The sequence below is a fragment of the Cupressus sempervirens genome, chromosome 3, assembly GCF_028749045.1.
Source record: "Cupressus sempervirens isolate cs-2001-9-10 chromosome 3, ASM2874904v1, whole genome shotgun sequence".
Taxonomy (NCBI): domain Eukaryota; kingdom Viridiplantae; phylum Streptophyta; class Pinopsida; order Cupressales; family Cupressaceae; genus Cupressus; species Cupressus sempervirens.
The window spans coordinates 502579173-502867530 of NC_143120.1; the positions used below are offsets into that span (position 1 = coordinate 502579173).

A 288358-nucleotide genomic window follows, 5' to 3' on the forward strand; every position below is an offset into this window, starting at 1 on the left:
AGATGCTTTCCAGTTGCTCATAAAGAACTGATGTGTTATTCTAATTATCTTTTAATGCTTTCTAGTCATTTGTATAGGACTGAGGTGATTTTATATGATTCTTTGATTTATACTTTTATGAGCCTAGGGTAGGTTATCTATATGTAATGTTGGGAAGTGGCTTGCAATGGGGGTCAGGGCCCTAAGTAGTTCTCAGGGTAACCTGGATTGTAAGTTGTTTAATAAGTGAAAACACTAAACTAAATGGGAATAAAAATAACCTAATAAGAGTCTTCGTATGTTCTCACCCATGCCTCGAGTGCTAGTACAAACTAAGATGGGAGTAGAGAGAATGCTTGGTTGTGACCTTGCATCCATAGTATGCCTTGTTAGTACAAGAGGATACTAGTGGCCACATAGGGATCACTAGGGGGCTAGGGTCCTAAGAGACTACCAGGGTAACTCTAGCGTGATTCGTGTGATGACACTTTCCTGCTTACATAGTAGGTTTCCTACGTGTCTTTGTGTGCCTCTGGGAATTAGATGGTGATCTATGTTAGAACCTTTGAGTTAGATTACTTTTAGGGATTTTGAGACTTAGAGAGTACTTTTGATATTTGGTTTGTTATCCTGCTTGGGACTTGAGACTATCTCCTCAGCACGGTGGGAGTGGGCCATTTAGGTTCCACGTGGTTAGGTGGTAGTGATTTTTACTCTTACCATTGAAATCTGTTCATTGATATTGTGGCTGGAGTTTCCTTGTCTGCATTTCCTTTCATTCTATCTTTGTATCATTATGATGGATGGTTATATCTTATGATGGATGTTTATATCTTTTATTATGGATGGTTTCATTTATTATATTGCACTTTGTATCATGGATCCGAGGAGGGTGATGTAATTCTATTTTTACAAATGTATATTCTTTTAAGCCTTTCATACCCTATGACATGTGTAGTGGATGATTGAGCATTCCGAATTTCATTTGCCAAGAGGCATTTAGAACAAATGTATATTATGGACATTGGACCTTTAATTATTCTTTCATATGGATGTGGTAGTTGTTAGACTTAGTATTAATTAAATTAAAAATGTGACTCAACGTCTTGGGATCCTTAAGGAATGTAACTTATTATGTATGCTTATAGTTGATTGTATGTTTTTGCTTCCGCTACTATGTGTTTGATGTGTATGTTATTCTTTCTTGTTCTTTAAAAAAGAAATTTTTGGGAAACTTAGTAAAACTTTAGGTTAATTCTTTTGGATCCCTTGGCGGGGCATTACATCTAGTATCAGAGCCTTGTTTCTACATTGGGAGCTTTGGGTATATTGGAACATCACTAGTTGTTAACTAGTTGAACAAAAATAAAAAATTTAAACTGTTATGTATATCCTTTTCAAACTGAAGCTTGAACTAGTTGAACTGAAATAGAACTTAAACTTTTAGTTGTATATTTTTCATTCTTCAACACTTAGACTTCAAAACTGAAATTATACTTAAACCTAAAAATAGGCAAAACTGAAAATTGAACTTAAATTATTTTCAAAACATGTATCTTTTATCTATGTTTTACAATAGTATGGTTTATGGTTATTATAGTATCTTGTATCTTGTTGTAGGATGGTATCTGGGACGAGATCTTCAGTTAGAGGTCGTAGCCTGGCCATGGCAGAGCCCGTGGATGAGGCAGAAACATCAGTGTACACGAGTTTGTCCATGAAGGCCTTAATCAGGAAGAGGGTAGGGAAGAGCATGTTAGTGAGCATCAGGAATAGAACCATAGAGAGCAGCCAACTCAGAGGAAGTTGACTTGAGGCAAATTATGAAGACCATCATTGATCGCCTACCTCCTCTTCGAGGTGTTGGTCAAGATGGGGCTCATCAGGCTAGACATGAACATAGACCTAGGTCTAGGAGCCCTCGGAAGGATCGACAAAGATCGATTGTATCTACTCAAATGAAGGAGCTTTAGAGGTCCAAGGTTAAACCCTTTAATGGGTTGGGTTCAGGTTATGTAGCCAAGTAGTGGCTTATTGCTCTTGATAGGGTTTTCGCTATGCAGGACTTTGATAGTAATGTCAAAGCAAAATTTGCTATTACCAACATGGAAGACTTCGGAGTCACTTGGTGGACTATCAAAGAGAAGAAGCTAGGCATAGACATGAACAGTGTCACATGGGAGTTATTCTTGGAGAACTTCCGTGAGTGATTCCTACCAAAGGAATGGAAGCAACATAAAGCAGTGAGTTCCATAACTTGAGATAGTTCACTATGACCATAGTAGAGTATGAGCACAAGTTCTATGAGCTCGTACCCTTTTCGGGAATTAGTGATAACCCAACATAATTGGCACAACATTTCATTAGAGGCTTGAACAACTGTCTAGTTGGGGGTGTTAAGGTGTTTGAACCTAAAACCCTCAAGGATGCGATACATCGAGCTATTCTAATGGAGTAGAGTGTTAACCTAGGACATGGGGATTTTGTGGGAGCACCTACAACATCAGGACCTAAGGGTAACCACAGCTCTAGTGGTAATAGAAAAACTCCTTCTAGGGGTAATCAACGGCAGGGAGGATCTTATCCTCCAACTCTGAGTGATGACGGTGGTTCTATCTCTAAGAACTACCACAATGCACAGCACAATAGGCGCAACTAGTATGATCGACCATCTCAGAGTGTTCATTCTTATCCTAGTGGGGGTAGTGTTCAATAGTCTAGTGCACCTAGAGTGCAGGGGAGTTTCAACAGAGAATGTTTTTCATGTGGACAATGTGGACACAAGTCATCTCATTGCCCTCAATGGAAATCACAATTCTCAGGCTAGAGACCCGCAGTTTGAGAACCTACAGTTAGAGACATGGGTAGATCCTAGAGAGTGTTCTCGGTGGAGTCATATCCTCTTACAGTGGGAAAGGGTCCAATGGGACCCGCACAGTGAGTTGTTTAGTTTTACCTTTCATGTAAGCTTCCAGGAGTAAGCCTAAGTCTAGGGCGGTGGATGTAGTGCTTGCGCCTAGTTTACATTTCTGTTATCATTGTCAAACTCTTTTAGGCTAGTTTTATGTTTGATGATTAGTAGCATTATTTTTAGATTATCAGATATTATTTAAGATTCAGTTGATATATGATGAGATTACTTGATACTCTCTACTTCATGTATGTATGATGACTATTACAGTGTTTTCAGTTATTGATAATGATTAGTTAGATGGTTTATTATACGTGTTTTCTTATGGATACTTACCCCATACTGCATGTGTATGGTGTGCGTTTATGTTTTCTTTATGTATGACTTTTCTGATGTGGTTAAGGAAGGGAGTCGTAGTCACCTACTAGTCGGGATCTACACGATGCACCACTTCCTACCATTGCCTATGTAGCTTAGAATATTGTGTTTGTACATGCATGGATTTTATGCAGGTTGTAGGTACTGGGTATCGACTTCCCTGAATTGCTAGGATAAGTGTACCCTATTGCATTATCTCAATGGTAAAATAGGGGAGATAAATTCTTAAGTCCAAATCCTAAACCTTTAAGCCATTTGTCCTAGAAAAATAGGACAAGTATCTAAGTTGTCTACCTTCTGAATGCATTCGATGATGTTAATTCGTGATTATAACCCTTTAGTTTGATTTTGTATGTGGTTTTCTATGATGGGTTTTCATGTTTTATTTTATGAGTCTTTGGTGAAAGTTTCCATTAATTAAGTCTCATTTAAAGATTAAGTTAACGATTTAATTTAATGGAAATTATTTTGGTATTTTAATATTTAATTAATTGAAAATTATTAAATAAAAATAATTAAATTTAAAAATAAAAGTTTAATTTTAGAACGTGATAATATTTATTTAATTTAATAATAATATATTTAGAGTTCATTTTTAAATAAATGCTAAATATTATTATTATTTAAGTTAATAAATATTTTATCAATTAACGTTTCGAAAATAAATAAAAACATGAAATGATATTAAATTATTAAGAGTTTTAAAATTGCATAAAGTAAGCATGAGATTAAAATATAACAAATTAATTAAAAAGTGAAAAAAGAAATTAATTTATTAAAAGTTTCATGGTTGCATGATGCGTGCATGAGATTAAATTTAATAAATTAATTTAAAAAGAAGTCAAGTGAAAATTAAATAAAGTTATTTTATAATTCAATTAACATGCATGGAAAAGATTAAGAAAAGATAATAAAGAGTTAAAGTTTGGTGAGCACGGAGTCCTCTCGGGTGATCGCACAATTAGTGCCCCAATTTGAGGAGAGAACACCTTGTCACCAATGAGGGTTCATTTTCAAGGGATGAAAGTTTTTGGGAAGGGACCGCAAATTTTGGAAGAGGAAGGGAATTTTCAGAAAGGAGAAGATTTTGGGAGGAGGGACTTCTCTACAAAATTTTTTGGGCGTAGCAATTAGCATTAGTGTACAGGTAGATGCTTGTGATTATTCACTAAAATTTATTACACTCTTTCCTTCCTATCTTCATCGTGACTATTGAATGGTTATTTAAATATTTCTTGTGATGTGTACTTTCAATTTTGTGGATTTCCAGTATGCATGATAATTCTTCTATATACATAGAGAAAAAAATATCTTAGAAAACCTCATGCAGTAATTTTGCGATTTAGATATTAAACTGGGGAGGGTTGGAGATTTTTAAAAAAGAAGAAATTTTTTAATTTAGAAATTCAAATGGTTAATCGAATTTTTCCTATCAGGCTAGGATTGCAAATGTTTTTTTAAAAAAGAATTCTAAAATAATTTTAAGGTGTGGGGGAGGGGGGGGTGTGGTTATTGTCTTCATTAAAATTTTTATATATATAATTTTAGAGGGGGGTTTTACCCCACCCTCATGTGGCTGCCAAGCAATGACTGCCTTAGGCAATGGGCTGCTAAGTGGCCATCCCTTTAAAAGGGATTATGATAGTAAAATCACATCTTTGCATTGTTTGTTTTTTTTTTTTTTTTTTTAATTTATTAATTATATTTTATAATATTTTAATTATAAATTAATAATAATTTTATTAATAGTTTTTGGTAATTAATATTATTAATTATTAATTAAATTATTAATAAATAATTATATATGTGTAAATATAGTTATTTGTAATTAATAAATTTATTAATAGTTTTGTTAAATATTAATAAATTAATAATTAATAAGATATTAATACAATTGTTAATTTTAATTAAATTTGTTTATTGATGAATATTGTTTAAAGGGGGTTTTTAATTTAGTTTATTATTATTAACATTGATATTAATAAAACTGCAATTATTTTATTTATCAACAATTATTATTTTAAAAATTTAAATAAGTAATTACTCTTAAATTAATTGGATTAATTGACTTGTAAATAAATAGGGGTAATTGTGCATTTTAATTTGAATGTAAGGATGGGTAATTGGTAAGGGTAATTTGTGAAACTATTTACTTGAAAACATATGTTAAATTGGAAATTGAAACATTACACTTAACCATGTGTTTTCAAAATCAAACCAAAACACGAAACTTACACTTTGTATCTGTATGTTGTCTGTGTTTCGGGATTGGATTGATTAGATTGTTGACCAGTCCTAAGACATCTACCAGAGGCTCGGGAGTTTTGTGAATGTGATGTTATGATGATTTGTTCTCAATCTTTCCAAACCCAACCATGGCAATGTGATTAATATGCTCTATGATGGGATGTATTGACTGTTTGTTATTGTTTTCCAGTCTTCTTGTGTGAAGCTGAGGTGTATGCTTATGAGATACCTGACTTAACCATTTTGAGACTTCGATCAATATTTTTGGGATGCTTTCTAGTTGCTCGTAAAGAACTGATGTGTTATTGTAATTCTCTTTTGATGCTTTCCAATCACTTGTATAGGACTGAGGTGATTTTATATGATTCTTTGATTTATACTTTTATGAGCCTAGGGTAGGTTATCGATATGTAATGTCAGGAAGTGGTTTGCAACGGGGGCTGAGGCCCTAAGTGATTCTCAGGGTAACCCATTGTAAGTTGTTTAATAAGTGAAAACACTACACTAAATGGGAATAAAAAGAACCTAATAAGAGTCTTTGTATGTTCTTGCCCATGCCTTGAGTGCTAGTACAGACTAGGATGGGAGTAGAGAGAATGCTTGGTTGCGACCTTGCATCCGTAGTATGCTTTGTCAGTACGAGAGGATGCTAGTGGCCACATAGGGATCACTAAGGGGCCAGGGTCCTGAGAGATTGCCAGAGTAACTCTAGCATGATTCGTGCGATGACACTTGCCCGCTTACATAGTAGGTTTCCTATGTGTCTTTGTGTGCCTCTAGGAATTAGATGTCAATCTATCTTGGAACCTTTGAGTTAGATTGCTTTTCGGGTTTCTGGGACTTAGAGAGTACTTTTGATATTTGGTTTATTATCCTGCTTAGGACTTGAGACAATCTCCTTAGCGCGGTGGGAGTGGACCATTTAGGTCCTACGCAGTTGGGTGGTAGTGCTTTTTGCTCTTACCATTTAGATCCGTCCGTTGATACCATGGTTGGAGTTTCCCAAAACAAAGATGGCATGAAAAAAGTCAATGCACCCAGAAAAGTGTGGAAGGAGAAAAATGTAAAAGACAAGAACATAGGAGGTGAAGCTAGGAATGATAGGAGGGATAAGCCTATGGAAAAAGAAATTCCTACAGATGTCAAAACTCTAGAGAACAAGATCTCAAGGGGTGAATCAGGGAATGATAGAAGGGAAAAGACTAAGGATAGAGTAAATCCTACTGATGCCAAACTTTTGGAGAAGTTAGACAACCCTCTGATTAGCAATGAAGTAATTGATATCCCTGTATCAAATCACCCTTTGGTTGGGAAGGGGGGGATTCTATCTCTTGAGAAGGATGGACTAAATTTGGCTATGATCTCTATAGAGAAGGAGCTGGATATCTCTTTTGTCTCAGATTCCCTGGTGGGATCTATTGGAGTGATGCATGATCTTCCTCTATCCCAGGAATCCAATAATAGCCCTGTTAAAGGAGCATCCCCCATGACAGTGAACAAAATCCTTGAAAGACTCTCAACCACTACCCTAGGGCATCTTTCTAGATTTGAAACTCTCTTTGATTAATGCAAGGAGGATGAGGATCCTTGGACTTCGGTCAAACAAAGAAAGAAGAACAACCGGGGCGCCTCCCCAGCTTCTGTAATGACCACTAGGAGTAGAGTAAAAGCTGATATTGGAAATAAATCCACCACTTCAGGATGAAAAAGCAAGAACCAAATCAGACATGAAGAAACAAGAAGGAATCTAATGGATGGAATGCAAAGAACCATCCAGGAATCATGCTCATTAATCAAAGCATGAAGATCATTTCCTGGACTCAATGGAATCCACAAACAGGAAATAGTTAGGAATATGGTAAAGGACCATAGACCAGATGTTTTTTTTAATTTAGGAAACCAAAATGAAAAAGGAAAAGATAGAGATGATTTCTTTTGGAAAAAGAATGAAAAATATTACCACGGATTTGAAGGGTGCCTCGGGAAGGCTTCTCACCATATGGAAGAACTCACTTGAGGCTACCATTCTTTTCAATGAAGGTAATATATTGCTTGTGAACTTTTTCAACCCTAAAGATCAAACTAAGTGGTTTTTGTTGAATCTTTATGCTCCCAATACTCATAATAGCAGAAGGATTTTTTGGATCAAAATTCAGGATTTGGCTATTAACTTAGGTGATACCAAGTGCATTGTTATGGGAGATTTTAATACTCCTCTCTTAGCCTCTAATAGGTTAAGAGGGCTCCTACTTGATATTGAAAGTAGACAACACTTGGCTGACATGATTAGGGATTTGGCTCTTCTAGATGTGGACCTAGGTGGATGCAAGTTCACCCGATCCAATAGGAGAATAGGCCAGGCTTGCATTCAGGTTAGGTTAGACAGAGCTCTTATTTCTTTGGATTGGTTGGGAAACTTCCACTATAAGCTTTCTACTCTTATGAGACTTGGCTTAGATCATTCCCCCATCTACCTAACTTTGGAAAAAATTAATAGAAAATAGGCTTTCCCTTTTAGATTTGAAAAAATGTGGTCGTCTCATCCTAGTTTGCACCATAAGATAAAAGAATGGTGGGATATTGAGGTGGATGGGATATCTATGTATAAGGTTGTTAAGAAACTTAGGCATATTAAAATTAAGATCTACAAGTGGAATAAATCAGACTTTGGCAACATATTCCAAGACAAAGAAAGGATTTTGGGGAACTTGGCTGACATGCAAAATGGTATCCAGACTTGGGGTTATGATGACATCTCTCCCAACTCTAAGAAAGAAATCCTAATCGAGCTTCACAACATTTTTGGAAAAGAGGAGATGTTCTGGAGGCAAAGATCAAGAGTTGTTTGGCTGAAGGAAGGTGACAAAAATTCCAGATTCTTCCACCTATCTACTGTGAAACACCGAGCAACCAACAGAATTAGCGAGATCAAAAAGGGTAATGAGACTTTAAAAGATGATAATGTGATTGTTGATGAGGCCATTAGGTACTTCTATGAGATGCTCACTAAAGACCTCAATTTAGATGTGGAGGATCAGAATGAGGTTATCAATTCCATCCATAAAATCATTAGTTATGATCAAAACTAGGACTTACTGGCTATCCCTAAGTATGAGGAAATTAAAAACATTATTTTTGATCTCTCGGCTAAGAAGGCCTCTGGACTTGATGGTTTCCCAACCTTCTTCTTTCGAATGTACTAGGATATCATTAATGTTGATATTGTTCAAGTTGTCCAGGAATTCTTTGGACCTAGAGACCTGCTGAAAGAAGTTAATGCTACGTTTCTAGTTCTCATCCCTAAGCTTGCTGGCATGGATACCTTTGGTTCTTTTAGGCCTATAAGTCTCTAATACTCTTTTTATAAGATTTTTTGCAAAAGTCCTTGCTAATAGACTTATCTTCATCTTGTCGGATATTATCTCTCCCCAACAATCAGGCTTTGTCCCCAGAAGGAAAAATTTGGATTCCATCATGGAAGTCCATGAAGTTATCCATTCTTTGGAAGTGGGGAAGCAGGAAGGTTTTTTTCTCAAGTTGGATCTTTCTAAGGCTTATGACAGGGTGGACTATGGGTTTTTGGATAGCATTCTTGATGCTTTTGGTTTCAATTCAAAAGTGAGGAAGTTATTCTCCCAACTGGTTTCTTCTCCTACTTTTGTTGTCCTCGTGAATGGAGCCCCCTCTGATTTTTTCAAACCCTCCAGGGGTCTTCACCAGGGAGACCCTTTATCCCCCATCCTCTTTATCATTTTGGTTGAAGGCCTAGGTAGGCTCATTCACTCCAACAGGAGGAGAGGAACTTTGGTGGGTTTGAAACCATCTTCAGGCCCTTTTGTGTTCACTCATCAACAATTTTTTGATGATACTATTATGGGGGGTGAATCCTCTGTGAGGGAAGCAAGATCTGTTAAAAGAATCTTGGACACTTACTCCAAGGCCTTTGGGCAGCTGATAAACTGGGACAAGAGCTCAATTTTTTTCTTCAACACCTCGGCTAGAAGGGAGAAGAAGATAGCAGATATTTTGGGGTGTAAGGCTAGTATGCTCCCATCCACTTATTTAGGGCTCCCCTTGGGGCTGAAACCACTTGACTCTTTATGGGACAATCTTGTGGATAGATTCAACAGGAAGCTTGTTGGATGGAAAGGTATCACTTTGAGCTAGGTAGGCAAAGTGATTTTGATTAAATCTACTCTTCAGAACTTACCTACTTATCCCCTCAGTCTTTTTTCTATTCCTTCTAAGGTGGCAGCTCACTTGGAAGCTATTCATAGGAACTTTGTGTGGTCCAGGCCTGATGAGAGCAAGAAATACCCATTGGTGGGCTGGGACTCTATCTGCAAATCTAAGAAGCTTGGAGGCTTGGGGATTCGTAAGCTAAAACAGTTTAATTTTGCCCTTCAAGCTAAGCAAATATGGAGATTTTTCAACAACAAAGGTGAATGGAGAGATATTTTGCTGGCCAAATATGCTAATAACCTCAATTTTAAACAATTCATCAATAGGGTGTTTGATCCTAGTGGTTCTTTCATTTGGAATGGTCTTATGAAGAATAAGGATTTAGCTTTTGGTAAAGCCAAGTGGAAGACATCAACTTTTGGCTTGATGATTGGCTCAGCTCTAGTCCTCTCTGGGTTATTAAGGCTTTTAATAGATAGGCTAATGTCTGCACGAAAAGATTTGAGAGCAGGGTGAGTGATTATAGAATCCACAATAGATGACTGAGGTGTCTAGAGATTTGAAACCACTGATGGACTTGATCAGACATATTCCTTTATCTAACAATAAAGATGCCATTATTTGGGGGGAGATTGCAAATGGTCTTTACTTTGTGGCCTCTGGCTATGAGTCTTTGCAATCTCGGGACCGGGCCCTTGTTTGGGCAAAAGCCTGGTACCCGGGCCTTATTCTAAAGATCAACATTTTCTTCTGGATCATGCTCCAAAATTGCATCCTCACTATGGATAACCTCACCAAAAGAGGTAACATGATTCCCAATAGGTGTATTTTATGTAAGACTACTAATGAGAGTTTAGATCATTTATTTTTATACTGCCCTTTCATTATTTCTATCTGGTCTCTTCTCCTGTCCTTTTTAAATCTGTTCTAGTGCTTTCCTTCCAATAGTCTAGAGCTCTTTGTCTAATGGCAATCTGGGTTGGATGATATGGATTCCAAGACTTTATGGCTATGGGCCTTACCCCAAGTGTGCTGGTGAATTTGGAAGGAATAGAACAATCGTATCTTCAAGGACAAGGAGTCAGACTCGAAAGTGATTTTTCATAAATGTTTCAATGCTTTGTTCGAAAATTTCACCAACTCTAAAGGCCCCATTCCTACTCTTCAAACTAGAGTCACAGATAAAAGAGAGGGATGCTACTGGTCCCTTTCGCTTGAGGGCTAGTTCAAGGCTAATTTTGATGGGGCTGCTAAAGGCAACCCAAGAAAGGCTGGGGTTGGTGGCATCATAAGGAATGGGCATGGGAAAGGTATTTATGCTCTCGCTACCCCCATTGGGATTTAAACTAATCCTTATGCTGAGTTCATTGCAGTGCATCAGACTATCAAGTTAGCTAAAGAGATGGGAGTGAAGTTTATTTGGTTAGAAGGAGACTCTAAAAACATTATTGATTGGCTTAATGGTAGAAATAAGTTGACTTGGACTACTGCCAATATTATTAGTGAATGCATCCAGGACCTCCAAACATTTGAAAAAACCTACGTGGCACATGAGTACCGTGAGGCCAACAATGTGGCAGACAGGTTGGCAAATTGGGTTGTGAAGCATAACGAGGTGGCCAAATGGACAGATGCAAATGACATCTCGTCAGAAGTAAATGAAGTCATTGAGAGGGATCATATCCCATGCAGATTGGGAATAATTAAATGCCATAATGAAAGTTAGTTGTCTGCGGGTTGAGATCAATACTAACTTAATATGATAATCATTTTTTTATGGGGAATACGCAAAGTTGTGAGGTGGAAGTACAATATTTATCGTACTTTCCATATCTACAATATCCATTAATCCATGTCAAGTATCGTGGGAAGGAAGCAAATTTGCAAGGAGGAAATAAGTGGTAAGAAAATGAGGAGAGCCAAATACTTGCAGGTTCAAAAGGTTACTGGTTACAGAGACAACAATGAGAACACCATGGTTGGGGAATGACACAGAAGGGAGTCAAAGGATGAAGCCCAGAAGTGGAAAAGAAGAACTAAGGTGTGGAACATTTTGAAGAAGGGTGAAATAACAAGCTATATTGAACACCTTCATGGATGGAAACCCTCGGTAACCAAAAGCATGGTCAAAAACTAGAATGAGGGTACGGTTGAAATCAATGAGGTGGAGTTCTCTGTCACGAAAGAAATCATCTCCCATGTCACCGACATCCCTATTATAGGAAATAAATTCTATAAAGACCAGAAGGTCTCTGGGCAAGCGGTCGTGGAGTTCACGAAGAACTAGGAGGAGAAATAGGCACTAGTGAAGAAAGGCACTCACTACCTCCTGAAATCTATCAAGCCTCTATGGAGATTCGTGCTTCAAGCCATCATCAAGTATATTACTCTTGAAACCAAATTCAACTGCATTTGCACATACCATTTTTTGCTGCTCAACCATTTCAAGTACAGGCCGAAAATCTCTATCCCCTTTTACCTTTATTCTTCCTTGAACAAGAATATTAATGAGTACCAAGACAAGAAAACAAGGAAGCCAATGCTCCATGAGGAGTTGTTGTTGTTAATCTATGAATACTTTAAAGCTAGGTCTATCAGTAAACATGTCAAAGATAGGAAAGAGGTCAAGAAAATCAAAGGGGACTTTGATGAGTTAGAGGAGATGTACTCACCTTTGAATACGGAGGAAAGTCTTGATATGTATATGGACTCAGAGGACTCAAAGATCCCATAGAGGGGCTCCGAAAAAAAAAACTCATTGATAGCAAGGAGAAAAATGCGCTCCCCAAACCCACTCAGGATATTGACACCTCTTTAGATAGGGGCTATAATGAATGGGAAGAAGGGATGGACACGGGAGGTGAAAGTGTAGAGGCAAAGGAGAAGATCAAGGAGGGGGAAGGTAAGGAATGAAGAAAGAGCAAGAGAACCATAACTATTAAAGTGTTGACCAATAGAGAGAAGAAGGCTATAAGGACTGAAAAGCACAAAAGGAATACCTTGAAGGATAATAAGGAGAAACGGGGGGAGGAAAGTGAGAAGGTAGAGGAAGTCCCCATTGATAGGGTGGAACCTGAATAGGGCTATGAGGATGTGGGTACTACCACTTACAAATGTTTGGTTATAGGGAAGGATAAGATAGTGGTGTGGAGGAACTTTGAACATGCCTTGGCTAAGTTGGGTATCAAAAGGGAACTTATCAGAACCTAGGTTAAAGAAAATGAGGGCAGAATCCAACTATAGGAGTTAATCGATCCGAGTATGGTTATCCTTAGTGACATTACTAGGGAGAATCCGAACATGGATGTTCTCAACAACATAAAAAATAGTGCAATGGATAGCTACCGGACCACTCAATGGCTTTTCCACGAAATCCTTGACCTTAAACATAGATTAAGCACTCTGGAAAGGGAGACCTCTAGCCTAAAGAATAAGGTCAGTGAAGATGAACAAAGTATGGATAGAAGAGTGGATGAAGTGAATACCAGAACTCTTGAGATGGACAAAACTATGCAAGGCATAGTTGAGCAGAGTACTAACATACTCAAGGACAATGAGAACATCAAGAAGTTCATTCACTTTGTGGATGACCAGAACATCTGCAGGGAGCAGGATCCAGACACTAGCCTTAGGGACAAGACTCTTGATGAAGGATCCAAGAAACGAACCAGATCAAGCACTAAGAAAAAAGATTCCCCAACCCTTGATTAGGAACTTACTAAGATGAAGGAGGTGACAAGAAAGTTGACTGAGCTCGAGATCAATGTTGCTGAAATGTTGAGAGACATTGTTTGAGTGCCCTAGCCTTTTGTGGGCTGCCCTGGTTTTTTGGTGTCTGTCCCTGGCCTTTTCCTGTTCATTTCTTTTTTAGGGAGTTGTTCATTCTTTTTGTTTGGGCTCCCTGTAACCTTTTTTGTTGCATTGTTTGATTGTACTTTTTTTGTTTGAGTTTCAGGGCCCTTTTAAAGCCTATTTTCCTTAATAAAAAATAAGTCCATTTAATTTAAGATTGAGACTTATAATTTATTGGGAGTGGATTTTCATGAAGTATTTTGCATGTGGATGTATGCAATATGTAATAAAAAATCCCACTTTTATGCACTTAAGTCGTCTCATGTGTTTATATTTAATAGCTAATTATAGTTTTTAATAAAGTAACATGAAAATAGTCTTGAAATAGGTTGTTTTCGTAAAACGTAAAAAAATACGGTCAAATCAACTTGGAATGAGTTGAAATTTTAAAATGGACCACAAAACCCACTTTAAATATTAGATATAATTTAATATCATGCAATTGCAAATAAAAAACCTACTTTTACAAGCTTTTTAATAATAATATGCAGTTGACCTGAAAAAACCTCACTTTTTCCCTTATAACTTGAGCTACACAACTCTGATTTGGACCTAAGTTAGCTTGAATCGAGCATAATTCCAAGGGCTATTCATTTAAGGAAAAAAAAGGCAAGACATGTTTACAACAAAAATAAAAACAAAGAAAAGACATGAAAGTTTACCAAAAATTGAGTGTTTGTAGTGCGAGAAGAAAAACTCTTACTAACAAACAATTGGGGATAATCTCGACAGAAAACCTTCAATAGAGCACATAGAGAAGACTGCACAAAGAACAATTCAGAGATAATGAATTCTTTTCATGATGCCTCATCAATGTGTTGAAATAAAGAGGATGCACTTGCAAATCAATGAGAAAATTGCGTAGGGTTGCCTCAATTTTGTGAAGCCAAAATTGAGGACAACAAGGCTCTATCCTAAAAGGTGTGTGAGAACAACTTAGCCATAAGCCTATAGTCATGAGAAAAACCACTATATACAATTTGGAAAGTCTTAACATGAATCAAATGATCACCCTAATATTATAAGTCTTAAGACAAGATACCTCAACATGTTGTAGTATACCACATAGGATGTCTAAGGAAAGAGGATTAGCAATATCACATGTGGATTTTATATTTAGATTGAGTGAATTGATCCACTTGTTGTTGTAATGCAGTGAAAATTTGAATAAAGATACTAATGGTAGGATCAAAAGATGAGATAGTACGCATAGATATTTCAAATGTATTAGGAAAATTGTAAAAAGCAAAAAGAAGATGCAAAGATGTTGGCAAAGGATTAGAAGGAACATGTAAAGCATTAGAATATGTAAAATGAATTGCATTATACGAAGGTAAAGAAGAAGGAACACTCACGAGAAGTGAAAGGTTAAGAAGACCAACACTTAAAGGAGTGGACATTTGTGTAAAAGTTTGCATAAGAGGTGAAACATACATAGGAATTCTAGAAAGTGTATTGGAAATTGGAATAGAAGGTTCAACAGTTGTGAAATGGGGAGTATATCCTAACTCTTGAGCACATTCTGTCAAAGACTTAGCATGAGTATTAATAAGGTGAGATATGCCATGCAAAAAAGAAATTTATTGTCATCATTATAAACAAGCTTATTGATAGCCTCAATAGTAGGAACACTATTGGGATTTTGATGTTCTTGCACAAGCAAGATTTATAATTTATCAAACTCATGAGAGAGATTATTAACTTGCAAAGGAGGAACTCATAGGACCTGATGTTCATCACAGGATGAGTGAGAAGAGATATGCTCCATTATATAATTGATATCTTGAGAAAATATATTAGTTTCATCATGAGTCTTAATGTGAAAAGATGAATCGTGATAAAAGGAACCCATAATTCTATGAATTTTCCTAACGAGAATGCTATTGGTTGGACTTAGTATAATTAAGCTCATAAAAAGGGAGATCACAAAATGAAACTCTAATGAGGGTTAACCATACAAATGTAGGATAGAGCATAAAAAGAGAGATCTAACCAGACACAAAATTTAGCTAAATTTAACTCTAAGATCAAAAGGAAGGAAAGCAAGGGTTCACTAAAAGGAAAGTAAACACCCAAGAAAGAAAGGTCCAACTCTACGAAAGAGGATAAGCGGTCAGGTTCACCAAAATAAGGTATACACTTAAAATAAAGTAATCTAATTCCAAAAAGAAAGGGGGACAAGTCGGGTTCACCAAAATGTTTAGGGGTAAAATGGAAGCTCTTTAATACGATGTAGGCCTCCACATTGCTTGCTAAATAATTCTAATGTATGTGTATAGGGAAAGGGAGAATCTCCAAATATGATTCCTTTTTAAATTCAATTTAGATTAGCAAGGCCTAGAAATGAAGGAAGTGATGCCAATACATAAATCAAATTGTGGAAAGAAATACAATACTCTCTTTGGTTCATGTCCAATAATGTGTATGCCAAATTGAACTAATTGAATAACTAATGTAAATCTAGATGTCAAGTGTACATACAATCAACCCAATTAAGATACAAAATTATGCTAACATTGTCAAGGGAAATTAAAGATAAAAGACCCAACTTGAAATATGTAGATGATGACGTAGAATCAATTTATTTTATGTACTCTAATTAAAGTGTTTCCATAATGTTCCTTTCATAAATATAATTGATACATGGATTAACACTTACATGCATGTGGATAATGAGATATGAAATGACTCCAATTTTACCATCTTTAAAGATGTGTACACAGTACCAAACTATGCGAAACATATTCTGAGTCGATTCAAGGTCAAAATTTGTTTTAAAAATGTCATTTATCAATGAAAACATTTTACTAAAATCCAATCATAAGTGATAATAATAGATTTAACTAATGTCAAATATATAATAATAAGACACAATCAAATTTAATTAAACATAGAATATATAAAACTACATATAAAATATAATCAAACATGATAATCTACATAACTAAAAATGAACACAGATAGAGAAAATAGCCCATAATAAAAGAACTATGCATAAATCATAATCAAACATGACAATCTACATAAATAAAAATGAATATAGATAGAAATAAATAGACAATTAAAAAAGAAAAAAACCACACATAAAACATAATCAAACATGGCAATCTAAATAAACTCTTGATCTCGTCATTAAACTTTTCTTTCTCATTGGTTAAAGACGTGGAAAAACATAGACATTTCTCCATCAAGCGGCCCAGTTTGCAGATCCCACTAATTGTTTGCAGATCCCACTAATTAAGGAGACAAAAGGACCGTTTACCAATGCATTTTGGCGGGACGGTCCACTTCACTTCCGCCGCTTACCCTTTTTACCTCCAATCAAAATTTACCGCGCCTCCGCCGATTTACCGTGGAATCTTTACAGCGCAAGAAACAACGAAAAGACTACGAACCGGCTCATTTGTTTTTATTCGCAGAAAGACTCACTTGTACTAATTTTAAAAGCGCCACGTGACCTTCTGGAAAGTCCCTGTGAGCATCACCTAGATCTAATGAGTGCTAAGTGTTCCATTTATTCTCATGAGAGATGGATTCATGTTGAATCACTACTCATGAAACATGGATCATCGAGTTTGACTCAAAATCACACAGTTAAATCCTGATATTCATATCAGAAGAAAATTTATGTTTACATTTGACAGCCGTTTATTACAGTTAAACACTTTTGACTGACGATATTTTATCTCGGCTAGGAATACGATGACGTGTAAACGGCCGTTAAATTTAAGGTCCCTAAGAGATTCCTTTCATGCATTTACTGCTGAAAAATATCCCGGTCTTTATAACGTGCCATCATTATTATGGGTGACGTCATTATTATGGGCCACCATGATGCCGCTGTTGGCGACACGTGTCTGGTCGTACGTATGGTGACGTCATGTCGCCAGCGGGGACTGTCTAGCGACACGTCAGGCTGACCTGTTTTGAATGTGCCACGTCAGCAGTCGGAAATTCCGCGGAAGAGTATTAAATACAGATTTGGCGTACAGAGTGAGTATGGGAAAGGAAGTTTCGAGGTAGTTAAGCCTTTCCACGTGGCGACAATCCGGTGACTGAGATCTTCTGATCGGACGGCTGGCAGGTGGGTTGAAGATTCCGTCGCTTTCAGCGGCACGTGACGCTGCCGCTGATGGATGAATGGGCATGCGCCATGATGAGTATAAATAATATTATTATAATAATAAAAAATGATGCATGTGTAATAATTAATGATGTGCATGATGTATGGCATTGACCTTCAAAAAATCCCGGCATGGTAATTTGGATCTGAGCGGACGCGAAAATATATCGAATCTGGGTTATTATAGGCTACGACGCCTACGAAGAAGCCGGTCTGGTCTGTTTTATTTTTTGGTTTTGGGTTGGCGAAAAAAAGTGGAGAGAAAGATTATATAAAGAAAGACGATTTTTATTTTTAATTTATCCTAGAATTTGAATGCCTCGGCAGCAGGGAATCCAGTGGTACATGCGTAAATCCGCGATGAAAATCAGCTCGTGAGGTGCTTGTTTGGCTGAGAAGGCTAAGTTTTTTTTTCAGATTAGGGTTTGCTGTGGAAGGTGAGGATTTTGGGTGGAATCAGATATTGTGTTTGTGTTTTTGGAGGATCAGATGCCATAGAAGCGTATTACATGCCTACGGAAGGCGCATCTTGGGAGCGCAGAGAAGTATTGAGAGATAAGAGGTATGAGAGGGGTGAGAAGATAAGTTTTGCACGGGGGAGGAGGGAAGGGGTCGCTGCTTCCGTCCCCCAGCCGCCGCTCGTTCTCACTCCGGTTTCCTCCAATCGCTCTGCTTGGCTCAGCGGTATGTTCTTCTGCGATTTTCATTTTCTTAACGTTTTTGGGGATTTTGGGGGTGTAAACTAAGCATGGCTGCGATTGAATTTGTTGTTGCATCTTGCTGCGATTTTGAAAGTTTTTCTTAATCGAAAGAAAGAGGGTTCCTCATGTTTTAGTTATGTTTGAGTGAAATTTACGTTTTGTGAAAAGTTGGGCGATGAAGTTCCCGTTTCTAGATTTCCTGTTGTTGAGGGACTGCCGTTGAGATACTGGTAATCTGTGCCCTATGCATCTTCTGCTTTGTGAGACATCGAAAATGACGGCATCTGTATTTTTTTTTTGTTTGCTGTTTCCTTTTACTTTAGAAGCTTTTTCGTTGTTGGAATTGGGAAGGCGTTAGGTAGCCTTTCTAATTTTTCAGATTTACAGGCACAGGCCGCATGGACCACAGTTTCAGCCAAGCGAATAGAGTTCTCAAACTGTAAAACTTCCTCTTTGTATATTTTTTGAAATCTTAGCTTGCAAATGACTAGTTCTTTGTTATAATTTTTTCTTGTTACTTTTGCAGTGCCAGTGCGTCAAGGTCAAAGCAGACATTTCTCCGATGATAGCGGTTATGGAACAACATCTAGTCCGTCCTCTGATGTCCACTGCAGAGGTCGAAGCAGACAGTTCCTGGACGATGGCGCTTATGGACTGATTCCTAGTCCATCATCCGATATTCCCTGTAAAGGTCGAAGTAGACTGTTCCTGGACGAGGGCGGTTATGGACCGATTCCTAGTTCATCAGCCGATTTTCCTGGAAAAGGTCGTAGCAGGCTTTTCCTGGACGATGGCGCTTATGGACCGATTCGTAGTCCATCATCTGATGTTCCTAGAAAAGGTCGAAGCAGAGTTTTCCTGGATGATGGCGCTTATGGACCGATTCGTAGTCCATCATCTGATGTTCTTGGTAAAGGTCGAAGCAGGCTTTTTCTTGACGATGGCGCTTATGGACCAACTCCTAGTCAATCAGCCGAGGACCTCAACAGGGAAAAAATCTACGAAGATGATGACCTGGGCTTCCAGGTACAAATGGAGGGGAGATACAGCAGGAGAAATAGAGAACAAATCGGGTCAGGTCCTAGAGTTGCTTATCTGTCGTCCGAGGTAAAAACATATGAAGATGAAAACGTGGGCTTTCGCATGGAGGGGAGATACAGTAAGAGGGGCAGAGAACTAGTGGGATCAGGCCTTGGCTATATAAACCCATCCTCTGACATTCTTGATCTCGGGAAGTCCTACGAAGATGGGAACTTGGGATTCCGTGTGGAGGGAAGGTTCAATAAGAGGCCCAGAGATCTTGTAGGATCGAACCTTAGCACCAGAAGGCCGTCATTTGATGACAATGCCAAGGAGCAATTTTACGAAGAGGAGAGTCCGCCGGGCTTTAATATGGAGGGAATGTACAGTAAGAGGGGCAGAGAACTAGTAATAGGATCAGACCTTAGCTCCAGTCATTCACAGAGAGAGAGGAAACATCAAAATTGGGATGGTGAACTAATAACAGAATCAGAGCTTAGCTCCACGTATCCCTACAGAGACCGGAAAACACAACATTGGGGCAGCGGGCTAAACAGTTTCCTTTCCACAGGTAGCCAGGATACTATGAATGGTAAATCAGTGGAACAAATATCTTTTCATCCCTCACGTCTATATTTTGACAAAGAGAGCTCATGGGATCGCATTCAATCCCAGGAACCATACAGAAAAACAGAACTGGAGTATGCAAGCTTGGACACCAAATCTGTTGCAAAGATGGGAGGGTCTGAAAATGATTTAGGAAGATTTTCTAGGGATTTTGAGACTAGACTTGACACATATGGAAGTTTCAGTAGTTCTGATAGTCTGCTTGGGGATGCACAAAATCCTCAGCAAGACCACCTTGACAGTTTTATGTCCAGGAAGTCTCTAAAATTGACACATCCTGGAAAGTATTGTTGGAATTCTTTATCTGCCCAGACAGGTAGCTCTAAAGAGCCTGACAAGGAGCTCAAGGAACCTCATGATATACATGAAAGTATGTTTGCGCATGATTCTACTGCAAAATTGTCTGCTAGTGCTCTTGGTGCTATCACAGATGATGAAACTCATTCTCGGAAGAAGCAGCGCCTTGGATGGGGTCAGGGATTAGCAAAGTATGAAAAACGGAAAGTTGAAGACCCCGAGGATGAAAATAATAGGAATGATGTAATTCAATATGACACACCTCTATCATCCAAAATGGAAGTGCTTAGCCCTCCTCTGGAAACAAATCTGGATAGTAGAAGCCCTAAAGTGAATGGAAGCTCAGGATACGTTTCCCCTACAACAACATATTCAATTACCTGCAATTCATCACCAGGTAAGCAACCTTGAATTCTGCGCTTATGGATTTGGCTTTGTTTGAAATCTGATATTATGTGGCTTTACTGAATTATAATTATCCCATTTTTTATAATAAATGCATTACAGTCAGCTTTATGTGGTTTGATTGGGTTAATTTTAAAGTATAGTTGGTTTTTGGGGTATATTTATGTTCAAATCCAATAATTAAATAATTGCAATAAAGTTTGCACAAGTTAGCATGTTGTATATGGGTCATCTGTTAGCTGATGTCTGCTCATGTTGTCCGTTATGAAAAAACATGGCAGCAGATAAACACATGTCCTCTTTGGAAGCTGGAATAAATGACATAGTCGATGAAGAAAAGGCATGCCGTAAAGTCACTGATAATAATTGCAATGAAGAGCATGTTGCCAGCAGGAGTCATCTGTTGCAGTGCGCCTTACCAATATCAGGAACTGAGACTTTTTTGGCTGAAGCTTCTTTGGAGCTTATGGAACAATCAACCATATTAACCACAGACAGACAAAATGCAGAACTGATAACTCCCAATGTCTCTTTTTCCGAGTTGTCATTAGCTACTAACAAGCTACTTTCTGTAAAGAATGATATATTGCAGAAATTGGAAAACACAGAGCATGAGATTGAGAAGTATGAGACAGAGCTCAGGTTATTAATTTCTAAAGTAGATTTTGATGCTAGTGGAGATCATCTATTGGCAGCATACACAGAAGTAGGTGACAAAGACATGGGAAATAGGTGTTCAAATGTCTTGGATGCTGATGTTCAGGTGTCTTTTATGGTGCCTACTTCCGATGATGGATTTATTGGACCTTCCTTGTATTTGAATGTCAATCATGTCAAATGTCAAGTGCCAATACAAAAGGAGAATGCTGCTGAGATGAAGGTAGCTGGCTTTGGAGGGTCTGAAGAAGATCTGAAGGACAAACAATCTATGGATTGTCAATTGGTACAATCAATAAACAGTCAAGCTGATACAGCATTGGTTGGATCCGAAATACAAGCTGATACACCATTGGTTCGATGCGAAATACAAGTAATGTCAGAAATTAAGGACTGTAAAAATGTCACTGAAAATGTAAATGGAAGCCCAGGGGAAGGACAGTCAATTATAGCTGAAGATCCTCTACCTCTTTCTTACAGTCAGAATGATGCAGGAGTTTCCAACCATTTAAGGAGCACAGATGGCGAGGAAGACATTGTGTCCTCAATATATGCTGCTAATAAGAAACTAGCTAGAGAGGCGTTGGAGTTTACTGAAAGTTTTTTACCAGCAGATATGGGTTTAAGAGGTGGCATTTTGTCCGATGTTTTAGATTCATCGATGTGGAAGCAGATGCATGAAAGGAACAGGAAGCAGATAGAAGCAGAGCTAGTATATCAAAGGCAATTTCTACTTTTTAAAGAAAGAGCTTTGGCATTGAAATTCAGGGTTCTCAGGCAGTTGTGGAAGGATGATCAGTGTTCATTGTCCACAAAGAGGCCCCGGGCAAGAGCACAGAAACGCTCAGAGATTAGTTGTCGCCCAAGTGGTGGAAATCAAAAGTATCAATTGCCAATCAGATCCAGATTTGGATCTCCAGGTATGCTTTTCTTTTGTTGCAGTGCTGGTCATTGTTGAAAGATTGTAGCTTGATTTGTGGGTGGGGTGTTTGTGGTGCCCATTCTTATTTCTGCATGAAAACAATGATGCCGATTCTTGTATAGCCAAAATTAGCATTGACTAAAAGATAATAAATAATTTAGCTTTCATACAGAGCATCATTTGTAAACCTGGTATTGTTTTATGCTTTTTGTACCTGATCTTTTGACAATCTCTGTCCAGTGTTTGGAGGCATTACGTGAAGAAAAAGGAACAGCAATAGTTCACATCTATTTTTTTTTAATAAACGATAGGTGAAACATAAGTTAAAAGCTAAGCTGCTAGTTCGGATTTGGGTTCGGACGCGGGTTCGAGATTTGGGTTTGAAATTTGTTGAAGAATTTTTTGAGATGGGTTCAAATTCGTTTTGGGTTTGTCTGTCCAAAAACACATGTTTTATACATGAATGTATGCAGCATAAAATAAGTTCGTACACCACTATGCTAATAGTAAAGCAACATAGCAATATACACCACCACATGTATGTGTATGTGTTTGTGTATATGTATTTGTGTTTTAGTCCAAATGGCATATCTTTTCTCTTTGTAGCCTTTTTTGTGATCTATTTTAGGGTTGGAGGATTGGATTTGACTAAGATGGACCAAAAAAACGAACAGAGTACAAAAAAAACACTTTTTGGTCAAATTTAGCCTTGGTCTTGCTGCAGATTTGCCAATTTGCCATAGAAACTGCAAAATATGTTGTTGGGTTCATCTATAACAGAATTTGGACAGACTTTTGCAAGAATATGATAAGGACCAGACTTTTGCAAGAATGGGACCAGACTTTGGGCATGCCAAGGAAGAATTTGGTAACATAGGTTAAAAGCATAAATGCCATTTGTGGATGTGTCACTCCACTTGCTTGCCGCCTTCATTTAGATGAATCTGTCTAAATGTTTTTTGAACCATTTGACAGGAGGAATCATATATGGAGTTTAGAAGCTCTTGCATTTGTTTATACTTTATTGTGTAAGAGCCGTTTTTGACCTAGCCCTAAGGTTGGGTGTGTAAATTATCCTTTCTGTCCCCTCTTTTTTGTTGTTATGACGGTCTCCCCACAACTAGGTGAGCTCATTCTTTGATACAGAACTTTAAATGCACTTTATTTTTTGCAACATGAGGGTAATCATCTTTTGTTTGAGATAATTGTCAATGGCTTTTGGCAAATAGATGCATCTAGAGGTATGGATGAATTTTGTTTCCCTCCTTTTCTGGACGAGTCAAAGTGTCTCTCACCTATGAATTTTCCCTGCATTTGTCTATTGTCTCTTCTTGAAATCAAGTACTCCATGCTTAACAGTGCTGTCAGCTTGCAAAATCTGATAATTTACAAATATTTCTTCTAGTAGGTGCCTACTTATTTCCTTAGCGGAATGCAGTAATGGTAAAAACAATCCTGTGAAACAATATTGTATAGTAGCAAGGTGATGCTGCAACCCCCCCCCGCACATTTTGCCCTGCATCCCAGAGACGGTGACACACTAGAGACTTCGGGACTCTGTTCCCCGTCCCCAGCGGCGCCACCTCTGCCAAGGATGGGGGGATGTTGTGGTGTTGACTGTTTGCTGATTTAACTATTTATGTTCAATGTTTGATGTTCCATTTAATGCAATGTTCAAGTATTTACTCTTTTACATCTATATATCTTATATAACAATACATCCTTTCATAACTAGCATTTTACATACCATATGTATAGTATATACAACCCCCTGGGGCCCCTCTGTCCCTCCGTCCCAGGAACTTTTCCCCCCATTTACCCGTCCCCCTGGGCAGTGTAAGTATGGTATATGCCTTCCAGATTGCATTCTCTAATCATTTTATTTTCCCCATTTTACTATCAGAGATTATTATTGGTTAGTAGATAGTCAGACTGTTTAATCAAGAACCTTTTCTTTGGAAATGGTGCTGCTGTGTTGGCCCAAAGTGGACTATACGTAATATCTATTGAAATCCTTTCCTGCTCTTGTAATTTATTCTTCCTCTGCTTATTCAAGGTTGAGTTCTAAATCTCTTTCCATGCTGTGTCCATCACTGTGCTTCTTTAGAAGCTCTATCCCTATAGAGAACCTTATTTGGATATTGCCATATTGGTATTGTGAAAGTTTTGTTCAATGCTTTTTTGGGTAAATAAATCCTAAATATAGTCTGATAGAAATGCAGATTTTGTTGTAGATAACTAGCTGCAATTGATAATGTAAGTGGGTGGGTCTTAAATGTGATCGCATTTTAGATTATGACTTCTTATATGATAATTTTTTCATTTTTTTCTTCAATCATTTACACTATAATAGGACACAGGTACACCATTTTCACATTGACAGTCAAGGTTTTTTTGCACAAGTATACTCTCTTCTATCTATTAATTATCAATTATGTGGTGTCTTTTGGCAGTGAGTAATGTTGTTTTATCAGGACTCAGTTGTGTGCAAAATATTGTTTAATGGGATTTAAAAATCATGCAGTTGAATTCTGGTAAAATGTTGCTTATGTTTATTGATGTAATATGAATACATGTTACGTATAATACCAACATCCGTGTGCCACATCCTGAGTTTTAGTGACCTTATCTGGACAGCCAGAGCTGTATTTGGCCTGCTACCTTAATATCTAATTTCTAGGCTAATGTTTTGAGTGGACTTGCAATGTTGGCTTTTTGCTAGAACATAATAAATTTTCAAATGATTTTGTCATTAATATGCATCTAATTGAGGCTAGAAAACTGGAAAAGTCATTCATTCTGCCCAAAGCACTAGTTAAGTCAACTGTAAAATGCATTTTCAAACTTAAAAATAGTAATACAATGAAGAAAATGAATTGGAGGCTAAGGGAAGCAAGTTGTTTGGGATGAAATTTTGAAAATCAACAAAAGCATTTAAGTTTGATAAGTAAAATTAGTTATCAGTTGGTATGCCTATAAACAAACACACAATTTATGCCAAGCCCAAATGTTATTGCTATCTGCAGTTTTACACTAAAAGTTCCTATTGACCTACTTTTTCCATTTCTATAAATTTAATATTGTTTCGTTTGTGGTCCTGCATCTGTTTGTATGGTTATGGTTGTCTGCATTTATATTACCATTTGAATTTATAGAGATAAAATTTCTCAAAGAGTTGAAATTTCTTGAAATTCAGTGGCTTGTGTTGTAGGATGTGTCTATGAGATGGACATGCTGTTTTACATAGACCTGTAGGAGATTGTCTCGGTTGCATGGGTCTCTTGTCATTAAGGAGCAAGGTCACCAGGAGACGGGGAGATTTCAAGGTCTTTGGTACTGGTACTGGTACCGGTACGACAATTTTTCAAATAGGAGACGGGGGTCTTGGAGACGGCAATTTTTTTTTATAAAAAATTTGATAGTTTAAAGAGTCTAATACTAAAAGTAAATACAAGATTTGAAAATAGTAATACTGTAAGGCTATAAAGTAAATAATAATAGTAATGTCACATTAAAAATTAAAATAGGCTCGTAGAGTCAAAGATTTCAAAACTCATATGATCACAATATTGTATCTCATAGACGTATTTGTTTTTCGAATATTGCATATGATCACCATCATATCAGATTGATAATCGCTGAGATTATCATTACATATTCAAATTTTAAATTCAAAAAAGTATAGTTTGATGCTGAATTGCCGATATGCAAACAAAAATGAACACTTTGTACAATAAACAAAAAACAGAAATATATCTAGTATTAGTATGTCGATGGTACTATCATCTACTCCACAAGGTTGTGTGATCATCCATCTCAAGCTCTTCAGCTATCATGCTCTCCAAAAAATCATCACTCTCCAAAAATATTTTAAATGATTTAATCATTTAAATTGTTAAATACAAATAATTTTAAAAAAGTGTTTCTAATGTTTTTAAAGTTATTAATTTATTAAATAAAATATATTAAATGATTTAATCATTTAAATTGTCGGTGGTCTTAATTTTTGTATTAAAAATATTCAATGAGGGCTAAAATATATAAAATTATTTAATATTATATTTTACTAGGAGATTTTGGGGAGACTTCACTTTTTGGATTAGGAGATGGGGAGACTTCAGGAGACTTCGTCATGAAGTCAACCTTTTTTGAGGTCTCCGGAGACGCGAAAAGTCTCCGAGACGCGACTTTTAGGGGGGAGACGGGTCTCCCGGTAACCATGTTAAGGAGTGTTTTCTTCCGACTTCTAGTGTCCGCTGATGCCCAATTAGCATCTCTTAAAAAACATAACAATTAAAATTTAAGAGTTAAACAATTTACTTGAGCACCATAAAGGTGCAGTTAGCTGCATTAAAAAACAGACAACCACTATAGAAATAGTAGTGTAACATAGAATATTGTGTTTATTATGGTCATACACCTATCTATCTGCTCAAATGCACAAGCTTTCTTTTCTACATGTGTGTGCTGCAAACTTATTTTACCTGAAACTTATTATTATCATCTATAATCTGGGTAACAAAATCCACAAGTAATGTGGTGCATTCGATATCTATTGAAATTTTGTATAATTTGCAATTTGGAAATGTAAAATATAATAGAAGGATCAAGTAGATTGGTTTCTTATTGCTTTCACACATGCAATATGCTGTGTGTTTTCATACAAAAACGTTAAAAAGACTTTGATAAGATCAGGCAAACATCTATGCAAGATTATTTTCTTTGCTGGCTGGGGTTGTTTGCACACAACCGTTACTCTTATATTGATGAGATTGTAGGAATTGTATCTCTGTGCAAGCTTGAGCAATTATTTTAGTGTGTTAAGCTCTTCATATTTCAATTTTTCATTCAGATTTTCTAAGGCAGAGAGTATTTACAAATGGGATATTTTCCTTTCCAATTTCAGCAGGTAGCTCAATTTGTCCACCCACCAAGAAAGCAATTAAATTGGCTGTTAAACTTATATCAGATTGCCAGAACACCCCCTGTAGGAGTGTTTTGAAGATGCCTTCTTTAATTTTGGATGAGAAAGAGAAACTTGTGAGATTTACTACATTGAATGGTATAGTGGATGATCCTATTGCTGTTGAGGAGGAGCGAAATGTGATTAATCCATGGACTTCTGAAGAGAGAGAAATTTTCTTAGAGAAGTTTGCCATTTTTGGGAAGAACTTCAGCAAGGTTGCTTCCTTTTTGGAGCACAAGACTGTAGCAGACTGTATCGAATTCTATTACAAAAATCAGAAGTCAGAAAGCTTTGAGAAAGTAAAGAAAATGCATAAGGTGCAGAAGGAAAGAGATTGCCACCATGTTAGTACCTATCTTGCAACTGCTGGAAACAATCGTCACCGAGACTCAAATGCAGTTTCATTGGATGTATTCAATGCTTCTTCAGTTGTAGCCGCAAGCACCAGTCACCAGCTGGATATTTTTCAAAACACCCTACCCAAGAATGCTCTAACAACAGTTGTGGGTCTGATTTCTGAGAAACAATCAAGAGATGCTTATGATCTGGAAAGTGAAAGAGAGTGCACTGCTGCAGCAGATGTTTTAGCAGGGATTTGTGGTGCTTTATCATCCGAGGCAGTGAGTTCTTGTGTAACTGGTGGAGCTGATCAATCTGAAGTCCTCCATGAGAACAGTTTTTCAAGGTCATTCATGAAGGATAGTGACTGCCCCTTAATAACTGAAGCTCTGCAAAGCAATGAAATACAATACTCCCCTGAGGAAGCATGTGAGGAAGTCTATGTAGACTGGACTGATGATGAGAAGGCCTTTTTTGTTAATGCTGTGGCCATGTTTGGTAGGGATTTTGAAAGTATCTCTCGTTATGTTGGATCCAGAACCGAGGAACAGTGTAAGACATTTTTTAGCAAAGTTCGAAAACGGCTTGGACTTGATGAACTCATGCTGCAAGAATTATACATCCCAACTAAAAACAGTGATGGAAGTGATGATGATGAGCGAGAGGGGCTTGTTGATGTGTGTACAGCATTGTGTGAGATAGATTCTTTTGCAAAGGTACCTGCAATTTCAGAACCAAAGGCTTTTGATACAGATCAATTAAGTTTCAAAGCCTATGCAGTCATAGAGGGAGCCCAGAAGATTGAAGCACAGGATGATGAGGTTGAGTTTTTCATGGAAGATGCTCAGGCTACTTTAAATGAAGAAACTGGACAGGAAACTGCATCTTCTCCACAGGGAGAGCATTTTTTAAGTGAGGGGTCATTGGCAGATACGCAGAATGATGGTCAAATAGGTACACTGATGGATGTACAACATAATGAAAACATTATGAAGGTTAAAGAGGTAGATCTTTTATGTTGTAACAACAAGACAGAAACACAAAGAATAGCTCAGCCTGATGATGGTATAGAAAGGTTTAATGGGATCCTTGACATTAAGAGTGCACCCATTGACGAAAAAGGGAGATCAAAGGGAAGCCAAAACTCATCAAGTAATCTTGAGGTTATACACAAAGATGCAATAGATGATTGCATGACATCTCTGCATGCTTCCGGTAGTGTCTCCAGCAATGAAAAATATTTGATAGATTCAGTGCTTTTTTCACGGAGTGAACCTTCTGATAAGTGCGAAGTCATATCAAGCACAGAGGTCACTGCAGGCATGGGAAGCAATAATGATATTTTAGTTACAAAGCCTCTGGCAAATGAAAGTGTGATACCAGCATTAGCTACTAAGGAAACATCACAGCTGGAGTTTTTGGATCAAAAGGCATCATTTGCTATATCAGTATCTAGCAACATGTCTGATTCTCATTTAAACCAGAAGTTTCCTGATGTGTTTTCCCAGGTTTCTAAACAAATGGTTCATCATATGCCTGAGTTGGTGGACAGGGACGAAAAACAAGAAGTACCCTCTGATGTGGTTTGTAACAATCATAAGTTGTCTCAAGAAGGTGCATCATCATCAGTAATTAGGAACCAAAAGCTGGAAAGTGGCATGGTCCCTTATTATCCTACTAACCAGAGTGTGAGTCGGAATCAAAACCAGGAAGAGCTGTGTATAGGTGCTATGCAGACCATGCTTCAGTCAGATGCTTCTATTTATGGACTGTTGTCTCAACAGTTTCAAGGCCTTCAGGTGAAAAATTATGGTAATGGAAATGTGGATGACAAAAAGCATGAAATTGTTGAACATTCTCCAGATACTGAGCAGTCACCCAAAAAGCTTGTAGGCCATCAGTTGAAGGTGCTACATCAAACAGAGTCTCAATCTTGTAGCAGTCAAATTTCAAATGTTTATCAGCAAGGATTACTTAAACAGAATGCTTGCAATACTGAAGTGTCATCTCAAGTTTCTGGAGGTCACCAGTTGGTAATGCATATGGAAGATGCTTGTTCGAAGAAACTTACAGAAGGGTGCCAACAATCAACATATGAGCAGTTGGTGCAGGGAGCTTCTAGTTCACAGATGAAAAGTTGGCAACAACAACAGGTTATTCAACAGAACTTACAAGAAAAAGTTTTGCAGGCATCAGGGAATGCTAACAGAGGACATTTGGCTCTGGCTGCTCAGTTTATTCAAAAGCCAATTTCAAAGCAGCTAGTGTGGGATCAGAGAAAGCAGCTCACCCAGTATGCTGAGCAGTATCGATTTCTTCATCTATGGCAACAGAAGTATAGGGGTCACAACATTATATATGATAATCGTATGCAATCACAAAAAGAAGAAAAACTTGTGGAACATCAAGGAAATGTGCTATTTCAGCAGTCTAAGAACGAACACGAGTCTAATATTAAACCAGTCTACAGCTACCAGTCATCCCCAACCCCCAAGACTGATGAACAGACAACAAATAGAGGTGATGTGAAGCTTTTTGGTCAGATTCTTCAATCTCATCCTGAAAACCTATTAAATCTCCCTCGAAGAAGTGAGGTTGTTAATGGTTCCACTGCATCTGTTGAAGGTAGGCAAAAACTGTTGCATGTACAGGAAAATGATGAACATTGTCATGCAGTGGCAAATGTTTTATCTGAACAGCAACTGCGTGCAAAATATTTTTGCATGTATTCTGAAGGAATTGCAGGCAAAAACATAAATAATACGAGTTGGAAGCTTAATGAATCTACAGAAGATATGTCAGAATGTTATCCAGAAGGGGTTTCAGGCACAAAAGCTAATTTTAGAAACACTGGCGCAGTACATTCTAGTCAGGAGTTTGGTGGGCGGAATTCCCAGTTTTGGGAGGGTAGTTCCAGGCAAGATCCTTGCAAGAGTTCAAGTCAAACTGGAATTTCACATTTGTCAAAGGATCTGGATTCACAGAATACTGCAATGTCAGAATGTTTGTCAGGTAGAAGTAGTGTAGACCAAGCTGTCAAAGTTGGTAACTGTGAAGTGCTATCTTCAGATTCGTCCACAACACCAGGGTGGCATGGTAATGTGATGCAGGATGTGCCATACCTGATGAAGGATCCAATAACAGTGAGGGAATGTGACTATTATCCTTCAGGATACAAGGAATTGGGAAATGGTTACATTTTTTCACTGGGTATGAAAAAGCCTGATCTTTTAGTCGAACTTAGGAGAGGGGCAGCTTTTGACAAAACACTCTCCCATGAACCTGGAAGATGTGATACAGTGCAATCAATGTTACCTTTCCAAGGTCAGATGAGAAATATATCTAGTCCTATGGCAATTCAGGCAGGCAGAGTACCTGGAGGAAGCATTGTGTCAGATCCAGTTGCTGCTTTTAGAATGCAATGTTCCACAGTAGAACAAGTGAAAGCATCATTTCAACATCCTCACTTTAGAAGCACTAGAGATCAAGGGCTGGGGAGAGGTGATTATGGAAGATAGGTTCTCTCTTTCTGCATACATGCGATCAGGGTGAATGGCCCATTGTACCATTTTGTACTTTAAAAAATTCCATTTGTAACATGTAACTTTTGTCTATTTTTTCCATGAGAACTAAATAATATGCCTCAGGAGGTTAGGCAATTTTGTCTTACGCAGCAGAAACATTTTGTCTCATGCAGCAGAAACTGGTCCGATATGTTTACAATTCTTATTGAGGTTTGAAATGTTTGGGGATTTCTATGAAAATTTTTTATTGATCCCAAAGATTGTAATTGTGGTACAGTCACAGATTCAGACTTTTGTGACAATCATCTGCTGCAAGGTATGACTTGTTTAGTGATGGAAAATTAAGCCGATCCATTTTATTTCTTATTAATATAGTTTTTTTAACATATTTTCTGCCAATCACATTTGTATCTTGTAAGAGCTGACAAGAAAGCTCAAAAATCTTGGAGAGCCCACTGTTTTCTTGAATTGTCAGATTTGAAAAGTGAATGGGATGTAATTAATATATTCTTTCGGCACATAAATTGGATGCTTGCCTGCTAAATACCTATTTGGTAGACGCATCAATACTGGTTCAAAATGTCATTTCATGGTTTGAGGTTATGAGAGATTCCACAGGGGGTATTCTTTGAATTATAAACAAATTGAAGTTGACTTTTAGTTCTGTATGCTTGTGGTATATGAATACATACTTTTCTACATTTGATCAAATTTGCTTCCGTTGTAATTTTGACGGCAACTTGCATTGGTTTCCCAGGTTCTAAGACCCAAGTGACCTCTGCATCTAATAGAGGGAGTGGTCTGCTCCTGAAAAACTTTTCTTTGCTTGCTCAAATCCTAAATACTATCTACGGTATTTTTGTCTTTGCTCAACTTGATTTGGCTCGAGGCACATTGATATATTGTTAGTTAATAAGGTTACTGGCTCTGTGATTTTAATTTTGTTAACTAGGTCATCGAAGAAGAAATTGTAACTGCCATTGAAACTACCAAAAGATATTGTTTGGCTGCATTGGGGTAATTTTTCCTTTCTTTTTGTTACCGACAATCACAAGAAGAGGGATTGCTGTCCATCACTCTCCATGGTATCATTGTAAGTGGTCAAATGTTCTGCTATATTGGATTTTTACTTCTCTTTTGCTATTGGCAACAATGAAGGATTTAGTCCTTTTGCCACCTGTAAGGCCAAGTTGGGTGCATACGGTCTCATCTATGTGATAAGTTTGATCCTTACGATTTTCTGTGTCAGGAACGGTCAACAAGGAGGGACTTAGTCTGATTGCAACTTAAATGGCCTAGCCATGTGTGGGGCAAGATTGATCCCCGGATATTCTCTCAGTAACTGTTAATGATTTAGGAGGTTGTCTAGAGATTCTGAATGGGGCAAAAGAATATTCTAGACCAAAGAATTTAGAAAATAATATTACTATGATATTGTTTTTTTCCATTATTAGTTCCTGGCGTATCCAGGATACTAACGCTTCGGTTCGATGCAAATACACCAATTACCTCATCTAATCATGTTTAAGATTTCTTTTGAACTTGAGTAAATTTCCAAAGTTAATATATATTTTAAATTTTTTAGAAATACTAATTATCTTTATGTTCATTGGTCCAAAGGGAAAATAGCAAGTGGAAAAATAATTTCCATTACAAATAACTATAGAAAATTTACACTTTTTCAAAGTACTTAATCATAAGCACTTAATTTATATCGTCTTCAATCTGGAGGAAGCTCCTGTGGAGCTCTAGACATTTATCTCTTCTATCTGGAGGAGGCTTCTGTGGAGCGCTAGACTTTTTTTCTCTTCTATCTGTGGAGCAGGGGCAAGCAGGTTCTTCTTTGGGACTGTCAAACTGCCTCGGAGAAATGTGCTCTTCAGACCGCCGGAACCAAGTAACAACTGTAATGCTAAATCTGGACAACTCGTACTAAAATGTGAGACCTATAAGCCATGAACATCCTGTCAAAGTCGGAGTAGATTGATAATTAAAACAATTAGCAAAATTGGTGCATGTTCTGATAAATTAATACAGCATTAATAATGTTTAATACAATTTTTATTTTATTTTTGAAAAAACTATTCTGCAATAGCGTATAATTTTGTTCTTTTTGAAATATTTTGAATAAGTATTTGTTTCCTTTTATTATTAGTCCCTGCCTATAAATAGGCAGGGAACTAAATATTTCCTATTTTTGAAAAAACTATTCTGTAATAGTGTGTATAATTTTATTCTTTTTGAAATACTTTGAATAAGAATTTGTTTCCTTTTATTATTAGTCCCTGCCTATAAATAGGCAGTGAACTAATGTTTTCATTAGCTCTCCTTACTATTAATTTTTTCAATATCTGAATGAGACATTCTAATGCAGCGGTTGCATGGAGGGGGCTTGGGCTCTATTTTTTTGGTAGGGGCTAAAGTTTTAATTAGAATATTTTCCTATTTTATAGGAGCCCTTACTTTTTAGCTTTTTCATTTTGAGCAGATGAAAAAGGGGTGGGGCTGGAAATAGCCCCACCAGTTTAGGAGAAAATTTTGCCACTTGTCAATAATCTGTTTTCATTTTTCCACCAAAAACCAATTCATAAATAAAATAATAATTAAAAAAATTTAAACAGTTTTCATGGGACCACCAGCTTTCCTTGTTTGTAGGAGCTAATTGTTTAAAGCGGATTCACATTAAAAATTCAAGAGACCGCTTCCGTTTAAAAAGTTAAAAAAAAAACTCAGCGGCACCCACTCTATTTTTAAGCAAGCGGGTGCCCATGGGACCTTACCCTAAGCTATAAATTAGTTTATTTTTAAAATTATTTTGTCTACAAAAAATTCTAAATTTCTAGTGGCTCATGCCAATTTTGCCAAGGGTATTATTGATTTTATTACACCAGAAAATTAACAGGGAAACAAAATCTAGAATGTTCCTTGATGTTTTAGTATGCTCCATGGGAAACTCTTCATTATGAGCTGGAGTTCAACTCTGTTAGATGGGCGGATAAATAGACAAATATCCTGGTAGGAATTGATGCATATATCTTGATCTTTGTGTCAAATCCATATCCAATGAAATCAAAATTTCAGCTCTCATCATCTGAAACCTTTTGTTTAGCAGGAAGCTCTTGTTTTTCAGAACACCTCTAAATCCTTGCCTCTCCTCTGATTTTTGTAATCCTCTACATTGAACACCACATCCGCAGAACTAGAAGTCCGCCTCATAGGGGTTTCCTGCATTTCCTTCTCTTCCTCCCAACGATTGCTCTAATCTTTCCTCAAATTCTTGCAATTGTGAGAAAGGCTGCCCAGAGGAATCATCTCTCTCACTCTTCATAGTCACTGCACTTGTCCATAGAGGACACCACCAATACAAGAGCAACACGTAGAAGAATGCATACATGTCAAGAATAGTAACACGGGGCAGTAGAGACGTCGACCCTATTTATGTGAAAAACCAACAGCCCCTTCACTGTACTTCCCAAACCATCCATCGTTCCAGGCCACTCGTGATTGTCAAACCTCTTTAATCACCAATTTCTCAGACTTACTAAATTCAACTTGCCAGAATGGGTAAGACAGCATCTGGGATGAGCGAGGGACCACGGGATGGAAACTAATTACTTTGGTACCAACTTTATTTCAAGATTTAGTATTTCAAATTGTAGCATTATCATTTCAGATGCTCGATGTTTTGATTGTTTTGCCTGAAATTTCATCCAAAATATCGAAATGATGGCCTCTGTTTTCAAAATTACTTAGATCAAATCTTCCAAAATCCTCTAGTACTTTTCCATAAAAGTATTATGAGTTTTTTAGACCATTCTGCCTTTATTTCATGTTTTCAGTCTTCCACATTTTCTCTACTTAATTCACGGAATAATAACGATTTTTTTAGAAGAGAAAAATAGGGCAATGTATGCCTTTGTCCGCTTCCTTCAGATTGACGGGAGAGAGAATACTTTAGCTTAATGTTTCATTTGTTGTATTAATTCTTTACCACAAATTTAATCTACATTATTTTAAAAAAAAAGTAAAAATTAATGTATGCTTACAATTTAATTAATTTTTTTTTTGATCGGTAAACGGCCGAAGTCTGGGCATATATTTTATTAATCAAATATCAAAATTTTACATGTCCTCTGTTCAAACGGGTATTGGTAGGAAAGAACGGGAAAGAAAACCTCTAATCTTGCTTGAGACTTTTTGTCCTTAAAAATTACATAAGAATAAGGGGCATACCCCTATATACAAATTATAGAATTTAGAAGGTAGATCCACCTGTACAAGAATTTACAAGATTTAGATACAAAGTGCTCTTATAGCTTGAAAAGATGATGAATAAAGTGCTTCTGACTGGTAGTCGATCTTAGGTAGATATAGCTCTACCATGAAAATACTCCTGTAAACCATCACAAATACCACACACCTCTAGAATAGCCCAGAGGTTAGAACATAATATAAATCATCTAATGTCAATTAGTAATAGACTTATATTAAGAAGGTGAGAATCAACTCTTTAATAGATAGAAATCAAAATATACACCCAACATATCATTCTTAACCCAATCCAAATGATTAACAAAAAAATCCAGATCCATATAAGAACCTGAGAATAGAGACATAAAAGGTACTGAATTGGAAACTTGAAATGAGATCAAATCTTACAGGAGCATACCATGATTCAGGAACCAAAGTAACTGAAAATTTAAAAAGAAACGAGGCAAGCCTACTCACATAAATATATACTAATTTGTATGTACATTTCCTATATAACAATACACTAGAATATATTTATATGAGAAGACCTACCATAAGCAGCTAATACTATAAAGAATATACCTTTAAATGTAAGCGTTGTTTAACAGACAGAACTTATATATATATATATATATATATATATATATATATATATATATATATATATATATATATATATATATATATATATATATATATATATATATATATATATATATATATATATATTAATGAGATAAAAATCAGAATGCTCACTAACCTTTATACATAAACACAAACTGATCAATAGATGCTGACATTTGAAAGTATAAAAGTACAATCTTAAACAATCAGAAACATACTCTACAAGAACCATATTCTCAAATGGTCGAATAAGATTATAGAGTGATACTAACAACATTCTTAGAAATTAAAAACTAAAACGATATGAAGGCTTGGCCATATGAACTCAACCTAAATCAATTATCAGCCAAACAAGAAGACTAGGAATTTGAAAACCAAAGCCTCCAAACACAAAACTAGAGTATAAACTAAAGCCAATATTTGCATAGATACATGGGAAGTTAACAGAATAATCAATACCAAAATTTAAACCCTACGTAGAAGTACTTATTTATAAATATATATGACTTGTAATAGGAGTGCTGCTTAGATTTGTCTATTACAGGAAGGAAAACTACAAGATTCGAAGGGAGAATAAAAACAATGCACCTCGATATCTCGAAGAAATGTCTATTCAACATAAACTACGAAACATAGAGAGGTAAAGAGGGTCTTAACGAATAACTATCAACTAAAATTACAACTGTACATAGTAAAATCTTGGAAATCTAAATAGATCAAGGGGACACAAAAACATAAATTTAAAACAATAAACTAATATTAAAAGGCTACGCTTCATTATGGACATTCCTTAATAGGATTATGAAAGTAATTGCTATTTAGTTCGAAAAGATATTGGCCATCAGCTCCTAAATTAGCTAGATTATCTGCTGCCATAGTACCTTCTCTATAAATATGATTTATCCTGATGTCTTTAAAATTATCCAATAGATTAATTATGTTCTCTAATTTGGAGTTGAGCACCCAGTTAGGGGTGGATTTCTTTCTAATCGCATTAAGCACAATTTGAGAATCCCCTTCTATAAGAATGTTAGAAACTCCCAAATTTTTACATAATAGTAAGCCGTCTTCTAAGGCTCTAAGTTCTGCTAAGTTATTGGTAGTAGGTTCAATAGAGAGGGCCTTCTTGGCTAGCCAGTCACCTTTATCGTTATTTATTATAAACCCAACTCTTGCTATTCCAGGGTTTCCTCTGGCAGCTCCATCAAAATTAAGTTTGATCCATCCACTAGGGGGTGGATTCCATTGATAGACCTTTCTAGCTTCTTTGTTTTGCTTGATGTAGACCAGAGGGGGGTTAATCAAATTAGTCCATGCTTTCTTGATAAAACCATCCCAAATGGAAAAAGAACCTTCTTCAAATCTGGCTTTTCTAAGAAAAGAGTTGGTAGTTTCTACTATACTAGCTTCTATTTCGTCGTAAGTTCTTCCACATTCATCTCAGTGTTATTGAAAATCTTTCTATTTCGCTCCTTCCAAATTTCCCAGACAATAATAGATGGACATATATTCCATAATTTAATATAAATCCCTTTACTGATATTATAAGGCCACGCTTTGATAAATCCTACAAAGGATCTAGGAAAAGGGGATGACCAATGTAATTTCGTAATTAACCATTCCCAACAAGTTTTAGCAAAGGAGCAATTGAAAAGGAGATGGTCCACTGTTTCATTTTCCTTTTTACACAGAATACATCTAGATGGACCAAAGATCCCTATCTTCTGGAGTCTATCATAGGTTAATATTCTATTTTGAAAGGCCAACTAGAAGAAAAAACTAGCCTTAGGTAAACAAGAAGAGTCCCAACATAGATTTAGCGGGATATCTATTTTGTCCAATTTCTTGCAAAATATCAAAGTATTATATCCACTTCTCACAATATATTTACCATTGTTAGACGCAACCCAAATAAGATTATCTGTGCTTTCAACATATTTCAATTTCCTTGACTGCAAAATTTTATCATAGGCTTTGATTACTACAGGATTTGATTCTATTTCTTTAATAGACTTCCAATGCCAAATGACTGAATCCTCCTTGATGGTTTTAACTTTGTAGTCACTAACTTTATTACCCCATGCATTAATCAGTTTGTCTTTAAGATTATCAAGAGAGGGTTCCCTTTCTATGGGTGGATGTCCATCCCAAGAATGTTCCCAAAAGAGTGCTGAATCTTCTTTGCCTATATCCCATGTCTGGTATTTACCAACTAAATTACGACATTTAACCATAAAATTCCAACACTCTGATCCTTTAGGTAGGGATTTTGATCTGAATATTGACTTAGGATCTTCCGCATTTAGATATTTGTGGTATAGGATTTTAGCCCATTTATGGTCCCTTTTTGAATAGAGACACTAGACTAATTTGGCCCCTAGGGCTTCATTTTGTAATTGAAGGTTCTTAATACCTAATCCCCCAAATTCCTTAGGTTTACAGATTTGATCCCATCTTACAAGTGCAAGTTTTTTGGCTTCCTCGCAATCATTCCAAAGGAAATCTCTTAATTTGGATTCTAATTTGTGGTTTAAGTGTTTGGGAATAGGAAGACATGAAAGGGGGTAAGTTGGGATTGCAGTAAGAACATAACTAATCTTAACCTTCTTGCCTGCTTTAGTAAGTCATCTCCCTTTCCAGCCTCCAATTTTTGCTTCAAGTTTATCCATAACATTATGCCAAATTCTAATTCTACCCCTAGATACTTACAAGGGAATTGACCTTTCTTATATCCCATAACCTTACATATTTGATTTTCCAACTTGCTTTCTGTGTTGATGAAAAATATTTCAGATTTAGCCTCATTAACTTTTTGTCCTAATGCACTCATATAGTTATTAATAATAGATTTTAGTTTAGTTGCTTCTTTAATAGAATTTTCTCCTGAGAGTATGGTATCATCAACATATTGCGGATGTGTGATATTAGGCACGTTCTCAGTAACTGTCACTCCAATAATCTCTTTCTCACAATAAGCTTTTGTAAGAGCTCTCCCAAATGCTTCTGCCATGATGATATAAAGAAAAGGGGATAATGGGTCCCCTTGCCTGATACCCCTAGAAATATCAAAAAATCCTTTTGGCGAGCCATTCACCAAAACTGAAATTTTGGTGGTTGAAATACATTTGAAAATAAGATTAATCTACTGACTAGAAAAACCAAATGCCTCTAAAGTTTTACATAAAAATCTCCAGTCAACCATGCCGTATGCCTTCTGAATATCTAATTTCATAAACATACATGCCTTTTTGTTCTTCCGAGTCAAGTGAATGGTTTCTTGAATAGTAATGATACTGTCTAAAATAGATCTGCTTGGAACAAACCTTGTCTGTTCCTCGGAAATAATTTTATTTAATAATGGCTTTAATCTATTAGCAAGAATTTTAGAAAAAAAATTGTAAATAGTATTGCAAAGTGCAATAGTTCGATAGTCTCCTAGATTTTTCGGTTCAGATTTCTTTGGAATTAAGGTGAAAAAAGAATAATTAATCTCAGCCAACAGAGATCCTCCTTGTCTCGATGCTTCTATAGCTTCCCAAAGATCTGTACCAATTATGTCCTAGCATTTTTGATAGAAAAAGGCCTGAAATCCATCAGGGCCTAGGGATTTGTCTGGGTTCATATTGAAGACTACATTTTTAACTTCTTCTAAAGTAATGGGTTTATTGAGGGTTTTATTATCTTCTTTATTGATAATCTTAGGGATGACTTCTAACATCTTGCTTTGGGCGATTCTATTAGAGCCTTCGTAATTATTTAGAGTGCTCTGAAAGTGGTTAACCAAAATATTAGCTATCTCACTAGGATTCTCAGTACGGGTTCCATTTTGGTTTTTGATGCTTGAGATTTTACTTTTAGCTCTATTAATCAAAGTAGAGTTATGAAAGAACTTTGTATTTCTATCACCTTCTTCTAACCATTTCTCACGAGATTTTTGTTTCCAAAATATCTCTTCCTTGGATAATAAGTCTTCCCGTTTGGCTAAGAGTTCTTTTTCCAACCAATAGCTATCATTATTCATACCATTTTTAATGACTTCTAAGTTTAACTCCTTTAATTTATTTTCAGTTTCCAGCTTTTCTTTAAAAATATTGTTGAACTGTTCTTTATTCCATTTACGGATTATTTCTTTAAGCATCTTGATTTTAGACATAAATATATACAGTTTAGAGCCTACAAAATTACTAGATGACCACCAAATCTTAATGTTCTCAATGAAATTTGGGTCTAAAAACCACATTTTTTCACATTTAAAAGAGTTCCTGGCTGGTTTGTGAGGTTCTGAGATTTCCATCCTAACCGAAAAGTGGTCTAAACTCGCAACAGGGAGAATTGTAGATATAATATTTGAATTAGTAACATCTAGTTCTCCTTTTATAAAAAATCTATCTAATTTTTCAGCAATGTAATCAAAATCTTTCCTTCTATTGTTCCAAGTGTAAATATCGTTTTTAATGGGGACATCAATGAGATTTTGAAGCTTACACCAAGTATTAAAATCTTTTGAAGATTGGGAGATCTGTCTTGATCCCCTTGTTTTCTCATTCATTTTCAGAATAGCGTTAAAATCACCTCCTAGAATCACTAGCTCATTCTGATGTTTAGATAAAAATAAGCTAATTTCATTCCAAACTATTCTTTTATCAATATTACTTGTAGGTCCATATACATTAATAAGAATGAAAGAAAGATTAGATTTCAGACTTTGCCCCTTGCAGCTAACCCAATTGTTATTAAAATTAAGAATTTAATTAATTCTTTACCACAAATTTAATCTTACATTATTTTTAAAAAAAGTAAAAATTAATGTGAGTTTGCATACAATTTAATTAATTAAATAAACATGATTTTAAATGTAAATTTAAAATTTATTTGTCTTCAAATGTTTTATTTTACACATTAGTCATTTTAGACTCTATAAAAATAAAATGTTTTTAGACTTTTCTAAAATAAAATTGTTAATATTACAACTAAAATTTACATAGAATGTAATCTTCATTTTAAACTTATAAATTAACCTTTTTATTCCATTTTTCATGTTTTCTAAGTAAATCATTATCAATTTTACAAATAAATTGATTATAAAATTGTCAATTACAATTAAATTTTTACAAAAAAATATTCAACTTTAAATATTTTCTTATTACAATACAAACTATATTTTGTTAAACATTCCAAAATGATTTCTTCGACACATGCTAACAACTACAAGCCCACTATAAACCCAAAAGGCAGGGACTCCAACTCTTTAGCTGGCAAAGAGCTCTTGTTTAGATTCAAAATTACTTTTATAGTTTTAATAAATCAAAATTAGTTTAAGCAAATATAATATAGATGATAACCTTTTGAATTTATTCAAAAAATCTAAATCATAGATAATTATTAATTTAAATTTTTATAAATTAGTTTCATTTCAAATTTCAAAATTAAAAAACATTATACCTAAAATTAACTATATTTTATTTTAAAATTTATTTAAAGGTTTGAATTGGAAGAAATAAAGTGCTCTCTTTTACCTTCTCAAATTTTATTAATATTTTAAAAGAAGGTTTTAATTTAATTAAGGAAATAAGAAAGCTTTAAACTATTTAGAGTTTATGATAAATATGTCATAAAAATTAACATACAAGTTATTAATAGTTTTGATTAAGTAAAAACACGATTTGAAAGGTCTCGAAACTTTGTACAACAGATCTAAAGATATAACAATATAAAGCCCAAATATAGTAGTGTGAAACACCAAACAAAGATAGGGAGCAATTGACTAACTCCCACCACACCAGACAACCATAGCAAGGGAACTTAATATTTAGGTTTAGATTTAGAACCTCCCTTGTGAGACCGCACATTCTTATCTAGGGGAGGGATGGGGAACCTAGATTTGCTTCTGTTAGAATCTGAAAAGATCAATAACCTAGAAAACTAGTGCAAAGAATAAATATCTAAACTATGAATGCAAATGATAAAAAATCAAAATAACAACACAAAGTTAGTCTCCAAGAGAGTAATGCAAATGCTAGAAGAAAAATAGCATTAAGAGGATGCAAAAAAGAGAGATGCAAATACAAGCCAGGTAGCATGCTTATATAAGCTAGGAAGAGGGAGGAGGTGGCAACACCAACCAATGAGGAGCAACCATCTATTGGACTAAAGATAGAAAAGTATCTTCCCAAGATAGCTAATGGATGCTCACATGTAGGAAGGTGACACCTCACAACCATTCACCTAATAAGACATGCTTTATTAACCTAAGCAAGATTATTAAAAAGTGTAGGAAAAACCTAGCAAAATAGGAAAAATAAAAAACTACACTAACACCCCCCCATAAGCGAAGCTTAGGTGGATGTAGAAATGGGTCCCGACAAGTCAAGCCTGATGAGGTACCCATGTACATAAGATTTTCCAAAAGAGAGAAAAGAAACCCCCCAAAAAAGTTAGGACTCTGAGTGAGAGGAAGAGCCCCCCCCAAAAGATGAAGCATCCCACACCCCCACTAAAGCTTGCAAATGAAGGAACTTGCTCTCAGTGAAGGGTTTGGTGAAGATATCAGCAACTTGCTTAGAAGTCGAACAATAGCAAAGGTCAATGACATGACCATGGATGAGCTCCAGTATGTAGTGCATGTGGACCTCTATGTGTTTGGTCCACTAATGATGAACCAAATTCTGTGAGATCTGAATGGCACTCTGGTTGTCACAAAATATGACTGATGGCTGTCTAATTTGGATACCAAACTCAGTGAGAAGATGTTGAAGCCAAATGGCCTCAATGGCGGCATTTGCAGCCCCCCGATACTCAGCCTCAATAGAAGATAGAGCAATAGTAGACTACTTTTTGCTCGACCAACAAACAGGACCTGACCCAAGTGAGAAGCTATACCCTGAAGTAGACTTGTGATCCTCAGAATCACCTACCCAATCTAAATCTATGTAGCCCACCAAATCAAGCTCAATACCTGCTGCGTAGTGAATCCCACAACTATGATAACCTTGAACGTAGTGAAGGATCCGCTTGGCTGCTTTCCAGTGCAACTCATGGGGCTCCTAGAGACCATGCCTATAGCATAGGAGATGTCAGGTCTCGTATGAGTCAGATAAATGAGACTCCCAACAAGTTGGCGGTACAAAGTGCCATCAACAAGTGGAGAAGAACATTGAGCCTCAAGTTTGACTCCATAAAGAAAGGGAGTCGAAGCAGGCTTACAATCAGCCATATGAAACCTTGAGAGTAAATCTAGAGCATACTTGGATTGTGTGATGGTGATCCCAGAAGGATATTGAAGGATCTCAATCCCGAGAAAGTAATGCAACAAGCACAAGTCAGTCATCAATAAAATGTCCTAAAGGGCCACTTTGACAGCCTTAATGGTGGGTGAAGAACTTCCTGTGATCAACAAGTCATCAACATACAAAACCAAAAATAGAAATGAATCACCCTATTGCAAAATGTAGACATTAGGATTAGAATGGCACCGAGTGAACCCAACTGATAGAAGGAAGGAGTTCATCTTGGCATACTAGGCCTGAGGAGCCTGTTTGAGGCCATAGAGAGACTTTTGAAGATGACACACAAGTGAAGAATCTTGAAGGAAGCCCTGTGGTTGCTCCATATAGATCTCCTCGTAAAGGTCACCATGAAGAAAAGCACTCTTCACATCCATTTGATGTACTTCCCAATAATTAGCTACAACAATGGCAAGAACAATTTGAATGGAATTCATTCGGGCATCTAGTGCAAAAGTCTCAGAGTAGTCAATCCCAGGAACCTGGGAGAATCCTTTGGTGACCAAGCGAGCCTTGTGTTTGTCAACTGACCCATCTGCTACAAATTTTTTCCGATAGATCCACTTACATCGAACAAGTTTTCTTCCTTTAGGAAAAGGGACAAGATCCCAAGTGTGGTTCCTCATCAAGGAACTATACTGTTCCTACATAGCTGTATCCCACTCAGGAATACCAGAAGCCTCATGAAAGGACTGTGGATTAGAGGCAGTAGCAATGAAGACATGTGGAGAATTTTGGAATTGTGAACAAGTTCTCCTAGTGTCTAATGGATCCCCAACCCAATCACCTACAAATTGCAAGGTCTGTCTAGCCCAAAGTAGACAGGAAGATGGAGAATCTGGAGGGGAATCATTAACCTCTGAATGATGACTAGGAGAAGGAGGTGAGTTCTCTGAATCACTTTCTGCATCAGAAGTAGAGGTAGAAGACTGTTCAGGTGAATCTGACTCATCAGAAGATCTGTCATGTATTCCAAGTGACTCTAATGTCAAGGTAGAAGGAGTTGGAGAAGTGATAGAAAGTGAGCTTGAAGATCCCTCCTCAAACTGAATACTCCTCTCAATGAATAACTCATGTGTAGTAGGGTGGAGCAACCGATAACCCTTCACACCATCAGGATAACCTACAAATATGCAAGGTCTGCTTTGCAGATCCAAGGCCTTACGTTTCTCTGTAGGAATGTGGGCCCATGCAGGGGAGCCAAAAACTCGAAAGTGCTTAACTGATGGTTTTCGACCGCTCCAAGCTTCAAAAGGAGTAACTCCCTTTAAGGCTCGGTGAGGAACACAGTTATGGATATAACAAGCACAGTTAATGGCTTCTGCCCAATACTGTGGCGCAAAAGATCTAGAGTGAATCATACAGTTTGCCATTTCCTTCAAGGATCTATTCTTCCATTCTGCAACACCATTTTGCTGAGGATTGTATGGAACTGAATGTTGTAAATCAATCCCCTCTGAAGTGCAACATATTTCAAACCAATGGTTGACATACTTACCACCATTGTCTGTGCGCAAAACCTTGATGGCTTTCCCAGATTGCTTTTCTACAAAAAAATTGAAGTCTTGAAAATGATCAAATACCTCTGACTTTTGTTTGAGAAAGTACACCCATGTATATCGAGAAAGGTCATCAATGAATATGAGGACATATCGGGCCCTGCTGAAAGAAGGATGTTGAAATGGACCAGCCAAATCACTGTGAACTAACTCTAGTATCTATGAAGCTCTCCATGCCTTACTTTTGTCAAACTTTTCCTTAGGATGCTTACCAAGAATGCAACCTTGGCAAACACCTTCTGAGAATTGAATCGAAGGCAACCCTGTGACCATGCTCTGCTGGTTGAGCTGATGCAAATAGCGGAAGTTAAGATGGCCAAACCACTCATGCCATAATTTACTAACATCATTAGAATGAGTGAGCAAAACAAATGAAGGAGGATCAGGAACAAAGTGAGAAAATAGATAGAGTCGTGACTGATGATCTGCTCTCCCAACTGCAACTACAGAATCACTATGCAACTCATGTATCTCCACTAAATCAGGAGTGAACTCAACCCACTTGCCTAAACCTGTGTGAGTGATCTGGTATATTGATAGGAGATTAGTTGATAATGAGGGTACACAAAGAACATCATGGAATGTGCCATCCCCCACATCAACAGACCCTCTCCCACACACTTCAATAGGAGTGTCATCACCCATCAAAATAGAAGGCATAGTACATGGATCCAAGGATGCAAGTTCTTTCTTAGATGAAGCCATGTGGTGCGAAGCACTCGAATCAAGAACCCAAGTGGATGGTGAGGAAGCCTGCAACAAGAGCCTTGCCCTTTCCTTTCCCCTTGTTGTTTTCTTTTGCCTTGTTAGACTCTTCATTAGAACTTTGTTTGATAGACTCAGGAACACTAATATTATTCTTCTCAAGAATGTATGTCAAGTGATCAATTTGTTTCTTCAAACATTTATGTTCATCATGACCGGGTCTTTTACAATAGACACATTTAACCTTTTCTTTCTTAGGCTTATCACCCTTAGAGGATGAGGTATCAATAGTTGCTTTTGAAGCAATTGGTATCTGATCCTTCTTTTCCTCACTATTATTTTGTTTCTCATCCTTACTATTGTTGTTACTACTTTTTCCTTTTTGTTCTTTTGTGCCTTGGTTGGTTGCTAAGGCATGTGACTTAGAGGACTTAAGAGTGCCCATCTGGATTAGCTTGTCTTGTTCTCGAGTGAGATTAACAACAAAATCATCTAGAGATGGCATGGTGAATTGAGTACCCAGTGCACCCTTAGTAACATAGAAGGTAGAGACAAACACATAATATTCTAAACTTAGCTTAGAGAGAATACTAAGAATCAGTTGTTCATCTTTCTTTTCAATTCCACATTGTTTTAACTGCAGCCTTAGTGATTTCAATTTGGTCAAGAAATCTTAGATTGTGTTGAAATTGCTTGGACTTAAACTAATTAATTCATTTTCCAATATATGACCCCTCATTGAATCTTGTGTGCTAAATAATGTTTCTAGCTTTGTCCATACTTCATTTGGTGTATCCAAATACTCAATGTGAAATAGCAAGTTAGGAGAAACAAACAAACACAATGTTCCATATGCCTCATCACATTTGTTAAACCACTTAGGCTTATCTTCATCTTTATTAGGTTCAGTTTCAAGTCCCATAGTTATCCTATTTAATCCCGCTTTCCTTAAGTGAATTGTCATGCGTGATTTCCACTCAAAGTAATTGTATGGATTTAGGATGGGCATATTTGTTTGATCCATGATGAAGAAATGCAGAGAAGAAATGCTAAAAAAAAAGAGAACCCAGCCACGACAATGCCCCCCCTTTTTACTCGATCAAAGAACCCCCCTTAAAAGAAATATGATTTGGCACTTTATTTTAGTTCGTTTACAACTACCACTAGAAAGAAATACTTAGTGGTCTTGATTTCAATGCATTACAAACCCTCATGAAGAGCATATGTTGAAAGTGAAACTTAGGCACAATAATCAAGGAAACAAATAGGACCACTATGATCTACTCGAAAAATCATGCACTTTCAAAAAAAGAATCGCCTTGATACGAGGTCATATGAGAAAGTTATGATCCTCTAAAGTTTCCAAAATGAGAACTGTGCACAGTTACGACCAAGAATCTGTAATTTTTGAAAAATTTATGCATGAAAATAAAAAAACAACTCCACTAGTGGATAGAGCACAAAAAAATAGCTAAGGCCATAACAAGAATTGTCAAAATCAGAGTCCATATGAGCAAAAATGAGACATTTGAAAACTGCGTTCAAATTTGCGACTGCCAATGGAGAGGGGTACGACTGTAGCTTTCCGCGCTCGATCTTGCAAAATATATAGATTGCATGCAAAATCTAAAAAGGTACCCAGATGGTTTTTCAGGGTTGCGAACAAAACCCAAAAAGCATTTTTCTTGCTGATGTACAAAAGATGTTGCTGTAGTGTAAATCAGACGCCTTTAACAGTAAAAAATGGCTCAAAAAATCAAGAAATGACCTCAGCAATCAAAATATGACATGCAAATGCTGGATTAGCTTCCTAAGTCCATCAATGGCATGCTGGAACCTGCAATACAGATTGAAAACTCCAAATATGCAAGTTGGTTGTCAGATTTGAGATTGAAACCCCAAAGAAAAATCATTTTTGTCAAAACTTTTCTGATTCTCAAGATCATCCAAAGATGCAAGAGAAGAGCATACTCCGTTTTTCAAAAAACTACAATAAAATTTATTAGCCCCCCCCGAATCTCTCAAATAAGGAAACTAAAATCTACTCTTGCACATAGAAAAGCTCTGATACCATGTTAGAATTTGAAAAGATTAATAACCTAGAAAACTAGTGCAAAGAATAAATATCTAAACTATGAATGCAAATGATACAAAATCAAAAGAACAACACAGAGTTAGTCTCCAAGAGAGTAATGCAAATGCTAGAAGCAAAATAGCATTAAGAGGATGCAAAAATAAGAGATGCAAATACAAGCCAGGTAGCATGCTTATATAGGCTAGGAAGAGGGAGGAGGTGGCAACACCAACCAATGAGGAGCAACCATCTATCAGACTAAAGATAGCAAAGTATCTTCCCAAGATAGCTAATGGATGCTCACATGTAGGAAGGTGACACCTCACAACCATTCACCTAATAAGACATGCTTTATTAACCTAAGCGAGATTATTAAAAAGTGTAGGAAAAACCTAGCAAAATAGGAAAAATAAAAAACTACACTAACAGTTTCCTTTTACCACTTTCCATCCATTCTCAAGTTTAGCCGCATCATTCTGCCAATCCCCAGAAGAAATGAAGGAAACCACATGGAAAATAGAAGAAGAAACATCCAACAAAACACTCAACCTAGGAGAGGCCAACAAGGGCTAACCCAGACCCAAAACTGTCTGAGTCGTAGGTCCAAAGACAATAGCAGGTCTAGAAGCAACATCCAAAAAAGGTTCATCAATCGAGATATCAGCTCAACAGACTGGGAAACAAGAGTCTCCTCCAAAAAAGGCTGAACCAAAGCATCAGGAGAAGTGTCCCCTACACCATCAGAAGCAAGAGACCCCGAATCAGCTTGCTCCTGGTCAGATGAAGATTTTGTAATTGTGTAATGCTTATCTGAGACACCCGCCCACCAGGAAGGCTTACGTTTTGATCGAGCCTTGTCAAAAGAATAACGAGCCGCCACATGGCCAGTCATGTGACATTTCCTACATCGGAAGGGAAGACCCTTCATAATCCAAAGTTTGAGTCCAAGTACCCCGTGGAGAACCCAGACAAATCTGCTCAGGGAGACCCTTAGAGACATCCATCTCAACAGCTAGGATGTGAGCAAATGTTGAATGAAGAACATCAAAAGTTTTTGCATCCACAATCTGAAAGTCCCCAAGAGCCGCCCCAATAGACTCCAAAACTGAGTCCAACCAGAGATGCATGGGGAGATTTGGAAGCCTAACCCAAACAAGGATCTTCAAGAAAGATTCTGTAAGTGGGTCAAAATCCTTGTGCCAAGGTTTGGCCATCAGGGGGAAACGATCCTCCCAAGAGAAGCTGTAATCACACAAGATAATCCTCCTATCTTCAACATTATCAATCTTGACAATAAAAAAAACCTTTAGCAACAGGGAAAATTTGAATATCTCAAGATAAAAGGTGCCTCCAGTACCTGGCAATCCAATCATGAAGGGCGGGTAGAGAGGGCCAAAAACCTCAAAATATGGAAATAGCAGCATGAGAAGAAAAATCCTTTGCAGTTTTGAAGATCTCATCAGCTGTATCTGAATGTAATAAAACCCGTAAGGGTTTGATCATCTTTACATGAGTAACCTCCCGAAACTTTTAGGAACCTGAGAAGTGACCAACAGAAGGGGCAGAACGATGAAGGTTTGCCTCAAAAGCAGTGACATTTGCATAAGAGGCTGAACTAGAAAACCCCGGCCCCCCTGGCTCGAGACACAACAAAAGAAAAGCCCTCCGTAGCAGACCCCACAACCCGCACAGTAGCCATAGGAATGTTGGCAGGAACATGGGGAGGACCACAAGCAAGAGATGCATCAGACCCAACAGGGGCAACCCCCACCACAACAATAGGTGCAGACTGAACGAATGCATTTTGAAATCGTGCTTGGGAGGGAGTGCTGGCAGGAGCAGGAGAAGCCATTCCCAATTTGACGTTTTAAAAAATCTCAATCACAACAACATCAAAAAATTATTAATAGTTATTTAAAATAAAAATTATTTAAATATTGATTAGTTTATATAATTGTACAATTTTATTAAATCACTTTTAAGTCATTCAAGCTATCAACATTGGAAGCAAATTTTAGTAACACCTTCCTCCCAATATTCAAAGATTAACATGTTTCAAAATAATACAAAAGAGATAGATAAACTTAGAAAATATAGTAAGAACACTTCCATAGTGGAAGAGGTAAATAGTTATTTATGGCATGATTGAGGGAAACTAGGATGGCTGACTTCTTATGTTCCATTCATTCTCTATCTCCATCTTCTTTCATGTATTAATCTCCTTATCTCAATATTATTCCTCCTCTCTCTCTCTAAACCATTATTTATTTTGCTCCATCTTCCCTCCGTTTTCTATCTTTGCCTCGTAATGCTCTCTTGTAATATAATATTATTCCTCCTCCTCCTCCTCTCTCTCTCTCTCTCTCTCTCTACCATTATTTATTTTGCTCCATCTTCTCTCCCTTTTCTATCTTTGCCTTGTAATGCTCTCTTGTAATATATATATATATATATATATATATATATTACAAGAGAGCATTACAAGGCAAAGATAGAAAAGGGAGAGAAGATGGAGCTATATATATATATAGAAAACTATATATATATATATATATATAGAAAACTATATATATATATATAGTTTTCTTCCATTATTATAGGGGCTATCAAATGACAACTCTTGGGTTTGTGTGGACTGAATAGTTTAAATTTATATGTAAAATTGACGGTCATGCTTATAAAATTTATAGGAAAATATAATATATTATACCCCCACTTAGCTACACACACACACACACACACACACACACACACACACACACACACACACACACACACACACACACAATCAAATTCCAACTCTTGGGTTTGTGTGGACTTAACAGTTTAAATCTATATGTAAAATTGAAGGCCATGCTAATAAAATTTATAGAAAAATATAATATATTATACCCCTACCTAGCTATTAGAACATGACCTATATGTATGGGATAACAACCTTGAAAATCAAATGCCAACTTTTAAATTTAATATGTTATACCGTTCTTTTTAAACATTTGGGAATTATTGATTGATAAGTTTTACACAAAGCCAAATAGAAAAAAAAAAGAATTGAAAGTAAGATTTTGAAAAATTCAAAGATTCAGGAAACTAAATAGAAAAGGAATTGAAAATAAGATTTTGAATTTTACATGTAAAATATAAATACAAATAAGCTTCACAAAATCTTTAAAATTGCTACTATTTTATTTTAAGAAATTAGATTTTTATAAATAACCAATACTAAAAAATAATAATACAATAATATTGGCAAATTTATGTAGATCTTGCAAATCTTAGTCGTTCGACAGCATGGGGTTTCCATCATGGTGGTGACCTCCGACAACGTCGATGGGGGTGGCGGGAGACAACTGGGTGTCTCTGTGCAAGCCCTTGATCTGGGTGCTTCACTTCACCCATCTCTCATTAATGAGGTATGTTTGAGGTAAATATCACCTGCAAACTTGCTGAACTTGTACCAGGTAAAGCGTCTTCGGCAATTTCAAATCCCATTGCTTTTAATGGCAATGTCACTTCTAATAATCTCACCAGCGATCAACCCAAGTCTTTCTTTGAGGTTGTGGCTCAATCTGCCGCTATTAATGTGAAGGCCAGGTTTAAGTTTGTTTGCCTTGGTGCTAATGAAGCCTCTGAAAATGGTAAGACCTCTTTGGCTTCCCTTTCTCCTTTTGCCATTGTTCCTAATCTTGAAATGTTCGAGGAGATTGTGAAGGAAAAGGATAGATTAAGAAGCAATGCTATATATATTTTTTCAACTGTTGAACTTGATAAATGTCTGCCAAGAAAATTTATGGACAATTGGTTTCATAATTACTAGAATATTAAATTAGGGTTTCACATATCATTCTGTAGGAAAATTTAGAAGGGTCTGTATGTGATATTTTTTGTTAATCAAGATGCTCAGAAAGAGGTTCTTAAAAAATAATACTGGACTGTGGGTTCTACATCCTTTAGGGTGCTCGCTTGGTCACTGGATGCCATCCATGATGAGGTCCTTGCCCTATCAGCACCGAGATGGATTCTTGTCAAAAATATCCCTCCATTCTTGTGGCCATTTTTGCCGCAATTACTTGAACCTATTGGAAAAACTATTCAGATGGATGATACAGTGAGACTTGTCCCCCATATGGACGCTAGAGTTTTGATTTTGCTCCTTCCTGCTAAGGAAATCCTTGTAGATATTTTAGTTAACATTTTAAGTGAAACTTTTATCTATCCTATTGAAATTTTGGGGGGTTTGAATGCATGTCTCCTTTGTCGTAAGGAAGGACACCTCCGAAAGGATTGTCCTATCATTAAAAAGAAACCTGAAAAAAACCCTAATCCTACTCTCACCTCAGTTAAAACTATTTCTAATCCTCTCATTGCCAGTAACCCTTTGCCTGAGGGCACCACTTGTGAAACACTTCCTACATCTTCTTCGTCCCTGCCTCCTCCCAATTCTGGTCCCCCGTCGTTTCCCACTCCAGACATGGCTATTGATCTTAATACAGATGTTAGTTTTGTTGTTGTTAGTAATAAGAAGAAGAGGAAGGCTAATAATGTTTCTCAACCTAAAATCCTAGGCCCTACACTCAATAACAACATTGGTCAACAAATTGCTTCATTGGTTGGCCCTGTTATGGTTAATACTAGTGCTAAGCCCTAGAATGTTGATCTTAGTGGTAACCCCCAAGTTAGGGAAACTTCTCGGAAGCTTCCTCCAAAAGATTTCAAAGAACTTGGGGATGATTATTCTCTGGTAATCATTCCAGCTATCCCCATTTTTGATAGATCCCCAAGCGTTCCTTACATGGACTTGGATTCCCAATTGGAACTTGAAGACAATCTTAGCATTGATCTCTCAGCTACTAAATGAAGAGGTAGCCCCCCTGGTTCAAAGAACAAGCCATCTGGATGAAACCAGGTGAGACCTCAAACAAATTTATGCCCTCGCCTGATCAAGCTAGAAATGCGTGCTCTACCCCTAATAATGTGTCTCAATGAATAGCTTATCTTGGAATGTTAGGGGTTTAGAGTCCCTTGATAGAAAATTAGTTATCAAGTCTTTGCTTAATTCTTTTCATTCTATTGATTTTTTTATGATGCAAGAAATTAAAGCTGTGGGATTCATTCTTGAATCCAATCTTAATTTTATATAGAAGGATGCGATTAAATTCTTTACCAACCATGCTAGAGGTAGAGGAGGAATTTTCCTCCTTATTAATCATAAATGGGAAAATTACATAACTAACAATGGGCGTTCTCCTTGCCAAAGAGATGTTTGGGTTATTATTCAATATGATAATAAGTTATTTGGCATTTGTGTTATCTATGCTTCAAACGACCCTAAGGAAAGAATAGATCTTTGGAATTGATAAATCAACCTCCCTGATATACCTTGGTTCTTCAGAGGAGATTTCAACATGGTTGAATCTCGGGATTATAAACTGGGGGGTAACCCCTTTCACTGGAAGAATAATGATTTTTTTTTTGAATAGACTTTTAAACTCAAATAATCTTTTTGATGCAATTGCTAGTAATAAAGATGTTAACCCTGGTATATGGCACACTTGGTGCAATTTTCAACAGGGAAACTCTAGAATCTACTCTAGACTCGATCGTTTCTATGCTAACAAGCATTTTTTTCTCTTTTCTGCTTAACAACTCTGGGAATATTGTTCATGTTATTGCCACCACTCTGTCTGATCATCACCCCAATCGTTACTCGGGTTGATTTCAACATTGGCCCCCTTAAACCTAAGACTAGGAATGACAAGTTCATATTAAACTGCAATCTCCTCATGGATGAGGATGTTTTTGCTACCATCTAGATTATCAGAGGAATCAATTAGATTAACCTTCAACACCTTTCCCATCTTGATAGATGGAAAACTAACCTCTCTACCTGGAGGAACTTTCTTCAAACCATTGACCAAAAAAAGGCTAAGGACTATAGATTTGTTGAAAATCAATTATCTTTTGATCCTCAAATTGATGAAAGTAACATCCAAAGAGATTCTTCTATCATTGATCTTCTTTCTCATGTCATGGCTGCCAAGTATGCTCTTAGGAAACACTAGTAGATCAAGATTCATGGTGCTAGGATTAGATCTCGGGCCCACTGGCTCTAATATGGGGATAGGGGCTCAAAATTCTTCTTCAACATCCTTAAGCATAAGCATAATAAAGAGTCCATTGATAAACTTTCAATTGATAACCAGGATATCTCTAACCCTGAGATTATTATCCAGGTCTTTGCTGATTATAAGAAGCTTTTTTACTTCTGAGGACTCCACTCAAGTCGAGATTATTAGGAATAAATGTAAAACCTTAATTCCTAATAAGTTGTATTTTGAAGATAGTTTTTTTTTATCTAAAGACATTTCTATTGATGAGATTAAGAAAGCTATCAAGGCCCTTAATAATGATAAGATCCCTGGCCCTGATGGGTTTCTTGTTGAATTCTATAAAGCCAACATCAATTGGATATGTAAGGATCTTCAAGAGATATATTCTGAAGCCTTTTCTAATGGCACCTTGGGACATGAATTCAATGGGGGCATCATCAAGCTCCTCCCTAAGGATGGTGACAAGGCTCTCATAAAGAATTGGAGACCGATATGCTTTTTAATGTTTCCTATAAGATATTGGCTAAAATCATGGCACTCAGATTGGTCACTATTCTTCCTAAATTTGTTAATTCTACCCAGACTAGTTTTATCAAAGGTAGATATATTCTCAAGAATCTTATCACTAGTTGGGAAGCCATAAAGTGGGCTAAATGCTCCCATCAGAACTTTTCTATGTTACTTCCTCATTCTGAGAAAGCTTACGATAGGGTTGAATAGAATTTCATTATAATGATGCTAGAAGCCTTTGGCTTCCCTTCCTTGTTTGTCATTTCCTTGAAAGCTCTTTACTATATCCTCAGGGATAATTCCTTGTCTCCTGAAGTTAGATGTATTTACCTTCCCAATGATGATGAGCTCATCAACTCAATTTGCGGATGATACTGCCCTATTCTTTGAGCTTTCCAAAAGTAATTTTAAAACCTTGCAAGATAAGCTTAGTTTATTTTGTTCTATATCTGGTGCTCGTATATCTTAAGCTAAGTCCATATGCTTGGGGTGGGATGAGCAACCTCCTTGCTAGTTTTCCCAATACAATTTTCAATGGGGGGACCCTAGCAAAATCACTAAATACCTTGGCATTCCTTTCTCTATGGAACCTGCCCTCAAAGATATGTGGTCCTGGGTTAAAGAGAAGATTGATAAAAACCTTAATAAATGGCATAATAGAGCTTTATCTCTTGCTGATAGAATTGAGGTTTGTCAAAAGATGTTGTCATCTTATACTATTTACTATTCTTCTACCTAGCTGTTCAATTCAATTATTAGATTTCAAAAATTCAAAAGGCTATCAGGCATTTTCTCAGTCTAATGGTAAGGAAACAATAAGATTCATTTTGTTAAGTGGTCTTGGTGCCACACTGAAAACATCCTTGGGGGACTTGGGCTTAAGGACCTCAAAATTCAAGGTATTGCCCTGTCTGCTAAATGGATCTTTCACTCCATGGAGGGTAACAGTCCTTGGAAGGTGCTGGTTAGGCATAATATTGAGAGGGGTGTTCCTAAGAAAGCTAGATCCTGGAATAACCTCCCCTTTTGTGATCTTATTTTTGGAAACTTTCCTGTCATTGTCCAAGGCTCCATGGTTTTCAAATCTATTTGGAAGGCTTGGGACCATTTTAGGAAGTTCATCACCGACAAGGAATTTTATAATAACAATCAGCTCCATGGTGAAAGATCCATTTGGTGGAACTTGTACCTAAATGGTAAACCTATGGCCCTCTCCCAAGGATGCTCTGCTAGACTATAGGCTAAGAAGGGCTTAAAGAAGTTCATGGACCTCTTTGAACATAATCATCTCATTCCTTGGGATGAGCTTAAAAGAAAGTATGACATTCCGAACTCTCACAAGAAAACTTATAATATGATTGTTCAAGCTTCTATTAATCTTTCTATTGTGTGCCATGTTGACTCTCATAGGCACTTAAAATGTAAGTGGCTTGATGGAGTTATCGTGGCTAAGCTTAAGGCTAAGAATATTTATAGAATAATTGACCATAACACTGATATTATTGATCATATTAATACTATTTGGCACTCTTCTTTTGAAACTGATGTTTGGAAAAAGTACTTTGATATCTTGTGGAAGAATTCTATTGAACCAAAAATTAGATGTTTCAAATGGTTAGTGTTGTTGAATAAACTTCCTATTAAAAGAGATTTCTCTAATTCTAACATTTGCAATTTATGTAGACTTCCTGAAACTGGTAGACACATTCTTTTTGATTGTATTTTTGCTAAAGAGATTTGGAATATGTTTGGCATCTTGTATCCTATTAATGTGAATATTCTTGATATTGTTACTAGTCATATTTCTGGTCTTCCTAAAGATTCCAATTTATTCTAGAATATGTTGTTTTCTAACATCCTCTGGCAGATTTTGAAATGTAGGAATGAGGAGAGGTACCAAGGTAAGCTGAGAGTCCTTACTGAATTTTTTCAAAAACTCACACACCTGAAATTTTTTTTGTAGGTCCATGCGACTATGATGATTGAAAAGGATAAGCTGAGAAGGTTTCTCCAAGACGGGCATGCTACCTTCTTCTTTTATGAGTTGAAACATGGTTACTAGAGGCCTTTGAGCAAGCTTGTATAAGGCTGAACAAAGAAACCAGAAAGAACGTTAATGCTAGAAAGGAAGATGTTCATGTCGAATCAAATTCAAGAGCACAAGAATATAGTCTGGATGGAGGGTTCTTTAGGATGAATTGCCTAGATGGATGTCCACTTTGATGTTCTTAGTTAGATAATATTTCTTTTCCTCTTGATGCTCTTATGTACAACTGATTCATTGTCTCTGTGATGAGGCCTAGCCTCCTTGTTGATATTCGTTGTGACTTTTCCATCATCTTTTGTATTTTGATCCTCTTATATCTAATAGAAAAAAAAGTAAGTTTAAACACAACTTTAAATCTTACCTCTAAAGTGTAATAGTACACCAAATAAATTAGATATCATTAATTTCTTATTCAAGAAGCAATTGATATTCCAAATAAGAAAGGACACCTACCACATGTTTGTTTTTTCAACACTAATCTAGGAGTGTTATTTGTTTATTTTTAAAAGGTTTTATACTAAAAATTAGAATATTACTTATAATGGTAATTATGTTTTATTGTTCTAATCAATTGTTTTAAAATATCATTATTTTTCTATTCATATCCAAGGAATTTATAGATTTAGAATTTGAAAAATAATAAAATTGACATAAACAAAATAAAGTCATTGCATTATAATGATGTGCAAAATTTAATTATATTAACTATTAATATTCACATTGAATTCTTATTTGAGGATCAAATAAACAAAATAAAGTCATTGCATTATAAGATGTAAAAAAGTTGTTATATTATAATTTTGAAATATTAATATTCACATTGAATTCTTTATGTGAGGATCTTGTAATGTTTTGATTAAGTAAAACAAGTTTTGAAAGGACCCAAAACTTTACAAAGACAAGAAAGATATAACAACGAGGATCTTAAAACAACTGTGGAAAACCACCAAATGAAGCTAAAGATGAGGATTTTCCTTTTTTTTTTTTTTCTGATGTCCAACCATCCTCCACTTTCCCTGCAACCTTCTGCCAATCCCCACTAATCCCCAAAACTTCCGCAACAAGAGATAGAGTCAACAACATAATTGCAATGTTAAAATAAGAATAGTAATCTCTTTTAATTTTGAATAAGAATAAATTTAACATTTCCAAATAAAGTAGGTTTAAAAAAAAAAAATGAATCTATAATTTTCCATTAATACTATAAATTTTATTATAGAAGAAATATAATAATGTAAAATATAATTTAATGAGTTTGAAAACTTATTGAATTGTATTTTAATAGATGGCAATTTATTTATTAAATCTTAACAACTGAAACTAATTTAAAAATGTGAAAATATAATATAATATTTATTAAAAGTTTAAATTCAATTTTTAAAATTCATCAAAAATAGCAAAGAAGGAAGATTAGAAGGTAAAATTGATGACTTAAAAAATATAGTGAGCCTAAATTAGAAGTTATAGAGATTTTATTTTTTAATTGTTATTATTTAATTGGTTTATTGTATAATGATTAATTATACAGATTTAATTTTTTTTCAAATTTAATTTATTTATTGTCATAATTAATAAAAATAAAATTTAGAATTTAAGAAGATTTAAATTATTTATTTAAGATTGTTGGTAAATAGATTTGTTACTTACAAAATACGTGATTTAGTCCAATAGAGTGTGTGGCAAATTGATTTTTCCAATAGTTGGATAGGCCCTTGATATTCAACCATCCTTTGCATTTAGAGGGGCAGCTCCCTCGTAAGATAAAATTTTGATTTTTCAATAAAGATGATTACAACATAGAATGTATAAAGGAAACTATTGATGACGAATGCACCATGGGACTTCAATGTTTCCACAAAGTGATGTAGATTGCTAATGAAAACAAGCAAGAACTACTGTAGTGCCTGCCCCTAGTTTACATTTTTGTTATGATTACTAAACTCTTTTGGGTTAGTTTTATGCTTGATTACTAGTAGTATTCTTTTGAGATTATCAAATATTGTTTCACATTCAGTTGATTATATGATGAGATTACTTGGTACTCTATACTTCATGTATGCATGATGATTATTCAATGATTTCAATTATTAATGATGATTAGTTAGATGGATTATCATGCATTTTCTTATGGTTACTTACCTCATACTACATGTGTATGGTGTGCGTGTATGTTTTCTTTATGTATGGCATTTTTGATGTGGTTAAGGAAGGGAGTCGTAGTCACCTGCTTGTCGGGATCTACACAATGCACCACTTCTAGCCATTGCCTATTTAGTTTAGAATATAGTGTTTGTACATGTGTGGATTTTATGTAGATTGCAAGTATTGGATATTGACTTCCTTAAAATGCTAGGATGAGTGTACCCTATTGCATTATCTTAATGGTAAGAGAGGGGAGATAGATTCTTAAGTCCAAATCCTAAACCCTTAACCCATTTGTCCTAGAAAATTAGGACAAGTATCCGTGTTTACCCTCCGAATGCATCAAATGACGTTAAACGTGATTATAATCCTTTAGTTTGATCTTGTATGTATTTTTCTATTATGGGTTTCCATATTTTATTTTATGAGTCCTTGGTGATTTTTCTATTAATTAAGTCAAAATTAAATGATTTAATTTAATGGAAAATTATTACAGTATTTTTAATACTTAATTAATTGGGAGATCAATTAAATAAAAAGAATTAATTTGAAGATAAAAGTTTAATTTTCAAACGTGATAATATTTATTTAATTTAATAATAATAATATATTTAGAGTTCATCTTTAAATAAATGCTAAATACTATTATTATTTAAGTTAATAAATATTTTATCAATTAACGTTTCAAAAATAAATTAAAGCATGAAAAGATATTAATTTATTAAAAGTTTAAAGATTGCATAAAGTGCACATGAGATTAAAATTTAATAAATTAATTGAAAAGAGGAGTCAAGTAAAAATTAAATAAAGATATTTTATAATTCATTAAACATGCATGAAAATGATAAAGAAAAGATAATAAGAGTTAAAGTTTGGTGAGCAAAGAGTTCTCTCGGATGTTTGCACAATTAGTGCCCCGATTTTAGGAGAGAACTCCTTATCACCAATTGAGGATTCATTTTCAAGGGATGAAAGTTTTGGGAAGGACCACAAATTTTGGAAGGAGAATTCAAGGTTGAGAGAAGAAATTTCTCTCACAAATCTTCTGGAGGTTTGTGTATTAGGATCAGACTCAGGCAGGGTCTTGTGTTTTGATTGTTGAATGAATTATGTAATTTGGTATTCCTATCTACATCGTGTTTGAGGAATCTGTTTTCCAAGTTTCATGTGTATGAATCTTTCTATCCTTTGTTTTGTATCTTTTGACTCCTTGAATCGAATTTTTTCTAGTATGTGTAGAGTTCAAACATTGTTAGAACCCTCGTTTAGTAAATCTTAAAAGTGAAGAATATATAGGAAAGGGTTTTGAAATAATATGGAATTTTTTAATAAATTTTTTGAATGGTTGTTTGTATTTCTACTATCACACTAAAATGACAATTGTTTATATATATATATATATATATATATATATATATATATTAAAAGAGAGGGTTTCTTTTTTTGTTTGAAAAATTTATATAAATTTATATTAAACAAAAACTATTTATAAAAAAAATTAATTAATAATTTTTTTTTGGGAAGGGGGGGGGGGACGGGGCGGTGGGGGCGAGTTTTACCCACCACCTACTCTTTTTTCTTCTTACCTCCCCCGTACTGCTGATGCAGACATTAAAACCTGTGACAACAGGTACACTGCTGCTCGCAGTAGCAATAGTACTGCTGTCTGCAGTAGTAGTATAACCTGCCACCGTAGGGTTTAAGGCTGGCGGGCCTTCAAAATATATGCCATTGTTTTATATATTATTTTATTGTTATTTTTTTAAAAAATGTTTTTTATTAAAAATTAATAATATTAAATTTTAATTATTATTTATAATTAATTAATAAATTTTATTAATATTTATTAATTTAATAAATAATTAATAAAATATTAATATAGTTATTTTATAAAATTATTAATTAATCTAATTAATTGTAATTTAATTTAAGTTTAATTAATAATGGTAGTTATTCATTGAGGTTTTAAAGTTATTATTAGTAATAATACTAAATTTAATAAAATTGTATATTATTTTATTGGGAAATCAATAGGTATTATTTTAATAATTTAAATAAATAATTACTCATAGAGTATTTCAAAAGATTGACTTAAAATCAAATAGGGGTAATTTTGTATTTTATTTGAATATAAGAATGGGGTAAATAGTAAAGGGTTAATTTGTAAATTGTAGGTATTCAAAAACTTACTTTGAAACAAATAGTTAAATCTTACATTTAACTCAACATTATGTCTTCAAAATCAAACCAAACTATGAGACTGCTTTGTTATCTGTATGTTGTCTATGTTTAGGATGTTACCAGAGGCTTGGGAGTTTTGCATTTGTGATATTATGATGTTTGATCTCGATCTTTTAAATTCAACCATGGTAATGTGTTTGGTATGCTCTATGATGTGTGTTGACCTATTGATTGTTATTGCTTTCCAGTGTTCTTCTGTGAAGCTGAGGTGATTTTCATGACCTACTTGACTTAACCATTTTGAGTTTCGTTAGTTGTATTTGGATTGCTTTCCAGCCACTTTTATAGAACTAAGGTGTTTGTATGTTTTGTTATTGGTGATGTCATGTTATGACACGTTTGACTTAACCATTTTGAGTCTTCGATCAATTATTTTTGGGATGCTTTCTAGTTGCTCGTAGAGAACTGATGTGTTATTGTGAATTATCTATTGATGCTTTCTAGTCACTTATATATAGGACTGAGGTGATTTTATATGATTCTTTGATTTATACTTTTATGAGCCTAGGGTAGGTTATCTAAATGTAATGTCAAGAAGTGGTTTGCAATGGAGGCCAGGGCCCTAAGTGGCTGCCAGGGTAACCCATTGTAAATTGTTTAATAAGTGAAAACACTACACTAAATAAGAGTAAAATAAACCTAATAAGAGTCTTTGTGTGTTCTGGCCCATGTCTCGAGTGCTAATACAGAGTAGGATGGGAGTAGAGAGAACGCTTGGTTGCGACCTTGCATCATTAGTATGCCTTGTTAGTACAAGAGAATACTAGTGCCGCATAGGGATCACTAGGGGGCCGGGGTCCTGAGAGACTGCCAGGGTAACTCTAGCATGAGTCATGCGATGACACTTGCCCACTTACATAGTAGGTTTCCTATGTGTCTTTGTGTGCCTCTAGGTTTAGATGTCAATTTATATTGGAACCTTTGAGTTAGATTACTTTTAGGACTTCCTAGACTTAGAAAGTACTTTTGACATTTGGTTTGATATCCTGTTTGGGACTTAAGACTATCTCCTCAACATGGTGGGAGTGGGCCTCTTTGGGTTACCATGTGGTCGAGTGGTAGTGCTTTTTACTCTTACCATTGAGATCCGTCTGTTGCTACAATGGCTGGAGTTTCCTTGTCTGCGTTTCCTTTCATTCTATGTTTGTATCTTATGATGGATGTTTATATCTTTTATGATGGATGGTTATATCTTTTATGATGGATGGTTTCATATATGGTATTTTAATTTGTACCAAGGATCCAAGGAGGATGATGTAATTCTATTTTTACAAATGTATATTCTTTTAGCCTTTCATAAGCTGTGACGTATAGTGGATGATTGAGCATTCAAAATTTTATTGCCAAGTGCCATTTGGGACAAATGTATATTATTTACATGGACATTGAAATTTTAATTATTCTTTCATATGGATGTGGTATTTATTAGACTAGTATTAATTATATTTAAATGTGATTCAACATCTTGGGATCCTTAAGGAATGTAACTTGTTATGTATTCTTATAGATGATTTTATGTTATTACTTCTGCTACTTATGTTTGATGTGTACGTTATTCTTTCTTGTTTAAAAAAAAATGTTTGGCAAACTTAGCAAAAAAAACAAACTTAGGGTTAATTCTTTTGGATACGTTGGTAGGGCATTATAACTATGCTTAAAAGCTATCATCAACACAATGTTAATTCAATAATCCATGAATATTTAAACCATAACATGAAAATACATAGACTAATGAATCAACACTTTAGCAATTTAGATTTAGTAGAAGAGAGAACACAAAGTGTACTTTCTTTTATTTCTTAGCACAAAGAACATAAGAAATGACTGATTACAAGAACAATAATTGTACACACTTTCCAAAAATTGCCTTGTTATCAAAACATAAGTGTTCCCTATCTCCAAATCCAAAAAGTCCCTTATTACATTGAGATTCATGAATTTATAGCTATTCTAGAATAATTAACCTTTCAAGTTTGTAACTACTCAAAAATTTAGAGTTTGGACTACTCCGAAGATGGTTTGTAACCAACTCTAATTTTCAATGCATAACTACAGTTAGAAAAAGTTAAGACATTGACCAAAACCAAAATTGATTCTAAAGTTGACCTCTTTACAAAATATATAAACAAAAATATGAGACAACTTTAGACATATCCACTTCTAACTTTCAACTATAATCACTGATATTTCCTAAGCTTGCTCTTTGATCTGTAGGTGCTGTGAGTAGTTGAGTCAAGTTTGCCTTGTATGCTCTAAATAATTTGATGACCTGTGCCAGACTTGTTTTTGATGATAATTAAACTTTTCATTTTTAGCTTGCATAGATCATGTCTCTTTCTAAACTCATCCAAATTGAGGACATAACCTGGTAAGTTTTGAATACAAGAGTCCAATGTCACTGAGAGATTGCTCAATCTTGTCATAATGTTAGCATCTAAACTTTATTTACTACCAAGTTCGGTGCTGATCTTTACCTCTATGCATTCCAAAATAGAAGATATGTCTAGATCTTGAGTGTGCTCGCTAATAGAGATACCTTCTACAATCATCGGTATATTCCCCAAGGCCTTCCTTTTCAGTAGCTTGCAGGAGTTTAAGAATTGTTCTCCTTCATCCAATTGTTGATTCATGCTATCAATCTTCCATCTAATGTTTTCCAGCCATATGTCAATTTTCTCTTCTTCTCCACTGGGGACTAACTTCAACGATTTGACTATATTGCTATCCATTCCTTTAATCTCTAATAAATTAGCATCAATTTCTCTCTAGAATGTTTGTTGTTCCTTGAGAGTTGTTAACTCTTTTGAATGCTTTGTTGTATATGATCTACCTTAACATATGTAACCTTAACTTCCTGAAATAGGCTTGATGCTTGTTCTTTCATGCATCTTATCCATGCCTTCACCATCTTACCGTAAGTTTGGCATTATCCTATGTCTTGAATGGTTTCTTCATCAAACATTTTCTTGTGATCTCCTGTGATTTTTGTAGATGCGCTAGGATTTGGAAAGGAATCACCAACCATCGATCAGATGCATGAAGAAAGGGCTCAAACTTGACACTTGAGTTGATTCTTAGCTTGTTTATCTCTCCTTGACTATTCCATCAGGAAAGAAATTGACACTTGAAAATTGTGCTCTCTTCCCTCATGGGTGGTGTGGCCTAGATCCACTTTAGTTATGCTAAAATCAGCTTCGTTTGCCTCATTTATGTCTTTCTCTGTGACTGATTGTGTAGTTCCAACAAATAAGTTTCCTGAGGTAGCACTACTAGTCTATAATCTATTATAGTCTTCTTTATCTTTGCACCTTTATGCACTAAATCAACTACGACATCTAGATTTGGTGCTTCCAATTGGATCACCTTTTCTTCTTTCTCTCCAAATTTTTTTGTAACCAAGATGTTGAGGTATTGGTAGATGTGTTGATTACTAAAGGAACCTATAGGACTGTAGATGATAAATCTAAGTTATGCACATTTTCTACAACTAACATTTCTTGAGTTCCTTCCACACTTTCAAGAGACAATGAGCATGTAGGGATGCTATGGATTGAATCATCTCATCTACGAATGATGATGATAAAACATTCATCTTGAGAGCTTCATCTATCATCTTTTGAATTGGTTTTAAAGTCTTCTCCTTGGGTTTTAATCTCCTCTTCTTGGTGACATAGTTGAGTTCACATGTTAAAACTAGATGAAATCCTTTTTTTGTATCTTCACCATCATCTCCACCTTGTGTGCTATGTAAAGAACCAGAAGAAGTAGGGATAGAAGATGAAATGGCTGAAATTGATGCACCTTCTGGAGAATTATTATTATTCCTTTGCACTACCTCTTCTTGTTGATCTAGTAGCTGTAACTTCTTTGACTTTATTCTTTAGCCAATTTTCTATTCGTTGAATAAAAAAAAAGGTTCTTTCCTTGAGGTCTTTCAATTCTGGTAGAGACCAATTAATATATGACAATTCTAACAACTATATCTGCTCGAACAAGAAAGGATCAATCAAGTATGACCTATCCTCTTTTATGCTTGTCACATCCCATCCCATTTTCTAATCAATGATTTTTTGTACTGTGAATCTCATCTAGTCCCTTTTCCTCACTTTGAAGTCATTTTCATAGTTTGCCTAATAATCTTCCATTATAGGGAAATGGAGATAGTCAGGTGCAAGTGCCAAGTTATTTTTAACATACCTGTTGCCATCAAAAGGGAAGCAACTTTGGAAAGAGTGCAAAGTTATGTTCACCATGGATCTCTTGATATTTTGAGCATCTAAAGAAGAAAGACAACTGTAGTGTCCAATATCAATTGAGAAATGAATTGATCTTTTGTTCCTACACTTTTTACTTACTTGACTGATTTGCTTGAAAACTTTTGAAAGCACCAACCTGTCATCTATGAAGCATGGCAATGTGAGAGGACAATCTTGAAAACCTTGAATGTGGATGTAAGTGAATTGGGGGTACTGTATGAAGAAGCTACCATAAGTATTGAGGAGATTGACTGCTTCAAGAGAAATTTGAAGTCCTATACTAGCTGTGAGCATAGAAAAAGCATCATTCACCTTGAATTGCAATTGGGGGTAATAATTATAAATTTGTGTGGTTAAGCTATACTCCCCATAAGGATTAAGACCAGGCCATGAATTCATACTAGCAATTGTGTACATTGGGTACAAGGACATATAAAACCCTTGACTTGCATTGAATCTATTTAACTGGTGATGAAGAGCATTACTAATCATTTCTCCCCAATCCATAAATTATTTTCCAGTGGTGATGGTATTAATGTAGAAAAATGTCCAATCCTAAAAATCTTTAGTAGTCTGATTTCCCACTACTCTATTGAGAAGAATTATCATATTAGAAATGTCTTCATTAAAGATATTTCTATGTAGGAATCTTGGTAACTGTGACTGTCCTCTTCTAGGTTGATCCAACCTATTCCAACCTATTATTGTCAATTACGTTTCCTTAAATAAGCGAAACCTGTACAATAGATCTATTTTGTGTATTAACTATCACATAATTTGCAGGCTTGAATGCATTTCAATCATGGTTATACCACAATTCATCTCATAGCCTTTGGGAATTCTATTGAATAGTTGAGTTCTTTAATTATGTTTCTGAATTCTACTCACATCTCTTTCATGGCATTATGTCAAACACTTAGCTGCAACGCTCCACCCACAACTTCTTAAGGTATTTGTTCAAACCATTATTGCGTTGTTTGTGTTTCAACATCATCCATGGGTATCTATGAGAGATATGTCTATGCTAAATATTGTGTTCCCTTCCTACCACGTGCAGGATGAATCAGGGGCATTTCCTCAAACACTTGAGCTTCAACCTCTGTTCTCCTTGTGGTTACAGATTAATCGAGGATCTTGGTTAAACAATTCATGTCTCCCTTTCTTCTTTGGTCTATTTGGGAACTAGTGTTTGATTGGCTATCGAATTTACAATTTTCATTTGGATCTACACATTTAGTGCAATGCCAAATAGCTACGTTGGCTCCTCTTTTGCGTGATCTAACATCTGCAGCCAAATTCCTATGTACGCTTTGAATTGGCAACAAATTATGAGTGATTCTTTATCGCATAACTATCCTCAAAGAATTTTACCAAATGTCTGAGTGCCTGATCATAATTTGGTAGTGGTACGTGTTTGTATGAATTCTCCTATAAAAGTAAAATATCCAAACTTCGAGATGCATAAAGAACCAAGCACCTGATATCTTTCTTAATTCACTCTGCTTAACAAATGCCCATGGAGGTCTACAGAATAGATGATCTTTCAAATAATGAAGCCAGATACATTAATTTTAATGGAGGCATCACAATTTACACTCACAACTGACTTAACTGCATCTTCACATGAGCTTCCTATAAGGTAGTGTTTTTTCTATGCTCCAGTTAATAGTGAATACATTCTGTCAAATAGTTCATGTGATTTGATTGTCTTATTCCATACATTCATAGTGAGTGGAGAGGAACCATCTTCTTTGTAAAAGGCTAAATTGGAATGTTCCTGACCAATGAATCAACAAACAATGCCTTTCTTTATCTGCTGAACATGTGGTCACCTTCAACAATGTAGTTTCAAGCATTTCTACACTAGTAACCACTTTGGCTTATCTCCTCAAAAAATTCACACTTAGTTGGTACCATAGCAATTTCATTTCTACATATTCTACCACCATTTTGCTATGTGATCATCAACTACCTTCGTTTATACAAAGACACTCTCATGTTTACTTGAATATACACACTTTGATTCTTGATTATATTTTGGTATAGGTTAAGATTAGGGAAAAAAGTTTGAGTACGTAGTGAGAGAGTGTGTTTAGTATGTGGAGAGAGAAATATTAAGTACATTGAGAGAGAAAGTTTGTGTGAGAAAGAAATCCAAACTCAAACCTCTTTCTAGAAGTTTTAGTATAGGGAGAGAAAAAAGTACGGGAAGAGAGAATAGTACGGGGAGAGAGAAAAGTATGGGGAGAGAGAAAATGTTTTGAAAAGAAAGAAAATAATCTCTTTCTTTCTCCATCTCTCTAAAATTAATTTAACTCAATCTCTCACAAAACTATCTAGGTAACAAAGATATTTTAAAAAAATGGTCCAGTTTATTTGGGGTATGTCCCACTGGAAAGTCTTCTTTCTCGCTGGTTAGAGATATTTTTGCAAGGGATAAAGGCAAGTTCTCAATTGAAATCCCTGATCAAATTATTGATAAAAATATTTCTTGTATGGACACAACTTTGGTTGGGTGTTTCATTGGATCTAGACCCAATATTGAAGATGTGCGAGCTTTTGTTTGCAAAAAATGGTGTTTGAAGGGCCAAGTTGAAATCTTAGTGATGGCTAAAGGATGTCTTTCCTTTTTCTTCTCTTGTGAGGAGGCTAAGTGAGATATCCTCTACAACAGTCCTTGGGTTATGGGGAGGCATACGTTGCTGTTACAAAAATGGACCCCTAACCTTTACTGTTTGGATGATTATGCTATTCAAGCCCCTATTTGGGTGAGATTACATGGCCTCCCTCTTGAGTTTTGGATGGAAGATGTGTTCAAGGGCATTGCTAATACTTTTGGGGAACTCCTCTCTTTAGATCCTATGACTATTTTAAGGAGGCGACTGAACTTTTCCAAATTCTATGTTGGGGTTTCACGTGGTGTGGATCTTCCTAAATCTATCTCTTTGAAATCTAAACTGGGTATTTGGGACCCAAGGATTGAGTATGAATCTATCCCTTTTGCTTTCTTCCACTGTAAGAAAATTGGTCATTGGGCTAAGAAATATCCTTCTTTGAAAGGAAAGGCTAAGAAGATCAAGAAAGTGTGGATGAAGAAAGATCTCTCTAAGGGTGTGGGGGTAGATTTAGATGAGTGTGTAAGTGTTTTGATGGTGGTGTGGTGGGTAGTGTGATTGAGGGTGTGGAGGTTCCTATTGAAGGTGGTCCTCCTCAAATTCCTTTAGTCAGTTCACACTATGAAGTGGGGGCCCCCCATCTTGGCTTGGCTTCACCTCTGGAGTAGGAGACTGATCTAATTGATTCTACCTAGATCCCTATAGAGATCCCTAATAGTGATAGTTTGCAGAGGAGTCAAGTAGATATGGTGATCATGGCTAAGGAGGTTATTGATTCTATCAAAGAAGGGACCCAAAAGGAGACTGGTGTGCCTTCTATACATAAAGCCTAGGAACCCGTGATGAAGGATGGTAACTTTGTTAGTGGTGAAGTTGAGGACCTTCTAACTGTATCTCATGTTGAGGAAGTAGTGTGGGAAGATGACAGTTCTGATGCTAATTGGACTACGGTTGGTAAATAGTAGTGTGGGAAGATGACAGTTCTGATGCTAATTGGACTACAGCTGGTAAATAGTCTAAAGGAAGGAAGAAAGGTAATAAAAAAGATGAGGATTCTGCTCTAGTGAAAAATAATAAGAAAGGATCCAAAGAAGATTCCAAAAATGGGGAGTCAAAACCTTTTAAGGGTAAATAGGGAAGTTCTTCATCTAAGAATGGTGGGTCTACTTTCAAGAATGGTGATGTTGGGTCTTCTCCATCTTCAGTTGGAAGACCTTCCAATTTGCAGAGGAGAACAACTGAGGCTAACATAAGCATTGATGATGGTAGTTAGAGAACCATCCTTGAATCAATTTTTTTTCATAAATTATGAAGATAATTTCTTGGAACATCCAAGGGTTAAATAACCCTCATAAACATGACATTTTGAAAAATATGATTAGGGATAATAGGCCGAACATTTTGTTATTCAGGAAACTAAGATGTTGAAGGATAAGGTGGAATGCCTTTCTATTTTTAAGGGATGAAAGATTATTGGTAATGATTCTAAAGGAGTGTTAGGTGGTATGACAATTTTTTGGATTAATAAATGGATTCAGGGGGAACTCATTTCTCAAAGCAGAAATATGAGGAATGTTTGATTTTTTAATTCAAAAAATAATTTTAGTTGGGTCTTTATGTTTATGTCCCCAATTCCAAATGGGGCAGGAAGGTTTTGTGGGAAGAAATTTCTAATCAGAGAAAGCTTTTTGCTGAGGATAATTGGTTGGTGATGGGGGACTTCAATACCCCTCTAATGGACTCTAAAAAATGGGGAGGTAGTCAGACCAATTTGGATAACAGATTAGATTTAATGAATTTTATTGATCTTCATCTTCTCCATGATCTTGATTTACATGGGATTGAGTATACATGGATGAATAGAAGAGATGGAAAGGATCTTATTCAGGTTAGATTGGATCATACTCTTATTAGTAATGATTGGCTTTTGAATTATAAATGTGCACTTAATGCTCAAGTTCGTGTGGGTTTTGATCATTACCCTATTTTCTTTGTTGCTGATAAATTTAATTTTCATAAGAATTTTCCCTTCAGATTTGAAAAATGTGGACTATTCATCCGAATTTAGAGAACCTCATTAAGGAGTGGTGGGATATTAAAGTGGAAGGTACAACAATGTTTAGAGTGGCTACCAAATTGAAAAATGTTAAGAAGAATATTAAGATATGGAATAAACATACCTTTGGCAACATTTTTGAGAACCTCATAAGAATTTTCCCTTCAAATTTGAGAACCTTGTAAATTTAATTTTCATAAGAATTTTCTCTTCAGATTTGAAAAATGTGGACTATTCATCCGAATTTAGAGAACCTCATTAAGGAGTGGTGGGATATTAAAGTGGAAGGTACAACAATGTTTAGAGTGGCTACCAAATTGAAAAATGTTAAGAAGAATATTAAGATATGGAATAAACATACCTTTGGCAACATTTTTGAGAACAAAAAAAATATTTTGGAGGAACTCAAAGATATTCAAGATAGGATTTAGACTAATGGTTATGAGGTGGTCTCTAGGGAAGAGAAGAGCAGAAAACTGGTTGAACTTCATGATCCTATTACCAAGGAGGAGATGTTTTGGAGACAATGTTCTAGAAAGGTCTTTTTGAAGGAAGGAGATCGAAACACCAAGTTCTTTCATTTGACTACCTTAAAGAATAGGATGGCTTCTAGAATTTCTAGACTTCATACAAAGGAAGGTTTGACAGATAATGAAGAGATTATAAAAAAGGAGGCTATGGAGTTCTTTAGTAGATTGTTACAAGGAGACCCTAACTTGAATTTGGATAAGCAAAATATGTTCCTGGAGTGTATTCCTTCTTGTATTTCTAAGGCCCAAAACTTGTCCCTTACTTCCATTCCTTCTTTGGATGAGATTTCTACGGCTATTTTCTCTTTCGAGGGTGACAAAGCCTGTGGTCCTGATCAGTTTCCTCTTTTGTTCTTTCATAAATACTGGAATATCATTGGTGCTAATGTTTGTAATGGTGTGAAGGAATTTTTTGGCACTAGAAACATCCTAAGAGAGTTGAATGAGACCTTTATTACCCTTATTCTGATGAAGCTGGGAGTTGATAGTATGGATCAATTTAGGCCTATTAGCTTGTGTAATTCTTTTTATAAGATTATCTCTAAAGTTATGACTCTCAGAATTCTCTCCCTTCTTTCGAATATCATCTCAAGGTAGCAAAATGGGTTTGTTTCGGGTAGACAGATCTTGGATTCCATTATATTAGTTCATGAAAATATTCATTCTCTAGTACAATCAAAGAAGGAAGGTTTTCTTCTTAAGCTTGATCTGTCAAAAGCTTATGACAAAGTTGACTAGAATTTCCTGCTAAGGGGTTTGGAAGCATTTGGCTTTAATAAGAGATTTTAGGATCTTTTCTTCATGTTAGTTTCTTCGGCCTCTTTCTCGATGCTTGTTAATGGATCCCCTACCTCCTTCTTTAAGGCTTCAAGAGGTCTTAGACAAGGGGACCCTATCTCTCCTATTCTTTTTGTTATCCTGGCTGAATGCTTGGGGAGATTTTAAAATAATATAGGGGTGAAAGGGGACTTTGTGGGTCTTAATCCTTCATCTTTTGCCCTTGTGTGTTCACATCAACAATTTTTTGATGACTCTATTGTTATGGGGGAGGCTTTGATGAGGAATGCTAGGAACATTAAGAAGGCTTTGAGTGACTATGGAATGACCACTAGTCAAATCATTAACTGGAGTAAAAGTGTGATTTACTTTATCAATGTTAGTGAGGCCAGACAAAATAAGATCAAAAAGATTATTGGCTGTAAGAGTGGTTCTCTGCTCGAAACCTATCTAGGTTTACCTTTGGGCTTAACCCCTCCTGACAGCTTTTGGAACTCACTAATTGATAAAATCCACTTGAAACTTGCTAGTTGGAAAGGCTCTTTCCTCAGGAGTCTATCCTTCAAAGTGTCCTACTATATGCCTTGAGTGTTTTTAAAATTTTGAGAAAGTTTTCCCTTGTTATTGAGAAAATTTAGAAGAATTTCTTGTGGACTGGTATGGAGACTAAAAAAAGACTCCCTCTTATTGCCTGGGAGAATGTTTGTATACCGTGGGCAAAGGGAGGGCTTGGTTTGTGAAGGATTTCAACAATGAATGAACTCTTACTGACTAAATTAATTTGGAGATGGCACAAGGAAGAGGGGGAATGGAGGAATATTTGGGCTGACAAATATAATAGGGAGCACTTTGATTTTCAATATTTCCTTTCTATTGATGTTGATCAAGGGGGTTCTCTGATTTGGAATAATGCTGAGAAATATAAACATATTTTAAGGAAAGGGGTTAAATGGAAGGTGGGAAATGGTAGGAAAGTTCTTTTTTGGGAAGACATTTGGATCTTGGATCACCCTCTTTGTGCTGATCTAAGGTGGAATAGGTATATGGAGCAATGCAAGATTCAGTATGGAACTTTTGTGAGTGATTATTGGAAGGATGATTTGTGGGTGAATCTTCATAGGGTGGACCATAACCTGATTGAGCTTGATAAGTGTTTGAATGCATTCTTTCTAAACCATGAAGAGGATGTTCTGATTTGGAAAACTGATCCCAGTGGTATATACCATATTGCTTTAGCCTTTGGTAGCTCTTTTGATGATCACGATGAACCTTGTTGGGCTACGACTTGGGTGAAAGATTTGAATCCCAAAGTTAATATGTTCTTTTGGATTCTTTTGCAAAATAAAATTCTTACTCTTGATAATCTTAAGAAGAGAGGTTTCATCATTGTTAATCGATGTGTTCTTTGTAAGAATGATGGGGAATCGATGGATCATATTATGCTGCATTGTCCCTTTACCAAGATGGTTTGGGATAAAGTTTGGAGCTTAATGAATGCATATTGGGTCTCCCATGCTACCATCCAACTATTCTTTTCTAGTTGGAAGGCTCCTTCCAAGAATGCTTTGATTATTAAATTGTGGGACTTTATTCTTCCTTATCTGTGTTGGGGCATTTGGAAGGAGTGTAATGATAGGATCTTTAGAGGAGTGGAGTCCAATCCTGCTTAGGTATTCTATAAAATTAAGGTCCTTATGATTGAAAACATTAAAATTTGTGGTTCAGGACAACAACCTTGTAATGAGTGGGAAGAAGGGTTGCTTAATAGTTGGAACATAAGGAGTTTGGGTGTGAATATTAAGGATTCTAACCCAAGGGATAATGCTATATGGGATTGTCCTCTAGTGAATTGGTTTAAGATAAACTTTGATGGGGCGTCGAAAGGCAACCCAAGTAAATTAGGCTGCAAAGTTGTTATAAGAAATTCTAATGGAGACTTTATGGGAGGCATGGCAATACCATTAGGGAGACAAAACTAATCACGTTGTTGAAGCTTCTGCTACTCTTCATGGTCTTATCTATGCCAAAAGGATGAATTTGAAGAACATGTGGGTTGAAGGTGATTCCCTCAATATCATTAATTGTTTAAATAAAACTACTCAACCATCATGGACTATCAGTAATATTATGTCCAAGGCTATCAACATTATAAATTCTTTCCAAATGTGCATTATATCTCATAACTTTAGAGAAGCCAACGGTTTAGCTGATTGGGCTTCGAAATTGGCTTGTTTAAGTGATCATAATATCATTTGGGAGTCATACGAGACCTTACCTCTAGATGGCTGCCATCATATCAAGTATGATAAATGGAGATCTTAGCAAAAACACTTTTATTATGATGGTGTCAGTGAATTGTAATTATGAGATTAACTCCTTTGGAGTGAGGTGGGTTATGATTAGTAGAAAGGTGGGCTTTTCACACGGATTTTGGGCAATTTTTTCCATTCCTATTTTTGATAGTGGTGTGGTTTTTAGTTGTAGAGCATTATAGGGTTTTTAGAGAACAAAAATCAGTGATTTTGGTGCTAAGAAAATGGGGGGAAAGAGGAAAAGAGTGGAGCCACCTTGCTGCTCAGAGTGGAAGAACAAGCTAGAGGTGTGGGACATTCTGTAGTGAGGCAATTTCATAGGGTACATGAAAAGGCTGAAAGGTAATAATCTAACAATTACGCACCAATTCATCAAATATTGGAAGGATGGCTTTGTGATGGTTGGGAACCAATGCATGAATATCTTTAAAGAAGTTATTGCGAAGGCTATGGGGCTATACATGGATGGGATTAATTTTTATTAGGAAAGGAAGCTTTCAAACAAGGCTATTGATGATTTTGTGGAGACTGAATAGGAGAGAAATCATCTGGTCAAAATAGGTAACTTGTATTATAACCCGACCTCTGTTTCTCGACCATGGCATTTTGTGCTCTTTGTGATAATGGAATATCTGACTTTAGATGGGAGATTCACCAAGCTATATGGGTATCACTTCATGTTGGCAAATCATTTTTGACATGATGTGAAGATCAATTTTCCTTTTTATCTTTTGCAGTCTCTTAGTATTTCCACTCAAGCCATTTATAAAGACCCGACTGGAGAGCATGTTTTCCATGAAGGTCTCATGGTATTGATTATGAATGTGTTAAAGTCTAATTTTTTTTTTTGTAACCTAGGAGTTTGAAAGGGGCTGATTAGGAAATGGAAGGGAGCATCCTGGGTAAGGTCTATGATTCTGATACCCAAGATGAAGTTGAAGGGGGTTTGGGAAGTGTGAAAAAGGGCTTAGGTGGTAGTTCAAAAAAGAAGAAAAAGATTTTTGAGGATGATGACTCTAACTAGGAAACTAACTTCATGGAGGAAATTGTGAGAGACCATTACAACAAGAGGAGTGGAGGTAAAAGAAAGATTAAAGGCTTTCAGGATGATCAGGTCTCCCTTCCTTCAAATGACGAGCCTCTGGCTCACTGATTGGAAAGGAAAGGAAATTCCTTAAGGAAACAGGAGGACATGTATAAAACAAGGAAGAATAGGGATTCATACAATGAGGATGATGGAGAATAGGGGTATATGTTAGATTTGGGTGATAAAGCTAAAGGTGGGCTTGGGTCTTCCAAGGGCTTATTTGGCAACCCGAGTTCAATTCGAAAAGACATTGGTATCCTTAAGCAAAAAATGCAACAACTGTGAAAGGAAATGGAGCAACTTAGCAAAACCTCTAGAGGAGAGCGAACATTGGGCCAACATATTGATAAACTTTCGAAAGTTATTGGGAATGCAAAAGAAGTGAAAAATATCATGCATAAGATACCACTACTTGAAGCAAAAAAAAGGGTTATGGATAAAGAGATAAGCAGTATTTAGGGGAAGGTGTCAAAACTAGAAACAAAGCTAGGCAATTTGGATAAATTGTTCAAATAGCTAGCAGACAATTTGAGTAACCTTTAGAAGAGGAATTAGAGTGACAAGGGCTAGGATTCTCCTCCGGGGGTTGAGACTCAAGGACAAAGCAAACACACCCATGCTCACTCTAAGACGAATGAGGAAGTTAGTAAGAAGGATGAGGTGAAGATTGCTGCTAAAAATATGTAGACTCTAGTGGACCAAGATTTTGACCTAATAAAGACTTCTTAGCTAGTTAGTTGCTGTTATTTTTCTGTACTTTTTTTATTTTTCCAGCTCTATTTTGTGTGACCTCATGACTATTTTTGTTGGAGGTCTGTTTCATGTTGTATAGTGCTCCTTTTCTTTGATGTTTATCTCTAGACTTCTATTATTGTAAAGGTTTCAGGTCCTTTAAAACCTATTTTTACTTAATCAAAAGAAAAATATTTGTAAAAAAATATAGTAGTATAAATTAAGACAAGTTTGATTATTATTAAATTTCACTAGCAACATCTTTATAATTATTTATTTTTGTTGTTATTTTTTACTAGGAATTGTAATATTTTTATACAATGTTGAATGGTTATTCTAATATTATTTTAAATGATAACCAATATTTTTTTATATATTAAAGAAATTATATCAAATATAACATGGTTTTATACTTGCTCTTTGTTTTTCCTACTTGCTGCTTGCTTGGGCCAAGTATGACTATTTGGGCCGCGTCTACTTGGCCTATTTCTTTCAACAGTAGATCTTGAGTTAGGTCTCCTACTATTGGCAAAAATGTTGCCTCTTTTGTGGAGGTGGCAACTTTCAAAGTTGATGTCCATGGTTTGGGGGTTCTGGCTGTGGATCGTCCAATTTTTTCCTCAATTGTGACTCCTATCATGGTTTGCAATCCTATCTGGTTGGAGTTGGAGGATGATGTTGTCAAAGAAATTGCTCAAAAGATTGAGGATTTCTCTAAAAGGTGGCAATTTTTAGATTTTGAGGCTTCTAGCCTTCCCTTTAGGCTCTTCATGCTTGGATTTCTAAGCACTAGGACCCGTTGATTTTGGAATCCATTCAGATTTACCCTGTGGCTAGGGGTTTTTTCATAATAAAATTTGATGTTGTTGATGATAGGAAGGCTATTTTGTGTAGTCACTTTAGTTGGGAGGATCGTTACCCTTTTTTGGACAAACCCTAGCATAGGGTTTTGACCCTGCATCAAAATCTTTTTCTCATATGCCTCTTTGGGTCAGGCTCTTGAATCTTCCCCTTCACCTGTGGTTGGGTTTGATTCTTAAAGTTGTGGGAGATTCCATTGGTGAATTTCAAATGGTGGATTCTAAATCTTCTAATATTCTGCATACTACTTACACTCGCATCCTCATGGTAGTTGATACTCTGAAGGGCCTCCTTGAGAAGATCCAAATTGAGGTCCCTGATGGTTCCTGGATTCAAACTCTAGACTATGAAGGAATTCCTTTTCATTGTAGGGTCTACTCTGGGACTAGACATATTGTAGTATGCTATCTGGTAGAATTGAGGAAATTAAAGAAAAGACCTTCTTGGTGGTTTGGGGCTTTGGTTCAACATTATTGTATCCTTAAAGTCTCTGCTCTTATGAATCCATTGCGATTGTGGTTGCTATAGATGCCTATAGCTCTACCCTGTTTGAACATGCTATTAATCCATTATTAGAAGTGGATGCTACAATCACCCCTCCCTTTATGGGTTGGGTGCCTGTGGGCAATTTTTCTGGTGTGGTTATGCTTGTTTCTCCATTTCGATTAGATGTCGATGCTTTGATTTGGTAGAAGGAGGCTTCTCTGGTGGAAGAAGGTTGGATAAAGGTTAAAGAAAAAAATACAAACATTCCCAATAGTCCTCTGATTTCCTCCTTAGATTTCACTCTTTTGGGATTAAAGGGCCCTAAATAGTTTTATTGAGTTTTATTTGGTGGCATAAGTGTACTATGTTATCTGTGAGCTCACCCTGGTCACCTTATTTTGATTGGTGACCTATTCCACCTTTGGTTTGTTGTATCTTTTGTTCAGGCTCCATTGAAAATATTTTGATGTGTAATGGATTTTAGGCACCCTTCAAAACCTATTTTACTTAATCAAAAACATGATTTTATACTTAAATATTTTTATTATAAAATTATATTTAAAAAATGTTATAATTAAACTACATATATAAAATATGAATAAATTAGTTAAGCTAAGGTTGGTTACAATTAATAATTAAATTACAAAATAAAGCTTATATTACAATTTATACTAGGGGTGAATGGAGTTTAAATTTGTGTTATTTGAAACTAAAATAATTATGTAAATTGTTTGATACAAATACTTTAAAGAAACATGTTCACATGGAAGACAATAATTGCAGGAAATGTACAAAATGAATTTGTTGTAAAAGGTTTAATACACTTTCAATCAGATGCAATCATGAGTGTAATGGAAAAATTCATAACCTTTTTCAACAATAAAATGGGGCTTTGGACTAGGAAATGGACATCCATCAGAATATAGAGGATAAATGATTTTTATTAGATGTTGCAATTGCCAATGCCAAATGCAATTAGGAGTGAGACCAAGCTCCAAAAATGTTGTAGACATCCTTAGCATATTTTCTTAAGTGTTATGTTCACCATTATTCAATCTTAACCAAAACACTAAGCTTACTCCCAATTAAAACTTGAGCTTAATCCTAACACTAATCCTAATCTACACCTTCAAACTAATCCTAACCTTATTCAAATAATAACTCTAAACATAATAGACTAGATATATAGTGATACATTGTATAGTGAAGGATCCTATGTAAAAATGAATAACTATAAATTTATGTTTGACCTATACCATAAATCTTACTACTAACCTAATCATTGCACCTCTTCTTGGTAGAAGTGCTAATTGTTATTTTTGGTACTTGACAATAGGAAAATACTATTGCAACCAAAATTGCTTAACTACTTATTACTTGTAATAATTTTGGGGTCTTCTATACATTTTTCAGCAACCTCTTTACTACAAAATGTTTTAAGTTCTCGAGAAATCTGATAATGGGTGCAATGTGGTTGCCCCACTCCTCACACTACTATGCTTTCTTTAATTTCTCCATTACTAATACAAGCCTTATGAAGAAAGTGGGAGATGTCCTCTCCCAACCAAAAGCCCTTATGAGAGACCTGCAAAAGATAATTTTGTGTATCTAGACTAGGGGCTTCTTCCACCAAATTTAGGTGAATTATATAGTCCCAAGTTAAGGCTTCCTAACTGATGTTTTATTGGAGTTCTATGCAAACCAAAAAATCTAATAATACATATCCTATAGATAAATTGCACATGTTTTTCAAGAACAACATTCCATGCTTTAATGATTGAGGTACATGTTAGTAACTCATAGAAAATTTACATATATTTGATACTATAGATTGATTCTGTAAATTGACATTTATCAATTTCTTATATCTAGCAATGCTCACTCCATTTCCAACTTATTTTGCCATAGTCTTGCCCACAACTATCAAAATGAACCAGTAATCCCTTTGAACCTCCAAAAGATCAACATGATAGAAGAAACTGTAGGTAAAAAGATTTGTGATCATTTATAAGATTCACTCAATATCAATGACTATGAGAAGACTCCTAAATGGGTGGAGCAAGGTCAATATAAATGCCTGTATGCAAATATTTTTATCCACCCTCAGTCCTTACCATCTCAAATTTGGAGTTTTCTCTTAAATAGAAAAAAATTAAGATGGACTAAAATGTCCATAATCAAACAGTCAATGTTTCTATTTTCCATTTATGAGTTCTTATGGTTGCATACTAGTAAAAATTTGACTTTATTTTCTCCTAATTGCAAGTAGAAAATGTATGCTTGATACCTAAATCATTAATTAAAAGATCATTTCACTAGGGTCGCACACATCTCATAAGAATTGCTTCAGACCTACAATTTGACCATTATCTTTTATATTTTGTTATGTAGATCTATGTTGTATTTTAGAAACTATTCTTTAATCAATTGTAATCATTTCAAGAATTTTAGAACTTAGAATAAGTTTTTTTTATCAGCAAAGAATCTATAAGGAGTATTATTATTGGAAAAAAAAAATTGTTTACCATATGAGGATCTATAAGGATCCTAGCTTTTTTGAAAAGGAAGGCACAACTTTTTAATGAGCATTTATAGACAATATTGGCTTAGGAATCGTAACACTACTCCAAGATTAAGATAAACTTCTGAATAATTTTTTATAGCAACAATCTTCTTCCTTCCAATAACTGTGAGGTACCATATCAAATTTTCTAATAATGTCAAATCGATATTAATGGTTTGTTTCCTCTTGTATTGCTCTTTTTTGAAGAATTGTTCATAAAAAGTGGGTCTCCTTATTACAACATTTATGAGACATCAAGTCTAAGTTATAGAGATGCACCATAATATTTGTTGCACCTTTTAATTTCACTCGCATCAATTCATATTTGCAAGATTATTATTCAATGCAAATCAAGATTGTCATGACTCGTTCTATGATGTTCCTATATTCTAGCTTATCTTTGCAAGTTCAGGATTCAAGGGTGGTGGTAGTTCAACCCACCCATCTCATTGATCAATGTACCATTCAACTATGAGATAGGGATGTCTTATAGTACAAGGTCCAGTTGGATCAATTTTCTGTGCACAATGCTACATGGGAGGCTACAAGGGAGATACTTAGATCATTTCCTCATCTTTTTGCATAGGCATCTTATGTGATTTCAACCATTAGACATTTTGGTGTGTAGTGTGATCATTTTTTCATGATTGAGTAGACACTAGGTCAATGTCTCTTCCTAATGGGTAGGGATGTCATGACTCATCGTATGATGTTCCTATATTCTAGTTTGTCCTAAGTGACTTTGTGATCTTTGACTTGGTTAATGCATTATTTAAGCATAATAATTAAAATATAATGCTTTTAAATTCTAATTTTTAATAGAATTATATTATAGTATGCCATGTATGATACATGTGAAGTTAAGTTTCATAATCATGATAGTTAGATGTTCACGTCATTAATGATATATGAGGATGATAATGATTTATAAAATGAGATAGATAAGATTGAATATGAATTATCAGTTTTTATTTTGGTTATAACGATGATTTTAGGTACTAACCTATTGATATATTGATAAGTAGGAGATAATTTCCATAGCAAGTCAATTTGTGATATTGCTATCAGGATTTGACTATGTGATTTTGAGTCAAACTCATTGACCCATGTTTCATGAGTAATGATTCAACATGAATCTGTCTCTCATGATAATAAATGGAACACTTAGCACTCATTGGATCTAGGTGATGCTCATAGGGGCGAAGCACCGGATGAGGTTTGATATATTTTTGAGGGTGTTTGAGTGGTTTCTGGATGAAGGTGAGAGTGTGGTTGATGTAGAGGAGGCTAGCTCCTTGGAAAGGGTAGATCGGATCGCTTGGTAGCCTGCACACACCATGTAGAAAATTTTACTTGTCTGATTTATCAATGTGAATACTTGTTTATATATTGTCTTGATTCAAGTTTGATTTCTATCTTAATCTTATGTGAATGAAATGGTAGATAGAAAGTATTAATTCCTTATGTCAATAATAATATATGTTCGTTTGATAAAAGAAAGTGAAATAATATAAGCAATAAATTGTTATAGAACAATGTAGAAATTGAAGTTAAATGATAAAATAATTTAAAGACATATGTTATTCTTAACCCCTTAGTTCAATTAATAAAACATTTAAACAACATTTTAAAGTTCTTTTAGACTTTTCACTTCAACAACTTTTAGAACGATTAAATCTGTTATTTAAAAGAAAGTAAAAGAAAATGGAGTCATATATTCTCTTTAAACATATGAGGCATTAGACATTAAAGGCTATGTAAATTTTTTGAGTAATAAGGTGCTTTCTTATTAACTCTACTTTACTTAAGCTAAAATTTAGGCATATAATAATTAATTCTTTTATTAATTATTATCATGCAACCTAGGTTAGATTCTTATTAGGGGTTTGATCTCCTTTTATAAGGATAGATGCATCATTGTAATAATAGATTTTTTTTTTTATTAATAAATAATTTCTCTATTTTCTCATCAAAGATGTCTCCTCTCTTCTGGATTTGTGAATTCCAACCTCCATAGCTTTGCTCCTCTCTTTTTGTGATAGGGGTTTGCATGTAGTGATCCTTGAGAGCTATAGGGTTGAGCTTTCATCAACTTTAACATGGTATCAAAGCTCCAGATCTTTATGCCCTTATTCTGTTTATGAGAGGTTTGGCTGTGTTTTTAGATCTAGTTTTTATATAGTTTTTTTAATTGGATCTAGGGAATCTTCATTTTAGGTCACTTTAAGCCTAAAAACATCATAGTTGAGCTCAGAGCATCCAAAAATCTTAATTTCCATATAAAATTTATCCTATTCAGATGATGTTGCAATCCCAATTTTTTTTAAAAACCCAAGGCCATATGACCTTGGGTATGAATTTCAAGAAGTGGCAGTTTTTTAGTATTTTTTTGTCACAAAAAAATTGATCTTTTGATTAAAATGCAATGGTTTAAAAAAGGGTGAAGCTTTTGATTGAGCTCATGTGATTTTTATTCACAAGTGCATGCATTGAAGTCTTTTTGGGTGGGTGTTTTCTTTGAGTGGAGGACCCTGTCTTGCATGTCCCTCCTCTCATAGGCCCCATGTAGCTGAACCTGCTACAACATTGCATTTTTCCAAAAAATTGGTCCCTCCTTTGACCAAGGTTGTTTGGGTGGAGCACTCCACTTTGGGTAAAATGCTAAAGTCTTCAGACCTTTGTGTGCTTTTATTGACCACATCACCCATTTTTAGGTGGTGAAGACCCCCACCTCCTTGGGCTAGCATCAGAGTGCTTGGCCATGTCAGCTCACACATGAATATGAGGTTTACAAGCCCGTGTACTTTCAACAACATTTTTTTTTGGGACATTTCTTGTACGTTTCTAGGGGATCCCATATTTTCACGTGTCATAAAGTTGAGTCTTTTTTTAGCATTTTGCTAGAGCCTTCTGGTGTGTGGTAGACCAAGCATAGGCAGTTTGGTGTGGCCAAGGACTTGTTAGAAATTTGTTAAGGGTTCCCTCAGGATTCTTGATAAGGGCTTGACCACTTCCTTTGTGCTATAAGTTAAGTGGTTGTATTGGGCATTGATAGATCAATCTTTTGGTGCAACAATAACCACACTCTAACAAGTGGTATAAGAGCTTGGCCACATGTTTGAATTCTTAGACCCTCAGGTAAGGCTAAGGGGGAGATTGTTAGAAATTTGTTTAGTGCTCCCCTTAGGATTTGTGACAAGGGCTTAGCCACCTCCTGTGTACTATAAGTTGAGTGGTTGTATCAAGGATTGACAGATTGGTCTTTTGGTGCAACAACAACCCCACTTTAACATGACCTGACTAGGATTGCCACATATTTTTATGGCCTTTGTACATAATTTTAGTGCTAGCCCTACATTTGGAATCTATGCCCTTGGTCATGATGTTGCTTCCTCCATGCAGATTTAATAGTCAAATCACATTGTCAGCGCATGCTATTTGAAAGTAGTGCATGAATTTTATATTTGCACCCATAATTGACTCCACTATACTTGCCTTAGATTTTGAAGTAGCCTTGTGCTCCATGCTTATTAGACATGTCAGATGTTTTTTTGACCACATGTACATGTGCCTATTCACTTGGGCCACACATTTTTTAATTGGCACTAATTTTTGTTTCATCCTTCAATGCACATGATGATTATGATTGGGAGATGCAATATATGAGAGGTTATTTGGGTTATTGGAGTTTGGCCCCTCCACGTAGTTTCTTGTGGAATTTTTGTCTTTTTCTTGTCCATCTTCCTCAACCTCAATTCAATAGAATCATGTTATTCCACTTGCGCTGATAGTGGGTGCCTCCACATGGTCTCTATCCTCACGAACTCACCAATCATGAGAGTTTTTATATTTGGTGGACATTATCATTTTTTTGGTGTAGCCCCACTACTTGTGTATGTAGACCTTTGGCATTGTTCAATGGTAATGACATTTTTTGGCATTGACTAGCATTTTTTGCAAACTATCATTATCTAGTACATGCTAATTTATAGCCATTGGATTTTTTTTTGACACCAGTTCTTGGCTCTTGGTAGATAGGATTTTTTTTCGATGAGTATTTCTAGGGAATTGGTCATTTTTCTAGGATTTTTTTTCCACAACATGCATTTTACCCTCAATTTGGGGTTGTCATGTGTTGATGTCAGCACACATCTACATACATATTTTCCCTCCTAGCTATGTTTAGACCTCCCTTCACGTTTTAGCTCATATTTTGGGCATACAAGCTTCATTTTTTACAAACAAGATATTGATGGAAAGCTAATTCTAAGAACATCACAATGGTGTAGGTATTATTAGTTTTGATCCTTTTTTGATATCCTTTTTTGCTATCAAAATTAGGAGCTCTATTTTTCTTTCTAAGAGATATATCTTGAGCATCTGATCTTCAATTTGAGAACTCTTTATATACTTGGAAAGATCTTTTTGTAATCTTTCCAGTGATGCTAGTTGTTTTTTCAGATTCTTCTCCAAGCACATTCTATTTATTTTTTTGTATTTTTGCATTTTGGTGGATATCTTGGTTGTTTCAGGTTTTGAGATCAATTTCATGCTTCAAATGATTCGTCATGGGTTTTACTCTTTTTTGTATCATCCTTATGTTTTCGTCTGGTCTTTTGAGACATCTGTTGTATACATTTTTGCAAACACATTGAGATAAAGTGTCATATTGCATTTGTATTTTTCTTTTAGTTGTTTTGCCTTCTAATTCGAGTGGTGTCATCTGAGGGCACTCATACACATTATTGTATTTTTGGGATTTACCATGTATCTTGTGCCTTATTGTACATGCACTACTTTGATTAAAGTGACATGGGGCGTGCATGTTTTGCCTTTGTTTTCCATCTTCCTTTGTCAATGAGTATTCCATCCATGACATTAGCCTTATTGCATGTCTAAGATTGATCACCTTAGTACACATGTATTTTTTAGTGTATCTTGATCATGGTTTCTTGACATGCAGTTCTATTGGCTCACTTTTCCAGTTGCTTGTCACCTCACGCTTGTTTGCATTAGGGGGGTTCTTCTGTAGATTCTTATGCTTCCTTAGTTCGATGGAGTGAGTTATGTACTTAGTATTTCAAAAATCTTGAAGACCTAAAAAATTTAACCCACTTAGAATCTCCCAAGATTGGCATCAGTGCATAGATCATGACAAAACATTCTGACACAACTTGAAGTGTGTCAAAAGGAGTCTTTTTTCTCAAGACATGCTTGGTCAAAGTTTGGGTCAAACTAGTGAACTAGAGGTTGACCAAAGTGGTGAAATTTTACCATCTCAAAAGTGGTCAACAATGGGTCTTAAATTTAAGATATAATTGAGAGCTTTCCAACGATGGTCCTTTCGTTGAAAACATATATCATATATGGAAATTATGCTCATTTGAAGTTGCCCAAGGAAAGGGTTGGTCGGATGGACTAGTGATGACATCAACATTCTAGTTAGAATCTTCATCCAATCCTATAGTGACACATGGAATTTGATGGTGATATGGTAGTTAAAATTAACATGTGGTAAGCTCAGGATGACATGGCACCTTGTTATGTTGCTAGTTGTAAGAAAATAGTTGTCAAGGTTTGAACCTCAAACCTCCTCCCTCTAGGAATCCTTCTAACTATTTCACAATTTCCATTATCTCGCATGTTGTTGGTGACAATTTTTCTTTGTCATAATATTTATTACAAATAAGAAAAAATGGGGAAGAGACAAAAATGTCTCAATCACAACTGATGAGATTTGATCCTCAAACCAATATGTTAGTAAAGGTCAAAATTATTGTCGCACCATGCAATGCATTTGCTATTTCTATGGGGTCAGTTTGTTATAGTATTGATCTTTGTAGATATGATAAGGAAATAACATATTGTTAAGGCTCAAGCATATGAGCCATGTTTGGGAAATTTTTGAAGGATATGTTCATTTGTAAATCCTATCTAGGGGTGAATTTTTTATGGTAGAATAGGAAATAGTTATTTGGTTATAAACTAAATATGACTATTTTATTATATAAAGGGGGATATAATTTGTAAAAGGGACAAGGACATTTGGGGAGAATTTTGTTGTTAAATTCTTTTGTGAAGAATTAGAGAGCTAAGTGGTCTCATGAATGAGATAAGAACTTAGTGAAATTCTCTTGAGAGGATTTTTCATGACCTTATGTCATTATTGTAATGGATTAAAGCCTATTGAATTCATGTACTCTTATTGAAAGAGGGAGAGAGAGAGTTAAAGTTTTATTTGTTAGCACTGTAAAAAGTGGCGAAGGAGCTAGGCACAAACATGTTGCTAGTAAGTTCCTATCATCAAAGTGCGGAAGCGAGTAGCAAATTCTAACTCCATGGAAGACTATGATGACGTATGAGTTTTGCATCATAATAATGACATTGATCTTACAATTTTGCAGATCTAGAGACATAGCCAGAGTCTGGCAAACTTTGAAATCAAATCCTTTATCTCTTGTCCTTTTTGATGCATGTTTTTATTTACTTAGTTGTTTCCTGCATTTCTAAGTATAATTTTCTTAGTTCAAAAGCAACGTCAATAATGATCTTTATTAAATCTATATCCAAGTGAATCTTAAAATTACAAGTAATTCATAACAAGGAGTTTATAGATCAAGTTTGGTATCAAAGCTAGTCTGACAAGTTGCAAGTTGTGAGATACTTGGATCAAATTCAAGCTAGGTGAGGCAAGATGGCTCCGCATAAGGAAAATTAGTTTCCTTTTTTCTTTGATGCATACTTTTATAAGGCATTCATGGAGATGAAAGCCAAGGTTGATGAGATGTATGAAGAATGGAAGTCTAAAAAAAAGGCTTCTTGAAGGAAGCTAAAGATCTAGACTCGTCGAAATCTCCTAATTCTTCTTGTTCTCTTCCTTGTTCTCTTAGTGATTCTCATAATCAATCTCAAAGTGTTAGATTGAGGTTGTTAACCGAAGAAAAGGGCCTTAGAGTTCATGACCAAAATATGGTTGAACCTGTGAAGCTGAAAGATAGACTTCTCTATGCAAGATTGGGGGTTAGTAAAAGAGAATGCTCCCATGCAGTGGATGCAACAAATTCTCCAAATGAAGAACAATCTCAAGAATAATCTGAGAGAGGAAATGACACATCATCTTTAGGCAATGGTGAGACATGCAAGATGTCTAAGAGAAGAGCGAACACAAATTCTTCTCGACATGCATGCACCAAGGGTGACCATGAAAGTTATAGAAAGCCTAGTAAATCCAATGTTTCTTTTGATTTTAAGAAAGTTGGCAATGTAAAAAGTTTATGGTTTAGAAAACTGTGCACATTTTGTGGTTTGAATAACCATAGTGTTGTCAAGTGTTGGAAAAGAATGGCTTTGCACAGTGCTAGTAAATAGTTTTGTCCTTCCAAAATTAAATACAAAGAATGACTCAAGATGCCCAAATAGAAGAACAATTGCCACTAACAATTGGAAATACTATCATGAGATTGATAACTTTCCTTTGAATTGAGAAGTACAACTCCCTCTTAGAAAGATATTTAGAGAATTTAAATAGCTGGTTATGTCTTTTACCAGAAGACATAAAGGCTTTCTAGCATTTACCCATCAGTATGGGATTAAAATGATTATAAGATTTATAAACTGTACAATGAAGAAAGAAAAATGAACAAATAGCCACATGACCACCTATCCAGTTTATCATATCACAGAGGAAGCACAAAGAAATATTATTTTATTTTGTTAAATATGAATGATAACGCAAAACTACACCTAAAACATGAAAGAAATGATTGTATAATCATTTTCAATCCAAGAAAACCATATTTAGACTTTAGAATATGATATATGAAACTCTCTTTTATTTTAGATGCAGAACAAAATAATAACAATATTATTTTATCTCTGTCATTACAGTCAAGTTGCAGAAAAATAGAAATAACACTTCTATTCCCCCTCTTTGTTACAATCAATACATATAAACATGTATTCTCCCTTTCCTATAGTTGTAGAACTTCCAGTGAAGAGAAGAACCCCCACTACATCTGAATCTTGCAATAAATAACATCTTGGGGTTGTCTTTTGGTTTCTATAATCGTTTCTTGAAAATTAGTTTAATCATTCTCATGAACAATCTTCTTCTTATCACTTTGGAATTTTAATAGTTGAGCCATTTTAAAGTTTTTTAGATTATAAAAAATATATTTACCAAAATTAAAATGAATCCCATATGCATTCTTGGACAAGTGGTATATGCTGATAACAAACTACTGTCATGATCTTGTAACTATCATTGATATATTGCTGCACTTAAACAGTCATAACTTTTGATCCGTTATGAATTTTACAAAATGGCCTGGAGAGAATTTAGATAATTAGGTTTCCTCAAACATATCCAAAATTTAACTCAATACAATGATTGAATTAAAATATGTGGACCCCACAACATGACTATTTTTTCTGACTGTAGCGCATTTTTATTTGCTGGTATGTTGACAGACCTACATACAGTCCATTATAACTTTTTACTTTGGCCAAATTTTGAAGATCTCTTTGGTTCACATTTATAAAAATTGATTTAGGGAAACATATCCAAAATTCAATCAGATCCAATAGTGGAGCTAAAAGTTATGCTCCTCACATTATGACTATTATTTTAATGCTGACACAAATATGTAGTTACAGGCTGTATTAAAACTTATAACAATGTATACACCAATACCTACACATGAATCACATGTTGGAATTTACTTGCTGTACATCTCATTATCCACCACCCTCTTTTGGCCTTGGATCTTGGACCTTCGAGCTTGAAGTAACCCAATTTTGAACTTTGAACTGAATTCCTCGATATTAAACCATGAACCTTGCTAAACTTTGAACTTGAAGTTGAAGTGAATTGAAGGTTCAACTTCAACTTCAACTTAGGCACTTTTGAGTAAGAGAAATATGTCTTTGACTTTGTCAAAATTGATGACTTCTAGATCGATGTCTATCCTTAACTTCAATATTCTTCCATACAATTTGATTCAAGTTGGATTGTGGATTTGAGTCAGTTGGTTGATTGCAATTTTATGTATTGAATCTATGTCTTCAGTACTCACAACCAATGAAATTACATTTCTGAATATCTGAACATATGAAACTTGAATCGCGAAACTTGAATGTTTGGGCCTTGATTCTACAAAATCGAACATGAAGTTGAACTTAGGAACATTCAAGTTCAAGTTCAAATTTTACATATCATCGACTAAAATACTATTATCATAAAGATCGCAACCTCAAATAGAACTTGAACTTGAAGTTGAAGTTAGGAAACTTCAACTTAAACTACAACTTTGATTTTTACTTGGAAGAAATAATTGACCTTAAGAGCAAAGAATAATGTAAGTGTAACATATGGAAGGTCAAGTCAACCAGTAAAGAGACAATGCATCAAGACCCATCTCCAAAGAAGAAGAAAGAGAAGGGAAAGAAACACTGGATATTGAAAATGCCTTGTGCTTATTGCAAATAAGGTAGACATCAAGCATCTCATTGTTGGAAACTTCATCTAGAGCTTCGTCCAAAGAAGGACACAAAGAAGATTGTAGTTGATTCTTTGTTGGTGAACACTGGGCAAATGAAGAGTCTTATTTATGTGAGAAAAAAATTCTTCACTTATGTTTGCAAAGGTGGGAAAACAAGGTGATTCAAAGCATGAAATGATATAGTTGCTTGTATGCCTAACCATCATGTGCTTCAGGGATCACCAACGCCACAACATGAGGATTTGTTGTGAAAACCTACTACGAGGATTAAGAGTATTGTTAGCTCATTGTCATTATCATCTTTGTATTTTTTAGTGCTGCTAACGTGTTGTACATGGATATTAGCTAGGGTAATGAATACATAAAGATGTGGGAAAATAAAAATGGGTAGCAATGTGATTGCAATTTTCATAATTATTGTACAATTTTTTTGTAATTCCCTGGCAAGGGATCCAAAAGAACTAACCTAAAGTTTTACTTAGTTTTCCAAAGATTTAAAAAAAAGAAAAGAAAAACATGTATAACAATCATAAAGTAGCAGAAGCAATAACATACAATCATACACAAGCAAAAATAATAGATTACATTCCTTAAAGATCCCAAGACATTGAGTCACATTTAATTTTAATTAATACTAAGTCTAATAAATACCACATCCATGTGAAAGAATAATTACAAGTCCAAGTCCATTTAAATAATATACATTTGTTCCAAATACCACTTGGCAATAAAATTCAGAATGCATAAATCATCCACTGTACATGTCACAGGGTATGAAAGGTTGAAAGAATATACATTTATAAAAATAGTTTACATCATCCCTTTTAGATCCATGAAACATAGTACAATACAATAAGTAAAACCATCCACCATAAAGATATAACCATCCATCATAAAGATATAACCATCCATCATAATACACAAAGATAAAATGAAAGGAAATGCAAAACAAGGAACTCCAACCACGACATCTATGGATAAATCTCAATGGTAAAAGTAAAAATCAATACCACCCAACCTCGTGGTAACCCAAAAAGGTCCACTCCCACCGCATTGAGGAGATAGTCTCAAGTCTTACATAGGATATCAATCCCAAAAATCAAAAGTAATATCTAAATCAAGGAAAACCCTAAAAGTAATCTAACTCAAAGGTTCCAAGATAAAATGACATCTAGAACCTGAGGCAAACAAAGACACATAGGAAATCTATACTGCTAGTGGGCAAGTGTCATCGCACGAACCAACTCTATGGTTACCTAACTAGTCTTTTAATCCTCTGGCCCCCTAGTGACTCAATGCGACACTAGTATCCTTTCATACTGACAAGGTATACTACCGATGCATGGTTGCAATCAAGTGTCCTCTCTACTCCCATCCTAGTCTATACAAGCACTCGAGGCATGGTTGAGGAAAGAAAAAGACTCTTATTAGGTTCATTTTACTCTCATTTAGTGTAGTTTTTTTACTTATTAACTACTTAAAATAGGTTACTGTGGCAACCACTTTGGGCCCTGACCTCCATTGTAAGCCACTTCCCAACTTAACATACATATTACCTACACTAGGCTCATAAAAGTACAAATCAAAGAATCAAATTTTCACCTTAGTCCTATACAAGTGATTTGAAAGCATCAAAAGATAATCCATAATAACACCTTAGTTCTTTACAAGCAATTAGAAAGCATCCCAAAAATAACTGATCGAAGACTCAAAGGTTAAGTCAAAAAATGTCACAACATTCATCTCGTAATCACACAAGAACACTGAAAGCAATAACAAATAATAAATTCAAACTCATCATAGAGCATACCAGACACATTACCATGGTTGAGTTTAAAAGATCAAGATAAAATCATCATAATATCACAAACATAAAAATTCTGAGCCTTTGGTAAACATTCTAGGATTGGTCAATTCTCTAGTCAACCCAAACCCCAAAACATAAGACAACACATAGTTAACAATGTAGTTTCAGAGTTTGGTTTGATTTTGAAAACACATAGTATAAGTTAACAATAAGTGTCTAAGTTTTCATTTCAATTTAAGTTTTCGAGTAGATGAGATTTATAATTTTACCCTTACAACTTAATCCATTCTCATTTTTTAACATATCGCATAATTACCCTTATTTAAAAGTTCACTATTAGATCTCATAAATGACTTTAAAATAATTATCAACAATAAATTATTAAAATAATAATAATTGATCATTAGATAAAATTACCGCAATTTTATAAATAATCAAGATTATTAGATAATAATATCAATAAATATTCGAAATGTTATTAATTAATATTTCATTATTAATTAAAAATAAAACTAAATTTAAACTAGATTTAATAATTGTTTACAATAAACTATATTAAAATACATTAATCATTAATTAAATTAATAATTAATAAAATAACCATTAATAATAATTTAAATTTAATATAAATTATATTTAATAAAATAAATTAACAAAAAAAAACATTTTAAACAGGCATTTAAAGCCCACACGACAGGCCATTAAAGGCCGGGCTGTTGCCGTAGTCATCTTGTAGCCACAACAACAGTACAAGGTATTGCTGTTGCTGCCATAGTACCACTATGAGCAACTGCGATAGAGATTGCTGCCAGAAAGGTAAGAAGGAAGGAGGTGGGGGTTTGGTGGCCCCACCTCCCCTCCAAATTATATTTAAATTTTTTTAAAATATAAAATTTGTTTTCTAAAACAAATCCCACCCCAATTTCTTTTTTTTAATATATATATTTCTAGAGAAGTTCTATCAATACTTTGATAGAGAAAATATGACCAACTATTCAAATTTCCAATCTAAAATTTCCATTTCTTTCAAAATCCTTCCCAGTTTAATTTACAACTTTGAATCTATAGGACAAGGGTTTTTACAAATTTTTAATTAAAAGATTGGAAAGTTCATCACAACACAATTTGGCAAAACAATTCACAATCATGACGAAGATAGGAAAAATAATTCTCTGGGTGAACAAATCACAAGGATCTACCTAGTTTTGATTCTAATTTGCAATCACCCAAAGATTGTGAGAGAAATCTTTTCTCTCAAAACCTTCTCTCTGAAAATTTTTGGTCCCTGCGAAAAGAACTTTTAATCTATGATATGGAGTTCTTTCCTCAAATCGGGGCACTGATTGTGCAATCACGCGAGGGAACTCGTTGATCACAATCTTTTAACTCTTTATTAGCTTTTTTGAATATTCATGCATACTTTATGCAATGTAAAATATCTTTAATAAATTAATTCCTCTTTCACTTTTTATTTAATTTTTGAAGCGTTATTTGATAAAATATTTATTAACTTAAGTAATACTAATATTTAACATTTACTAAAAATGATCTCCTAAATATATTATTATTAAATTAAATAAATATTATTACACTCTCAAACCAGACTATAATTTTCTCTTTAAATTTAATTCTTTTTTATTTAATTAATTTCTCAATTAATTAAATATTTCAATTATCATAATAATTTTCCATTAAATTAAATCATTATTTAATCTTTTAATTTGACTTAATTAACAGAAAAATCAATGAAGACCTAAGATGAAATATGAAAATTTATCATAAGATATCACAGACAAGATCAAACTCAAGGGTTATAATCATGAATTTACTTCATATGACGAATTTAGAAGGGTAATCATCATAGATACTTGTCCTAGTTTTCTTAGGACAATTGGTTTAAAGGTTAAGCTTTCGACTCAAGAATTTATCTCTCCTCTCTTACTATTGAGATATTGCGATAGGGTACACTTATCTTGGCAATTTAGTGAAGTCGATACCCAGTACCTGCAATCTGCATAAAATCCACACATGTACAAACACATAATCTAAACTAAACAGGCAATGGCAGGAAGTGATGCATCTTGTAGATCCCAACTAGCAGGTGACTATGACTCGCTTAACCACATCTGAAACGTCATCTATAAAGAAAACATACAGGCACACCATACACATGCAACATGGGGTTAGTATCCATAGAAAACATGTATAAATAATCCATCTAACTAATATCATTAAATAACTGAAATCACTGTAAATAATCATCATCAAGGTATAATCATGCATACATGAAATAACTAGTACCAAAGTAGTCTCATCATATAATCAACTAATTATGAAAATAATATCCAATAATCTGGAAGACAATGCTACTGATCATCAAGCATAAGCGTAAACATAAACTGGCCTAAAAGAGTTCGACAATAATAACTGAATGCAAACCATGGGTAGGCACTACATTTTTGGTGAAGCAGGTGCACAAGCAAGGTGGACAAATAAATTGGCCTAGACAAATGGTAAAGTGTTTGTCTCACTTAGTGTTTGATTAAGAACCTTTTGGAGGTCAAAAATTTCCTTTAGTGGGGGAAAAATGATCTAGGTGGATCTTCAAAACTTAAAAAGTTTAAAAAACTCAAAATCTCCCAAGATTGGCATTAGTGCATAGAGCACAACAAAACATTCCCGACACAACTTGAAGTGTGTTAAAGGAGTCTTTTTGCACAAGATATGATTGGTCAAAGTTTGGGTCAAAATAGTGAACCAAGGGTTGACCAAAATGGTGAAATTTGACCATCTCAAAAGTGGTCAACAATGGGTCTTAAATTGAAGATCTCATTGAGAACTTTCCAATGATGTTCCTTTTGTCAAAAATGGATATTGTATGTAGAAGTTATGATTGTTTGAAGTTGCCCAGAGAAAGGGTTGAGCAGATGGACTGGTGATGACATTAGCATCCTAGTCAACATCTTCATACAATCCTCTAGTGACATGTGGCATTAATGGTGATATGGCAGTCAAAATTAACATGTGGTAAGCTTAGGATGACATTGCATTTTGAGATGATTACTATAGTGACATGGCAATGCAATATGGTCCAATTAAAGTGGGAGATGTGTCAATGCTAGAGTAATTATTGTTTTCCACATGGCACCTTGTTCTGTTGCTGGTTGCAAGAAAATAGTTTCCAAGGTTTGAACCTCGAACCTCCTCCCTCTAAGAATCCTTCTAACCATTTCACCATTTCCATTACCTTGCATGTTGGTGGTGACAATTTTTCTGTCATAATATTTATTACAGATAAGACAAAATGGGGAAGAGACAAAAACATCTCAATCACAATTGATGAGATTTCTAAGAATCCTTTTAATAGTTTCACCATTTCTATTATCTTTCATGTTGGTGGTGGCAATTTTTCTTTGTCATAATATTTATTGTAGATAAGACAAAATGGGGAAGAGACAAAAACATCTCAATCACAACCAACAAGATTTGATCCTCAAACCTATTTGTTAGTAAACGCCAAAATCACCACTACACCATGCAATGCATTTTCTATTTTTATGGGGTCAGTTTGTTATAGTATTGATCTCTGTAGATATGATAAGGAAATAATATATTGTTAAGGCTCAAGCATATGAGCCATGTTTGGGGAAAATTTTGAAGGATATGTTAAATTGTAAATCCTATTTAGGGGTGAATTTGTTATGGTAAAATAGGAAAATAGTTATTTGGTTATAAACTAAATACGACTATTTTCTTATATAAAGGGGGATATAATTTGTAAAAGGGACAAGACATTTGGGGAGAAATTTGTAGTTAAATTATTTTGTAAAGAATTAGAGAGCTAAGTGGTCTCATGAATGAGATAAGAACTTAGTGAAATTCTCTTGAGAGGATTTTTCACGACCTTATGTTGTTATTGTAATAGCTTAAAGACTTTTGAATTCATGTACTCTTATTGAAAGAGGGAGAAAGAGAGCTGAAGTTTTTTTGTTTAGCATTGTAAGAAGTGGCGAAGGAGTTAGGCACAAACATGTTGCTAGCAAATTCCTATCATCGTAGTGTGGAAGTGAGTAGTAGATTGTAACTCCATGGAAGAACATGGTGATGTATGAGTTTTTCATCATAATAATGACATCGTTCTTGCGAGTTTACAGATTTGGAGACATAGCTAGAGTCTGGCGAACTCTAAAATTCAAATCCTTTGTCTCTTTTCCTTTCTGATGCATGTTTTTGTCTACATAGTTATTTCCTGCATTTCTAAGTATTATTTTCTCAGTTCACAATCAACATCAATAATGATCTTTATTAAATATATATCCTAGTGAATCTTAAAATTGTAAGTGAGTCATAACAAGGAGTTTACATATCACTTATGCTTCCTTAGTTCGATGGAGTGAGCTATGTATTTAGTATTTGTTTCTGTGTACTAGGCCGATGCAGTGGTTGGGTACCTATGGATTTTGGTGAGATGGATGATTTACCATATATACTCTTCTTTTTGTTTCTACTTTGGTTGCAACCTTCGATGTTTGATTGATCAACTCTTAGGCTTTGGAATTTTTTTCCATCCGGATCCTCGAGTTCAATTGTTTGCCTTTGTGTGCCTCCTGATCTGAGTAGTGTCTTTTGAGAGCACTCATGCAGATTATAGACTTCTCTTCTTGGTCAAATTCTACTTCAGTAGTGATTCTTCAGATTATCCATTAATTTTGATAGAGCTTTGCAAATTCTACATACTTCAATGGTGTTCTACATGATTATCTATTTTGTTCCTATCTTCTGGGACATTTTCTAGTTTGGAGGCTTCTTCATTCCTTCATGAGTTATTTCAACATTCTTTCCATCTCTTCTTGGAGTAGGATTTTTCCCATTTGGTTTTCTACATTCTCCGCTTTATAGAGATTTGGTTGTGCTTGGGTACCTCATCAGGCCTTGTTGCCAAATTTACTTTCAGTAGTAGTTTCTAGATTTTGCGCTACTCCCTAAGTCTATCTTAAGGGGGGTGCTATACTAATAAGATGTTTTCTTATTAATGCTATTTTACTTAAGCTAAAATCTAGGCATATCATAATTAATTCTTTTACTAATTATTATCATGCAACCTAGGTTAGATTCCTATTAGGGGTTTGATCTCCTTGTATAAGGATTGATCTATCTTTGTAATAATAATAATACTTTTTGATTAATAAGCACTTTCTCTTTTTCCTCATCAAGAATGTCTCCTCTTTTTTGGATCTATGAAACTAGGATCCATAGATTTTCTCATCTCTTCTAGTGATAGGTGTTTGCATGCAATGATTCTTGGGAGCTGTGGGGTTGAACTTTCATCAACTTTAATAGAAAATTTTAACAGGAAACTGACAACCACTACTTGACAAAGGATGAACTGATTAATTTAAAAATTTGGAGGAAATCACATGCATAGGGGGTCTTGAAAATACTAAGAAGAAAGAGAAATCATGCATGACATGCAGGAGGAAAATTTTGGCAAAAAAATTTCCATTGGTAAAATTACAGAAAAATGAAATAGCGCTCTCTCAAATGGAGTTGGTTTACTGGTACTATTGATTGGATTGTCGATTGAACTCTTGGGAAAAATCTCTATCCTAGACTCTGGGTTCTTGCACTTGGAAGCCTAATCATCATCTCATTGTTCCACTATGTACCCTAGTTTTGTCTTTTTTGTTAGTTTTTTTTAGTAAAGGCAATATGTGTTACATGAACCAAATTTGTGTAACTTCTAATTGTGAACTATTGTCATTAAATGCTGTAGATCCAACAAGTTTTCTCTTTTCTTTTATTTTTCCATCAACTACCATATGCTCATTTTCTTATTTTTCCATCAACTACCATATGCTCATATTCTTGCCCAAGCAAATCACCCTACACCATGTTGGGTGAAAAATCATTGTGTACTATGAATTTTATCTTTTGCATTCAATCAAAATGTTATATGGCGTTATTGGGTAAGATCTAATTTCGAGCTACTAGCCTATGTTGAATGTATTAGATTTTTCTAATGTTGCTCATGCACTTTCCAATTTGGCCTATCTTTAGATGGAAATCCATTCCTATGAGAGATCAATTCTCTCAACAACACCTTCTATTATCTTTCCAGCATGTTGCTTATTGTTTATCGTAAACATCCTACTATGCTATTGATGAAAAATTGGGCTCTCACTTCTTTTGAATTTTTCCTTATTTTGTTCCCATTTTCTTTGAAGTCTTTCTATCCTATGGACCAATGCTATTGTCACTAATCAACTCATTAAGGATCAACTTTGACTTGTATGTGACTTATGTGTCAAATGGACTTAAAGGAGATCTGAAGAAAGAAAATCTAGTGTCTTAGTCATTAGCTATATTTTTTTTGTCACCATACTTATTCTCTTAGAATAGTCACTGATGTAACCTTGAACGTGTATTCCTTTTGGAATCAACCGGGTAGTGATATGTATATTAAACAAGAGCTCTATAGAGGTAGCATCTTGCCTAATGTCAAGAGTAAGTAAAGCTAATTTATTATGAAATGAATTTTTACTCATTGTATTCCATAGCTAAATAATAAAGTGATACATTAAAAATTGTACCATGAAAAAAGGTTAAGTTATTGTTAAAATAGTTATAAAAAATATATAATTATAAAAATATGAATATTCTTGATATTTCGCACAACTATATGTTCATTTAGTTATAATTGCATAAATCTATAAAATATTAAAAAATGTATAGATATAAATATGTATCAATATTTTTAAACTTTGATTATTAAAAAATAATTAATTAAAAATAAAATTTTAAAGAAATATTAAAATTTTATTCAATTATTTATTCTTTGCATATTTCTTCTTATTATTTTTTCAAATCATATTGTCCAACATTTTAAAATCACGACTTTCAAGAGGATTATTAAAAAACATTCGAAATCTACAAAGATTTTTCTAGTTTTACTTGTTTCTTATTGGTCGTATAATACATTTTTTGAGTCTTTGAATGGAAAATTAAAAAATCACTGAAAAAAATATGAACAACCAATGACAAAAGAGATATATTTGAAAAAGAAGAAAAAGAAAAAAAAAAAGAACTAGACATTACAATTGCAGTTTAATATTGTGGAGTCCAACAAAATAAATAATAAGAATTTGAGGTGAAAACATAAGTCTCCGCCTATATAGGCAGGACTAATAACAATATTCACAATGATTTGATCCATTCTTTCCTTTTTGTTAAGGAAGTATGGGTAGATGAACATAGATATTTGTGTTATTATTTTATATAATATTATATATCTTTAATACAGTTGGGGTTGAAAATTGTTTTGAGGGATAATGATGCAGGAGCATCCAAAGGTATAAGGGCAATCCTGTGTCACCCAAAAAAAATGTACTTAGACATAGTTTCTGTTTCATGTCTTTACATTTTTGGATACCCATTTGGGTCAAATAAAGGTTCCAACTCTCACAGTTCCACTATCAATGTGTTTGAAAATCCCGAAAAAATAGGAGCATGCAATTTGGCCATCATTTTGGTGACCTAGAAGGTGTGAATTGGCTAGATGAATGTAATTGTGATTTAGAGCATTCCAGAAAAAGAATCAGGTCAAAAGGCCCCATGGTTTGAAAGTTATTGCAATTTTTTGGGTTTTGGAGACCTCCTAAGAATGCTTCAAAGTCAGGTTTGGGGCATTAAATGACCTCGAAAAGGGTCAAAAAATGGGGGATGAGTGAAGCTTGTCCATAGGGCTATAGAGCACTTCGAGAGCTTTTCGAAAATGTAAACGGTTCGTCAATCGGAGCTACAGTTCAAAAGTTATGCCTCCCGAAAGTTCGGCTACCGTTTCTGGATTCTTCTAGATTTGCGCCGACTTCTAATGCAGCTTCTAGAACCTTCTATTTTGTCGGTGGATGCCTACTAGCACTTTCTAGAATGTACTCCTAGTCCTTAACCCTCCGGGGTCTATTTAAGGAGATTTCTGGCATTGTAAAAGGCAGTTCGGGGTGGAGTTTGAGAGGAGGTGCTAAAAGGAGAAATATTCCCCAGATTTATGCTATTGTAAGCCCTTAGGGCATGTTTTGAAGTTTATTTTCCTATACTGTTTGTTCTAGCTTATTTTCTCAGTTAATATAATTTCCCTTTTCTGTTGTTTCCATTCTGTTCTTGGGTTGTGTCCCCATCAGATAACCATGTTTTATATGGGTAGAAGTAACCATAATGACATTATATGGATTTCCTATGTGATATGAGAGTTGATTGTTTTCATGATTTTATTTTATTTTATACACTGTACTAAAAGCTAGTTGAAAGTGGTATATGATCAACATAATTTGATGGTTGACTTGATAGTATGTATTTATTTATTTCTTAAAAACTAAATGAACCATAGGCAGTATGGTTCAAGTGAACATTCTCATTATGTATTTGAGTATTTTTTTTATAAGATTAATATTGAGGAATATTCATTTCGTTTCACAAGGTTGAATAACATTATCAATAAGCACCAAAGAATGAAGTGATGAGTACTTATATGTTGAAATTGACTTATTACATAAAAGAAAAAAGGTGTTTATGTTAGTTATTCTTCTTTATGATCCTTGAGATTGGCTTAGAAAAGCTTGTAATAAATTGTTGCTTACATGCATATAGCGCATTGGTTTTTTTTTCTTTTTTTTCTTGCATGAGTGTGTTTTTTGTTTCCTTGTCTGACTGGTGCCAAATGTGGAAAAATAGGGAAGGGTAGAAATCAATAACATGTTTGTTTTCATTCTATTTTCCAATTTTAATACAGTTTCAACTGCTTTGGGCAAAGCCACGCTTGCACATGTGTATATATGCTTAACTATTATTTCATCTCCCTACCATATTCACGATTATGTTCTACATGTTAGGCTTATGTTTCTATTGTAGTTAGTTTCATGCCTACACCAGATCCATCCAATCATCTTGTTTTAGGTTTCTAGGCTTCTCAGGTAGGGTCAAGGAGTTCTTCATGTTAGGAAGGACCTCAAGGGATCTGAAAACTCTATGGTTGGGTGGAAAAAGTGCTTAGGCTACACTCTTAGCTCACAAAACAAATGGATAGATGTTCAAGGCTCATGTGACTGAAACTTGCACATAGACACTTGTCCAAGGCATTTTATCATATTACATGATGTACTAATTATGATGATGTAGTTTATGAATGTACTTTACATGTACCATAGACCAGAAGAGATGCTTGATATGGGTCAATGTCATTTGTATAATGTTATGATATGACATTGTAGTATTGGAGTTTATTATATTTCCAGTTATGGCTTTTTCCATGAATTTAATGAATGGTTGAATAGTCAATTGTGGACTATTTTGTTTTATATGTGTACTTTTAAATTTTTTTATGCTCTTAGATTATGTAGCATCTTAGTAGGATTTGGAGATCTTACGTATAGTATCAAAGTTGAGTTAAACTCTAGGGCCTCAATCTTCTGTGTTAAATTATAAAAATTGTTTCAGAGTGCAGGATTTTGACCTGTCACCATGAATACTAGAAACAATAGCTGGGCATAATCGAGTAATGCTTAGTGGAATGATGGGCCTAACCACATGCTATGTCATATTTTAGCCCTCCTGAATTAGTAGGGAGCCTTGTTGTAAGAACACGACCAATATATGGATAATTTGGAGGATGACCTAAGGGGTAGATAGGTTGAGGAGGAAGTGAGAAAGAGAGAAGAGGATCAAGTGTAGAGGCCTTGCGTAGGCTTGAGTAAGAATGGGAGAAGAGGGAAGAGTATTAGTTATTGGAGGCCCAAAGGAGGATTGAGGAAGATAGGAGGAATGAGGAGCAGCAAAAGATGAAAGTTGATCATAGAGTTGTTGAGATGGTTAATGATAGGATCCAAATTGTAGTAGATCTAAGTAAGGACCTCAAGAAGGTCACTCCTCCTACCTTTAATGGTAAGATTTTAGGAGAGGATGTTATTGAAGCTTGGACAGATACAATGGAGAAGTACTTCATGCATGTTTGAAATTTCGTAGGGAAATCTAAGTAGTATGGGCCACTTTTCAGTTGGTTGGAGAAGCAAACACTTGATGGGAGAATGTGATGGATGAGAAGAAGTTGCAACATGGTGAGATATCATGGGAGGACTTCCTACAACTCTTTCGTAAGAGGTGGTTGCATCAATTTTTCTATGACAAGAAGGAAGTTGATTCAAGATGTTATGTCAGTCACTTATTATCATGAGACGTTTTCTACTTGGTCAAATAAGTATTACAATACCAACATGATGAGTTATTTAGGAACCATAAGTTTTATATGGGATTGCATCTAGTGATCTATAGTGACGTAGAAATGCACGAGCCATAAACAATGGATTATGTACTTAGGAATACTCTAAAGAGAAAATATCAAGATGATAAGCATAAAGATGGTGATAGGAATCAACTTTGGAATATGAAAGGAAAAGGACAAGAAAATTATGACAATAACAAAAATGGCAACATGTGGAACAACAATATCAGGAATGGCAATAACAGGAATGACAAAAACAAAAATGGAAATTAAAAAATGAGGGTAGGAAAGGACCACGATAGGGACACTATGTGTCAGCATGCTTTCATCACTTGAGTTTAAAACTTTTAAAATTAAGTCCCACAAAGAAATTTTCCCAAAGTTTCCCAGATCTTACAATTGTTTTTCTACTAATGCTTTTGTGTAGTTATAATTTGTGAAGAAGAAATGTTGCAAGTATGTGTTGAACTGGAACTTTGAAGCATTGGGTTCAAGGTTTGAAGTTCAAATTGAGTTCAAGTTCAAGGACCACGGTTCAAAGTTCAAGTTCAAAAGCACAAGCTGTTGGTTCAAAAATGCAAGTTCAAAGTGCAAAGTTCAAGAGCTACAATTGTGGATATAGAATGTTTGAAGGCAATAAGGGTTTGGAATTAAAGCTAATGAGGGCATTGATGAAGATTAGAAGATTGGGGACATCACATAAAATTTGTAGATGTGCCAAGCCAACATGAATATATTGGTCACATGCCTTTCTGGGAGGTATATATTTGAAGTTGATGACAGTGGATCGAAGACAAAGCCCTTGGACTCCTAACAAGAATATGCACATTAGAAGGTTTCTTGTAAAAGGTCAAAGAGTAACACACGTATAACTTGAGGTAGGATATCAGGCCCAATGAAGACTTCCTCTAGTAATGTGATTTCATAAATTCCCTCCTCGTACTGGCACATGGTGCTATCAAGTAGAACAAAAATAGGACATAATGCATTGGAAATAGTAGGTACAATTTTTTCATGAGTTCTGTTATATATGATAGACCGACAAACTTGGCTATTGATCGAGAGAACAACTCAAACATCACACACTAAGCTTCATTCTTACACTAAACGTATTAAATAGTCAAAGTTGACTTATTTTTCCTAAGCTTAATTTTTCCCCTAGTACCCATAGCTGAAAAAATTATATTGACAATTGCTCCGAGCAATATGGTTTATTGGAAAAGATTAAAAAGCTTTTAAACAATGAAATTTGGTCAGAGCTGTCGATAAAGTACATATATAGAGTGGAAAGATGGAGGCTCGATAACGAAGTTCATAGATATTGGTAGTTGTTGTCTTGCCACAGAATATCACTGCTGGATTGTGCAGACCCGATAGCAATCAAGGTATCATTGGAGTTTAAAAAAACATAGTCATTCAACTCTATCAAAAAAATCAACACACTCTTTAAAGTATATGGAAAGAAAGATAACTGTTCCAGAGGTATACATTAAGAGATGAGAAATCAGTACAACATTATGTAATGGTGAAACATGGATATCAACTCTCGATGGTCTATTCGCTAAGCATTGCATTCATTGTGATCCTAGATCTCGACATGTTTTGCCAAAGAGGTTGATTATGAGCAACAAACACGTTTTCAATCATGCGTTGATGGCGTCGAAGCATAGTTCTTGAACCCCAACACGAGAAGGCGCACCACAATCTTTAGGATTGTGCAAGGAATCTTGGCATAGTGGGGGAATTTTTGAATCAGTCAGCCGAATAAAACATACGAACCTCTAAAACCGAGTCATAATAAAATCAAGCCATTAGTACTTGACCATTATATGATCGCTGTTCAATTAGTCATTCTGGGTATGGATATTTATATATATCATATGGACGATGATTGTTTTAGTAACCCTGTTAATCTTGTTCAATGAGTGCTTTACATTTAGCCATTCTGAAGTTTTCAAGCAAGATGGCCTAGGGATGCTGTGTGAATTAAAAAATGTGTACTTCCGTGCTGAACACCTAAAATCTTAGAGATGGAACTGAAACCAGACTTGTATAGAGATTAATCTTGTATTTTAATGAACATTCAGTCCATATGTTCCTTATGAGGGTGTGTTCTTCTCCCATGAAAGGGTGTGATGTGGCATAAGGAAGGGTGGGATGGATGCATTATGTTTTGCTTTTCTCAACTTATCAGATTCTGAAAAGTAAGATTCATTATGTTTCGTCTTTCTTTTCAATGTGACGTTAACACATTTATTTGGCTAAGCCATTTATCTATTGTAGTTAAGTATGTTGTTTTTGACAAATGCATGTGTGTGACTATACTTATCTTTGTATTGCATATGGGTAGATATGCTTTAATTAAAAGAAATGTACATGTGGGTAAATACGATACAAATTTTATTTTGCTGCATATGAGTAGATGTGTAGTGTTCTTTCTTTTCCTTGCCACATTTCGTGATAAGGCTACTAAGCACATGATTGTATGTAGTATGTTTCACGGCTACACCGGATCCATCCGATCCATCTTGTTTTAGGAAGCTAGGCTTTTCGTGCCAGGGTCAAGTCATTCTTCATGTCAAGAAGAATCTTGAGGGAGTGAACACTCCATGGTTGGCGAGGTAAAAGCGCTTGGGCCACACTCCCGTCTCAGATAACAGATGGACAATGTCCAATGGCTTTGAAGATTGGATACACCGAAGGGCACTTGTCAAGTTTTAGTAACCTATCTCGTGGTCTTGTACCTTCATTTTGATGATGAGTGTGGTGATGTTCAATTGATGTAAGCTTTGATGATTGAATAATGTAATCATAAAGTTGGTGATACATACTATTGTTTGTGTACAATAAGGGCATGCAATGTATATGTAATGCAAATCAACACCATGGTTGTTAAGCTATATTATAATAGTTGACAAACTAATTGTATTTATTAGATTTAACTAATGGACAACAAATGATTTTTTGACTTTTCAACTCTGTTTATGATTGATTCTTTTCCGCATTTTTTGTATTTGCGTGATGTGGCATTCTTTTATTAGGATATGATTCTTACATTATAGAATTTGGTTGTGTTTGAATTTTTAGCATCAACATAGTGATCCATTATCAAGATCACACATTGTGGAAATTTAATGACATAATGCAACATTTTTCATGGGAGTTGATTGTGTGGGAGAAGCACGAAATGTTTGACTGAATGATTGAGGACAAGCTGTAGGTAAGGAAGACCATGTTTCATCTATTCAATGTTCATGGGGAAATCAGAGGCTATCATCATATAACTCGAGTGCAGTCAACACTTTTAGTGGTGTGATAACAAATGACTTAAACATCATGCACTAAGAATTGACTCTTAGACTAAAAGTGTTAAATATTCAAAGTTGACTTATTTTTCCAAACTTAATTTCTTCCGTAGTGTGTGATGTTTAAGGATAGTCGTGTGATAAGATTGGAAGAGTAGCAAGAGCTATATATCTTTATGAGATTATAAGTTTGAAACCCAGAGATCATGATACCTTCGACATCAATATATAAGAGTGCATGCAATGGATGTGATCTATTTTAACATAATGCCATTGAGAGAATTTCAATATCTAATAGCCAGAAGTACCATTAAGATGATTACAAAGTTGCAACAAAAAATTTGTTGAAGATCCTTTAATAAGCCGGATAACCCACACAAGCTTCATCCAGTGCAGATACAAAAGTGGAATCTTTAAGTACATACTACATAAATATCCAAGTGACTGGTTAATAGGGAACTAGAATTAGGAAGCTTAGGCAGGAATTAGTTTACATACGAGGGTTTATTCCCTTTGTGATTAAATGGTACATGCAATAGAAATGTGATATGTTTAACTTTCTAATAGAGGCTATTGGACATGTCACCAAAGTACAAGAAAGTGTAGCTCATTTAAGAAACAATTGAAAGAAGTTCACACTTCAAAGTAATTTCCATTGGCATCAAAATGCTATTGTGCAATAAGAGAGATTTTCCACATATCAAAGACACCTTCACATGATAAATAATTTAGAAGACTAATCAAAACTTTCACATACAGATTTTCCACCTCTAATGTTTTATCACACTTTATGAAGTTCTAAATATGGTGATAATTTGATCTTAAAAACAAAACATTACATGGATGTTAATAAAACTCTAAAATAACCTTTATAAATTTTTTATAAAGAGAGTATTCAACTCCCGAAAAATTGGTTATAACTTAGAAATCATTTGGTTGTTGGAATAGGAATAGGAAATTAGAATTATGTTTTTAATTTTTTGTTTGTCACGTTAATTGGAATAGGGAATAGGAATACATATTCTCATTTTGCCCCTAAAATGAGCTTATGTCCATTCCAAAAAATAGTTATTGGAATAGTCATTTTTATTCTCAATATGCATTTATGTTCTCAATTTCTATGCATACAACCAAATAGAACAATCTGAGGACATTATATATTGTAAAAAGAATGAGCGTTAATTATTTGTAGTGCCCACCTATAGTTTTCTTTTCGATTTTGATTTCCAAATTCTTTTAGGCCCATTTCATGCATGTGTTAGTTTCAAGGATATTTAATTTACATTTATATAATATTATTTCATGACTTGGATTACATATATATCAGTAATGAATTACTTAGTTGATTATATTTCACGTGCTATTTGATGATTATGGTTACTTGCACATTAATAATGCCTTAATGATTCTCAATTAGTAAATGTGGTTGCTATCATGATGATGTTATATGATATGTCTCTAAATGATTATTATTTTATATTCATAATGATGAGTTGCTATGTTAGAATATGCAATGATTTTTACTTGAGATTTATTATAGTACTTACCCCATACTTGCATGTATATGGTGTGCATGTTTGTTCTACTTTTCTGTCTAACATGTTTGATGTGGTTAAGGGAGGGAGACTCGAGATCTACACAATGTACCCCTTCCTCCCATTGTTTGTTTAGCTTAGATATATATGCATATGTACATGCTTGTATTTAATGTAGGTTGTAGGTACCAAACATTGACTTCCCTGAAATGCTAGGATGAATGTGCCCTATCACAATAACTCAATGATAAAGATCAGATCCAATGCTAGCCATAGCCTAAATAATTGTCATCCAAGGACTCGTCTATAAATGTCTACCCTTTTTAGACCCGTGAGTCTTTCTGTGCGTATTTTATTTGATTTTCGCTTTGGTTAGTTTTTTCTTATACATTTTATGTGGTTTGACTTTGCGTTCTACTTGGTAAATAGTTTAATCGTGATACTTGGTATATTTGAATATTTAAAGATATTTGATTAAAAAGGAAAAATATTAAAATAAGATGATATTTAATTTCTTCAAATTATATGAATATATGCTTAATTTAAAGTTCTCAATGAGAAAACTAAATAAAAATAATTTAAATATTAAATATTATTTTAGTATAAATATTTAATTAATATTGAATAAAGTTAGAGTTGTATTTAAATAATGAAGTCTAATTATCTTTATTGATTAAATAATAAACAATTGTTTTTAATGTACTTGCATTAAATAAGAAAATGAGAAAATAAAATAAAAGAGTTTATTAAATTAAAAATTGAGTTGAATATGAATGAATTGATTAATTAAATAAAATAATTATATTTTAGGTCTTTTAGAAATAGAAACCCTAAAGAGAGTTAGGGCTCTATATTAGAGGTTTCTCAGTTCATTATTTCACACATAGGTTTTGGGGGAGCAAAATTTGGAGTTGGAGCAAAACAATTGTTGAAAGTTTTGGAGGGTTTGGATTTGCATCCATTTACAAATTGTCTCAGATTTTAGTTGTTATTTTGAAGCAGGGTTTGAAAACCCATTGTAGAATTTTATTAAAAGATTTTTCTACTTCGTGTCTTCTTGGGTGCTTGCATAATGCTCATTAATATATTGTATTGATTTTGGCATAAAGAATTATGTTGTACATTTTTAAAATGAGAAATTATTGATCAAGAAAACTTGACTGAAAAAAATTGTAAAAAAATCTAAAAAATTATTATGAATGTATTCTTTTAAAACTCTTTCTAATATAGGAAAAATTCAATAATAGAAAATTAAAAGAAATCAACAAATTGAACAAACAATGTTTTAACTTTATATTTGCCATTAAAACCATGTGATTATCATGATTTTTTAAAATAAAAAAAAACATTCTTCTTATATATGAAATAATTTAGTTGCAAAACTTCTTAGAAAAATAAAAGATTAATTGAGAGGATAATATTTTGTAACTAAACTTATATATTTATGTGAAAACAATACTAAAGATAGAAAACTAAGTATTATGCTTGCATGATTTGAGAGATTGAAGGCATGTGAAAATACTAATTGCATATTGATTTTTATTTTATAAAAATAGAATTTAATTAATTTTCAAATTTATATTAATTTATTATTATTAATGATTCTTATTTTTTATATAAAAAAATGAAAAACCAAATTTTGATTTATTAGTATTACTTAATAATTTCAAAAATTCAAATAAATATTATTCATTTAATTATAAAGTGGATGTTAGTATTAATGATTCTTTAAGTCTAGTTAAACTAATAGTTACATAAAAGTGATTTTTTATTAATGCAAGTGAGAAGTTAATAATAAATATTTGTAATTGTTATATTCTAAGAGAAGTTATGGTGAAGTTCACTATGTAATCATCTTGTTAAGAATATTTATTATTATGAGATAAATTATAAATAATTTAATTAAAATTATAATTTAAAGTTTGAATTATTTGTAGTTGCATTATGAATTAAAAGAAATTAAATATTAAATTTGGACTTAAACTGAAGTCAAATTAATATTTTTTAAAAAAAAATTAAAATTTATATCATTTTTTAATATAACAATATAAATCATTTATGATTTAAGTTTATTTAAATTAATAACATGATAATATTGCATGATATTTTATATGTGCAAAGAAATTTGAAACTTAAATTCTTATTCTTTAAATAAGTATATTAACTTAACAATTTATGTAAACATGTATAATCTTACTTTATTGCTAAACACATCCTTGTGGCTCAATCTAAACATAGCAAATGATGAAATTAAATTATATGACATAAAACTATGTGTTTCTTATGTTTTGTTTAAAGTCTCATGATATTTATTTCATGATGATTTTATGTGACTTGTATAGTTAGTCGAATTAGGATGTGCACTAGAGGCTTTTCATGATTTCTTTAATATTTTTTTTGTTCTGGATGTTGTGATGAGTTTAGTGATTTCAATTTAAAGTTGTATTTATGAGATTTTCTTTGTGTTGCATTTATGTATATTTGGGTTTGAAGAACCAACTTATTTTTGGATTGCATGTTAAGAAATCGAAATTGATCATTATGGGTGTTGTGGTATTGTAATGCCTCACCAAAGGATCCAAATAATTAACCTAAAATTTCACTAAGAGTGGTAGCAATTTTTTTTTTGAAACATGAAAGTAACTCCATTCATAACATAGTAGTGAAAGAAAAACAGAGTATCCATAACAGGTTACATTCTTCAAAAATCCCTTAACGTCGAATCACATCTAAATTAAGTATTAATGAATCCATCTAATACTACATCCACATGAAATAATAATGAAAAGTCCAACGTTCAAAAATTACATTTCTGATTGCTCAATCATCCATTGTACATGCCACAAGGTATGAAAAGCTTAAAAGAATATACACATGTAAAAATGAAGTACATCATCCTATTCTAAATCCATGATGAAAATGAAACCACATGTCATACATGATACATCATCACAAAAAACATCCATCATAAAAGATAATCATAAATCACAAACATCACTAACTAAGTGCATGGTTCCTCCCAACCGTAAATAGCATCATGAGACCATCGTGGATCCTAGCCATCCCTCCGTGCATAACATTCCAAATCACTGAAGAGATCATTGGTATTAACATAGTAGGAATGTCACTCCTAAATCATACTACATCATATGCAGAAAGTAATTTAACATGCAAAGTAAAGCATAAGATAACATCATCTAACATATGCAAATCATCAATGTGAGGATACATGTCCACCATCATAATCCATGAAGATAGATACTGACAAAGAATGCATCAACCACGGTGTCTCAGACAGATTTCAAATGGTAAGAGTGGAAAAGCACTACCACCCGACCGCATAGAACCTAAGTGGTCCACTCTTACCATGCTGAGGAGATAATCTCAAGTCCCAAACAGGTTATCAAAATCACATAGCATAAATACTCTCTAAGTCTAGGAATCTTAAAAGTATACTAACTCAAAGGTTCCAATCCCAAAACCGACATCTAATTTCAGAGGCACACAAAGACATGTAGGAAACTTACTATGCAAGCGAGAAAGTGTCATCGCACGGATCACGCTAGAGTTACCCTGGCAGTCTCTCAATAGATCCTGGCCCCCTAGTGATCCCTGTGCAGCCACTAGTATCCTCTCATACAGACAAGGCATACTACGAAATGCAAGGTCGCAACCAAGCGTTCTCTCTACTCCCATCCTAGTCTATACAAGCACTCGAGGCATGGGTGAGAACATACAATTATCTTATTAGGTAAGTATTAATTAAATTTAATTAACTCTAATTAATTAATTTAATTAATAATTACATAACCATACCAACAACCCAATGAATATCAGTTGATTAATAACTAACTATAATTTGTAAGTTAAAAGTCAACTATAATCCAATTCTCCAATATTAGTAGTTCAATTATGATTTGTTATTATTTAATAATAAGTTACATTGGAAATCTTATTAATAAATCTATAATGACTACATTCGTCACTCTTTTCAATGAATACTAATATTTCCTTAACAAATTCGTATTATCGATAATTATTTCAATTAAGAGTCTATCACATAACTTAATTATTAATATCATAACTAATAATTCAATGATTATTATCAAGCGAGAAGACTCTTTGCTACCCTATAGATATCCTGTCTAAATAGTTTGATCAATTAAGTTTAACCCCCCATTTAATTTTGATCTTCAATAAATAACTTACCCATTGAATTCCAATAATCAATTAGTAATTCTAATGAACTCAAAATTATCGAAACAATAATTGCATAATTCAAAAACTTCGATTTATAATATATTCTATTGATTAACCTTAATTAAACTAAATTTAATTAAGTTAATTTTTAAATTCTAAATATATAAAACTACATTAATATCTCTCCTCTTTCAATAATAATTGTCAAATTATTATTAATACTTTTAAATCATTATAATAATCATCATTAAACATCTATTATTAACATAATTTAAATTACCATCTCTTAATTATTTAATATATATTAAATAGTATTTACTATACATTAAATAAAATTAATATTAAAAGTCAACCATTTTCTAATCCTTTAATATTCAAATTAATAATTTAAATGAATTCAATATCTCTTTCCATCTATTCTATCTATAATCCTTTCCTTTAAAAAACTCCATTACATAATTTAATTATTTCATTTAAAACATTCTTATTAATCTTAATTAGACTAAATTCTAATTAAGTAATTTTATTAATTTAAAACTATATTATTTACTTAAAATTTAATTAGCTTGAATATTCAAATTTCATTAATATAATATTATATATATATCAATATAAAAATTATTATTATAAAATTCGAATCATATTACTACATTTTTAAAAATAAGGAAGGCGATTTATAAAGTGTTTTTATTAAGTGATATATTTATCACTGTGGTGCTTTATATGAAAAAGGGCACCATGCAGCTCCCGTACCTTGTCGCAAGGCTTGCGACGACAGTTGTAGTACCTACAACAGCAGTATGAGCGATCGTCGGCCGCAGCCTTCAATGGAGATGTGGGTAGGGGGTGGGTAAACTCGCCCCTCCCTAATGTAATTAATATTTTATTTTAGTAAAAATTTTTACAATATCAACTTCAACATGTTTTACAATACGATTCGACTGTGATTTCATATTTTAATATATATTTCTCCATTGCGATTTAATATTCGATCTTTCAATCAATATATATATATATATATATGTGTGTGTGTGTGTGTGTGTGTATTTAAATATATATATGTATGTATGTATATATATATATATATATATATATATATATATATATATATATATACACACACACACACAGAGTTTTATACTACAACATAAACATATGCATGCATGTATGTATGTATAAATGTATATATGTGTGTGTGTGTGTGTGTGTGTGTGTGTGTGTATGCAGATTTGAAAAAATATAAGCATGTATATTTCTACAGAGAACATATACACAATTTTTTTAAAGGTTTCCAATTTTAAGAATTTCCTATAACATATTTGTTCTCTAATTTTATCCAATAATTCTTCTAATAGGTTTGATTATAAATTTTAACCCTAGCCCCATAATTTCATCGGATCTACGCATATGAAAATTTCTTATATAGAATTTAACTACCCACAACAAAAATGCATACAACCAAGATATGAAAATCTTCAGAAAGTATTCAGAAGACACGAAGAAAACAGGAAGTGCAAGAAGCAGAAATAACATAAGCAAAGTCACAAGTGTCTACCCGGACCCTGATGCTAAATCACTTCTCCTCAAAATTCGCAGAGAAAGCTCCTTCCTTCTCCAACATTCTTGGGACCTCCAAACACGCTCCAAACGCTCTCCCTAAGCTTCTAGGAGTTCTTGAATATAAAGAACTCTCAAGAAGCACCTAGAATGTCTCTAGAAACAACCAAAAGGTGTTGACAACTGAGCATGAGTCTTTTCCAACCTTCTATATGAGTCATAAGGTTGTAGACACCATGTGCTTAATTTATGCGCTAACTCCTATTTTGTTGACAACACGCGCATAATTAGAGTGCAAACTCCTGTGTTGTCAACATGACAGCTCACAAGAGTTCGCATACTACTATGTGAATGAATATTAAAATAATGCACATTAATTAATTTAATATTCACTTTACTCTTTTCAATTTAATTTATTAATTTTTTTAAATCTCATGCACTAACTTTAATAATTCCACTTGTTTTATCTTAATATATTTATATTTTAATCACATGCACACATCATGAAATCTAGAATCTTTTAATAATTTTAATATCTTTTCCATTTTTAAATTCATTTTCGAAACTTAATTGATAAAATATTTATTAACTTAAATAAATATGATCACATTCCAATTTTAAAATTATAACTTTTATCTTCAAATTTAATTATTTTATTTAATTAATTTTCCAATTAATTAAATAAAATAAATATTAAAATACCATATTGATTTTTCATTAAATTAAACCATTAATTAAATATTTTAATTAGGCTTAATTAAGATAAAATACACTAAAGACTCATAAAGTAAAATACAAAAACCCATCATAGCAAAACACATACAAAATCAAACCAAAAGGGTTAATATCACAAATTACGTCATTCGACATATTCGAAGGGTACTCGATTCAGATACTTGTCCTAATTTTCAATTAGGACAAATGACTTAAAGGGTTGGGATTTGGATTCGAGAATTTATCTCCCCTCTCTTACCATTGAGGTAATGTGATAGGGTACGCTCATCTTGACAATTCAGGGAAGTCAATACCTTGTACTTGCAACCTGCATAGAAATTATGCATGTACATACAATATATATATATATATATATATATATATATATATATATATATATATATATGCTAAGCTAAATAGGTAATGGCAGGAAGTGGTGCATCGTGTAGATCTCGACTAGCAGGTGACTACGACTCCCTTAATCACATTAGAAATGCCATACATAAGAACAAACACGCACCATACACATGCAAGTATGGGGTAAGTATCCATAAGAAAATACATGTGATAATAAACCATCTAACTAATCAATAACCAAAAATAATGTAATAATCATCATGCATACATGAAATATAGAGTCTAAGTAATCTCATCACATATCAACTGAATCCATAACACAATACTGATAGTCTCAAAACAATGCTGCTAACCATCAACATAAAACTAGCCCTAAAAGAGTTCGACAATGATAACAAAAATGCGAACTAGGGGTAGGCACTACATCCACCCCCCCTAAAATTAGGCTTACTCCTAGAAGCCTGCAAGAATGACAAAACTAAGATACTCACTGTGCGGGTCCCATTGAACCCTTTCCCCCTGTAGGGGAATATGATTCCACTGGTGACACTACAACACACTTAGAGCAATATGATTCTGGTTTAATGATAAATTGAAAACCATATTGATCCAACGTTTATTCTTTTAACAACTACTGAAATAGATCCCCTAATACATTCTAAACAAGAGCAACTTAATGCTTGCAAAGATAATCGAGGGCATACTACCTTACAACATAGATAAAAGATACATGTTTTGCAACTAGAATGAGTTTCAATTTTCAGTTTTTACCTCGTTTAGGTTTAAGTAGAATTTTCAATTTTGAAACCTAAGTGTTGAAGTATGAAAAATATACAAGTAACAATTTTAAGTTCTGTTTCAGTTCACCTAGTTTCAAGTTTTCAGTTTGAAAGAGATATACATGATAGTTCAAATTTTTCATTTTTGTTCAACTAGTTAACACTAGCGGTGTTCCAATATACCCAGAGCTCCCAATGTTGAAACTCAGGCTCTGATACCAAATGTAATGCCCCGCCAAAAGATCCAAAGAATTAACCTAAAGTTTCACTAAGAGTGGTAGCATTTTTTTTTTTGAAACATGAAAGTAACTCCATTCATAACATAGTAGCAAAATAAAAATAAAGTATCCATAACAGGTTACATTCTTCAAGGATCCCTTAACATTGAATCACATCTAAATTAACTATTAATGAATCCATCTAACACTACATCCACATGAAATAATTATGAAAAGTCCAACGTTGAAAAATTACATTTTTGATTGCTCAATCATCCACTATACATGCCACAAGGTATGAAAAGCTTAAAAGAATATACACATGTAAAAATGAAGTACATCATCCTATTCTATATCCATGATGAAAATGAAATCACATGTCATACATGATACATCATCACAAAAGATATAAACATCCATCATAATAGATAACCATAAATCACAAACATCACTAACTAAGTGCACGGTTCCTCCCAACCGTAAATAGCATCATGAGACCATCGTGGATCTTAGCCATCCCTCCATGTGTAACATTCAAAATCATCAAAGAGATCATCAGTATTAACATAGTAGGAATGTCACTCCTAAATCATACTACATCATATCAGAAAGTAATCTAACATGCAAAGTAAAGCATAAGATAACATCATCTAACATATGCAAATCATCAATGTGAGGATACATGTCCACCATCATAATCCATGAAGATAGATACCAACAAAGAATGCATTAGACATGGTGTCTCAAATTGTTCTCAAATGGTAAGAGTGGAAAAGCACTACCACCCGACCACGTGGAACCTAAGTGGTCCACTCCCACCGCGCTGAGAAGATAATCTCAAGTCTCAAATAGGTTATCAAAATCACATAGCATAAATAATCTCTAAGTTCAGGAATCCTAAAAGTATACTAACTCAAAGGTTCCAATCACAAAATTGACATCTAATCCCAGAGGCACACAAAGACATGTAGCAAACCTACTATGCAAGCAGAAAAGTGTCATCGCATAGATCATGCTAGAGTTACCTTGGCAGTCTCTCAATAGACCCTGGCCCCCTAGTGATCCCTGTACGGCCACTAGTATCCTCTCATACAGACGAGGCATACTATGGAATGCAAGGTCACAACCAAGCATTCTCTCTACTCCCATCCTAGTCTGTACAAGCACTCAAGGCATGGGCGAGAACATACAATTATCTTATTAGGTTCATTTAATCCCCATTTAGTGTAAATGTTTTCACTTATTAAATAACTTATAATGAGTTACCCTGGCAACCACTTAGGGCCCCGACCCCCATTGTGAGCCACTTCCTGCCACTACAAGTAGATAACCTACCCTAAGCTCATGGAATCATAAATCACAAAATCACCACAGTCCTATACAAGCGACTGGAAAAATACCAAAAGATAATCCATAAAAAGAGCATTAAATCTCCATGAGTACATGAAAAGCATCCATAGATAATCATGACCACAACAATTTTCTATTGGCAACTTAAGGTATCATTGATAATCAAAAGTATCCATTGGTTCTCAATAACCAAAATATATCTCAAAATCATACTGATCGAAGACTCCAAAATGGTTGAGTCAAAACATGTCACAACATGAAATCATCAAGAAATAAATCAACATTTCAGTCCCATCATGGCGACTGGAAAGTAATCCAAGGATAACTGATCGATGACTCAAAAATGGTTAAGTCAAGTGTCTCAGATACATATAACTCAGCTTCACTCAAGAAGATTGATGAACAATAACAATCAGTAAATACAACATCTCATAGAGCATGCCATCACATTACTATGGTTGGGTTTATAAAGAATTGAGATCAAAATACATCATCATGACATCACAATCATAACCCTCGAGCCTCTGGTAGACGTCCTATAATTGGTCAACACTAGTCAACCCAAAAAACCAAAACAAGAAGCATAGAGAAAACACAATGCAAACACATGTTTTGGTTTGCTAAAATTACATAGTTGAGTAAAGCGTAAAGGTTTCAATTTCAGTTTGCAAGCATACTTCAAGTATATAAAATTTATCATTTGACCTACAAGCCAACCTATTTTGTTCCCTCGATAGCATTATCCTTCCATTATTTAAAACTAGATTTTAAGAATAACTATAGGATAAATATTTACTCATTAAACTAGTCTTCATTGTCCCTTAATTAAAATTATTCACTTTATTAATTAATCTTAATTAAAATGATTAATAATGAACATAGGTATTACTCTTTATCATTCTAACAATACTTAATTAAAACTCAACTAAAATTTAGGTCTTTTAATCGCTATAATAATTAAATCATCACTAATAACCATTAAAATATCTAAAGTCATTATTCAAGTAATTAGAATAAGACTTATCAACTTCGATATAAATACTTTACAACTTCGTTAAAAGAATCATATCAACTAAAAATCTATTACATAAATCAATTATTAATTAGATTTAATTAACTCTAATTCATTAATTTAATTAATAATTACATAACCATACCAACAACCCAATGAATATCAATTGATTAATAACTAACTATAATTTGTAAGTTAAAAGTCAACTATAATCCAATTCTTCAATATTAATAGTTCAATAATGACTTGTTATTATTTAATAACAAGTTATATTGGAAATCTTATTAATAAATCTATAATGACCACATTCATCACTCTTTTCAATGAATACTAATATTTCCTTATTATCGATAATCATTTCAATTAAGACTCTATCACATAACTTAATTATTAATATCATAACTAATAATTCAATGATTACTATCAAGCGAGAAGACTCTTTGCTACCCTATGGATATCTCGTCTAAATAGTTGGATCAATTAAGTTTAACTCCCCATTTAATTTCAATCTTCAATAAATAACTTACCCATTGAATTCCAATAATCAATTAGTAATTCTAATGAACTCAAAATTATCGAAACAATAATTGCATAATTCAAAAACTTCGATTTATAATATATTCTATTGATTAACCTTAATTAAACTAAATTTAATTAAGTTAATTTTTAACTTCTAAATATATAAAACTACATTAATATCTCTCCTCTTTCAATAGTAATTGTCAAATTATTATTAATACTTTTAAACCATTATAATAATCATCATTAAACATCTATTATTTACATAATTTAAATTACCATCTCTTAATTATTTAATATATATTAAATAGTATTTACTATACATTAAATAAAATTAATATTAAAAGTCAATCAGTTTTTAATCCCTTAATATTCAAATTAATAGTTTAAATGAATTCAATATCTCTTTCCATCTATTCTATCTATAATCCTTTCCATTAAAAATCTCTATTACATAACTTAATTATTTCATTTAAAACATTCTTATTAATCTTAATTAGACTAAATTCTAATTAAGTAATTTGATTAATTTAAAACTATATTATTTACTTAAAATTTAATTAGCTTGAATATTCAAATTTTATTAATATAATATTATATATATATATAATAATCAATATAAAAATTATTAATATAAAATCAAATTATAAAATTTGAATCATATTACTGTGTTTTTAAAAATAAGGAAGACGATTTATAAAGTGTTTTTATTAAGTGATATATTTATCACTGTGGCACTTTATATGAAAAAGGGCACTGTGCGGCCCCCGTACCCTGTCGCAGTACTTGCAATAATGGTACGAGCGACCACCGACCACAACCTTCAATGGAGATGGGGGTAGGGGGTGGGTAAACCCGCCCCTCCCCAATGTAATTAATATTTTATTTTAGTAAAAATGTTTACAAACGTTTACAATATCAGCTTCAAAACATTTTACAGTACGATTCGACTGTGATTTTGGATTTTAATATATATTTTCCCACTACGATTTAATATTCGATCTTTCAATCAATACACACACACACACACACACACACACATATATATATATGTATATATATATATACATATATATATATATATATATATATATATATATATATATATATATATATAGATATGTATATATATATATATATATATATGTATATATATATATAGATATGTATATATATATCTGTATATAGATATGTATATATATACATGTATATAGATATGTATATATATGTATATATATACATGTATATATATATACATGTATATATATACACACACACGCAGAATTTTATACTACAGCATAAACATGTGTGTGTGTGTGTGTGCAAATTTGAAAAATTATAAGCATGTATATTTCTACAGAGAACATATACACAATTTTTTTAAAAGGTTTCCAATTTTAAGAATTTTCTATAACATATTTGTTCTCTAATTTTATCCAATAATTCTTCTAATAGGTTTGATTATAAATTTTAACCCTAGCCCCATAATTTCATCGGATCAACGCATATGAAAATTTCTTATATAGAATTTAACTACCCACAACAAAAATGCATACAACCAAGATATGAAAATCCTCAGAAAGTATTTAGAAGACACGAAGAAGATAGGAAGTGCAAACAACATAAATAACATAAGCAAAGCCACAAGTGTCTACTTGGACACTGATGCTAAATCACTTCTCCTCAGAATCCACAGAGCAAGCTCCTTCCTTCTCCAATGTTCCTGGGACCTCCAAACACACTCCAAACGCTCTCCCTAAGCTTCTAGGAGTGCTTGAATATAAAGAACTCTCAGGAAGCACCTAGAATGTCTCTAGAAACAACCAGAAGGTGTGTTGAGAACTAAGCATGAGTCTTTTCCAACCTTCTAGATGAGTCATAAGGTTGTAGACACCATGTGCTTAATTTGTGCGCTAACTCCTGTGTTGTTGACAACATATGCATAATTAGAGTGCAAACTCCTGTGTTGTCAACATGACAACTAATGAGAGTTCGCATACTCCTATGTGAATGAATATTAAAATAATGCACATTAATTAATTTAATATTCACTTTACTCTTTTCAATTTAATTTATTAATTTTTAAAAATCTCATGCACTAACTTTAATAATTCCACTTGTTTTATTTTAATATATTTATATTTTAATCACATGCACACATCATGCAATCTACAACCTTTGAATAATTTTAATATCTTTTCCACTTTTAAATTCATTTTCGAAACTTAATTGATAAAATATTTATTAACTTAAATAAATATTATCACATTACAATTTTAAAATTATAACTTTTATCTTCAAATTTAATTATTTTATTTATTTAATTAAATAAAATAAATATTAAAATACCATATTAATTTTTCATTAAATTAAACCATTAATTAAATCTTTTAATTAGGCTTAATTAATAAAAAATACACTAAAGACTCATAAAGTAAAATACAAAAACCCATCATAGCAAAAGACATACAAAATCAAACCAAAAGAGTTAATATCACGAATTACGTCATCCAACGTATTCGAAGGGTACTCGATTCAGATACTTGTCCTAATTTTTAATTAAGACAAATGGCTTAAAGGGTTGGAATTGGGACTTGAGAATTTATCTCCCCTCTCTTACCATTGAGGTAATGTGATAGGGTACGCTCATCCTGACAATTTAGGGAAGTCGATACCTAGTACCTACAACCTGCATAAAAACTATGCATGTACATATATATATATATATATATATATATATATATATATATATATATATATATATGCTAAGCTAAACAAGCAATGACAAGGAGTGGTGCATCGTATAGATCCCGACTAGCAGGTGACTACGACTCCCTTCCTTAACCACATAAAAAATGCCATACATAAGAACAAACACGCACCATACACATGCAAGTATGAGGTAAGTATCCATAAGAAAACACATGTGATAATAAACCATCTAACTAATCAATAACTAAAAATAATGTAATAATCATCATGCATACATGAAATGTAGAGTCTTAGTAATCTCATCACATATCAACTGAATCCATAGCACAATATCTGATAGTCTCAAAACAATGCTGCTAACCATCAACATAAAATTAGCCCTAAAAGAGTTCGACAATGATAACAAAAATGCGAACTAGAGGTAGGCACTACAGGTATGGGACACAACTATGATTTATGTACTTAGAAGAGGTTGTCTAGGTACATGTCTTTATGAGTGGCTTTCAATAGAGGTCTTAGGTCCAAAGTGGTTAGTACCAGAGTAACCTATAGTAAGTTATGTAATAAGTGATAGCATAGCAATTTAAAATATGTAGACATACATTAAAAAGATAAGTTAGTGATGTTTACCTTGCCCATGCCTTGAGTGCTTGTATATATAGTCTAAGAATGTGAATGGGATGACACTTAGTGAGAGGTATGACTAGTTTGAATCATCTTTATGGGAGGGTATTGTGGTTCTGCATATGTCACATTGAGGGTCTGGGGTCTAGAGTGACTAGTGCAAGGTAACTCAATGCTTGAGGGTCCAAGGTCTAATGAGATATCAGTCCATGGTAACTAAAGTAGTTTGACCATGTGATGACACTCTCCAGTATGTAGCCCAAGTCTCCTCCATAGATTTTGTATCTCTCTAGTGGCATATTTATTGTTGGAATACTTATTGTTGATGTTTTATTTTTTATGGTTGTTGGTGATTCTGTTGGTTATTGTTCTTTTGACTTGGAGTGGATATCTTTCATTCACTTTATCTCTTGACTTCTAATATTTGATTTATACATGGTATCTATATGTTGACTTTGGTATGTGGTGTTGGTATTGGAACAAGTGTCTTTTTGATTTGGACTATCTTTTCTTCTTAAGTAGTTGTGTACCCTTGAGATAGTTTTGGCTATTAAGATTCCTTGCCTAATATTGTTTTATGATTGATTATCCCTATGCAGGTCATTTGTTATCTTCCTTGCATAGTGGGAGTGGAAGCTTGACTAGGTGATCATGAAGTCAAGATGTAGTGACTTCTTACCATTAGGGTCCCCCTTAGATTGCCAGTTTGTTGGATGTTCATGGATTCAATTGTACAATTATCATTCTTATTCCTATCTTGGAGATTTCTATTTAGTTGATGTATATATATATCATGTATCTTGTATTTTGAGATCCTACATAATGTAGCATTGTATTTTGATGTACTTGTATTTATTATTGCATACCCTACTACAAGTGTAGTGGATGTTATTTGGATGTTCTTTATCATATTAGTTGTATTTATGTATTTTCTTATAAGATTATGTATATGTTATTCATTTATGATTGTGGATATTGTGCTTAAAGATTAAAACTAATTAATAAAACTTTCTTAAACATTACTCAATTTGAAGGAACCCTTGAGGAATGAAAAATGTATTTGTAATTGCTTGTGTACTTGATGTGTATGTGTATATTGCTTCCATATAGTGTGCAACATTAGTTAAACTTGAAACCAGATTAAACAACATAAATTTATCAACATAAATCTTTGATCAAAATAGTTTGAATAGCGAAACTGGAAACATTAGAACCTTTGAGTAATGCAACTTAAAATCATAACATCCATGTTCTAGATTCTTACTTTATGTCTATGCATATGTACATGCTCATCTTTTATGCAGGTTGTACTATTCCCTGCCATTGCCTATTTAGCTTGAATATATATTCATATGTGCATGCTATGCAGGTTGTAGGTACCAGGCATCAACTTCCCTGAAGTGTCAGGCTGAGTGTGCCCTATCACAATAATTAAATGATAAGAATGAGAAGATAATGATCGGATCTAATCCCATCAATAGTCTAAATACTTGTCCTACAAGGAGGATTCGTATTTGACAGTCTACCCTTTTTAAACTTGTGAGTTTTTCTATGCATATAATGTTTGATTTTCAATTTGGTCAATTTTTTCTTATGCATTTTATGTGGTTTTACTTTTTATTCTTCTTGGTAATGGTTTAATAGTGATGCTTGTTATATTTGAATATTTAAATATTATTTGGTAAAAAATAGAAAAATATCAAAATAAGATGATATTTAATTCCTTGGAATTATATGAATATATGCTTAATTAAAAAGGTTTAATTTAAAGTTCTAAATTTGAAAACTAAATGAAAATAATTTAAATATTAAATATTATTTTAGTATAAATATTAAATTAATATTAATTAGAATTAAAGTTGTATTTAAATAATGAACTCTTATTATCTTTACTGATTAAATAATAAATAATTGCTTTTACTCTGCTTGCATTAAATAATAAAATGAGAAATTAAAGTAAAGAGTTTATTTAATTAAAAAGTGAGTTATATATGCATGAAAGGATTAAGTAAATTAAATAATTATATTTTAGGATTTTTAGAAATAGAAATTCTAAAGGGAGTTAGGGCTCCATATCAAAGGTTTTTTGGTTCATTATTTCACACTTTTTTTGGGAGCAAAAATTTAGAGTTGGATCAAAAGAATTGTTGAGAGTTTTGGAGGGTTTGGATTTGCATGCATTTAGAGTTGTCTCAACTTTTAGTTATTATTTTAATGCAGGGTTTGAAAATATATTGTAGAATTTTCTTCTTCGTGTCTTCTTGGGTGCTTGCATAATGTTTATTAATCTATTTAATTGATTTTTAAAAAAAAATTATATTGTAGACTTTGAAAATTATTGATCAAGAAAATTTGACTGAGGAAAACTATAGAAAAATTAAGAAAATTATTATGAGTGTATTGTTTTAAAACCCTTGAATTTTTTTTTTAGAAAATTGGAAGAAAACAAGAAATTGAACAACTAGGGTTTCAACTTTAAATTTGGTATTAAAACTATGTGATTGTTATGAATTTTCTAAATAAAGATAAATATTCTTCTTATATCTAAAATAATTTAGTTGCAAATTTTTTTGAAAAAATAAAAGATTAATTGAGAGAAAAGCATGTTGCAACTAAATTCATACATGCATGTGAATACAAATATACTAAAAATAGAAAACTAAGTATATTATGCTTGTTGATTTGATAGACCAAATGCATGTGAAGTATTGATTACATGTTTATTTTATATTTTATAAAAATATAATTTAATTTTTGAATTTATATTTAAAAAAAAAAAATTATAATTATAATTTAATAATTCTAAATTTTTTTAAAAATAATCAAAAACATATTTTTGAAATAAATATTATTATTTGTTAATTTCAAAAATCAAATAAATATTATTCATTTATTTGTAAAGTGGATGTTACTATTAATGATTCCTGAAGTCTAGTTAAACTATTAGTTGCATATAAGTGATTTTATATTTATTAATGCAAGTGGGAAGTTAATAAATAAATTTTTGTAATTTTGTTATATTCTAAGAGAAGTTATGGTGAAGTTCACTATGTAATCATCTAGTTCAAAATATTTATTATTATGAGATAAATTATAAATAATTTAATTAAAATTATAGTTTCAAATTTGAGTTATTTGCAATTACATTATGAATTAAAAGAAAGTAAATATTAGAATTGGACTTAAATTAAAGTCAATTTAATATTTTTTTGAAAAATGAAATTTATATCAATTTTTAATATAACAATATAAGTTATTTATGATTTATGATTATTTAAATTAATAACATGATAATATTGCATGATATTTTATATGCACAAAGAGATTTGACAGTTAAATACTTATTCATTTGAATAAGTATATTAACTTAACAATTTATGCAAACATGTATAATCTTACTTTATTGCTAAACACATCCTTGTGGCTCAATCTAAACATAGGAAATGATGAAATTAAACTATATGATAGGAAATTATGTGTTTCTTATATTTTTTAAAAAGTCTGGCTAGCAGTAGCAGTAGCAATCATAAGTGGAGGAGAAACAATTCTAATCATTTCCATGAATAGCATAACAGAGATTGGAGAGGATGAGGTAGAGGACAAGGATCTAAAAGAGGAGGCTTCCATGGAAAATGCTTTCACTATAGAGAAGAAGGGCATTGAGCATTTGAGTGTTCCCAATCCCAAGGAAGGACAGATTAGAGAATTAAAGGCTAGACCAAAGTTGTGCATGTTAATGAAGATGCCAAATTATCCCATTCTGAAGATGTTGAAAGAGGAGAAGTCCTAGTTAATATGAGAGTCTTGTTGAGTGGAGAGAATGAACCCGATCAAAGGAGGAATTTGTTTCGCACAAGGTGCAAATATAAAGATAAGTATTGTGATGCGTAATCGATGGTGGAAGCACTGACGGTCTAGTGTCAAAAAATATGGTCACAAAGTTGAAGTTGAAGAGGCGGAAACACTCGCATCCATATCATATTGCCTAGGTGCAAGATGACAACAAGGTCATCATCAATGAGCAATGCTCAATGAAGTTCAAGATTGGAAGTTGCCAAGATGAGGTGTTGTGTGATATCATACCTATGGGCATATGTCATATGTTGCTAGGTAGACCATGGTAGTTTGACAGGCATGTTGTACATGATGGGTGTTCAAATACCTACACTCTGACAAAGGATGGAGTGAAACATAAGTTGAAGCCATTGAAGGAGAAAGAAGAAAATGTATGTAGTGCTGCTAAATTATGTTTTTTTGTTGGGAAGGAGTTTCTCCGAGGAATGAAGCTTGATCATATGTGTTTTGTTGTAATCCCAAAAGATGGTAAAGAAGAAGTAGAGGAGGTACCTGTAGGAGTTGCAAATTTTTCAGGAGAGTTTCCTGATATTGTGTCAAATAATGTACCTGATGGATTAGCTTTAGTGAGGAAGACCAATCACCAAATGGATTTGATTCCAGGAGCATTTTTTCCAAACAAGGCAATGCATAGAATGACACTAGTAGAAAATGAAGAGTTGAAATGACAAGTTCATTAGTTATTGCAAAAGGGGTTGATTCAAGAGAGTTTGAATCCTTGTGCAATACCAACAGTATTAGAACCAAAGAAGAATGGAGAATGGAGGGTGTGTACATATTCATTGACTATCAACAAGATCACAATCAAGTATAGATTTTCATTGCCAAGGATAGATGATATTATGGACAGTTTGAGTGTTGTGTATTTTACAAAGATCGATCTGAAGAGTGGATACCATCAGATTTGCATCAGAGAAGGTGATGAGTGGAACACTACTTTCAAGGCAAGGGAAGGATTGTACGAGTGGTTAGTCATGGCTTTTGGGCTAAACAATGCACCAAGCACTTTCATGAGGCTTGTGAATGAGGTACTGAAGGAGTTTTTGGGTATGTTTGTCATTGTTTACTTAGATGATATTTTGCTTTAGTAAGATCTTGGAGAAACATTTGATGCATATTCGAAAGGTGTTTGATAAGTTGACAAAAGAAAAGTTGCTGATAAATGTAACACCCCACCAAGGGATCCAAAAGAAATAACCTAAAGTTTTACTAAGTTTACCAACAGTTTTTTTTAAACAAGAAAGATACATCATACACATCAAACACATAGTAGCGGAAGCAATAACATACAATCAACTAAAAGCATACATAACAAGTTACATTTCGTAAGGATTCCATGACATTGAATTACATATAAATTTAATCTAATACGAAGTCTAACAACTACCACATCTACATGAAACAATAATAAAAAAGTCCAATGTCCATAATATACATTTGTTCTGAATGCCTCTTGGCAAATGAAATTCGAAATGCTCAATCATCCACTATGCATGTCACAAGGTATGAAAGGCTAAAAGAATATACATATGTAAAAATAGAAATACATTATCCTGTTTGGATCCATGATACAAGCACCATAAAATAAATGAAACCATCTACCATACATGATACATCCATCCATCATAAAATATATAAACATCCATCATGAAATATAACAATCCATCATAAAACACAACTAACTAAGTGTGTGGTTCCTCCCAACCATTAATAGCATCATAAGACCATTGTGGGCCCTAGCCATCCCCTGTGCATAGCATCCCAAGCCACTAAACAGATCATCGGTACTATCATAATAGCGATGTCACTACTAAAACATGCTATAACATAAGCATAAGGAAATTTAACATGTTAATCATCAATATAAGGAAATGCGGCAATAAATAACATCATCTAAACATGATAAAAAAGCATCCCAAGAATCTCCATCCATGGTGACTATGGACAGATCTCAATGGTAAGAGTGAAAAAGCACTACCACCCAACCGTGTGGAACCTAAATGGCCCACTCCCACCGCACTGAGGAGATAGTCTCAAGTCCCAAACATGATATCAAATCACATATCACAAGTACTCTCTAAGTCCAAGAAATCCTAAAAGCAATCTAACTCAAAGGTTCTACGATAGATCAACATCTAATTCCCAGAGGCACATAAGACACGTAAGAAACCTACTATGTAAGTGGGCAAGTTTCATCGTATGAATCATGCTCGGAGTTACCCAAGCAGTCCCTTAGAACTCTCGGGTCCCTAGTGATCCCATTGTGGCCACTAGTATCCTCTCATACTGATAAGGCATACTACAAAATGCAAGGTCGCAACCAAGTGTTCTCTCTACTCCCATCCTACTCTGTAGTAGCACTCGAGGCATGGGCGAGAACATACAATTAACTATTATTAGGTTCATTTTAATCCCCATTTAGTGTAAATATTTTCACTTATTAAAAAACTTACAATGGGTTACCCTCAGAGCCACTTACGGCCTCCAGCCCCCATTGCAAGCCACTTCCTAACACTACATGAAGATAACCTACCCTAGGCTCATAACATCACAAATCAAGAATCATATAAATATCACCTTAGTCCTATACAAGCGACTGGAAAGCATCAAAAGATAATCATAATAATCACAACAGTCCTCTATGAGAAACTAAAAGGCATCAAATGATAAATCAAAATATCCATCGGTTCTCAACGAGCAATCAGAAAGTATCCCAATAATATTGATCAACGACTCAAAATGATAAGTCAAACATGTCACAACATGACATCGTCAAGATCAAAGAAAACACTTTAGTCCCATCAAGGTGACTAGAAAGTAACCCAAATATAATTGATCAAGGACTCAAAAATGGTTAAGTCAGATATCTCATAGCATAAATCTCACTATCCCATAAAGACACAGAAACATAGTAACCAACAATATAACACACTCAATAAAGAGCATACCATCACATATCATGGTTAAGTAAAAATAATTAAGATCGAGATCAACATCAACATGACATCACAAACACATAATTCCCAAGCCTCTGGTAAATGTCCTAAACTGGTCAACACTAGGACAAACCCCAAAACCCCAAAACATAGACAGTACACAGAAACAAGGTGTAAGTTTCATGCTTTGGTTTATTTAGAAATCACATGGTTGGGTTAAATGTAAAGTTTTAACTTAATTTCAGTGTAAATTTTGAGTACCAGGACTCTAAGTTCAACCTATAGTTTAACCCATGCATTTTTTGAATAAGTTAAAGAATTACCCCCATAATATTCTAAATCAATTTCCTAAAATACTCTTAAGGGTAAATTTTGTTTAAACCTTTAAAATAATAACTAATGAAATAGTTTCAATCTTATTTAAAATCATTAGCGTTATAGTATGAAATCAATTTCATTAACTACTCCCCTTTTAGTAATTAAACTTAATCAAATTAAATTTAAATTAAGTTAATTAATGTTCAAGCAATTTAAATCCCTATATTAACATTCCTAAAAAAGAGTAAGTTTAACAAATTTAAAATAAGCTCATTAGAATCAGATCCAATTCTTCCCTAACATCTTATTGATTATTAAATATTAATAATTAATATTAATCCATTTAATAATTAAAACTTATCTAATAAAAATTATTAAATAATAATATTAACACTTATCAATGATATTGTTAAATAATAATGAAATTAATATTAAAATTCATTAATAAAAATTTGTTAAATAATAATTAAATTTTATTAATTATAATAATAATAATCTATTTATAAAATATACTAATTAAAATATAATAATAAAATAGTATTTAAACTTTATAACTTTAAAAACTTTATTTAAAAAAACAAATGATACCCAACACTGTTAATAACAACCACATGGGCTGCTGTGTGTGGCCTCTTGCTGATGCAAGCCTGTGACAACGTTGCTGTCCAAGTGCCTGCAGCAGCAGTGGCTGTCGGCACTAATATATATAGGGGTGGGGGTACATGGTTTTTTCCTCCCCACCCCAACTTATATATATATATATATATATATATATATATATAGTATAAAATATAATTTTATATAATTCTCCTTTTTAAATATTATAAATAAACAAACCTCCCCTCCTATTACAATATTAAGTTTTAATAATATATTTTTACTATTATATATATATATATATATATATTTAAAATTTAGAATGCCCAATTTCAATTTCAAATCTTTCCCAAATCATCTGATAAAAGGTTTGTCTAACATTCAAATTTCTAAATTAAATTTTCTTTTAAATCTCAAACCCTCCCTGTTATAACTAATTTCTTTCAATCTTATTATACAGATGAGATAATTATTATAGATTCAGAACAAGAGAGGAATAGTTTCATGCAACGAAATCCAAAGAATCAATTTCAACAATCACAAAGAAGACAGAATTATCTAAATAACATAATTTTAACTAGGTGCATAGAATTCAAGAACCTACCTGATTCTGATGCTAAGATCACAACCACCCAAATGATTTGTGAGAGAATTTGCTCCTATTCAAGATCTCTCTAAAATTTTCTCAAAATTTCCCTTCCAAAATTTGCTCTCCAAATTCGTGTCTCCCAAAAATGAACCCTCCAAATTGAGATAAAGAGTCATCTCCTTAAATTGGGACACTAATTGTGCGTTCACTCGGGAGAACTCTGTGCTCACCAAACTTCAACTCCTATTAACCTTCTTAATCTTTCTTTTTTATCTTTTCCATGCACATTAATTGCATTATTAAACTAACTTTATTTAATTTTCACTTGACTTCTCCTTTAATTTATTAAATTAAATCTCATGTGCACTTTATGCAATTAAAATATCTTTATTAATTTCACTTGTTTTATTAATTTCTTATATTTTGAACTCATGCATGCATCATGTGAATTGACAACTTTTAATAAATTAATTTTTTTTCCACTTTTTATTTTTATTTTCAAAAACTAATTGATAAAATATTTATTAACTTAAATAATAATAATATTTAGCATTTATTTAAAAATGAACTCTAAATATATTATTATTAAATGAAATAAATATTATCACGTTCCAAATTTATACTATAACTTTTAATTTCAAATTTAATTCTTTTTATTTAATTAATTTCCTAATTAATTACATATAATTAAATATTAAAATATAATAATAATTTTCTATTAAATTAAATCATTAATTTAATCTTTTAATTAGACTTAATTAATAGAAAATTCACCAAAGACTCATAAAATAACATACAAAAACCCATCAAAGAAGAACACATACAAAATCTAACTAAAAGGTTATAATCACAAATTAACGTCATTCGACGCATTGAGAGGGTACTCAACTCAAATACTTATCCTAATTTTCAATTAGGACAAATGGCTTAAAAGTTTAGGATTTGGACTTGAGAATTTATCTCCCCTCTCTTACCATTGACACAATGTGATAGGGTACACTCATCCTGGTAATTCAAGGAAGTCGATACCTGGTACCTGTAACCTGCATAAAATTCATGCATGTACAAACACAATATTCTAAACTAAAAAGACAATGGTAGGAAGTGGTGCATCATGTAGATCCCGACTAGCAGGTGACTACAACTCCCTTCCTTAACCACATCAGAAATGCAGTACATAAAGAAAACAAACACGTACACCATACACATGCAGTATGGGGTAAGTATCCATAAGAAAAACACATAGGATAAATAAACCATCTACCATCATCAATAACTAAAAACACTGTAATAATCATCATGCATACATGAAATATAGAGTACCAAGTAATCTCATCATATAATAAATCAAATCTAAAACAATATATGATAATCTAAAAGTAATGTTACTAAACATCAAGCATAAAAATAGCCTAAAAGAGTTCGATAATGATAACATAAATGCGAACTAGGGGACGACACTACAATAAACCTGAAGGAGTGCAATTTTTTGAAGGAGTTGGTGTACTTGGGATTTGTAGTTTCAAAAAAAGGTCTAAAAATGGACCCGGAGAAAGTGAAGGCTATTTTTGAATGGCCTACTCTAAAGAGTACTACAGAGGTAAGATTTTTTCATGGACTTTCTAGTTTTTACAGAAAGTTCATAAGCGGTTTTAGCAGTATTTGTGGACCTTTGACTAAAACAATGAGAGGGGATAGGAAAGAATTTAAGTGGATTGTAGGAGCAGATAAGAATTTTAATTTGTTGAAATAGAAAGTTACAAAGAAACTTGTTTTAGCACTTTCACATTTTAACAAGGTGTTTCAAGTAGATTGTGATGCTAGTGGTACTGCAATAGGAGCTATTTTGAGCCAAGAAGGTAGACCTATTACTTATTTTAGTGAGAAGTAGAATGATGCCACAAGAAAATATTTTGTTTATTATTAGAAATTTTATGCTATATTTTAGGAATTGAAGAAGTGGAGACCCTATCTTCTTCCTAATGAGTTTGTTTTATATATTGATTATCAAGCTTTGCAATATTTGAATTGTCAAGGACAATTGAACCAAAGACATTTGAAGTGGGTCGAGTTTTTGTAGAGTTATACATTTGTTTTGAAACAGTCTAATAGAGTTGCATATGCTCTTTGTAGAAGGAAAATTTTACTAATAGAGATGTAGATTGAGGTGGTTGGGTTCAAGGAACTCATTCATTTGTATCCAAAAGATCTTGATTTTGGGTTAGCATGAAAGGCTTGTATAGAAACTGCTACACTTGACAAGACGAAGTGGTTGGATTTCATAGTCCATGATGGTATGTTGTTCAAAGGAAGCCAATTGTGCATTCCAAGAAGTTCAATGAGAGAGAATATCATTAAGGAGAAGAATAGTGGAGGATTGGCTAGACACTTTGGTAGAGATAAGACCATTGCTTTGGTTGCTAAGAATTACTACTGGCCACAGTTACAACAAGATGTCAAGAAGTTTGTACAGAGTTGCAAAGTGTGTCAGATGGCTAATGGAGTGAAGTAGAATATGGGGTTATATTAGGCATTACCTCTACCAGAGAAATCATGGGAGGATGTCAGCATGGATTTCATTCTTGGATTACCAAGGACTTAGTGAGGGCATGATTCTATTTTGTGGTGGTTGACAAATTTTTATTAAAGATGGCACATTTCATTCCTTGCAAGAAGACTTGTGATGTTACTCATGTGGCAGAGTTATTTTTTTAGAGAAGTGCCGAGACCACATGGTCTGCCAAAGAGTATAGTTTCAGATCAAGATACAAATTTTGTTGGGTATTTATGGCATACATTATGGAAGAAATTGAAGATAGATTTGAAGTTTAGTTCATCACATCATCCATAAACCGATGGGTAGATAGAAGTTGTGAGTCATAGTTTGGAAAACTTGTTGAGATGTTTGGTTGGAGATAAATCAAAATGATAAGATCTAATTTTAGCTCAAGTAGAATTTGCATATAATAATTCTATCAATAGGAGTAATGGTAAATCACCATTCCAAATTGTATATGGGAGCAGTCTCAGAAATGCTTTTGAATTGAGACAGTTGGATACAGGCGAGATAAGTAGTGTTGAAGCAGAAGAATTTGCTAAGCATTTGAAGAAGATCCATGAGGAGGTGATGAAGTAAATTATAAAGATGAATACACTGTACAAGGTTAAGGTAGAAGGAGGTATAAGGAATTTTAAATTGGAGATGAAGTCATGGCTCATTTGAGAAAGGAGTGTTTTCTATTGGGTACATATAATAAGTTGAAAATGAAGAAGTTTGGACCATGCAACATAGTAAAAAGACATGATCCTGGAAATGCCTATGAAGTGGAGTTGCCTACTGAATTGAATATTTCACTATTATTTAACATTTTAGATTTAACAGTATTATGAAGGAGGTGATGGAGATGAAGTTACAGAAGTGCAATGGAGTATTTTGGTAGCTAGTTCGGCTACAAATGAGATTGAGGAGATATTGGATAATCGTGTTGACAAAAGTACAAGGAAAAAAACTTATGAAGAATTCCTAGTCAAATGGAAAGGGAGGCTAGTAGAAGATTCATCATGGCTACCAAGGAAGAAGGTTAACCATCTTGATTTTCCCTTGAAAACCTGAGACGTAATGGGGTTACTTCTCAAATTACCCCAGGTGTCTGATGCAGGAGCATCGTGGGTGTAAAATAAATCTTGCATCACCCAAAAATATTTTGTTTCATTTGTTTGAATAAGGGTGTCTTAATGCAGAGTTGTTGTTTGTGGAGACTTTCTACTTAGTAAGTGAATTATATGAGCTTAGAATGTCCTAATTTCAGAGGTGGATGTTCATCTTGGATATATCAGCCTACCAATTGAGGCTCGGTGCCATATCATGAATATTCATGGATTTATTGCATATTTTTGGTGTGTAATTTTGGTATAAAAACTTTAGGCTCACCCTTGAAGTCCTAAACATGCTTGGATGAAGCTTGAAAGCTTGATGGATGGGTGCATGCATGGATTCAAAGCTGTACATCAAAAGCTAAGGATTTTGAAAAGCGGTTATAATAGAAAATCGAAAAAATAGTTTGAAAGTTATGGCCTTTCGAAGTTAGGCTAACCAAAACTTCCAAAATAAATGTAAAAAATGTATTTGACTGACTCTATATGTATTGTTAGGGTTTGTCGGCCCTAGGTATTAAGTTTGAGTCCTAGAACCTTCTTGGATGGCATAAAATAACCTATTTAAGAAATGCCCATACATTGTCAAGGACAGTTCTGGGGGATAGTTCACAGCTTTGTCTTACATATTACTATATGAAGGCACCCATCTGGGTTAGCCTATTGTAATTTAGAGTTTTGTAATTTTGTATTTGCGGTGATAATAAGAAGCCCATATTTTGTTCTTTCAAGTTGCTGTTATTTCTTTGTTTCTATTATGTGTTTAAGGTATTAAGGGGAGCACCCTTCACCATGACTAATGAGCTAAGGATTTGAACTTCTACATGCAAAATGCCACAATCAACCGATTGTTCAGTCTTTGGGGCTATCATGAAGTGAGAAATGTAACTAACAACATAGTGGTGTAAGGTTTAGTGGCAATTAGATAGATAAGGCTTCCCACTAGTTGCCTAAATATTGACTCATTCTCTAATGGTTAATTTGATTTAGTTGAAAGCTTCAACCCTTTTCTGCATTGGTGTAGAAATGGGATAGAAATCTTGTATCCAAAATTTTTCCAACAAACTTTTCGCATACTTTATCAAAGATATGAAAATGGAAGTACATATTTGCCAAAATTCCACACCAAAACAATAATGGAGAAGTCCAAAACCTGTCATGTCAAATGTCTTGCACAAATTTTGTTTGGTTTTCCAAACCAAATGTGTTGCAATACCACTAATGATTAAATCATCAACATAATGAAAAGATCAACAATCTCCCCACTAGTATTCTTGACATACAAATTAGAATCAAAAGGATTGTGCTGAAACCCTTGATCAATTAAATACTTATCAATCTTTATGTGCCATTCACGGGGTGCTTGTCTGAGGCTATAGAAAGATTTTACCAATTTTCAAAGATGTTATTTACCTACAACCTGAAAATCTAGAGGGTGTGTCATGTAAAATTCTTCCTACAAATCACCATTCAGAAAAAGCACTCTTCAAATTCATTTGATGGATGTGCCAACCAAACTATGTTAAAAGGGCTAGGACAAGACAAATGATACTCACATAATGTCTTCTCATAGTTAATGTCCTCGCTTTGTGAGAAGCCACTACCAACTAGTCATCCCTAATACTTATAAAGTGTGTCATCACCCTTATAATTGACCTTATAGAACCATTTGTAGCCAATGGGTTTCTTCCCTAGTGGAAGATTAGACAAAACCTAAGTGTTGTTTTTTACGAGACTCTGATGTTCAACTGCCATTTCTTGTTCTCACTTTGGTATACCCTTAGCCTCTAAATATGTGTAGGGCTCAAAAATATTGTGAATATTGACCATAAGAGAAAAAAAATGTTGTGGCATATTGATTGCTCTTATTTTGGGAAGATCTACCCTTAACTAACTCATCATCACAAAGATCACTCATGGTCCTGGCCTACCACTTAGGCCAAGGAGTAGGACCAATTTCTACTAGGAATAATAGGACCTAGAATCACTAGATGTGAAGCCTATATATCTAGTAGGAGAGCTAGTGAATAATGTAAATTATATCTCTCCCATCAAGAGAATTGAATGGAAAATGTTGGATGGATATTTTGCAACTGACAGTTTTGTGAAAATCCAATTGCAAAATAGGATGACCAACCATAGCATATGAGATAGACTCTCTCCTACCTTAAAAGGAAGACTCCCTCTTCTCATTGTTCCTTGGATCCACTCAAGGTAAGCAAGAAGTCAAGAGATCTTGAAAGGGGTATTACCAATATTCTTTCCTCTTAAATTTTAGGAAAGAAATAACCTACTTGTAGAGCGAGTAATGGGAAAGATGAAATCTCTAACTACACTTCTATCTAAAGATGAAAATAGTGATACCGATAAATCAACACTAACTCAAAGGCTAGTTGAAAGAGTACTAGTTTGACTCTAAGTCCAATTTTAATCTAATCTTTACTATTAGGGCTCAAAGACATCTAGAAGTAAAGAGTTCTAACTATTTTTGTGAATTAAGAAAGTAATACAAGCTACAACCAAAGCATCTAGTCTATGTATTACCACAGTGGCTTCTAGTCAAAGCTTTGAATCTTAATTTTTGTTAACTCTTTTATGCTAAATTATTGAGATTAAAAAAAAATCATGAATCAAAGAAGACAAACATAAATTATAGTTAGAAATTTCCATTTGCACTAATCACAATTACACTCAATCTAATTTCAGCTCCAATTGTTTCTTCGTATTCACCTTTCATCCAAAATAGTACTACACAATAAAAGTTATGCTTGCACAATTTCTTTAGAGCTTTCTTGCATACAGTAAAAAATGACTTTTACAATGAGAGGAAACTTGTTTATATAGGCAAAGGAGTTGAGAGAAAAGTGGAGGAAAAAGTGGGAGCAACTCAACCAACTTTGACCTAGTCTAACTAGGTGAGAGAAATTATTGGATTACATGTTATAAGCATATGATATTGAATTACATGTAATTAAATAATTTCATGCAATTCATTCTCTCCAATCTACAAAAACATGAAAATAAAGAAAGAAGAAGTCACAAGAAAGTTGAAATAACCCTAGGGATTATTTTGAAGGGCATTGTACTTGGCAATGCAATCACATACTGTAGGAAGATTTGAGATTTCCATTGTCTTTGATATGACTTCAATTCAAACTGTATTGACATAGGATGATTTCATAGCCTTATAAGTTGGTGAAAGAGAATCCCATAGATGTTTTGCTATTGATTTGTATGTAGGAAACTTGTTCATCGTATGTGATCCAAATTGTTTAGAATCAAGATCGACATTTACTATGACTGTATACTTTGAATTCATCTCCTCCTCTATGACTAGGTTGTCATGTTCTGTAAGGACATTATATCCCATTTTCTCCAAATTACACATGATCATTGTTTCAATTGATTGGTAGTCTTCTAAGGCTACCTACAACTTTATCAAAAAAATCTTAGCATCTCTTTTTTGTGACCCATGAGTCCTTGACATCTATAGAACATTTATGAAGATGGAACAACTTCACATGCAATTGGACCATCTAAATCAACATTAGCCATTTCATTCTAATCACCTAGCATTTCTTGCAAGGTATCAAATTCTTGATTCAAAGAAACAATTAGGTCATGTAACATCTCTTCAATGCCTTTGATACATTCTAGAACTTTGACCATATCTTTGATGGATTGAACTCCTTCATAGACAACCTCTCCAAACCAAGTCTTTTTTGCTTCAACTATTCATTTTTATTGAGGTGTTTGAGATGTAATGCCTATGTTTTGTGAAGACTACTGGTGAATGACCTTATTGAGGTTAGCAACTTCTTTCTTAAGCTAATTCTTCTTCTCTCACACCTCATGGTTGTTTTTAATACATTGGCAAGTGCATCCTGAGCATCCTATAGAAAACTCAGTCACAATTGTTTACCAAGTTTAATTTTAGTGAACTTGTAATCTGAACGTTTAAGTTCTTCGGTTGGTTTATCTACCAAAGGTTCAACAATCTTTGCATACTTAATCTTTCAGAATCTACCGCAATCCTTGAAACAATTTTCTGCTTCAAAGATTTAAACTTGTTTTTCTTGATAGGAAAATTGTCCGAGGGTATGACAACCTTGGTTCTTTCCATAGTGATCTTACCTAACCATGCATGCAAACTAAAATCCTCATCTGTAGAAAGAGGGACATCAACCACTACCAATATTGATCCTAATTGTATTTCCATCGTAACAGTACATGCTTCAGGCTGTACAACTGAATTCATGGGTGCCTAATGAGAAGATTATGCCATGAACAATTCAAAACCAACCATTGAAGTATCAAGTTGGGAAACTTCACCTTTCATGAGAGTTGGGTAATCTTCAAACACATTTCCCAAATTTTTAACACTACTCAATTGTGAGAATATGAGGGGTTGCTAAAGAGATAGGGAATGTTGACATGTTCACCTTTGAAGTAGGGATGGTAGATGTAACAACTATCTAGAGCATTGGAGGGATTGACAACAAGATGGTGTGTTGCATTCATGACTATGTTTGTCATTGATGTCAACATATTGAGAAGATTGGAAAAGTAGTAGATAGAGATTGAGGTCATACATGTTGGGTGGATATTTTGCAGCCAACAATTTGGGGTAAATTCAGTCACAAAATAGGATGATTAGCCACAGTGTGTGAGATAAAGTCTCCCCTACCTTAAATGAAAGGTTCCCCCTTCTCACCATTCCTTGGATCAAATCAAGGTAAACAAGAAGTTGAGAGATTTTTTTAAGGGGTGTTACCAATATTCTTTCTTCTTAGCTTTCAGGAAAGAACCCACTTACCTGCGGAGCAAGTAATGGGCAAGATGAAACCTCAAACTACACTTCTATCTAAAGTTGTAAATGGTGATACCGATAAACCAACACTAACTCAAAGGCTGGCTGAAAGCATACCAATTTGGCTCTAAGTCTTGTTTTAACCTATTCTATAAGAATAACCTCTACTATTGGGACATAAAGATTTCTAGAAGTAGGAAATTCTAACTATTTTTTTTTGTGATTTTGAGATGGTAATACAAGTTATAGCCAAAGCTCCTAGTCTATGTATTACCACAATAGCTCCAGTCAAAGCTTTGGCTCTGTTTGCTTCTTAACGCACTATGCTCTATTATTGAACACACAATAACAACATGAATCAAAGGCAATAGGCAAAAATAATAGTCAAAGCTTCTAATTTTCTCTATCACAATTTCTTCCAGGCAAAGCTTTGACTTCAATTTCTTCTTTTATTTAGTTTTCTCCTAGATTCATACTACACAATCTAAGTTATGCTTACACAAGTTTGGCAAAGCTTTCTTGTATATCAAAAAAAGATTATTTTAACAATGAGGGGGGCACTCCTTTATATAGGCAAAGGAGTTGAGAAAAAGATGGAGGAAAAAGTGGGAGCAATTTAACCAACTTTTACTCGATCTAATTAATGAGAGAAATTATTGGGTTACATACAACTCACATTACATGTAGTTACATCCTTTAATGCAATGCATCCTCTTCAATTAAAAACATGAAAGTGAAAGAAGAAGAAGAAGAAGAAAAATAGAAGAGAATTGAAACAATCCTAGGGATTCAACTGAAGGGCCTTGTACTTGATGATGAAATCCCAAATGATAATAGGATTGAGAGTTCTTGTATTTCATACCACTACATTCACCCTAATAACCATGGTGTTACATCTTTTGATAACCTCTTACTCTCTTTGATGAATTGTTTGTTGTCATTTGAAATCTTGATGTGATCAAGTTGTTTTTGTTAAAGTTATTGTGAATTCTCTTTTGTAGATTGACAGATTCTAAAGTCTCTGACACTTTGAAAACCTTGTTGACGGTGTCTAGATGTAAACTTAGAATAAATTTCCATTATCATCTTTAACTTCTTTTTTGAAACAAAGTGCTTGGAGCATCCCATCGTGAACTTTGGTTCTCAGATAACCATTGGAAAAATGGCGGCCAAAAGAATTCTCACTTCTTTGATTTGAAGCACGCCTTCTTTACTAGATGTCTTCATTCTTTATAGAAATCCAAGTATATCATGACTTGCTACAACATAAAAGTTTCAATGGGATTGAATTGATGAAAGCTTTAAGATTTGAGTTACAATTGAATCCACAAGGAGTGGGTATTCAAAGTATGGATTAGATACTTATGGAACACATATGATGGCTAGAAATGAACCAGAAAGCATATGTATTTGGATGGAAAGGATCAAAGTCAGACTTGGAACGATGGGCATGCTTGGAAACATGAAAGTGGAATGCATGGGAATGCATGTAAATGAAGACTTTTGACTTAAAAAATTTACTTGGGCTTTCAAGATGTCATCGCACGGAAAGTAGATTACATGTAATGTTGAAGAATGGAAATTGAGATGACATGCAAATGTGGATGGAGAATGAACTTACATGTAAGTCCATATGAAATGTGTTATGATAAGAGAAGTGGAATGACATGTATTTTTCTCATGAAGTGTATGTGCATATAGAAGGAATGAATGCAATGTGCCTTGAGGTGAAGTGAGATTTTATAGATGTCTTTAGGAAAGGTGAAGTCCAAGTACATGGGAATACATGCAGGTGACATTTTTTGACCTTTAAAAAAAGTGTATTTAAGTCAAAAATGGGTTTTAGAGATGCAATTACATGTAAAACTTTTCATGTAATCATGTCATGTGATTGGATGCAAAAAGTGAGATGAGTGCAAATTGAAATGGAAAATGAGATTACATGTATGTGCGAATGGATGGGATGACATACATGTAATCACATTTGATGAATGAGATGCAAAGTCTTGTGGCATGAAAAGATGAAAATGAAATGTGATGATGCTTTTGCATGAAATGGAATATGGAGTGAAGTGAAACATGACCAAGTGAATTTAGCAAAAGACGAAAGAAAAGCATATTTTTGATTAAAAAAAAGTGATTCCAAAAGGGAATTACATGAGTCATTTTTGACCTTTGAATGCAAAAAAGTGCCCTCCAATGTCATCTATAATGAACAAAACTCCAAAATGACCCCTCCCTTGGCAAAAAATGTGAGTTTTAAAGGCCCAATCTAGGTGTTTTTGTCCAAAATGTGGCTCCAAATGAAGTTGAAACAAAATGTTTTTAGCATGAATGGGGTTACCAAATGCATGGGAATGCATGAGGATGCAAAAAATCCTATTGAGGGAAAGATTTCAAGTTATTCTATGCAGAAACCTAGGAGAAGTCACCAAAAAATGGGTTCCTAGAGGCCAAAGTCATGAAATTCTTCAAAAAAGGGTTTTGGAAGGGCAAATGAATGAATTTGAATGAAAAATGGAACTTTTTTGTGTGATTACATGTTTTAAAATGCACAATATACCCAAACACATCTTTTTGAGGCCATTACATATTTTAAAAACATGTAATGGGCTCTCCCAAGGCAGAAACACACATTTTTGGTGCATATGCATGTTTTAAAAACATGCTTTTTGCCCAAAAAAGGGTTTTGGGGATGTAATTACATGTATTTGGTGCAAAACATACCTTTTTGGTGTAAAGACATATTTAAGTTACTTGTGTATGCAACCCAAGGCAAAAACTCCCATTTTTTATGCATATGCATATAACATATGTAGCTCGACTTTTTGATGTCATTGCACATTTAAGTTGAGTTTACATGTAATTGCATAAAAAGTCCACTTTTAAGAATTCATTGCACATTTATGTAATTTTACATGCAATTGCATAAAAAAGATCCACTTTTATGATGTCATTGCACATTGAAGTGATCAATTGCACATGTCAATTTAACTTGGATAAAATATTACTTAAGTAGGACATAAATTATATTTGCATTATCATATGAACAATATAATGTGTAAATATAATTTAATAAGTAATACTTACTAGAGCATTTGATTTAATTATCAAAAATTAAATTGAACATAATAGTTAATATAGTCACTTAAGTGAAAAATCAAAAAACAACTCAACTTAAAAATATAATATAAAGTGCACTATAGTTACTTTAAGTGAAAAAATAAAGACTTAAAAATATAACATAAAGTGAATTTAAGTTATATGTTTCAAAAAGTGAATGTTAAATTAAAAATATAACATGAAATTTTTAATTCGTGTAGTTGCATCAAAAAGTTGACTTTTTGGGCACTAAATTGGTCATATCTTTTGATTGCCAACTCAGATTAAGCCCTAAGATAGATCAAATTGAAGGGAAAACCAAAAGAAATGACTTGAGTAAAACCAAAGAATTAAAAATGAAGAAACACACATTCAAAAAAAGAAATAAAGGATGTTGAAGGCTTCAAAAAATTAAGCATAGGCTCAACAAACAAAAAAATAAAAAGAGTTGATGAAAGCCTTCAATAAAAGAATTTTCTATGTGAATTGGAGTTGATTGATTGATCAATTTTAACCAATTGAATAAAAAATTCAACCTAGAGGAATTCAAAACTAGTTGAATTTTTTTGTATTCTTACTTGCATTTGTGGCGATAAAATGTAGGACAATAGTATAGATTGAGTATTGAAGATGAAGTCAAGAATAGTTGATGACATGTTCTAAAGTATGTCCTAATTTAGTGGTCAAAAGTGTGTGCAAAAAGTTGAAGATTGGTAACAGTTATTTGTGATTTATAGAAGATTGTTTGCAGATAGAGTTCTTGAGAAGCAATTTTTGGTGATTGGATTATATCTCCTAAGAGGGAAAGAATATGGATGAGTGCAATTAGACAGAGACATAAGACATCTTGATGATGACATTAGTGAGTGCACAAAGTCCAAGGTCACACACGTGATAAATTATGAAGACTATGAGCCAACAGTGTTTTGTAATTGTGAAAAGATGTAATGTAGTGTGTTATCTTAATGAGGTCCTATTGTAATTAACTGGGAAAGTCTAAAGGTTGACTCTTTGAATTATTGTGAGGACTTGGTATAAAGAAAGGATTATTTCCTTGGTTGTAATATGAATAAAGTGAATTGTATTAGATTTGAGAAGATTGGTAAATGTAATAAGTGATCAAAGGGATCATTATGATGTAAGTTTACAGATCTGGTACTGAGATCTAAGAAGTTTTTGGTGTGGTAGTGGTATAGTAAGAGGAAAAAACAAGAGTTTGAGTTCCTAAGATTAGTTGCATTTCTATTATTTTGAAAGGAATAATGCACAATCCAGTTGAACAGTGTGTTCGGTGGTCTTGCCCCTAAATTTGTTTCAACAATGGGTCAATCTACCTTCTACAACTCCTAACCTACTCATAGGGATTCAAAGTCTCCTAATAGGGACTAATATGCACTTAATGTATTTCTTTGGATCCTATCAAAGTCCATCCTCTTACAAGGAACTTATATATTAGTACATCATTTTGTGGGTACCATCCCCATTGGGGTTTTCCCTTTGATCAAATGTTTCCCTAGTTAGCATATCTAGTGTTATTGTGTATGTGTATCTTCTTATGGTTACTGTTTATATTGGTCACATGTTTAAGGTTGATAAAATTTGTATTGATTTGATAACTGATTCACCTCCCCCCTCTTAGTTATCTTGGTGGACTTTACTATCTAATAGAATCCATGTCATTGTCTATATCATCCAAAAAGGGTATTTTTGGAATGGATGGACCTTGAGTGTTTTTCGGCCACAGAGGAAATATGATCATAATCTCTCCTTCCTCTTCATCTTCCTAATCAAATTCTTCTTCATATTCCTCCTCACATTCTTGCTCACATTCTTGAGCCTGTACAGGTGCTTGAGAAGATTGTTGAACTGATTTTTATCCCTTCTCACCTTTAAGCTTGAACTTGAGAGATTTAACTAGAACTAAGAAAGATGCATCATTGTTTCTTGAAATATCTACCTAAGTTGTCCTTCCAATTGGTCCAATATTATCACAATCTACCCTAAGATTAGGATATACTCTTCTGAGGTGATTGATTTTCAGCCACTTGTTAGTGTTTTCTGGTGTAGGAACACGTCTGCGATAGGAAGTTTGGTGGCGATAGGAAGACAACTTGCAATATGACTAATGCAGGGTACAAAGCAAATATCAGAAAGTTTTGATTTTAAAATCTAAATTTTGAAATGTTTGTGTGTGTGAGTTTAGAGTTTTATGTTTTAAAATAATGTCCTATGATGTGGTGGCATAAATGGAGGAGTGAAATAATAAACTCTCCAAATATAGCCACTTAGGACCATGTGTGTTTGTTTTAGTGGAGTTAGTAGTGTGCAATGATTTCAGAATCTAATCATATCCTAAAAAAGGACAGATAGTTGGCAGCAGGAATATTCATAATTTTTGAAACAGTCTCCTATTCTTGGATAGGGATGTTTCATATTCCTTATTTAGGGAGTCAGTTTTTAGAGAGGAAGAGAGAGGAAGAAGACAAGTTTTTATTTTTGGGTTGAATTCGGTATGTTTGCAGAAATCAGTCTCAGTGCGTTTGTAATATCTCCCAAATGCACTGTTGGATTTTCATGAGCTTTGGATATGTTATTATAGGCCTAATTACGCCCATCTTCACCAGAGCGATCAAAGAGTTTTGATCTGGTTCAAAAGTTATACATGTCTGTTCACGAGTCTATCTAGAGACAACAAGAAGCAATGTTTTGCAGAAAAATGTACTCTGATGCGTGGTCAATATATCAGGTTTGAACCGTTGGATTTCTCTAAAAAATTTATATGTTGTTTGAAACTTAGTTATGCCAAATCTCAACGGTTGGATTGAGTAAATATTTTCTGGTTTGAAAGTTATTCATGTCTGAGTGCAGGTCTATCCGGAGGCAGCAAGAAGAAATTTTGGGGGATTTATTTTCAAAGTTTTGTTTTGAATCTGATTTTAGTGTGTGATCCTGGAGGTTGTAGATGCCCCTTGAAGCAACTCAGTTGAGTGACTGATTCCTCCTGAGTTTTCCAAGGTGTGGCTCTGCATCATTTTCCAAGGTGGATTGAAATCTATCAAATATAGAAGTACCTTCTTTCTATTTCCATTGTATGGGAAAAGGACATTGCTTGTCAAAACCATCCTAATGATATTTTGGATCAAGAATGTTGTCATCATCTTTAACTTGAAAATTGAGTGGGTTTTCAATCATGTTAAGATCAATGATTTCTTGCTATGTGATCCTACAATAATCTATCTTCATGATATCCATCTCAGTGCGCAAATTGATCCATATATCCTCTATGTGATGAACATGGATGAATGTTCTTTTGATCTTTGAGTGCATTCCTCAAGTAATCAAAATCAAACCTAGCTTTAAAATTATTCAATGTGATTAGATAAAGTTCTGCCTCCATATTTTTCACCTTGTAGATTGAATTGATCATATATTGACAAATCACCAAGGGCTTGGCTGTAGTGATATTGAATCCTAGCCTATGTTGAGTACTCTAGTACATTTGCATCTCCATCAGTTGTCTCACTAATTCCATTAGAATGATTTTATCAGTAGCATATCTTGGCAAAGTATATGGTTCTCCTCTGAAATAGCCAAATCTCAAATAAGTGGAAGTTAGAAACTACAAAAAGATAGCACCAAATTGATTTACCCTATTCCAAGCTTAATCTAATACTCTCTTGATTACCAACTATTTATCAAATTAACATTTGAAATGTCCAAAAAACACAACTTGGACTCTCCTATAGTGATTCTTGCTTTGTGCTAATGTGGTTTGATCATAATAGCTCCAAATTGGACCTTGAAGATGATCTCCTTTAGTTGAAAGTCCTCAGAAGAATCCCATAGATGCAACAACGTAAACTAGGTAGAGTAATGAGAATCCCTACGATTAAGATGATATTTCCAATTTGGTTATCCGAGGAAGGCTAGGAGAATTTTTTTGACTCCGCAAATTGGATCGTCGATCTTTGTGACAATGAGTAAGCAATAGAATTTGATTGATTTGTCCATAGATAAGTATGAGAAATTTGAAGAGTGTTTTAGAGTAGATGGGTTTCTAGGTGAGTAACATTGTGATGCAATGGGTGATAAGTGTTCTATTCATTCTCATGATAGATGGGTGTTTTATGAACCACTACTCATGAAACATAGGTTAGTTAGTTTGACTCAAAAGACTACATAGTTGAATCCTAATAACAATATCAAATTAAAAATTAATATGTCAACAAAATAAACTAATTGAATGAATAAATTAAGTCTTATATATATATATATATATATGTATATATGTATATCTATACATATATACATATATATATGATATATATACATATATATGTATGTATGTATATACATACATATATATATGTATATGATATATATATACATATATATATGATAGATATATATATATATATATATACATATGATATATATACATACATATATATATGATATATATACATATATATGTATGCATATATATACATACATATATCTATGTATATATATGTATACATAGATATATATATGTATATATATGTATGTATATATATATGATATATATATATATACATGTATATATACATATATATATATGATATATATCATATACATATATATATCATATATATATACATACATATATATAGATATATATATGTATACATATATATATATGCATACATATGTATATGTATACATACACATATACATATGTATACATATATATATATATATATACATATATGTATACATATATATATATACATATATGTATACATATACATATATATATATATGTGTGTGTGTGTGTGTGTGTGTGTGTGTGTGTGTGTGTGTGTGTGTGTGTGTATATATATATATGTATATGTATACATATATGTATATATATATATATGTATACATATATGTATATATATATATGTATACATATGTATATGTGTACACATATACATATGTATACATATACATATATGTGTATATATATATATATGTATATATGTATATGTATACATATGTATATGTGTATGTATACATATACATATATATATATATATATGTATACATATGTATATGTATACATATGTATATGTATATTTATATATACATATATGTATATATATATACATATATATACATATACATATACATATACATATATTGTGGAATGAATATGTAAATAAAATAATATAACTGAATTAATGAAATTAAGCCTTCTATTAGTACTAGAAATCCAAATGATATTTTGTTTAAATTTGAGAGTGTTTTATAAAAGAAAAGATTAGTAGTGCTTGTAAAATAAATAATTACATTAAATTAATAAGTAAATGATTGGTATTATCAATTATATATGGCTTTGAGTGTATTTTCTTCTATATTTTTTTGGTTGCAAGCTATTTTTTTATTCTTCATTTTTTATATTTGTCATATGTAAATAGTGGCATGATTCTTAATTTGTGTAAGAACTTTACATCAGAAATTGTTACAAATATTTTCCATTTTTTTAATGTGTCTTATATCAACATTGACCTTTCATTATTGGAAAAGCAAAATTTATCATTGTAGAGCTTGAGTCGTAGCTTACTTGTAAATTTGAAACAAAAACCTTTGTGCAGCAAAACACATTCTTAGGATATAAATTACAAGAGAGTGCATAGAAAGCCATGATTAGGCTGAATAAAGTATATGAACTCAATTCTACATAGCTTCAACATGTAGTATTATATCCATTTATGTGTTCTTTCTACAACTAGAAGAAAGTTATTTATTTTAGATTGTCCTACATCCACATCAAAGATGGAAGATAAGATTTGAGTACCTTATTGTAATTCAGTTGTAAATTCAATGTATGTTATGGTTTATACTAAACCAAACTTTGTCCAAGCAATCAAAGCTCTTTCCAAATATATGACTAATCCTATTAAAATTTATTAGGATGTGGTTATGACATATTTGAAGGGCATCTTAGAGTATTCTTTTGTTAGTGTGGGGATTTCAAAGGAGATAAAACTCCCATGTTATTTGTGTCTATGTGGATTAAATAACTAAGTGGGAGATATCAAGAGTAGAAGATTGACCAATGCTTATGTGTTTACTATATTTGGTGGTGCAATTAGTTGGATGAGTAAGCAACAGAATTTGGTTCATTTGTCGATAGATAAGTAGGAGATATCTAAAGAGTGTTTTAGAGTAGATGGGTTTCTAAGTAAGCATCATTGTGATGCAATGAGTGATAAATGTTCTATTCATTCTCATGATAGATGGGTTTTTATGAATAACTACTCATGAAACATGGTTCAATTAGTTTCACTCAAAAAGACTACATAGTTTAATCCTTATAATAGTATCAAATTTTGACTTGTTGTGGAAAACATCTTCTACTTATCAATTGATGAGACTGAGGGGATCTCTAATAAATGGCTCATAAGGCACAACACTTGTTGAAGGTATTACAAATAAGGTTACAAGTAGAGTGGGCTAATTATGGAGGAAACATTATAGTTAAGTGTGTTCAAGTTAGAATAGTATTAGGATAGATGACCTCCCAAGAAGTCTGAGTGCTTCACCTTGATGAGCATCACCTAGATGCAAAGTGTAATGTGTTCCATTCATTCTCATGAAAGATAGGGTCTTGTGAACCACTACTCATGAAACTCATGAAACATGGGTCAATGAGTGTGACTCAAAAAAAGTTATAGTTGAATCTTGATAGCAATATGAAAAAAATTGCTTTATCTACTACCAAAATTGAGCATATGGCAACTAAGTAGGAGATATATTTTACAAGGAGTCAAGATGTGATATTGCTATCATAATTTAATTGTATATTTTTAGTAAAACTCATTGATCCATGTTTCATGAGTAATAGTTCACAAGAAATCATCTTTGATGAGAAAAGATAGAACAAGTACCAATCATTGCATCTAGGTGATTATGGGAATACGAGAAAACTTTGTAGTGTAAGCATACAAATACGAGTATAAAGATAGGTATATGAGATAAGATTATGAGTATGCTTTTTAGGGTTAGATTAATTTTGTTAGTTGACCATTTTAAAAACCATTATAAAGGGGCTTAGAATAAGTGTTTGTCAAATGCCTTAAGTGTTCATATTATAATCTTCTTTTTGTTGGATGACAAAATAAGTATATGATTGTTTTTATAGTGGATGTAACCCATATTGGGTGACCTCCATTATATCCTTGTGTTATTATATTTATTTCTTTTCTTATTTATATATTTTATTAATATTATTTATTGTTCATATTTGTCAAAACCTGAACACCTATAACTATTATGAACTAGCCACAATCAATCAATGGATTCTAAATTTAGTGGGTAATAAACAAGTCTATGAAAGACTTATGTGCTCTTATGCAATTCAAACTCTATTAAACTTAGGTGGGTGAACCTATCAACATTTTTAGATCAAACATAATGTGTAGTGAATGTGGAAAATTGAGTTAACCAACCCAAAAAATCATAATATCATCCTTGGACTAGTTGCATCTTTAATTGTTGATGATATTTAATTGGACTATCATGATATCATCCTTGGACTATAAATCAGTACTTGCCCTAGGGAATGGATTCAAATATGAGAAAATGGAAAAAATTCAATTGAAAAACTATGTATTATTAGTAGATTCAATTTTATTAATGTTTGACATTAACAAATGTTCTTCTATAACTACAAACTTCTACTTACAAATCCAAACCTTCTACTCCAAATTATTGTTAATCATTTAAAGAATTTTAATTCCTTCCTCAAAAGAAAGTAGCAAACAACTAATAGAAAATTAGGAGCACTAAAAATATGAATACAAACATATTTTACATATTTCATTCATATTAAATCAAGTGTACAATTTAGAGACAACATTGTATGATTATGATCGAGACTTCACAAATTGATTAATATTTATGATCATCATCTTTTATATGTATCTTTTAATAATTGACATTATCATATGCACACATTGAATACAAAACTTCATAAAACTTGTACAATAGAGAAGAAATGAGAAGGTGCAGAAGAAGAGGAAGCTCAAAGAATAAATAAACACTTAACATTTAGCACAGTCTCTTCCCTCTATAAGATTCCCCTTGAACTACACTACCCCTTCCTCTTAATTTCATTATATTTTGTTTTTAATCGCACCTAAAAACTATTTCCTTGTGTTTTTGTTCTCCCCTTGCTTTGCAATTAAAAATGTTTTCTTTGTCGGCCCTTAGCCTTGCATTCTCTCATGAAAAATATTATATAACACATCATCATTTTTTCCTTCATCAAAAATATTATATAACACATCATCATATTTTCCTTCATAAAAATTTGTTATATAACACATCATCACTTTTGCCTTCATCAATTAAATAGATTCCTTAAAATTTTATATGTGCCTTAATTGTCTATTTGCATATTTAACATTTTTTGTAAAATTATTTTTTCATTAGATGAAAACCTTGGTCTATTAAATTAATTTTTTTCTTCACAAACTCAAATAGAAATTACTACCACTATTTGCAAATGGAGCAACAACTTTTATTCAAGCTATTATTATTTTCCTCCATGCTTTATGCTATTTTCCTATGTAAAATATTTATCTTTGCGGAAATAATTAAACTATATTGTACTCTCCTACATACCAACTTTGTGCCATATAATTGTCTAGAATTTGATTTGACAATATAAGAAGAAAACCCTATAAGAAAATTAGTTTTCACCATTCATTTTATTGATTAACTTATAAAATATTAGAATGATATGCTAAATTTGAAAATTTGTTCAACCTTGTGTTAATCTTAGATCAGTTTTGACATATGAGTAACAATATACTTAAGTCATTTTCTTAGTTCATGCCAAACAAGTAATACATGCTGAGCATAAGTTGTTAGATAGTATATGTTGAGCGACATATATTTAGTATGAGCCAAGTAACTAGTAAGTGCCAAGTCACTCAAGTGTTGAATAGATGGTATGTGATGAGCTATTCATATGTCGAGTGATCAGTGGATGTGAGTTATTTAGAGGTCGAGTTACGACATTGAAGTTATAGTTGATGCCGAGCATCAGGGACTTCAAGTGCCGAGTTACATAGTTTTGACATAGTTGTTTGTAATGGCACAAACTTCTATGTAGACCATTTTTGGGCCGACTTAAGGATTTTCTTGTGATCTTTGATGATAAGGATGAATCTTAATTGTGAATCCCTATGTATTACATGCATCCAATCAGAAAAAGGGAAGGATTAAGTTGCTAGATGGGTGATGGTTCATACCTAACCCTAAGCCACCTAGGTCTTATTAAGGAGGACAAACCCTAAACTTTCTAAGAGTGCTTAAGGAGAATTGAAGAGAGTTTGCATACAAAAACATAGAATTCATGTTGATTAAGGTGTTATGATTTGAGTTACATTGTAGAATTAGTTAAATGAGAATAGAGGAAAGGAATCAAAAGACAACAGAGTTACATTTGATCATAAAGGATCAAGCACACATTAGTATAGAGGTGATCTGACATCAAGCAATAGAGTGCTAAATAAAGGATTATTGTTGAGACATTGTAATAGGTGAATCAATTAAATCTCTTAACGAAGTAGTCCTAACAGGCTATTGTGAATCCTTTAGCAGGGTTCTTACTTCATTATAAGTTTAAGTCCTCTCACCAAGCACACTTCTAACAGGGTGTTTAAATCCTTTAACAGGGTAAGATCTAACAATCTTTTAAGCCTTTAATCGGGTAGACCTTTCATAGGGTAGATTGTGTTTCATGATCAAAACATTGTAACCTTAATTGGATACACTTTATTATTGTAGTAGTGAAGATTTGTGGTTGTCATCTCTACCCCAATTTTACCTTCTCCTTGGAGGGTTTTTGGGTAACCAAATATCTTGTTTCATACATGTTTTGAATATTTTACTTTCATGCTATGGATGTATATGCTTAATTTGGTATTTCAATTTATATACATAGATTATGAGATGGATGTGTGGTGAATAGTTTTTGAGGTTGAAAGTTTTAAGTGTTGATTCACCCCCCCCGCCTTTCTCAAAATTTACTTCCCTATTGTATTTTCACCACCTTGGGGACATCCCACAATAAGGGGTTACACTTTTACCCACAAAGGAAAAACACAAGTGAGGGGGAAATATTTTAAAAGCATGTTTGATTGAATAGACATGTTTGATTGAACTATGTCTAGAACTTTGATCAAACATGTTAGGTGGATATTTTTCAACTAAAATTTTATGCAAATTCAATTGCAAAATAGGTAGACCAGCCACAACATGTGAGATATAGTATCTCCTACCTTGAAGCGAAGGTTCCTCCTTCCCCCTTTTTCTTAGATCAACTCAAGGTAAGCAATAGGTTAGAGGTTTTTTGGAGGGTGTTACTAATATTATTTCTTCTTGTTTCAGGAAATAATCCATGGTCACAACTTCCAATTTGTTCTATCACAATTATTTCTAGTCACAAGTTAGAATTCAATGCTTCTTTATATTCAGTTTTCTTTCATATTTTTACTAAACAATCATAGTTATGCTTGCACAAGTTTGGCAGAGCTCTGTTGCATATATAAAAAATGATTTTTAAAATGAGGTGGGCACTCCTTATATTTGAACAAAAAGTGAGAGAAAGAAGAAAGAAGGAGAAAAAGTTGGGAGAAACTCAAAGAAGAAAGAAGGAGAAAGAGGTGGGAGAAACTCAACTACGTTGACTCAATAAAACTAAAAAAGAAGATTTTTTGGATTACATATGTTGAAGGTTCATGTAATCAAATTACATGTAGTCTATCTTCTACAACTGCAAAACTAAAAATTCCCTTGAAGAAAAATTTAAAACTGTTGAATCAATCTTGTAGATTATCAACAAAGGCTCTACACTTGATGATGCAATCATGGATGGTAAACAAATTGGGAATTCCTTTATTCTATGTCATTGCATTCTCTTTGATGAATTTCAAGTTATCATTTGAAAACTTTATGTAATCAAGCTTTTCCTCATTTCACGATTGTGAATTATTCTTGTCATATTTCCACATTCTAGAGTTTACGACACTTTGAAAACCTTTTAGATAATGTCTAGATGTAAACTCGAAACACATCTCTCTCTCTCTCTCTCTCTCTCTCTCTCTCTCTCTCTCTCTCTCTCTCTCTCTCTCTCTCTCTATTTTCCTAAAGTTATCCTTATATTATTTCGTGCATCGATGGATTGTTAGTTTCTATTTTTTTTAAAGAACTTTGGTGCATTGCCACACAAACTCAGGGCCTAGGGACACCATTGAGAAAGTGGAGACCAAATTAATATTTCTTCTTTTGATTCAAAGTATTTTTTCTTCATAATATGTCTCTATTATTTGAATAAATCCTATCATATCTTGAAAAGCTCATTGTATTATGAAGATTCCAAATAATGAAAACATCTTCCAATATGACTGGATCCATAGAGGGATAAGTCTTCAGCGTATGGATTAGATAGTTGATGCTTTTGAATGTTGTAAAGAACTTACCAAAATTGAGGTTTGGATGGCGGATTACATGTAGGAGAGTGGGGATTTTATTTTGGATGGCCAAGAATGTGAGTTTGAAGCATATGAATATGTTCAAAAATGATAATTTTGGTATTTAAAAGTGTGAACTTTAACTAAAATCAGGTTCTTTAGAGGTAATTACATCTAGTAAAAAATCATCATTTTTACTTGAGGTAAATATGCAATTAGTTTTGGAAGATGCAATTGCATATTTAGGAAGATGAAGTTGGAATGTATTTTGAAAATGGATTGAACATGGAAGATGAAAGCATGAAAATACACTTGCATTCTTGGGTTGAAATCCTCAACCTTTCACCAAAAATAAACCAAAACAAGCAACAAGATATATACACAAACTAAAAACAAAAAGAAAGGCATACCTCTTGCTTTTACTCAAATTTTGACAACTCCAAAATTTCTCTTTGCATGCAATTTCATTTTTGAGATGAAGAAGCTTCACATTTACAACAAAGATAAAGATTGTGAGCTTATTTTATAACTTAATGCAAGAAACTTTGAACAAATGGATAGTAATGAGCCAAAGAATGCATAAAGTAAGTAAAACAACCAAGAAATGCAAGCAAGATTAAATCCTCACACTTACTTGGAAATCAAAGAGCAAAATTTGGAAGCAATAGAAGTTACGATGAACTCGTCTTCTCCAAAATTAGGTTCTCCAAGTGCATTTTCATGTGGTAACCAAATATCTTTGAAATTTTCAAAGTTTTGTTCAAATTGTGCTCTCCAAGGTCAAATGTATGTGCAAGTATTGACCAAATGTGGTTGCAAGTCCCCTTCCTTCAAATGTTTCTTGTGATTTTGAGTTTAGAAGGCCCTAAGGCATGATTTTTAATACTTTTGATCAACAACTCGTGGTAAATGCATGAAAGATGAATGGTGTTATTGCATGTTTTCCATGTAAAATATGGTCTTGGGATGCAATAGCATGACATGCCTATTTGCATAAATAAAATTAGAGTCTTTAGATGCAAAAACAAGTAGTGAAGAATGAAGGCAAATGCATATAACATTGTTTTGACCTAAATTGCACTCTCCAAGTGCATTTGCATGTGATATTTTTTTGGCTAAAACACATGGTTTACATGTCAATTGGGGTCTTGGGATTCATTTGCATATTTTAAAATGAAACAAGTCAAAATGTTTTCACTTGAAGAGCAAGAATTAACTCTCTAGATGAAATAACATGTCAAATTTTTTGGTGCAAGAGGCAAATTGCACTCTCCAAGTGCATTTGCATGTTTTAACTATGCAAATAAAACACATGAATTTTGGCATTTTTGAAGTTGTAGAGGGAAAATGTGGACTTGGAGAGCATTTGGATGTCTAGTTATTGATCACACTCTCCAAATACTATTGAAAGTTTTAAAAAGTCAACAAACATGCATGTAGTGCAAAATTAGGGTCTTAATAGGGGATTACATGTCTTGTATTTGCTCTTAGAAGGAAATCACACTCTCTAGATGCAAACACAAGTTTTAAATATGCAATGCATTTACATATCTAGCCAAAATTTAGTTTTCTATATGCACTTGTGTTCTATTTTCATAAATTAAAATGTAATAGAGTTGCATCACTTAAGTTTTCTATTTAGCATATGTTTAATTGACTATTGAGAAAATATCACTTAAAGGGTCAAATACAATGTCTACACTATATAGTTTACATATTATGTCTAAATATATTCAAAAAGTACACAATCACTCAAATATTTTAAAATAGAGCATTAAAGTATATCTCAACATTAAATTAGAGTATAAAGTGAATAGAGTCACTTAAAAGAAAAATAAAAAAGTAACTCAACATCAAATTATAGCATAAAATGCACTATAGTCAATCTAATCACTTAAGTGATAAAGTAACTTAAAAACATAATATAATGTCATTTTAAGTTATATTTTTTCAAAAAGTGCAACTCAACATTAGAATATAACATCGATATTTAAATATGCAATTGGACTTGAAGAACCCACTTTTTAGACAATAAAACCTTGATATCTTGTGACTAATAACTTCAATTAAGCCCCAAGAGATATTTAATCAAAGGCAAAATTGAAAGCCAGAGATTGAAGGAAAACAAAAGATTAAAACAATCTAAATAAATACTTCAAAATACAAAAATGGTGTAAGACCCTCCTCATATGTATTTATTTAAATATGAATTTCTTGTTAAACCCTTTATAGGAGATTTAAATAGATGTATGAACATGACAAGGAAATGGTAAGGGAAATGATATTTTTCTTGCTAGAAAATAGTAGAGAATATTATGATAAACTCTAACTATCTTACGTATAATTATTTTATGATTGTTGCAATTATATAACTTAATACTTACCCTCTTATGAATCATTGGAAATTCAAAGACAAATATTATCAACTCACTAGAAGTTCTCTTAAGTAGCTTGATTTTAAATATTATAATTACATTATGATGTGTTAAGGTTGTTAGGGTATCGTGTACAAGAGGTTATACTTTTGTATTGGAACAAGTTATTTGGTTACTTGAAATTATGGTCTAAATCATAAATATTGACACCTGCATAACTAGGTGATAGATGGTTATGAACTTAGATGATGTTAATTATGGTACCTTGATATTAGATTATATGCATTTAGATAGTTTAGTATGCTTTATTAATGATGTTTATGATGTTTTAGGTGTACACGTGCATTATGATGATTATTTTAGTATTTTAATTTGAATTAATGATTATGTTATGATGATTCAATTATGAGATTAGTGATTTTAATCTATGTGCATAAATGGGAAAAGTTTATTTAAGTGAAAGTTATAATGTTTTGATCAATTTGATTATGTAATTTGGTTTGTGTGTGTGTGTGTGATTTTATCGAACTACTAATATTCACATTGAATGTACAAGAAAAAAGCCATAGAATTAATCAGAGAAATAGTAAATGACCCTCTGTGCAAACTATAAGACCAAGGTTCAATCCAATTAAGTGATTTGAACCTCATTGTCAAGTGTTTAATTTGTATCGTAATATGAATGTATGTGTATCGTTATGCATTTTGTGACATGTCAAATGTTATGTAAAAGTAAATCTTATGGTGTCACTTGACACTCATGATATGCACATGTTTTTTGACATGTCAATGTAACCCGTTAACCTAAGACTGATTTAGTTAGTAACCTAAATTAATATCCCTTGATTAGGGTCTAATGGAAAGGCTACGTCCTAAAGATTTTGGAGATTAGATATTTCAAGCCACTTGTATAGGTTAGGAATTGATCCTAGAAGCCAAATTTAATATAATCCAAGTGCCCAAGTGATAGGGGTATGTGTTATGAACCTTTTCCAGCCTTCTAGAACTTCCTAGCAACATTTATGACCCCTAAAATATCCCAATTTTCCTTTGTTGTGAAAATGGATCATCTCCATGTGGTTACCCAAGTTTACACTCTTGCTAAGAGGTTTCATTTATGATATGGGCAAGTGGGGAGACCAAAGGAGGCTTAGAGTCAAGATTGGAGTTATTGCTATTATGGGTGGGTGAGTTTAGAGGTTATTTAGAGGCCCTTTGAAGAGTTGGAGGGTGTTCACCCACTCTTTATTTTTAGAGAAGTCAAGCTTTGGAATTGGAAGGATGAAAGGATTAAGCTCATCTCAAAACTCAACCTTGCCATAACCTTTGTGATTGTAGGTTTCTCCATTGCCATGGATATGTTCATTTTGTTCATTGCATAAGTGTGTGTGTAAATCTCTTGTATGTTTGGATTTTTGTTTGTGTTGTTATCATGTGAGGGATGGGTATTGTGGGTTTTTACTTGCTTCCTTTTCATTTTATTTTCCTTTTTTTTTTTGGGAAAATTGTGAAGGGAGTGTTGGCATTACTCACCCTCGGATAGGACAGAAGTGGCCATGTATGGGGGAAGGGGTTAGTTGGACACAAAGATTATGTAGAGTCTCTTTTCATGATGAGGAGAGGGAAGAAAGTAAAGGTGTATGGGCCCGTGCATGCCAATGAAGCTGATCTTACTTTGGAGGGGATAAGGAGGAGAAAGTATGAAATTTTATGTGAATTTCTAGCCTCAAAAGGGCATGTATATTGTATGTTTTTACATTGAGCAGTCTCCTACTTGGTAGTCCACCTTCATCCCTATGTTATGGGTTTTATGTGAACCTAATTATGCAAGCCTTGGAAGGGTGTTCTTATGTTGTGTTTCATGATGTGAGATTTGATTTGGTTGTCACCTGGTTGGTTACAATTTCTCCCAGTTTAGTGGGTGGCCTTTCGAGGCCTAGGATGGGAGGTGAGCTCTCCATGGTTGTTCTATGTATTTTGTAGATTTCTTGGATAGGTTCTTGTGATGGAGCAACCAGTTTTAAATCCTTGGTAGTGTTCCTTGAGTCATTTGTTGGAGACTTCTCCTTATGATGACCTTTCATTGTATCTTGCAATCTTGTTATAAAAAAGGGAACTTGTATCTCTATTGAGACCATCTGGAATCATATTTCATTATGTAGATGTTGTTGTAATAAGAAGAATTATGATCCTTACTATAAATGTGATGATATAATGAGAAGATGTAAAATGGATTTCATTGCAAATCACTTGTAATTGCTTGGAATAGCTTAAATGCAGAAATCTAGTTGTTTCACAATTCAACCTCTTGTAACTCTGGATTTAAATTTTGAATACAAGTTGATTGATTATATTATATATAAGTATTTTTGTGAAGTAATTAAAATTATATTATGGATAGATTTACCTATGTTATAAAAAAATGAAATTTGATGTTCAATTGATATAGTTTTATAGTTGCAATCTAAATTTGTTAAATATGCATAATGGAATAATCAATATAAATTTGAATTTGAATGGACACATGATTATCACCCCAATAATATAATCCTAAACACATTAAAATTATCTCTAATATCACTAAAGAAAGTTGGATCAAATACCCACTAAACCATTTTTCTAAAGTCCTAAAAAAAAGTCATTAAAAGAAAAATGGATAAAAAGAGCACCTACAAGATGTTGTCAAATACATGGGAAATATTTTAATTCCAAATTTTGGTAACAAATAATATTCCTTTGATTCCCTCACTTTTCCCTACACAACATATAAAAAATAATAATAAATACAAAAAAAACATACACTAAAACCTTTCTTAAAAAGAAGGGGAGCAACTTTAATACTCGTCTTAAATACTTTAAGGGGAGCCCTTTTCATTGGGCTGCCCATCCTCCTTGTGCACATGTTTAAACATGTTGGGGTCATGTACACTCACCCCACCCCATACTCCAAGGAAGGTACACATGTTTTAGTTTTGGAGAGGACACAAATCAACAAGGTTTGAAAAAGAAATAACTACACATCAATTCTCTTATCTCCTAAAATACCACCACATAACTTTTTCCCTCAAAACATGCATTCAAAGATGCTCACATCACCCTCCTCTTTGATGACTTGGGCATTGACTTGGAAAGTGATGTGATGTGATTGCTTAAAACTTCTCCAACCCTTTTCCTTTACCTTTTTATTGCATCCACATGCCCTAGAAATGCTTCCATGTGTACTAAGTGGGGATAAGGCCTTACAGCCCTTGGGAAACATGTGGAAGGTGTGGGGGACCATGTACCTACACTTAGAGAACCACCCAAGCCTTGTGAAAAAGTAGGGGGCAAGGGGTAGGGTCATGTGGTGTAGGTGTTAGGTATTAGAAAAGGGTGTGGGGCAGGTTAGGATAATGTATGATTAGGAAAATTTAGATTTGTTAGTAGCATATATTTAGTAATTATTAATATAGTTAGTTAGTTTTGAATTAAATCAAATTTGTTAATTAGTAATTTTGGTTAGTAATTGTAAATAAGCTTTAGTATAAAGGTAAATTTGAATTTAGATATTCTAAATTTACAGTGACAATGTTAGTTGCTTAGGCAAGTAATGTTATGTTTTAGTTAGTAATTGTTATCATGTGGATAATTAATATTTTAATATCTTATAATAAGAATAGAATTTGGTGATAGAAACAAAGTGAATGCAATAGCATGCAAGGGTAGATTAGTAATGTATTAAAGGGTTGTAGTTCTTAAGTGATAGTGGTTTATGATTTCATGGTAAGGTAACATGTATGTTGAAATCAATTTATTAATGAATGTTTAAATGTTTGATTTAGTTCTAAATGGTTAGGTTATAATTGGGACAAAGTGTTAAGGTGTTTCTAGGCCATCCTAAATGTAGCTCCGAACACCTATAGGTTTATCTGTAAAATGACTTAAGTATGAAGGTATCACACCAAACTAATGTAACTAGTATTACTAATCAAATGTTTCTCAAATAGTATGCCACACTTTATTAAACATGAAACTAAAGTTAGTCAACTAATTCATTCAACCTGACCTAGGCATTCTTGTAGCACAAGAACCTAGGGTTTTGAACCCATGCAGTAGAATGGAATAATGACTCTGCATTCTCATGCAATGTAAATAAAATTCAAACTATGTACCTAGATCTTGTAACCTGAAAAACTAATTGTACCATGTTATTACTCTTTTGCAAAGTGCTCAATAATGGGTTACATTTTTATGTGTTAACTTAGTTGTTATTACCTTTAAAAAAAAAAAAGATTGTTATTATGCTTTTTGCCCTAATTTTTGGGCATGACAAAGGGGATTTGAAGGCTTCAAAAATCAAGTATAGGTTAACACATTAAAAAAATAAAAAAGACTTGACGATAGGCTTCAGTAAAAGGATTCATTAAATTAATTAGGAATGATTGTTTGATCAATCTTGGCTAGTTAAATTATGAATTATCTCAGAGGAACATGAAACTCTATTAGACAATTTTATATTGTTACCTACATTTTTTATGACTAAATGTAGGACAAAAATTGGATCTATCTGAGAAACATCATTTTTTTGTTCTTGGAAACAAAGAGTGGCATGGAATTTAGTTCTCTAAGTGGCTTTATCCACTCCATTGGGTTGTAGAGTCAAACGACTAACAAAAAAAAACTAAAATAAAAAATCCTACAACCAAAAAAATGTAAAAAAAATGTACAAGGTGTACTTATATGATAATCACTAGAAGTAATGTTTCAGATGTTGTCTACTAGATGGCAGGGACATTGGGTTTCCATCATGGTATACAGGCAAGAAATTGTTTTCACCTACAACTAGGTGAATTCTAAAAGGGCCTTGCGAAAGAGAGTCAAATTTGTTGTGCATTCCTTTTGGTTCTCTTCTTTTATCCAAGAGAAGGATAGGATCCCCAACTTGGAATTCTCTATGTTTGGCTTTCTTATCAAAGAGAACCTTGACTTGTTGTTGATGAGTAGAAAGTCAATCCACTACTTCTTTTTGTTCCTCCAATTGTTGAAGAAACATGATCTTGTTGTCCAATGAGCTTGAATAAGTTTCATCTTTAGATGACTGCACAAACTTGAGAGAGGGAAGCTCTAAAGTTATAGGAAACTTAGCATTGATCCCATATAGAAACTAAAATGTAAATTTTCCAAGATTGTTGGAAGTGTACTAAGCATTGCCATTATGTTTGGTATGTGTTTTCCAAATGACAACAACCTCTTATATATATATAAAGAGAATAATCAATAAAGAGAAAAGTCCCTTCGTGGGGCATGTCTATTCATTAATTAGATGATTAATATAATATAAGCTTTAATCATAGTTATATATATACACATACATACATACATACATACATACATATACATAACAATAAACTTATATCTCCTCTATGATGAACCCACATAAAAGATGAATACATCCAAATTGACTAAAACTTTAACACTCCCTCTTAGTCAAGAAGGATAAATACTTTTTGATAATCAAAGGTAAAGGATGATCAGTATTTTGAATAACCCAAAGATGATCAACAATTGTCATCTAAGCTCTTAATTATTATAATACCTAGTATTCATTTATACAAAAAAACCCAAAGATAATCAACATGATGACATCGAAGTTCTTAGTTGTTAGTCTCACAAAATGCATGCTTGCCTCATACCCAATATGTATCTATATAGACAACTTGAAGATAGTAAATTTAATGACATTTTGGCACTCAGTTGTAAGTCTCACAAGATGCATATTCTCATTATTTAAGTACAACACTTACTCAAAATGCATAACATACAATTTAGTCAATTGAAGCTGTCACACATAAACACTTCCTCTTAGCTAGGGAGGATAAACACAAGACATATATTACACCATTGGTAATATTAGGAATGACAAGTTTAAGGACCTCTTTGATCAAAAGATATCCATCATTTTAATATCACATTTGATATCAAAAGTATTGGTCTCCTAGAATACATGATATTCACCAATACTCAAATGTGTGATATCACATCTGATATCAAAATCAATTGGCCTCCCAAAATATTTGATATTCACCATATACTCTAAGTAATGGTCTCCACAATATCAACTCTTGATACTCACTATATACTCAATAAGGTAATGGTCTATAGGATATCAACATATGATATTCACCATTTACCAAAAAATTGTTTATAAGTTATGTGCACACACATTCTCATTATGCGTACCATACAAACATCCACCATACAAGGTAGAATCTATCATGATCTGCATAGATATCATAAGATATCCATCATAATAGAAAATAAAGTTATTGTGAGATCATCACTTTAGAACAACTTCTCTAAATACAAGAGATGATCATGTGAAAGTCATTACTTCCTCATGATGTACACAAGGGGTAGGCCCATTAAAATCACATAGTCACAAGGTATATTCATGAATCATAGTCCTCTTGACTGTTACAATTTATTGATCACTACAAGATCCATCTCAACATGGTTTACTCCCTCTAAACCAATAAGAATGAGACCATCAAAGGTTGAATGAATCTGTAGTGCATGCCCCTAGTTCGCATTTCTGCTATCATTGTCGAACTCTTTTAGGCCAATTTTATGCTTGATTAATAGTATTATAGTTTTGAGATTATCAGATATTGTTTTACATTCAGTTGATTATATGATGAGATTACTTGGTACTCTATATTTCATGTATGTATGATGATTATATAGTGTTTTCAATTATTGATGATGATTAGTTAGATGGATTATTATGTGTTTTTTTATGGATACTTACCCCATACTACATGTGTATGGTGTGTGTGTTTGTTTTCTTTATGTATGGCATTTTTGATGTGGTTAAGGAAGGGAGTCATAGTCACCTGCTAGTCAAGATCTACACGATGCACCACTTCCTACCATTGCCTTTTTAGCTTAGATTATTGTATCTGTACATGCATCGATTTTATGCAGGTTGTAGGTACCAGGTATCAACTTCCTTGAATTGCTAGGATGAGCGTACCCTATCGCATTATCTCAATGGTAAGAGAGGAGAGATAAATTATCAAGTCCAAATCCTAAACCTTTAAGCCATTTGTCCTAATTGAAAATTAGGACAAGTATTTGAGTTGAGTATCGTTCGAATGCATTGAATGACATTAATTCATGACTATAACCCTTTAGTTTGATTTTGTATGTGTTTTGTTATGATGGATTTTCATATTTTATTTTATGAGTCTTTAGTGAATTTTCTATTAATTAAGTCTAATTAAAAGATTAAATTAATGATTTAATTTAATGAAAAATTATTATGACATTTTAATATTTAATTATATTTAATTAATTGGAAAATTAATTAAATAAAAAAGAATTAAATTTGAAGATAAAAGTTATAAGGATAATTTTAGAATGTGATAATATTAATTTAATTTAATAATAATATATTTAGAGTTCATTTTTAAATAAATGCTAAATAATATTATTATTTAAGTTAGTAAATATTTCATCGATTAAGTTTTGAAAATAAATTAAAAGTGGGAAAAGATATTAAATTATGAAAAAAAATAAGTTTGCATGATGTATGCATGAGATTAAAATATAAGAAATTAATTAAAAAGATAAAACAAGTGAATTTAATAAAGATATTTTAATTGCATAAAGTGTGCATGAATAAAATTTAATTAATTAATTGAAAAGAAAAGTCAAATAAAAAGTAAATTAAGTAATTTAATAATGCAATTAACGTGCATGGAAAAGATAAATAAAAGTTTAATCAGAGTTGAAGTCTAGTGAACGAAGAGTTCTCTCAAGTGAATGCACAATTAGTGCCCCAATTTGAGGAGAAAAGTTCTTATCACCAATTGAAGGTTCATTTTGAGGGACACAAATTTTGGGAGCGAATTTTCTAAGAGGAAGGAATTTTTCTGGAAAAGAGAACGTTCTGTGAGGAGGGATTTCTCTTCAATCTTCTTGGGGTGTAGCGATTAACATCAGTGTCCAGGTAGATGCTTGTGAATATTCGCACAATTTAATTACGCAATTTCTCTTTCTTATTTTCTTCGTGCCTATGAAATGTAAATCTGAATTCTCTGTGATGAACCCTTAAACATTTTAATATTGTAAATTATTAAATGCTTCCCAATATCTTCTGCATACGTGGAGATTAGAAAAGTAATCAGAAACCCTCGTTTTCTAGATTAAAGAATTTAGAATTTTTATTCAGGAAGGGTTTGACATAAAAAGAAAATTTTATATTAGAAATTTGAATGGTTAAACATATTTTTCCTATTAGACTAAATTTGTAAATATTACCAAAAAATTAAAAATTAAAAATATTGTAGTATGGGAAGAACGGGGTTAGTTTTATCAAAAAAATTAAATTAAATTAAATTTTTTAATCAAAAAATTTAAAAATAAATAAATATTAAAAAAATCAAATTTTGGGGGGGGGGGGGAGGCGGGGCCACCACCCCCATCTCCCAATGGCAGCCGCTGACGCAAGCTCTGTAGATGCAAGACCTTCTGACACAGGCGCTGTCGTTGCAGGCCTACGACAGCAGTCGACCATCCCTTAAAAAGGGGGCCGACGGCTTAAGCTTGCCGTTATATTTTGTTTTAAGTTTGTTAAAAAAAAATTATTATGTTATTTAATAAAAAAAATTATCAATACTTTTTATTATTATTAATTAATTTATTAATATATTTTAATTATATTTAAATTTAGTTAAATATTAATTAATGAATTTAATTAATAAATTTTGTTAATATTTATTATTGTTTTTAATTAATTAATAAGTATTTGTATTAATATTAATTAATTAAATAAAGTATTAACTAATATTATGGATCTTTTAGGACAAGAAACTATTAATTAATTTAGTTAAACATTATTTAATTAGAATTAATTAATAATGAAAGATGTTTGAATAAGTATTAAATTTATTTAATACTGATTTTAATAAAGTCATAGATTATTTCTTTGAAAATTAGCGAGTATTATTTTATTAATTTAAATAAATTATTACTCCTTGATTATTTTGGGAAAATTGACCTAAATTAGATAGGGGTAACTATGTGAATTACTTAAAAACAAGAATGGGTAATTTGTAAGGGTCAATTATGGATTTTATCTATTTAAAACATATGTTCAATTGGTAATGGAAAACCTTAAATTAATTCAAAAATATATTATCATTCAAACCCAACTGTGAGACTCTAATGTTTTCTATGTATTGTTTATACTTTGGGGTGTTGGGGGTTGATTTAGCTTTTACCAGTCTTACGTTGTTACTAGAGGCTTGGGGTTATGTGATTGTGATGTTATGATGTTTTGATCTTGATCTTGATTATTTTTACTCAACCATGGTAATGTGATGATATGCTCTACGATGAGTTTGTATTTTACTGTTTGTTATTGCTTTCCAGTCTTCTTGTATGAAATTGAGGTGTATGTTTATGAGATATTTGACTTAACCATTTATGAGTTCTCGATCAGTTATATTTGGATTACTTTCCAATCGCCTTGATGGGACTGAAGTGGTGCTTTGATCTTGGTGATGTCATGCTATAACATGTTTGACTTAACCATTTTGAGTCGTTGATCAATATTATTGGGATACTTTTCAGTTGTTCATTGATAACCGATGGATATTGTGATTTATCTTGGGATGCTTTCTAGTTGCTCGTAGAGAACTGATGTGATTATTGTGGATTATCTTTTGATGCTTTCCAATCACCTGTGTATGACTGAGGTGATATTTATATGATTCTTAGATTTGTGATTTTATGAGCCTAGGGTAGGTTATCTACTTGTAGTGTCAGGAAGTGGCTTGAAAAAGGGGTCGGGGGCCCTAAGTGGTCTTGGGGGTAACCCATTGCAAGTTGTTTTAATAAGTGAAAACATTACACTAAATGAGAGTAAAATGAACCTAATAAGAGTCTTGTATGTTCTCACCCATGCCTCAAGTGCTAGTATAGACTAGGGTGGGAATAGAGAGAATGCTTGGTTGTGACCTTGCATTCTGTAGTATGCCTTGTCAATACGAGAGGATACTAGTGGCTGTAGTGGGATCACTAGGGACTTGAGAGTCCTAAGGGATTGCTCAAGTAACTCCAAGCATGATTCATGCGATGACACTTGCCTGCTTACATAGTAGGTTTCCTACATGTCTTTGTGTGCCTCTGGGGTCTAGATGTCGATCTATTTTAGAACCTTTGAGTTAGTATACTTTTAGGATTTCCTGGACTTAGAGAGTACTTGGGATATGTGATTTGATATCATGTTTCAGACTTGAGACTATCTCCTTAGCACAATGGGAGTGGGCCATTTAGGTTCCACATAGTCGGGTGGTAGTGCTTTTTACTCTTACCATTGAGATTCATCTGTAGCCACCGTGGCTGGAGCTTCTTGGGATGCTTTTTTATCATGTTTAGATGATGTTATTACTGACACATTTCCTTATATTGATGATTAGCATGTGATAGGTGATGTTATCTACTTTGTAGGATCATCTTATATTTTATTCTAGCATGTTTTAGTAGTGACGTCCCTATTACGATGGTACATATGATCTGATTAGTGGCTTGGGATATTATGCATGGGGGATGGCTAGGGCCCATGATGGTCTTATGATGCTATTGATGGTTGGGAGGAACCACGCACTTAGTTGTGTTTTATGATGGATAGTTGTATTTCATGTTCGATGTTTATATCTTTTATGATGGATGGATGTATCATGCATGGTGGATGGTTTCATTTATTTTATTGTACTTGTATCATGGATGCAAGGAGGATGTTGTATTTATATTTCTTCATATGGATATTCTTTTAGCCTTTCATACCATGTGACATGTACAGTAGATGATTGAGCATTCCGAATTGATTTGCAAAGTGGCATTTAGAAAAAATGTATATTATGGACTTTGGACTTTCTATTATTCTTTCATGTGGATGTGGTAGTTGATAGACTTATCTTTAATTAAATTTATACGTGATTCAATGTCATGAAATCCTTAAGGAAAGTAACCTGTTATGTATACTTTAGTTGATTGTATGTTATTGCTTCTGTTACTATGTGTTTATGTGTATGTTATACCTTTCTTTCTTGTTTCAAAAAAAAATGTTGGCAAAACTTAGTAAAACTTTAGGTTGTTTCTTTTGGATCCCTTGGCAGGGTGTTACAAAATCGCATCCTCTATCTACTTCCTCTCTTTCAATGTTGCCTCTAATGAAATACAAGGATTCCTTCAAATCTCAATCTCCCTCTTCTTGCAATAATATTCTTGAAGGAAAAGATCAAGGCAAATAGCTCTTTATCATAAAAAATAGAAATACAAATAAGAGAGATGCTACAATGATAAACTAAAAATAAACAAAGTTAATAAGCATTACTACATTTGGGATCAAATTGTGATAGTAGGTCGTCAAAATTGTGACAACCTCTCATTGCCCAAGTGACACCAGCACGAATTAGCCTTGTTAGATAGGCTTCAGACTTTTTTGTCACAAATTGTGATGACAAGCTAGTTTTTCACAATTGGGATGCCTATGTCATCATAATTTGGAAAAAATAAAGGTGAAGAGTATCTCTTTACATCATTGTAATTTGGACAGTTGATTGTAGCAATTATGATGGTTGATATTTTCAATCTTTTGTTGCACTTGCCATGGAGTTGTTGTAGGCTCAATGGGCATCCATCAGATTGGACATCGCAACGGTGACAACATGCAACGACAATATTGTTAGAGTGACATCCATCCGGTGGATGTTACCATCACAAGTGTGATAATTTGTGACAACAATGGTGTGAGAGTGACTACTTCCCATCAAGAAAGACGTTGTAATTGCGATGGCTCATTGCATTGTCGAAAAAATTTGGTATTTCTGGTATTCTATTGTTAGTTCCTTCCATGGAAAAGAACTCTAGAAGTGTAGGCATCTAAACACACCGTAAATATTGTTCTGATCTATGTGCTAAAGGACAAACCTTGAATCAATATTTTAATATCTTTTAAAGCATGTTTGCAGTCATTGAAACAATATGGATCATATTGGAGATTAAAACAATGCCTAACAACATTATACATAGAAATTTTAAAAAGAAAATTGTAACTTAAGTATTAAGCAAAATAAGGACCACACTGGTGCAATGATCACATCATTTGGATCACATTGTCTACCACTTGAACATACAAGATTTCTCAAATAATGCCAAACATAACTTTTGTATGTTTGTTTTTAACTAAACAACATATATTTAATACATAGATCAACTCTTGAACAACTTGACTCCAATTTCTTTACTTCATTCAACTCATGAACAACTTGAATGACAAAGATAAGTATAAGTTATAGGCCAGAGAACACAAGCAACTCCAATTTTATAAAATTCTAAACAGAAATAGAAAAAAAATTCACCTTCATAAAATCTTCTTAGATTACATAGTCACGCTTCACATGGATGGTTGTCATACCAACTTTTGTACAAATGTTACGAAGATTTTCTCCATTGAAGCCTCGATAAAAGTTGAAATAATCTCAGCTATACAGTAATTAATCAAACAATAATTACCAACTCCAGCACATACCAGTATAGTATAGGATAAAAAATCAATATTTTGGATAAATTTCAAATTATTAAAGAAGCAGAACAAGACCTCAGAAAGGTTTACAACAACTTCATAATCTATGTCTCTATGTTTTGTAATCCTTGCAGCATGTATTTTCAATACTTTTGTTCTTGCTTATTCATTTGGAAGTGGAATCTCAATCTTTCTATCCAAACAACCAAGTCTAAGTAGGGTTGGGTCTAGAACATCAGGATGATTTGTTGTCATGATCATTTTTACCTACATTTAATGTTAGAAGTTAACAAGATTTTCATGTCATAATGAAAAACACACTACCTTGAAGAATCTTAAATAAGCTACATAACATAGTTTCTTATTTAATGTAGTTGATTGACAATTACAATAGCTTGAGCACCTTAAAACACAATACCTTTCCTAACTGATCAAAACCATCTAGTTGGTTAAGAAATTCCATTAAAGCTCTTTGATTTTCTCGATCAACACTTGTTCCTTCACTAAAATGGCATTCACCAATTGCATCAATTTCATCCATAAATATAAGGCATGGTTGCAAAAAAGCCCCACTATAACATTAATCATTTCATTTATATTATTCAGAATACTTATTAGTAGATTGCAATGCAATTACTAAGAGGAATAAGGTTTCAAGCATATAGAGAAATACTTTTAAGTGTCAATACCTTCAAATTCTTAGATGTGATGAGCTAATAATTCAACATAAACAATGTTTTGAAATTTTAAAAAAACTATTATTATATATAAACAAAATATTAGCATTTTTAATTATATTAACAAATACCAAAAATTAGTCTTTTGATGTTTAAATGAATAAGAAGTCATACCTGTTGATGTCGTGCATAACCAAACATTTCCCTCATCAACCTTGCACTTTCGCCAGTATAACTATCTATTATAACACTTGAAACCACTTGAAAAATAGTATTACCAAAAGAAGGCATAAATCAAACCTTAGGTACAAGAAATAAGAAAGTTGGATTGCATAAAAGTAATATGAATATCAAAAAAGTTAAGCTACAACCTTAAGGAAAATGGCATCAATGTTACTAGAAATAGCTCTTGCTAATAGTGTAGTTCCCATTCCGAAGGGCCATATAGAAGTACTCCCTAAAATTGGAGAAAAAATAATCAACCTCTATGAAACAATTCGAACAAGAAGAAATTAAACATGCAAGTTGAAATTTACATAAACAAGTAATTACCATGATTAATTTGCACCCCACACACAAATTTTACCTTAGGAGGTTTGATTCCAACCCTAAGAAAGAGTTCAAGATTCATAAAAGTAAGTTCAGTAGATTCTCTCAGCTCCCTAATTTGATTTACTAACCCTGGTACTACTGAGTAGCTCACATTGCTAGGATCCTCATGTAGCATATTATAAAAAACAAGGTCCACCTGCATCTAATATACACAAACAAAATGATTAGCCTTTTTCCAAAAAATTCCTTCAAATATTATGATATAATTTGTGCTTATTAACATCTTGTCGATGTGAGATTCTAATGCTAGGTACCTCACAAGGAATAGCCCTCATTATTGTAAGTGTTTTCATGTCAAGAACAACACATGTACTTGCAATGAGTTTATCTTTATCTACCTTATTCCGACACCCAACAACATATCTTGGCCCACTACTAGCTTTCACAATTATAGTACAAAGAAAAATTCATAATCCCAAAATTAGAAAAACTAATTTACTTCAATAGTACAAGCATGAATAGTTAAATATTATTATTTTTAAAATCAAACATCCATTGGAGATAGAATCATAGATTCATAGGTGATACATATATTAGAACAATAGTGAAATAAAGTATGATCCTACCACATCCACATTCCCCTATTGGGAAAATCTGAGAAATGTAAGAATGTTTGAAGGGGATTTTTTGAAGAACCCTAAAAATTATGGGAACAATATTTCAAAATGGAAATAACAAGGATCAAGGATAGGAGCAAGAGATGAGGATGCATCCAAATGGGGGATAAGGAACCTAGAAAATAAGTATGAGCATATTTTTAAAATTATATATTTTCGTCACCTTTCAAACTACATTTATGCATTTGATTGCATGTTAAACATGTAAATATCATATAGAAGAATGTATGATATTGATGCAAAGTAATAAAGAAAAAATCATCTAATGGTTCTTGATTAATTTTCCAACTGTAGCCATGCCAAAACATGTCATTTTTATAATATTATATCAATCAGTCACCTTTCCAACAATATTTGTGCATTTAATTGCATGTCAAATATGTAAATATCATGGATACTGAATGTGTGATATTGATATCAAGCAATCAAGAAAAAACTATCTAGTGGACCTCGATTACTTTTCTTATTGTACCCATGTTAAAACATGTCATACTTATTATACTATATCATCCAGTCACCTTTCCAAAACTATTTAAGTAGTTGATTACATGTCAAATATATAAATGTTAGGACTATAGAGACAAAAAATGACAATCAAGGAAAAACTATCTAATGGTGATTGACCAATTTTCTGAGTCTAACCATGTATGATAGTGAACCAAGAACAAATTTAAGGAAACTATTAACTAATAAACTAGTATGTTAGTATGTTTTTCTATGAACTTTTTCACCTTCAAAGGAAGATAAACTACCCATACATAGCAATACATAAAATAAAATGAGAGATTAAGCATGGAACTATATATTGCTCTATTATGGAAAAAAAAAAAGTGTATCTACAGGACATAATTACACTTTAGTTGTTATTTGGAAGTGTGAATAAATGGAAATAATTACATGGAAAAGCTAAAAAAATTCAACATGTCACCACAATCAAAGAAATAATGAGAATAGCTCATCAGAACATTGTGAAACAAAAGAATGCACAAATACATAAATTATGGTGTATTCATGTACCCTAGAAGATTGTTTTTCCCATTAAGTCTACTATCCCCCAACATATCAAGTCAATTTGTATGACAAGATTCATTAAAAAAAAAATTTAAATATATCATGAAATGTATACTTTAGATTGATCTAATATCATTGTTTCCACTATTCAAATTCTTCTTCATGTCTCCCAATTTACAACAAAAGTTATCAAATGCAATCATTCAATGAGAAAATGGAAAATATAACAATAAGAGGAGAAAAACCCGGTGACTCATAGCTTTGCCCATCCTAGTGTCATAATTATAATGCAACACAAGACATGAGAAACTACCAATACAAAAATGAAGATATGTAGTTGATGGAGTCCATCTTGTGATATAAGAGGAACCTTCCCCTGCATCAAAATAAGGAAAAGATCATTTAATTTTATTTCCATTAGAAAAATAGCTGCATTTAATCTAAATATACAAGAAAAAAATTCTACCTTTGAAGCAAAATGATTAGATGCAACCTCATCAGTTGCCAAGCTCTGCCTTAATGGTGTTTCATGAGAAGCTATGAGCATGAACTTTCTATGTATTGAAAACATTTCAATCTCCTCAACACTACTATCTTCTTCTTCTGAGGCCTCCTCCTTTAGAAATGGAAGGAAAGAGTCTCCTAAGCTCTCAAATAAACAAATCTTTACAATTCTTGTTTGTCCAACAGTAAGCAAAAGTGAGATAAATCCCAATAGCATCAATTTTGCAAGCAATTTAGAAGAAATCAAGCTAAATACTTTAATCGTGTTATTTAAATTAGATCATGATTTCTAATATATTTCTCTTATTTATATGATGAATCATAGAATGTGATCCAAGATGTTGATGCAAAAATAACAACACAATCAAACATGATTGTAGATAAATGGAAATAATAGAATATCTTAGAGAGGAATAATTGGAGGCAATCCCATAGAAAGCCATTATTTTAAATACTTCATACGTTGCAACTAAACTTTATAAATCAATGAGTTTGACTATGGCATCCTTCTAAATTGCTTGAAACCAAGAGATTCACATAATTAGTTGCAATGCATTCACATGTTAAAGTTGAGGTTCACTCGGTTTTGAGAATAGTTTAATATTATCTACTAATCAGGGCCAACCACATGAAGTTGGAAGCTCATTTGCTCCCCCCCAATAGCTAAATTCCCCGTTAACATCTAAAAGTTATTCATTCTATTAATAAAATGTAACATTCATGAATTATCACATGATAACATTCAGTAACACACAAGTTTCATTTGAACATTCACAAGAACATTTAATAGAACATAAATAAAACATCTAGACATTAACATTTGTCATTATCAAATAAGTTACATAAGTTCACATGAATCATTTGTTTTTTTTTTTTTTGTGTCCTTCCCTATATTTTTGAAGAGGCATATCCATGTCGTCATCAATATTTATTCTCACCCATGGACATGCACTTGTTGTCATTTGCAAATGTGGGTCCTCTGCAATAACAAATAAAAGGGTTAAATTTTTTTTAAAATAGACTTCAAAGATTTTAAAGAATATTGTAGTGCTCTTTACCTTTTCCAACCACATCATCTAGCCCACTGGCTTGGACCTCAACATCCTCATCAGGAATAACCTCTACATCCCCTGCAACTATAATACAAGATGTTATTCTTTGTCCATCTCATCATCATGATCATCATTGCCGTCGACATCATCACCACCACTATCTCATTTATCATTGTCTTCTTCATCATCATCATCATGATCAGTATAGGTATCATTTGCATTAGGAGCATCATCAACTAACTCTTGATCATGATCCACTTCTTCCTCTTCCTCGATATCTTCTTCTTCCATCACATTATACTTTATCGATCTTCCTCTTGGATCATTTTTAACAAAAAATGACCAACCTAATTTATGTGGAATCTTTGAGTAAAATACCTGCTCACATTGGCTTGGAAGAATATAGGGTTTATCCCCAACTGGCTCAAAAAACCTTATATTAATCATTGGAAATCCATTCTCATCCTCAATAATAGTTATATCAGGATCATTTTTATTGTGTCATATTTTGTACCATTTGATGAAAAAGAGAACTAATTTGAAGGAATTAAAGTCATAGTCAAGAATATCAACCAAAATGCCATAGTATAAATTTTGAGATTCTTGAGGATGTAAGTCATTTCTAGATGAAATATTGGTCACTTGGAATATTGTGCTTATCATAGAATCACAAGTCCTCTACATGTCATCTAAATCTTTGATGTCAAATTTATAACCATTGAATAACATATACTTGTGGTGCTTTATCTGCAATAATGTCAAACATGTATAAATTATTGCATCACAAGTTCAAAAACATATGGTTGATTAACAAACTTATAAGTACCTAGAGATCTCTTAAACCATATGCTAAATCTAATTCATTTTGTGTAGCATTGGGATCTCCATTACAATGATCTTGTTTAACCAATGAAGACACAGATGCCCATTTTAATCTATGACCAAAATGTTGACATCATTCAATCCATACCATCATCCAATCTTTGATTGTTTACAATAAACAAATGTATTGCATCCCACTCTTTAGTAGCTGTAAAAAAGTAAAAAGATGACTTACAATAGATTTATTGTGAAGATTAAGAATTAATTAACTACAATAACATCTCATAATTTATTACCTTTCACTTTCCTAAATCTATCATTCCCCACCAAGTACTCCCCTTCAATTTTTTTAATGAGTCAAGATCCCAAATGCAATCTATATGGGTCTTTGCTGCAAGATTAGGAAGATATTGAGTAACTTACACCATCATCTGGTATACCATATATCCCTCAATCATAGAACCCTCAAGACGTGCTCTTTGTCAAACCAAACCCTTTAAAAAATTTAAGTGTCTCTCAACCATCCACATAGTTCAATCTCCTCAACTTGGTTTATGAGGTAGTGTTCTTGTGCATTGAAAAAAGTTGAAGGTAAGCACTTTTGCATTTCACACATTAGTATAAGAATTATTTTGTTCCTATATTTTATATCTTCTTTATGGATTTCTTTAGTTGAAAACCACCTACAAGGGATTCAAGACACAAAAACATATAAATATGAGACTTTACAATATATTACTTTTTTGATATATTGAACAAATATCACTACTTACCTCATGTATTTTCCATGATCATATATCACTTGTTTGATATTATTGTCGAAGTTATTTGGGAGTGATAGGGGTGGCACATACTGCAACAATTATAAACTGGTCATTTCATTCTTTTCTAACGTAATACAAGGAAAATTGAATGTAGTTTCACAAATATATTGTAAATACAAAAGACCATGACTTACCTTGATAAAGGTATTCCAATCATGCATTTTCAGCCATGGGCCAAATTCACTTTTTTTTTTTAATGAGATTGCTTATATTCACAAAAAAATCCTCTAGGAAATCAATTTTTTTGTATGACTTCTTTTATGACATTACTTTGTTGCTCTGTCAATAACCAAGGACATGCACTTGCATTAATCTGGTCTCCATTGCTATTTGATTTAATGATTTTTTATATTGCATGATTGGAATCATGAATATCACTATAAATTTTGGAAAGTTTTTATTTGTCATGCCTTCCATCCAATATTTTCCACAATGTCTTTGTTACATTCTTTCCAATATACATAGCATCAAACAAATGCATAATTTGTAGCTGCTCATAGTAAGGAAACCTACTAAATTCTCTGGGATAACATTTTAGTCCCTTTGGAATGTGGTCAATACTAATGCCTTGATGACCTCAAATTCTATTATATTCCAATTGGCATAGGTGAGGTGTCCGTTGTGGTTTCACAATTCATGCCCCATTCCCTAGGAATGGAGACCCCCTATTGAGTTCTTTTGAATCTAAGGTTCCTAATCTAGGATCTAGGAAGATTAATGGGGTCTTACCTGGTCCCCAGAATCGTGTCCCGCGTCCTTTGTAAGGAGTCAAACTTTCAAAAGGACATGTCTTTTTGAAAAGGTCCAAAAGTCAAGAAATTTTAAAGGTCAAAAAGTCAAAAAATAAAAAATAAAATCATAAAATCAAAAAATAAAAAAAATTGGAAAAGTCAAAAGTCAAAAAAATAGAAATAAAAATAAAAGAATAAATTTTGATAGATTGCGCACCTGCGCAACTTTGAAGGTGCACAAGTGTACTCACCTTCAGTGATGCGTGAATGTACACCTACGTAGCTACACATGCACGCATCTGTGTACCACCGAAGGTGGGTGGGAGTTATATAAACCCCCCCACCCCCTTCTTTCCTTACTTCATTTTCATTTTCTCTCTCCACATGCCCATAGAACCTTGCAGCTCCTTCACTCCTAGGTCTACACTTTCACTCTACACCCCCACACAACTCCAGACTTTGTCTATCCATGCCCATCCCATTCTACACACAGATAGGTGTACAACAAAGAAAAACAAATGGGGTGTGCTACTTGTGCGCTCCTGTGCACCCTGAACCCAATCCTCTGCAATGGTGAAAAACTTTTTAAAAATGCAAGCAAAAAAAAGATACACAGTGTGTACCCTATATGGTGCCCTCTCGTGCACCCCAACCTTCGTAAAAACCCTCCTCATAAACAAAAGGGTGAGGTGCATGGTAGCACACCCAACTTGGTGTGCTCATGTGCATCCCCCATTAACAAACCCCCCAGTGCAAAAAATGAGAATGGATGCGTAGTGTGCACCTAGCTTGATGCACTCCCATGCACCATGCTCCACAGAAACCATAAAGTGAGGTGCGCACTTACGCACCCAGACAGGTGCACTAGTGCACACCTCCACTCATCAGAAGGGTTAAAACTTAAAATATTTTAAAAATGCAAAAATAAATCCCAAGTACCAAATTTGGTGTGCATCTATGCACCTAATTTGGTGTGCAAGTGCACACCTTTTACTTTTAGAAGTTTTGTTAAAAACGAGAATTGGCTATTTTTTGCACTTTTAATTTTTAGGTTTTTTTTTAATTCCATGCTAATCATTCTTATTTTTGAACTAATCGAGTCTTCATTTTGTCATGCAAATATTATGGCATCCTCATTTGGCAAGAAAATGGTACCCAAGCCTGTGGTTTTCAAGTTCCAAGGGATCCCATTCAAATCAAGGTTTCAGGATGATCATGTAGAAATAAAGGATACTGATTTGGGACACATCAACTTGGGGGAATTTCTAAGAAAATGCAACAAACCCATAAAGAGATCAACCTTGGTATCTACTTTGATTTTATTAGGGTTGGTGAGCATAGCTTTGCACCCAACATCAGTACAGTCATCTGAGCTCATCATGGCATTGGCACAACACTTTGTTCCCAAGGAAAGGGTGGTTAAGAGTGTAACTAGAGAAGTTGTTCTTGACCTCCAACCTAACAACATTGATAGGGTCTTCCATCTCCCTAGGGTAGATCAATTCATCAAACTCTTTTATGAGGTAGCTAAAAGGTGGTATAGGGAACACCTAAAGGAGGCAATAGATATCATCCAATCTTCCTATCTCATTGAGAAGACTCCTCTAGGGAGGATAATAGGAAAGGTGGACATGACAAGGGGGTATATGAAGGAGGATATTGGCTACTTTATCATTCTTTTGAGAAAAGTGATGGGTTTATCGGCAGTTGGGCACCTTAATGTTTTCATGGTCAATTTCATTGAGACAATCAAGATAGCAAGAATGCCACTTGACTAGGCCACCACATTGAGTGAGAACTTATGCGAACAATTGGGAGTGATTAAGGACAACAAGAAATTTTATATGACCTCATACATGGTGTATCTGCTAATGACAAGGGCCACAAATTATCTTGGATTGTACAAGAGGGGCAACATGTAGGATTCCAATGCCTAGCATTAGATTGTCTACCCTCATCTGGTGAGGAAGAAGCTCTTAGGAAAAAGTAAAGAGTATAGAATTGTGAATGATGCGTTCATATTCACAATCATCTGATTCTTAGAAGGAGACTATGCAAAGAGGTTATCTGATGATGCAATAGCACAAATAATAGCTCTTTGGGCCTACTACATCCAGTTCAAAACATTTACATATCTACGGGTAGTTGGTGCCACTGTCAACTCGAAGAAGCTCCCTAGATATCCTTGTGATAGACTAGTTTTTTTGGAGATTGCACGATAGATTGAATCTATGTATGATAGGGTTAGGAGGCAATGGAGACCATGTTAGACATGGCCCTTGGTCACAAGACCATACTAGGTTAAGTGGAAGAAAGATATTTCATATTTCGAATGGGAGTGGGAACATTATCCCCTTGAGGAGTACAACTCTCCTAGGCCATATTGTGATAACATTGGCAAAGTTGAGAGTCTGGCTGGCGGAGAATTCCACCATGAAGAGGCCATTTAGGACCACTAAATGAATGCAACAAAGGACTATGATGTCTATATTAGGGACTATTGTAGGATCACTTTGTATTTGGTAGAGAAGGCTCTCAAAATAAGCATTCCTGAGGAGATACTGTAGTAAGATTTTGGGGAGCTACTAGACCCCTTGTTCAACTTGGACAAGATTGGAGAAAGACCCATAATGAATGCCAAGGTTGACAAGGAAGAGGGTGATAATATTAATCATTAGGTGAGGCATGTCATCAGGATGACAAAGGATTGGATTGAGAAACTTTTTCAACTTGATCCAATACCTGACACCATGATTTTTCACTTGCAAGCCTGCCCAGAGCAAGGTAGAGGAAAGAAAGTTACCATTCTTACCTTTGCGGCCCAATCTCCTATAAGGCTAGAAACAGTATACCAACTTGACTGCCCAGTTGGATACTACCACACTCTAGAGAGGAAAGGAAAGGGCAAGAGAAAGAGGAGCTCTCCTCAAAGGGTTGATACGAAAGAGGGTCAAGTGCAAGCACCTCCCCAGTAGCAGGAAGAAAATGTACAAGAGTCAGAGGTTACTAGAGCTACTCAAGTCCAAGTTGACCATCAATTGCCTCCTTTTGTGCCTAGCCAGTCATAAGAGGGAGAAATTCAATAGGTCTCTATCCATCCTCCACAAGTAGAACCAACATCCCCTTCTGGCTCCATGAAATAGAAAAGGATTAAGATTTTTCTGAAGAAGAGGCAAAGGGTGATTAAAAGAATGGTGCCTTACCCATCTGTCCCTGAAACATTTTTTGAGGGAGAAGAAGAAGAAGATGAGGAGGAGGAGGAGGCACATGTGCCTTTACAGGGAAGAATCTAACTAGCTAGAGCCGTAGAACAACAAAGGAGAAGAAGTTCCATAGTAACACCACCATCTACCCCAGAGGAACCCTTGGAAGTCTCTTCTTCATAAGACAAGGTACAACAATGGGTGGATGAGTAGAATACAGAGGGCGATGATGTGTTTAAGATGTCAAATTTTGATTTCATGCCTGTGGGGATAGAATTGGTTGGGGACAAGATCAGGGATACCCCTATAGGTGAACCCCAACAGGAAGACTAGACGCAAATGTCGCCAGAGTCACAAGGTCCTGATCTTACTCCCCATATGTACCACAAGTCTTAGTGGTAGATAAAGGCCTGATTACTCCTTCGCCCCCAAGTTCAGAAGAATAGGTTCAAAAGGAACCTTCACAAGAGGAGGAGCCATAGAAAATGGTGACTAATGAAGTGTTAAAGGAGGGAAAAATGGTAGAATATTCTCAACTAGCTTCCCAAGACACTGAGGTGCAAACTACAGGGTCTACAAAGATAGAGGCCATAGAAGAAGAGCCCTCACAAAGGGAAAGTACTCTGAGGAGGAGTGATAAGGGAAAGGAGGTAACCAAACATACTCCTTCATCCTCAAGAGGTAGATCTTTAGCTGAACAGATCCCAAGGTGGCTCAAGAAAGAAATAATGAGGAACATGAAACCATAGTTTCGTGCTAATGAGGAGGATATTTTTGAGTTAGCTGAGATCCTAAATAAATCTGAATCTCCATCACATAAATAAAAACCGTTGGCATTTGTCAACAATACTTGGGATCAAGATTTATTTGCTCAAGTGGTTGTCCCTCCTAATGATATAGAAACAAAAAGCCTCGATCCTCAAGATTATCAAATCAAGGAGGTCATGCTTGGGAGGCCCACACAGGATACAGCCAGATTGATGGTAACCATGGGGATCAAAAAAGTTTTTAGGAACATGGAACATGAAGAGGTCAAACTCCAAAGACTTCGAAGGAAAAATAAGATCCTAAGAGGATATTTAGCCAAAGTGGTTGGTCCTTTGGGCCTTGAGCACCCCAAGGAGACCTTGAAAACTATACTCAGAGAAGGGGGAGCTGTGCATTTGGATCCATTTTTGAAAACCCATCAACAGTGGTGGGAAATTTTTGAAGAAAAGGGTATTTTGATTATCTAGGGGAACCTGAAGTTATTGCACCCTACACAAGAGAATATGAATAAAATAGTGGCAATTTTGAAGCAGGACTTCAGCATTATGAATGAAGTAAGGGCCTGGAGTAAGGACTTACAAGTTTTGCAAGCAATAAAGGGGAAAAGGTATAGGATTTTGGTAGATTTATACAGCAGAGGAATTAGATTTGATTGATGATTGGATAGAGAAAATTCCAGATAGTAATAAAGTAATGGAAACATTACACGCAGAGATCCACCAGCTCAAGGACCAAGCTCGAGAGTGAATTTTGGAAGTAGAGAGGCATTATAACAATGCATATTTAGAGATTTTTGAATATGAGGAATGAGAGAAGTTGTTTCTTATAGAGGTAGTAGTAGAGAGTTTTAAGAAGATTTTTAAGGAAGCTACTAACGACGAAGACATCCTGCAGGCTTTCAGAATAGAAGAAGCCTTATTAGAATTGGATACCAAACTTAGGAATTTTGCTAAGACTTGAATTGAGGTAGACAATTATAGATGGAAGGTCAAAGATAAATATGAGGCTCTAGATTTACTGGATGCAACTAAAATTACTGAGATTATTGAGAAATTCAAGGGCAAACAACCAAACATAGCTTTGAGATGAAGGGGAACAAAACCCAAAAGCTAGAATTTCAATTTTGGCACTTAGTAAAGTTTTGAGATTTTGGACATTTTGAGGTGTGTAGGTACATAGCTCCATAGGTGTGAAAGTTTGCATGTCTACAAGTCTGCTTTTCCAGAGTTGCACTGATAGTTAACTGCTAGTTCTAAAAAAAGAGCTTTCCATGCATCAGAGACATGTTTTGACGGCAGTTTAACTTTGACAAATGCCCAATGAAGGATTAGCTTCCATTTTTGGCACTTCAAGACACTTCCACTTCGAATTAAATCTTTCTCATTCTTTCTCCTCTTATAAATTCTTTGGTTTTGACATGTAAAGGCTCATGCATCCAATTAATGAATAAAAAATGGATGGAGTCCTACTTAGCACCAGTTAGATTGGTAGTTTGTATATAATTAGTTTTTTTTATTAAATTAAAAGAATTTTATTGCATGAATATATCTCTCACTCTCAACACTAAGGAGAAGATTTCTTATAAATACTTCATTGTAATATTTAATTGGAGCCGCCATTATTTTGCAGTAAAATTATGCTTTTGGTGCTTGCATTTGGAGTGCAGTAATTCTTGCCTAAATGTGTCATAATTTTTTGGATTTATGTTCATGAAATTGTGATTGAGCCAAAGGTTTATTTCTTTGTTTATGATTGTGTGATTCGTTAGTTCTGGTGTTTGCTATGGTTTTGACGAATTTTGCTGACGTAACTAGCTTGAGAAGAAATCATCGAATTGTGCTTGCATAAGTGTACTTTTCGTGGTCTTGCAATTTGATGAAGGGTGAAACATCATTTGATCACTAAGTTTCTCACTGATAATTGCATTAGTGGAATCAAGGAAGTGTTGCTCCTTCTTTCATTGGATACCTACCAATTTCTTTGAAATCTTACCTCGTAGACAAGTTGTTTTATGTAGGTTATGTCCATTAGGAATTTGAATTTCATGTTATTTTCTTTAAAGTTTTGTTATTTTCTTTGCTAAACCCCCCTATTAGAGTAGGAATTCATATTAGTTACATTGTTAGATTGCATTCATAAAGAAAACATAAAATACAAAAACATAGTTCTTTTATGTGTTTTATTTTGAAGTAGTGTGTAGATTCTTCATCTCATCTGAAACCAAAACAAACCAACAAAGGCCTCCTTGTGAAAAATAACATTTATCTTCAATTGAATGGATTCTTGTAGGTCACAAGATCAACTCGAAACCTTGGAGTTGATTCAAAAAATTAGTTTTTCAAGAGAGGAGTTCGTAATAATTCTTGTCAGTTAGCATCGTGCAAAATGACATCTCAACAGTGTCATTCTTCATGGCTTTGATGTAGTCTCTTCTTTCCTACTGAAAAGATATTTTTTAGCACTTCGATACTTATGATTTATGTGGAGGAAGTGCATATTCTCATCAAACACCTACTTTATTAAACTTTTGGAATGATGAGATTTCATCTTTAGACCACACATTCAACATGCAAATTTTCCCTTTGTTTGAAGACCTACAAGATAATGATACAATTAGATTAAATATGTCCACTTTTGGAATTAATATTATTGTGTACAAGCATCATGAATTTTCCACAAAAGCATTGCATGGAATTGAAATTGTTTTTATCCAATTGGTCTAGAGATATCATACATAGTGAAACCATTCCATAAGACCAACAACTCATCAATAAGAGGCACAATATATGCATTCATATCTTTCACTTGGTACTTACCTAGTTGAATGAACAACACTAGTTAATTATTGTGGTCATTTCACTCCAAGACATATAATTACATGTAGGTAATAATAAAATAATAATATACTTGGCACAATCATTGCCAACATTATGTTCTCACTCTTTATTGACATCCATGGATGGAGGTTATTGTTAATAACAAAATTAGGCCACACCAAGTAAATGGATCTCATCTCTCCAAATGGATGGATATTGTCAGTTGCCAAAGAAAGCATGCTACTTTGAGGTTCTTCTTTAAAGTGTTGCCACTTTTCCTCTATGTCCATAAATGTTGAACCATCTGCAAGCATTTGAATAATGTCATCTCAACTTCTATTGTGTGCATGGTAATCCATTAATTGTGCCAAGCTACTACACCAGAATAATTGCTTAAGATGTGGAATAATGGGGATGTAGTGAAGAACCTTGTGAGGCACCTTTTTTGTCACTTGATCATCTCAATATCTACTCGTATGGAATTCAGGGCATTACGTTGTATTTTTGTGTTCTTTATGATAAATCTATTGATTGATACTCCATTACAATATGTTTCATAGTGGCACATAACTCTCGGTACGAGTAAAGGAGAAACTGGTCAGGGAGAATCTTGCATGGCTTCTTTTCATTTATCTTCAACTATAAAGAAGACATGGATAGAGTTCTTTGTGGAGGACCGTGGTCTTTGGATAAAAGCTCTCTTACCATTAAAAAATGGGAACCTAACATGGATCTTTCAGACTCTTTTTTATTAACCGCTCCCATCTGGGCCATACTTCCTGGGCTCCCTTTAGAATTTTGGCATGAAGACATTTTTAAAGGTATTGCTAGTTCCTTTGGTGAACTTGTGGCATTGGATAATGCTACGACTTCTAGAACCAAACTTCATTGTGCCAGACTTTTTGTTAAAGTGGCAGACCTAAATCATCTCCTAGCTAAGGTGGATATGATTTCCAAATTGGGTAAAAAAACTCAAGAAATATTTTTTGAAGATCTGCCTAATTCCTTCTATGCTTGTAAGAAGCAGGGGCATTTGGTTAAAAACTGTCCTTCCAAAAGTAAAAATCAATCTAGCAGCGGTTTGGATGGGAAAAAGAACAAGGTTCAACAAAAGAAAGTATGGAAACCTAAAGAAGCCCATCGCCAAGAACAAAAGATTAGTGAAGAACTTCAAGCTCCATAGGCTGAGGCAGATAAAGAGCTTGCTTTTGAGGAAGCTAACTCTGAGAAAGAAGGTCTTGGTTTACATTCTAAAACCAGTTTACTTGGACAAAGATTAGAAGATCAAGTAGATTCATCAAAACAAATCATTATTTATCAGAGGGTAGAAGAACAATGGAGAGATTTTGATGACAAAATTGTGCTTGAGGAAGGAGAAATCTTGGCTAATATCAAAAATTTACCTAAGGAGGGAGATTATCTTTTTTCTTACTCCAAGGAGATCCAAGTGCTATCCTAGATTGATAATGACCTTTCTATGGATGAGCCTCCTCCCCTAGATGATGTGAAAGAAAATGGCTCAACTCATAAACCAAACCAAAGAAAAAGGGCTGAAAAAAAGAACAATACTAAGGAGGTAGAGACTAGAAGTAGCAAAATAGATCAGCATATCAAGGCAAAACCTCTTGCTTCTAATCCGGATAAAACTAGGAAAAGAGTAGAACAACACTTTAAGGTGAAACTGGATGTTGGTTCCCCAGACAAACCTAGAAGAAGATCTACTAAGAAAACTAGAGAGTTAGAAAGTATGTAGAATATTGCTGACAGTAGGCAGGCAACTATTCTAGATTTTACTCCTAAAAAATAGATATGAAGATCATAACTTAGAATATTAGGGGGTTGAATAGTACTCATAAACTGGACATTGTTAGGAATTTTGTTAGAGAACAAAAGCATGATTTTATCTTGCTTCAAGAAATTAAGATGAATAAAGAGAAAGCAAAACATATTAAAGCTTTTAAAAATTATTCAATAAATGCCAGTAGTTCAGAAGGGGCATTAGGGGGAACTCTGATGTTATGGGAGAAGAACTATTACTCTAGAACAATTTTGATTGCTAGTAAACATCTTATGATAGCCAAAATTACTAGTATAGTCCAGAAGGAGGGTTGGTATATTGTGAATATTTATGCTCCAAACATAAAGCATCTAAGGAAAAAGGTATGGGATTCTATTTCTAATTTTAAAAGTAAAGACTATTTTGGACGATGGATTATAATGGGAGATTTTAATGTCCCTATTTATGATCATGAGAAAATGGGAGGCAATTCTACTTAGTTGGAAGGAAGATTTGATTTAATGGAATTTATAGATAAAGAGGGCTTAATGGATATGGGCCTCTATGGAATTTAGTTCACTTGGAGTAACAAGAGAGTTGGTAATGAATGTATTCAGCCTAGGCTTGACCGTGCTCTTATTTCTCCTGATTGGACTAAAGACTTCATTTGTAAGCTGGAAGCCTGTCAAAAAATTGGATCGAATCATTTCCCCCTTATCTTCACTGCTGTGAAGATTAACCTTAAGAAGAATTTTCCTTTTAGATTTGAGAAGATGTGGATGCAACACCCATAGTTTGAAAGTAAATTGAAAGAATGGTGGAATATTGATTTTGAAGGCACAACCCTCTTTAGAGTTGCTTCCAAGCTTAAAAATGTTAAAAGAGAAGTCAAAGGATGGAACAAGAACAGCTTTGGGAACATTTTTTAGAACAAAATAGCTATTAAGGAGGATATTCTAAAAATTTAGGAAAAAATCTAGAAGGAAGGATATACTTTTGACCTCCTCCTTGAAGAAAATGAAAAGCTTGCTCAATACCATGACATCATCACTAAAGAAGAAATCTACTGGAGACAAAGATCTAGATTGATATGGTTGAGGGAAGGAGATAAAAATACAAAGTTTTTCGATCTCTCCACTTTCAAGCATAGGGCCAAAACTCACATATCATACCTAAAAAAGGGAGATGTGAAGATTGTTGAGGACAAGGCCATCATGGATGAGATGGTGACTTTTTTCTCTTCTCTAATGATGACTAATCCGAACATCAATGTGGATAGTCAGGCTAAATTCCTCAGAGTGATTCCTTCACTAATTTCAAAGGAATAGAATAAAATGTTATGTTCAATTCCTAAGGATGATGAGATCTTCAAAGCTGTTTGCTCTCTGGGAGGAGATAAAGCTCCTAGTCCTAATGGTTTCCCCATGTTTTTCTTCCAAAAGCTTTGGAGAGTCATGGGTAAAGATGTTTGTGATGCTATTAAGGAATTCTATGGGGCAAAACAGATGCTTAAGGAAGTCAATTCCACCTTTCTGTGCCTTATTCCTAAGAAAATTGGTGCTGACTCTCCAGATCAGTTTAGACCGATCAGTCTCTATAACTCTTTCTACAAAATTATTTCCAAAGTTCTCACCTCCAAACTTATTCAGGTGATCCTGTTGATTATTTCTAATCAATAGAATGGATTCATCCCAGGTAGACAAATCCTTAATTCTATCATCTCTTCTCATGAGAATATTCATTCCTTGTCTTGTTCTAACAATCAGGGTTTCATTATGAAAGTGGACATTACAAAGGCCTATAATAGAGTAGATTGGTCTTTCCTTTGTAATATTTTTCTTGCTTTTGGCTTTGACCATAAGGTTGTTGGTCTGATCCATCAATTGATTTCTACCTCTTCTATCACTGTCTTGGTTAATGGTAGCTCCTCTCATTTCTTTTTTCCTTCTTGTGGGTTGATACAAGGTGATCCTTTATCCCCCATCCTTTTTGTTATTATGGTTGGCTACTATTGAGATTTATTAGGGACTTGGTCCAAAGAGGTTTGATTAAGGGTTTACAACCATCTTCCCATCCTTTAATTTGTTCTCATGGACAATTTTTTGATGATATCATCTTCATGGGTAAGGCTGAAGTGAAGGAAGCTAGAATTTTAAAGCAAGCTATTAACTTATATTCTTCTGCATCAGGACAATTGGTTAACTGGAGTAAAAGTGTTGTATTCTTTATTAACACCCCTATCCACAAAAAATTTAAAATTTCTAAAATACTGGGATGTTCTATAGGATCTGTCCCATCCTCTTACTTGGGGCTTCCCCTAGGCTTGAAGGTCCCTGATGCTTTCTAGGAAGATCTTATAAACAAATTCAACAAGAAACTGGCAGGATGGAAAGGAAATATTTTAAGCTAGGCTGGTAAGTTAACTCTTCTCAAAGCTTGTCTCCAAAGCATACCTACTTATGCTCTAAGTCTTTTCAAAATTCCTTTGAAATTTTTTGAGTCAATTGATAAAATTCAAAGAAAATTCTTATGGACTGGCTCTGAGGAAAAAAGGAGAATGCCTTTAATTGCTTGGGATCAAGTTTGTAAAGCTCGAAGTGAAGGGGGATTGGGAATACAAAAAATTAGAAGTATGAATAAAGCCCTTTTAGCCAAACAGGGGTGGAGAGTTTACCATGATAGAAAAGAGTGGAGTACCATATGGAAACATAAGTATCTCTTTAATGTTGAATCCCTTCCTAATTTCTTTGCCTCTCCTAATGTTATCCATTCTTCCTCCATATGGGGAGTTGTTCAAGGGACCAAGAAAACTTTAGAAAAATGATGCTCCTTGAAAATTGGTAATGGGCTAAAGGTAAAATTTTGGGAGGATATCTGGCTTAAGGACCATCCTTTGATTGGAGACTTTCATGACAAGGCTTTAGTTGACTGATGCAAGCAGAGATTTGGCTTTCTAGTAAGTCATTATTGGTAGAATGATTCTTGGGTGAATTTAACTGATGTTGATCAAGGTTTCAGTAATATCCAACTATCCCTAAATGTTGTCTCTCTTCACCCTTATCTTAAGGATGAGATTATCTGGCATGCTGATCCAAGGGGTCAATTTAAAGTCTCTTCTATCTTTGCTTCAAAGGATAAGGGTAATCAACCTTTCTGGTCACATGCTTGGATTAAGGGTCTCATACCCATAATTAACATATTCTTTTGGATTCTTCTCCAAAAAAAAAAATTTACCCTTGACAACTTGCAAAAAAGAGGTATAAATGTGGCTCATAGGTGTACTTTATGTAGAAATGGACTTGAAGATAGAGATCATATGCTTTTGAGTTGTTCCTATGCCCAGGAAGTCTGGACTGAGATTTTGAATTTTTGGGGTATGACATGGGTCCATCAAAACAATGTGGATCTTTCTTTCAAAAGTTGGAGCTGCCCCTCAAAGGATCCTGATGCTCAATTTCTTTGGAAATTAACCCTCCCTCACCTTTGGTGGGGCATCTAGAAAGAAAGAAATAATAGGATATTTAGAAATAAAGATCTTTCAGGATGGGTACTAGGTTAGAATATCATCAGAGCCTTTAAGGAGAATTTTAAATCCCAGAGGAAGTCCGATCAAACCTTCCAACTTGATAACCCTTTATGATCTCAAGGATCTAAGTTGAAAATTGATAATCCTAGATCGATCATAAAATGGTTTGTTCCTCCTAATGGATGGATCAAAGGGAAATTTGATGGAGCTGCTAAGGGAAACCCGGGAAGAGCATGATGTGGAGGTGTTCTTAGAGATCATGTGGGAAATGTTATTAATGCTATAACAATCCCTATTGGTCACTTGAAAAGCCATATTGTTAAAGCTACTGCAACCCTCTATACCATTAAATTAGCTATTGATTTTGGGTATTCCAAATTATGGTTGGAAGGTGATTCTTTGAATATTATTAATACCCTAAATAATAAAAATTCTATCTCATGGTCTATAGAGGTTGTACGGTTATGAAAATCAAAACCTTATTTCAAAAATTTGAAAAAGTGGTCATTTCCCATACATATAGAGAAGCCAACGAGGCTACTAACTGGATAGCCAATCATGCACTTCAAACAGGGCATAAGGTGAGGTAGCTTAATGAATCAAACAAGCATGTGGATCTTAAAGCAATTATTAATTATGATGCCATTCATTCCAAAGTGGGAAAGATTTACTTGGATTAGAAATTTAATGATTTGCAGGAGTTGCCTTACGACTATCAGATTACCTTCCCTAAGGAGGTACATTCATGTGAAGGTTATGTGCTCTCTTCATGTATCATCAAAAAGGAAACCTCGATCTTGAGTCACAAAAAATTGGTCTCATTTCAACCTTTCTGCTATCGGTATCTAGGTGTCTCTGGTTTTTTGCTTGCTCTGTAAAATGGGGGGTGAACTGAGGAAGTAGGAGCCCAAAAAATGTGATGACTAGAAGGCTAGGTAGGACGTTTGGAAGATTCTCCCAAAAGGGAAGGTGGTTAGTTTTCTGGAGTGGTTGCATGGATTCAAACCCCATGTCACCACCGCCTTCTTCAAAAATTGGGTCGATGAAAAAGTTACTCTCCATGGAGTCACTATGAAGCTTACTGAGGAATTCATAGCCAAGGTTACTAGGCTCCCCGTGAAAGGTATTAAATTCTCGAAATAGACTAGTATCTCCAATGCGACCTACAAAAAATTCTCAAAGATAGATGAAGAGGAGATGCAATTGGAGAAGAATGGAGACTTCTTTGATGTGCAACAAATTAAACGTATTTGGCATGATGTGCTTGGCTGTATTCGTGAGTACTTAATCCTTGATGGTAGGAATAAAAGGGTGCACAAATTCCACTTTGTCTTTCTTAACCATTTTAGGTATAAGGACAAAATTTCCTTCCCTTTCTATTTGCATTTCTCTTTGCTTCAAAGCTTGCATGCCCATAAAAAGAAAGAGTCACGGACCATTTTACATGAAGGTCTGATATTGCTCATAGAGGGTTTTTGTAAAAATAAATCCATTGCTAATGTAAAATTGATGAGAATGTTAAAGGGAAAGATAAGGCAAAACTGATACTGAGGTGGAGAGTACTAAAGGCTTAGAAAAGGAAGTCCTAGAGGAAGAGGAAGGGACGAATGTTGGGGAGTTTAGCTCTAACCTGGAAGGCTATTTGGAAACAAAAGGCAAAAATGAGAAAGGGAGAGAGGAAGAAACAACTAAGGATAACTCAGAATAGAGCAAGTCTAATAATGAGGGTACTCAGACTATGTCTGAGGGAGGTGATAAAGATAAAGATAATTTAATTGATGGTCCTGCCATTATGAGTGAGGAGGAAAACATGGGGAAGACTTCCACTCCTACAAAGGAGACTGAGGGACAAGATAAGGAGGTCCATAGTCAACATGACCTTGTGGAGACTAGGGAGGAGGAGCCATTGGTGGGGAGGAACAAATTGATAAAGTTGGGTCCCCACCACATACCATTGTTGAAGATGTGGGTGACTCCTCGAAGAGGGAAACCAAGCTCTCCTTCCTGCATTCTACCAAACTTAAAGCTAATTCTTTCCTCCAAGTTGATTCTTGGATTTATAATGAAATAATGGGGTTGAAGAAGAAAGTGGAAACCTTGCAACATAACTAGGAGGTTGATCGGTCTATTACCAAACACTTGGAGGAGCAAATGGGAGACATCCCAAAAAAACTTAAGGATTATGAGCAGAATCTTAGAATGCTTATCAAGGAAAGTGGAACAAAAATGGAGCAGGTAACTTCAAGCATCTGTGATATGGCGGCAAGCCTAGGAAAAAGAGCAAATGAAGGAACCATATCTTCGGAGGGCCTTAGCAAGAGAACAAGAGAGAGTTTGAGGAAGAAAGCTTTGATTGTTGTTGCTTCTTCGGCTACTAACTCCATCTAGGATATGACTAAGATTGGTAAGGAGGCAGTTAAGATGATCACAAAACTACAATAGTTTCTTTGGGTCTGCTTTTTTGGTTGTTCAGGTCCATTTTGCTGGTTGTTACATATGGTCCCTATGTTTGGTCCTGCCTTCTAGTTTTTAGTTTTAAATTGTATTGGAGGTTCTAGGTCCTTATAAAACTTGGGTACTTTATTTGGACTATGTATGTGGTTTCAGGTCCCTATAAAACCTAATTTTGGTGCCACTTCTAGTAGGTTTAAGGACTCTTTTCCTGATGGCTATATTGCTTTTTCTTTTCTGAGGATGTGAAAGGGTTTCGGGTTCCCTTCAAAACCTATTTTTATCATAATCTAAAACAAATAGTCACCTATCAATCTACAAGAAAAAAAAAATCATTAGTATAAAAATATTAACAGTACATATTTCACGTTTTATATAATTTAATGATGTATATCACAAACCTTAGCATACGTGACATTGTTATGTTGGATAAACCATTCATAACCTTCAAACTCACCAACACCAATACAACAAAGAGAAGAGTTGATTAAGATCCTTCGTAAAGCGCCATGTTTTCCTTCTCAAGTAAAGGTATATCATGGAAGGCCTCAATGTCATCCTCATCATCATCATCATCATCATCATCAATAGCACCACTAGTACCAAACGTGTCATGAATCAATGCATTTGTACCATCATCTTCCATGAGATCATGATCTTCTCCTTCAATACTCACACTTCCATGTTCCTTCAAGATGTGTTGGTCCATATCATGTACTATCCTGGGAAGATTCACCTATATAAAAAATGATGATAATCAAACCTTTGTTTTGTGGTTCATATGTATATTAATTTCAAAAACAATTTAACATACAACTTACCAATGGATAATAATCAAACCCCCCTTTAGTGTGACCATTCTCCCTAAAATGTCTCTTAGTTGTTTTGATTTTGATTCTTCTTGTCTTTAAGTCATTACAACTCTTGCAAGGACAATAACATTTGTCATTGCCTTCTCTTTGAAAGTTGGATAACAATCTAGTGATTGTCTCCCTATTTTGATCAAATTCCCTTGTATTATCTGACATGATCCTTCTTCATAAGAATGACTTATTCTTGTACCCTTGTTGAGTTGGTTGTTTATATCTACAAAAAATATTAGACATGTTATACTTAATGTTTATATCTACACATATAGTTTTAAAAGAAAAAAATGGTGTAATTAATGTGTATATCTACAAAATATTGGACATGTTGTACTTAATGTTTATATTTGCACATATGGTTTCAAAAGAAAAATTTGGTGTATTTATGTGTCTTCATTTTGATTTTGTTTAGGGGAAGCTCGTCAATGGTAATAGAAAACAAGAATGCATTTTCTAAGAGTTTACAATTGTTGAACAAAATTAATGTTTTACAAGAAAATGCACGTGGAGAATCATTAGCTTAGAAGCAAGAATATGGTGTTGAAACAGTGCATAAAGTTCTTGACATGAGAGGTCCACAAGTGAGGGTGTTGACCAATCTTGAAAACTTGAATTCTGAAATGAAAGCTATCAAGGATCAAATGCCTATGCTAGATTTACAACACAATGTGAAGTTGATTTTAGATATGGTAGAGGAAAACATTCAAAAGTTTGATCAAAATTTAAGGCACGAGAGAGAGTTTGTGGCAATATACGAGAAGGAGAAGGAGTGGTTTTAGAAAGAGGTTGCATGACACAAACAACAACTAGACAACATAGAGGATATTATGAGAGCAATGAATAGAATCCATGAAAGTGTTGCAATAAATAAGATTGTATGAAGAAAACCAAATCCAAAGGTAAATATTAGATCTACCTTGCTAACTCCTAATGGGTTGGGCTATTATTATTTGTCCCCATCACATTCACTTTGATAGCCATGATAGGGAGGTGATCTCACCTAGTTCATCCTAATGACTTTGTATTCCTTAATTGTGATCTTGGGTGCTCAAATTAATGTCCAAGACATTTGCACCTTAGGGCCCTATTTGATCATCATTTGAAAGAGCCTCAAAATCGACCACAAAATGTCTATCAATATCTTGTTCTTTACTTTCATTAGAGGGGGAATATGTCTCTTTATTACTTGGACATAAGGGTGACTTTTTATTCTTTTTAGGTGGCCCCTTGTCCTCTATCCCCTTCCTCTTCATTCATCTTGTTTGTAACTCCTTGTCACTCCCTCCATTCTTCTTCTTGTTTTATTGAACTTTCAAGGAGTTGTTCACATGATTCCTCATTTAGTTCTTCTACATCTTTCATTAGTTCATATTTCAATGGAATTATTTTTTACTTCAAATTAGCCATCTATTGGTTTATCCATGTGTGAGTGAATGGTGTTAAACATGAATCATTATTGTGTCAAAACTTCATCTTTGTTCAACCAATCTATAGCATGAATTGCATTCTTTCTTGTTGTGTCATGATCACCTTGAAATAGCATCTACATTTGCTTAAACTAGCATATCCTAATATCTTAAATGCAATAAATTGGAGGGTATAGTAACTCAACTATATGAGTTGCTTCTATAGTTGACCGCTACTTTCATTCATACTAATTTTCAACATACTCTCTTGAAATCTTTGAGCTTATATTTGTTCTCTAATTATTTGCAGAGAAACAATGCTCTTTGCTAGATTTGGTATGGGATCTATAAAGAATTTAACACACTTCTCACAAGATTCTTACCCTCCAATTTATTGTATTTAAGATATTAAGATATTAGGATTTGTCATGATCACATTGGAAATAACATCTGATCACCTTGGAATTTGTCATGTATTGAATCTACATTTGCTTTGCCATTGTTTATAAGAGTGTTTCAAGGTTGGGAACCACTTCAACATCCTTAGCATGGTTTAGAGGTAATGTCATTATGGAAAATTCTTATGTAAGGGAATGAACCTCATAATTATGTCATTTACACAAAAGTAGAACTTTCTTCTTCAACTCCTTTCACTCAACTCCCCACTAAAGTTATTCTTCTAGCAGTGAGAATAGTTGCTACAAGTTCTTGGGAGCCAAGAGACCTTGAACCTATGCTACATTTTCTAGAGATATGGGAGAAGTTACCACCAAATTCGGTACTCCATAACATTTTGGATCATATAGGATGCCCAAATTAACAACAATAATAGATACTTGGAATCCTCATAGGGAGAGTGTGTTAATACATGCATGGTTACATCCTTGGCTTCCATTGTTGGGCCAACGTATGGAGCCTTTATATCCAACAATTCATTATAAGTTGGAGAATGCACTTCATGCCTAGCATGCAAGTGATGCATCTACTTATGCAATTTTATCACCTTGAAAAACTATATTTGATCCTATTAGCTAGGAACAACTGATTGTATGTTTAATTGTACCTAATTTGATGACAATTCTACAAGAATTTGTAATGACCCCAGGTAATCAACAACTAGACAAATTTAACTAGGTTATGGCTTGTTTCTTTCTAAAAAATATCTGCTATGATATGTTTTTGTAAAATTTCTTGTGAACTTTATCCATTTTTTGTGGTCTACATTATTTTTGTGTAGGATCTTGAGCTAAGTCACTTAGCATAGGTTGAGTGAGTATTATTTTATTATTATTTGGATTCTGGAATATGTATGCAACTAGATCAATTTTTTTGTTGTGTTAATATGTAATAAGCACCTTCAAAAAGATCTCTTTGTATATATCAAGACTAGGTTATCACTTGTTTCTTTCTAAAAATATTTGTTATGATATGTTTTTGTAAAATTTCTTGCGAACTCTGCCCATTTTTTGTGATCTACATTATTTTTGTGCAAGATCATGAGCTAAGTCACTTAGCACAAGTTGATTTAATTTTATTATTTTATTATTTGGATTTTGGAATAGGTATGCAACTGGATCAATTTTTTTTATTGTACTAATATGTAATAAGCACCTTTGAAAAAAGATCTCTCTGTATATATAAAGACTAGGTTATGACTTGTTTCTTTCTAAAAATATCTGCTATGATATGTTTTTGTCAAATTTCTTGCGAACTCTACCCATTTTTTGTGGTCCACATTATTTTTGTACAAGATCTTGAGGTAAGTCATTTAGCATGGGTTGAGTGAGTTTTATTGTTTTATTATTTGGATTCTAGAATATGTATGCAACTGGATCAATTTTGTTGTTGTGAGCTAATATGTAATAAGCATCTTTAAAAAGATCTCTCTAAATATATAAAGAGATACATGTTTATAAGGAAATATAAAGACATACATGTTTAAAAGGAAAATAAAAAGAAAATTTACATAGGAGCATCTTCTTGCCCTTGAAGAAAATCGCAGAGCAAGGGCATGTAGATCACAAGGGCATGACACGACAATAAAATTGCAAAGCTGCAAGGGCACAACAACAAAATATAGAGATCACAAGAGCATGGCAACAAAATGCACTGATCACAAGGGCACAACAACATTCATAGTTCTCCACCCTCATTCAGAGCTCTCCACCTCTTTTGTGCGCAACTCTCCATGGTCAAAACACTCTTCTTGAATGGAATCTCATGATCATATTAAGTTTAGAATTTTCTTAATACTTCATACTTATGCATGTATAAATATACTTTGCATATAGTATAAGTTAATCACTAAGCAAATAATTAAGCCTTCTTAATAAAAAATTATACTTTACATAAGATATTTTCTTTATTCATAATATAATATTCATACGCTTCTTGGTAATTAGCAGTCACTCATACCTTAAATGTAATATTAGAAGTTAGTTTTCTTTTCAATAAGCTATCAATAAATATTAAGACATATGAATATAATATGATCTTTATACTTTGAATATAATATACACATATTCAATTTTTTGATGTGCATATTTTAATCTATATTATTATTATTTCCATATCAGTACTATAAATACATAAACATGTTCATAATGAAATAGAAGAAGAATACTTACATTCCCCTCCATCCACATGAGTAACCTTCAATGCACAATGGATATGTTCATGTAGGTTGTTAAGGTACTATACAAATGTATCATTCTCCCTTGTTATACTCCACGTCATGCTAATGTGGGTGTTGATGGGATAATACCTTAGTACATCCCCCCTTTTATCATGTAAGCATGCATCCATTTTTATAACTGGCTCAATAATTTGACAATAATATATTTGGCTTCTTATTTAATACTTGTATTATAACTTACCATGGCCTCTTGTTCCCATGTGGTAGCAGTACTTTGGAGGGTCCTCTGACTTGACATCCCTAATGGCATGGGTATAATAAACCATGCAATAACAAGTTGACTTACCATGGAGGTGTCACCCTTTATTATACTTTTCCCATTCACTCTTTTGCCCATCACTCTTTTGCTCTTAATAATTCTAGGATGGTTTAATGTTTAAAGCTTTTGTAGATGCAGTTGTATTTGTCTTTGCTATTCTCGGTGAGTATGATATATATAAGATAGAGCCTATTCTATATATGACTGCAAACTGTTGCAGATAGTTGATTCCACTTTCTTGTTTGATGGGTTTGAATGATGAATGTGCATATTGGTTTGTGAGTGGGACTTCTCTGAGGGAGTACCTCAATGCTACATTTGAAATATAAAATATATTTATCAATTGGTCTAATGACTAGTAAAATTTTTTTGTATATCTCTTCTTCAACCTGCTATGATACTATGTAGATTTTCCAAGATCACTGCAAGTGTACTAAGCACTTCCATTATGTTTGGTATATATTTTCCAAATGGCAGAAACCTCTTATTTATATATATATATATATATATATATATATAAAGAGAATACTCAATGAAGAGACATGTCTATGAAAGGATGACATCCCAATAGCCTGCTTAGGAGTAATGTAGTCAACCCATAAAGCATCAAACAATGTCTTATGCCAAGTACTTTGATTTTCTTCCACGAGCTTCTTGATGATCTTCATAATATTTTTGTTTCTTGATTATGCTTGATCATTACCTTATTGGTAATAGTCTAAAACATGTGCCAAAGTAATCCCATGATTTAAATGGAACTTAGTCACTTCCCAGGAAGAGAAAGCAATTGCATTATCTACGGAAACCTTGTTTGGAAAACCAAAAAGTGAAATGATGTTATGCTTTAGAAAGTCACAAATTACCTTTGACGTCAAGTTCTTGATAGGGATTGCATCCACCCACTTAGTGAAGTAATCTTTTGCTACTAGGATGTATGTGTGACCTTTACTTGAAGGGGGATTTACAATATCAATGAAACTAATTCCCCATTTCTAAAATGGTTCCTTGATCACTACTATCTTCAATGGAAGAGAGAAAATATTTTTTTTCCCATGAATTATTGGCACAATTCGCATTTCCTTACCTAGTGATGAACATCATTGAATAATGTGGGCCAATAATACTGGGATCTTGTGATCTTGTGAATTGTAAAAGGCACTTAGAAGTCTCCTCCACAAGCTTGATTATGGAAAAATTCTAGAATCTAAACTTGTTGAACTTTATCCATACAACATAAAAAAGTTCTATCAATTCCTTGGTTATAAAGATGATTCTCCCAGAGAATGAAATCAATAACCTTTAACTTGAGAGTCTTTCATTCTTTGTATGATAAATGTGGGGGAATTCACCACAAGTCAGATAATGAAACATATCAAAATACCATTCATCCCTTGTGCTAACAAATAGAACATTAGGAAAAGAAGGAGATTTATTTTTCTCTACTTGCAAAGGTACATTTTGGCCATGAATTGGCAAAGTCCCTTACCGAGAACCAACTTGGTAGGTCTTATCTCCTTATCATATTCCTAGATCTTGGAAATCTAGTTTCCTCTCTTCATACCAAATTCTTGTTGTGTCAAGATGGTCTTGATAGTAGTATCTAAAACAAAATCTTTGACATGTGATTTCAGGATATAGAACCTAAAATGCTTCACTACTTTGACAACAACATAAGCATGCTTCTCCATCTTACTTTATTTCAACTCATGAGCCTTAAAAGGAAAACTCATGAATGAAATGGTGATTCAATGCCTTCATCATTTTTCTAGATCAAAATAGAAGACATAGTATGCTCGAAAGCATAAATGTACATGATAAAGCTTTTTGTGTAATTGGGGAAAACTAGTATTGGTGTATGTGTTATTACATTTTTAATTTCTATGAATGTTGTCCACCCTTCTTGACTCTAGCAAAAGGTGTATTTTCCTTTCATCAAATCAATGATATGATGACTCTTTTTGACAAAATTAGGCATAAACCTTCTTAAGAAATTCACCTTCCCAAATAAAGACTAAAATGTTGTCTTGTTTGATAGAAAAGATAAGCTTTGAATTGTGTGCTCCCTGGCTGGATCAAGTTTGACCCTCCTTGGACATGATGTGTCCCAATAGTTTGCCTTCCATCTTACTAAAAATTGATTCTTGGTATTTACTGATACACCATGTTGTCTACATCACTCCAAGACTTGTCGAAGATGATAGAAATGATCTTGACGTGTTTTGGAAAAAATAGTCAGGTCATTTAGGTACACAATGATGCTTTTATTAATGAGACCTTTGAAAGAAAGATCCATTGCTTGCTAAAATGTCACTTTGGCATTAATGAGACCAAAAGGCATCTGCAAGTATGCAAATGTGCCCCATAGGGTGGTAAACATAGTCTTATACTGATCATCTTCTTGGACTTCAATTTGATTATATCCCAAAAAACTATTTAGCATAGATAGCATCTTTAAACTAGTGATTGAGAGATAACCAATTCAAGTCATGAAAATCTACACATACATTGATTTCTCCATTCTTCTTTCATATGGGAAATATGTTAGCTACACATTATGAATGATGGATTGGGAAGATAATACATGCCTCCAACATCTTTTTTATTTTGGAAAGAAGGTTCCTAAAATCTTTGGATCATACTGCCTTTATTTTTGGGAGAAAGGAGTTGCACCAAACTTCAAAGGAATGTCATGTTGGACTTCCTTGGGATGGAAATGCTTTAGATCTTCATAGGAGTAATCTAGACCATCCTTGTATTCATGAAGCAATGTTATGAATTTCTTCTTCTCTTCATCAATGCACCAGTTACCAATATTAACTGGCTTGGGATCCTCTTCAATCCAAATGTTGTATTTTTTATATTGTCCTGAAGAGCTAGTCCTCATTTTTTGTTGCTCTTTGATATATCTATCATGTTTGTCAAATATATTTTCCAAGAAAATTAGATCCTTGGGGATCTTATTTTCTTTTGGTTGAATAACTTCCTAACCAATATTAGGATCTTCATTAGAGATAACCTCATTTGGAAAAAATTCACCTCCTTCAAAGTATTGCTCATAAAAAAATACCTTAGATTCAAGGAAATTGATGATATGGGTATTATCATTGAACTCTTGCCAATATTTACAATTACCTAGGATACTTGCTCGATAAACCAACTCTATCTCATATATGTCATCCATGAAGTCTTGGTGAGGAATAAGCAAAGTGGTTGAAAATTCAAGTGAATCGACTCTATCATTTAGCTCTCTAAGAATCACTAAGATATTGAAAGCATCAAAAATCTTAATGAAATCCTAAACTATATCACAATAATATTGAATTTGATCATTTATGGCTTGATATTGATCCTTTACTTGACATACCACCAACTCAACATCTCCTTTAATCTACATGTTCTAGATTCCTTTGATTTGCACCATGTTTAGTCCCAATATTAATTCCCCATATTTAGTCATGTTATTGGTATTGGAAAAGTGCAACTTGTATGAATAAGGGAAAAAATCATGTGAAATCAACACAATTCCCACACTAGATCCCATAGAAGCACAACTTCCATCGAATTCCATGGTCTAAACTTCATTGAAACTGCTTGTACTTACTTTAGAATCCATAAGAATAATTTTTCCTTCAAGGGAATCTATAGAATCCCCTTCAATAATAGTTCCTTATTTGAGAAGGTCCCTAGAATCTTCTTTAGGAGAAATTATTTCTTCAACTATGACTAGCGGTTGATCTAGAATAACAACCTCCTCTTGATCTTTAGTAGCATCAACATCTATCAAAAAGTAAGAATATACTCTCTAAGCTACTTGCTTAGTCTTTAGAAAAATTTGATACTTCATTAACATGTAGGTAGTAATTACCCATTCCAATTGACTTAAAGAGAATTTGTGTATGTGGATCATTAGATTTGACCATCACATACTTTATTTCCCTCTTAGGATGCAACTTCTACATAACACCCTTGACAGGTGTTCAGGCTTCAATCATGTCCATGTTGAGTTCACCACCCACATCCTTATAGAAATTATGACCAAGCAACATGCCACGAGAAGTAGGTGCATCTACAACCAAGATGATCATTTTGATATTTTTGTTTGGGAAGGACACAAAGGAAAATTGAGCATCTTTGATTTGTCCTTTCAGAGGTACTTGCTTATTCTTCATGGAATAACAATTACCAAAGGATTTATTCAAGGTTAAATCCAAAGCATCTACAACCTTAGCCAACATGACATTATCAGAGGTACCAGAATCTATGCCACAATTTCTTAGCTTGAAAGCATCTATCAGTAGATCAAGTTAGAAAGACTTAATCTTCTTGGAATTGAGGATATAATAGTGACTGCGTCATTCGGCATGCTCTTAGATTCTGGGGAAGCCACATGGGGTTAAGTAGGTTGTGATTCCTTGACAAATTTTGTAAGCCTATCCAGTTGATATGGATATGCTTGAAGGTATTCTACCTTAGACATCTAGATTTTATTACTCTTAGCATGATCTATGATATCAAAATCTTGGAATGAACTAGCTAGAGAGAAATTTAAAAAATTCAACCTAGGGCTTAGTAGTTGTAATAGGAATACTGGGATTCAAAATAATAGATGGAGTAGGAGGATCAACACTTAAATATTTATTTTTTCCTAGGTCATTAGGTAGGGATGGTAGCGGTGTTCCCCTATTTGCAATGGTGACAAGAATGTGAGGAGCATTAAATTTCTTTTTAGCCTCTTCTTTTTGTTATGCCAACTTTATTTATGAATGCATCATGACTATGTATGCTTGCGATAAATCAATCTTGTGGTCCTTATCATTGTATTAGATGTACCCAATTGTAGAGTTGTTTTATACTTGATGATCTTCATCGTGTTGGGCAACAGTAGCCTTGGACGGACACTCTTCTTGAGTATCACTAGGAGGGTCATCTTCATAGTAACCAGTGGTGCTTCAAGTGAAAGCCTCTCCAAAGGAGGAGGATGTTTTTTCTAGTTCTTGGATGCATCATTATTGGTATTGTTAGGATATGGTCTCCTTGAGATATACTTGTATAGAGTGATAAGTGGTCCTTGAGATATCTTCTTCTTGAGGCTAAGAAGTTCATTTACTAGTATCTAAACTAATGGATCAGCCAAAGTTGATGAAGAAGATTTCATATAGGAATTTTTCTTAAATCATTTTGAATCTTTTTAAATTTTCCTTGTAAGTATCAGGTCATCTTCAATCTCCATTGGTAGAGTTTGTGCAAAAGCTATATTTGCAGTGACAACTCTTCTCAACAAGAAATTAACCTCTGGATCTTGATTGTTAATAAATAAATATTTCAAATTCATAATAGTAGTTCAGAAGCAATGGGAATCTGGTTGGCCAGTTTATTGAACTTGGAGATAAATTCTTGCATGCCTTATTGCACATCCTTCTTCATTTGTGTGAGTTGTGTTATGAGATCATACTCATCTTCCATTGTCTTGAATCTTTTAAAAAACTTGGTGTACAAAGAGTCCCAATTTGTGATAATTAGGTTCCAAGTCATAGAACTAATCAACTACTATACCTTGTAAGGTCTTGATGAAGATCCTTACAGATATATCTTCATGTTCAACACCAAGAACTCCTGCAAAAATGTAGAAAAAATTACCATGTTCATCTGGGTGTTATTTTTTTTTTCTTCATAAAATTTGAGAAAATTCCTATGAGAACCTTGGGGTAATGCATGTAGCAGTGTTGTAAGATTTAGTGGGCCAAAACTTTCTCCCCATGGACTAGTAGCCATATTGGTAATAGTGGGAATAAGAGTAGAAAGAAGTAGATGAAAGGTAGAAACAAATAGTTTGAGGAAAATTGGGGAATCTTCACTAGGAATGGATGACCTCTTTTTGGAAGGAGGAAAGCTTGTAGTTTGGGAAAGAGAAGGTATTTTAATAAGTAAATCAAAATGAGCTTGTTGGGCCCAAAATGATCCAGTAGAACTTGATGAATTTTCAGCCTTGTTTCTCCTTAAATAAACATGCTCAAAACTTGCCAATGTGATAGCTTGTAATTTTTCAAACACCAATTAGAACAAGGGCATAAAACTTCAAATAAAAGCAAGAGGCATCCAAATGTGCTTGTATCCCCTGTAGAGTTACCAAAAATCATTGGGTGGATTATTTGCAACTGATAGTTTATGCAATTCTATCACAAAATAGGTAGACCAACCACAATGTGTGAGACAAAGTCTCTCCTAACTTGAAGGGAAGGCTCCCCCTTGTCACTATTCCTTAGGCCAACTCAAGTTAAGCAAGAAGTTAGATATTTTTTAAAGGGTGTTACTAATATTTTTTTCCTGTTGTTTTAGGAAAGAATCCACTTGCTCGCAAAGCAGTTAATGGGCAAGAAGAACCTCTAAACTACACTTCTATCTAGGAATTGGAAATAGTTATACTAATACCAAAAACCAACTCACAAGCTATTGAGGGTGTATCAAGTTAGATCTATATCTATTTTTATCTATTCTATAAGAAAATTGTCTACTGTTGAGGTACACAGACTTCTCAAAGTAGAGAATTTCTAACTATGTGCATGAATTTGAGATAGTAATATAAGCTATAGTCATAATTTATAGCCTATATAGTACTGCAATTCCCCCTAGTCACAACTTTGACAACAATTGCTTCTTAGATTCACTATGATCTATTTAAACACATAATAATAACATAAATGACGAATAATAGAAATAAATCAAAGTCACAACTTCCAATTCATTCTATCACAATTGTTTTGAATCATAGTTTAGAATCCAAATGCTTCTTTCTATTAAGCTTCCTTTAAATTTTGTACTGCACAATCATATCATGTGTACACAAGTTTGGTAGAGCTCTCTTGCATATATAAAATATGGTTTTTAGAATGAGGTGGATAGCTCTCCTTATATAGGAAAAAGAAGTGAGAGAGAAGGAGAAAAGGGTGTGAAAACCTCAACCACCTTGACTCAAGAAAACTAGGAAAGAAGATTTATTGGATAACATATAATGAAGGTTTGTGTAATGATATTACATACAATCAAATTACACGTAATCTATCTTGTACATCTATGAAATTAAAAATGATCTTGAAGGAAAAGTTAAAATTATTGAATCAATCTTGTACATTATCAAAAAAGGATCTGCACTTGATGATGCAATCATGAATGGTCACCAAATCAAGATTTCCTATATTCCATGTCCTTGTATTCTATTTGATGAGCTTCTAGTTATCATTTGAAAACTTGATGTAATCAAGCTTTTTCTCATTGCACAATTGTGAATTATTCTTTGTTAGATTCACATATTCTGGAGTTTCAGACACTTTGAAAACCTTCTCAATAATGTTTAGATGTAAACTCAAAAGAAATTTCCCATAGACATCCTCTCTCTCTCCCTCCCCTTTGGTGCATTCCCACATAGACTTAGGTTCTAGGGCTTCCATTGAGAAAGTGGAGAACAAATGATTATTACATCTTTTTATTCGAAGCATTTCTTCATGATAAGATTCCTCTATTCTTTGAAGAAATTCTGACATATCATGAAAAGTTTTCTACAACATGAAGATTCAAAATAATGAAAACATATTCCAATATGATTGGATCCATGAAAATTTTTGGAGTTGAGTTGAAATGACATATCCATGGAGGGATAAGTGTTGGAAGTATCAATTAGATACTTATTGAAACCTTTTGAAGGCTGGAAATGAATGGAACAACTTGTATTTTAGGCAAAAATGGCCATAATCAGGGTTTGGATTGTAGATTACATGTAGGAAAAATGGGCATTTTATTTTGGATGGCCAAGAATGCAAGTTTAAAGCCTATGAATGTGTGCAAAATGAGAGTTTTGGTATTTAAAAGTGTGAACTTTAACCAAAATCAAGTTCTTGAGAGGTAATTACATGTGGTAAAAATTTATCAATTTTACTTGATGTAAATATGCAATCGAATTTGGAAGATGCAATTGCATATGTAGGAAGATAGAGTTTGAATGTATTTTGAAAATAGATTGAACATGAAAGATGAAAGCTTGGAAATGCACTTGCATTGTTCGGTGGAAACCCTTAACTTTTCTCCAAAAATAAACCAAAATAAGCATAAGGATATATACAAAAACTAAAAACTAAAAGAAAGACATACCTCTTGCTTTGACTCAAATTTTGAAAACTAAATAAATATTTCAAGCTTATTTAATAACTTAATGCAAAAGACTAGGGATGCATTTGAACAAATGGATAGAAATGAGTCAAAGAATGCATAAAATTATCAAAACAAGCAAGAAATGCAAGCAAAATAAAATCCTAACACTTACTTGGAGGTCAATGAGAAAAATGTGGACAAAAGAGAAGTTAGTATGAACTTGTCTTCTCCAAAATTGGGTTCTCCAAGTGCATTTGCATGTGGTAACCAAATGTCTTTGAAAAGTTCAAAGTTTTTTCAAATTGTGGTCTCCAATGGCAAACACATGTGCAAGTATTGAGAAAATGTTCTTGCAAGTCCCCTTCCTTTAAACATTTCTTGTGAAATAGGGTGTAGAAGGCCCTAAGATATGAACATTTTTGCCTTTGAGTAGAAAATCATGGCCTTGGGATACCAAACACATGAAAGATAAATGGTGTTATTGCATGTTTTCCATATAAAATGTGGTCTTGGGATGGAATAGAATGAAATGCCTCCTTGCATAAAGCAAATTAAGGTCTTAAGATGCAAACCCAAGTAGAGAAGAATGAAGGAAAATGCATGTAACATGTGTTTTTACCTAAATCACACTCTTCAAGTGCATTTGCATGTTAATTTTGGCTAAAATACATGCTCTCCATATAAATAAAAGTCTTGCAATGCATTTTCATGTTTTAAAATGTGACAAGTCAAAATGATTTGTCTTGAAGAGAAAAAAATGGAGTCTCTAGATGCAATAACATGTCACATTTTTGGGTGCAAGAGGCAAACCACACTCTTGAAGTACATTTTCATGTTTTAAATATGCAAATAAAACACATGCATTTGGGTGTTATTAAATTCTAAGAGGAAAAAAGTGGACTTGGAGAGCATTTGCATGTGCAAGTATTGATCAAACTCTCCAAATGCAATTACAAGTTTTAAAATGTCAACAAACGTTCATGTAGTGCAAAATCAGGGTCTTAAGAGGGGATTACATGTCATTTATTTTCTCTTAGAAGGTAACAACACTCTCTAGATGCAAATGCACATTTTAAATATGTAATGCATTTGCATATTAAAGCCAAAATTTGGTTCTCTCGATGCATTTACATGTATTCTATTTTCAAAAATAACATGTAATGGAGTTGCATCACTTAAGTTTTCTATTTAGCACATGTTTAGTTAATTATTGAAAAAATATCACTTAAAGGGGTCAAATGCAATATTTACAATATATAATTTACATATTATGTGAAAATATATTAAAAAGGTGATATTTCACTTAAATGTTTTAAAATAAAACATTAAAGTAAATATCAACATTAAATTATACTATATAGTACATAGAGTCACTTAAGTGAAAAATCAAAAGATAACTCAACATCAAACTATAACATAAATTGCACTAGGGTTACTAGTCAAGGTACTTGCTCATAGGTAGTCGTGGGTATTATGTGACTAACCCATATATGTTATTCAAAAATTTGAGTCGATCATGTGAGAAGGATTTTTAAATATGGTTTTGGCACCCAAACATTGGGAAGTGTAAATAGTATTTATACACTTCATTGTTGTGTTGTTGAATTTTTTCATGTTGGTGTGCAAGCAAGGAGATAAGAGTTGCAGAGTAGAGAGCCAAACAATAGGTGGGTTATAAGAAACAAAAAGCAATAGGCAAGAGGAATAGGTGAAACATGAGTGTTCATAGTGAAAGCCAAGATAGAGAAGGGAAATCAAAGGATCTTAAAGGATTGAGCAAGAAGATCTACAAGGAAATTTGTGCCAGTCTCTAGATCTACTACATAGTTTTCTTTCTTACCATTGCAACTAATTTTAAGTTGTTAACCAAGCATGATTCATTAGTAAGTATTTGTAAATCCTCTAACAAGGTACCTCCTAGAAGGAGTGTTGTAAATCCTCTTACAAGGTAGATTTGACAAGCTTATTTTAATCCTAACATATTACCAACTTTCTTAACTGCATGTGTTCTCAAAAGGAACAATTGTAGCCTTTAACCAAGTAACCTTTTATCTACAATAAAAGTCTAGTGGGTATAATACTCCTACCATGGTTTCCATCCTCTCAATAAGGGTTTCCATGTACAAAAATCCATGTGTCATTGATGTATTCTTTCCTATGTGAGCTTGCATGACTCTATTATGTTTCTTTTATTGTTGAATTATTGCTTAAATAACTAACAATTGTAATACCCCAAAATTGGCTTATTGCCATGATCACCAATTCTGGTCTAATTCTGATCGATTCTAAAGTCCTATGTCATTAGGCAAATTCTCATTCTGCTGCTCGCTACTTGACTTAATTGTCAAATGCTGAAAACCTAAATCTGCATTCATCATACTCTTTATTTAATTCCTATAGTATTGACTCATATTAGTCACATTAAACCTACTTATTACAATTTAATTTAATTTAAAGTGTTTACACTTTAATTAAACTAAATTATGACCTAAGGCTAATGTACTATGGAATTAAATTTATTTAATTTACTAAATATGTCTATTTTAATTAATTAAACAATATTATTTAATTAAATGGAGAAGCTACTTATAATTAATTAAGCAAAGTTATTTAATTAAACGGGAAGCCATTCCTAAATAATTAAATGAAGTTATTTAATTAAATAAGAAAAATGTCTCTAATTAATTAAATAAGAAAAGGTAATTATGAGAGCATATCTCATTTTATTAAATTAAATATCTCTCCAAAATCTCTCTTTAGTTCAAAAAAGAGAAATTCCTAGTTCACTACTTATCAAATTGGAAATGACTCAGATCACTTACTCTGACACTAAAGTCTATCTGAGTTGACTGACTCTTACACTCAGATCTGAGTTAGTTAACTCCCTTTAATTTGGGAATCTTCCTTTATGACTAAATCTCACCTTTAATCCTGACCGTTGATTGAAATCGATCTCAACTGTTGATGCATTCCAGGAAAATCTATTTAAGAGACCCTCATCTTTTCATTTTTGGAGAATAAATTAGAATTTGCATCGAATTGCTGTTGAAATTTATACTCACATTTGCTCACATTTTCTCACATTTTTGCATACATATTGCATTCTTAGTTTAAATTCATTTAGCTTAATTATGCATAGGTTAATCTAGTTTTGTTTCAATTGTTCCTAGATTAGAATGCATTTCTCATTTTAGAATAACTTGTATATTCATTTAAACTAGCTTCATTTTATCAAATCCTTCATTCTTAGAGGATCTGGTTGCTCGCACCTCAATTCTGAGGATATCAATGGGCAAAATCATTTTAGATAGAAGGCAACAGGTCAGCTTGTTGGATGATTTTTGGATGGAGAATCCAATGTTCATTTTGGGATGAATCCTCATATAAAGACCATGTTGAAGTGTGTGTGTAAAGTGTAAGGCCACATTCCAAATATACATTTCTGGCGCCCACCGTGGGTTAGAGAAAATTAACTTTTCTGGCCTCTTTCTGCATTTTTAACATTATTTTTGTGTTCTCTGTCCATACTATTCCGTACAGATTCAGGAATCTTCACGTGAAACTGTTCATTTTCTCATGAGGATCCATAATCTTCATGCCAAGATTCTTTTTGTATCGCACAAGAAAGTGCATGAGCGCGTGAAACTTCGCGCAGGCTGTAAAATAATTTCGCGCGGGCTCCAAACAATTTCACGCGACTATGACAAAGATTTCATGCGAAATCTTGTGACAGCAATTTCAGTTTTAAGCATTATTTTTTGATCTTCAAATTGTTTGATTTCACTAATGTGCTTGTCTTGATCTATTCCTTTGGATTTCTTGCAGCTTAATCATTGTTTGCAGGACATTAGCGAAAGACTTCTTTTAAAACCCACTCGAAAACATACTGACTGTTTGCTTGCAGGACGCTTGTCAAAGACCATATTTCACACCCACAAAACAATGTGTGTCTTCTTTTCTTGCTTTCAAAACTAGTCTAATTAGGGGCTTGTGAACTCCCTAGGGTGTAAGACAGAAGAATAGGAGAATATGCTCTTCACTTCTTGGAGGTCATGAGCAAGAGTGAATCAGAAACCTAGACGCTTCCAAAAGACAGCATTTCGAAGAAGGCAAGTAGCTTGGCGGTTCTCCAAAGCTTGTTCTCTTCTATGATAAGACAATGATTTTCTTTAAAGGAATCAAAATATTTAAGGAAGAATGAGTTTGGATTGATTAATCCAAGTCGGTAATTAATTTGTCTTGCGTGTTTGAGCGAGGAAATAAGGTAGAGGATTATGCTCTTTCCCCTTGAGGGAAATCGAAAACTCAGACCCTTAGATCTAAACCACTAGTCTATGTCAATCCTTTAGAGGGCCTGCTAGAGTGATCCAACCTCTAGGAATGACCCAAGTGAGCACACTCCTTTCGTCGGAGATTCCAACTCACTATAATCAAGATGCTTTGTAGAGTGAAAGACTCCAAAATCGGATTAATTTCTTCCCCTTAACTCTTGATATCGCATATCAAGGGGAAGATTTGTCTATGCACTGGTCGGCACTGACCCCTGGCTTGTTAAGCAAGTAGTGTGCACTTTCAAATGCTGGTGTGGGCTGCTGGCCTCAACTTCGCTTGCGGAGCCACCAGGGATTAATTCAAACGGAAGCCAAGTAAAAAACCTCTTAGTTAGAAACCACCTGGTTCACCTCTGAAAGGAGGCATAATCTTTGTGCAAGGAGGGGGAAGAATCTCTCCTATAGAACTCACCATAGGCATGCTACTGGATGTTTGAAGGTGGTATATGCACTTGTCCCCTACCACAAAGGCACTCGTTCAGTGTATACTATTGAATCCTTTGAATATACCAAAAATACGAGCGCCCTCTAGCTGTGTGAGGTACACGCATGCACATAAGATGTGGGACAAAGGTTTTTCCTTCTCTACCAATTTTTCTTTCTAGGGATAAAGTGTGTTTGTTATCGAGTCATCAACAAATTCCAAACCAGTTACAACAAACAAAGGTCAAGACTTCCCTATCCTGTCAAGTTGCTTTCTCCTTGGCAAGACTATTTTCAACTACTGCTTGCTTCCTACTATCTTGTTTAAACACTTTGCCTGGATTGAAAACTTGAAACTTTGTCCAAACATCTTACTCGGTCAACCTTGATACCTGTCCAATCAGATTTGTTTGATAAATCTGTCTACTCTGTCTAAAAAGTCCAAAAATCTTGTCAAATTCAGTCACTGTTGTAAAAATGGTCTACCTTCTCGCGTGAAAACTTTTTCAGTCTCGCACAAAATCATATTGTCCTCATGTGAAATCATTTTATTCTCGCATGAAATTAAACTGTTGTCATTATTCTTCACGCAACCCTCTAAACTTCCTCGCGTGAAATTAAATCATTGTCACTAACTTTTGCACGATCAAGGAAACTTCTTTGCGTGGCTTGTAAAGGTTTCTCACGCGAGATTTTGTGTCAACATTTCCACTTTTGGTTTGATTTAGCTATCTGTGGCCTGCACACTGCCCTTTTCTACATTTGTTTGTCACTTTCTGTCTGCGAACATTCTTGAAATAGCGGCACTTTGCTTTGCTAAGGGCTTGTATCTTGCCCTTTGACTAGTCTCATCTCATAAGTTATTTTTTGTCCTCATCTTAATGCTTGTCATACTTTGTGTCACATTGGTCATAATCTCTGGCTATTCTAGCCTTTAAATCAAACCATCTATGCCTTAGTGAACAAAATTCTTACTATTATCTTGTCCTTTCTGAGACTCAGTCTTAGTGTAGTCCTCGTACAAGTTCTAGCTACTTGTCCTTGTCTATGATTGTCGCAACCAGAAGTGGCAACATGTTTTATCCCCATAACCTTAGACATGGTCGTGCTAGGGGTCGTAATCATTGTAGAGGTTGCTTACCTTTCATTATGCAATCTATATCTAGTTCGGCTAGTGAGGCATCTTTACTATCTCCCTCACCTGCCAGGTCATCTCGAGTTTAGTGAACATTTTCCATAAACTTGCAACAAATTAGGAATCCTTTGTACCAAGAGGATACTGAGATAGGTAGAGGTCTTGCATTACCAAACACGATGTCTGATCCTTTTTTTAGAGGACCTTTTGAAACACAACACACTGAAACTGAACACGTTCCTATAATGACTAATCGTGAACCTGAACATGGTAGTCATAGTCGACATCAAGAAACACCTAAGAATGACAAAGAGAAAGAGAAAGACTATGACACCGATGAGGAACAAGAAGAGGTAGAAATACTCCCTGAAAACATAGCAAAATGTTGAAGAGACAAAAACTTCCAAAATGTCATGGGAATCTTACTCAACGAAGAGAAAGAAAAATACTTTCTCAAACTTTCCCAAGAGGGAGCAAAGTTACCTTCTCATTTCAATGTGGAAACCATTGTCACACTTGAAGAAGAAATTGACACCTCTAAACTCCAAAAACAATTAAATATTATACAAGACCAATTGGCTCAGATGATGCATGAGAAAGAGAAACCCACAAAGGCATACACATTGGATGCTCTTTGTCCATTTCCATTTGACAAAAGCATAAACATGTCACATTTCCCACGATGTGTAGAACTACCCAAAATGACAAGTACTTTGGTACTACTAATCCCCAAGATCACTTACGAGAATTTGGTGCTTTGTCTATGGAGTTTATACACGATCAAACCTACCTCATACATTTATTCCTTAGAAGCCTAGGTGGTTAGGCTTTGGAGTTGTTCTCACATTTACCTCCTGGTATCAAGACGTTTGACGAAATTGCCAATCTATTTGTTCAGCAATATTCTCATAACATACAACATCCTATCAATATTCGAGATCTATGCAACCTTAAATAGAAGGTTGGTGAACCTTTCCTCACTTTCCTCCAAAGGTGGAGACAACTATACACTAAGTATTCCTGTAAAATTCTAGAAACGGAGAAGCTTGACATTTTCACTGATAACCTCTTACCTGATTTCAGGTATAGAGTCCAACTACAAGGTCCACATACCTTTGAAGACATGATTACATAGGCTATTTGTATCAAAGAATTTATGGTCAAGAAAGGTGAACTCACTCTTCAGAGAGACATAAAACAAGGTTCCACTTCCAACAGGGATAAAACCAAACATGTCAACAAGAATCGAGAAATTGTACATGATGGAGTTGTTGACAATGTCACACCCAAACCTGCTAAAGCTGCATTTAATCTCACAGATGGCCTCAAAGCAGCCAAAAATGCTAAGAAACCTCCTCTTGACAATAAGATGTCTAGGAACAAACTGAGAAACTCTTGGACAACACGCCCCAAGCGAGAGTATATGCCTTTGGGAGAACCTTTAGATGTGGTTTACAAAACATTGCTACAACATAGGCTTATTTCACCAATGGATAACCCTCATCCCTATGATCCACAACCACATCCACCGTGGTGGAATGAGACCTCATTCTGTGAGTATCACCAAAATAAGGGACACAAAACTAGCAATTGTATAAACTTGCGCCATAAAGTCCAGGACATGATTGATGCTAGTGATCTTGTGGTAGATGGACATAACAAAAATTTGAATCACAAGGTGTTCAAAGAACCTTTCCCAACTTATGAAAAAGGAGAGACTTCAAAACCACAACCCTACAACAAGGTCAACTATACATATTCCAATGATGACAATGTCATTCGCATGGTTGAACCTATGGATTCTGAATATTGCGACATTATTATCATTAAGGGCAAGCAAGATAACAACAAACCCAAGACACCATTTGTCTTGAGAGGCCCTACTTCTGATGAAATGGATAATACACCTTCACAACACTGTGCTAATATTGTTACTCGCTCATGTGCGAAGTTGGTGCTCAAAGGTCCTACACCTCCTACTTCAGATCTTGAACAACACAAAGACAAAACCCTTGCTCGTCCATTTGGCAAAGGTGCAAAACCCACAACGAACTCGACAGCAACTAGTTATAGTGTTCTCGATCAGTTGAAATAAACTAATGCTCAGATTTTCATCTTTGAGCTACTTAAAATCTTGCCTGCTCATAGGCAAATTCTGGATAAAGCCCTCGCTGAGGTAAATGTTCCTCAAGATCTTGATCTTGAGTGATTCCAATTCATGGTGGGTCACCTGACCTTGGCATATCTTATGAATCTTTCTAAGGAAGATGACAACTCACTGAGTCATCCACATAATCAACCTCTACACATCAAGGTTATGGTCCATCAGACACGCGTTCGTCAAGTACTCATTGATAATGGTGTTGGCCTAAATATTGTCTCTACTACTCTACTTAGACAATTGAATTATTCTAAGGACTCTGTTGATCCTCGATGAAAGATCACTATCAAAGCATACGATGACGTGGAATGAAAGTCTCTAGGTCTTTTGGTTTTACCAATTCGCGTTGGTCCTATCGAAAGGGATATCACCTGTCAGGTGCTTGACATTCCCTTGGCCTACAACATTCTGTTAGGATGGCCATGGATACATGAGATGCACGTTGTACCATCCACATACCACCAATGCATCAAGTTCCCATTTCATGGATCTAAAGTTACTATTCCTACAACTACTAGCTACACTTGCAATATGCTCAAAGCTGCTAAAACTTTCGTCCCTTCTAACCGTGAGTCTATTGATTATAACGACAATAAGCTGAAACAAATTGAGTTGTCATTCAAACTAAAAGAAACTAGTATGGGAGAGTACCACATTGAACTAGTGTTTTCATTAACGTCTCTCCCAGAGTCTCCTCAACATTGTGGGAGACCCTTAGAAGCAAAGAAGTTGTTCGTGCTAGCACCTCCGACCAAGTATAATGGCACTTTTGTCAAGGCTATAGTTCCCTTAGAAGATGAAAGTGAAAACAAAGCCATTTTTGCATGGCTTTACAGAGAAGAGGCTCTAGTGCACTTAACAAAACAAGCTTGAGAAATCACTCCTAAGAAATATGGACCTGGTCTTAGGCTTATGAAGCATTTTGGTTACAAGGGAACTCGCCCTATTGGGTGCAATAATAATTGCCTAATTGATCCTATCAAAGCAAGAGCTCAAAGCAACCGTGATACAACTGGCCTAGGGTTTAAGAAGGTTCCTTTCCATTTGGGATCAAATAAATTCATCCCCAAACCTGAGAGTTCATTTGAAAATGAGTCACAAGTTGAGTCAGATGCTCAAGAGGAAGAATCTGATGATGAGGATTCCTCTCCTCATCCTATCCCTTATGATCTCATTAAATTCTTTGTTGAGCTAGATGACTTTGTGCCACGTGTTAGCACTATGGATGATATTAGTGATTCTTCTAAGGACAATACTGAGCAATTCAAATATCATTCTGAAAAGGGAGAATCTAGTCAGTCATGTCGTGTCGAGTATTTGTGTAAGAACCCAAAGGATGAAGGTGACTATGTCCCTATCACTATTGGGGAGTTCTATAATCTCTTGCCATGTAGCATTGATTCTAAGGAATATGAGTTTTACTCTCTTTCAGAAGCAACAACTGATAAAGACATTGACCAAGTGCATGTCTATGAAAACCAAATTGAAGTGGATGAAATGTCTAGGGTTAGGTCACATGGGTTGAATCCAACTAGTGTCCTAGAATTGTCAATTACTAACGTTCATACTCTGAGGCATTTGAACACACCTGTGGAAGAGGTTGTCATAGGTCTCAAATTGCTAGTCCAAGCACTTAATGACTATACTATGAATGCAATTGAACCAACCACTACTCTCTCACTCACACATCCCGAGCTTATAGACTGGAACCCTAATACATCTAGTGAAGTCCCCACATTCCAGAATGACTATGCTCTCACTTGTTACCTAAATGCTATCGAACCTGTAATGTCTTCCACCAATGAGCATAACGTCAACATGACTAAGGTTAACATCAAATATCATAGTCACACAATTAAAAAGAAAAATGCAAAAGGTTCGATGGTGAAAACCACATTGTGGCAGTGTCAAAACCCAAAAAAGTAAAAATAAAAGATGTATCCAAGGGTGAAAACCTCTCTAAGGCACCCACGGATGAGATATTTGATGTACTTCCCAGTCACTTTCAAGAGAGATCATCAATGTTGATAGAGTCAACATAGCCAATTAATCTGGGCATAGAAGAACATCCTCATTTGATACATCTCACACAGTTGTTGTCACCTGAAGAGAAGGAACAATTCATTGCCTTTTTCAAGGAAAAGAAAATAATTTTTGCCTGGACACATTCTGACATGCTAGGATTGGATCCTGATCTTATCATGCATCATTTGTCCATAGCACCAGGCATCAAACCAGTTAAATAGAAGCTTTGAAAAATGCACCCTCATGTTGCATTGCTCGTCAAAGTAGAATTGGAGAAACTCCTAAAGGCTGGTTTCATTCGTGCAATTGATTATGCCGAATGGATATCCAATATTGTTCCAATTTCCAAGCACGATAAATCTATCAGGGTTTGTACAGACTTCTGCGATCTCAACTTGGCATGTCCTAAAGATGACTTTCCACTCCCTAATATTGATATGATCATGAACATGACAGCTGGCTATGAGATGTACTCACTTATGGATGGTTTTTCTGAATACAATCAGATAAAAATTGCACCAGAAGATTAGGATAAAATGGCTTTCACATGTGCATGGGAAATCTTTTGTTGGAATGTGATGCCATCTGGTTTGAAGAATGCTGGTGCTACATATCAGCAAGTTGTTACTGCAATTTTCCATGACATGATGCATAGAACCATAGAGGACTACGTTGATGATACTTTGTTCAAAAGTGCTAAACACAATACTCATCTACAAAATTTGGGTCACATCCTAGATCGTATGGAAAAGTTCAATCTTCGGCTCAATCCTAAGAAATGCGCATTTGGTGTCACATCATGAAAGTTGTTGGGATACATTATTTCTGGAAAAGGAATTGAGGTAGATTAGGAGAAAGTACAAGCAATAATGGACATGCCACCACCTTGAAACATTAGTCAGATGAGAGGGCTATAGGGAAGGCTTCAATCTATTTGCAGGTTTATTTCACAATTGGCAAATAGATCACAACCCTTCACAAAGACCTTACATAAGGGTGTGAAATTCAATTGGAGTCAAGATTGTGAGAAAAGCTTAACACAGATCAAACAATATCTTGTCAATCCACCCATCTTGATGCCTCCTATTCATCAGAAGCCTTTGCTTTTATATGTTTTAGCCACTGAAACATCTCTAGGCATCCTATTGGCTCAAGAAGATAATGACAACAAAGAAAGAGCTATTTACTACTTGAGTCAAACACTGGTCTCTTATGAGAAGAACTATAGTATTATTGAGAAAGCTTGCTTGGCACTTGTCTTTGCTTCCCAGAAGTTGAGACACTACATGCTTGCTCACACTACACGGCTCGTGGCTAAAATAGACCTACTAAACTACTTGCTCAATCAGGCAGCTCTCACAGGAAGATTGGCTAAATGGGATATGATACTCAGTGAGTTTGACATCCAATACGTTGAACACAAGGCTATCAAGGGAGAGGAAATTGCAGATCAACTAGCCGAGGTACCCATACAGAGTCTTCTGCCGATGAACATTGATTTCCTAGATGAGTCAATTCTGACAATCACACACCACACATGGGTTATGTTCTTCGATGGGTCCTTCACACAACAAGGATCAAGTGTTGGATTACTCTTTATTACACCACAAAGATACTCATTTCCCAAAGCATACAAGATTTTTTTTCCTTGTACAAACAACTTTGTTGAATACGAGGCTTTGATCAATGGCATGAAAATTGCAGCTGAATGGAGAGTGGATCAGTTAGATATCTTCGGTGACTCTCAGCTTGTTATCAACCAGGTTAATGATGTGTACCAAACAAAGGATGAGAAACTAATTCCTTACAAGCACATGGTTGATGACTTAAAGAAGTATTTTGCACACATCACTTTTCAGCAAGTTCCTTGAGCAGATAATAAAGCGGTGATGCCATGGCCACCCTAGCCTCTCTGCTACAAATGCCTAAAAATGATCTCTGACATGAGTTCTTGGTGGAAGCATTACACTACCTAGCCTATGACACCCCTAATTCTAAGATTATTTGTTCCATTATAGGAAAAGAATCATCTCACTACCATCACATCTATTCCTACCTTTGTAATCAAACCATTCTAGAAGGCCTGACCCGAAATGAGAAATGCTACCTAATTTGTAATGCTTCACATTATGTCATTATTGCTAACGATCTGTATAGGAGAGGTCTCGATGGAACACTCCTTAGGTGTTTAGAACCTGAAGAATCCAAATGCGCACTAATTGACGTTCATGAGGGCATTTGCAGAACTCATTCTAATGGCCTCACACTAGCTCACAAACTCCTTCGTGCTGGTTACTACTGGCCCAAAATGGAGCAAGAAGCTATAAAGTATGCTAGGTCCTGCAAGTAGTGTTAGTTACATGAGAATCTCAACCATGCTCCAGCCAAAGAGCTAATTCCCTCTACTACAATATGGCCATTTCAACAATGGGCTTTTGACTTGGTGAGATAGATCCACCCAACCTCCTCTAATGGACATAAGTTCATTATCACAGCTACAGATTATTTCATGAAGTGGGTAGAGGCAGTACCTCTCACAGTTGCTGATGGAAAAACTTTAGCACTTTTCATCACAAACTACATCATCTACAGATATGGTATACCATCATCAATCATTACTGACAATGGAGGACAATTCAAGAATAAAAACCTCAAGGAACTATGCAAGAAATTCAAGATCACACAGCATTGGTCTTCCATTTATTACCCCTAGGGTAATGGCCAAGTTGAGGCATCCAATAAGGTGATCCTCAAAATTCTCCATCACATAGTCAGTAAGTCAGGGAGAGACTGGCACCTCCAGATCAATCTAGCTTTGTGGATGTATAGGACAAGCATCAGGACTCCAATGGACACGACTCCCTTTACTTTGGTATATGGGGCAGATGTTGTGCTTCCAATAGAGGTCGAGATTCCTACCTTGAGAATCTCTATGAAGGGCCTTATCACTTATGATGACTATAGGATAGCTCGACTTCAAGAGCTTTTGTTACTGGATGAATGATGATAAGTGGCATGTGATCATCTGCGAGCATATCAACAAAGAATGGACAGAAGCTATAATTGGAAGGTCAAGCCACGTGACTTCTAGCTGGGTGATCTCATCCTGAGAGAGAACCCCAAGAATCAACAACAGCGAGAACAAAAAGGAAAGTTTGAACCAAACTGGCTTGATCCATACATCATTACTATAGTATATGGATCTGGTGCCTATCAACTTTCCACAACCAAGGGAGAAGTGCTCAAAGAACTTATCAACACTCTCCACCTGAAGCAATTTTACAGTTGATCTAATATCGGCAAGCTCTTTGTACATATTTATATGTCTTGAAAAAAAATCTAAAAATCAGAAAAAAGTCCTGGTGAAAACCTAGCAATAGGCATCTTGGTAACACCAAAAAAAGTGAAAAATCTCAAAAATACAAAAAAATCAAAAAGAGAAAAATACGAAAAAAATTGAAAAAAAAAAGTGCCATTGGTGAAAACTTGGAAACAGGCACCATGGTAGCAAAAAAAGGAAAATCCTGCCAAGAAGGTGAAAACCTAGTAAACAAGCATCTCTTGTTCACAATGCTCCATCTTGTAGCACATCTTCTAGCTATTCTGTACAGTTGCTTTCATGCTTTCACTTTCTTACTTTTCCTGCTTTTTGCTCATGTATCCATGGATAGAGTATTGTTACAGCTCGGGGGCACTCCCCCTTAGTGTTACTCTTTTTGAGATTCTCCTCATAGAATCTCCTTTGCAATAGTCACCAGTGGTCCTCACTGCTTCTACCTACTATCATCAATGTCACTCATTTCGAGATCCTTCTCATAGGATCTCTTTTGCAATAGTCACCAATTGTTTCAACTGTCTGCCTACTGTTGCTTGGGTCACATCTCCAGATTCCTTTATGGAAAATCCCTCTTGCGTCAGTCACCAGTCATCCTAGTTGTGTCTGTCTACTTTCTCTTAGTCCTCTTTAGGTTCTTCATCATGAAGTTTCCTCTTTGACCTCAGTCACCATTCATTCTGACTGCATCTACCTACTATTGTCAACCTACCGAAGAGATTTCTTTCAAACATATTCTAGACACTGACACTTGACATCAATCCTATAACACAAATAATGATTTCAAAATGATATAATTGTTTGGATATTCTAAGAATTTGCTTTGTTTTCTTTGTTTTTCTTTATCATATCTCCTCGAGCAACTTGATGATGTTGTCTTCGACTAGAGAAGCAATGATTGGGGGCATGATCGTTTCTTTGCTTTCTGTCTGTGGTTTAGTTCCAACAAGTTGATACATTCCTATAAAAGGGGTGTCCACTATAAGAGCCTCCATCTTGTATTGGATGTCCGGGTGTACCTCAACTCCTTTTGTATGAATACATCAATAATATTGGTTTTTCTCCTTATTTTTTGGAGTGAACTCTTCATGCTACAATAAATAATGATACTCGTCCTGCTAAGTGAACATACGGGTCACTATGAGTATATCCCACACACTTCTGTCTTAGGTTACGAATGCAAGGGTCATTGCAGACAGAATAAATACTGAATACTTAGCATAAGATGGATCTCCCATGTGTTTGGCATGTTTATATGCAAGCAACATTCAGGTCATCCTAGCGTTTATGCTTTGATGCTTATGTTAACTTGCTACATTAAAAGGGACAAATGTTCTGGTTATTTTGGCTTCTTGTGCCTTGAATGCTTACATTTAATTTCAACAAACCAATAACATATGTTATATTCATATTTCCATGATTGCAATGTCAATGGGAATTGTATGACCTACGAGCTTTGTTCTATATCCGGTGATGATTAAATATCGAGTCTTAGTAACCAGACCTGGGGTTGCATTTAACATAGTCTTGCATTACATACGCATGCAATTCAGTTGTAATTCTATTTCTCCCCTGTGTGATGAAGGATTGGGGGCATCTTCAAACATGTTAGGTTTCTCCATGGCTACACAAGCATTCGGTCCATTGATTCGTGTTCCTCAGTGAAGTAGTTGTCACTATCAAGAAAAAACATGCAACACTACATGAGATGTCAATCCATTTCCATATGCATTGCATCCATATACTCATAATATCTACTCTACATTCTCATAATCACATCACATCACTGCATTCATATCAAAGTACAAATTGACATCTCATGTACATCAAAGTAAAGCAAAACAGACAATGACATGTACACAGGGATACTCGACTCAAGATCTCGTATATATATATATATATATATATATATATATATATATATATATATATATATATATATATATATATATATATATATCAAAAGAATAGATTAGTACAAAAATGGGCGCTACTCGAGCACAATCAATAAAAAATGATGCATGTGGTGTTGGCACACTAGTCGATACATAGCCAAAGATAAAAATCAGAGTCAGGCACAGAGCGTCTAACTCTATCCCGTACCCTCGCCTCTAGGAGGAGCAAGAGTAGTAGGTGGCAAAGGCAGTGGTGGGATTTTTGGGCTGGTAGGAGGTCATGCACCTCCAGACTCTCATACGTACTGAGAGAAGTGATGAACCTATAGTGTCTCATCTGGTACTGCACTTGTATATGCAGCATAATAGTAGGTGACCCGAGCTGACTGAAAGCAAATCTCATCCTGCGCTAGCTCCAATCTCTGCTCGGAAATCTTCGCGTGCTCTCTCCATCGATCTATCTCTCACTATCTCTCCACCAGTTGTGCATCCTGAACTGCAACTGAAATCTATAGATTCACCAACTATCAAGAGGCCTGATGAATTTGCTCTCGATACCATTGTACTATGTCCTACACCCCACCTGTCGGTTGATCTGGCATATCCTCATCTAGCATCTTTAATGCCTACCACTGTGGTGGTGCCTCCTACTGTGGTGGCACCTATTGTTGTGGAGCCTCCTGCTGAGGGGCCTGCTCCTCTTTCCTTTATCTCTACTACTGACTGTGTCCTATCCCACTACCCTTGGCACTTGGGTCTGATCCCATCTCACATGGGGGAATCTGCATTTGTTGTACCTAGTGCCAAACCTGTGACTACTGATGTAGCTAACCTGGCAACTATGGTTGTGCATGCTACTACTGGGGCACCTGCCTCTGTGCCTACCCTACCATCCCCAGTGGATCTATAAAGCATGGGAACAAATGGCTTATCAAAAATGCCTGATACCCAAGCGTCATCCCTACATCTACTACCTCTGGTAGGTAGTCCCACTAAGCTATAGCTAGGCTGTGAATATCTATCACGGATAGCCCTAGATCCATCCATGGTGGCCATCCCCACTCAACATCCTTCTGCAACCTGGCAGAGGTGCAGTACTCAGCAGAATTGTCCTGTGGTCGGCCATACTACCACCACACTCGTGAAATCACAAATCTCTCTATGACTGATGTGGTCATGCCCGCCAGAGGTTGAGAATTAAACATCCATGGTAACTCTTTGGGGGCATCATCCTAGTCCTCTGTCTCTCGCTAGGGTCACCATACAATGAACACTAGGTCATCAATATGTATCCTTTAGTTCTCAATCTTACCTAGGTGTACCTAGGTAATGTGCCCTCAATATCTGCATATATAGGGCTTCATGGGCTCTCTGGCATCCTAAAAAATGGGCTTGCATACGGGAAGGTGCTCCCATGCCCATACTTGTAAGATGTACACTCCAGCTGCCATCATCTTCTTCTCATGGAAGATGATCTCGTGCATCTCATGGAAAAGATAGACCAACATGCATTAACCCCACCCAAAGATCTCAGGTGCCTCCAACATTCTACGAAGCATGGCTCCCCCCCGCACTCCAAACCATGCTATCCTCTATCAGGACATAAGAAACAACTCAAAAATATAGCCAACATAGATGCCATCCTGTGTGTTGGTCCATAGGTGTGCATCAGCTCATCCCAACTGATGGCCCTACCCCTCGGTAGCTCTCTCCCAAACACAATAGACAATGCCTTTGCACCTACTCTGGGAACTGTATCATAAATGACCTGGGCACCGTGGAAGGGGATCCTCAGTATCCTCCATATATCCTCTGGGGTGATCGTCATCTCACCCATCGATAAATGAAAAGTGTTTGTCTCTGAATGGAAACACTCCACCAAAGCTATCAGTAAGTCGTGATTCACCATCATAGCTGGAATTCAGCATATTGAAGACAAACCCAATCGAGCAATGTGTGCCTGATCAACATCATCCAAACTTCGCAATAACTCCCCATATGGTGGGTAATGCGATCTGAGTGCGACATCACCAAAGACCTCCTTCACGCACAACAAAAATGACAAATGAAATGATCAGTATCAAGTCGAAACAATACACCAAAATAATTTAAAATGCAATTTTTGACCACGAAAGTGAAACTTTTAGGCATGACTGTCACGAGATTTCGCACGAAGTTCATGAAATCTCTCGCGAAGTCGGGAAAATTTCACACGAAGTTCTCCAAGTCTCGTGTGAAGATCTTAAATCTCGCACGAAGAATTATGTCATCATGCGAGAAAATATATTTTCGCGTGAGAAACGAATGCCTTTCATGCGAAGAATCTTGTTCTTCGCATGAGAGATGAGTGCCTCCTACGCGAAGATCCTCCCTGCCGCGCGTAAAGAAACAACGCACCATGTTTCTTCACGCAAAAGATGATAGGTCTTACGTGAAAATTGATTGGACCTCCTAAAAACATGCTAATAAATGCAAAAAATGACCTAGAAATGCATGAAAACCAAAGTACAAAGGTAAGGAATCGACGACTCATCGGTGGTCTGTAGTCTATTGGTCGACTATGACGTCTAAAGCGCTCAAATCGATGATATCTCACATTAACTACCATATCTCTCTCAAAAATCAAAATCACTAGAAGACAAAAGCACAAATGAGTTTGAAAATCACACCTTGGACCATTATATAGCTGTTGACCAAATTTTTCAAAGTGCTCGAATTTGCACAAAAATCACCCCTGGCTAATTGGACCGTTCTAGATCCATTTTCGGGATGAAATTTGAAATTTGACACACCTAAATGCCTCAAACATTCATTTTAAAGTTTTGGGGACCGACGCGATCAAACGCTTGTGCAGTCCAAATTTTTTTGATACTTTGTGATTCTTGGAATCCTTTCAACTCTATATTCTTCATGTTTGCAAAATTCATTTTTAAAAATTTTCAACTCAAGTAAACTTTACTTAATTCTAGTCAACTAATGGTCAAACTTGGTCTTCTGGATCTCAAAAGCATGTTAAACTAACTCTGAATCATCTTCTGATCATTTCGATCTCTTCCATATTCTATTGAATATTAGATTTATCCAATATCTCTTTATGCTGCCTACATCATATTTCTGGTGTGTCATCCTTCAATTTTGCTCCCGAGGGGGCAGGATGATTACATCATTAAAGTAAAATTCAACTCAATCTCAATCTCATTGCTTGGGGCATCTGGTTCCCATCTTATGTCCTTATCACTTGGGGCATCTCATCACTCGAGGCATCTTGCTCCTTCTTATCTGGCATCTTTTCCATCTATCTTATCTTTTCATCAAATTGATCAACCTTATAACAACTCTTCTCAGAGTTTGATGGATAGGTATTGGGACAGTCTAAACCTCGACTCCTGAGGATCAAGCCTTGTTCTGGGGATGATTCTATGACTCATGATTGGACCTTGTTATCTTTTATCAATCTCAAGTATCTAGGTGTTCTATCTGGATCCTTGAAGGTTAAGCTCCTTTCTGGAGATAATCTTCTAAATGCTTTCAATCTCAGGTATCTAGGTGTTCTATCTAGATCCTTGAAGGTTAAGCTCCATTCTTGAGATAATCTTCTAAATGCTTTCAATCTCAGGTATCTAGGTGTTCTATCTAGATCCTTGAAGGTTAAGCTCTGTTCTAGAGATAATCTTCTAAATGCTTTTAATCTTAGGTATCTAGGTGTTCTATCTGGATCCTTAAAGTTCAAACTTCATTTTGAAGAAACCTTTTAAATGCTTATCAATTTTAGGTATCTAGGTGCTCTGCTAGGATCCCTTAGGATTAAGCTCTGTTCTAGAGATAGTCCTTAAAAGCTTATCAATTGGTCTTCGTATCATCAACTTCGGAACCAATCTTATCTTCGCATCATGCTGTCTAATTTTCTTTGAATTGAATGTGTTGCTCGCACATTCATTCAAAGAGGGGCAAAATGTAATACCCCAAAATCAGCTTATTGCGACGATCACCAATTCTAGTCTATTTCTGATCAATTCTAAAGTCCTATGTCATTAGGAAAATTCTCATTTTGCTACTCGCTACTTGACTTAATTGTCAAATGCTGAAAACCTAAATCTGCATTCATCATACTCTTTATTTAATTCCTATAGTATTGACTCATATTAGTCACATTAAACCTACTGATTACAATTTAATTTAATTTAAAGTATTTACACTTTAATTAAATTAAATTATGTCCTAAGGCTAATGTACTATGGTATTAAATTTATTTAATTTAATAAATAGGCCTATTTTAATTAATTAAACAAAATTATTTAATTAAATGGAGAAGCTACTTATAATTAATTAAGAAAAGTTATTTAATTAAATGGGAAGCCATTCCTAATTAATTAAATGAAGTTATTTAATTAAATAAGAAAAGTGTCTCTACTAAATTAAATAGAATTATTTAATTAAATATCTCTCCAAAATCTCTCTTCAGTTCAAAAAAGGGAAATTCCTAGTTCACTACTTATCAAATTGGAAATGACTCAGATCACTTACTCTGACACTAAAGTCTATCTGAGTTGACTGACTCTTACACTCAGATCTGAGTTAGTTAACTCCCTTTAATTTGGGAATCTTCCTTTATGACTGAATCTCACCTTTAATCCTAACCGTTGATTGAAATTGATCTCAACCGTTGATGGATTCCAGGAAAATCTATTTAAGAGACCCTCATCTCTTCATTTTTGGAAAATAAATTAGAATTTGCATCGAATTTCTGTTGAAATTCATACTCACATTTGCTCACATTTTCTCACATTTTTGCATACATATTGCATTCTTAGTTTAAATTCATTTAACTTAATTATGCATAGGTTAATCTAGTTTTGTTTCGATTGTTCCTAGATTAGAATGCATTTCTCATTTTAGAATAACTTGTATATTCATTTAAACTAGCTTCATTTTATCAAATCCTTCATTCTTAGAGGGTCTGGTTGCTCACACCTCGATTCTGAGGATATCAATGGGCAAAATCCCTTTAGATAGAAGGAAACAGGTTAGCTTTTTGGATGATTTTTGGATGGACAATCCAATGTTCATTCTGGGATGAATCCTCATATAAAGACCATGTTGAAGTGTGTGTGTGAAGCGTAAGGCCACATTCCACATATACAAAGTTTAAGTTATTAAAGACTTTAGCTTAGTCAATCAGCTTTAAAGTATGTATTGATTCACCAAACCACTCCCCTCTTAGTACCAGTTTGGGGCAACTGTTATCCTATTAAAGGTAATGAAAATAAAATAAATTATGCTTGAGCATATTGCTCAAAGGATAAAAGGTTAAACCACCTTTACAAATTGATAACAAATCCTATAATATAAACTAACTAATCTGCAACTTACTTACCAAAATAGTTCCTTTAAAGTCCTCAAGGAATGATAGATTACAGCAATACCTCTTCACAAGCACCCAAACAACTTCTCTACTCTACATTAGTAATTCAACATCAAGGCTAGCATCTATGCTTATCAGTCCATACATTATAATGAGAAAGATAACTTTCCTTTATACCCATTACAAATAATTAATCAGCTCATCCTATTAGGGCTTCCCAATGTACAATTAATTACATAGAACCATGCTAAGGCATATACATCTTCACAAGAATCTATACAAAAAAACTATGAAGTTTCCCATATGCTACAATATGAAATTAACTCTTGTTAATAATATTTCACATGCTATAGTGATTCAATCAATTGCAAGTAAGATGCATCACACATTACACTCCAAAAACCTTTCTTGAATAATACAAAAGACTAAAATATCTAAACATACATGCATAAAAAAGTCTTCAAACATCTTCCATTCTCACCAACATTAATTTATCATTTCCATCAAGATAAAACAAAAATACTTCAATTCTCTTTATCATATTTTCTTACACGCTGGTATGTTATCCATCTTTTAAAAACAAACTAACTCCTTTAGAATATCTCATAAAGTATAGTGAACATAGACATGATTTCTACACTCATTATTATACACAAATTTAAGCTTGCATGTCCAAATCTATCAATCACTTTTGATGCTGAATTGATCAATGACTTGCAATTTATGAAATCCAAGTTTTTCATGAACCCAAGAACATATGTTGACATTATTGACAAAACATGTCAATAATAATACAGTATTGCAACACTAAAAATGTCAAAAATCTCTCATATTTCCAATAATCTTCCCCTTTGGCATTGATGGAAAAATATGCTGAAAATTATCAATCCAAAAGTAATGATCAAAATATAATTTTTAGAATGTACTCAATATATACAATCGTTGAACTTCTCATACATATATCTTTCTCGATGAAAGGTTTTCCACATTTTATCTCCCCCTCTGACATCAATTGCAAATGAGCCAAAATTTTAAATATGAACCTTCTAACAATCTCTCTCTCTCTCTCTCTCTCTCTCTCTCTCTCTCTCTCTCTCTCTCTCTCTCTCTCTCTCTCGTATAGATTTATTTACCTAAGAAAGACATGCAACTCTAATGAAAATATATGTAATGGATAAAGCTAATTTATAACCAAAAATCAATGTCAAGTTCCAATAAACATTGTTATAAAAAATAATTATAGAAGAGCTCTAGGACTAGTTCTACACCATCAAACCACTCTCCCTAAGGAGTAGTACCAAGCATTACATCCAGGTGAATAAATGTGCTCTAAACATACTAGATTAATACATCCTTGCATCAATAACTCTTCATAAGGAGGGGACACCTCCCCAAACCTACTTCTGAGATATTCAAAGGTGTTCTTAGGAAAAGGATTAGTAAAGATATATGTTACCTACACTTTTGTAATCATATTTACAATCTAATTTCCTTCTCAATGATATTCTTAGTAATATGTTTAGTCTTTGAATGTAATATTGAACTATTTGACATGTTAATGATACTTGTATTATCGTAATGTATGATGATAGGTTTAGAAAAAGTTACACTAATATCTTTTAGCAAATGTTTCATCCATATCAACTAATTACATTTATTTGTTGTTGCCACATATTTTTATTCTTAAGTAGATTGTGATATACAATCTTTCTTCTTACTTAGCCATGAAACCAATCTTCCTCCAAGGAAAAATGCACCTCCACTTGTACTTTCTTGCTCATCAACATTTCATGTCCAATTTGTATCAATATAATCATATAATGTGAAATAAATTGATCTATCATACCATAAACTAAATTCCAAAGTTTCTTAACTATCTAAAAATTCTTTTTACTACTGCCAAGTGTGATTCTTTAGGTTCTTCTTGATATCTTGCAATAATACCAATTGTTCTTTCTATGCCACGTCTAGTATGAGATAAGCATTCTAAACCAACAATCATAGATTTGTACCTTATCTCTATAGTTGATGGGGGAACATCCTTGAAAAGTTAGTGATCCTGCACCATTTCTTAGTTGTATCTTCCTATTCTATTCTTACTATCAAGTTTGAGAGATTTATCTAATGGTTGATTTGGTGATTAAATTAATGTGTGCTATGATAGATTTGTGTTCTAGAGGATACTTGGACCATTACTCTATGACGATAATTCATTTGGTTAATTTTAGTTTGAGTTATGGTCGATCTATTGAGAGGTAGTATGTTCTTGGTTCTTGGTGAACAATGCATACAAGAAATTTGGTGGTGGTCATTTGTTCGAGAACTTCATGGATTGTAATCACAGATTATTAATGGAGACCTATCTAAGGTTATTTTCCTATGAGTTTTCCTTATTTTGATCAAAGGTGTTTGGGTTTAGATCTTTGACATGTTTATCGATAATCTGCTCTTCATTTTCTAGGTTGATTTGGAAGATCTAGCATGTGGTTGAGGATCATTATAACTAACTAGGTGTGATTTTGGATCTTGGTTGGTGGGTCACATGTGGACCTAAATCTAAGATAACATGGTTTTATATGAGTCATGGGTTGGTTTGTATTCATTATTTGGGGCCTTTCCTAAATAAAGTTACATGTTTCATTCAATTCTTGGTTTGAATTGACTTTTTAGTCTAATTTGTATAAAAGTTGTACCTGTTGATGTAATTGGGAGAGGTAGATTAATGTAGGGTTGATAGGGATAATTTTAGGGAAATAATCCAAACCAAGATACTAGAGTAAGCACACAAAATAACAATACAACACAAGAATAGAATTGAATGGTTATATGCAGATCCAATGAAGTTTAATTACAATGTCAACCTTCCAATTACAATACAATTTGAACATACAAGCTTAGAAGCTTACAATCTTAACCACTAGATCTTCTCTACCAATATTTCTACCTCTAAAAATCAATTGCATTACAATATATAGCCATCAAGACATTGGTCAACTAAGAGATTACAAAATAAGAAACATGTTATAAAGGATAGGTCCTACCCCACAAAAAATCAACTACCACATAAATATGCATATGAAAAGTTGTGATCTTAGCAAGAGGTCCACACATGATCCAATAAGTTGCATGTAAAGCTACAAAAAATTGCATAAAGACACAGACTTCATTGAATAAAATTTCCACATGCTACACAAGGTTCTAATCAAGAACATGCCTTGAGAAAGAATACAAGAGAACTCTCTAGTGATAAAACATTAAGACCCACGATCAAAGGTATAATGTCTAAAATAGGTCCACTTATGAAGTTGTTCTTGCATATGAAACAAACAATAAGACTGTTCACATGATAAATAGACTAGAAACGAATTAAGTCTTTTTGGTTGATGCAAAATTGCCAATGAACCCAAGATGCTCCTATATTAGAGATAAGAATTCCAATTAGGGTCATCTTCAGAGGTGATAGCTCGAAGGCAAAGGATTAAACTGAGATCTGATTTTTTTTAAAATCTTTGTCCATAAACAAGAAGGCTCTATAGCCTAACATGTTTCATATAATTTGAAGATATTTTATGAAGAAAATTGTTGATTTTTTAATTATATATGTTGTGTTTCATTGTGCTTCCATTGTGTGATTCTTGTTGTAATGTGTGGACTTTATATTCTTTAGACCCTCCATCCTTAGTGCTAGATTAGATAATATCATGGTGAGGTTGATTCCTATAGTTTTTTAATCCATGATTTAGTACTTATGAACCTTTGGCTAGTTATTTGTGAGGTGGAAGATTGCAGATTTTGTTCATAGTAATTGGACGTTTATACAAGGTGACTAGAAGTAGACCTACTATAGGGGTTGTTCCTTTTGGTTTCTTCCTTGCTAAAAAAATCACTAGTTTGAGGTAATTACACTTGAGAGTTGGAAGATGCCTATTAAAAGGATAGACCCTAGGTGATTGAAAAGATGAAGGAAAATCTTAGAGATGAGATTACAACTAAATTGACATGGATGAGGAATGAAATCATGAATGTTATTGGATGTTTATGGAGAAACCCTAGAATAGAGGATGGTTATGAAGAGGCTACTAAGGATTTTGGAGCTGAAGTTGAAAGAGTTGATGGTGATGATAGATAAGACATGTTGGAAAGATATATAGCTTTGTTAAGTACCATTTATAGGATGAGAGTATCTAATTTATTGGGTACATTGAATCTAGAGGACCTAATTCATTGGATAGGTGAATGTGAGGACTCCTTTTTAGCTTGAATAAATTAGGGGCCCTCTTAAAGTGAGATTTACACAAACTAAGTTGAAGGGACTTGTTGCATTATGGTAGAAAGAATTGTAGAGAGTTACAAAAGAAGAGTGTGAAATGTGGATCACTAGATGGAGGTTAATGGTTACCAAACTTGAGGCAAAGATCATACTTGTTGACTATAAGCTTGAATTATTCAAGAATTTTTATAACTTGAAACAAAAAGACATGAGTGTGAAGGACTACACTAAGGAATTTTACAAGCTTTCCATTATGTATGGTTACTAAGACCTTTCCAGGGAAAAGGTGGTAAGGTGCATTGATAATTTGAAGTTTAACATTTGAGATAAGATCAACATGTTGAAAATAGATTCAGTTGAAGATTCTTATCAGCGTGCTCTTAATGCTAAAGATAAGATGAAAAGGAAACATAAAATCTATAGAGCAATATGAAGGACAAGAAAGTAATTAAAGAAGCACCTAAATCAAATGCACTGAAGAGAAGGATAGGTGGTGGTGAATTTAGAGGTACATATTCCAAATGTGATCGAAATGGATAGAGGGATTTTGAGTTCAAGAAAGTTTTTGTGTTGCAAGAGGAACCAATCATTAATGTTGTTGCACTAGAGGATGGTGAATCTCTCATGGTCCATAGGATGTTCTTGAGCAAAGGCAAAGTTGAACCTTGTCAAAGGAGCAACTTATTTAGGACCTTATGAAAGTCAAAGGTAAATGTTGCAAGGTAATTATGGATTATGGAAGACAAATAACCCAGTTTATGAAGAGATGGTTTGGAAGCTTGGGTCAAAAAGGTTGAGTCATCTTTGTCTTTATAGGATAAGTTAACTAAAAGATGGTCATGCTTTAGAGGTAGGAGAGCAATGCTTAGTGAATTTCAAGATTGGGCCTTATGTAGATCAAGTTGTTAGAAATAGGGATTACTAAGATCGGGGGTGAATTAGTAATCTATAAACTTTAGTCGCCAACTGGATATTATTTCTTACTTTAAACCATGCATAACAAAGAAATAAAGTAATGCTAAATAGTAATAGTAACAATGCACAAATATAACTCATAAAACCATATTTTGTTAACTAGGGAAACCCTAGCCAAGGGAAAACCTAGTTAGGGATGATACCCACTAGATAATATACTAATATATAGGTTCATTGTTAGAGGATGGACCCTGTTAGGAGCCAGTGAGAAAATTTAGTATAAGGAGTCCCTATTAGGAGACTTTGAATCCCTATTAGAATATTCCAACCCTATTAGGATTTGTGGTATAGTAAATGCAAGATGAGCTCACTGCCCAAACATGCACTACTAATTAAAAGAAGAGCTCACTACCCAAACAAGTAATCAGACTTTTAGAATATAAGTATTGTATCTTCTCCCTTGATTGATCTCTAATCTTTAGCTCAATCTCAAATCACAAAATAGCTTGCACAAAACTTTTCATATATCGCTTTCACAAAAGTTCACATACAATTGCTCAACATCATAATTACATGATAGCACACTTCTTATTGCAAAATGTCCTTTGCATAAATACCATGCCTTTACACATATTTCTGCTAGTTTGGCTAAGGCCACAATCCACTTTTCCAACTTAGAGTAAACATCTAGGAAGTTGGCCCTAATTGGACAAGTAATTATCTTGTAAACAAAATAATCCTTTCCTTCAATTCCACTATCCTATTTTGCTTCAAACATGAGTATATTTTTTCTATATAGTTTTTATTAACTTCCAAGGTTATACACATTACCAACAACATGTATATTATCTCCATCTAACTTCACCAGTCATACTATGATGTCAACAACAAGTTATAAACAAAGCAATAAACTGTTCTGTACCCAATTCTATACTTAGACAATTTTTTGATTACCAAACACTAAGTATCTTTAATTATGAGGTTTCATGTAAGCATGTACATCATGTGTTGCCATAAATGACAAAAAGTACATATCTCTATTAGCCAATTGTCAATAATCTCCCCCTTTGGCATTTATGGCAACAAAATAGGGAAAATTGACTAAGTGACAAAAAATTAACACAATAAAATAAAATAAATAAAATAATGTGTTGTTTATTATCTCTATCTTTACATACTTCCCCTTACAACATGTTTCTCATTATGTACTTACAATATTCTCCCCCTTTGACAATTCAAGTACTTTCCAATTTTCTGCAACTACTCCCCCTTTGACATCAATGACAAAGGTCAAAATGTCAAAAATCAATCCAAAACTGTCAAAAATGTTGTCCTTCCTTATGCTAATAGGATCTTTATGCAATCATAAAAAATTTCCTTAATTTTATCCATACCCTTAGTCCATGTTTCCTTGGTGGATTCAACTGAGGTGAGAATCGCACAAAAAGCATATGGTACAATCTCAACTGCATTAAGATTTGAATATAAAAAGTTAGAATATGTGTCCTTAGCCTTGACACATTCCTCCAATTGTTTCTCAACAAAAGATACTTTCAGAGCAATAGACTCTCTAAAATCTGATATTCTCTTCAAAATGTGTTCCTTCCAAAGTTCTAGTTTCCTGATATCACTGTGAATACTGGTCACTTGTCCTTCAAAATCATTAATCTTACAAGATGGATGTTGGATCTGGTTGGATAAAGCCTCTAGCTCACTCATCGTTCCTTCTATCTAACTATTAATGTCCTTAGTCAATTTGAATGATAAAGTACAATTAATATACAATGTTTTCCCATCCTGTTGACATTTTTGAAGTTCCTTGATATGGGTATCAAGACTAACCAAATCATTCTTAATGTTCTGATAGATAGTGCTAAAGAAGTTAGCATCATGTGAAATCTGTGCCTTTTCTTCTACAACATTTAACAAGTTAGTAAACTCTTCATCAAATCATTTTAGCATTGTTTGTGCCCTCTATTTAGGATCTGATTATGTGTGTTGCACTACCAAAGTACCATGTAGTCTGTCAGTAACCTCCAGCAAGGTTTTCTATAAGCTTTTCACTATTCTATTCTTCTGTATAAACTTTGATAGGGATGAGATCAAATTTTTTTGATCATCATCGTCAATTGCTAAACTAGCAAGAGAGAGAAAAGTAGAATAACTAGACATTAGTGTCATCCTCCCTTTGTTTCTTAGCTACCTCTTTTATTCTTCTCTCTTCTTCCTCTTTCTTTTCTCTTTCCTTTCTTTCCTTTTCTCTCTTCTCTTCCAATCTCTTCTTCTCATCTTCCTCTATTTTCCTTCTCATCTCTTCTTCTACTATTCTTTTATTTTCTTCCTCTTCCTTTCTTTTCTTCTCATCCTCAAGCAATTTCTACTTGGCCTCTTCCATTTTCTTCTTTTCTTCTTCAAGTAGCCTCTTTTCTTCTACAATATGTCTCAATTTGTCTTCAATATCCTTGGTATTAGGTTCATTAAGTTCAAAACCTTCAAATGGATTGGTATCATCAATGTTAAGGGTAACATTGGTCTCATCAATATGCATGGTGTCACCACTCACTGATACTTTCAAGGTTCTAGGTGCTGGAGGAGATGTTGCCTTTAACTCTGTCAACATCTGACTGATTGTTGCCACTGTCTCCCTTCCTAATTTATCTTTTTCACCCACCATAAACAAAAATGGTCTTACTTTATTTCTTAAGTAAGGTGCAAGATTATTCAACAATCTCTTAATCTCTTCTTCATGATCAATCTTGCAAATAGTTCTAAGCATAGACTTCTGAAGTTCTAGATCTTCTTCTCTTGCAGAAGCCTTCTTCTTTATGAGTATTTCATAGACTTTCTGGTTTACTACACCCTAAATATCCTTCAATTTTAGATTGTTTGCTATAATGTATCTCACAATAGAGATATCAATTTTGTCCTTCTCAAAATTGTTATACAAATCATAAAAAAAATTCATCTAAACAAAGTTACCTTCATTAGCAATTTTGTGTTGATCTTTTCTATCTTTGGCTTCCAGGGTTGTCAAGTTTTGCCTCTTGATCACTTTGATGATGTCACCTTCTCTGCTTGCTTAACCTCTTGTTCTTCTTCCTCTTCATCATTGGAATCAACAATTTCCAACAATGTTTTCTATATTTTGCCTGGTCTAATGGCTCGTTGCTTGACCCTTTTTTTCTTAGTGGTCACTGCTTCCACCAATCTCTCAGATTTTCTCTTTGGCTCACTAGGTTTCACATCTAACATTGTTGCGTATGGAATGCTTTGCTTTGAAGATGTTTCTGTAATAGATAGTGATAAAGGTTGTACATTCAGTATTCCTTGCTTTATAGTTTTCTCGACTGCCTCAGAATCACTCTCAGTCATATTGGCCTCTGATAAGGCTTTCTTCATAATAGACTCTATCTTCTTGTGTGATGTTTTCTCCAAGGTTGCTTGATGAGTTGACTGGGTAATCTCATCATAAGTTCCAAATCTATATTCTACTTTATCTTTCTCTAATTTCAATAATAAATCAATATAACTAACTGTTGTATCATCATTTAGTTCATAACCCAAGGAATCAAGAAATGTTTCCTGAGGTTCCACTACTTGTATATAAGTATAATCTATGTCACCCATAATGCAAATGTCTTCCTTAAATCTATCTACAATTGCAAGTGCAATTCTGAATCTTTGTTTCATTTCATTCTAAAATGTTCTCATTATCAGGTTGCCACTGTCCAATATCTTATCTATAGGATGCCTTCTACATACTTTTGTGATCTTCTTCATTGTACATCTGTCACTGCTCATTATCTCAGTGAATAATAAATAAGGAAATCTTTTAAGTACATGAAAGAATATGTGATTGATCAATGACTGAAATCTAAACACACCATTCTTTGTCCTCTTGATCTTTTCTATGTTTTCTACGAGTTGCATTCTCAAAATTTCACTAAGATTCACTTGTTCCTTCTCTACACATATCCTATAAGCTGCATAGATGAATCCAGCTGATAGTGCATCAATATTTGAGCTTGCACATACAAAATAGGCAATGATTCTACTCAAAAATCTTACATCATCTTGCTTAATGGTGCTGATCACCATAGCCTTTCCATTATACATTGCTTTAGCATAGCTCTCAACTTTCTTCTTGACCATTTTCTCACATATAGGTATAGTTCCTTATTTAATAAGACCAATTACCTCATTAATAAGGTCTGCAGAAATATCAATTACACTATCTTGCATCCATAGTTTACCATCATGTATCCTACTTAATATGATTTGTGTTCACTCATCTGTGTCTAGTTCATGGTAGAGATGATATTTGAATAGATCTAGTTCCTTTAAATGTTCAAATTCAGGATTCATAGTCATGTCATGATTAAAAACTTATTCCATATCTTTGTTCATGTATTCACTACCCATAGACTCAAATTTATTATTCAGATAGCTTCCTACATCTTCAAGATATACTGCTTTGTTCATAGTGATAGATAATGTTGAGCTAGGGTTTCCTTTAGTAGGTTTTATGGAAACAACCTTCAACTTAGGTTTATCCTTCTTCTCAACATTGTGCACTACTGACATATCCATGATTCTATCAATTATGAACTTTTACCAAACAAATTTGTAGAAAAATGATACAAATACCTCTTTCCAAATATAGGGTTTTCTTCAAAATCACCTTGACAAGTTGCTTCTAAGTGCTCTTCACTTTGGATGCATTCGCAATGAAGTGAAAATCAATTCTATACTCCATTTATTGTATCAACTTGAACTTGCATTATTTGTGTACTTTGCAAACACAAAAAAGTTGTCAGTTACATTATGTAATCAAATAACTACTCAAGATCATTTATCTGATCTTCAAATGCCATCTGAGGTTTGCCACAGCTATTATCCATCATGAAAAAACTTTACTAAACTTTTCTATATGAAATTCTTTGAAAAAACAACCTTTATTGTAATATCAGTAACTCTGACTTCCTTCATAACTTGTTTAGATAAGCTCACAATTACACACGAGCTTAGGTACCATCTAAACTTAACTAAATACACCTTTTTCACAATGTTGCTACCTCTAATTTGGCTTCTAGATGAAATTCTCAAATTTTGATGTTGTGAACAAGCTTAATTCAACTTAATTGAATCAAACTCAACAACTAACTTTGATCGTGTTGTCTCATTATCATCTAGCTTTTCTTTTAAGATATCTACTCCTTTCACAAATGCTTCATTAAGTTCTTCTCAATGTTCACTAACAACCTTTCTTTGTTCCTAATTATCTCTGTTAGTTCCAGAGTTCCTTTCATGGTTCCTTTTGTTATTTCTAATGTTCTTTCCATCATTCCTTCTATTCTCGAAGTTTCTTCCATTGTTCCTTCTATCTCCAAAGTTTGATGTCTGAAGTTGTTGCATAACTAACATATTGGTTCTCTACTTCTAGGATTTTGATGATCATCAGGTGCATGACAATTCTGAGCAATGTGTCTTAAGTTGTTACACTTATAACACATGATCTATCTTTTGTCTTCATAAGATCTTCCTTCTCTCGATGTCCTTTCATTAGATATTCCTCTATCTATAGGGTCAATATTTCTAGACATTCTACTATTCCTTCTATCATTATCATGCTTCAGTTTCATACAATGAATTGCTTTATGACCCATATCATGAGAATTATGCCAATAAAAGTCCTTAACACGATTGAATGACTTATTTGTACAATCTCTTCTCATATGACCTATTTCATTACATGAAAAATACTTACCTCTAAATTCATACCTAGTGTCCTTAGGAGATTCCACTTGCTTTGGGTCATTCAGAATTTCAACTTCCTTTTCTTGTTCAACTTTCTTGGATTTATCAGAAGATTGATTGGATTCAATCTTATAATCAGATTTACCCTTCTTTTTTTTAGATGATCTAATGTCAAATTTCTTTGTAGACATGTTAATTAGATAACCAAGACCAGTCTTATCATAAGTATGTCTCTATATTGACATTGAATCATCAAGTTTTTCTCTACTAGAATAAAGCTTCTCAAGTTGTTGCTTGCCCTGAGTTAATTCACCTTTCACAATAGTATTGTACTTATGAAATTCTTCATGATATTCTTTCAATGTTTCAAACTTAGATGTTTTCTTTGCCATACTTGTTATAAGATTTATATTTTTGGCTTTCAAATGAGATTCAACTTTGCTAGGATCATTTCTCAAAGTCAACTTCAGATTCGTAATTTTGAATTCATGCTTCAAGATCTTGTATTTTGTCTTTAGCTTTCAATAATCATAATCACTAGTTCCAGATTTAGTACATTTGGGCTTGGATTTGAGATGTTCAATCTTTTCCTTCAATTGTCCAATGTATACTTTGGAGTCTTCATATTTGTCCTTCAGCTTATCTCTTTCTTCAGTAAGGAGATCAATTTGTTCAAGAGCTTCTTCAAGGTTCTTCATCAATTATTCCATATCCATAGGGATCTTACTCAAGCTATTAAGCCTGTTCAAAGTAACCAAGCTCTAATACCAATTATTAGAAATAGGGATTACTAAGAGGGGGGTGAATCAGTAATCTATAAACTTTAGTCGACAACTAGATATTATTTCTTACTTTAAACCATTCATAACAAAGCAATAAAATAATGTTGAATAATAATAGTAACAATGCACAAAGATAACTCATAACACCATATTTTGTTGACTAGGGAAACCCTGGCCAAGGCAAAACCCCAGTGGGGATGATACCCACCAGATAATATACTAATATATAAGTTCCTTGCTAGAGGATGGACCTTGTTAGGAGTCAATGAGAAAATTTAGTATAAGGAGTCCCTGTTAGGAGATTCCAACCTTGTTAGAAGTTTTGGTACAGTAAATGCAAGATGAGCTCACTGCCCAAACATGCACTTTAATTACAACAAGAGCTCATTGCCCAAACAAGTAATTAGACTTTTGGAATATGAGTACTGTATCTTCTTCCTTGACTGATCTCTGATCTTTAGCTTGATGTTGGATCACAAAATAGCTTCTAAAAAACTTCACATATATCACTTTCACAAAAGTTCACATACAATTGCTCAATATCACAGTTACATGATAGAACACTTCTTATTGCAAAATGTCCTTTGCATAAATACCATGCCTTTACACAAATTGATGTTGGTTCAGGTAAGACCACAATCCACTTTTCCAACTTAAAGTAGACATCTAAGATGCCAACCCTAATTAGACAAGTAATTATCTTGTAAAGAAAATAATCCTTTCCTTCAATTCGACTATCCTATTTTGCTTCAAACATGAGTATCTTCGTTCTGTATAGTCCATACTAACTTCCAAGGTTATACACGTCATCACCAACATGTATACTATCTCCATCTAACTTTGCTAGTCATTATATGATGTCAGCAATAAGTTATAAACAAAACAATACACTGTTGTATACCCAATTCTATACTTAGACAATTTTTTTTATTACCAAACACTATGTGTCTTTATTTCTAAGGTTTCATGTAAGCATGTACATCATGTGTTCCCATAAATGACAAAAAATACATATTTCTATTAGCCAATTGTCAATGCAAGTATTGTGTGATATTGTAGAAATAAGAACTTATCATGTATTTATTTGAATACCTTCGCAATATGATTGTAAGGTTGTACATGATTGTGTAAGGAATGTATTTGTCATTAAGAAGGATGGAAGGAAGTTTTCCTTGACTCCTTTGTAGGAAATAGAGACATGTATGAAAAACTTAAGTATTTGCATGAAGGTTGAGTTACAGACTGATAAAAGGGTCATAGGTCAAAGGGAACAACAAATCTATAGCAGTAGAAAGTCAAAAATTCATGAGAAGTGACATGGTGACATGGATCATATATTTGTTGCAGATGTGAGATCCAAAAAGGAAGAGAAATTCCATAAGTTGTAAAATATTAGAGATACACATGTATGTGGATAAAACATCAGTATGGTATTCTTGTGATGAATTCCACTAGATGTTCTTGAGTCACTAAGAATGTCTTCTTCACACTTGGGCTGCTTGATGAATGAGTGTCCTTGGGTAATTGGAAATATTACATCATTTCTTAGTTGTATTTCCATGTTCTATTCACACTAGTAAATTTGGACCTATTTTTTGACACAGGGTGATTGAAAGTTCAACACTTACACATCAAAAAAAATGTCAATACAATTGCATCAAAATTTTGACATACTCCATGGCTTTTGATTTATCGATAGACTATGCTGTTAAAAACCATCCCCATCTATGTCACATGGCAGCATCAGACAACTAGTTCAAAACATTGAAATATCGGCACTAGCCAAAGATGATTCGACAGGTTTGTCATACCATCAACTGTAGGCCTAATCAAAATATCAACGTTAACCAGAGATGATTTGACGAGTTTGTCATACCATCGATGTCAGGCCTTGTTGAAATATTGATGCTAGCCAAAGATGATTTGATAGGATTTTCATACCATCATGGTAGGCCTTGTCAAAATATCGATGACAACTAGAATTTTTAAAAAAAATTCAAATAGTTTCACTGTATATCAGGCTAATAACAGTCATATGAAGTCAAGAACCCTAACTACATCAACAAGTTTGAAGACTTGTTATCATTTTACTATAAAAAATGAATGTTAGCATATTCCTACTGCCCAAACCAAAGGCTTCATAGATTTCTATGAGAGAGAAGGCAGGAATATCAAAACTGAAGTGTTAGAGTTACCATTCCTACCGAAGGACTTACCAGTTGTTGCATGTTATATTTGCAATAAGAATGTATTAGGGATACCAATAGTGATTAATCATTTTCCCATTCATTTAATCAAAGTGCTTGATGATTAATCATTAACAATGAATTTATTAGCTTTTAGTTCACATGTAAAAATGGAAAATGATGAAGGTTGTCTTTGGTTGGTAAGTGGCTCACAATTGATGGAGTATGATCTTTGACATGACCATGCTCCAATGTTCTCCTTGTGCTTATATAAATTTCACCATGGCCAATATGAGATTGGGATTGACTTTTTTCCTTAACAGAAAAGATTGGAAGTCCTTTGTTAAAATTACTAACTCTCTCTTTGATTTTTGTAGATTCTACTTTGACTTTAATACTAGAATTTGAATAAAGACTTATGCCTTCAACTCTAAGCTTGTGAGCTTTAGTTAAGTACAAGGAATGAATCTAAGAAGAGGGCTATAGAAGAAGTATGAGGCAAAAAAGTCTTCATCCTGCAACTAAACTTAATAAACATTAACAATGTAATAAAACATGTAGAAAGCCAATTTTCCTAATTAAAATTTCTCTATAGTTTTGTCTTATTTATAGTACCCACTCCTACTTCTATCCATTGAACACTCCACTTATATCCACTTTTTTTCCATGCAGCACTCTCCACTTTCTATCCACGTTTTGTCCATGTAGTGCTCTCCACTTTGCATTGAAAAATGTTTCTTTCAAGTTTTCTTAGCCTTCCCAGCATTATAGTGGCATGAAGGCCAAAAAAGGAGATTCTAAAGTGGCAAAGAAGACTCTTTTTTGCAATAATCATCAAGATCATTTCTGTTCCATTCATCATTTGTGATATTAGTTAAAGTGTTTAAAATCCTTCAACATGAAACAAATCGTTGTCCCAAATCTTTGGTTGTCAGACAACTCTTAATCAATAAAATCTCAAAAAAATTATTGCTAGAGATTCTCATATAACATACAAAAATATATCAGAGAAGACTCCATGTGGGTCATCTTATAAACTTTTTCTATTCTCACAAAAATACATGGAGATGTTATTGGACCTATTAGTAAACCATTATAAGTCCTTGCTAGTTGTGTTGAAATCCCAACTTACCAATTAGTAGACCATGATTACTAGTTGTGTTGAAATCCCAACTTACCAGTTAGTAGACCATGATTACTAGTTGTGTTGAAATCCCAACTTACCAGTTATGTTGAAATCCCAACTTACCAGTTGTGTTGAGAAGGTGCAGATAACAACAAAAACATAGTCCTAGAATCAAAGTTAAATGGTAATTGATTTCTCAAAGATGTTTACACAACTACCAAAACAAGTAAATTAGGAAAAATTTATGATAAAAGTCTTTATACATTTAATGAGAATGGCTTTATCTAACTACAAGAACTTATAATGGTCTACATTTATACTTTCACATGTTTGCATGATGTTTCATAGAGAAAAACAAAATATTTCCATAAAAAAATTAACAAGAAGAATCCTTCGAATGAAATATTCATAAAATATCTAACTTAGGTAAGATAGAAAGATGGGAAAAAGGGAAGAAATTGAAGCAAAAATCAATACTTGCACTTCACTCATTCTATAGAATTAGCAATCAGGAACATGAAATAATCTTTTGAAGTAATAGTGTAGATTCAAATCACAATACTACACAAAATAAGTCATATATCAATCTTTTATATTATTATAATATATAATATTTGTACATTTACCTAAGACGGTCAAATCTAGAGTGGGACCATTCCAATTATTTCGAGTCAAAAATATTTAGCAACCCTATGAACCAAACCTGGACTAGTAGATGTAAATACAAACAAAATATAGTTAGACCAATAAACATTACATAAAAACAAAAGATACAAAAAAAAATATAATGAATCAACAAAGAAAATGTTTTACAAATGCAATAGTGGTAGATTAAAATACTAATCTATGCATCAAAATGGGTAGTGATGAATTTGATTTAGATAAAATGCTTACAGTGTTGTAACATACAAATTACACAATACAGTTAAATGGGGTCCTACAATCAAAATATGAATGCTTGAACAATAATGTAACATGCCATATACAAATATAAGAAAAGTGCCAAAACACAGTTGCAATTGTAAATAGTAAATTACTAATTGCTAATATCAATACCAAAAGCAATATTACCTTCATTAAAGTAGTTATTGCTCAGACCTGCAAACATCTATCTCCATCCTTGTGTTTGAATAATGATAGCCAGCCCTTTAACATTCCATTTATTTGGGGTTCTGCTAACTGAAGAGAAGTTGTATGGCCTTAACTAACCGACATTTTTGTACTAAGAACAACCTAGCAAAAGAATAGTGGAAATGACATGATTCAAAAAGGATATACACTTTGTGGCTTGAGATAAAGATTATTATGATAGATGTAAAATTTCAAAAGAATTATTCATGAATTTTGAAGTCAACCCATCCAAATTCTTTATATGTAGAATTAGATAAAATCATCAAAACATACCTGCATTTTCCATCTAACAACAGCCACTGAGTAGGTAAATGGTTGTTCCCATAAACCCATGAAGGTGTGACAAGAAAGCTTCATTGCAATAGATGTTTGATGTTCCACAAGCACATGCCTCTTAATGTTTTCATATACATAAAATTTTAGTCATGCAAAATCTAATTTCAAAATCAAAATGAAATGTATTGTTGATATGGTACCAAGAAGATGTTTTTGATGATTACAAAGTTGATAAATGTGAAATGTGCATAGCAGATGAACTCGGTGGCAATATGCTTAATGTGAATGTTCTTCCTTCAATGATCATGGACACAAATCTCAATGAAAGTGATACATTAAGTATGAACAACCAAATCAAATTATTGTGAAGGTGGCAATTGATTATGACACTCCACTTTATGAATATTTACAAACAAACGTGTTTAAATCTACAAACAAGTTATTGTGATTTATAGTACTTATATAAAAAATTAATCTACCCATTTTCACCTGCAGTAAATTTTTACTTCATATGATTGTAAAAAAGCCTAAAAATATGGGCAATTCCGGTATAATAAATTAGGGCAATTACATAAATCAAGCTTTTCAAATATATTGTTTAGTAATAGTTATTTTAAAATGAAGTTGTTATCTATAAACATTTTTGTTTTAAATTCTTAGATATTTTAAATTTAAATTAAAATGTTTAAAATATGTGGCATTGAAATTGAAACCCTAGCTTAACATCAAACAATTTCATTACAAAAAAATCTTAAATCATCAGCTTATTGTCTCTGTACTCTAAAAATCGATGTGCCAAATATTTGCAACAAACTTACACCACAAATCCGAACAAGGCCAAAGCTCACCAACAACATGTTATCTGATGATAAATAAAAGGTTTGTAGATTAAATGTTAGGATTTCAGAGGGAGAGAATCAAATGGGTTCCTATTACACAAATTGAGAAGTAATCAGAGAGAAAATTATGAAAAGAATAATGTAGACAAAGATTACCCTTTAAGGGAAACAAGAATAACAACACCTCTCAGTTTTACCACTTTTTTAAGCTCATATTGTGTTACACATAGGTGAGAGGTGGATGATTGTAGTTGAATATAATATGCAACTTCAATCTCCAGTACAAATATCAATACCTAGAAATGAACATCCCAATAGCTTTATTGTGCCATCCATGTCCTCTGCCTCTGCTACTCTCGCTTGGTAATTAGAAATGTCTCTGCATCAAGTTCTGATAATCTACAACCAGACTTTTATTGCTACATCTTCTCTTTCCTAGGAATATACACAGCTTTTGAGAAAACTAGAATGCCTTCAATTTGGCCAAAAAGAACCTACCAACTGTCACATTGTATAGGCATTTGTTAAAGTTTGATCGATTCTAAGTAATAAACATTAAATAATAATCAAAGAAAATAAAATTTAAAAGATACTATTGGATGATGTCCATTTACAAGGACTTTATAACTGTGTATGACTTATATCTGGGTCAAATCCCTTTGCATTGGTGTTGGAAGGCATTCTCGAATGATTGCATGGTTGGGGCTAATGTTTAATGCCAATAATCGACATTATGTTGCCATGAATGTTATATATGATTGGTTGATGTAATTGGTGAGTAAAAATAGACTCATATATGATGGAAAGATTTTTATAGAAGCCCTTCAAGACCAGGGACACATCGTCTTCGTGTTGGCATGAGAAGCATTCAAAGGTTGACATTAGTCCTGAGTGCAAAAAGAAAATGTTGATGTGACTCTGAGGGGTTTTCATGATCTGTTAGTGAAATTCCAATATCTACAAGAAAACACTTCATTTCAGGAGGAATAGAGTTTATAACAAGGATGTATTTCCTCGTAAGCAACAATTTAAGTCACTATGTTATCTGTAGGAGTTAGATAGAGAAATATGAAACTAAGGAGTTCATTTGAAGATCTAATTTGCTGATATAATTTGTATGATTAATTTAAATAGTGTTTGCACCATTTCTAAGAACATTGTATAATGTAATAGCATTCTAATTTTAAATATCGGGGCTATAGAGGCTATTTCTAAGTATTCTAGAAAAATATGGGATCTCTGTTGGGCATGGGATGTAACTATAGTTTTCATTAAACTTAGAAACATTACATTCAATCATTTTAATCAAACACCCATAAATTTCAAGGTATTCTAGAAAAATATGGGATCTTTTTTGGGCATGGGATGTAACTATAGTTTTCATTAAACTTAGAAACATTACATTCGATCATTGTAATCAAACATGCATAAATTTGCCAATCTGAAATGCACATCCCTACAAACAAGGAGTACTTATGTTCTCAAAAACATGACAAAGGTCTTATGGTTAAATTAAGACCTTAACGAAAAACAAGAAGCAATGCATATGGAAAGAAAAACACCCATTATAATTCTTATCAATTTATCTCCATGATAACACACAAGCTTCAAATAAAATACTGCAAAAGTAGGGTAAAACAGAATGTGGCTTACTTCTCAACATGTTCATTCCAAACTCATGTATATAACTTCAACGTATGATTGCATAACTCTCTTTGTACACAACCAAAAAGTAATAATGTCACTCAAAGCAATTTTGCAATCTCAAAAAGACAATGCAAGAACAAGTCTGAATATGCTTGATTTTACCCACCTCTTCCCAAGCCTTGTAAATTGTAAACCCATGACATAATAGACTCATTCTCAAATGACAGAAAGAAGACAGTTGTTCATGATATATGCATATTGACAATCAAATAATTTCTCCTCCTTGGTGGACAAGTGTGATACACAATCCATTGGTTAAGCCCACCGCGTGTAATCTGAATCATTACAAATTATCCATTCCACATCATAGTGAGAAAATCATATTTTTTAAGAATAGAAATAAACCATGATATATAGAACTAATTTTTTGTAGATTAGAATTCATAAAATTACATGGATTCTAGAATTAGTTCCATTATGTTTTGAAGATTTGACTACCACACAGAAACTAACAGATTTCATAATAGCCAGTAAGAGAAACAATGGAATGGTAGGTAGGCTGAGATGGAGAAGTAAGGTTTTGAATGTGTGTTTTTGAGCATCTACTCTGAATTTGAATGGTAGCCACACTTTTAGTGCAACCACCACACATTAAAAAACACTTTTCTTCCCCACACTTTTCTAAAGAAATAGACATGTCCTGACAAATGAAGAAGATAGAAAAAACCTCACTTATCAAGTATATAAAAATAACTGCTAACTAATTCCACATAGTCAATAACCTTTAGCATATAGACAATTTTTAATCATGACTCATTCTAGACAATGTTGGGTATTGATCATCATGCATTGCAATCATCCTTAACTACGCTTGCTAAGCTCAATCTCCATAGTAAACCATAAATATCAAATTGAGAAGTGTCATTTATCCATGAATTGGGACATAATGAAAGGGGTGAAGATAAAGATAGAAAGTTGTGGATCAGATATAGATAAAGAAATATTGAAAAGGGAAATAAAAGAAAGAGTGAAAGAGGAAGGAAGAAATATGAATGTAAAGAGAGAGGGGGATGGACAAAGAGAGAGAGAGAGAGAGAGAGATATATAAATAAAAATACATAGAGAAAGAAAAAGATTTTGGAAAGACAAAGAGGAAGGGAGATAAGTATATAGACTATGAGAAAAATAAATAGATAAAGAGGAATAGATCTATAGAAAGATATAAAGGAATACAAAGAGTGAACAAGGGGGTCAAGATTAGAGGAGAGGCTAATATGTGTGTAATTACAATTTTTGTATTGTAATTCATAGTATTTATGTTAAGGTCATTTTAAGGTGTTCAACTGGAACCTACTATGTTCACCCACTAAAAGTAATTTTATTCGAGTGTCAAGTTGGTAAGGCATTTGGGAAGAATTGATGGGACCATATATTGGTGTTTAGTTTTGATAGGTTTAGTTTGAGCTTCGCTTGGTTTTGAGAAACCTTTCTTATTCTCTACTAACAAGGACAACCACGTGAAGGTGGAAGCTCATTTGGCCTCTCCCCCCACCCCCATAATAACTCTAAATTCCCCATTAACAACTAAGTAAATATTCCATTCATTCATTTTAGAAGTATATCTTGAATCATTATAATCACATAACATGCATTAACATGACATACAATTAATTAATACATATAAACATTCATCAATAATTTGTGAACACATCAATCATTATATTCACATAACATTCATTAACACAACATATAATTCATTAATTCATCAATAATGCGTGAACATGTCAATCATTATAATCACATAAAAATATTCAATAACATGACATAAAATCCATTAATAAGTAAAATTCATAAAAATTCATCAACACATTCATCATCAAACAAGGATTTTAACATTCATTTCTTCTTCTTTTTTTGTTTTGTTGAAGATAAAGGCTAATAGGCACATTGTGACTATCTTCGACATTCTCATGTGGCTCTTGTGGTTCTGATCTTATGACATGAGGCTTCCTCTTCTTTTTTGAGGACAAGGTCGATGCACCCCTGCAATAAGAAATAAATGGGTTTAACTCTAAATATATTTTTTAATTTTATAAGTATTTCATTAATTAAAGAACATAAGAGGGATTTTTCTTTACCTGATAGTGCCACATCATCTACTCTCACATTTTGTTCAGTTCCAATCTCAACATGCTCAACACTAACATTACGCTCTACATACTACAAAATTATCACATAAAGGTTACACCAATTGCAATTTAAGATGTTAAATTTTATTAATAGTTGCATACTTGATTTTTAATAGATATTGAATATGTACCTATATTATTATGATGCACATCAAGGCCTTTGTCATGTGTAGAATCCGTGACTTTGTCATCATGAGTAAGTTTTGTGTCGAGAGTAGTAGGCTGTAGTAAAATTTCATGTGCGCATTGTTATCATTGTTTGAAATTAACATCAAATATATTATTTCTTATGATGTTCTCAATTTTTGTTATTATTCATTAGGCCTATTTACCTGTGTGTGAACCGGTACACCATAATTTTCTACATCTCTTTGGCCACTGGAATTTGTACGATGGTGATGGGGACACAACCCAAGAACAGAATGGACACAACAGAAAAGGGAAAATTATATTAACTGAGAAAATAAGCTAGTACAAATAGTACAAAGGAAATAAACTTCAAAACATGCCCTAAGGGCTTACAATAGCATAAATCTGGAGATAATTTCTCCTTTCAGTACCTCCTCTCAAACTCCACTCTGAACTGCCTTTTACAATGCCAGAAATCTCCTTAAATAGACCTCAGAGGGTTAAGGACTAGGAGTACATTCTAGAAAGTGCTAGTAGGCATCCACTGACCAAATAGAAGATTCCAGAAGCTGCATTAGAAGTCAGTGAAAATCTAGAAGAATCCAGAAACGGTAACCGAACTTTCAGGAGGCATAACTTTTGAACCGTAGCTCCGATTGACAAACCGTTTACATTTTTGGAAAGCTCTCGAAGTGCTCTATAGCCCTATGGACCAGCTCCACTCGTCCCCCATTTTTTGGCCCTTTTTGAGGTCATTTAATGCCCCTAACTGACTTTGAAGCATTCTTAGGAGGTCTCCAAAACCCGAAAAACTGTAATAACTTTCAAACCGTGGGGCCTTTTGACCTGATTCTTTTTTTGGAATGCTCTAAATCACAATTACATTCATCTGGCCAATTCACACCTTCTAGGTCACCAAAATGATGGCCCAATTGCATGCTACTATTTTTTCAAAATTTTCTAGCACACTGATAGTTGAACTGTGAGAGTTGGAACCTTTATTTGACCCAAATGGGTGTCCAAAAATGAAAACACATGAAATAGAAACTAAGTCTAAGTACATTTTTTGGGTGACACAGGATTGCCCTTATACCTCTAGATGCTCCTGCATCAGATGGTGGGCAACCACTACTTTATAGCCTTGCTTGAAGCCAATTTGTTTGTCCTCTTCTGTAGGCACTAGATTAAATTCAATGCCCTATATTTTTTTCATAATATCATCAATATTGAATGTATTTCTTATTTGTAATTTTATATTTAAAATTTGATATTAAATTTGATTTACTGCTACTTACAAGGCATGAGTGAATTTCCATATATCCACCAGAGCCAAGAAGGTGTTGACCAACCTTCTCTTTCCTAGCTTGTGTAGTCTTTGATGTATCCTACAACCTGTATATGTAAACTTTGAAATATGTTAGATTATATAAATCCACAGTCACACTTCTAAAATTATCTTGTAAAATCCACAATCCAAATAAACATGTCATTGTTTGCATACTATGTTGATTTTAGGATGTAGAAATATGGTGCAAATTGCATCTTGCAGATTGTGCATAATGCTTCAAGCATGTTGTTAGTGTCATAAGGATATTTGATGATTCATAGCATTATAGAACTTTCTAGGCATACAATCTACCATAACTTTTAGTGTTTGAACAACTGATGTACTTCCAAATAGTTTTGTTAACATCTCTTGTTTGTCATCATATTTTAATCAATTCAATTTATGACATATTTGTTGCATTCCAAATAAATAATATTATTTTTGTTATTTTACAATCACTTGAGCATTCATTTGTGTTATTGAATAGCATCAGTTAAAGACCACAAATTATATATGTATGTGTGTGTATGTTTTACATACACTCACATACATATACAAATCAATCTGATAATATATCTTAAATCTTATCAAGCACTTCATATCAAAATAATATGAAAATATGTACATATATATACATTTGATACAAAAAGTCTTATAGATTGATACAATGTGCCTCTTTATATGAATAACATATCACTTACAATTAGTTAATACTAACTAACTAATATAATCCTATAGAATATCAGATTTAGAAGAATCAAGGCTTCACAAACACTCCAAGATAGTCTATTACATTTTTTCAGAATGTCTATATACTAAGTTATTTTAAGAAACTACAATAGTTATTGTAATCAAGTCAAGCATTTAAATGAATAACTAGAGATCACTAATTTGTGCATAATTATATCAATACTACCACATACCTATTTTTTTTAGATGGTGGGTTAATTCCTTTATCTCTTAATCTCATCTCTTTTGCATCTTCAATGATTTCATTTCACTCTAGTTGTGGAACCATAGGAGGACACACGTACTTTGGGTGAACCTTTAGAGCCCTTTTGTGTTGGTCTCTCACAATCTTTAGATGTTTGCAAGCTTTTTTTAGAATTTGGACTCTGTTCAAAATATTTTGACCAAAGAGCTCCTCCATAGCTTTTATGAGCTGATCTTTTAATTTAGGACCTTGCTCATTCCACCTTTTAACAAAAAATAAAATTGTTAGATAAAAAAATTAGTTCAGGCTATGTACCTTATATATTTTACAACAAATGGATGAACGGAAAATTTTAGCAACCATTTATATCAAGCTACGTACTTTTTACGTAATGTGGGCCCAAATATCTTCAATGTTAATTCATAAAAAGTTTCATAAAAATATTTTTTCTTGCAAAATCATCACAAGATCATTACAATTTTAAAGTACTCGGAAGCTTAGACAATTTTAAGGGAATCATATCTTTCTCGGCCATCAATAATGATGCCTCCAAAGATCAAATAGAAGTAACACAGGCTACTCTAGAAAAGGCTGGTAAATTATCACTAGTGCTGGTATCAATTCTATCGTCATGAGAAGGTGTACCTATTCCTACAAAAAGTTAATCAATGTCATATTATACTCAAATGAACAAGTATAAATCAAATCATATTTAACACATAACAAAATATAACAAAATAAGGATTTACCAGCTCTAGTTGTAGCAAGTATGGATGTTTGCAAGTTTTGTGTTGTCAATCCTACAGTTGGCAATCTCAGAGTGCTGGCCAACCTCATGGAAGTAGGCATATGCACATCATCAACACTTGAAAAATAATCATATATATACAATGTATTGTCTTTTTAAAATATAGATTGTAAAAACATGACAACAATAATATAACTGTCAATAATAATCATGAAGAAAATAATGTCCCTTCCAATTATTGAGAATTGAAATCACATACCTGTATCAGGTACACTGGTACCCTTGTTATGTGGAATAACTGGGTGTGGTCTCAAAAATTCATGTAGCAAAACATACATATTGTGGTTCATGATCCATAAATTAGTATAAAACATAAAGCTTTATTGAACTATTGTCCTAGCAAAAGACTCATTGTTGCTTAATTCTAGACAGTGTGCTCTATGACACAATTCATTTCTTGTGACTTGTTTCTCTTCTATTGGATTTGGATCCATCACAAGCCCAAGAATTTGTAGATTGATTGTCTCAAGGGTCTTTTTACACATGGTTATAGGGTCACTATTATATGTGATGTCATCATCGCATAATATTGTGGCCTTCATATTAGTAAGTAATTATTATTGTGTAATATGTAATTTTCCCTTTCCCTAAGAATCAAATTGTGACAAAAACATTAGTAAAACAATCAAAACAAGTCCAAAAACTTAACGAAAGTAACACAATAATATGACATTTTGTAAAATTACAATTGCATAATTTTTTATACAGAAGATTTGCTTGCACTAGAGAAGGGGTGGGAGCAACATCCTTGCCTCTATCATCCAATGGATCGACCATGTTGCCCCGTGACTAAACAAATATATAAAACATCAGCATAATGAAAGGAATAGTCGACTTAGCAAAAATAGTTATTACTAAAATGGTATATTGTATATTGGAGTTCTAATTGGAAGCAATTAGTTTAAATATTACATATATAGTACTTACAAGTATCATGATAGTAACTTTCTTTGTATATATGTGATTCAAATTCTAATCTATTAGCAACTCCTCCCCTAAACTTATTGTTTTTATTGCACATACAAAAACATGATTTCCCTCATGCGCCTCAAAAATACGATTGGGTCGCTTATTAGTTGATATAGGACACATACTATTTATAAAACCTACAATTTTCACTATTGCTTTTGGCCTTCCATCAATGTACATAATAAGTCTTTTACATTGATCATTTTCTTTCCATTGTAGATAATTTGTTGACAATGCATACCTATAAATCCTTTTTTATATTGAACTATCTACATCCAGTTATTGTACTTGTAACAAGGTCTTGTATACTCCATCAATTCAACAACTTTGTTATAATTGACCTTTATGCCATCCATGGAAAATAGGCCAAAACCATGTAATGTTGATGGAGCTATGTGATATGTCTTCTCATTAACACAAAAAATTAGTGTTAATTGGAGGTAACTCCTTGGGTACCCATTCTTTCTCAAGGTGTGTGTACCTCAAGGGAACCTTGATGTCACCCTTTGTCTCATCATCATAAGAACATGACCCCTCTTGAGCAAGGAAAAATTGCATGCATTTATTGAATTTTCTTCTAATATTTTGACCTCTAGTTTGTCTCTCTTTCGTAGACCTACTACATGTCTCGCTATACTCTTCTATTCCTACATTTCCCTCACTCAAGGAAGACAAATATGACAGATACCTATTTGGTGGTACCTGTAGCCCATCAAATGAGGTATAGTTGAAGGAATTAAATATTTTTCTATAAATGAGGCTAATATTGATGAAGTTTTCCTAAGTTAATGTTGAAGGTAAACAGAAAGCAAGCATGTAATAAACTTATACCTCCCGATCCATGTCACTTTGTATGATCCTCATTATAGGGGTATAGTTTCCTGCATATGTAAATCATTTGTCTTAAGTTAGTTACAAATTACATGATATATATGCTACAAATTACATAGAACATAACATGAACAATATGCATACATCACAAAAAATATAACATTGTATTATTTTTAATTGGTTGCCTCTACAAAAAACATCTTATAAGTAATCAGTACCAAGAATTGAGCATCATAACAAATATTTTAACCTAATTAGCACCTAATACATTTCCATTGATCATTTTATTGATTATCTTCTTCATCCATCTCATCATCATGAACATAATCATTATCATCATTATTATCCAAATTGTCAAAATGACCATTGTCAACATCATGATCATCACTATGACCATCATCATCGTGATCATTGTTGTCATCATCATCACCATCACCATCACCATCACTACCATCATCATCTTCACCACCACCACCACTATCATCATCATCAATTCCATCACCATCATCATGAACATCTTCACCATAATCTTCTTCTTCATCTTTGCCATCATCATCATCTACTTCATCTTCACCGTCCTCAGTATCTTCTTCTTCAATCACATTATACTTTATTGGTCTTCCTCTTGGATCGTGTCTAACAAAAAATGACCAACCAGGTTTATGTGGAATGCTAAAGTAAAAAACTTGCTCACATTGGCTTGGAAGAGCATAGGGCTCATTTCCAACTAGCTCAAATGACCTTTTATTAATCATTTTAAATCCATTATCATGTCCAATAATAGTTCTATTAGGATCATTTTGATTTAGTCATAGCCTATACCATTTGACACTGAATAGAACTAGTTTGAAGGAATTAAATTAATGCTCAATTATATCATCCAAAATACCATAGTATATATTTTCAAATTTTTGAGGACGCATGTCATTTCTAGACAAAATACTGGTGACCTCGAAGACTATAGTTATCCTAAAATCACAAGTTCTCTTAGTCTCGTCCATCTTTTTTATGTGAAATTTATGACCATTATAGTACATAGCTTTGTGGTGCTTGACCTATTATTTTTTAAACATGTCAAAATTATGCATCCATCTGTGAGTTGATATTAAACAAATGGGTCATGATAGATTAACTTATACATACCTTTCCACCTCTTAAACCATTTTCTAGATCAATTACCATTGGTGTAACATTGGAATCTCCATTACGATGAGCTTCTTTAACCAATGAAACAACACCTTCCCATGTTAATGAGTGACCATTTTGTTGAGATAGTTCAATCCATACCATCATCCAATCAAGATTGTTTGCAATAGACAAATGAAGTGCATTCCACTCATGAGTAACTGTATAAAATGAATAGACTAGTTAGAAATAATTTATATTGATGATGGATAAGAATTAATTAACTACAATAACATCTTATAATTACCTCTCACTTTCCTCAATCTACCTTTCCCCATCAAGTACTCCCCTTCAAATCTATTAATGGAGTTGGGATCCCAAATGCAATCTACATGAATCTTTGATGCAAACTTGTAAAGATATTCACTAATGTATACCATGGTTTGGTAGACCATATATACCTCGATCATGGAACCCTCGGGACATTCTCTCTATCGAACCAAGCCCTTCAAAAATTTCAAGTGTCTCTCAACCATCCATATTGATGTAGTTGGTACATGTCCACACAATTCAATCTCCTCAACTAGATGTATGAGGTAGTGTTCTTGTGCATTGAAAAAAGTTGAAAGTAGACAATTTTACATCTCACACATAAGCTAAGAAATTTTTCTCTTCCATTTTTTAATGTCTTTTTTATCAATTTATTTAGATGACAACCACCTAGAAGATATTTATCACACAAAAACATATTAAAGAGACTAATAACACTTCTATACAACAAGTCTAACAAATAACACTTCTAACCTCATGTATTTTCCAAGATCATATATAACATGTTTGACACTGTTGTTGTCGAAGTTGTGTGGGAGAGATAGAGGTAGAATGTACTACAATAATAATAAAATGATCTTTTCAATATATTATAAAATAAAACAATCAAAAGTACATGATGTTTTACGAATTTATTATAAATAGAGAATAACTTGACTTACCTTGATGAAGGTATGCCAATCACACATTTTCAACCCTAACCCAAAATCACCTTTCTTTGATATGAGACTGTTTATGTTTGCAGCAAATCCTGTGGGAATTTATTGTTTATGGCTTCATATATGGCATTAGTTTGTTGTTACATTAATAACCAAGGAATGGCACTCGTATTAATCTAGTTTCCATTGCTATTTTATTCAAGGATAAACTTCAATACATGATTGGATTCATTAATGTCATTGCAAATTTTGACCATTTTTTCTTTGTCATGCCTTCCACCAATATTTTCTATAGTTTCTCTATTGCATTCTTTCCAATATGCATAACATCAAAAAAATGCACGATTGGGAGGTTCTTGTAGTATGAAAACCTACTAAATTGTCTAGGATAGCTTTTAAGTCCTTTTGGAAGTTTCTCGTTGATGCCTTAACAACCTTCACGAACATTAATTATATCATTAGTAAACAAAAGACAGTATCCAAATTTGAATTTCATATGAAAACTTACATCAAATGGAATGACATTACCTCGACATTTTATTCTATTGTATTCCAATTTCCACATGTGCCTTTGATGTTGTCTCTTCTTTCCCATTGAAAATATTTTTTTCAGCAATTTGATACTTGTGATTTTTGTGGAGAAAGTGGCTATGCTCATCAAACACCTACTTTCCTAAACTTTTTAAATGATGAGATTTCATCTTTGCACCACAAATTGGACATGCAAATTTTCCCTTTGTCTAAAGACCTAAAAGATCATGTATAATTGGATGACATTTGTACTTTAAGATTCATATTTATAATTATCACACGCAACTTAAACATACAATGAAATTTTTTTAGCACTATTACATACCAAAAATATCCATTAACAATTTTACATACCATAAAAATGTGTTAGTCCAAAGGCGTCATGTATTGTTCATACAAGCATTGCACAAAATTGAAATTGTCTTTCATCAATTGGTCTAGAGATGTCGTGCATAGTGACCCCATTCAATAACTCCAAGAACTCCTCAATCAAGGGCTTAATATATACATTCATATCTTTCACTTGGTACTTACCGAGTTAAATGAACATAAACAAAACATAATTATTACGGTCATTTTGATACTATGTGTATAAATTAATTTAGATGACTATTAAATGGAAAAATACCTGTACAATCATTTCCAATATTATGTCCTCCCTCTTTATGGACATCCAAGAAGGAATGTTATTGTTAATAACAAAAACAAGCCAAACCAAGTAAACATATCTCGTCTCTCCAAATGGATTGACACCGTCTGCTACTAATGAGAGCTTCAGATTATGAGGTTCTTCTTTAAATACTGGCCACCTATTTTCTATGTCCTTAAATGCAGAACCATCCGCAGGCATTCACATAATGTCATCTTGACTTCAATTGCATGAATGGTAATCCATAAATTGTGTCAAGCTAGTACACTTGAATAATCGTGGTAGACGTGGAATAATGGGAATGTATTGAAGAACCTTGTGAGGCACCTTTTTGGTCATTTGATATGATTGATATCTACTAATGTGAAAATCAAAGCATTCTATTTCAAATTCATGTTGTTTATGATATATAATATGATCAGTCGGACATGCATATATTGTTTGACTCTCCATTCGAATATCTTTCATAATGGTTGATAATTCTCGATAAGAGTGAGGTAGAATATATGATGGTGGTAACAAACACTCACCTATCAACGTATAAAATCATATTATTAATATAAAGAACATTAATGGTATGCTAACATAGAAGATGACAAAAATGACATTATACATTAGCATACGTGAGATTGTTACATTGGATATACCATTCATAATCTTGAAGTTTACCGACAACAATATGGTGGAGAGAAGTGTTGTTTGGGAGCCTTGGTATAGGGGCTCGTATGCCTTTTCACTTATAGGTATATCAAGGTTCTCTTCATCATCATTATTAGATGCATGACTATCATCATCTTCATTAGTTGCACCAATAACATCTTCTTCAATCCTCTTCTTTGGCACATTATCAACTGCACCAATGCCAACATCTTCAATTGTGTTCTCTACCTCAGAATCATCTTCTTCCATGGCAGAATTACCTTCTACTTTGATATTCACACCCACATTCACCAAAGGATGAAAATCCTTTCCCCCTTCAATGTGATCATGTTGCCTACAATGTCTCTAAGCTGTTGTGACTAGAATTCTTTGATTCTTTAAACCCTTGCATTTTTTGCAAGGACAATAACATTTTCCATCATCGTTTCTTTTGAACTAAGAGCACAATCTAGCAATTGTTGCCTTAGTTTGTTTTGGGTTCATATTGTTAGGTGTGGACTTTCCTCATAAGAAAGTATTTGGGCTATAATATTATATCAAATATAAACATACAAGCATTAGTAGTATCTTGTATATAATCGATAATAATTAAGTAATTAAATATTACTATCTCTTCAGTAAAGATGGCATATAAACAAATCAAATGAATTATACGATATAAATATTGGCATTTATTTTGAACAATATTATATATTGGCATTGATTTTGAACAAAAATTATTCGTTTATGTATGTTGCCACTCAAAATATGTTGCTACAACAAATGTAAGTAAAGGTGTGGATGATTTCAACAAGATCAGGTTAGGATCAAGAAATACTAGGGGGTGGGGGTGAGGGGGCATGAATAAGTGTTGTAGCACTTTCAAACCAATCAATAATTTTTTAACTTAACCATAAATATAAACATAGAATTGTATCAAAAAAAAGTGATAGTACAGTAAAGAACTCATAACACAACAATTTATTTTTGAGGAAACCCTAGCCAAGTGAAAACCACAATAGGGTTGGTACCCAAATATGAACTAATCCGAAAGTTCATTATGAAGAGTTATGACCCAGTTCATATTTTTTTCCTTCTTACAAGACTTAACCTTGTTAGAATTCTCAACCCTCTAAGTAATTGTTTAACAAAAACAAAAGTACACTTGCCTGATAAAGAACTCATTATCCAATTACAATGAAACTATACCAATGCCAAAAAGACTATACTAACATGAAAATATATGATTAGTCTAAAATGAATCTTTCATATAATCTAATGTAGCATCAAGTCTCACACATATAAAAAATAACATTGATCATAGGGTCATAATGTATGCTCACATACAAAAACCAGTCTTTATAGTCGACTAACAAAAACTTTTCACAAAATTTTTAGCACAAACTCTAATATGAAATATAAAATTATACTGCCCAAGGGTTACCATATACTACATCATCCCTACTATGCCAAGAAATTGAATTCATTAAACAATTAAATTAGATAGGCCAATTTGCCTGATCTCCAAATTTGTCCTGAACAACTGCTATAGTATGTCATTTTTACTCTATTCACCCAAAATATGTGCTAATAAATACACTAATATAGAATACAATATTTGAAGCATTCATACACTATAAATATTATATATATCAAAAATTTGAGCCAATTCTAAAAAGTATTATGTGCTTGCTAACCAAAACTATCTAACTATATACTTGTCCTTGCTCTATACTTGGGCTTTTTCATGAATGACTTCCATTCAAAAGTTATTATCTAACCAAATGAACATGTCAACAATTTATATTTTCATCAATGACAACATCTATAACTTCATCCTATGATCACTTTCCTATATATCAAGGGCGGAAGGAAAATGTATATTAAAACTAGAGAATGAAGGGTTATCCACATAAAGTTCAACAAGCATATTGGAATTGATGAAAGTAATAAAGAATAAACTTAAAATCATGTCAAAGTCCACTAGTGTAAAAAATAAAGGCAATTCAATTCGTAGGTTTCCATCATTGATATATGCCAAGACAATTACTTTCAAAGTGCCATCTCTACAATTGTGAAACAAATGTAGACAACCCCTCATATTATGCCATTGTAGCAAATTTATTCACTATATATACTAGTCAATAAATTATAATAATATAGAATCTTTTGTGATATAGAGAAGATATCATAATGAATAATAAGCATCATGTCCTCTCCTCTATTGAAACCAACTTGTGATTACATATAGCCAAAAAGGCATTTTGACTTGATTGAGCATTAGCATGCATTCCTAACCATAAATGAAAGCATGTCAGCTTGATTAAATCAGATTAAGTTTAGTAAGAAACTCCCAAAGAAAAATAATTGGGCCTTTTGGGAAGGGCTCAGAAATCTAATAGATAACTAATCCTTATATAATGTATCAAGGGCCCCTATATTGAATGTTACTAGTCCTTATGCCCCATTGATGTGAAAAAGCACACATTGCCTTCTTAAAAAAAAGCATATTAAAATCTAGCTCAATAATGATTTTTAGTCATCGACCCAGATCATGCCACCTTACTGAGCCATAGACAAACATTATGTAGCAGTTCATCACCTTCAATAAATCATACATAGAAGGATCTAAATTTCAAAATGAGAGTCCATGTGATAACATTGTCAACAAGTATATTGGAACTAATTAAAGTAATAAAGGATTAACTTGAAATTGTGTCAATGTCCACTAGTGTACAACATCAAGGCATCTTCCTTGGCAATTCAATTCACTAGTTTCGATCATTGACAAAAACTAGGACAATTAATTTCAAAGTATCATCTCTATGATTGCAAACTGGAATATTATTGATGGGGAAGAACAATAAACCTCTGCTATAAACCTTTAAGTAAGCATTTTATTTACTCTCTTTTTTTTTTAATAATTCATTCTACTATTTAAACATCACATACTAAGGCTTGTTTTCTAAGATAAAAGTACTAAATAATCAAATTTGACTTACTTTCTACATGTTTAATATTTTTCCTTAATGTGTGATGTTTAAAGGTCACCTTAAAATAAGCTTAGAATTTTTGTGTTGAAACATTTCATGTGTTGCCTAAGAAAAATCAATCTATGAGTAATTGATTAAAAGCAGCAAGATGATAGAAAAATTAGTAGCAAGATATAAATAAATGATGGTTCAAAAGACTAGTTATTTGATGTTATTAATGATTTGTGTGAGCAAATATGGTATCATGAATAAAAGTGGAAGAAAATCTTTAAAATTTGAAGCAACAATAATCCTAAGATACATTGGTCTGTGGAAGAAATCGAGAGTAGTCTGTCCATTTCAGAGAGTATTCAAATAAGCATGGGAGCATTTGAAGATATATGAAATGAGGCATCAAGAGTAACTTGGAGTTATGTTATATGGAAATGATAAAATATTATTTCATTAAAGGAAGAAATAAACAAATTACTACCAGCAAAAAATGCCACATAAGTCAAAGATAGATCTGCACTTAAAATAAATTTTGTATTGTGGTTATAAATAAACATCTCCAACACACAAACAATCCAAGTCAGTATAGAATGATATGTCCTCACAAAGACATAGAATATGGGTACAAAGGAGGTTATATGAACATGGAATAAAAACATGAGGGGTTATAACATACCTTTCTAAACATTTAGGATCTGGATAACCAAAAGACTAGTGATGAGAAACAAATAGCATAAGAAGATGAACCATTTTATTCTCTAAATTGAAAGAAGTAGAGATAATTTTGGATTTTAAAGTGAGAATGAGGGAGACCAAGATGAGGCTATTTTTGGAAGAAATAATCTGAGATAAAATAGAGTACATTGAACAAGTTGTGTAAAACTCATCTTGATTCTTAACAATATTTTGGTATCCACACATGAATGCATCTTGAACTGGTAAGACGGTCTATCCTTAACATCATACATCTGTGGCTTATTATGATAACATTACTTCAAATAATAATTGAAAATACTACAAATCAAAAGCTAGAAATATGTAAATACCTCATAAATGTTTGAGTTTAGGGATTTCTTAGATTGCTTCAAAATATTTATAATCTCTTTATAATTTCTCTTTTTCAATATATGTCCTTAAAATGGATCTCTCAAAAAATCAATCCTGTAAAAAAAATCCCCTTCTTTGAAACTTGGTGTAATATAGGTTTAATCACCTTGAACAAAAATCAGATAAGACAAAGATTTTCATTGAACAATTTTTTTTTTTGGTTGAAATACATTTAATTGTAATTGAAATTGATTAATAAATTTTGTTCAAAAAAAAATCTTATGGGCACAGGTAAAATATCCAAACATTGTGTGGGAAGATAGCATCCCTACAAACATTCAACACCAACAATTAAAAATTAAAAAAAAGTTTCATTTTTAGAGAAGGCTTCTTGGCCAATCCTACATTGGAGGAGATTAAGTAGAGAATTACTATAGGTCATTCTTCATTTGTGAGGCACATAGGGTTCTTCAACTATTAAAAGAAAAAAGGGGAGAATGGTATTCGATATTCTGAGTTGAACCAACAACTACCAACAAACTTTGCATTGATTCTTCCAAATTAAATCAAGCACAATTTACTACATTAGAGAAAGATGCTCTAAGAAATTTTGCAAGAGAATCTAACAAACAAATTTTACTTAAGACACTTTTCTAACTAGGAATGCATTAAATTATTCATGGGCTCAAAATAGTGAACCTACACAAAAAGCCTTAAATTTAACAACTCTTCTAGGTATCATTACGCTAACTATACCACTTTAAAAGAGATTATAATTATGTGGCCATTTAGCTTGTAAGGGAAGTTTTAAATAGGTCCCCACTTTAAAAGATGGCTTCCTGAAAGATCTACCATGTGTCGAAGTGTTGATGTCAATGCATTAACTTCAAATGTTGGAGATGGTTGCATCTGCTATTATCCACCAAACCCTAAGCATTATTTTGCCAACAACATATTTGAGATGGTTACATGATAGGCTTTTGGAAGAAAAACTTTCTCTAGTTATATTATAGGATACCATGTAGCTTAAAAACTTCTTCATGAAAGTAATGATGGGCAGCAGTAAGAGTAGCGGAAAACATTTATGGTCCCTTTGATAAAACATAAAGTATTTTATTTAACATGACTATTTTAAAAATTGAAAATTTGATTTTCTTGATACCATCTATTATGTACCATGATGTTATTGTTAGTGGAACTAATGAGAAATAAATCCAAAGTAGTCTCTAAACCGATTGGGGTAAGGAGGAATAAAGAAAGTGGCATGGTACGAAGCAAGAAAGGATCATTTCAGACACTTTAGCCATTGTATTTCATGGAATGTAGAAAAGTAAAAAAGCAATGTATTGTTACATCTACAACAATACATCTTCTAAAACAATCAAATTCTGAGATAATAGAATCATTAGTATGCATCCAAAGAGACGAGCATACCTTCAACGACACTAAAAAGATTGTGTAATGCCACTAAACCCGAAGCTCCCACTCTCACTTTTCCACATGCATAAATGAAGTTTCACTTTTATTTTGTTTTTTTATATCCATGACAACATAAAAAATTTGACACTAAACTTAAGTATCATAAAAATTTAGATGTTATCAAGATCATATTTTTTCAAAATGAACTTGGCAAGCCAAATTGGCTTGTTGTCAAAATATTAGGTCGAAAATGCAACCCAAATGTACTAGTGTCATATTGCCTAGTCTAAGATATTTGGTTGATGGTTGAGTTGGTGATCAAAATAATGGGTTTTATCATAGCTTTACATTTTAATGGATACTTGGGTCATTACTTTATGACCGCAACTCATTTAGTTAATTCTAGTTAGAGTTATGAATGATCTTCTAGCAGGTAGTTTGTTATTGGTTCTTGGTGAATAATCTCTAGAGTAAATTTGGTGGCAATTGTTTGTTTGGTCTCTTCATGGGTTATGATCACAAATTATTAATGGAGACCTATTTAAGGTTACTTTCCTATGATTATTCCTTGTTTAGATCAAAGGTGTTTAGGTTTGGATCTTTGAAGTGTTTATGGATAACATGTTCTTCATTTTTAGGGCTAACTTGGAAGATCTAGTGTAAGGGAGAGGATCAATTGATCTAATTGGGTGTGATCATGGATATTGGTTGGTGGGTCATGTATGGACCTAAATATAAGATAGCATGGTTTAATGAATTATGGTTTGAGTAGTGTTCTTTATTTGGGGCATGTCCTAAATAAAGTTACAAATTTCATTTAATTATTTGGTTAAGATGACTTATTGGTCTACTCTGTATAAATGTTTTACATGTTGATGTAATTAGGGGAGAGTGTGTGTGTGTGAGAGAGAGAGAGAGAGAGATGATACTCAAGTTAGGGGCATCTTAAGAGGTGATATCTCAAAGGTAAAGGATCAAACTAATATGAGTTGTTTTCTTTTGTATTTGGCCATAATGGGAAGGCCTTACAACTCGAAGGATCAAACTAATATTTTGTAAATAAAATGGTTGATGTTTGAATCATATATTATGTGTTTCATTATTTGTCCATTGTATGCTTCTTGTTGCAAGGTGTGGACAATCTATTCTTTAGACCCTCAATCCTTGGTGATACATTAATAATGCAAGGCGAATTATCAGTAGAAGCAAACTCACAACTTGTAACCACAGATGTCCCAACTAGTTTGCATTTTTCCATACTAAACTTCACTAGCAATTCCTTAAGATACTTAGTTTGAGATATAAAGATACTATCTTTAGTTTGAGTTATTTGAAATATAATAAAATATTTCATTTCTCCTATCATAGACTTTTCAAATACACCTTTCATTTCACAAAAATTGTTACTTTCCTCATCATTTCCTCCAAGTATAATACCATCTACAAAAACTTCAATGATTAATATTTCATCTAAATTAACTCTCAAGTGTAAATTATTGTATGCTCTTTCTTTCTTAAATCTCAAATGCAACAAGTGTTTATCTCACCTTGCATACCAAGCTCGTAGAGCTTTTTTCAACCCATAAAGATGTTTCTTAAGTTTATATACCATGTCTTCTCACACTTTCAATAGAAATACATCTAGCTACTCAATGTATACTTCTTCCTCAAATTCTCCATTCAAGAAAGATGATTTGACATCCATTTCATACACTCTAAATTTCTTGTTAGTCGCATATGCCAAAAATAGTCTAACTACTTCTAATTAGAGGCAATGGTTTCATCAAAAAAATCAATACCCTCATGTTGTGAATAGAATTTATATACCAGTCCTTTTTTATTTCTTATTGATTCTTCTTTCTCATTCATATTGTTCATTAGTACCCACTTAGATCCTATAATATTATTGTCTTTAGGCCTAGGAACCAATTACATTGTATTGTTCTTTTCATTTTCTTCTAACACTTCCTTCATAGCATCGATCCATGATTCATATTTACATGCATCATCATATTCTTAGGTATCAAACATATTTCATTCCTCATTCTACCTCTAGTCATAACTCCACTACTTGTATTTCCAATAACTTTTTCACCAACATGATTAAAAGAAATATACCTTGGTGTTCTCTTCTCTTCTCTTTTCTCTTCAATCTAAACATGACCTCCATTATCAATCTCAAACAATTGATCTTGTTCTACATTCCAATTTTGAACTAGTCTCTAACTTGTGCTCACCTTATTAGTATCCTGATCTAAATGATGCTCCAAAATTATTTATTACATCTGAAATATTTCATTAATTCTCACATCTGCACTTTCAAAAATCTTCTTTAGTCTTAAGTTGTAGCATCTATTAGCCTTACTCTTAGTAGAATATTCAAGAAATATACATACCTTTGTCACTTCTAAAAGAAAACTTCCCTATTTTCTCATCTCTTTTGATATAGAATTTTCTTCCAAAGATTCTAAAGTACTTCACTATAGGTGTATGACTGAACCAAGGTTCATAAGATGTTTTTACTTGTTCCTTGCCATATTTTAACTTCATTTAAGTTGTATACTACAATACTTACCACTCCTTTCTAATGTGCATGTGTTATATTACCTTCAAGTATCATCACTCTAGTTGCATTAAAAATAGTTTTTTTTCTTATCTTTGCTACTTCATTTTGTTGTAGTATGTTAGGGGCTAAAGTCTATTTGTGAATTCCATGATCCTCACAGTATGTATTGATTTGATCAAATGTAAGCTCTCCTCCTCTGTCATACCTTAAACATTTTATCTTAAATCTATATTCATTTTTAACATTTACATTAAAGATATAAATCTTATCAAATACTTGAGATTTGTCTCTTACAAAAATAACCCACATCATTATGGTGTAATCATTAACAAAAGGAATAAAATACTTCCCACCATAGAATGTTCTTTTATTTGTAGAACCACATAAATTTGTGAGCACCAATCCCAAATTTCTTATAGTAGTAGTTTTTTACTCTAAAATATATTCCTTGATTTCTTTGTCACTACACATTCCTTACACATCATGTTAGGTGTCTTCATGGTCTTAGGTACATCTATGACCACACTAAAATTATTGACCTTTACTATGTTATCAAAGTTTATATGACAAAAGTTTCTATACCATAACCAACTATCATCAACTTTTGCAACCAAACAACTTACTTAAGAAGGATTTAATTGAAATGCATTACCTCTTCTCTTAGAATCCATTGAAATCTCATTCCCTAATTTATCTTTGATTAAACATTTTCTATATTTGAACTGTAAATGATAATCTTTGTCTACAAGCTGTCCAAAACTTAACAAGTTATGTTTCAAGCCATCAACAAATAAGATATCATTCATGTTAGTCTTACAATCAAGTTTTATAGAACCTTTTCCTTTTATCAAGCAAGGTGTATTATCACCACATTTTACAACACCTCCATTATACCAATTTAGATCAATAAGCATACCATTGTCACTTGTCATATGGTCTAAACATCCACTTGCTATAATCCAGTAATTTCTTCTTCTCTACATGTGAAACTAATGTCTTTTCTTCCTTAATGGGTCTTTCATCTTTATTTGCAAAAAATCCCATCTTATCCTCCTTATCACTATCATCAAAGTTTATTTCCTTGATTTCAATCTCATCATCACTAACATAAAGACATTCCTTAGGAAATTTTGACTTGTAGGGTCTAGGATTAACCTTAGATTCTCTTGTAGAAAATCTTGATGCAAAATGACTAATTTTCTTGCATGAGTAAAAAAAAACAAGGTAACTTTCCTTTTAATATTCCCTTACCTCTTTTTTCTCTCACTACTACATTTGGACCCAAATTATGCTGGCAGGTTGTCGTAATTATGACAGCCACCCATCACCCAATTGACAGTATCAAGAATTGGCTCCTATCATATGGGCATCAGACTTTTGGAGTTGTCATTGCGATGAAAAACTTGTTTGTCCTAATTGTGATGCAAAAATTCATCACAATTTGGAAGAACACAAGGCCAAGAGTTCATTTTCATGATGTCATAATTGTGATAAGCAACCGTCGCAAGTATGACATCTTACATTTTCAGAGGGTCATCTCATGTGTGAAAACATATGATAATAGTGTTGTGGGTGTGATGGCAATCCATTAGATTTAGCCGTCATAATGGAGATGGATATGTGACAACAGTGTTGTTGGTGCAATGACATTCCATCAGATCAAGCCATCACAATTGTGACAACCTGCTAAATTTTTTTTATTATAAATGAGATTGGGAAAGCGGATGAGTGTGGAGGGAGAGTCATGTATTATATTGCAAGAGAAATAAATTATTGCACCCATGGATTCAAATTGGAAATCATGGCTCTTATGTCAAGTCCTCAATAAACTAATGTTGTACACAAAATGTATGTTGAATCCATGACTTCCTGCACAGAGAAATAATCATGATGTTGGGCTTCTTATCTACACAAATTGTTGTGCCAAGAATGATTTCTAATTCTCCCTCTTACATTTCTTGTCCCTCTCCAAGTGCTACCTCTATTTCATCGAAGTCTCTATAGGGTCTTAAGATGGATTGTTCTTGTGACCTTGGAGATGTTATTTTTTCTTTGAGGAATGTTGGTTTGAGTCATGGCAATGAATTCAGTTACGGTGTTGATAAGTCCTCTCTACAAAACCATGTTGGTGGGGATTAGTGCAACTTAAAGAGGTCATTGGAAAGTGGGGTTAATTGTGGATTCATGGGGTTACATATGGAAAAGGAGCTCAGGGCTAATATCTTCAACAAATTTTGAAAAGACCAACTAAAGCAAGAGTACAATTTTTGTGCTACTGCTAATCAACCAGATCTTGTGTGGGTCAAGGAGTTGGTTGAGGAAGTATGAATAACCTTTGCATGGAATAAAGAGGTGTGTTATTAATGAATTTTATAAGGATTCCAACTATTTAAATATTATATTTTTATGGCTAGGAATTGTGAGGATTTTCTTAAAGGGTCTTGGATGATTTTGTAATGCATCAAATTAACGAAGTCATGCATGTGTGTTATGATTTGGTGGCAGATACTTTAGGTTTTGAAATTTCATTAAAAAAATTGTGGTCGAAAGAATTTTAATGGTTAAGATTTCAAAGTAATCATACTTTGCACAAGAGCATAGGTTTCATGCAAGCTTCAGGTTATGGACCCTACAAAAGACACAATAATTCAAATAATGATATGGTATGTATTTATATGTTTCTAGCGCTAATCAATCTTTGGTAAAGGAAGGTAATGAAAGACATGATCATGATTTCTAACATATTATGAGATTTTTGTTCTCAAATTATAGTAATCTGTGAGAACAATATTAACCATTATTCTCTTTAATATGGTGTATATATTTTTTAATGGATCACACAAAAACATTGTTGTTATATTTCAATGTTAAACAACCAAGTAAATAGCAAAAGCCACATAATCAAAGCTCTACTATATTAGTAAAAAGAAAGTGAATATATATATTTCTTCTGTGACAGATGTTTCTTATTATTATTAGTTGTAGTAGAGTTCAACAGATGGCATTGTACCAAGGAAAAAATGTTTCATGCTAACATTATAAAATTATTTTGATACATATGTTCAGGAACAAGTCAATGTAATTATTATGATCATAATGCTCTCTTGATTTTCTCATAAACAATAAACTATTAGCCGAAACAACATGTTTAAAAAGTTTCCTTTTTGTAGATATATTCCATAACATGATAACAATTGAACAAAGAATAGAGAAGTAGAGCAATGCAGAGTCAATTATTTCACTTAATTCAACCAAGCAAATAATGTGAATAATGTATGGTGTGAATTCAATGGAAACATAGACAACATTGAATTACTAAGAACCTCTTTTATGACACATTAAAATATGACAACATTAAATAACTAAGAAGCTCTTTTATGACACATTAATAGAAATCCCTAAAATAATGTCAATAAAAATTCTTTTTCTATCATTATATTTTCCTTTTTATGTAAAGTGTACTACATTATTCATTATACATATTTCAATTAAGAAGAGATTGATTCCAATTTTAAGTCGTGAACTTTTTAAAAACTATTTTTATAATAGTTGATTTCAATAGAAAATATTTAATACATAGCATTATATAAATATCCTCTAAAATCAATGAGCAATGAATGTGATTTTGTGGAGTGTTTTCCAAGAACCACTTGCCTCTAAATAATGTATACTAACATATTTTGAGTGTGATCTTAAAATCATGCTTAATAACTCACAACATTATGTAGAAAATTGTGTGATTCAAGAACCCGTTGTGATGGTTCCATTTACTTCTATCACAGTTTGAGTTTCTCTTGTTGTTGTTGATGGTGTTGCCAAATCTCCTTTCCTTGGTCCTTGTGATGTCATGTCCATTCTTCCTATTGGTGTTTCAATGGGGGATGTGTGTCTTCCTTGTTCATCTCTTGCTTGGAGGTTCCTCTTTCTCATATTAATCTGCATAAATTTCAATGATATTAATCTACATTTGGGATTGTTGCACCACATTCTTGTTATAAAGATGTCTAATGAGCATGGGAAATAGAAAATGAGTAGAATGTTATGCAAATTTACCAAAAGAAAAGCATGAAATATCATAAAATATTAAAATGTAAAGGTGAAATTGGCATTTGGAAATAATAATTGAAATATAAATGTTACCTACTTTCTCCATTAAGCATTGCATATCATATAGAACACATAGCGTGAGTTCATTCTGAAGGGACTAGTGTTTCCCACTATCAAAAAATTGAAACATAGGTTCAAGTACACAGTGTATTGTGGTGGCCTCCTTTGCTAGTTTGACCATGTTTTGAAGACAAATCTTTGACCAAAATTTAGGATCCCTTGATTCCTCCTTGTAATATTATTCAACATATCAACACACACAAAAGAAATAATGAGAATAGTTCATGAATTAATGTATAATTTAGAATGATCTAATATCATTTGTTTCCACTATTCAAATTCTTCTTCATGTCTTTCAATTTACAAGAAAAGTTATCAGGGCCAACCACATTAAGATGGAAGCTCATTTGGCCCTACCCCTCTCCCCCTGCCTTTAAAAAAAAAAACATCTAAATTCCCTGTTAACATCTAAAATTCATTAATTTTATTAATAAAATGCAACATTCATGAATTATGACATGATAACATTCATTAACACATTAGTTTCAGTAGAACATTCACATTAACATTGAAACATAAGATTCATTAGAACATTCACATGAACATTCAATAGAACATAAATAAAACATATATACATAAACATCAGTCATTATCAAATAAGTTACATAAGATCACATGAATCATTTCTTTTTTCTTTAATTCTTTTTTTTTTCCTTCCCTGTATTGTTGTAGATGCATATCCATGTTGTTTTTTGATATTTCTTCTCACCTGTGGATGTGCACTCATTGTCCTTTGCAAAGGAAAGTCCTCTATAATAAAAAATAAAAGATTATAGTTTTAAAAAAATTGAGACTTTAAAGATTTTAAATAACATTGTAGCACTTTTTACCTTTTCCAACCACATCATCTTGCCCGTTGGCTTGGACCTCAACAGGCTCATCAAGAACAACCTTTGCATCCCCTACAACTACAATACAAGATGTTTTCTTAATCCTAACACATATCATAGTTAAGTTTGTATTACTACACCACATTCAATTTATAATTTTTACTTGTATTAATAATTTAGAAATAAAAAATCGAATAGAAAATATATACCTTGAGTACTAGGATCCACATTTGAATCGCCACCTCCATGGTGCTCGATTGTTGTATCAGGATTGGCAGGCTACGATCCAATGTAAATAATTAGTGCATTTATCAAAAATATATACATATAAATACAAGACAAATACTAGGAAATCTTAATCAATCATTTTAATATATATAAATATATTCACTTTAAAGTTTTAAATAAATATATAATCATTGTTTCCTTACTTTAAAAAAATATAACAACTTATATTTTTGGAACTTAATATCAAATACAATAATTTCTAAATTATTCAATTTGAAATAAAAATCAATTGACTTATTTACCTCATTGATAGATGCAGCAGAAGAACCTTGTGCACTCATTGCTCAGAGTTGTTCAACCACAATTGTATAGCCTTTTGTGTAGCCTGATTTCTTGTCCTCTTTAGAGATTGTTTTTTAAACTCCATGGCCTACATTTTTGCTTGGTATCATGAATTCCTTTTGTGATCAATTTCGTTAAGACCAAATTGTTTACAATTTACAAATATTTAGATTTTAATTTTTCATTTACTTATACTTACAACTCATGTAGTAAGTTTTGAATATCCTCTCAAGCTGAGCTTGTGTTGCTTGTGCTTCTATTTTCTTGCTTCGATTGCCTTTGATGTGTTAGGTGACCTATGTGAAGTTTGAAATATGTTAGATCACATAAGTATTAAGAGTACTTATTACATAATTTTATTCTTAATATTATGACACATATTCTTTCCTTGGGTGGTATCGTTTCTCCATCACCTAATATTTTTATCTTAGTAGCATCATTTTTAATATTCTCCCACTCAATAATGGGAATATAGGGGGCCTACTCATAACAATGGTTTTTTTCATTTGGGTCTTGTAGGTGTACCTAATATACTTCAAAGCTTGGCCCAATTTCTCAAGGAGCCCAAATCTTTGAAAGATGTTGGGTCCAAAAAGTGTTGTCATGGCATCAATGAGTTGGTGCTTTAACTCTTTTGATTGCAGATTCCACATTTTAAGAAAAGAAAAAAACTGTTACATTCATAAATGAACTAAAGCTCCCTTTTAATTTTCGTGAAGAAATTGATCAAATTAAGGAAACATGATCTAGCAATGAAATCAAAATATGATACCCTATGCATATGTTCGGCCCAAATATATGCAAACATTCATCATTAAGTTTTTCATAAAATATAGTATTCCCTACAAAATAATAATGTGATAAGTAGTTATTGCAAGGGACTACATGAGAGGTTGGTGTATCTGATTATGAGTATAAGATTGTATAGTAAAAGAAAGGATCAATCTTTAAAGTACTTGGAAGTTGGGGTACTTTCAAGGGAAGACCATCATCATTGCTAACGAGCAATTGACCATAATTCTTTATTGTTCACGTACATCTAACATGGGAACACTCAGGAAGGTCCTCATTGCCTCCTACATAAAATGAATCCAATATTACAAAATGCCCCCAAATAAATAATAGTTCAAGTGAAATAAACACATAAAAAAATGAGAGAGAAAAGGAGGAATCTAATTACCAATAGGTAGTGCCACTACATTTATCACCGAGCTACATGTTTCCAAATTTGTAGTTGGTAGTGCCTCTTCAGTTATGTTTGTTATAGCAAGCGGCATAGTGACAAAGGATCAATGATAGGAGCTGAAAAATGAGATTGTTAGGGCACAATAAAACAAGATTGTTAGAGTTATTAAAAAAATATTGTTCAAGTAAAACATAAGTGTAGGATCGAATGACATGTGATGTACTTGAACCACCTAAAGTATCATCCTCTAGGGGATTGCCCCTCAACATCCTCTGAAAAAATAAAACATATGCATTTAATTTAATGACATAAATAAAAGAGTATACTATAAGAACCATTATTGAACTTTTGTTATAATCAAAAACTACATTAATACTTATTGTATGTGTGCAAACTAGGTTCACTAACCTATCAACCTAATTTTGTAATACATGCGTTTGAGGTTGAGTTAATGTCAATTGTGATAAAAAAATTCCTATATCATTAATCAACTTTTTCAAAGCAAATGCATGATCATGGGCTGAATCAAAATCAATAATAAATTCAGTCAGGTCATCGTGCAGCTCCTCATCCTCATGGACTACTTTTTCCTTTCCCTTTTCCTGATCAACACTCATTTGTGAGAGCAATATTATTAGCTCTATATTTAAAATCAATCTAAAGTAGTAGTGAAGAATAAAACATGATAAAAAAATGCATTAACATATTTCTAATTTGTACAAAAACAATGAGTTTTACTTGTCAGGAAGAAGAACAATTGTCGTCGTGCGTATCCTATGGCTATTGATCCATATTGTAGCCCTACATTTCAAAAAAAATCATTGAGACATGTTGAAACACGTGTTAGTATTCTAAGTTAGCAAAAAAATTAATGGTATGTTGGATTCATTGATTGGTGTTGATTTTAAATGGGCATAGTGCGTATCACCTCGCCCATGATAATGGCTTTGTTTGTATCTATGTGATTAAAATTGTAATTATTGTGGTTTCACAATGCATGCCCCATTTCATCTAGAAATGGGGACCCCTTAGTTTTTTTTTGGCTTTTCGGATCCCTTGTCTAGGGTCCAAGTCTTTTTTTAGTGTTTTGCATAGTGTCTTTGATCGAATCTAGGTCTTTGCCTAAAAACCCAAGTTTTGGGATCAGAATTATGGGGGAGGAGTTCATTTTGTGCAAATAAAGTGTGCACTAGTGCACCTAGCACACCTCCCCAGGTGCGCTAGTGAGCTAAACATCAAAGAAAAGCACTTTCTCTTGGAAAGTGTGCAGTTGCGCACCTCTACCCCTTATCACCTCCATTTCTTCCCTCGAGCATCACTTCCTGCACCTGCACAGCAATAGGTGCACTAATGCACCTTAGCTCCTTCACTTCACCTACACACACTAACTGAAAACATGTTAAACACCAAAAGGTGTGCATTTGTGCACCTATTTAGGTGTGAATTTGTGCACCTATTTAGGTGCGCAATTGCATACCTTTATACCTTGAGAGACCCTTTTTGCACCCAAGTACTATAAGGGTGTGCACCAAGTGCACCCCATGAGGTGGGCTGGTGCACACTCTCATATATTAAGGTTTGCCAAGCAAAAAAAGGTTCACCTCCGAAGTGTGTCAGGTGCACCCTTTTTTGCATATTAGCATTAAATTGAGGCTTTTTGATATTTTTTAGCACTTGAGGCTTCTGGGTTGTATTTTTTTCATCATTGGGTTTTGTCTTAATTAAGTATTTTCAACTCTTCAGACTAATGTTTTCTTCCTTGTGTAGGTAAAAAGGCATCCTTAACTTGTCAAGGTCATAACTTTTGACCTAGAGCTCAGAATTCAAAATCATTTACATTGTTGGAAAGAAGAACTAAAAATCTAATTTTAGTCCTTAAAGCAGTGAGTCTTTGGCTACCCAATTTTAGGGATCAATGAAAGTTTCAACTTTGAATATTTTGAGCAGAAGACCTTTGAAAAGGTTAGTTAAAAGGACCTAGAAAAACTTGTAGAAGAGTATGAAATTTTTTTAAACATTTGATCATTTGGATAATCTGGATCACTTGGTCTCTGACCGGGAAGGATCAGGCAATCAAAGAGAAGAAAGAATCAAGAAATTTACACTAAAGATCAAAGATACAGAGGTTGGATACATGAACCGAAACAGTTTCCTCATCTTATGCAACTATTAAAGACAAGATTCAACACAAGTGCCTTAGGATTTTAGAAGTAGAAAGAGTTTAGGTCTATGAAATTTTTTGGCTATAAAGAGGGTATAAATCATCAAAAGGATCAAAGTAAGTACACAAAAGTGATCTAAAACCCCATTTGAGCAAAACCTAGAAATTGTTTTCAAAACTGAGAACTTTGATTTTTTGGTGAATTTAGCACCTTGCACAAATTTCTTGTGAGGTGCATTGGTGCACAGGTGCATAGTTGCACTTCTTCCAAGGTGTGCTTCTTTAGAGGTGCACCAACAATTAACTACCAGTTCCAAATTTAGAGCTTTCCATGCACCAAAAATGCATTCTGATGGTAGTTTAACTCCTACCAACATCCAGTGAAGGTGGAGCTTCTATTTTTGGCATCTCCAGAGACTCCTACATCATCTAATGGCTTTCTTCTTATTTTCTCATGCATTCTTTGTTTTAAGACATGTAAAGGCCCATGCATCCATTTAATGATATAAATATGGATGGATTTATAATTAGCACTAGTTAGAGAGTTAGTTTGTGCATAAATAGATGGTTTTATTAGCTTAGAAGCATATGTTTGCATAAAGAAATTTCTCACTCTCAAAAAAAATTGAGGAGAGAACTTCTTATAAATTCATGAATGTAACATGTATTCTAGGTTGCCACCATTATTTTGATGCAATAATATATGCTATTGGTGCTCACATTTGGAGTGTAGTGATTCTTACCTAAGTGTGTTATATTTTGTGAATGTATATTCATGGAGTGTAATTAAGCCAATAAGTGTAGTGATTCTTTCCTAAGTGTGTTATATTTTGTGAATGTATGTTCATGGAATGTAATTGAGCCAATAGTTTTATTGTGTGATTTTGGTTGTGTGATCTTTTAATTCTGGTGTTTGCTAGAATTCTACAAATTCTACTGACATACTTAGTTTGAGAAGAGATCACCCTCATTGTTCTTGCATAGCGTTTTGCCTCGCATGAGCACACTTTTCATGGCCTTGTGATCTGATGAAAAATGAAACATCTTATAGTTATTGAATTCCCATTGACGATTACATCAGTGGAATTAAGGAAGCGCTACTCCTATTTTCATTGGTTACCTAGCGATCTTTTCAAAAGCTTAACTCACAGACGTGTTGTTTCTATAGCTTGTGTCCATTAGGATTTACTTTCATGTTAATTGCTTAAATTTATTGTTTCCCTATCTTAATTATTTGTTTTACTAACCCCCTCAATTAAATTAGGAATTCATATAGTTGCATTGTTAGATTGCATTCATCATAAAAATAGAAAATACCAAAAAACATATCTCTTTTGTGGTTAATTTTGAAATAGCAAGCAGATTGATCATTTGATCCAAAATTGGTTAGAAAAGGCCTCCTCATGAACACAAACATTTATCTTCAACTGAGCGGATTCCAGTAGGTCATAAGATCACCCAAAACCTTGGCGTTGATCCCAGATCAACTTTTCAAGAGAGGAGTTCAAAAGGATTCCTGTCGTTAAGCATCGTGCAAAATGACAACTCAATAGTAATCAATAATAATCTCTCCACCTCCATGGAAAATAAGCCCAAACCATGTAATGAGGATGGTGCTATACAATATATCCTCTCTCCAACACAAAAATCAGTGTTTGGGGACCCATTATTTCTATAGATGTTTGTACCTAAAGGGCACATCAGATTCACCTTCACTCTCATCATCATAAGAACATGATCCCCCTTGAGCAAGGAAAAATATCATGCACTTGTTGAATTTTTTCTAATATTTTGATCTCAAGTTGATCTCCTTGATTTAGACATACTAAATGTCTCACTTTCTTCTTCCATTCCTACATTTTCTTTGCTTGAGGAAGACAAATTTGACAAATACCTATTCGTTGGTACCTGCACTCCACAAAATAAGATAGATAGGCGGCAATGAGAGAGATATTTTACAAATGGTAAAAGATATTAATCTCTATGGGGTGTATTGACTTATACTTGATGATCCATGAGACTATGTGGGATGCTTATGAAAGGGCTTCAGGTTTCTACAATAGTAAATCAATTGTCATATGTTAGCCAAAAAATTCATGATACATATACTCAAAATTACATCAAATATTAGCATCACATATGAATTATAAACAATAAAAGGTACATGACAAGTTAATCAAATTAATCATTGATCTATCAAGAACTGAATATTGAATAGCATAGGCATTGATCACACAACTATACATTTCATTCTTCTTATTGATAATCAAACCCCACTCCAATGTTAGCTAATCAAACCCCGCATCATTGATATTATTATTCATCCATCTCATTGTCAAGATCATTATCATTTTTGACATCGTCACCACCACTATCCTGGTCATCATCATCATCATCCTCATCATCATCATTATTAGTAAAAGCATCATCATCGTGATCATTAACAACATCATTTGTATCAAGAGCATCATCAAATAACTCTTGATCTTGATCCAATTCTTCCTCTTCCTTAGTATCTTCTTCCTCTATTGCATTATACTTTATCGACCTTTCCCTTGGATCATGTCTAACAACAAATGACAACCCAATTTATGTGGAACCTCTAAGTAAAATGCCTTCTCACATTGCCTTGGAAGAAAATAGAGCTCATCTTGAACTGGCTCAAACAACCTTGTATTAATCATTGGAAATCTATTCTCATGTTCAATAACAGTTCTATCAAGATCATTTTGATTGATTTGTAGTCTGTACCATTTGACAATAAAGAGAAATAATTTTAAGGAGTTAAATTTATAGTCAAGTATATCAACCAAAATGCCATAGTATCAATTTTGAGATTCTCGAGGATGTAAGTCATTTCTAGAAGAAATATTGGTCACCTCGAAGACTACACTTATCCTAGAATCACAAGTTTTGTGTGTGTCATCTAAATCTTTGATGTGAAATTTATAGCCATTGCAAAACATAGCTTTTTGGTATTTCACCTATAATAATGTCAAACATGTATAAATTATTCCATCACAAATTCAAAAATATATGGTTGATTAACAAAATTATAAGTACGTGGAGATCTGTTAAACCATATGCTAAATCTATTTTCTTTTGTGTAACATTGGGATCTCCATTAAAATGAGCTTTTTAAACCAATGAAGACAAGGATTCTCATTTTAATCCATGGCTAGAATGTTGACATTGTTCAATCCATACCATCATCCAATTTTGATTGTTTGCAATAAACAAATGTATTACATCCCATTCTTAGTAGTTGTACAAAAGAAAATAGATGACTTACAATATATTTATTTTGAAGATTAATAATTAATTAACTACAATAAAATCTCATAATTTATTACCTTTCACTTTTGTAAATATATCGTTCCCCACCAGGTACTCCCCTTTGATTTTTTTAATGGAGTTGAGATCCCAAATGCAATCTATATGGGTCTTTGCTGCAAGTTCAAGAAGATATTGAATAATGTACACCATCATTTGGCATGCCATATATCCCTCAATCATAGAACCCTCGGGACATTCTCTTTGTATATCCAAATCCTTCAAAAATTTCAAGTGTCTCTCAACCATCTGCTACAAGCTAGAGTTGTTGCACCAAAAGATCAACCTATTAATGTGCGATACAACCACTAGACTTATAGAACACAGGAGGTGGTTAAGCCATGTCATGAATCCCAAAGGGGAATGTTGATAGTTAGTCCAACAATCCCCCCACTTAGCATTAAGAGAGGATATTTGAACCTATGACCAAGCTTTGATACTACTTATTACAAGCTAGAGTTGTCGTTGCACCAAAAGATCAACCTATCAATGCATGATACAACCACTAGACTTATAGAAAAAATGAGGCAGTTAAGCCATGTCACAAATCCTGAAGAGAAACATTGGCAGTTAGTCCAACACCATTCACATTGACCTAAGTTGTACATCCACACAATTCAATCTCCTCAACTTGGTGTATGAGGTAGTGTTCTTATGCATTGAAAAAAGTTGAAGGTAAACACTTTCGCATTTCACACAATAGTGGAGAAATTTTTTGTTCTAATATTTTATATCTTCTTTATGGATTTATTTAGATGACAACAACCTACAAGGGATTCAAGACACAAAAACATATAAATACGAGAGTTTACAATATATTACTTGTTTGATATATTGAACAAATATCACTACTTACCTCATGTATTTTCCAAGATCATATATCACTTGTTTGATATTATTGTCGAAGTCGTTTGGGAGCAATAGGGGTAGCACATACTGTAATAATTGTCAACTGACCATTTCATTCGTTTCTAACATAATACAATAAAAATTGAATGCATTTTTAGAAATATATTGTGAATACAAAATACTATGACTTACCGTAATGAAGGTATGCCAATCATGCATTTTCAGCCCTGGGCCAAATTCAACTTTTTTTTTATATGAGATTGTTATCGAGGATCAATCACCTATGCTAGAGTTACAACACAATGTGAAGTTGAAAGCTATCTAGGATCAAACACCTATGCCCCTTGTCCTCTATCCCCTTCTTCTTCATTCGTCTTGTTTGTAATGCCTTGTCACTCCCTCCATTCTTCTTCTTGTTTTGGCCTTCTTATTTTCTTGAATATTTAGGGAGTTGTTCACATTATTCCTCATTAGTTAATATTTCAATCAAATTTCTTTTCCTTCAAATTAGCCATCTATTGGTTTATCCATGTGTAAGTGAATGGTGTTAAACATGAGTCATTATTGTGTCAAAACTTCATCTTTGTTTGACCAAACTATAGCAAGAATTACATTCTTTCCTATTCTATCATGATTACCTTGGAAATAGCATATGCATTTGCTTAAACCAATATATCTTAATATCTTAAATGTTGGTTTCTTAGATTTTTTCATTTGAAACATTTTGCTAGTTTTTGTGTATGTTCTTTATTTTTTTTTCTCCTTTAAAAGTTTGTGTGCACGAGATATTTAAAGAAAGCACACTTCTCACAAGATTCTTACCCTCCAATTTATTGCATTTAAGATATTAAGATATTAGGATTTTTCATGATCACCTTGGAAATAACATCAGATCACCTTGGAATTTGTCATGCATTGTATCTACATTTTCTTTGCCATTGCTTATAAGAATGTTTCAAGGTTGGCAATCACTTCAACATCCTTTGCATGGCTTAGAGGTAATGTCACTGTGATAGAGCCTTCTACAAGGAATGAGCCTCATGATTATGGGATTTACACAGAAGTAGAACTTTCTTCTTCAACTCCTTTCACTCAACTCTTCACTGAAGTTATTCTTCTAGCAGTGAGAATAGCTGCTAGAAATTCCTGGGAGCCAAGGGACCCTGAACCTATGCTACATTTTCTGGAGACATGGGAGAAGTTACTACCAGATTCAGTACTTCATAATATTTTGGATCATATAGCGATGCCCAAATTAACAACAACAATAGATACTTGGGATCCTCATAGGGAGTCTATGCCAATGCATGCATGTTTACATCCTTGGCTTCCATTCTTAGGTTAGCGTATGGAGCCTTTATATCCAACTGTTTGTTATAAGTTTTGGAATGCACTTCATGCCTGGCATGCAAGTGATGCATCTGCATATGCAATTTTATCACTTTGAAAAATTGTATTTGATCCGGCTAGCTGGGAACAACTGATTGTTTAAATTATTTTCAATTGAAAAATTATTTCTCCATCTTCAAGTAACCTAAATCCTTGCTTCTCCCAGCTATATTTTTTCTCTATTGTTATATATTCTAGAATACACCTTCAATTTCTTTCTCCATATTTTTATGATGCATAGAAAAGCCCATATCATCTTAGAATAACACTAAGGAAAGTGGTTGCAAATATATGAATAAAGAAATCAAAAAAGAGTTTAATTAAATAAATAATTTGTGTGTCTGATGTTATTTAATGAGATACTAAACCAGCTAATCATCATATACTTATAATGATCAAAGTATGCACAAAGTAAGATCTTGGTACATAAAATTTCAGCAAAAAAATAGAGGGAACATAATTCAAATAGGGAGTCATATAGTATCTAACTATAACTATAAATTAAAAATGATATCAAATACAACCTTGTTTGCAATAAAATTCCATTCTCTATATTTTTTTAGTCCACACCAAAATCAATAATAGGACAATGAGAAAGAGAATATCATACTATTAATTTTAAAGATTACATTAGTTTTATATGTATCTCATTCACTCTGAAGACTAACTTGGAAAAGCTATGTCCTGCATAAAGTTTTGAAAAAGGAAGGGTCCCAATATGCCATATTCAAATACATAATGATATCCAATAGCTCTCAAGATATAATCATGTATAAGAACTAAAAAAAAGAGTTGAACAAAGAGAGTACCCATACTTACAAACAATTACCTTCAAACCACATTTCAAAATGAAACCACCCATAATTAAAATTGGATCTAGATACTTGGGATCCTCATAGGGAGACTCCAACACATGCATAGTTACATTCTTGGCTTCCATTGTTGGGCCAACATATGGAGCCTTCATATAAAACCATTCATTATAAGTTGGGGAATGCACTTCATGCCTGGCATGCAAGTGATGCATCTACATATGCAATTTTACAACCTTCAAAAACTATATTTGATCCTGCTAGCTGGGAACACCTGATTGTTTGTTTTATTGTACACAATCTGGTGATAATTATAAAGGAATTTGTAATCAACCCAACTAATTAGCAACTAGACCAATTTAATTGGATTATGGCTTGTTTCTTTCTAAAAATATCTACTATGATATGTTTTTGTAAAATTTATTGTGAATTCTGCCCATTTTTCATGGTCTGCATTATTTTTGTGTAGGATCTTGAGGTAAGTCACTTAGTATGGGTTGAGTGAGTTTTATTGTTTTATTATTTGAAATCTAGAGTATGTATGTAGTTGGATCATTTTTTCTATTGTGAGATAATATGTAATAAGAACCTTAAAAAATATATCTCTAAATATATAAAGAGATACATGTTTAGAGGGAAATATAAAGACATTCATGTTTAGAAGGAAAAGAAAAGAACATTTACATGTGTACCTCTTCTCACCCTAGAAGAAAATTATAGAGCAAGGGCACAACATGGCAGTGAAATCATAGAGCAAGGGAATGACATAACAATGAAATCGCAGAGCAAGGGCACAACAACCAAATGCACCGATCATAAGGGCGCGATAATGTTCACAACTCTCCATCCTTGTTCAAATCTCTCCACCTCTTTCACACATAGCTCTCCACAACCAAAACAAATGGAAAATGATTTATGACATGTTTTTTTGTTTTTTTATGCTCGTGAGGGTGTCACAATTATGATGCCAACATTGATATTATGACAATATCGAGGACAATTACAAAAAAAAAACAAGAAAATCACCACAAATTACACCGCCATCATAAATTGTTGTTGCAATTTGACCCCAAATGTTGTAGTGTCTTTTCACGATCAAATCTCTAAGTTCATCTTTCTTTCTTTCCTCTTTTTTTCTTTCTGTCCAATCCTTGGCATAATCTCTAAGGTTTCTACTACTAATGCTCCCAAGTTTTTTCTATTAATGCTCGCACTCTTTGTTAGTAACCTTTTATCATTATGTACACTAGCTTTAACTATAATTGCAACTTTAGATAGATAATCTCTAGATTTAGTAGTTTCAAAAGCTTGTAACTTACCATTTAACATTTCCTTTTTGAATCCCTTAATGAGAGGAATGACTTCCTCAATAGAATTGACTTTGTTCTTATAGGATGGTGTCAAAGATCTGAGATTTTTTTGTACTACCTCATCTTCAAATATAATTTTGACTATGCTCTTTATCCATATTATAATTTATGTGGTTCTTTGTAGATAGGCTTTGATGGTATCATCTTCCTACATTATAGCATTCTCCAACTTAGCTTTACAGTTATGCAACTTTTTCTTCTTTGTATCTTCATTTTTTTCATTCAATTTTTCTAAATTAACCCAAATAAAATGAGCAAGATCAAGTTCTTTTAATTCTACAAACTTTGCTTCAAATTGTATGCTAATAAGTTCTTCCCTTATAATTATGTTGTATTTAAATTCTTTCTTCTCCTCATTCATGCATGAAGATAGACTTCTCTCTACTCTGATGCTAGTCTTCTTCTTTGTGATCAACCAATAATCTATTCACATACTAGATCAAATGTGTTCTCATCTTGTTCTTCCAAGTATCATAATTATCTCCATCAAATTTAGGACTCTCCTTCCTATATTCCATTATGGATATCTTTAAGTTTCTTGACTTCCTTCTCAAAGAGGACTTAATGTTCTCATACCAATTCTTAAGAAGCAAAGTCCACACACCACAATCAAGAAGGGGGGGATGGGTGAATTAGTTGCGAGCAAATATAATTAAGTGAAAACTTATAATATTGATCACTAAATAAGAAACCATACACCATGACATATCAATTTTTGTTCTTGAGGAAAACCCTCAACCAAATAGAAAAACCCCAAGTGGGATGGTACCCATGAAATAGTGTACTAATATATAAATTCCTTGTGAAAGGATGTGACCCTTTTGGGAGTCAAATACAAATATTTTAGCACAACAATCCCTATTAAAGGAGATATCCCTATTAGAAGACCTTGAAACCTCTCTAGAAGGTTCACACCCTATTAAAGGTTAATGAGAACAAAAGATACTCTACTCGAGCACACTACTTAAAGGCTAAAAGGTTAAACCACCTTTACAAAATGATAACAAATCCACCAATATGAATTGAATAATCTTCAACTTAATTGTCAAAATAATTCCTTTTAAGTCAACTAGGAGTGATAGATTCCTATCATATCCCTTCACAAGCACCCAAGCAAGTTCTCTACTATGCTATGATAATCCAACATCAAGGCTCACATCTATACTTATCATTACATACATTAAAATGAGGAAAATAACTTCCCTTTATACCCATTACATACAATTAATTAGATCGACCTACTAGGGCTTCCCCAAAGTATAATTAATTATATAGGATGATGTTAAGGAAAACATTCCTAGGCAAACATTCCTTTATAATAATCTATACAAACATTACATGAAGCGTCCCACATGCTACAATATCAAATTTAATCTTGCCAATAATCTTTCACATGCTACAATGATCCAAATGACTTCTAGTAAAATGCATCACACATTATAGACCAATGCCCTTTCCAAAATAAGCCAAATGAATCACAAATTGAACATATGTGCATGAACAAGTCTTCAATTATCTTCCATGCTTGCCAACATTAATTCCTTCTCACCATCAAGATATAGCAAAGGCACTTCAACTATTTCTCTCATATTTTCTTGCACACTAGTCAGCTATGAGTCTTCACAAAATAAAATGTAACTCATGTATAATATCACATAAAGTATAGTGAACATAGCCATGATGTTTATATTCATTCTTCTACATAAATGTAAACTCACATGTCCAAATTTATCAATTACTACCTATATCGAATTGATCAATGATTTATGATATATAGAATTTTATTCTGTAATGAACCAAAGAATATATGTTGATATCAATGAAAAAATTGTCATTAATACAACATCTTTGCAACACTAGGAGTGTCAACAATCTCTCCCATTTCCAACAAAATAAACCTAGATTGAATATTTGATAGATGGTGACATTAATCATTAAGACATCAATACAACTAAATGTCATAAACAAAACTAGTGTTACACTCAAAAAAGAAGAATAATCGTAGCACAACACAAATTACTAAATGCATTGTAATAATGTTTACTTCTATGAACATGGATATTACACTTGATATGACTATGGCATATTACTTTCTTTACCAATTTCAAGGATACACCTGATACATATAAATGCTACTTATTCCAAATATATAAAGAGACAAATGACAAAAAATAAGAAGAAACTTTATAGTTCATATATAGAAAGAAATTTATATGGCTTTAAAATGACACAACAAACTACATATAGTAATTACATTATATAAGGTATAAAGACAATTGTAACTATAAACAATATTTTTTTATTGATAATTGGCCAATCCTTTTTATTAATTATAAAGTATGGTACATTTTACCACATTCAAAGTGCAGGCACCAAGGGACAAAGAAAGGGGAAGAAAACCCCTAGTCTCGCTTGGGACTTTATGTCCTGCATATTCATACACTTCCCATAAAATAGGGACTTTAGGAGGCATACATCTCATTACATTGTGTTATTTATATGGTTCAATTGGAAGCTTGATGTCATACAATGCTATATATCATACAATTGTCCTCTTCTAAGGGTCTTTAGGAAGGAATTCCTTCCCTTATAAAATATTTCAAAAGTATATCATCATGGGTATTTCTGATATCCAATTTCATCTTTCTATATGGCCTATTCCATAACACTTATGTCCTTACAAAATTCATAATATACATTTCTAAATATTACTATTTGAAGTCAAGTTGGTATGTTCCTCAAAGAGAGCTCTGTAATACCTGCAAGTTCATACCTACAAACTCATACCATGGATGATAACATAAAAATAAATCCAACAATGATACTAAGAAAGCATGGATTCTCCAAATTATCACAACCAATATAATATAAAGGTTGTACATTTATTAGAAAAAGTTTATGATGGAAAGGTATTTGGCTATTTAGAACCTAAGATGTTTGATTATTGTAAAAGAGCCTTACAGAATATTTTCTATAATAAGATGCTCATCAACCCCTAGGTTGGCTACCTTATCAACTAAACCATTCCCTTCTCTATAAATATGGCCTATTTTAACATTTCTAAAGGATTTTAAAATTTTGAGAGCAATTTCTATGCCTAAATTTAGGATTCAAATTCGAGTTACTCTCACTCTTATTGCATTAATAATACTGATTGAATCACCTTCTATTTCTAGATTAGGAAAGCCTTTATTATTGTGAATCTTGAGACCTTTTATAAGAGCTTGAGTTTAAGCCATGTTGTTAGATGCTACTCCTAAAGGTTTGAAAAATTTTGCTAACATATTTCCTTGACTTTCATGTATAGTTCCTCCACACCCCACTATACTTGGATTACCTCTCGATGCTCCATCAAAGTTTATCTTAATCCAACCTTCTTGAGGGACAGTCCATTTTCAATTTTCCCTAACATTTTTTCTTGCTTTACCCCCTTTTCCCACCAAGCTTGGGACTTCCAAACCATCATTTTCTAATTTGTTCATCCTACTGAGAAAATCATCCTTCAAAATTTTGCCTATTTACTACCCTATTGTTTGTTACTTCTACTATGTTTACTTCCATTTTATTGATAGGAACAATAATTTCCATCCTTGTTCCTTTAAATAATCTTATTTTTCTTTCTTTTTGCAATTCCCAAGGTACTATTAAGGGAGCTATTTTCTAGATGGTATTATACAAAGAATATGTATGTGAATTAGGCCATGTTTTAATGAAGTTAATGAGTTTTTGTGGATTTGTAGATTTCCATCCTAATTTTTGTTGAAGCCATTGCCAACATTTTTGTGAGAATAGACACTACCATAGAATATGGTCCACATCTTCTTCATTATTCTCATATATTAAGCATTTTGAGGGCCCTTCAAAGCCAATCTTACTAGACAAGTTTGTAGTTAAAATTCCATTTTGCATTGTTTCCCATAGGAAAAAGCATGTTTTTGGCAATGAATTTTTATCCCAGCAGAGATGTAAAGGGAGTTCTCAAATATAAGGGGCATACTTTTGATTAACCAAAAAACCTTATTTTACCACATATTCTCTTGTTTTAGATTTGACCCATTTGATATCATCTACTCTATCTTTAATCAAAATATTTCTTAATTTAAGGATCTGTTGAAGGTATTCTCTTTCTTCTGGGCTTAAAGGTGTACCTTCTAACAATTTTCAATTTTGTCCCATAATTGGGTTGCCCATAGGTATTTATATGTAGTGATTAAGAGTGTCTCCCTAGAGGTCTTTAATGATGGTTTTAAGTCCTTGTTATTTAATTTGTCATTCTATAAATATATATCATCCCCAAGAGTCTTTCAAAAATAGTGTTGAATTGCCCCTTCCTACATCCAAACTTATATTCTTTGTTATAATTTTTTGACATTTCAACATGAAGTTCCACACTTTGGATCCCTTAGGAGGATTATTTGTTCTAAATATACTTGTTGGATAATTAGGATATAAATATTTATTGTAGATTATCCTTGCCCATTTCCTACTATAATCATTATATAATCTTCATATTAGTGTGGCCCCTAGTGCCAAGTTTTTCAACCCTGTATCCTTAATCCCCACCCCTCCTTGATTCTGTGATTGGTAGATTCTATCCCATTTTATTAGAGAAAATTTACGTTGTTTAGAGCTACCTTGCCAAAAGAAGGTTCTTATTTTTTTATTTAATTTGGCTTTGGACATGACATTTGGTGGATTGGGACAACTAACAAAACTATCTTAATCATAGTTGCTCATCTTGTGCTAGTGAGCCACTTCCATGTCCAACTATCTCTCTTTTGATCTAATTTAATAAACGATATAACTTTAAATATTTAATAGATAACTTAAAATAGTATTAATTACAATCCCACTAATAGTATAACATAAAATCTCACAAAATAACTTCAAATAGTATAAGTTAAAACCTAATAAATATAACTTAAAACACCCCAACATAAAATAGTATAACCTAAATCCATAGATATGCACTTTGAAGTATAAAACACACAATTTTCTTGCAACAACTTGGGTACGATATGTCATGGCACAACACTTAATCACCATTTACAATATTAAATAACATTATAATATTATACAAATAACTGTGGAAAGGCCGGGGGGGCGTAATTGGCCAACTATGCGATAGTGGATAATGATAATATTTAGATGACTGAAATAGAGAACAATTAAAAATAAGTAATGCTATACTAATTATTTTTATATGTAGTTAAAATTCCATTGAGAGTATTTCTTCCTAAACTAATTGGGAAAAAATAAGCTCATTAAATCAAGTATAGTGATGCTTGAACCAAAAATTTATTTCCCTGGCAATTTTTGTGTTTTTATGAACCTAAAGTTTCTGATGTTCATAAACATTGCACTAAACATGTTAAAAACTTCATTCCTACAACACCCAGAAAGCAACATAATCTTTTGCATGAAGGAAACATGTGAAACTTTAATTCCACAAACATTGATACAATTATTGTACAATAAGAAAATGAATGCAAATGATAGATCTTATTTCCTTATTGCACATTTACAAGGAAGATGACTCGATGAGCTCAAATATGTCATTAACACTAAATGAAATTGATAATAATTAAATGAGATGATATTGAATAATGATGCACAATAAAAGGCTAATTGAGTGAAATTGATAACTATAAACAAGATATAAACTAACACAAACATACAATGACATGTATTTGTAGCAAAAAAGGTATACCTCACTTGTCATTAAAATGTGAAGATGATTTGGAGGTTATAGAAAATATTGGGCACTTTGTACCTAGGTACAAAATTATTTGCCCATTGTATACCCTATAACTTTGTCTGAAACTTTCTTAAATTGTTCATTAGATCCTATATTGCTCAAATTTTCTTTGGTAAGTTCATACTTTAAAATGGGGAAGAAAGTTATAAAGAAAGGGCTTGCCTTAGTCAAACTCCTACTTGTAATCAACCTAATAAAGAAAATGAGAGTGTATTATCATATATTAGTGGCCATATTTAAGAAATGAAGTGTACCATGCCTTGGAAATACAAATGCTTATTTGAATGTGATCAAAGTTGATGCAATAAATTTGATGTGACACAAGAACCCAAAGGAAATCATGAAAGACAAAACCTTGTGAAAGTCATAATTTATCACAATGTTTGATTAAGAAGAAGAGAGACGACTTAAAGATATGGATACTTGAATTCTAAATGAATGTGAATGCTTGAATGTGTGTAGATCTTCTTCCTTGATCTTAGACTCTTTTGATTGACCTTCAATGAGGAAATAAGCTTTATTCATAGAGAACATTTACCTTGAAGACATTTTGAATGCTTGAGAACACTTTTATGCTAGAGCACTCTTGAAATATTAATTGCCTTCTTGATTGCTTGATTGTGCTTGATAACGGATTACCAAAATAAGAAGAGATAGGATATGTACTTCTCAAAATATTTCAATTTTTAAAATTAACCTAGATGGACCAAAAATTTGGAAAATGTCACCAAATCACCAATACAAGGTCATGGTTCAAATTGCAACCCAAAAACCTGAGGGATACAACTCTTAAAGCATTTGACAAATCTAAAAATCCAACCAAATCACCATTATGAGGCCCCGATTCAAATTCCAACCCAAAACTTGAGGTATACAACTCCTAGGGTATTCCATACCTAAGTATCAAATGCCAAAACCATTGTATACCCACAAATTAGGACTCAAGCTTAAATCCTAAGTCTTGAATGACTAGGAGATACCATATTACAAGGTATAGATGATAACATAGAGCCTATGTAGGCTAATAGATGACTAAAGATAATATAGTAAAGGAGCATGCATATAAATACAAGCTCACATTGAGCTTTGATGAAATTGTAATAACATAGGACCCATATTTGAATTTTGGTGTCCACTAAGTGTCATATAAAGTCCTACTATGCATGTTAAAATGGGAAAATAATAAGGTGGGTGCTAAAAAATCATTAAATTGTACACACCTATAGAGTGCTTACGATTTATGATGATATAATAATAAAACCTTTAAGAACATGATTAGAGTGTAGAACAAACAAAAACAAAATACAACAATTGTAAGCAAAAGAATGAGACAAAGAAAGTCAAGCAACAACCTTAGTGAGACTTAAAATACTCACTTAGGTCAAATGCCATATGACAAGCTATTTAAATAGCTTCTAATGCTTCACTGCAACTGCAACATTGAAAAACTTAGAAGGGTTTTATGGATAAAAGCACTAAAATTTTTACTTAACCAGTAAACTGCAAAAAGTTGTCAAATATTGCAAAATGAGAAAATAAAACTAGCTTGAAAGGTTACTTTTAGTGGTAGAGAGAACATGTGAAACCAAAAAAAAGAGCAATGTCAAACATGCTTCTAGAAAAATGCCAAAGGCTATATGATGTGAATATTTTCTAGAGTGAGAATAAGAATTTCAATGATCTAAGTATAACATGTTTTGGAGACAAGGTCATGAACACTTTAGAATATGTGTGAAAGAAGGGAGGAAAAGTGTTCATTAGGTATAATGAAATGAAGCATTCGATGAAACTTGTGTTGGATATTGTACAGTAATAGGTCAAACAAACACAAAGGGTAGTTAGTGTAGTTTTGGGGAAGTAGTGAGGTGGCAATACACATTTAATGTGCATCATTATGAAATTGGGCATTGGAAAAGAACAAGAGACGTATGGGAAGAATGAGTGTGTATTTTCTGAAGTTCTCAAAAAGTAGAAACATTAAACATTTCGCTTTAGAGTTGTCATGCCCAAAAATGAGGGCAAAAACACACGAACAATAATTTTTAAAGATAAATTCAACTAACTTAATAGGTAAACATGTAGACCATCACTGAGTACATTGCAAAAGAGTGATAACATGGTAAAATTAGTTTTTGGCTTACAAGATCTATGTACATAGTTTGAGTTCAGATTATATCCCATGAGGATGTAGAATTGGTATTTCATCCTATTGTGTGAGTTTGAAACCCTAGGTTCAAGTGCTACAAGAACACCTAGGTTAGGTGGAATGAATTAGTTGATTAACTATAGTTTCATGTTTTATTAAACTCTAGGTAAGGTGTGACATCATATTCGAGAAAGAATTAGGTTATTATGTCATCTTCTATTCGTTTCAGTATGTTAGTTCAAACTACTAGGTGAACTAGTATGCATCTCTTAGGAGGTGATCCAGAACCCTAATACTGGTTCCCAATTAATCATAATTTAATGATAAAACTTAATTAATACATTTGAATATTCATCATGTAATTACATATGATGTACCTTTCATCACTACAACACCTTCCTACTTCACTATCGGGTCACCTACCTAAGACCTCTTCTTTTACCTTTGATTCCTATGATCTTAGTAATTCAAATTAATGACAACAATATAAAATATTAATAAAATAATATACTTAAAAATATGTACCTAAAAAATATAATATATTGCCCTTGATAATATGACTCACCTAATAATCTAACACATGAAATAAATCCCAAATATTAACCTTAGTCTATAATCTATCCACAATTTTCTAACATACTTATAAATGCCATAAAAAAAGAGATCTTACAATACTAAACTAAACTAAAACTAACTCATTGCCCATCATTACTAATTTAATTAGGAACTAAACTATACTAACAATTACTAACTATGCCACTAACTACATAAACACTCCTAAATTTCCTCTAACACAACCCCCCTTTTCCATTCCCAAGTAGCCAAGTGGCCTGTCCACGCTCTCCCTAACACATCTACCTAGGCTCACATGCTCCCCAAGGCTCTTTGTGTGTTTCCCAAGAGGATACAAAATCTTCCCAAGAAATGTATGAGAGGAGGAGGAAACTGCAGAAGGTGGAAAGAGAATTTTCTGAGGGCAATAATCCCATTTACCAAGCTACACCTTCTCCCAAGTGTCCATCAGCTAGCTCATGCATGGGGAATGAGGAAAGGTGGAGAGTACATGGGGTAAGTGGTGCAGAGGAATTTAATTCTTTCCCAACGCATGAGAGGAAGGTGAAACAAAAGGTAAGTTGAAGGTTTGTGTTTAAAATTTTATTTTGCACTCCATATTTATTTCACATGTTGACTTGCACCCTCATTCAAAATTTCTCTTGCAACATGCATTCCTTGGGAAGTGAGGTGGAAACAAATGGGGAGGGTGACATCAGTAGTACAAAATGCATGGAAGAATAAATGGGTGATTAGTTATGGGTAAAGTTTTATAGGTGAGAGCTTTTTTTGGTGGGGAGAAGTGGTTTACACTATAGATATTTTTTGAATGTTGATTCTTTTTATAATCTATTTTTTATTTACTTATTAAATTATCTAATTTGTTTAGAAGGCATCTATAGAGAATATTCTCTCTCGCAATATTGGGAAAAAAAACTTTCCCTTACAAATTATAGAGAGCCTTTTGGCTCAAATACATGGAACTATATTTATTTCTTTTTGCTCCTCTTTTATCAAGGTATTTTCTTCCTAGGAGTTTTATAGTGGCATAATATATTATTATTTATTCATTTTATTGAGTGTATTGTAGGTATATTACTAATATTTAATTTTGTATCCAAGTTAGGAGTGATTTTAGGTAGTTTACATATAATGCAACATAAGGTACAATTCGGTGCTTTAATAAAAAAATATACAAGCTAAGGTTTTAAGGTGCAAGGAAGTTGAATGTTTCTTAATCGAACATTGGTTATATCTCATGATCTTAAGGATGAAGTATTGCATTTATAATTTGAATAAATCATATATCCACATTCTATAACAAAAAAATTCAAATATAATGAATTAAATCCAAGATTCCATGGAGGGAATAAAGAGTATTCAACTTTATTTTGTTTTTCATTTTTTGTTTTTGCAAAGCAGTAAACTTAAAAGTAGGACATGATTTTCAATCCAATAATACTTGATCACATAACTTGCTTATTTCCTACAATAACAACATTTCTAATTATCAATATTGAAGTTACAACATTTGATCCATTCCTAGATATGGTGCTTAAGGCTTTTGGGTTTGATGACAAAACTTGTAAGCTAATCTCTCAGCTGATTACTACTTCCTCACTTGTTGTCTTAGTCAATGGATCCCCCTCTGATTTTTTCAAACCTTCTTGTGGTCTTCGTCAGGGGGATCCTCTCTTTCCTATTCTATTCATAATCTTGGTGGAATGCATAGGCAGACTTATAAAGAAGAATAAGAAGGAAGGGAGAATCAAAGGTTTAAAACCTTCTTCTAAAAGTGCCCCTTTTATGCACCAGCAATTTGTTGATGATACTATTATGGGAGGCGAGGCTTCTGTTAAGGAGGCAAAGGCTATGAAGGACATCTTGGATATCTACTCTAGAGGGTCGGGACAGTTCATCAACTAGGAAAAGATGTATGTTTTCTTTATCAACACTCCTGAGGACAGACAGAAGAAAATCTCCAGAATTCTGGGTTGTAGTGTGGGGAAGCTTCACTCTACCTATCTTGGGCTTCCTTTGGGCACGAATCCTCCTGATTCTTTCTGGAATGACATTATGGACAAATTCAGTAAGAAGTTGGTTGGTTGGAAAGGGGCCTCTCTTAGCCAAGCTGGAAAATGCAAACTGGTTAAATCCACCCTTCAGAACTTGCATGTTTATGCTTTGAGCCTTTTTGTGATCCCTAGGAAATTTGCTGAGAGGATGGAAAAAATTCAGAGAGACTTCTTATGGATAGGGGCTGAAAAGAATAAAAGGTATCCTCTAGTTGCTTTGGAAAAAGTCTGCCTCCCCAAGAAATATGGAGGTCTAGGCATCAGGAAGCGTACTCACCTCAACAAGGCTCTTTTGGCTAAGAAAATATGGCGTATCTTTAGTAGCACAGGGGAATGGAGAGACATTATGGAAAAAAAGTATATAAAGAGGCCCTCTAAATAGTTTACCCTCTTCAATGAAGATATCCCAAGAGGTTCCACTGTTTGGAATGGTTCTTTAAAAGCCAGGGACTTGGCAAATCCTAGAGTCTCTTGGAAACTGGAAAATGGGGAGGATAATCAATTTTGGTCCAATAGTTGGCTTATTCAGGGCCCTCTTATGAGCAACCCTAGCTATGAGGTCTAGGTGAATGACTGCATCAACTATTTTGGGCAAAAAGTTAGTAACTATAGGAACAACCAGGGATGGATAGACCTATCTGTCATCTGTGAAGATCTTAATCCTATCATGATGATGCTAAACTCTATGGCCCTAAATAACAACAAGGATGAATTGGTCTGGGGAGATAATGCCAATGGGCTATATACTGTTGCCTCTGGGTATTCGACCCTTTGGAGATTAAATGAGATTCCTCCTTGGTCGAGGGCTTGGCTTCCTAGCCTCATTCCAAAAATTAATATGTTCTATTGGCTGGCTCTATAGGATAAAATCCTCACCCCCAATATAACCTCATTAAAAGAGGTCATATTATGCCTAGTAGATGTGTGTTATGTAAAGATCAGACGAAGACTAGCAATCATTTGTTCATTCATTGCTCTTTCTCCAGGGAGGTTTGGGTTTTCCTAACCCAAGACTTGGGCTTCAGCTAGTGTGTGCCTTTTAACCTTCTGGATTTCTTCTATCAATGGAAATGCACGTTCAATTGGTCTAATTTGCAGGAATTAAGTTCATGGATCCTGCCTCATTTCTGTTGGAGCATCTGGAAGGAGAGAAATAATAGAATCTTCAGAGATAAAGAGGAGTTGGCTATAGTGATAGGAAAGAAAATATTTGCAAACATTAAGGAAAACTATTCAGTAAGGAAAGGGGGAGATATAGAATTAGGTGGCAGAAAAAAGGAGAAGGCAAAAGACAGAAAGACGAAAAGACAAGAAGCCAAATGGCTTCTCCCCCCGAAAGGATGGCATAAAGCCAACTTCAACAGAGCGTTCAAGGGAAATCTTGGCTCCTCAAGATCTAGAGGCATAATAAGGAATGAAAATGGTGATGGTATTGCGACTTTTTCCCTACCACTGGGATTTCAAACCAACCACTTTGTGGAAGCAAATGCTACATGTAATGCTATCAAATTGGTGTTTGAAATTGGAGTTACTAACCTTTGGCTTGAAGGGATTCAAACAATTATAAATTGTATTAATGGAAACTCTCAACCATCATGGTCGATTGCAAATCTTATTAATGAGACTCGTGAGACTCTTGCCAAATTCAGTAGAGTCCACATCACTCATATTTTCCAGGAAGCTAACCTGGTTGCTGATAGGTTTGCTAATATAGGGGTCGGTGCAAACCAAATTATGACATGGCATCCCAAAAATATTTTGTCGATGGATGTCAAAAGCATGATCAAATTGGACAAGATCCAAGGAAGTACAAAGAAGATCAATGTGCAATTATGAGTATGAATGGATCAAGGAGAAATGGTACTTCCCAAAAAGGTAGCATGAGAAATTGTAATTGCTATAATTTATTACAAACTTTTCGACACGCTTTCTAGGTATTTTTTTGC

At 33.6% G+C, this 288358-nt stretch overlaps 1 protein-coding gene and 1 pseudogene across 4 annotated transcripts; one reads left to right on the top strand and one right to left on the bottom strand.

Annotated features, from left to right (window-relative positions):
- Nucleotides 1-17862: 17862 nt before the first annotated feature.
- On the top strand, nt 17863-31529 carry LOC149567379 (uncharacterized). Of its 4 annotated transcripts, none has more exons than XM_089820563.1 (4): nt 17863-18356; nt 18900-20714; nt 21004-22299; nt 27211-31529. In XM_089820563.1, exons 1-4 carry the CDS (start codon nt 18182-18184, stop codon nt 31122-31124), a joined length of 7200 nt encoding a protein of 2399 aa, XP_089676689.1. In that variant the 5' UTR covers nt 17863-18181; the 3' UTR covers nt 31125-31529. The 4 variants fall into 4 exon arrangements, with proteins under 4 accessions (XP_089676689.1, XP_089676690.1, XP_089676686.1 ...); XM_089820564.1 differs by having other exon boundaries at nt 21007-22299; XM_089820560.1 differs by having other exon boundaries at nt 17864-18356; nt 27208-31529.
- A 21708-nt stretch (nt 31530-53237) lies between these two features.
- On the bottom strand, nt 53238-167402 carry LOC149567380 (26S proteasome regulatory subunit S10B homolog B-like; annotated as a pseudogene).
- Nucleotides 167403-288358: the final 120956 nt, after the last annotated feature.

Excerpts from the sequence above, each read along its gene's own strand:
- LOC149567379 (XM_089820560.1), top strand. The coding sequence starts at position 18,182 with ATGCCTACGGAAGGCGCATCTTGGGAGCGCAGAGAAGTATTGAGAGAT. Across the intron at positions 18,357-18,899 it reads TCGCTCTGCTTGGCTCAGCG|TGCCAGTGCGTCAAGGTCAA; the intron begins GTATGTTCTTCT and ends TTACTTTTGCAG. Across the intron at positions 22,300-27,207 it reads ATCCAGATTTGGATCTCCAG|CAGGTAGCTCAATTTGTCCA; the intron begins GTATGCTTTTCT and ends TTCCAATTTCAG.